Below are 288,358 nucleotides of genomic sequence, written 5' to 3' on the forward strand. Positions count from 1 at the left end.
AGCCCTCCCTCACAGTGCCCCAAAGGCTAGGAAGCTCCATTGTCAATGACGCACAGAGGCCCTTCTGCAGGATTAGCCGCTTGCAAACCGGTTTTCACTAAACCCTGTAACCCTCCAGATAAAGGCAGAAAATTAAAGGCTCTCTGAGGGTGTATGAGGACAGAATCTGGCTTACTGAGCATCAGGACACAAAAGGCTACCCCCAACTCCTGTGCTTGCCCAAAAGCCTCCTCCAGACCCAGCTCAGAATGCAAACCTGCCCCTTACATACCCCTTCCAGGTGTCCCCCTCCCCCTCCCCCCGCGGCTGACATCACAGCCTCTCCCTCTGAGTTAGAATATACCCCTGAGGCAGAAGTACTGTGAGGGGAACTCTCTCCCCACAGCATAGCTCTTTGTGACTAGACATAGGCAGGCTGAGGGGAGATTGTCTGGATTCCTTTTCCTCAGAACCCATGTGTGGGGCTCTGACACTTGTGTAGTCAGCCTGTCCTCCCCTGCAGGGGAAGGAGATGAGGCTACAGCCTCAAGGGGCCAGCTGGCAGCCCCATGGGCTGCAGAGAGACTTGGCCCAGCCTCCTGCATTTCCCCTTCTCCTCTGGGAACCCACCCCTCCTCCCTCATGTGCCTCTGATACTGGAGAAAAGCTGACCCTGGACCCAGCTCCAGTATGGACAAGTGTTCTTAGCCAACTTGACGGCCAGTTGGTCTTTCTGGGCTTCAGAGACTGATCAGGCCATGTCAAGGTGTGAGTCCATGAGAACTGGGCCCAGGATGCTCTCTCCTGACTCCTGGGATATGGCAGGCCTTTCCTCTAGAGCTGCTGCTAGTGGAGTCCAGGGTGTGTACAGACAAATGACCTTTTAGAGAACTGACTCAACTGTGTAGATACAGAACACACACTGGGAAATCAATGTAGACAATGATGAAGAGAAACAGATTGCCCACAATGTGATCTCCAAATGCAGCCATGTCTGAGGTCTCTGCTTCTGTTGGATCCGAGTTGCATGAGCAAGACTAAGAACAATTAATTCATTGTTTAGCCTGGCAGTGAGTGAGGTCTGGTGGCTGATGGAAGGCCCTTGATGCAAGGGACCTATATCTGGATTTGTAACCAAGTCCCTTAACCTCTGGTTCTCAGTCCCACTAGGCAGATGTGGGGGTTGCAGTGCATGGACAAAGCCTACAGAGTCTTTTTGTCTGAGTCACAGCATAATCCACTTCCCATCTGGACTCCATCCTCCACCCAGGTACCCACCCACAAAATAACAAAGTCACCTAGCAACCACACGACATCCTAGCCCACAAGAAGAGTGTTGGCCCCAGATGGCATCCTCCCTTGCTCTGTGGCTTAGCCACCCAGGTGTGGCATCTCTGGAGTCCAAGTTTTGCCCCTTGTGAAGGCGAGAAGGAGAGCAATGTGTGTTCATGTGTGTTCATGAGCATGCATCAGTGTGCATATGTGTACACCTATGTGTGCACGTGTACACATATAGGCGTGTGTATGCCCATGTGTATGTGTGTGCATGTATGTATACTTGAGTCTTCTCAGGAAACTCACCACTGAGTCCATTCCAGGTGTAGACGCCCATAGGACCCAGGAACGTCTGGTAAGGGTTGCTGATGCTGTTGTAGAAGGTGAACACTGAGCTCAGTACGGAAGCTCCCAGACTCAGGATCAGGAATATGACGGCCACCAAATGCAGAGACTTCTGGGAAGAATTGCCCAATGTCCCTAAAACTAAAGCAACATTTGGTGAGTGCCCAGTGCAGAATACAAATCCCAAGTGCAGCCAAGCTAGAGAAGGTGTGGTGTCGGAGAAGGAAGCAGTATGCCATTCATCCTGCAAGAAGAAGATGGCACAGATTGGAAGATGGCTCAGTCAGTAATGCGATGTAGAAGCATGGGGTCTGTGTTCAATCCCCAGAACCCACCTAACAAAGCCAGCTGTGGGGGCGAGTGCTCACCATCTCACTGTTGGGGAGACGGTTGAGACAGGTGGATCCTGGGGCTCACTGGACAGCCAGTCGAGGTTCAACCAGAGACCCTGTCTCAAAAACCAAGATGGGCATCACCTGAAGAATAGTATCTGGAGTTGACCTTTTACCTCCACATGCACATATATACATATACACACTGAGTGCACATGTACAGACAGGAACATACATGAACACACAAGAATGGGACCGCATCCATCACGGCAGGCCAGGCAGCGGCTTTACTTGACTGCATAGCCACAGCCCTGAAAGTGCCTGGATGTTTTGTTAGTTGTCAGGTTCTAGCAGAGGGTGTCCTTCATGCCTGCAGCTTCCTTACCGGTGACCTCTGCCCTCAGAGCCTGGCCCGTGGGATAGGTGGCAATTCCATCACCATCACTTTCCTTCGGGTCTGAGAGTTGGTTGCTCCTGACAGAAACCCTTAGGGTGGGTCACTGTGCAAACTCATGCACAATGAGGATCCCATAAACCCCGTGGCTTGGAAGAATTCAGGGAGCCAGGAGCAGCTGACAGAGAAAAAAAAAAGCTGGAGAATAAAGGCTGGCGGAAATGACCAGAGAAGTGCTAGCTCATAGCTTACAGTGGAGACAGGAAAACGTTTCTTGCTGGGGGAAATCAGGGGCTTTTCCCTGGGTCCAGACTCCACGTCCCTGTCCCTGACTCAAACCCTGGAGACAGCTGGGAACACAACCCTCTGGTTCACCCTCAGACTTCTGCCTAAGCTTAACGCACTTTACGAAATAGCACCTGCATGTATCTTAAATGCAAAGAAACTCCATGGAGGTTCTACACTCATGGAAAGCACAATGCAGGTGTGCTGGGCTGTGAGTCATCAGACCCACAGGGCTCCTGAGCTCTAGCAGCCGTTTTCCAGGGCACCTAGCTCCCCCACCTCCTGCTCTACTCCCACACAAAAGACCAGACATGGCAGGTGTGCTCTTCCTAGGTGTGCCGAGCATCTCTCTAATGGCTGTCAGGGTATGTCAGGATCCCACATGAAAGTATTTAGAAAGAGTCTATGAAGTCCCAAGGAAAAGACAGCCAGGGAAAGGGATTGTGGTGCCAACTATAGCAACACTAACAAAATCACTGGAAACTGCAAGCCACAGCAGCCACAGAGGGATAAGTAAGAACTAGCCAAAGGCTCCTTCTTCCTCTTCTTCCTCTTCCTGTTTCTCTGGTCCCCACAGATGTGGAGACATTCACATCCTTAGCACAGCACAGCTTTAAGGAACAGGAAGTAGCCAGGCAGACCTGGATTCTTCGCTTCCAGGGCCATGAGTGCTGGCTCCCGCGGGACAAGAGGAACTTCAAAGCATCTGCTGAACCATGTCCTACTGTTTGTCACCATCACCCTCTCTTTGCAAAGCGCTCCTCTCTGTCCTGGACCGAGGCAATTATTGAGAAGCTCTCCGTGGGTCAAACTCTATTGTGCATGCCCTTAATTTCACCCATGCTACGGATGTTCAGTGTAGAACCTACACACCATGCGCCTGGATCTCCTTTCTGACTCTTCAAGGAAAATGAGAGCAAGGCTTGTGTAAGAAATGAGGGCCTGGAGAGACAGCTCAGTGGTTAAGAACACTGGTTGTAATGGTAGAGAACATGAGTTCGACTCCTACCACCCACATGGTGGTTCACAATTATCTGTAAACTCTAGTTCCAGAGGGGTCAACATCTTCTGACTTTTCATGGGCACATGGCACACTCATTTACATGCAGGCAAAGCATAAAATAAAATTAGTAATTCTTTTTTTTTAAGGAATTGTCTTTACTGAACTGTGTTTCTGAGAGATCTGAGTGGACCCAGGACCCCAGGATCTGACATTTACCTTGAGTAAGAATATATGCTCGACCCAGTTTGGGTGAAATCATCTTAAGTTTTAAGTCCTCGTATTTATTTATCTAAATCTGCAATGTCCTCCTACTAGACAAAGTAGGCATGAAAAGAGGTGGGATGGAAAAAAATTGGGCGGTAGCAGAAGTCCCCCATGAAGAAAGAGAAGGCACCCTGAGTAGTGTGTGGCTGAGCCCAGAGCAGGCATCTCCTGGAAGGAAGTGGCCTGAGGGCAGCAGCAACAGATACACTGTTTAACACAGGACACTGTCTTAAAGGGTAAAGGGATGTGCAGGAAAGAGAGGCAGGAGAGACAGGAACTCGTAGCATGTGATAAACATCAACTTGCATCCCTGGTAACCCCGGGAGAACAGAGCCTGCAAAAGAAGAGAAACCCCAGCTCAGCAGCGGGTGGACCACATGACCTCCCACCTCCACTGTAGAACATTTCACTGCTCAGATGCCCTGGGGCAAAGTTCAGCTTCCATAGGCAACACCTCCTTGTCTGTGGTGACTGGGCTTTTCAGTGACTCCTGCCAGTGATCCCTTTGGGGGTCTTATGTTCTCTACGCAGTAACCCAAGTGAGGCTTGGACTGGGGCTGCACTTGCCCCTGACTTAACCGAGTGGTGTCTCTTGCCTGCTTCTCCACGCTCTATGTAGATGCCATGTTTGGGAGTTTTTGATGGTAACTCAGTACGTGCTGATTCTGAGACTGGGGGGAGGTGACATCAGAAGGAGCATAGGAAAAAGCAACAGAGCTGAGACACGCCCAGCCAGAGGTCCAGGCTGGTCCCTGTGGATGTGTCAGCCATTCATCACCTCAAGGTGGATCCACTTCCCCTTCCCCAGCAACCAGGTCGGGAGGAAACCCTCGATCTCAAGGGAAGGTGACTGGGGACAAAAGAGCTTTCTCTCTCCTTGGCAGAGTTTTGCAATCAAGGAAATAACTGGAATATTTAAGTCAAGAGCAGAAACCTGAGTGTCAGGAACATGCCCTGTGTCCCAAACACCTGGAATTCTCTGAGTATCTCTCTACCTCACGTGCTGACTTAGAGCTGTAAGTGATGGGATTCATTTGCAACTGGAATATTCCATTAGAAGGTGACCATGAAGGGCTGCAGACATGGCTCAGTGGATGAAATGCTTGCCCTGAGCTATTGGGGGCCTCAGATCAACCCTCCCAGAGCCCATGTTTCAAAAAGAAGCCAGGCACAGTGCCTGTAATCCCAGCCCTGGGGAGACTAGCTTGCTTGCCAGCCAGCCCAGCAGAATCAATCAGTGAGCTCCAGGTTCCTTTAGAGACCTTGTCTCAAAACACAAGGTGGAGGGGGGGTGGGGAGATGGCTCAGCAGTTAAGAATGCTTGCTCTTCTTGTAGAGAACCCAGCTTCCTTTTCCAGCACCTACTTAGAGGCTCTCATTACAGAGGAGCCAGTACCTTCCTCTGGTCTCTTTGAGCTGCTATCCACGTGGTGCACATAAACTTGTACAGGCACACATATATACACATGAAATTAAAAATAAACCAACAAACAAGATGGAGGTAATTGGGAAACATATATACATTGTTGACCTCTGGCTTCCTTGTATATGTGCACACTTATGCATAAGCACTTGCACGTGACACACATGCACAAAAAGAAAAAGAAAATGATAATCAAATTTAGCTCTGCCTTGACTTTCAATAAGATTTAGCAGACATAATTTTCCAAAGAGAGTTAATTTGGGGCTGTTGACTCATACTTTCCTACGTACTTGGGGGGCAATTCATCTTCATTTTAACTGCTGCATTGTAAAACTTATTTCTGAATTCCATGCCCCCTAGGTATGACAGCTACGTCTTTCCAGCTCCTGCCTCCGAATTCAGACAATGATAGCTGTAAGTTTGGTGAGAGTTAGCTGGAATGCAATAACAATAACCCTCCCAGCATCTGACAGCTGCTCCCTCCCCATAAAATTAGCAGATACATGGCGTTCTTTTTCTTTCTTTCAGGGGACAAGCTTCTGAATCAGGAGTCCCCTCACAATTGGAGCTAATTGCCCTGATTCTGGTGTCCTCAGAAAGAGGCCAAGAGCAGGCAGCCGCAGAGAGGACAGTAGATAGCTCAGCTGGGCATCCAGACACCCAGCTCCCCACAGGACAAGATTCATTCACTCAGTCCCAGCGGCCATCTGCCCTCCACCTCCAGGCCTTGTTTTCTGTAAGTTCACAGACATTGAGTGTGATGGTTGATCACACTCTCTCAACTTACAGAATATGGAATTAATAGGGATGCAAACCTCTTTGCATGACTGTGAGGGAGTTTCTAGGTTGGGTTAAGTGAAGTGGGAGGATCCACCTTAAAGATGAGCACCAGCCTTCACCCCTCCCCTGCTCTCTGTTTTCTAACTGTGGATGCGATGTGACCAGCAGCCTCAAGCTCCTATCTTGGTGGCTTTCTCCACTGTGACAGACTGGGCTTTTGTCAGATATTTTACCGCAGAAACACAAGTAACTAAAACTGATTCTTCAGATGGGAACTGATTCCACTTCCTCAGACACCTGACCACCAGGGACTTGACTCAGTGTGATGCTTCCATTAGTGGGCATCACAGTATGGTCAGATCTTAGAGCAAGACCTGGTCCCTCCCAGGACATCACAGCTAGCACCTCAACCTCTTAAACAGTTGCCAAGATTGTCTTGGGAGAAAAGTGACTCAGGCCTCTGGTTTGGCTCCCTCTATCCCCTCCATCTCCTTCTTCCAATGTTGTCATATCTCTGAGAAGTGAAAAGGGTAAACAGCCCTTCTCCAGGAGACACATTCTGATATATGAGATGAAGTCAGAGTAGGGAGGTAGGGTTTTCCTATAGTCTCAAGAAGTCAACTTCATTTATTCTTTACTTTGCAACTAGTTTCTGTGTTGTGTTTACCTTCTCAATTCAGTTCTGTTCAAGAGTGCAATGTTGAGATCACAGAAAAGAAAGAGGAGCCAGTGGAGACTGGCGATAGAGGAGAAGCCAGACCGTGATAGCCCATCAGTAATAGTCGGTAATAGTTGGTCCTTGGCCTAAGTGCAGAGACCATTGAGCCTGCCCTTTGACCATTGACACTTGCCCTCAGCCTGCCTTGGTTCATTTGTAAGGTTGTATCCTAAGCTGTCACAATTAAAAAAAAAAAAAAACAACAAAAAACTTCAAGCAGCCAACTGCCAAGGAGCATGAAAGTAATGCCCAAAGCTTGTATCAACCTAGCACCTGGTCAAGGCAAGGTTGGTGACCATCAACCCTGAGTCAGAATTACAATCCATTTGCCCTAAAATCGCCCAGTGTATTAATCATTTTTTTCATTGCTACAATCAAGGGCTTAATGAAAGCAATTTAAGGGAAGGAGGGCTTATTTTGGCTCACAGTTTGAGAGTACATTCCACCATGATGGGGAAAACATGGCGGCAGGAGCTTGAGACAACTAGATACATTGCATCTGCAGTCAGGAAGCAGATAGAGAGATGAATACTGATGATCAGCTCACCCCCATTTTCTGTAGTTCAAGACCTCTATCCATGAGATGATGCCACCCACATTCAGTATGCATCTTCTCACCTCAATTAACTCAATATAGAAACTCCCTCCCAGACATGCCCAGGGCTTGTCTCCCAGGTAACTCTGTTTCCCATCAGGTTGATAATCAATGTTGACCATCACACCTGATATTATGAATTGACAAAAATGTCTCCCACAGCTTAAATTTTCAAAGTTCAAACTCCAGCCTGTGGCACTGTTTTAAGGGCTGTGGAAACTTCCAGAGACACAGACTGGCTACTAGAAGTAGATTATTAGGGGTAGACCTATAAAGGCTATACCCACTTCGGTTCTGATGTGTGTTCTCTGCTATCTGGTCCACACTATGTGAAGAGACTACCTCACGCTCCCGCCATCACAGCTGAACCTGCTCTGCTGTGCCTTTCCCACCATGATGGGCTGGAATTCCTGTGGAACCAGGAACCAAAACTAAACCCTCCCTCCTGTATGTTGTGTCTCTCTGGTGTTGTGCCATAGTTACCTAGGAAATAATGCATCTAATAAGATTTTTTTTTTTTTTTTTAAAAAGGAGAATGGGACCTGAATCTGGAATTTTTCTCGTTGGCATGGGAGGTCAAGTACAGGGAGTCTCTGTATCATCCAGGAGATTGTATCTCCAGGCCAGAGTCAGTGCCATGGTAATGTGGCTGTTGAAGTGTAATGTGTCTACTAACTGAGATGCTCTTGGGACCAAGGTCAAAGAGACCTAGTGCCATGGGAGGAGAAATAGCATTCATTGAAATGCCAAAATAAATCTGTGAGCATGCTTGGTCTGGTGAGGATGTAGGCTGGGTAATACTGGAGGTCCCATTCTGAGGGATGCCACAGCCACCTGACACATTGCCCCATTCCTGCCGCCCTGGGGAAATAGTACACGTCATGCCCCTTAGTCCCATCCTGTTATAAAGCACTCAAGAGTCAAACTGAGGGTGGCAGAAGGAGGCACGCCCTCGTGAGTGTGAGCACAGGTCCTCAGACGAGTCCATGAGCTGTGTTCCCCACCCCACCTCCAGCTGTTGTGGAGACTTACATGAGTGCAGGGCGTTGCGTTTCAGCAGAGGAGGAGCTTCCCCTTGCCCTAAATAGGGAGCACTTCACGACAGGAAGTGTGCACAAAGCCTATCAGTTCCTAAGTCACATAGCAGAGACTTTTGAGCTGAAATTATACAGCTAGAACTTTAGGAGTAGCAAAGACCGTCCAGTCATGGCTGGACAGAGCTAAACAGTCACTTATCTGGGTATTAGATAAACCAGGACCCATCTAGCCAGCCTGAGCTCATTGTCAGCCCAATTCTACAACAGAAAGTTTCCTCACTGGGGCTGACTAGGCAACACCTCCATTCATTGACCCATTGTCGGCTGAATGATTTCGACACTTTAAACCAAATACTATTGCCCATTCTGCACTTTCACTTCAAACTCTATAGTCTAAATAGACATCATATGTTAGATTCCCCTGCCGAAGTATAACAGGGCCTGGTGATATACATCACCGCCTGAGGATTTCAGCGTGTCCCGGCCTTAGCCACAAAGCTCAAGCCCTTGCCTTTTCAAGGGGAAGCATCCATCTACCAGTACCAAACAGGACAATGCATATTCCATTTTATACAGATTTAATTTTGCTACCAATGATTGGCTAATGATGTGCATTGCAGCCCTGACTAACTTGCAGGAGAGCAAAGTGTCCCACTGTAAATACTGGGTTCCGTTGACAGGGTAAGCAACAGAGGATCTTTAGCATTGCCTACATGGTCTAAAAACGACTTCCTGTCTGGGAGAACTGTTTACATGTTCAGTGCTTACTGCAGTCACAGGAATGGAAAATCCCATAGTCCCTGAGTGGCCCCTAGATGCCAACCAGCAACTGGCCAGCATGTCCCTCCACTGGGTGCTTGCTGACCCTCTACAGCAATGGGAGGTTGGACAATGAGTTTGAGGGGTGGTTAGAGTGTGGCTTTCCAGTAGCAAAGGATGAAAACAGAGAGAACCAGGCACAAGGGACACAAGCATTCTGCCTCTGTTGCATTGACCCCGAGCTGCGCTCCCGTGACTGAAGCTGTCCCTGCTCTCCAGACACCAGCTTACTCCCAGTCACGTAGGGCTGATTTGCTAGGCCTGACCTTTCCTGTCCTTCTGGGCCTCCCTGGCTAGAGACTCAGGATTTCCATGGAGGCCATCAATCTCTAGATGGAATCAACTGATCCCAAGTCGACACTGTAGACTTCTGTCTCAAATGTAAAGTGTTTAAATCTGCCAGACGATTCACAAACAGGCATACTTTTGTTTTTGAAAACAGTATCACTGAAGGGGCCTTTGAAACCATAGCTCCTGGTTGCTGGAGAGTCGGTCTCCAGGCTGCGGCCAGCACCAGGGGAGGGGAGAAGCCGCTGAAACCTCAGGGAAGATGTGGTTTTCCTACCAATCAAAGACCCATTGGTAGTTAGAAACACATTGCCCCGGATTTATGGAAACCATTTCATTAGTGAATCATAAACCTTCTAGAACTCCATCCTGGAGTATGAGCGCCCAACATTACACTGGCATAAGGTAGTAGATGGTGCCTACATACCCCCAGTCTCCTGTACAGACACTACACACATCGCTGTGCAACGCAAATCCACTTATATGCTATACAATGTACAGATGTGGCTTTCACATTTCAAGAACCATAATGCCAGATCTCAAACTCAGAAACTCAAGTAGCTACATTCGCTTATCCTCAATGGTTTCTTATTTTGTATCTCCTGAGAGCAAGACATTATTATATCAGAATTAAGGAACAAATATGAATTCCTATAAGTAATAGGATTGATAGGAATTAAATGTCATTTCCAACAATGATATATTTTGAATACAAAAGCGTAAGCTCAAGAAGCTGAGGAATACGAACTGGGTGCTGATGTTTTCTGCTTGACATTTTCCCTATGTGAGTACTTAGGAACTTCTGGAGGGAGCTGGATGAACCTCATCAAAATCCATGGTCAACGTCCTTTAAAATGCTGCTCCTGCTGGCTATTAAATGCCATAAAGCTGCCACATACTTTAACTTAATTATTTACTTGTCAATAAACTAGATAGGTACATTCAAGCCCAGCGGCTGCTAGAATAGTTTTGACTCTAATAATAACAAGATAACCAGTACCAAAGAGTCTGAAATAATGCTAAAGAGTTTTTCAAAATTATGAGTTAGTCCACCGATAGCCTAACTTAGGGCTTCGAAGAGATGGGTTTTGAACGGCTCTTTGGTCCAGGTGTAGAATGATGGAAGTATTACCCACTCCTGCTCTCCCCATTCATGTGAGATGATCACTTACCCTCAAAGTTTTTGTCCAGATCTTGAAGGCCTTCGTTCAAATCTTGAGCACTCGTACCACGGAAGAGGCCATAGGTGATGACAATGGTCCCATTGGAAATAGAATCTGTGAAGACAATAGAGCTGGTGACCCATTCCTGTGTCCCCAGGATCGAGCAGATGACAACGACGGAGCCAAGGCTTGTGACAAAGCCAGATAGGAACAACAACGTCTTCTGTGTGGTCGGCATTTTCTCAAGAGAAAAGCTCCCTGGGATAAAACAACCACCACCTCAGAGTATTTGGGGGCCTTATCATTTGGAGTCCAGTGTGTAGAAAGGAAGCCTAGCACTCTGTTGTGAATGTAAAACCTGTATCTTCGTGGGAAGTTTTATGCTCCTGAACATTGAACTGTGAACAAGGCCATAAAGATGTGCGGACACTGAACTTTGGTCTAGAGCAAGCAGTTGCTATGGCTGCAGCCAACCAGCATGAAGAAGGGCTGGGCAATCATTCCAAGACTTCCTCAATCACATGACTAATTTACAACCTTTATTGTGCCACAGAAGCCAAGTCAACCTCCTATGTCAGGACACAATTTGAATTCTCAAATGATCAGAGTACAGACCTGGACCCCAAAGGCATGATAGCACAAGGCCCCAGCACCTTCGGGAATCACCTTCTATGATGGATTTGTCTTTTACTCAGATTCCCAGAGCAAACTTCCACCCTTCTAGGTTATACATCCTTATTCTTAGACCTTATCAGGGAGGGGTGCCTCTCAAATTCCCTCTTCCAAATGGCATCCTATTTGCATCATAGCATCAGAGGGTATAACAGTATCAGTCTTTAGTACTCTGCTAAAAGTGGTTCTAAACATTCTTGTTTAGATCTCTGTCTTATTTACTTTTCTATTACTGTGAAGGGACACCATGACCAGGGCAACTTACAAAAGAAGGTATTTAACTGGGGCCTTGTTTACAGTTTCAGAGGGTCAGCCCCTGATCACCATGGCAGTGTGTGTAGCAGCTCACATTCATGGTATTGGAGGAGTAACTGAGAGCTTATATCCTGAATTGCAGGTAGGAGGCAAAGAGAGAGCACAAGACTGGGTCTGGCATGGGCTTTTGAAACCCCAAAGTCCACCCACAGTGACATATCTCCTCCAACAAGGCCACACCTCCTCCCACAAGCCACACCTCCTAATCCTTCCTAAAGAGTCCACCAACTGGGAACCAAACATTCAAATACATGAGACCATGAGACAATGGGGGCTATTTTCATTCAAACCACCATAATCTCTAACTCTTATCCTTAAGGCCCAGCAGTTAACAGTCTGTCAGTAGTCATTTCCAGTCCTCAGTGACACCTGCCCACTCATTTCTTGAGATTACAAACAGGCTCACATCCTATTCTTTAATTTTGTTTTTTTTTTATTGTGTCCTTTGATTACAGAGCATACCATATGCACATCAGAACCCCATGCTTCTCTTAAATAACCCACTTACCTGTGGGATGAGGATTCTCCTCTCATAAGGATAACAAATCACTAGACTCAGCCACTTCACTTCTGTGGGAAAGAGAAACAAACAGATAATTATGAAATAATCAGACAGGCATTAAAATGCAAAATGCAAGGTAGGCATTTGGCTATATCCAGGACAGGGTAATGGATGCCACACTTCTGTCAATACATAGGTAGATAGATGATAGGTAGGTAGGTAGATAGATAGATAGATAGATAGATAGATAGATAGATAGATAGATAGATAGATAAATCAAGTCACCACTTTAGCCCCTCCTCCCCCACTGCCCGGGGACCTTAAACTGTTGCTAAAGGGAAGTAAAAGCAGGAGGACATTTGTATCTGGCTGGAGAACTGAAATCAAGGTTGTAGCTTCTGGGGCATTTGGAGAGTATTGAGCAAGGTTCCAGTTATGAATAAATGCTGCTCAAGAAGCCATTCTAACACCCTTACAGCTTCTGTTGAAGACTCTGCTGCACATTAACAGGAAGGTGAGACTCTCAGGCCAGCTGTGAAACATCATGTCAGGGCTGTGAGCCTCGAGAAGGTTCCAGAGGTTGGGCAGTGCTGTAACTCTCCAAAGTTCCAGTCAACCAGGGCATAACACTCTTGGTGGATGTTTCAGTCATTCAGGCCAGGAAGCAGAATAGACTGACTGTTCCTCAAGCCTGAGCTGCCTTATCCCCAGAGGAAGAGTTTCTGCAGACACATCCTAGCAAAGCTGAAAGTCATCTAGAACACTCAAGAGCATTGCCTGCAGGCAACAACAAGAAATTACAAACATTACCATTAAATGAAAATAAGGCAGGAAACAACACGGAATCCTTACCTCCCCACCCGCATCAATAGACGCACACTCAAAGATAATACAGATATTTAAAGCAGGAGACAAGAATCAGCAACGCTATTATAACGATGTTCAAGGATTTAAAGGAAAAGGTGATATAATGCACAGAGGTGTCAATCAGCTTCAGTTGTTGACTTGACACACCTGGGAAGAGGGAACCTCAGTTCAGGAATTGCCTCCATTGGATTGACTAGTGGGCACGTCTTTGGGGCATTTTCTTGATTGCTAATTGGTGCAGGAGAGTCCCACCCACTGGGGGCAGTGCCATCCCTACACAAGTAGGTCTGTGCTGTGTGAGAAAGGCATCTGAGCAAGCCAGAGAAAGCCAGCCAGGAGGCAGGGTTCCTTCTTAGTTTCTGCTTCAGTTCCCTCTTTGAGCTTCTGCTTTACTTCCCACAGTTATGGACCATAACTTGTAAGGTGAAATAAGCCCGTTCCTCTCCCTTTGGTCTCCGTGTTTACCACAGCAACAGAAAAGCAAGCTAGAACAATAGGAAACCTCTTCAGAGAAATAAAAATTATTTTTTAAAATAATCAAATGAAAATTCTACGATCTAAAAGTATAGCATCTGGAATGAAAAGTTCAATGAACGGACGTAATGGAAGACAAAGTACTGTAGGAGAAAGATAGTGGACACACGTCACAGCAGGGAGTGGATCTGGTGGAGAGGGGAGGTGGGAGAGAGGGACTGAGAGGGGAGGTGGGAGGGGAAAGGGTGGTCAGGATATAATATATGAGAGAAGAATAAATTTAAAAATTGAAAAAGACCTATTTAAATTCATTGGCTTACTGACCCAAGAGACAGCATTAGGAGATATCATGTACATACCTCCAGCATTTGAGAAGTGGGAGGAAGGGAAAACATTTTTGAAAAAGTAAAGTCTGAAAAATCTGCAACTTTAGTTAAAAAGTTTATAAGATTTACTTTTTTTTGTTTTGTGATGTGAGTGTTTTGCTTGTATGTACATTCATGTATCACCAGAATGCTTGGTACTGGTGGAGGCCAGAAGAGGGCGGGAGTCAGAGCCCTTGTAATAGAGCTGTGTATCCTTGTGAGCTGCCATATGGGTGCTGAGAACTGAACCTGGGTCCTCTGCAAGAGCAGAAAATGCTCTTAACCACTAATCTGTCTCTCCAGCCCAACTCTGATTTAAAGGGAAAAAAAAAGCATATTTTACTTTCAATCAGTAAGGTAGAAAGTCACAGTGAGACATTCTAAATCACATTTCTACAAACAGTGATAAGGAGAAAAATCAGAAAACAGAACTAGAGGAAAAAATATGTGTTACCTAACCATGGATAGGCAGTAAAGGGCGAATCTCAAAAAGATTTTGCTGTGTGAAAGAAACTAGAAATAACATAGTGTTTAGAAAGAGCCATCTGCCTATATATAACATACTATCTAATCACATTCCTATAAAGAGCTAGAGCAGGCAACATTCTCTGTGGTAACAGACATCTTCAGAGTAATGACTGTCCTTGTGGTATGCATCATTTTCTGAAAAGAGACAGGAACGGGTGTGTTAGGGAACCAAAATGTCAGCTTGTGGGGGGGGGGGGAGGTTGATTCTCAGGAGCCATCTGACTTGTTTTATTGAGACAAAGTCTCTCATTAGTACCTAAGCCTCACTGATTTGGCTAGACTAGCAAGCCAAGGAACCCTAGGGATCCATTCGTTTGCACCCCCTCAGTAATGGGATTATAAATAGCTTGCACACTACCCCTGGCTTTTTACCTGGGTGGTGAGTCAACTCAGGTCCTCATGCTTGTGGGACAGGCACTTTCCCAGCTGAGCTATCTCCCTTTGGCGGAAATGTCAGTATCTTGGTAGGGGCATGCATGTTACTTATGTACCTGTCTCTAGTCACTACGCTGCATCCTTGTGATCCGATCATTGTATGTATACAGTTCATCAGAAAAAAAAAAAAAACTCAAGAAAAATGAATTAAAATATTGTGAGGACACAGACTAGTGTGTAACTTTCTGGGTTTTGTTTGTTTGTTTCTATGCAAGTAGAGAGGCATTTTGCAAAAAATCAGTCCTTTTGATTTCAGTGGGCAAGAACTGTTAGTATTTGGGCCTAACTCATAAAAAGAGGTGCAGAGGTAATAATATTGAGATAATAGAAATTAAAACTTCTGGTGTCTTCTAGAGGTCATAAGAACCACACTTCTGTATATGGACAGGCTCTGAATGAAACCACAAACAGTGGATGTTCTCTCTCTCTCTCTCTCTCTCTCTCTCTCTCTCTCTCTCTCTCTCTCTCTCTCTCTCTCTGTCTCATCATGACCTGTGGCCAATCACTAGAGCCCAATTTTTCTCCTGCAGTCAAGTAATTTCATGTTAATTTTTCTGCATATTGTTTAAAAGTAAATTCTATTTGATTTTTTTAACATCAATTTGACCCCTTTTTTGCTTATCCTCCAAGGGAGCATTTCTGGCCACAACATTTGAGTTCAGATGGAAGCCTTCAATCTGGATAAGCCTAAGATACTATGGAGAGGGGGTGGGGATGTGATCAGTTGGTAGAGTGCTTGTGCAGCATGCCAAGCTCTGGATTTGATCCTCACTGACACTACATAAAGTCAGATTTGGTGGCACATGCCTATACTCTAGCAAGATCAGGAGTTTAAAACCATCCTTGGATAAATATTAAGTTTGAAGTCAGCCTGGGCTACAGGAGAGCCTATGTCAAAAAAAAAAAAAAAAGTTACTGCAGGGCTGGAGAAAATTCTTGCAGAGGACCTGAGTTCTGTTTTAAACACCCATATAGGGCAGATCACAACTGTCTGTAACTCTAGCTCCAACAGACACAACATGCTCTTCTAGACTCCACAGGTACCTACAATCAAGTGCAAATAATTCACACATAGACACACATAGATACACATTTTCTTTAAATCATAAAAAATAATTTTTTTAAAGTTACTGTGGTGGTTTGACTAGGTATGGCCCCCATGGACTCGCATGTTTGAATGCTTGGCCTATAGGAAGTGGCACTATTAGGAGCTGTGGCCTTGTTGGAGGAGGTGTGTCACTGTGATGGTGGGCTTTGAAGTCTCATATATGCTCAAGCCACACCCAGTGTCTCAGATCACTTTCTGCTCCCTGTGGGTCAAGATGTGAGAACCCTCAGCTCCTTCTCCAGTGCCATGTCTGCAATGAATGCTACCATGATGAAATGAATGCTACCATGATGATAATGGACTAAATCTCTGAACTGTATGTAAGTGAGCCACCAAATTAAGTGTTTTCTTTTATAGGAGTTAATTTGGTCATTGTGTCTCTTCACAGCAATAAAAAATCTAAGACAGACAATACCAGGAACTGGGGTATTTCTGTGATAGGCCTGACCATGCTTTTGTTTGAAGGAATATGGGTCTTGGGACCTGTGGATTAAAAAAAGCAGTTGAACACTTTAAGTGTTGCTTAATGGGCCATACTAGTAGGAAATGGCAGACAGTGGTGTTGAGTGTGAATTGATGAACTGTGAGGGCCTGGCTCAAGAGATTTCAGAGGGGAAGAATTTTAATATGTTGCCTAGAGATTGTTCTTGTATTATTTGGGTGAAGAATGTAGCTACTTTTTGCACTTGTCTGAAGAGTCTGCTTGAGGCAAAGTGAAGAGATTTGGATTGATTCCACTGGCAAAAGAAATTTCAAAACAACCTAGTGTAGACTCTGTCCTGTGGATATTCATTGTAACTCTAATGGAGATTTATAGTGAAAAGGAGAAAGCTAAAAAAGGAAAAATACAAAGTGTACAATTTGAGGAGGAAAGGGGTTCCAGGAAGTGGAATGGAGCTAAATCCTGTGTTCAAGGAGATAAACAAATTAAGAAATGTAACAAAGGGAGTGGTGACCTCAGGGCAAGATCCAACCTAGATACTTTCCAACTGTGAAAAGGAATTAAAGAAGAGCTTAGAGCCAGGTGTGGTGGTACACACCTCTAATCCCAGCACTAAGAAGGCAGAAGCATGCAGGTCAGCCTGGTCTACAGAGCAAGTTCCAGAACAGTCAAGCTTAGGCAGTGAAGGAAACCATCAGAAACAGAAAGCTGGTGAAGATGTAATTGAACAAGGGGGCCATGTCCCAGGCCCAGCATGCAGCAGAACTTGGCAGCTTTAGCCATGTGGTTCCAGCTTTAAAGTCAAGGATAGAAGAAAGGGGTTATGGACTCTTCCTCCATGACTAAGGAAAGCTGGGAAAACTAGGCATATATCAGGGGTGTCCATGAATGGAGGCCCAGAGAGGCCATTGCATGAAGCTGTGAAGGTGAAGCCTGAATTGCCTTGGAGATCCCAAGATGCTGGAGATGCCAGAGCCATGGGATACCTGCCAAGGAAAGCTGCTAACAGGGAGTGGAACCAGCCCAAGAGAAAGAAGTGTGTTGCAGTCAACAAAGATGAAAGGAGTTGGAGATCTGAAGAGTGCTTTGACATCATATATGGAGATGTGGAGTTTGGAGTTTGCCCAGCTGGGTTTTGATCTTGTTTTGGTCCAGTATTTCCTCACTATCCTCCTTTCCTCTGTTTTGGAATGATATTGTATATCCTGTGGCATTACATGTTAGAAGTATGTGATATGCTTTTTTATGTTCACTTTATAAGGAATTACAGATAAGAGATTGCATAAATCTCAGAAGAGACTTTGAACTTTGGACTTTTAAACATTGTTGCGTCTGTGATAGACTATGGGGACTTGTGATTTGTTTCGTTTTGTTTTGTTTTGTTTTTTGAGACAGTGTTTCTCTGTGTAGTTTTGGTGCCTGTCCTGGATCTCACTCCATAGACCAGGCTGGCCTTGAACTCACAGAGATCTGCCTGGCTCTGCCTCCCAAGTGCTGGGATTAAAGGCATGTGACAACACCCCTCGGCTGTGGGGACTTTTGAAGTTGGACTAAATGCATTTTACATTATGTTATGGTTACAAGCCTATGGGAGCCTATGAGTGGAATGTGGTGGTTTGGATAGGTATGGTGCCTATGGATTCATGTATTCAAGTGCTTGGCTATTAGGATGTGTGGTCTTGTTGGAGTAGGTGTGGCCTGGTTGAAGGAAGGGTATCACCGTGGGGGTGGGCTTTGAGGTCTTATATGCTTAAGCTATGCCCAGTGTGGTAGACAGTTCACTTCCTGTTGCCTGTGGAACAAGATGGAGAACTTTCAGCTCCTTCTCCAACACCATGTCTGCTTGCATGCCACTGTATTTCACCATGATGATAATGGACTAAACCTCTAAAACTGTAAGCTAGTCCCAATTAAATATTTCCCTTTATAAGAGTTGCTATGTCGTGGTATTTCTTCACAGCAATAGAAATCCTAACTAAGATAGTTACTCAAGAGAAACTGAGGAGTCAAGTCCTTGAGTGCAATGGAAGACAGAACACATGGTCTGGTGATGATACAGTTTCGGAAATCCTACCTAGAAGGTACTGTGTTTCAAGGGAAAAGTGGCACAGCCAGATATGGAGGAGAACTCGGGAGGCAGAAGGGTACATGGGAGGCCTCAGAGGGGCTCAGTGAGGCAGAGGAGTCTATGGTTAGAGAGGGCTATGGCTCAGGTACACAGGAGTGATGGGGCATTTGGCATGGCATGAGGTCCTTGTAGTCTAGGATGAGGGGAAGGAGTTAGTTGATGCTAATAGAGCCATGAGCCCAAATGAGGAGCAAAGATCATGAAGGGTAACGTGTGTCTGAATGACAGGATGTCTGTAGACTTCGGAAGATGCTAAGGAGTACCACTTAATTCCTAGATTAACATTTGGGGTCCAACAGGGCAGATATTACTGGGAGAGAAGAGCCATCTGCCTCCTCATCCTGTTCTCAAGGCTGTCACGCTCCAACAGCAGATGTCTGACTAAGGTAATGTGAGTTCCCCTCTTGGTGGCTATCAGTCTCAGCCTCCCCACCCCTGTGGTGTTAACAAGCTTATCAGAGCTTCGAAACCCTCACCACCTTTAACTTTAGCTTGGCCCTGCAGCTCTAACGACAATCAAATCCAGAGCTGGGTGACGTCATTGGGCCATTTGGTCACCACACCCAATCTGGGCTGTTCCCTGAGGGCATACTCTGGAGGGAGGCACCTGACCCACTGGGCTCTGGGCAGGTAACAAGGCTGCCTGCTGGGGCCTGCTGGGGCCTGTCCTCCTTTGCTCTGGCAGGCCACATGTTCACTGCATGTCCTGGCTGCTGAGTACGTCTCATGTTGTAGGAGTAAAGGACAGAGACAGGCACAGCTTGGGCTGATGGCCCTTTCGGTCCTAGGGCAAAGGAAGGGAGCAATGACAGACACCGAAAGAGCAAACAATGCTGGGTGTGGTGGCTCAAGCCTTTAATCCCAGCACTGGGGAGGCTGAGCCAGGAGGATCTCTGTGAGTTCAAGACCAGCCTGGTCTACATAGTGAGTTCCAGGTCAGCCAGAGCTGCATAGTGAGACCCTGTCTCAAAACAAAACAGAAGAGAAAAACCAACCAACAAACCAACCCAAATTCAGTAAGTGATGCCAGTGACGAGGGCTTGTGAGAGAAGAGGGGTGTGAGGCCATTGGGAAGACAATTGGTAGGAAGGCAGCAGGAGAGGAGGGGCCCAGACAGGAAGGCGTTTTTTCTCAAGCTCTGAGAAAGAGGAGCTATGGCTGCATTAGATGAGCAGGCGCTTAGGTGCCACTGGGCAAGTTGGGCACAGCCTCGCTGCCATCAGGATCTTACAAAGTAGGGGCTTTTAAGCAGGGGGGTCTGAAATCGGAGGGCAATGCTGTCATAGTTGAGGCAAGCACAGAGAGGGAGAGGGGGCTGCATCCAAGATGCACAAAGATGTCAGGTAGGAGTCAGACTTGGAGATGAATTAGAGGCAGAGTAAAGGTCCACAAACCAAGAGCAAGAGCTGGGGCTGAACTGGCAGAAGATGCTGGAAAGAAAGCCGGGCGGTGGTGCACGCCTTTAATCCCAGCACTCGAGAGGCAGAGGCAGGCGGATCTCTGTGAGTTTGAGGCCAGTCTGGGTTACAGAGTGAGTTCCAGGAAAGGCACAAAGCTACACAGAGAAACCATGTGTCGAAAACAAACAAACAAACAAACAAACAGACAGACAAACAAAAAGAAGATGCTGGAAGAAATGAGCTTGCAGGTGTCTGGAAGGCTGCATGTTTCTGAGTGATGTGCACATGGATGCTATTACAGCTCTAGAGAAGCCCCCAGGAGCAGGAGTGAGTGAAGCAGGAAAGGAAGGAAAAGTCTTAGGTCCTCAGGGACTGAGGTGTGTGGGGAAGAGAAGGGAGGATGAGCTTGTGTTCCCGCACCATGGGAAGGGAAGAGCATTCTTAGCACTTTGGAGGGGTCCACAGCTCTTCAGGCTTCCGGTCTATACCTCTGTCCCAGAGAGATCCTAATTGACTTAAGCGTTGACAGCTGGTTCTGAAATTGTCACCTTGTAAGTCAGTTTGGCTAACAGCAATAAGATGCCAGGTGAGGTAACACCCCTACACACCTCTTTCTTGTCATCCACCCAAAGTCAAGAGTAAAGAGAATAAACACATCCTTGTGTGCCTCCTGTCATCCAGCCCACTCTAATATTGTTCAGAAGCCCCCAACCCCTGTGTCCCAAGAAATGGTGCTGCCCACAACGGCCTGAGATTTCCTTTATCAATTAACAATCAACCCCCCCCCACACACACACACAGACATGCCAGGAGCTCAACCTAATCTAGATTATCCCCCCTTGAGACTCAGTTCTAAGTCTTGTCAAGCTGACAGTTCCCTTTGTAGTCCAAACGAAATCACTAGGAAATAAGTCCCTAGAGCAGCAGATCAGGTACTGTGCTCTGCTCCATTGTGTTTAATTTTGCCAGATATTTCTTACTAATTGTACACCCTCCAGCACCCACCATGGGGCGCCCACACACTCTTTTCTGGGAGGGAGTGTTTGGGACATTTTCCAGCTCTGCCAACTTCTCTGAAGCAGGCCTGTTACCAGATGCCCCAGCCGCGCTTTACCAGATGCAAAGTGCATCCCAGCCAGGCTACGTCCTGGTGTCCAGGACCAAGGCTAAACATGAACAGGAAAGGACCTTGAGTTTTCTTTCCAGCTGGTGTGAGTGTCATCACCCCTTGGCACCCTCCCTGGTTCACTGTATCTGGGCAGAGGGCCGGGAGAGGGCCTCCCCAGAGAGGGCACCGGCCTGCCTCCTCCGAGTGTAGAGGCTACAGCCCCAGGAGGGCGGGCGCCCGCGGTGCGCTCCCAGAGCCAGGCACCAGGCGTCGCCGTCGCCCCTCGCAGCGCCAGGGCCCCGCCCCCGCCGTGGAACAGGAGCCCGAGACCTAGCCCAGCGCTGGAGGCGGCCGGACCCGGCCAGACAGATTTCCTGCTCTTTTGGAGGACTGAGGGCTGCGGGGCTGCGGGCTGTGGGCTGCGGGCTCCGAGAGAACTCGCCGGCGACGTGGGGACCTCGGTGCCCCCGTGCGTCCTCACGACCCTCCCTCGCGCCGGCGGGGACAGCGGGCACCCGGGAGCGGTGCTTGCCGGGCAGGCGCCCGGGAGATGCGGAGTCGCCGCGGCGGCGCGATCGGCGCGACAGCACCGGTCCCTGGGAGGTGAGTGGCGCGGTGTGGGCGGGTGGCACTGAGTCCCTAGGTGGCTATGCACACCGTGCACCTTGAGCAAACCGGGACAGCCTGGGCCACTGTCACGGGAGGGACGGGTCCTGCTGCATCTGAGCTAGGTCCTTGCCACCCTCCTAGTGCGCGGGGTGCCAGCGACTGGAGATGGAGCGACCCCGGCCACCTGCCCAAGGCGTAGTATCAACTTGGCTACCACCTCGGCAGTTCTTCTCGGGGAACAGCTACGCGGAGGGCGTGTGTCTGCGGGTGGCGACCGTAGGAGGGTGACAGTGACCCGGCGACGCGCGTGAACGCAGTGGAAACGGGAGGGGGTGCCAACCGGTGTGTTAGGGGCTGAGCACCCAGGGCCTGAGACTGGAGCATTTCCAGAAAGTGACTCGAGTTGCGCCAACTCCCGGCGCAGCGGGGGCGCTGCGGGGATGCTAGAGGCTGGTTTGGGGCCCGGTGTCTTCCCAGGCAGGCGTCAGCTGGGGATTCAGGGTCGCGGTGGGGAAACCTGGCAGGTAGCCCAGGTCTGACGTCGGGAATTGCAGTCCGTGGGGTGATTTGAGGAGGTCCTGGAGCCAAAGGCCAGCGGTACCCATCTTGGTGCTTCCCAGGACCATCTGGGGAAGGCTGGGAGACCCACAGGGTCATGAGGCAGAGCCAAGCCCAAGGACCAAGGACTGGACCTGACCTAAATTCCATCTAGGCATGAAGTACCTTTCTAGAGAGGTTAGACCATGATGCCTGCAGAATCACACTATTTGTGTATACTGAGTACGACGACTCTGAAAGTGTTAGAACCTCACAAACTAAAGGAAAGAAAATAGGTGGTCTTGACTGTGTCAGGGAATTTGAAGGAAGATCAGCAAATGATGCTCATGTGTTCTAGAAATTACTGTGTCTCTGTTCTGTCAGTAATGTCCTTGCAAGTAAGAGACTTGTGACCCAAAGCATCCGGACCTGTTCGCAACGATGATTTTTTTTTTTTTTTTTTGACTACAGTTTAAAAATTTGTGTTTAGCTGAAGTTGGGCTGGGGGATTAGGAAGGGTGGGCGTGTCTTTCCAAAAACTGAGGTACTAAACTGAAGGGGGCGTGAAACAGTGGGTTGCTGGTGGTTGCCAAGGTCGCTCAGCTTTCGGGATATGGACAAAGTGGACAGAACTCTTTTTGACAGTAGATGGAGTCTGGGGTCTCCCAGTGCAAGTTCAAAAGCCAGGGAAACAAAAGGCCAGGTATTGGTTGGCCTAAAGTGGGGTCCCCACTGTCAGGGAGAGGACCTCAAGCCGGGCCCTGGCCTCCTGAATGCCACCTGGGGGCTCAGGTCCTCCTTTCTTGGGATTAATGCTGTCTGTGACTCATCATCACCCCCTCGACACAAACCAACAGTTTCCTTCTTTGGAAGTTGGTAGCAGCGATTTGTCTCACTGAAAGGCCAGGTCATTGGATAAACTAGATTCGATAATCCAGAACCCCTCTGGCAAATCAGCCCTGAAGGTCAATGAGGGAGGTGCTGGCCTTGGATGCTTCCTGCAGCCCCTGTGGGGTCACAAGAGAACAGAGCAGGCCATTGGTTCTCAGGCTGGAAACTCATTGTTCCTGCTCTGCAGGCACACTTGGCCCGGCAGTACTCCTGGGTCAGCAGCTCTATGGACCTCTGAGGAAGCCTGGAGGAAGACCTGAAACTCTGGCCTGGGAGTGATCTCTTCAGCCCCAGGCGTTCCTGCATGCAGCTCTTTTAGCCCTGAGGAAGTTCAGGGCAGTATGGGAAGGGGCTTGAATCCATTTGAGTAGGTCGAATTGTGCTTCTGCACCAGACTCTGCCCCCTCTGTGGTCCTCATGGCTCCACCACGGAGGCCATTGATTGAAACCATCCCCTGCTGGTGAGAGGCAAATTTGTAGACTGAGGCACGCACCTTCTGCAGTACACCTGATACTTTCTCCTAAAATCATGTCCCAAGTCAAAGGTGTGCCTTTGTGTCCCCCTAACTTCCCCTAATGCTTCCTTCATCCTTCTAAATACACTAGCTTCCTTCCTGCTTCAGAAAGGGGTGCCGACCTGGGGCTTGTGTTAGGACGGTGCTGTGAGTTCAGTTTCTGGAGCATGTATGCTTGTGTGAATGAGCGGCTATGGCTTACATGGACATCTGTTACCATGTGTATTGATGTGTATTGGATCACAGAGAGCGAACAGCCCATACGGGAGCTGCAGGGCCAGATCTTAAGGGGATGCTGAACTGAAGAAACCCTACAAGACCTCCCAAGGAGCAGTAAGGAAACAAGAACCGCATGCACTCTCTTCCCTCACTGAAACATTTTCTCATTTATGATGTTTGAGTCACACTCCGGGAGGCTCTGCTCCGAAACAGAGGTGAATGTGGCCGTTAGGAGGGCGCTGGGCCTCTTCAACACCTGAGTGTCACTTGAGAAAGTCCTGTGCAATGTAGGTCGTCTTTGGCTTGCTGTCTCCTAGCAAATGGAGCTGTGGCCTAGTCTCTCCTGAAGGCCTCCTACTTTCTAGACCACAGGACATGGAGAGTGTTCAGCCTCCAGCTCAGCTTACTCAAGTGTCTCAGCCTCCCCCAGACCTCCTTAGACCCTCTGCCCGAGAGTAATCCCTCTTCCTCTTGGTTCCGTGGAAGGACAATTGGCCCTATCCTAAATTACTTGTTCGAGTCTATTTTAGGTTTCCAATGATTCAACAGCTCAGCTTCTCCACCAGGCTGTCAATAAGGGGTGTGTCTCTGAGACCATGGGCTTTGGGTAAAGACTTGGATTCAAATCCTGCCTCTGGTGTAGTCTTGGTTAATTGACTCAAGTTCAGACCCCGCTGCTCATTCCTCAGGAGTGGACTGAGCATCTTTACTTTGCATGGCTGCTGAGGTGGCAGCAGAGGATGCATATAAATTAGAAAGCATGTGGTCAGCACCCAGGAAACTAGATATGTTTTCCTAAAATACCTAATACTATATACATGGTATGTATTTAAAAAAAAAAAAAAAAAAAAACAGTGTGGGACCAGGGAGACGGCTCAGGGGGAAAACTGTTGGCTTTACAAACAAGAGGACCTGAGTTCGAGCCCCAGAACACATGTGAAACAGGCCAGGTGTGGTGCTGTACACTTGTAATCCCTGCTCTGGGGAAGCAGAGACACGTCCATCGTCCATCTCTGGCGCTTGCTGGTCAGGTAGCCTAGTCTATTTGGTGAGCTTCAGACTAATGAGAGACCCTGTTTCAAAAAAGGCAGATGGTATTTGAGAAACGACACTCGAGGTTGTCCTCTGGCCTTCACATACACACATGCATGCATGTGCACCACCCCACCCCACCCCCCTACACACAGATGCACAGAGGTTTGAATGAACAAAATCCATGGCAGTAGATAAAGTCTTTCTCCGTGTGCTAGCTGGAAGACTAGTTCCAATCAATAAAATGTGACACAGTAGGCAACTTTAATTTTTGCGCGATGAGCTGAAAGATTATGTAAAGTTTGCATGAGTTAAGAATTTAATCTCAATGCTTTCACTTACCTGCACACCAGAAGGGAATCCATTCCTCATCATGCACTGCTGACTCCGGTGTTAGTGACCTGTGATGCAAAAATACAGCTTGCTATGGACATTAACCTGGGTGTGTGGCCTGAATTAAACCAGGCCTGGTATGAAGCCAGGCAGAAAGGACGCAACCCCAGCAGCAAGAAGCAGTGTAGCCCCGAACGAAGCATGTGGAATCGGGCATAAGGTCAGCTTTGCCACCATAACGTAAAACTATGAAGCTGTGCATGCCCCCCCCCACACACACACCCTCTGAGCTCAATTCTTTCCTCCAAAGGACGGGGCAGCTCTGGGGCAGCTCCTGATCAGATCCCACCTGCCCTCCAGATGGTTGGGATTTATAAACCACACCTAAGGTGATAGGTTTATAAAATGTTTCTGATTCTCCAGGAGAGGCAGATGGTGGGACCCACTGCTGGATGCGGGCTGGGAGAGTCCTCCTTCGGGGATTACCCACCCAGCCTCCTTTTCTTTTCTCTGTCCCCCAAATCTCACCGACTGGGGTCCACCCCATCCAGGTGTGCCACACAGGGACTTTTGATGTGGTTCACAGCCTCTGTACTCACTGCATCTGGCTCTCTGCCAGCAATGTGGGTCCCTTTCTTTCAGCTACATAAATAAAAACTTCAAAGGGTTTGGTGAAGCTTATGAAATAAAAACCCTTAGCAATATAATTCAGAAAAACAAATGAATATATCCTTTTATATTGATTCCCAATGAAGGAGGGGCCAGATAAAGTATTTTTAAAGAATGGCTGTCTATTTCAAAACCTCTTTTAAATACAGCTAAGAACACATTTAATCTAGTCTGTCATAGAATTGGTGTCAAATATTAATAACAAAAGGGAGTCCTTGTTTTTCTCTCCCCCAAAACAGATAGACGCTCCATCAAGAGGAAGGAAACTGAATCAAAACTTGATCCTTAGCTGGGCTGGAAATCTACTGTGCTGTAGTCAAGTGTTTGGGTGTTAGCAGTCTGGGGCGAAGAGTGAAGTCTTGGTTGGATAGTTTGTTTGGGCCTCTGGCCTGGGTGTGGGCAGCACAGACTCCGATCCCCCAAGAAGGTCCAGTGTGGGGATCACAGCTTGGCCATGAGCTCCTGCAGCAGATGTGGGATTCTGCATCTGCGTGGGGATGGCCAGACTATTACTGCAGGGTGCCTGGGACTCGGCATGGTTGGGGTGTGAAGTGAAGGGATGCATGGGCGAGGGAAACAGAGCCGGTGCTGCAATGAGTCTGCGCAGGTAGGGTGTAGGAGGCCAAGTACAGAGCGCTCTCCAGCCATGCCACCCTGCCTGGAACACAGCCACAAATAGAACAGACATGTCTTTGTTTCCCAGGGGAGATGGCACAAACTGGGGCTCTGGGCAAACAATTTGAGGTGGAAATGGTGGGGTCAGAAGGATGTGGTCTTCGGTGTAATCCTGAGCAGGTGTGATTCTCCTACTCCCCTCCCTCTTTCTCTTCCACCCTTCTCTCCCTCTCTCTCCCTGTATACATGTGCAGGTGTATACATATGCACTTACAGAGGTCAGAGGTTGCTGCCTGGTGGCCTCTCTCCATCTTTTTTAGAAAGGCACTTACTGATTTTATATTATGCACATGAGTGCTTTGCCCACATGTTTTTTGTATGTGTACTGCATAGCTGCCTGATGCCCACTGGGTCAGATTCCCTGGAACTGGAGTTAAAGGTGGTCATAACCTACCAACTGAGGGCTGGGAACTGAACCCAGGTCTCTACTAGAGTGGCAAGTGCTCTTAACCACTGAGCCATCTCTCCAGCCTCCTTCCATCTTGTGGATTGAGCCAAGGCCTCTCACTGTCCTGGAGCCCACTGTTTCGTCTAGATTGACAGGCTACTGAGCCCAAGGATGCCCTTGTCTCTATCTCTCCCAGTGCTAAGGTTACCGGTACGTGCTACCACAATTGGCTTTTCACATGGGTGCTGGGGATCCGAACTCAGGTAGTTATGCTTACACAGCAAACACCCACTGAGCCACCTTTACAGCCCTGTGATTCCAGTCTTTAGAACTGGACACGGGTATGAAGTTTCTGGTGTGATGGAGGACATGAGCAGAGACTTGGTTTATGCTTGTAGAAGGATCAGGGGCCATGGCACTTGAACCAAGGGCTTGAGAGCACTCAGGTCTCTGTCATGTTGCCCTCAGGGCAGGTTTCTAGTCGAGAAACGGACATAATTTTTTGTTAGGACTTGGATCTATATGGATACTTCCAGCTGGACATTAGTCACCATTTGTACTCGGAAGAAAATTAGTTCCATTTTTTCCCTTCTCAACTAGATTTTTGGATTCTTGTTTATAGATGCTTGATTGCAGTATATTATGATTAGTGGCCTTCAGACTGTGTCATTTTATTTTGTCTCCCATTCCAAGGACCTGGAGTTTCCAAGCTGTGTCTGTCCAGCCAGTCTCTAATCAGCTTGCTTGGAGGGCTGTGTGCTCTCTGCACACAAGGCCCTGACCTTGACTCAAGGCCAGCAAGCCCAAGTGCTGAGCTGAGAGCAAGATGCTCGCTGTGAGTGGAGCCTGGACAGAGGGAAGCCCTATCTGCCACCGGTACCTTGTGAAGCTCTGCTGGCTTTGACCTTCCTCTCTTCTCCCACTCAAAGAGACCAGCCTCAAAGCTGGACACCTACCTACCTGCCTGATTTGATGCCCCGCCTGGAGGCCTCTCTCCTGTCTGTCTGAAATCCCCATCATGGGAATCAGCTTTTTAGTTCTGTCATTGAGATTTCCTAACAGGTGGGTTTCCACCCATAGGGAGGACTGTGTCTCCTTTGAGGATGCTGATCTTGGCAGCCCACTTCCCTGTGGGTGGAGGAGGACACATGGAGGCAGACCAGGACAAGGGCTCTGATCAGGATTTGAGGATACCTGCAGTCAATTTTTTCTTGTGGCACAATTTCTCACAAGTAACCTTGCTCTAGCAATTTCATATCAGTCATGTGTTCCCGAACATACTATGCGTCACCGGCTAGTTGATTTGAGGGGGGAAGTGGTGGGTCATTGGAAGCAGGAAAGCCTCTAGCTTCCTTTATGGTGAAGTGCCTCCTTTTACAGAATACACTAGACTGCTTTCCAGGTTCCCTAGGGACTCATGTGGACTCCCTGGGATGGGCAGGTCCAGCTGAGAGCATTCCTTATCCAAGTTCCTCTCCAATCTCCCTTCACTCTGATCATCTACAAATATGGAGGAGTGAGAAGAGGCCGAGGGAGGAGACAGAGGAAAACAATTGAGCTAGACAATGAAGGCATAAGCTAGACTCTCAGAGGCCACACTTCTGTCTCCAACTTCCACCAGCCAGGAGGCCTGCAAATCTGCACATGCATTCCATGTGGGAATGTGGAGTCTTATATCTTGGGCACACCTGAGCAGAAGGTAAGAACCAGGGCCTGGCCTGAGACAGTTCTAGAAAGCATGGTGGCACATGGGTGTGTCAGGTATAGGGTTCAGGCCCAAACACCTTGGTCCTCCGAGGTAGAAGTTCTTTCCCAGTTACAGGGGAGGCAGTTAGTGTAAAATTAATAAACAGCCAGAATGTATATGTCCTTTCTGTTGCGTTCAAGAATATACAGAAACTCAGTCTGGGCCAGCAAATGGTTGCTGTAGGGTACTTCCTTTAATGAATACAAAGTACCCAAATGTTCTCGCAAAGAGCATAAAACATTTTCGCTTGGTAGATAAACGGAACTCCTCCACAGTCCTGATTGTACTGTGAAGTTCACTGATAGAAACAACAACAACAAAAGATCCTTGGTTTCCAGCTGCACTATCTTGCATTGTTATAAACTGAAGGAATCCTTGTCCCTGAACACTTCCCTGGGCAAGTGGTTTGGGAACCTGAAAGAACCTTCATGAACAGCAGACACCTAACTGATGGATGGCGGTTGTTCTGATGTACTAGTCACCCTCTCTTTAACTTCCAGCTACTGTTGACTTGTGTTCTTTGCTGAGCTCCTGGTGGGTCTCGATCAAGGGCATCAGTAATTTCATACATTTCTTTTTTTCCCCACATAGCAGGCTTTACCACAGCAGTCCTCTGTGTGGGGTACCAAATCAGCCTACTCATTTAAATGTCTTTAAGCAAAGCCCTGACTTGGGCTCAAATGTAATATAAAAGTACAAGCGTTGGAAATTTAATAATTTTGTACTGTGTTGAGCTGAGTTAGACCTGTTCTTAGCAAGCTAGAAATATTTCAAAGGCTCTTTCTGAGTTTCCCCCAAATGCTAGCAGTGTTTGAGAGCATACAAGAAGAGACAAATGGAATGCTTACATCTTTATTGAATATTTAGAGGATACACGCGCTGTGTTTGGTGCTGAAGTTATGACAGTGCCTGCCCCCTGGGTGTCCTAGGTCCACAGGGCCACAGAAGCTACCACCCCAAGGGAAGGCTAGAGGTGGGGCAGAACAGGTGGCATGGGCTTGTGGAGTGGGAACTAGAAGGGCTTCGTTAAGGAGGACAGGCTTGGGTGTGGATGTTTTCTTGGCAGCCAACAGGACTGGAATATTTCAAACAGAGAGGCTTCTGTATGCTTGCCCAGCAGTGGGAAGTGGCTTCTCTTGTCTGGGGAACAGCAGGTGTCTAGATGCAGCTGGAGCAGGGTCAGTGAGGAAGGAATAGGGAAGAGGGTGCTTTGGAGCTCAGCACTCAGAGGGACACGGGCTGAGAGTCTAGACCTGCTTCAGAGACCCGTGGCCCCCTTGGAAATTCTGAAGCATGCTGCCAGTTCCTTCTGCAGAAAAATGTTGGTGGACCACTTTTCATAGGTTTGAGGGTCTTGAGTTACCCCTTCCTGTAGCTGGAGGTTTTCCTGTGTCCTCAGTCCCACAGCCGCTCAGACCCAAATAAACACACAGAGGCCTATATTAATTATGAACTGCTTGACCATTAATTAGCTCAGTCTTACTACTGACTAGCTCTTACACTTAAACCCAGCCCATTTTTGTTGGTCTATATGTCGCCACGTGTTCTGTGGCTTTAGCTGTGTGCCATTACATGCTGCTCCCTGGCTGGAGGGCTGGCGTCTCCTCTGCTCTGTCTTTCTTCTCCCTCTCTGGATTTTTCCGCCTGCCTCTAAGCTGCCTTGCCATAGGCCAAACGGCTTTATTTATCAACCAATCAGAGGAACATATTTTCACAGCGTACAGAAAGACATGACCCCATCACCTTCCCTATCATGAAACCTGTGAATTTAGGGCTCGGATGGTAAGTCAGTAAGTAAAGCCCTGGCTGAGTGTGGTGGCACATGCTTGCAACGTGGCTGGAGACTAAGGACGGATCTGATGACTATAGGTGTGACCCTGAGCAGAGGTGAGTTTGGGCAAACGGAGGCCCCAGGGTGCGTTCCTAGGCTAGTTCATCATATCAGTTAAGAGGCACTCTAAAAACCAAGGCCGAGTTTCTGGCTGAGGTGACCAGGTGTTCCTGGAGCAGATGCTGGCTCAAAGGCCAAGGATGAGGCCAGGTGGTGGGGAATGTGGGGTGCACAGTGTAAGTACTTGACTCTCTTGGATAGGGGTTGGGTCTCTCCAACAGAAGCAAAGAGCCATTAACAGGAAACTGCCTCTGTGCTAAGCTGTTTGTCTTATTACAAGTCAGCAGAACCTGTCACATCAGATATATAGGCTCCTGAGAGTCGAAGTGTCAGCCTGCTCCCACAAGCAAAGTCGCTCTGAATAGGCTCCGTTGCTAATGGTGAACTTTGACCTCCTTTGGGGACAAACCTGCCATTTTCATTTGCCCAGAATCCATGACTTTCATCCAAGGACCTCAGCCTATCCAGGAGCTCACATTTTAAGTTTCCTTTGAAATGGGAGGAAATCTGTGTGGACTCGGTGAAAGTTCTCAAAGAGGTAGGAATGAGACCTTGGAAAAGACGTGAAGAAGGACAGTGCTCCTGAAGCCAAAGCCGTGAGTGAGGGTGTTACAGCACTCACAACACCCTGGCTGGCCTCACCTTGTAGGATGGGAGAAGGGACCCAACCCCAGCAAGAGCAAGGAGGGAGCCCTTGGGAAGAGGTTTGGCCTGTGGAGCCTGAGTGTACATTTCCCAAGAACGAAGAACTGGCTAAAGAGAGAGCTGCGGGCACTGCCCTCTGTCTGTCAGGGAAAGGGAAGCTCTCAGGATGGCTCCTGGTCCAACGTCATGGAGGCCAGCAGCTAAACCACTAGGTCGACTTTCACTACTTCCTATCCCGGTCGGTCCATCCTGACCCAGGTACCTGCCCAACCACATAGGGTAGTTTCTAGGTATGGCCGGGCGTCCGTGCATAGGAGTTTGAATTTACTGCATGTTGATGAAGCAGTCCTGAAGAAGCAGTATTACCAAACACAAAGAGAAAAAGGAACCACTCCGTCCCAGTTATTTTCTCGGCGACTTTCCTCATACGTTTTAACATCACCAGAAATAGATTTTTCTGTGCGAACCTTTCTGTTTGCCAACAGCTGAAGTCACCTCCTGTCTCTCTCTGCTTAGGATGCGATGTGCCTCCTCTCCCCATTTAGAGATGGGGTCTGTCACCAGGCAGTGAAGGAACATAAGTCTGACCTGGGGCCCCATGGCTCACTTCAGGGGTCAGGGGTTCAATGTCTCTTTCCCATTCTGAGCTGGATGGATTGATCCCTCACCCCGCTTCCTGAGCCTGAAGCATTGTTCATGCCACTGAGTCTCAGAAAATGAGGCCCCACCTGTGTGCAGCTGAGGAAAGCCGAGGTTCATCCTTGAGCAGGACCTGAAGGTGAGACCCTGCCGTTTCCTGCTCTGTATCCACCTCTATCTGCTCTGCTCAGCCTAAGTAATGCTCAGTTCATTCCTTTGTGGATGGCTTCCACCCAGCAAACTGCTTCCAGGAGGAGTTTCAACAGCAGCCTGGGGACATGTCTCATGCACAGCGTGCTTTGTTTAGCAAATGATTTATTGTTTGTTTTATTCAAATGCACATCCTGAATGGATGGGGTTGTGCCGGGCAGAGATCAATGACGTGGCTACTTTGCTTAGCCTTGGCTTCTTTTCCATTTTCAGGGTAGTAAGGATTGTTAATGACTGAAAGCTGGTGTCCTTTCCTTGGTGGCTTGGGATCTTGGAAGCTGGAGCAGGAAGGCTCGCTTTACCAAGAGGGTGGCCATGCCAGAGCGACTGCTCTGAGCTCATTGCTAGAATAATGTTAGGTAAAATTGCTTGTCCCATTCAACTGTAATGGGCTTAGAAAGCACATTGACAGGGGGTGACTGGTCTCTAGTAACTAGGGTAGGATGCAATGGGTAAAGCTAGAAGAAGAGGTCTAGGTCTCACTGCAAAGAGGGACCTCAGGCTTACGTGGCTCTCCCTCTGGGTGGAGACGCTGCTGGGGTCTCACCTAAGGTTCAGTCTGTTGGTTCCATTCTTTATCCTCAAAGCCAAGTTCCCAGAGAACTGGTAGAGGTATGACTGTCTATATGGGCAAATATGGACAGTCACCCCCTCCCCACTCTACCAAGGCTAGAATTTGGGGGAGCAGAGAAATGAACCCCAAGTCTGACTAAGTGAGGGCTGGCACATATGAGGAGGTCTGTCCCTGAGAATAGCAGGCAGCCTTCTTCTCTCTTGGGGCCTCAGCCTCAGCAGGGATGTGTGTGGTATCACCTCACCCGCTGGTAGGGGGTGGGGCTCCATTGCACACCTGTATTAGAACTCACACTGCAGAGTGAAGAACCAGCCTAGAAAGTCATTGCCTTTGAATAGAAGAGGAAAGACTGTCCCCCTTCTCTTCCTCAGTCACCCTCCTCAGATGTCCCAACACGACGAGAACCACGCTTTCGTCAAATGAAGTCACCTCTGACCTTCTGCTTTGGATGTCAGGCATTTGAGAGGTTTGCCCAACAGTCTCATCTACCCATTTAGAGCCAGAATCTGTCACCAGCTTTGTGTCAGAGCGCCAAGGCATGTGAGAGGTGAAATATGGCTGAGTTCCCTCAAGGCCATGATCAGGCGCACTCACTGGCTGAGGGGGCTGAGGGCTCAGGGACAGCAGGGCCCAGGCCCACATAGTGCCATCTAGACCCTTGGTGCCACAGTGGTCTCCAGCAGTCTCCCACGCAGACCTCCCTGTAGAGAGAGATAGTGTATCCCAACAGAGTCAACCTAGAATTGAATCTAGACTAACTGAGATCTCCTTGCTCTGAAAGGCCAGGCTGGGACAGTGGGCCTTCTTCAAAGTTTCCTGCTTGTACAGGGCTGGCTAACATATTTTTCTAGGCTTCAGCTCACATATTCTCCTTGGGGTTAGAAATGGAATCACCCCCATTCAAACTACGTGGTTCACACATAGTCAGGTGAACGAACCTTCAGGGCTACACTCAAACCATAGCAGTGATGAGAGCAAATGACACCCCACCTTCTGCATTCCCCTCGGGTGGTGGGGTTCATCGATAGGGTGGGAGAGGGCACAGGGAACTGCCCTCAGACCCGGGGGAGCTGAACTCAGGTGGAGGTCTCTGGAGAGGACAGGGTGACTGGTAGGACTGTGCTCTTCCCTCCATCTGTACAGTGCCACAGGAGCACCGGGTAGTGACTTTGTATTGCTTTCCCTGCGATTTAATGTCATTTGAAAACCCAGACTGAGAGGGGCTGTCGAGTTGTCCATTAGAGTCTCCGGGGTGTTTCCATAACCCCCTGCCCTGGGACTCACTGTGGCTTTTGACAGGAAGTTTCAAGCTTTACAAAGCTCCCTCAGGAATCTCAACATGTGGCCAGGGCCAGAACTCTGGGGGCTTTTGTAGGGTCCCAAGAATGAGGTCAGGCTCTTCAACTATAGAGGAGGGCAGGAGGGGAGCCAGGAGGATGGGCGGGCCCAGCTGCTGAGGCCAGAAAGAGGTTCATTCTGGGCAAGCCCAAAGTGCCATCTCTTTGTCTCCTCTCCCTCGTCAAGAGGGCACCAGAGAGAAGCAGTTGGGTAGAGAGAACCGGGGCACACTGTCTGTGGTGTGGCCAGCTCCAATCTCAAGGTTCCTCTTTGAGAGAAAACTGACGATACGCAGGACTGAGATAGCCGGTAGTGGTGTGCCAGGCAGCTCGCCGCATTCGCCGTCACTCGTGTTCACTTAAGAAGCAGACTTTCCTCTGCTGCACCCTCCAGGTGGACAAACACCAGCGTTCCTGATGCCCCCACCCAAGGACCCTCCATGTGGAATCTAGCTCCCACAACTGTCTGCCCTCTGGGACGCCATGAAGGCTGTCCCTTCCATGGCCAACCCTGTGAAGCTCAGCCCTGCTTTGCAACCCCCTGTGGGAAGGGGCCTGGGACATAGAGCTGGCTCTGCAGAGGCCCTAGGCCATCCACACGGGCCTGAAGATCTCTCTTCCCAGGAGCCGTGGTTTCTTTTTTCCAGGTGTTACAGGAGTTGCAGTGTTTGTTAGGGGCCATCTTCTATTTTTGGCATTTTGGCTGGGCAGTCGACCCAACTCTGCCCCTAGGCCATCTCTGCCATACAGGATAAGACTGCTTTTAAAGAGCTCCAGTCTGCTATGGAAGATCTGTATTCCTGCTCACTGTTTCACCCTGTCAAATGCAAAGGAGGCCCTGGCAGGTGGCAACGTCGTCACAGACGCTTCTCAGGGGTGGTTCCTCCCCCCCCCACAACTCTACCTCCACAACCGCTTACTCTGGCTCCCCTCTTCACCCCCCCTCCCCACCCCCAACTGTGCCAGCTCTGTTTTTCCACTCAGAACTTCACAGTTAGGGCTGCTTAGCCTCTGGCCGAGGACACTGAAGTTGGCCAAGTAAATGTGCTGACCCAGAGCCAGCAAGCAGCTCTATGGGCAGCTGTGACTGCCTAGGGACTTCGGTGGTTTTCCCTTCCACATTCCTGCCCCGGGGCAGAGGCCTGGAGAGTGGGTCCTTGAGCCGCCATGGAATGGCATGCCATTCCTTTGCCATGAGTAACAGCAAAGCCCCCAAACGCCTAGTGTTTTCTCTCTGTTGCTGTTCAGTGTCAGGGATGGCCTCACCACGTGAGGAGGGCACAGCGGGTGGCCTTCCTGGAACTGGTCACCACCTAGGGGCACAATGCAGGGGCATGGTGGAGACACCCTGACTTAGGCCTCAAGAAGCAAGGCTGTCTAGCTCAGTGCTAGGAGTCTGGGAGAATCCCAATCACGGAACGCTTTGCCAATCGGCTCCTGACTTGAAAATCGCTTTAAATTAGTTTTAGGGATCCAGAGAGAGTCTTGCTTTGAGGAAAATGTTATCAAAGTAACCTTTGTGTTGGATACTGTGTGCGTGAGTGTGAGTGTGTGTGTGTGTGTGTGTGTGTGTGTGTGTGTGTGTGCATGCATGTGCATGAGCACATGTGGAGGTCAAAGGACAACCTCAAGTATCATTCCTTAGATTTTTCTTTTTTCTTTTCTTTTCTTTTCTTTTCTTTTCTTTTCTTTTCTTTCTTTCTTTCTTTCTTTCTTTCTTTCTTTCTTTCTTTCTTTCTTTCTTTCTTTCTTTTTTTTTTTTTTTTTTTGAGACAGGGCATCTCCCTTGGCCCAGAATTCCCTGTTTTAGTCAGGTTGGCTGGCTCGAGAAGTCCCAGGGTCCTCCTGCTGTCTCCCCTCCAGCAATGAATTTACAAATATAATCCACCACTCCCGCATTTTTACCTGTGTTCTGTGGCTTGAGCTCAGGTCCCCACGGTTGTGTGATAAACACTTTCCTGAGCCATTTCCCCAGCCCCTCCCTCTTCCTCTCACAGAGGGTCCATATCACACACAACTCAGCTTTCAGTTTCTCCGCCAGGGTCTCAGTTGGTTTTAGAATGGGAGGGTAACATTCAGAAGGGGTCCCAGTCCTCTGCCTTTGTCTCCCTGTGCCTGATTTCTGGTGAGTCCCCCACAGGACCAAATGTATCCAGCAGTCATGTCCGTGTTGGTACAGTGTGGGACCTGGCTCCAGGAGGGGACATCTCTGTAGGAAGCTTACCCTGGAAAACACCCATAATGAGGACAGGGCACTGGTGGGTGGGGTTTAATCACTGTGTCAAGATGCATGAAAATAAAATTAGTCATGGTGTCAGGCAGATGTCTCTGGTAAAGTGAGCGTCTATCCAGATTAAAAGAGCATGTGAGGACAGACTTTCAACTCTGTTGATACAGTCTGTGGAGACAGTTATGGGGCTATGGGTGTGGCTGTTTTCAATAAGAAGGACGAGGAAGGAGGGTAAGAGGATAGTAAGACATGAGATGAGGGCCGGGGAGAGGGCCGGTGGCTACAGCGCTTGCTCTGCAAGTGTGAGGACCTCAGTTCAAACCCCCAGCACCTATGTAAGAAGCCAGGGATGGTGGCAGGTGTCTGTAACCCCAGTGCTGGCAGATAGAGACAGGATGGGCACCGAGCCTTGCTATCCAGTCTGTATAGCTGAACTGAAAAGCTCCAGGCTTAACGAGAGACCCTGTCTCCAAACCATAAAGGGGAGGCGCAGCAGGATCGCTCAGGTGTGTCCTAGTTACTATTCAATGGCTGTGCAGAGACACTGTGAACAAGAAAACTTACAAAAGAAAGCATTTAATTGGGGACTGGCTTATAGTTTCAGAAGGTGGGTCCATGATCATCGTGGTGGGAAGCATGGCGGCAGGCAGGCAGGCATAGTGTCAGAGCAGTAGCTGAGCTCTTACATCTAATCCACAATCATGCGGTAGGAAGAAGGACTGTGCCTGGCATAGGCTTTTGAAACCTAAAGGCCCACTCCAAGGACACACCGCCTAATCCTTCCTAAAAAGTCCACCAAGTAGGGACCCAGCATTCAAATATATGAGCCTATGAGGGACGTTCTCATTCAAACCACAAGGTGCTTAATGCCAACGCTGGTGATCTTAGTTCAATCCCTGGGTTTCACATGGTGAAAGAAGAGAACTGACCCTCACAAGCTGTCCTCTGGCCTTGTACCTACACACATATATGCAGATATGCAAAAGTGAATAATGCAATTTATTATATAAATAATACGTAGATAATTGTAATTTAAAGATAAGGTGGAAAGTGCTAGAGGAAGACTCCTGACATTGATCCCTGGTTTCCACAAGTGCTCACACATATGTGAACATACATGTACACATATCACACATACACACACACACACATACACGTACACAGCTGTCTCAAGCCCGGACCCCTGAAGGCTTGGCTGGGGGCGGAAGGTCTCCTTCCATGGCTGCAAGCTGCTGCTGGCTGTGCACAGGAGCCCTTACTTATTGGACTCCTGCATGGAGACACAGCTGCAGAACCACTCAGGTCTTGATGACGGTCCTGGTTAGTTTTTACCAACAAGCTAGTGTCACCTGGATGAGCAACCTCAAATGTCTCTGTCAGGTTGCCTGTGGCAACTATGTAGGGCATTTTCTTGATTAACGATTGATGTGGCATGGCCCAGCTCACTGAGTGGGGTACCCCCGCTGGTCCTGGGTAGTATAAGAAAGCAGGCTGAGCAAACCATGAGAAGCAAGCCAGTAAGCAGTGTTCCTCCACGGTCTTCGCTTCAGTTCCTGTCTTGGGGGTCCTGCCTTGAGTTCCTGCCCTGACTTCCTTTCACAATAGACTATAAACTCTAAGTTGAAATAGACCCTTTCTTCCCCAAGTTAACTTTGGTTATCACGTTTTATTGCAGCAAAGGAAATCTAACCAAGATAATGATAAATAGCTGCCTTCCTCCCAGAGAGCAGGATTCATGAGAAAGCAAGGAAGAAGCCACCATGTCTTTAGGATCTCAAGTCACATCCTGCCATTTCTGTGATATACTCATGGTGACTCAAGTTAGCCCTATTCACGCATGGAAGCACAGCCAGCCCTTTCCAAAGAATAGATACTGACCAGGATTCTTTATGTTAAATCCTGGGTGCGTGAGTCCTGGCTCTTGGCAACCCATGGCCGGCCCACTGTGACTTTGGTTAACTCAGTGAGAACAGAAACTTGACAAGGCTTCTGGACAGTTCTCAGAACCAACATTGAAGTTGGAGAACAAAGCTCAGAGACTGAGCAGGAGCCCCAGAAGTCAGCAGCTCCTGCTTCAGTCAAGGTCAGGCCACGGGCAGCTTCTAATGAAAATGTGGCCTGTAGTTCTCAGCCTCTGAGGCCATGTCATCTTTTGAAACAGTCTTAGAGCTTCCCAGGACCTTCAGGTCATCCTAGGGTAGAGCATATTATAGTCTTGTGTCACCTACTCTGATGTCAGGCTCATGGAGGATTCAAGAGGACAGGGAGACCCCTAGTCTGGGGAGGGAGCAGTTTGGATCCCCCATGGTACAGGTGGGGATCTCTTCCTGAAACTGGAGGAGAGTTCAGGCTGCTGAGCACTGCCCACAAAAGAGGAAACCTCCCCCTGTCTGCTCTGCAGTGAGCTTAAGCGTTCTTTCAGCCTTGCTCCAGCCTGTGCTAGGGTATTAATACAATGAGTGCATGATGCCCATGTACACTGGCGTGGCATACCCTTTAGAGGTAGATAACCCTGCTGTCAAGGAGATAATCCTTTTAGGGAACACATACTCTTCAACCTGTTTTGTTTAGATTACAACTCTACAAAGTGGGTTTTCTTAAGGCAGAATAAGGAAGCTTTGCATTTCTTCTTTTGCTCACAGTAAGGAACTCAAGTGGTATCAGCTTGCCACATTCCATACTGAGAGACAGAAAAAAAAATGCTTTCTTCCCCTCCTCCCCTCTGCTAGTGAGTAAGTGCCTCTGGGAAGAAAGTAGAGCTTGTTAACAAAATCTTTTTTTTTTTTTTTTTTTGAGGCAGGGTTTCACTATGTATTCCTGGCCATCCTGGAACTTACTCTGTAGACCATGCTAGCCTCGAACTCACAGAGATCCACCTGCCTCTGCCTCCTGAGTGCTGGGATTAAAGGCGTGTGCCACCACTGCCTGGCTAACAAAAAATTTTAAAGGGTTCAGGTTTATTTTATTCAGTTACTACAAGGCTGTTTAAATATGAGTCCCATTAAGAACTAAGCATAGGCACCCATGAATGAGGACGAGGCAGCTACCTTCCTTACACATGCTAAGACACACTTGAACATTCCCCTTCAGCATGATGCTCTCCTTCTCTTCAGAGCCCTCCAATCCTATGTGGCAGAGATGGGGATCTTTTCCTCTCCTGGAACTGGTTTCACCTTTCCCAGGAGAGGAGGCAGATGGCTGAGAGTTTAGGATGCTATGCTCTTACCGTAGGGGCTAGCCACAGGCTCTGTGGGTCTAGAATAGTCTAGAGATTACCACAAAAGGAGGACCAGCAGGTGAGGAACTGAACAGGGACACAGGCTGGGAGGCTTCTGTCATTATCCAAGGAGGCAGGGGGAGGGGGAGGAAGGGGGAGAGCTGAGAGAGGGAGAGAGAAAGAGAAGAGAAAGGAGAGAGGTAGGAGGAGAAGAGAGCAACTCTGGAGCCCCAAGTACCCACGACAGATCATACAGTAGAGAAAGCCCACAGCCTCATGCCTTTTTAAGGAGGTGGCAGTTTGGGCCGCTGCAGCTTATTTCTTGATGAGTCTCATTTTATGTTTTGTTCTCTGGCACCTAAACATACAGTTGCCATGGGCTGAAAGTAGATGAAATATTGGCTAGTATTTCCTGGAGTTGGGCTCTTCAAAATTACTAGAACATACTCATTGCAGCCCAGTAGATTCCAGGTGACATAGTGGTAATTTCTTACGTTTAATTAAGTGCATATGAGGCCAGCCCACGTGACGCCCAGCAGAACTGACCGGTGGAAGCGTAGTACGCTGTAACCTGAGAGTAGAATACCTGGGAATCAATGTCAAATTCAGCAGCTCCCAAACTAGGGTATCTTGAGAGACTTGAGGTCAGTGCTGTGATGCAGAGGCGTCACAGGGGCAGCCTGGGGTCCCACACAGCTTTTGTTCCATTTTCTGTCATCATGACCATGTCTCAGAGATATTTACATCTTGCAATTAAACACATGCTTGAGGAAAACACAGAATCTCACGCTTGGGGACAGGCTGCCTCAGTCATTTATCTCAGAATGCAGGTGACTGCAGGGTAAGCGTAGAGTGAGTCGCTTCCTGAATTGATTGAACTTGTGAGAGAAACAGTCTCTCTTTACCCAGTGTACTACAGAGGGCTCTTGATGATCTGTTATGGTTGCCCATGGTGATCTAAAACCTCCTTTTTACGTGGCTTTCTCCACGGTTTACATTGTGTTTAGACACAGAGTACAGAGAGTACCACCATTGTTTGGCTAAGATAATGGATGTTCCTTTCAAACCTGCTAGAGACTATTGACTTGGAGTGGCTTTCTCGCTCATCTTCATATCCTGCATCCGGGGTAGCCTTCAGATGTCCAGTTCAGGCACACTCTGGAGACGATTAATGCGAGTGATTCACAGTCCTTAGAACCGGTTTGCTTTCTTCCACTTATCTATCCAAGTTATCTCGCACGCCTCTGAGCAAACCTTACCCTCCTTTAGCTGCTGCGTCTGTGATCTGTTTATCTAGCCGTCTTCCGGGCCCTGGTTCTGCCCCCTCTTTCAGTAAATCTTGGCTATTGACAGGCCTGTGTCTGTTTCCTTGCCGCTCCAAATTCCTGAGTGGGAGAGTGCAGAAGGAAACCAGAAGCGGATTCCGCGGTTCTTTGGCTGTTTTAAAATGCATACACGGGCACCAGTTTGTATTGATCCAGCCCTCTACCTGTGGGGAAAGTTTCCAGTGCCAAAACCCATTTCCTCTTTTCCACATCGTCAATGGTTTTTCTCTGTCCACTGGCAGTGTGACAGATTTACTGTTGTGTTCTGGGTTGACCAGGATCCTGTCACCCTGAACCCAGCTGCCGTGCGGACTGGTCAGAGAGCAAGTGTCTTGTTATGGGCAGGAACTTGGAGGAAGTCACTTGGAATGCATGCATCCCTTCAAAGTAGCATTTTAGAAACCACGGTGTTTGGTGGATGGGGGCTGTACTGATAATGTCACATCAAAGCATTATAGCATTCACTTATATATCGTTGTGATGGTAGTGATGGTGTGTGTGTGTGTGTGTACATGTGTACATGTGTACATGTGTATATGTGTGGAGGTCAGAGGACAACTTACAGGAGCTGGTTTTCTCTTTTCCCATATGGGTTCCAAGAATCAAATTCAGATCACCATCGGCCTGATGGTAAATGCCTTTACCTGCTGAGCCAACTCTCTGGTCCTTCTCAGCCCAACTCTTTCTCTCTCTCTCTCTCCTCTTTAAGCCAATAATTAAGGTTTTTGAAATGATTTATTGACTTTTACTTATGTGTATGAGCATCTTGCCCACATGTTTGTATGTATACCACATGTGTGCCTGGTACCCAAGAAGGCTAGAGGGAGGCATCATATTCCTAGAACCAGTTACAGATGATCGTGAGTCACCATGTGGATGCTGGGAACTGAACCCGAGTCTTTTACAAGACCACTCTTAACTCTTAACTGCTAAGTCATCTCTGTGGTCCCGAGATATAGACTAGGCTGTCCTTGAGTTCATGATCCTCCTACCTCTGCCTCTTCCGCATATCTTATGGTTGCGAGCCGCCACAAACAGCTGTCAGCCGGCTCCACAGCTGAACAAAACATTGAACAAATATGTGAGAGGTTAAGGCCTTGGTACACAGCTTTCGTACAGAAATTAGCTGTGTGGCTGTGCAGAGGGATATGTCTGTTACATACAGAAGTAGCTATGCATACATATATGTGCTCAGTTTGTACATGTCAGAACCTCGGCAAGTGTGAGCCCAGCTACACTCTTCACTGCTGATGCTTTAAAATTACACATGTGCTACTCAATGTTAAAAGGGAAACTGAGCCTTGTATCAGTGTTCATCCCATAAAAGTGCTGTATTTGGGGAAAGGGAACTTAATATGCATTGTAAAATGAAATTAGAAGGTGATTTGCATTCACGGCTACATATGCAATTGGCTTCTGTCAGCTGCAGTTTTTCAGATTAATTTCTTCCGTGATGTGTGCTGTGCAAATAATAAACTTATAAATCTCCTTATACATCTAGATTACTACACAAATCCTTAATATTAATGCAATACAGTGTTACTTAGAGGTATGAGTTCAATGAGAAATAGATAAAAAATTTTACTTTCGTGATTAGAGACAGGTCTTTAAAAAATAAAAAAAAATAGTTCCTACTGAGTATCTTTGTGGGTCAGGGACACAAAATTCTAAAAGTCACGGCCATTGCCTTCAAGAATCTGCTACTCAGACATGTTATTTCTAGAGGGTTCCTTGAAAGACTTGCCCCCAGTGTCTGCTGGGCATGGGTAGAGTGTTGAGGCTACAGCCTCGGCAGATGACCCTGAGAAGGCACAAGGACACCCATGCCCAGAGCTTTATGGAGCTGAGGGACTTCCCTCCCCACATTGTGACTGTGTTGGGCTCAGGATGTAATGGCACTTAACTCTTTAGAGTGTGGACAGAATTCAGAGATCCCGTAACTCAGAGTGGGGTCTGTATTCGAGCCTTTGTTTCCTCATGAAAGAAGCAGAATGTTCATATACTTTCCATTCTTTTTTAGAAATCTTTTTTGAGTTTGCCCACAGTACAAGCCCCTCTTTTTGATGTATAACTTAGTGATTTTTGGGCAGGAAATGTGTAGAGCTGTGTTGCCTCTACACTCTTGGTATATTTTATCACCTCAAAGCAAACTTCTCTCTCGCTTAATCAGACCCTCCAATCTCACGCCTGCCCTGGCAGCCATTGGGGAGTCTCCAGCCCTGTCTGTCGCCTGACTTTCTTGTAACAGCAGATCAAGGAACTCGCTTGGTATACAGCCTTGTATCTGGCTTCTTTCACTTGGTACAAAGTTTCCCGACTCACTTGGCTTATTCCACTCAATTGCTGAGTGGTATTCCACTTTTGTTTGTGCATTTCCCAATTAGAGACGTCTGAGTTGTTCCCATTTGGGAGCAGGTAGTGAGTAGGATGGCTCTAATGGGCACATATAGATTTGTGTAAACTTGGATTTTCATCTCTGATGAATGACTGAGGATGAGCTTGCTGGATCCCATATTTAAAAAAATATATTAAAACATATGGTGGTGGTGCATGCCTTTAATCCCCACACTCGGGAGGGAGAGGCAGGTTCTGAGTTCAAGGCCAGCCTGGTCTACGGAGCAAGTTCCAGGATAGCCAGGGCTACACAGAGAGACCCTGTCTCAAAAAACCAAAAACTGAAAAGAAAAAGAAAAAAAAGAAACCTCTGATGTCGCCAGAAGCTTTCTCTGGTCCTGCCTGGCCCTGCGGTGGGGATGAATCTCTCCCACCCATGCTCAGATGCAAATAAACACACAGAGACTTATATTATTTTCAAACTATAAGGCATAATGGCTCAGGCTTCTCACTAGCTAGCTCTTACAACTTAACTCTGCCCATTTCTATTAATCTGTGCATTGCCACATGGCTCTGCGGCTTACTGGTATTTTCACATCTGGCTTCTCCTGCCGACAGCCCGCAGCGTCTCCTTCCTCTCCTTTCTCCTCCCGCTGTCTCTCTTGGATTTTCCCACCTGGCTCCATCCTGCCCTGCCGTAGGCCAATGCAGCATTATTTATCAACCAATCAGAGCAACACATATTCACAGCATACAGAAAGACATCCCAAAGCACTCTCAACTGTTTTCCACAGAGGACACACCATTTCCCTTCCCACCAGAGGAGCATGATCATCCAGTGGCTCTGATCTGTTGTGGCTGGCCTTGTCAGTTTGACAGCCTGATGTCCTCTGAGAGAAGAAGCCTCAGCTCTGGGACTACCTAGATCAGCTTGGCCTTTGGGCATGTCTGTGGTGGGGTTGTGTTCATCAGTTATTGATTTAGGAGAGCCCAGCCCACTGTGAGCAATGCCATTCCCTGTGCTGATGGTCCTGGCATGTATATGAAAGCTGGTTAAGGATGAGCTTGGGAATGAGCCAGCAAGCAGTGCTCTTCCATCGTTTCTAGCTTCAAGTTCCTGTTTGAGTGCCTGCCTTGACATCCCTTAATGATGGTGGACTGTGACCTGGAAGTGTAAGCCAAATTAAACCCTTTACTCCCTTCATAGCTTTCCATCTTGAGTATTTTATTACAGCAACAGAGAGGAAGTTAGAGCAGCATGTTTGCCAACAATTGAAGATTACTTTTCCTTGTCAATTTCTGCCTTCCTTCCAAGGTGGGTGGAAAGATGTCGGGGTAGTTTGCATTTGCCTTTCCCTGGTGGTTAGTGTTTCTTTGTTCATTGGTTAACAGTGCCTGTTCCAATCTTTTGCCTGTTTTTATAAAGAGCTTTCTGACTACAGATTTTATTTTTTGTTATCCAAAGCATTGTTCTGATGACAATGAGCTTTACTCAATGACAAGAGAAATAGTGTCACCAAAACGATTAAGAAATCCACAGGGCTGAGCAAATGACTCAGAGGTTAACAGCATTGGCTGCTCTTCCAAAGGACCCATGTTCTGTTCCCAGCACCCACATGACTGACAGCCATCTGTAATTCAGTTCCAGGGGATCTGACACCTTTTTCTGTCCTCTGCTGGCACCAGGCCATGCACCCAGTGTACATACATATATGTGGAAGCTCGCTCTCTCTCTCTCTCTCTCTCTCTCTCTCTCTCTCTCTCTCTCTCTCTCTCTCTCACACACACACACACACACACACACACACACACACACACACACACACACACTAAACCTTAAAGAAGTTGAAGGACCCTTGAAAGACACTAGGTTTAAATGTCTGTATTTCTGTCATCCCTTTTTCTGCTGGCACCCTGCTCATGCGGCCTCTATTGCTATTGTGGCAGTGACTTGACATTGTTTATTCCTGCTCTGTGGATGTAAAAGGTAAATTCAATACTCTGTCCTCAAGGATGGAGTCTCCCCATGGCTCTGTCCTTCTCAATGAGTGGGAAGGCGTTGCTGCTTTGACTTCTGCAGCTATGTTTGTTTATTTGTTTGTTTGTTTATTTATTTGTTTGTTTGTTTAAACTCAAATGGTGAAATCCTTCTGTTTTTCCTGTGTGGTAAAGGAATGGACTAACACTGTCCAGGAAACTGATGCCATTACCTTGAATTAGGCGCCATTTATTTGTTTGTTTGTCTGTTTGCTTGTTTGTTTGTTTAAAATCCCGTTTGCAGTTTTCCCTCCTTACTCCTCCCATTCCCTCCCCTCACTTCCCCTTAGCAACCACTCAATCCTCTCTTCCTCTGTTTCTGTTCAGAAAGGGGCAGGTCTCCCATGGGTATCAGCAAAGCATAGCTTATCAAGTTGCCATAACACTAAGTTCCTCCCCTTGTATTTAAGCTGGGCAAGGTAATCCAATATGAAGACTAGGTTCCCAAGAGCCAACCAAAGCATTAGGGACAGCCTGTGCTTTCACTGTTAGGAGTCCCATAAACAGACGAAACTACAGAACTCACAACTATCGCATATATGTAGAGGGCTTACATCAGTCTCATGCAGGCTCCCTGCTTGTCCATTCAGACTCTGTGAGTTCCTATGAGCCAGGTTAGTTGTTTCTGTAGGTTTTCTTGTGATGTCCTTGACCCCTCTGGAGGAGCCATTCTTAGTAAGATGAACGCGTAAGCTTGTGGTTTATCATTATTATCAAATCTCCACAGCACTGGGGGCTTGATGTATTTTTCTGCCTCCGTTTTGCTTTTTCAACACGGCTTCCCCATGAGAAATTCATCTCCTAGCAAAATGACTTTTAGCCACTTGAGATATTCTTTTAAAAAGCTATCATGGATTCTTAAGTGAGCAGATAAGTTTTGACTTAGTCTTTGAACCAGTGACTCAAGCCATCTTCAATAGCTAAGTTCTTAGAAATCATAAAGTGCAATTATAATAGTAGCATAATACTGCTCTGTAGTTCCTCTGTTAAGAATGGAAGACATAGGCAATGTGATGTAGTACTTTAATTTCAGCTCAACAAAAGAATGTACTTATACCATTCTCTTCCTTCCTCTCAAAAAGAATAACATCGAGGGACTGGAACAAGGCTCAGTTAAGAGCGCTGGCTGCTCTTGCATAGGACCTGAGTTTAGTTCCCAGCACCAAGGCCACACAACTGCCCTTAACTATGATTCCAGGGGATTCAACGCCCTCTTTTGGCCCTCATGGGCACTGTACATAGTTCAGTTTTACACATGCAGGCAAATGCTCATACACATAAAATAAAAATAAGTAAATCTTTTTTAGAAAATTGAGAAAGAAGCAAATTCAATAATATATATATTGAGCATAATAGGCTATGAATTCATTGTTCATAGTGAGATTTTATGACTAACAGACGTCCTTCATTTTATATTTAGCATATTGTGGCCAAACATATATGTCAGGAGCTCATTGGTTTGCGGTGCAAGAATTTAAATTGGACTCCTATCCGACAGATGTGCACATCACAGCTGACTGCATTCACACAGGTGCATGGTGGGGCAGCACAAAGAAGTACCAGGTCAAATTTGAGTCCTTGCAGGTGGGTGGAGAAAGTCCCTTTCTACCACGCCTTCCCGTCCTGCCCACACTAGATTCTTATGATAGGCTGCGACAAGTGAGCACACACTCCGTGAGTTCAGATGATACCTGTTTCTTTCTCCTATAGGCTCTGTGGGTCAGAAGCCATGGTCCTGGCTGCTTCTCTGCTTATAGTCTTGAAGGATGGAGTTGCTGTGTCCCTGGGCTGTGTCCCTTCTGGGAGGAATCTCCTTAGTGAGGTTGGCAGAATTCAGTTCCTGTGGTTGAAAGAGGGCGGCTTCCAGCCTGCTGTCACTGAAGGATCTCCTCATGTTCCTGCTCATTGGCATTTTAAAGCCAGCCATGGATTGGGGAGTTTCTTTCCTGGTTCCCTGGCTCTCCGATCTCCTTCTTCCTCCTGTCTCTGGTTCATTTGTTCCTTCTCTGCTTTAAAAAAAAAAAAAAAAAAAAAGAGTTTATCACATTTACTTATTTGCTGTGTGGATATGGGGGATGGGAAACACACATGTTGGGTGCATGTGTGGATGTAGCAGTCGATTCTCTCCTTTCTACTACATGGGTCCTGGGGATACAACTCAAGGCAGCATGAGCCTTTATCTGCTGATCAACACGCCCCTTCAGCTGCTTTCAAGGACTTGTCTCATGGCATTTGGTGCGCTTGGGAAACCTTGAACAGTCTCCGTTTTCAAGCCATTTTATTAGCAAACACCCTTCCATCTGCAAAGTCCCTTCACACCAATCCCTAAATCAGTACTTGATGAAAAAAAAATAAATGCAAGGGTGGACATCTGGGGGACATTTTTAGAATTCTGCCTACCACTCTCCCCACGTCTTATTCACATAAACAGCAAAAATGACAAAAGCCAAGGTTCTCCCGCCCGCCTGCCTGCCTGCCTGCCGCAAAGGGATTTGTTTCCTTTCTGCGTCAGTATGTGCTGTGATCATTCTGTGCTGTTTACAAGCTTGGTGCCTAAACCTCGTGGAATGCATTATGCATATCTTCAGGAATACTCTTTACATAAATTAAAGGGGTGTTTCTCTTTCCTGAAAACATTGCAGCATGTCAAAAATTCGGTCTAGAAATCAGGAACCGCTCACACCATAAGCCATATTCAACTCTGGGAGGAGTCTGACGTATGGTGGTGGTGGTCGTGGGGGTACTATGATGCAACCCATGGCATGTTTTAAGTTTCCTAGGGCTTTCCTTGCAAACACGGTCACAATTTAATATTAAATAGCTGTTTAGTTCTACTGTCAAGAATGCATCTGAGGTGTGCTGCCAGTTAATGGACAAAAATAATCTCAAGTACATACACTTCATTATTCCTTCCATGCTGTCCTGCAGGTGACCTCCCTCAGCTGGGATAAATCAATATCCCTCATATGCAGAAAAGAACTTGAGGATGGGGGTTAGAGGGTCTTGATGCTATCTCTTCTCTCCAACCCTCCCCCCCCAACTCTCTAGGCAGGGTCATTGGGATTTCTTAAGCTAAAATACTCCCGTCATGATAAATATATAAAGAGTTATATTTTTTGAGATAGGATCTCGTGTTGCCCAGGCTAGCTAGCCTCAAACTCGATATGTTGACAAGGATGACCTCGAATCCCTGATCCTCTTGCCTTAAACTCCTGAGTTCTGGGATTACAGGCATGCATCACCTTGCCTGGTTTCTATGGTGCTGAGTATCAAACCCCAGGCTTCCGGCATGCTGGGGAAGCATTCTATCATCTCAGCATTACAGCTCAACCCATTAACGATAATCTTGACTTTAATGAAGGGGTGTCTAAGAATATGCTTTGTAGCTTGCATAGCCCCAGACACTTGCTGGCTGCGCACACACACACACACACACACACACACACACACACACACACACACACTTCACTCCTCAGCCTTCACCCCTCTAGCCGGTAACTCAGCTTTGTTTAGAAAAACTCACAGAACTTTCCAAGTAGATGAGACCTCTGAGATGAAGGCTGAGTGCTAAGGGCATCATAGAAATGACAGCAGAGAGGCCAGAGTTCCACCTCTTTTTCTCAGCCTGTGAGTGAGTTCACTGAGGATGTACGGTCCTTGCTTGCGGATGACCTCCCAGCACACAAATTGCATTTAATGCTGCGAGGCCAAGATCCTGGGTGTGAACACTGTCATGTGAAGGGGACACTCTTGTCCTTTAAGATTGGTTTTTGATTTTTGGTTTGCTTTTCTTTTGACAAGGTCTCACACAGCACGGGCCAGCCTCAAGCTCACTATGTAGCCAGTGGTAGCCTTGAACTTTTGATCTTCCTGCCTTCACACCCTGAGTGTTGAGATTACAGCTGTGAGCCGCCACAGTTGGCTCCTCTCTCGAACAGGAACAGTCGTTTACTTTAGCGAGGGAGTCACGCCCTCTGGCTTTTGGGAGATGCCCTTCGATAACTAAAAGGCTGTCTTCTCTATGGGCCTGTCCATCTTCTTCTCCATGGGTCTGTCCATCTTTAAAACTATGGGTCTTACCTACCAGGCCTTCATCAGCCTGGCTCAGTCCTAGTTTAGGAAACTTAGGGGCTGACAGGGGTCGAGAAGTCAGAATCCCTGGACCTGTATAGGCAACTGGGCCTCCTGCCACCTGCCCCAGGCTCCTCTCCTTGCAGAAGGAAGAAACACAGGTCTGTCACTCTGGGCCAGTAGATTGAGTGTTTAGACCCTAGAGAGCAAGGCCATGCCTTCCTTCCTGTGTATCCGGATGGGGCCAACCATATAACCATCTGGGTAGACTTCTGAAAGCGAGGCATGATGGTTCTAGCCTTGGGCTGTCGGCCCCAGGAGTTGGAGTTCTCTGGCTCTCTGGACTCTGGAGCAGTACCTCTAAGAGGCTTCCTTTTTGACTCCAGTGGGGAAGGAGCTGCTGGTGTCTTGAGTCCCCAGGAAACATTCCATACTCAAAGAGAATTTCTCACATACTGCTATCTCTCTCCACTACTGTCCCTGGCCCCCCTCCCTGTACCTCTGTGGCATTTACAAACAATCTAGTCAGCCAGTCATCCCATCTGTGTCTGCCCCTCTCCCCTTCCGTTTCCATGGAGAAGTTGGCTCTGGGATGCCTGACTGATGGCGCACTCTCCCCCAGCAATCCCCTCTGAGTGCCTGGGCCTTGGGACAGCCTTGTTCTTTTCTTAGCCATCCCTCTCCACACACTGCCTAAGCTGCCTCAGTTCTCCCTAATCCTGTGACCCAGAAGTGGCCCTGGCTTCCAGGCAGAGAGCCTCGAGGAAAGCAGAACTTTGGGGACAAAGTTCAGCCCCAAAGACATCTCGGCGCTGACCTTGTGTGTGATCTCTGCAGGCAGGTGCACCGCCCGAACGTGAATTCTGCTTCCTGAGGCAGGAGGTTTCCTGGTCTTCTCATCCTTTCATTTCAGTGTGTTCATTGTGTCCTTCCAGCCTGTGCTGGCATTTAGGGTCTCCAGTCGCGTCCTTTGCTCTTAGTACCATTCCAGGAAGGACACTCATTTCCCTGGAAGGACCCTGTCTCCATGAGGGCAGCTTCTCCACTCTGTTCTGCTTTTAACTTCCTGTAGGTCCTGCTGATTGCCCCCTGGGGCCTGTGGTTCCTTCTAGACTCCACCTCAGTTCAGCAGTGCAGGTAGACTATTCAGAGAGTCTAAGATGCTAAGACAGAAGCCTCTGGAAGGGCTAGTACTTGGAGGGGAATAGGTACGGATTCTCTGCCTGTCCAGGTGTCTCTCTCTTGATGGGCTGGTGGCAGTGTCCTGAAAGACTTAGGTTTGTGGTTTATGAGAGGCTGGGACACTCACGTTTAAGACCTAACATTTGGTATCACGGAGGCAATTCCCTAAGCTGCCTAGCCCTTCACTTTTCAGTGTGTGTGTGTGTGTGTGTGTGTGCGCCTGCGTGTGTGTGTGTGTGTGTGTGTGTGTGTGTCTGCGTGTGTGTGTGTGTGTGTGTGTGTGTGTGTGTGTGTGTCTGCGTGTGTGTGTGTGTGTGTGTGTGTGTGTGTGTGTGTGTGTGTGTGTCTGCGTGTGTGTGCCTGTGTGTCTGTTGCTGAGGATGGAACCCACGAGGGGGCTTGCACATATTGGACAAGGACTCTTCCAGTGAGCTACATCCTTGGTCCTCATTTCACGTTTCACTTTGAAACAGTGTCTTCCCGAGTCACCCAGGTTGGCCTTGAGCTCCTTCTGCAGCCCAGGCTAACCTTGACCTTGCACTCCACCTACCTCAGCCTCCGGCGTGCTGGGATTTCAGACTTGCACAACCAGCCTGGGCCTCACATTCTCTCCCTGTAAACCGTCCCAGGATTTATGTCATCGAGAGAGTGGTGACAGTACTGCTGGCTTCCTTATATGTTAAATACCCACAAGCACAAAAACCATGGCCTCCTTCACCACAGCGGGTGGCATGACCCTGCACTCTCTGTGCCAAGAACTATCTCCTAAATGGGTGTGGGTTTGGACGTTGTCTTTAAAACAAAAGCATCTTTGGAGCATGCTTGACACAACGTGAGCTTTATTTAAACACCAATGGTATTGAATTAACTGTGGGAAGTTTATATGCTGGTCTGGCTTTGCTCAAGGCTCCTCACTTTCCATTCTGACACGGGGTCCCCAGGGCCTAAGAACCATCTTCCTAGAGTTAGCTACAGTGGTCTTGGGTGGGGTGGGAGGTAGCATCCTCGGTGCTCTCTGTTGACAATCACTCTTGCATCTGTACATGCTCCTCTGATCTCACGCATGCCATGCCGTAATCCCAGGAGGGACCACAGGGCGTAGTGATGTCCACGGCAACCTAGCTTTAGTGATCCGGTTGAGGGAGAGGTTGAACCCAGGCTCCGTGGACATCATGACTCTTCCTCCACCTCCAATTATCCCGACTCACGGCTGTGAACCATCCCCTGGGCAGATGCTCTGTGGAATCACACTTTCAGTTCAGTGTAGAGATGACCCAGTGCCTGCTGCTTCTCTTCTTTTCTTTTTTTAATTTTTTTCCTTATTAAGAAAGTTTTTATTCATTTTACATGCCAACCAGAGATCCCTCTCTCTTCCTTCTTCTCGCTCCCCACCCACCAGCCTTCTCCCCACAATCCACCCTCTATTCCCTCCTCCAAAAAGGTAAGAAGGCCTTCCATGGGGATTCAGCAAAGACTGGTACATTCAGTTGAGGCAGGTCCAAGCCCATCCCCCTGCATCGAGGCTGTGCAAAATGTCCCACCATAGGGAATGTGCTCCAAAAAGCCAGCTCATGCACTAGGGATAGATCTCATCCCACGCAGTCTTCACAGCTGTTGGTCTAAAGTTAATGAGTTCCCACTAGCTTGGTTCGGTTGTCTCTGTCGGTTTCCCCATCATGATCTTTTTTGTTTGTTTGTTTGTTTGTTTGTTTTGGTTTTTTAAGACAGGGTTTCTTTGTGTAGTTTTTGGTGCCTGCCCTGGATCTCATTCTGCAGATCAGGCTGGCCTTGAACTTACAGAGATCCATCTGGCTCTGCCTCCCAAGTGCTGGGATTAAAAGCATGTCCCACTACCGCCCGGCTCCCCATCATCATCTTGATGCCCCTTGCTCATAGAATCCCTCTTCCCTCTCTTTGACTGGATTCCTGGAGCTTGGCCTGATGCTTGGCTGTGGATCTCTGCTGCTTCTCTTTCTTTAAATGACATCATTAAGGATTCTCGGCACAGTGAAGTACCTTAAGAATCGCTATGGGTACTGAGGTCTCACACTGCATGGTTCCTCACTCTGTGGGTGAGGTCTTTATATCCTGAAGACACTGGGCTGGTGAGCCAAGCGCAGAAGTGAAGGCAGTAGGCTGGAATCCCAGCTGTGTCTTTCATGGTGGGGTTCCAGTCTTACACATGGAAGTTAGTGTGACTCTAGCCACACCAGGGTGCCTTTTGAAAACCTGCACCATCGGAAGAAAAGGAAGGTTGCCTGTCATGAATCACTGGATTTCAGCTCCCATCCGTCACCCCATACAGCTGGCTGCCCTTGGAAAGATGGCGGATCAGGTGATTCACACCATTCGCCCACATTAAGCCATGAGCAGAATGTATAATAAGAATCCTGAATTTTCCCTGTAGAGAAGAAGTACTAGCAATTACCCATGCTGGCAGGGGGCACTTTGCAGATGAGGAAACAGAAGCCTCTAGGGCTGTTTCTGATCCAGGTGGAATCAATATCTCTGTAGGAGAAAAGGGAACTTGTCCTAGCTTATGCTTTAAACGAGAGCTGTTTGTAGTGTGCGCACGTGTGTGTGTGTGTGTGTGTGTGTGTGTGTGTGTGTGATCCATAGTTTCTGACCTACATGTATTAGTAAAGACATTGAAAAGGTGAAGTCGACATGTCCTCAGAGAGAGAAGAAAAGGCTTTCATTCTGTATCTTACCACATGACAGTGACAGCCCACCCAGATGTGATGCCTTTTAAAGGCCAAGACAACTGGAGGTGTGAGCCCTGCCACAACTGAGTGTGGGGAAAGCTGCCTACATGTTTGGGGACCCACCAAAGGGACTCCACTGTAAAAGGAGATGATGAAAGAGCTCATTTTCTTAACTGGGGAAATGTGCTGTACATCCCAAATATGTGTGCAGTATATGCTTATGTGGGTAGAGCTCAGAGTTCAACATCTGGTTCTTCCTCAGTCACCCTCCACCTTATCTTTTGGTTCAGGGTCTCTCACTTAACCTGGAATTCACTGATTTGCCTATGCTGGCTATAGTAGTTTGAATGTAGTTGGCTCCCATAATCTCGTAGGGAGTGGCACTATTAGGAGGTGTGGCTTTGCTGGAGTGGTTATGGCCTTGTTGGAGGACATGTGTCACTGTGGGGGTGGGCTTTGAGGTTTCCTATGCTCAAGATACTGCCCAGTGTCTCAGTTGATTTTCTGTTGCCTTCTGGTCAAGATGTAGCCAGCATCATGTCAGCCTGCATGCCACCATACTCCCCACCATGATGATAATGGACTGAACATCTGAAACTGTAAGCAAGCCCCCAATTTAATGTTTTCCTTATAAGAGTTGCTGTGGTCATGGTGTCTCTTCACAGCAATAAAGCCCTAACTAAGACAATGGCTGACTTAGGGATCCTCCTACTTCCACCTCCCCCACCTCTAATACACTGACCAGCACTGGGGTTACAAGTACACACTGCTATGTGCAGCTTTGTATGCTGGTGCTGGATGTACAAACTCAGGTTTCCATGTTTGCAGGACAAATGCTTTATTAACTGAACCATCTCTCCAACCCTTAATGTTCCATTTTTTTTTGTTTTTGTTTTTGGAAACAGGGTTTCTCTGTGTAGCCGTGGCTGTCCTGGAATTCACTCTGTAGACCCAGCTGGCCTCAACTCAGAGATCTACCTGCCTCTGACTCCCAAGTGCTGGGATTAAAGGCGTGCGCCACTACCACCCAGCTTACTGTTCCTTCTTAATATTCTGTTTTTGCAAAATGGCGAGTGCACATTGATACATTAGCATCCATGCTAATTAGCTTTCCATAGCTGCAACAGTCACTTTCTAATATTAGAGCAAATCTTTCAAGAGTCCCCAAGTCTCTCATCTCCGACCCTGGCTGGACCCTAAGAAATCTCAGGGTGCTCCATGTTGGACTAGGTTACCATTTCATTATCAGATCCTCCCCCAAAGAATGCCAGGAAGCCAGTATGGAAAGACCTTCTGCCATGAGAAGGTTTTCCCTCCTTTTGAGTAAAATTCACAAATGCCTTTCTGAACAAAGGCTGTGGACCAGTCCACACCATCCATCATATCTAAATAGCATAAAGTGTCAGAAAATCCTTTTCTAGATGAGTCATTCCAGATGTGTCATAGAATGAACCATTTGTTTGTGGTTCATACGATAGCTATTTCTGTAAAATGTGGCTTCAAAACTATTCCCTCTTGGCAATAAAAAGGGAATCCATCCACTAATTTAAAGAATCTACCACGAGGACATTTAGTATTTCATTATTCTTTATTTTAAAGAAATCCTGGTCTTCTGTTGTGAACATCTAGCATATGTTTGCTTTCTACTTTGGAAGATGTGAATGTGGTTGGTGGTTCTTTAACTAGGGCTCTCACATTTGAGGTCTCATTGTTGCAGAAAAAAAAAAAGCATGCTGAACCCAAACTTGGGATTCTTCACTGTCACGAGCAATTACAGCATACAGCTCAACTGCGTACTGTTTACCAGGGTTCTCAGGCGAATGATGCCCAAGACAATGACTGGGACCTGTGACTGGGCTGGACTCTGGACCACTTTAGGCAAGCCTGTACCCCCTACAATCCTACCTGCCTCTCTTTGCAGCCTCCATCTCTGCCCAGCGGGGTCCCTGTGGAACCTCACTGACCTTGAAACCCTCCCCCGCAGTCTTGGACTAGCATCAGAACCCTGGTCTGACCATGGCATTCTTTGATGAGGTGGGTCTGGAAGCTCCGGCCAGACTTATGCACAGATTCGGTCTGCACAGTCAGCCTGCCGCACCTCATGCTGTCTTAGTCATTGTTCTGTTGCTGTGAAGAGACACCATGACCAAGGCAACACTTACAAAAGAAAGCGTTTAATTGGGGGCTTGCAGTTTCAGAGGGTCAGGCCGTTATCATCATGGCAGGGAGCACACAGGCATGGCACTGGAGCAGTAGTTTTATATCAGAGTTTTATATCCTGATCCATAGGCAGAGATAGACAGACAGACAGATAGATAGATAGACAGACAGACAGATACAGGGAAGGCCTGGCATGGCCTTTTGAAACCCGGAAGCCCACTCTCAACACCTCACTTCCTCCAACAAGGCCTCACTGTTCCAACCAGGGCTCATCTCCTAAGCCTTTCAAAGACTACATCAGCTGCGGACTAGGCATGCAAATACATGGTCCTGTGAGGGGCATTCTCATTCAAACGCCACATGCCTCCAAGGCACTGCAAGATTTCAACCCTTTTGGTGGACCTTACCTACTTCCTGTGCTTTTCTGGAAGCCTAGGACGCCCCCCCCTTTTCTGCACCCCCATTCAAGCCCCTATTCTAGTACAGCCTTGTGCCTTCTTCTGAGACACCTCAGAGCTGTGAGGAGGTGATTCTTCCCTCCCTCCCAGAGTGAAGTTCACCTGCTTCCACAGCAATGAACACCTTCCCTCCTGTGTGTGCTAAGTCTTCCTGCTCCCCTACTGTGGGCCATGCTTGGTGCTGGCACAGGGAGACAGCCGAGCCCTAGGTGGCCATCCTCCTGTTGGGAGATAGACTAAGCTGCTGTATAGTAAACTGCCCTGGTGCTGTGACCCACAGTTTACTAGTCTGTATCCCCCTTGGGAACTGAGCTCCACCTGTCTACACTACTTCTCCTGTGCCCCTGGCATCCAGCAGCTGTCCCCAGGCATTCAGGAGCTCAACAAGTGCTTTTGGGGCTGGACAAAGGAATGGGGTACCCTGGGAGCATGCTCAGAGAAGACTGAGGAGGAGCTAGGCCAGACAGACATGGGGCTGTGTCCCAAAAGGTCTCCTTGAACTGCAGTATCAAGTACCGCCTGCTGTGTGGGAAAGGGGGGAGCGGATTGGTCTGTCCACATGCAGGAAGAAGAAGGCACTGGGAGAGCTGAGGTCAAGGTCGGTTGGTGTCACAGAAAGCCAGTCCCTCAAACAATAAACATGCCCAGCCTCTAATGAAACTTCCCTACCTGCTTATTCTGCCTGTTCCTCCCTCCCCCTAGGGTCTTGGGCAGTTGCCAGTTGGCATTCACAGGGACAGCATGTGTTTAAAGAATGTCCACCCTGTACCAGGCCATGACACTGGAGCCTCAGGAGAGGTCACAGGCACAGTTGCCAAGGTGGGGCCATCTACAGACAGGAGAGCCACATAGGCCTTAGCCAAGAAGGGTGGCGCCTGCCTGGCCACAGAGTGCCCTGCTTGGGGCCACCCTCCATGGACACAAAATGATACCACGCCTTTGTTTCCCAGAGAAGCCAGGAGTCTGGAATTTTCACGTGACATTTCTAGCAGGTAAGCTACCATCACAGATTTCCTGGCAGACAGTCAGGTCTCCACCCCGACAGCTTTGTGTGTGTGCATTTTTTGGGTTTGTTTGGTTTGGTTTGTTTGGTTTGGTTTGGTTTGACTCCAGATATTCATCCCTGTCCCTTCTGTAAACAGCTCATCCCTCTTCTGTGTTGCTTAAACCGTAAGTCAAGTTTCCATGGAAGGTTCTCTCATCCTAACAAGTAAACATGGGCCCCAGACCCTTTACCTAGAGCCTAGGGCCAGGTGACTGACAACTGGAGGACAGGTAAGGGCTGGGCCTTCCAGCCCCACCCCCATCCGTAGGCCAAGTTCAGAAGCACGAGCCAGAATGTGGGCACACATTGATCTCATTAGCACAGACCATAGCCATGGGGAAAAGCAGAAGAAAACAGGCAAAACGCAGACGTGTCTCTGGAAATCTGAGTGGCTTTTTATATCATCTCACCCGGAGAAAGTGGGTCAGCATCACAGGAGATGCAGGCCAAGATGCAGCAGTCCAATCAGGAGCACTCAGAGCGCCCTCACCGTGCCTGGAAGCTAGGGATCACGTGTCAGAATAATGCACATGAGGAGGAAGGAAGAGAGTTCAGAAGTCCAGGAAGGGATTTTAAGCAAGGAAGACCAAGGGAAGGTGCCCCATCTGCCAGCAATCAGAGCTAGCTAAAAATCATCAGGCTGGAAGAATGCAGGGAAACAGCAGGCTATGGGTCCTGTGCCCCAGGCAGTCTAATGTGGATTTGTAAGAAAAAAAATGTTCCCTTAGAGGGCATTCTTCATTAAAACAACAACAACAACAACAACAACAACAAAACATAAACTAAATCCCTGCCTTTGGGGACCTTCAGTTTGATCCCTTATCTTTAGAGTTAAAAACCAAATCATACAAAGTTTACGTCCACAGATGGAGAAAGAGGTAAACACGGTGTAGTACAGACACAGAATGGAATACTATGCAGTCATAAAAGAGGAAGTCCTACAGGACGAGCCTAGAAGACATTATCCTAAGGCAGGCTTCCTGAACTTTCAGTTTATGATGCCTTTTGCCCTAGAAACTGTTCTGTCACCCTGGATGTATGGGTATCTTAGTTTCTTTTCCTGTTGCTGTGATAAAACCTTGATGAAAGCAATTTAGAGAGAAAGGGTTTAGGCTGGCTCATAGCTCCAAGGTATGGTCTGTCGTGGCCACGGAGTCAGAGCAGTGGGAGCTTGAAACAGCTGTGCATGTGGGACCCATAATTAGGAAACGGCAATGTGTGCATGTTGCTGGTCAGCTCCTATTCTCCACTTGGATAGTTCAAATCCCAGCCAAGGGGTGATGCTACCCACAGTGGGCAGATCTTCTCACTTCCTGAATACAACTGAGATAATCCCGCAAGGGGCTGGGAAGTTGGCTCTTTAAGTTAAGAACACGTGCTGATCTTCCAGAGGATAAGAATTCAGTTTACACCACCTTTCCCCCATGCCCGTAGCTCAAAACTACCTGTAACTCTAACTCCAGGGGATCTGAGGACCTCTTCTGATCTCCAAAGACCTGCCCATGGTGCAGGCACATACACTCAGGCACATATAAGGCAAAGCAAAATCAATCTTAAACAACCAATAATCCCTTACCAACAGGGCCAGAGGCCCATCTACCTGATATTTCTAGGTTCTGTCAAGTTGACAATACCAAGTGTCACAATAGGTATAGATAATATGTCACAGATTGTGGTGGTATGATGACAAATGGCCTCCACAGTATCTGGCACTTGAATACTTGGTCCCAGGTTGGTGGTTTTTTTTTGGGGGGGGGGAGGGCGGGGGGGGGGGGACTTAGGAGGTGTGGCCTTGCTGGATGATGTACTTCACCGTTGTTAGTCTTTGAGAATTTAAATACTCACACCATTTCAAGTTCACTCTCTCAGCGTCCTGCTTGGAGTTGATGTGAGCCTTTAGCTCTAGGCTTCCAGCTCTAGCCCCCTGCTCTCCCCCCATTGTAGATCCTAGCCCCCCTGGAACTAACTGTTAGCTCCAAATAAATTCTTTCTGTAAGTTGGATTGGTCACAGTGTTTTATCACAGCCATAGAAACCTAACTAGACTCAAAGCCAACATTCACTGGTAGTAAACCATAAAGAAGTTTATTTTAAAATAATGCTTTGGCATACATTAATTTTTCTGTTTTTCAAAGATGAAAGCAAATTTGCATGCTAATGAGATGATGTGTGTGTTTATTTTCACACAAGGAATCCAATCCTGGCTGAATAATTTGGTGCAGGACACTGAGCTTCTGCAATGCTTTGCAGAGCTGACTGATATTTTTATTTCATAATTGTTAATACTGAGAATGTCTTAGTTAGGGTTTCTATTTCTGTGATAAAATACATGACCAAAAGCGATTTAGGGAGCAAAGGGTTTATTTGGATCACTGTTCATCATCAAAAGTAGTGAGGACAAGAACTCACACAGGGCAGGATCCTGGAGGCAGGAGCTGATGTAGAGAGGCCTGCTTCTGATGCAGAGAGCTGCTTCCTGGCTTGCTCCCTGTGGCTTGCTCAGCCTGCTTTCTTAAAGAACCCAGGACTACCAGCCCAGGGATGGTACCACCCACAATGGGCTGAGCCCTCCCCATCAATCAATAATTAAGAAAATGCTACAACTTGTCTACAGCCTGGTTTTAAGGCAGTTTTCTTAACTGAGGCTCCCTCCTCTCAGATGACTTTAGCTTGTGTCAAGTTGACATAAAACTAGTCAGTACAGCCACATTGCATAAATGTAGAACTGTGTTTATCGCCATTTCCAAGGTGTTCTGTCCTAATCCCAAGAAATCATTGAACAATGTTTTTTTTAAGTGGAACTCCAATCAGGAACTCCAAAAGCAATTTTTAAATTCAAACATTCTAACCCAACACAATCCAAAGATATCACATGTTGAGCAGTCACAGTAGGAATATACTGGAAGATTTTTGTTTTCTGTCATTTGACCATTAAGTTTCTCTAACACTAGAAAACTTTGTATGCCCAGTAAAAAACACTCTAGTTTATAACGTACAATTGTAGCACGAATTTTAAATGGTCTCATTAATAAAAACCCAAGTGTTACATATAATAGTCTCTAATCTGAGCCGTTTTCAGGCAGCATTCACTAGCATTGTGTGGAAAAAGAGCGTGTGCAGGACAAAGTGCACACCTGTCCTGTGTTCCCAACCACGGCTGTGGTAAGCTATGCCAAGCAGCACAGGCAAGCACTGCTCAAAACGCCTCGAACCCAGGACACTTTTGTTTATGAATCGATTTTGTTGTTGTGTGTTCAGAAATCCTTTCCAACCTTTTTGAGCCTTCTTTGTTCTGTAAGATGCCGGGTGCTAAGGTAAATAGGCCACAGGCAATGTGGCTCCACTCAGATGACATCCCTAGAGCAATCAAACCTGAAGACAGAAGGGTGGTGTCAGGAAGTGGAAGGAAGAAAGGTGAGTCTCACAGAGCGGGAGACAATTTCCTCTGGGAAGATTCAGATCCCCAGGAGAGGGAAGGCGGGGTTGGTTGCAAACTCTGAAGGTTCTAAATGCCACGTTCCAGGACAAAAAGGATTAAAATGTCGAGTTTTGTGTTATGTAAGTGTTTCCACAGAATAATTTGTTGGCGATTTTGATTGGGATTGCGCTGACTCATAGATCTGGCAGTTTTACGGTTCCTTATTCAGGATATCTTTCTGTTTATTGAGCTTTTTACTTTTTTTAAAAAAAATAAAGTCTCCTAACTTTCATGTAGCTCTTACACATTACTTTTAAATTTATTTGTGGGTATTTAAATTTGAGGTGCTAATGCCAATAGTACTGTGTTTTAAATTTCAAATATCACTTGTTAATTTCGGGTATATAAAAATGATGGAATTTGTATATTTACCTCATGCCCTAAAACCTTAAAATAATACGTACATTTTAGGAGATTCATTGGTTAATTGTTTCAATCTTCTGCATTTTTGTCTTTCTCTCTCTCTCTTATTAGCTAGCTAGAAGTTTTGGTATGCTGTTGAAACGGAGTAGTGAAACATTCTGATCTTGTTCCTGTTTTAATAGGCAGACATCTATTTTCCCACCATCGAGCATGCTGTTAGGTTTCGGTGGTTTGTGCAAGAGCTATTTCAGTTGGAGGATGTACCTCTGCCCCACTTCGCTGTGGGTTTTCCTCATGGATCAGTTGAGATTCTGTCAAACGCTCTCTGGTGTCGCTCTTAGGACCCTGCAGTTTTTCTTCTGTAGCCTGGTGATATGATGAGTTAACACTAATTGGTTTTAAACTGCTGAGCCAGGCTTCTGTATCTGGGCTGAGTCCTGCTCCCTGGGCTGACTTCTTTCTCCTCATCATTGGATTTAATACTTTGCTGAGAATTCTGAATCTGTGATCTTGGGGAAGACTAGCTTATTCTTTCCTTCCAATGCCTTTGTCTGTGAGTACCACGGTGGCCTCGTGAGTCATGAAGTGGGCCCTCTTCTTTCACCGTTTGGGGGAGATTCTGGAGAAATGCTTTAATTTTTCCTTAAAAGTTTGCTAATCTGTACCTGCTGCTTTCCGTTCTCTTTAATAAGTATATTTCTGCTCAAATGATCACATTCTCTATTTTGAAGATCAGAATTCTAGGTTAACTATAGGTTTGGGCTGGCGGAGGATTGTTATGAGTTTCTGGCCAGCCTGGGGTACAGAGTGAGACCCTATCTCAAAGAACAATAACAAAACAGCAGGAAACTAATAATCACACGTCCTGATTCACTTAGACGCTGTTCATTTTTATTTTCTAGAAATTGTTGAAATAAGTGTGACAGAAGGTCACCTCCCTGAAACCGAAACAATTGCCAAGCAGATTAAAAGTGCAAACCCGCCGGGCGGTGGTGGCACACGCCTTTAATCCCAGCACTTGTGAGGCAGAAGCAGGTGGATCTCTAAAGTCAAGGCCAGCCTGGTCTATTGAGTGAGTTCCAGGACAGCCAAGGCTACAGAGAGAGAGACAGAGAGATATCCTTTCTTGAAAAACCAAAACCAAAACCGGAAAAAAAAAAAAAGCGCAAACCCACTGTTGGGAAGGCGCTGTTTCAATGACTCACTTTGTTAAGGGAGTGTGGTTTGGGGGCTTTGGGTATAGGGCATAGCTGTAGAGCCACACCTGCCCTGTGGTCCTGGCCCCGCCAACAGAGCTCCTTCCTCCCAATGTGAATAATAACTCACCCCTTCCTGGCAGCTTGTGAGTTTTCGGAGGGGGGGGGGTGGTAGGTGGGTAACGCCACAAAGCGTCTAGCGCGATGCATGTCAGACCACCAACGGTGGGTGTCGCTTACGTTTATTTAATCCATTCAAAGGCTGATGTGTTGAGACTGTCCTCAGTGCTGCAGGGGCTGAAAGGGTGGGAAAGTGGTGCCTGTCCTTGCGGAGAACGTAATCTCTTGGGACACTCTGACTGACACAGACAAGATGGGACATGATGAGAGGTAGGGAAGCTCCTGGATGACAGAAGCAGGTCAGAAAGGAACCCCATTCCTTGTGCAGGCTTGTGGGTGCCTGGGGGACTCAGGGTCCCGTCACAGAATGGTCAGAGAGTGGCATCTGAAGTGCTGCACAGTGTAGGGCTAGGCAGGGCTTCTCCACTGCTCTCTGGTCTCTACCCTACACCCCGATACTTCAGATATCAAAAAGCAGCTGCATAAAGGTGCAGCAGGAGGAGGCTGACATCTCCTGGATCCCTGTTGGGATGGTTCATGGCTAGGATGTCTTTGCTGTCCCTGGTCAGCTGTGTGGTCAGCTCCTCCAGCCAAAATCCCTTTGGTGACATCTATGCCTTGGACACGTGGATCTGACCCGGTCACTGGAATTCAACTTCCTGGACACTTGGCTTCCTCGAGTCTCTACCTGCCTCTGCACTTCACCTGGCCCCTGGACACCTGCAGCTCCTGGATCCCCCACACCCCTTTCTCAATAGCCCTGGGAAAAGGACCGGAGTCATCTTTGGACCTGCTAGCCCAGTAATAAACTTGGCATTGTACGTATCCTGCTTTTCTTCACTTGTCCAAACTGTGGGCCCTTTTCTTACCCAGAAACAAGTTGTCCCCAGCAGCCCCTCCTCTGGCTGTCAGGGAACATTCGGACTAGCTGGAGGTTGACATCTCAGGGCAGAAATGGGTTTCTAAGAGCCATGCCCATTTTACCCACGTGTCCCGCGTGCATGTGGCCTTCTCCGGGGGGACAGATGTGCTTATTTCAGCCCTCACAATTGGAGACCATTAGACATTCAGCAAGATGACCCAGCTGCAATCTGATTATTTAGCGTCGTTACTGAGGACAGTGTCCCCTTTTTGGATGGGGACTGGCCGAGGTGAGATGAGAACACTGTTGGCTTGTTGGGAAGCTGTTTGGAATGCGCCCAGCGTGGAGAATTGAAAATGCAGCTTTGCAGATTTCTCTGGGGGGCATAGAGGAGTATGGTGGGGTGGGGGCTGGGACGGACTGTCAGCTGGCAACACCCCCCTCCCGCCGCCCCCCCCCCCCCCCCCCCGGTGAAGAAAAATGACTTTTCTTTTGCCACCAGGCAACAAAATGGGCTGTCAAAAAGTGGGGGTCTCCTGGGGGCTTCCAGGGTAGCCTTGAATTTGAAAATGACTGAAGTAGCTAAGCACAATAGTGTTGCTTTAACTCACCATGGCAAACACTCATCTATGCTGAATGGGTAAGCAAGCATCCCAAGTGGCCATTAGGGCTGAGATGGATCTTCCCGACTGCTGTGTATGGGATCCATACAGCAGGCGCACCACCCATTCTTAAACATCATAGGCTCCAGATACCAGGCATGGCTGGGGATGGGGCAGCCAATGGACATGGTTGTCCTTTGAAGTGGTAAGTGTAGCTCTCTTCATCCCTGGTGTCACCCGGGTCCCTTCCCTAGCCGTCACTGCACTAAGTAGTCTATATAGCTTAAGTATCCATAGCCTGAAACCGCCAAGTGCTCTAAAATCCCGAACATTCTCAAACCGGATAAGATGCTCTGTGTGGAAAATGCACACTTGTGTGACATAGTGGCCCGGTCAAAATGCAGGTGCATTGAAGAAATGCATGCACACACAATGGTACAAAAGCACCTGCATTAGGTATATGTGAGGCATAAATGAATCCGATGCTGAGCCTTGGGCTCTGTCCCCCAAACTAACTCGTTATATACATTCAAATATTTCAGAAATCCTGGGGGGAAGAGTGAAAGCCGGAACATCTCTGGCCTTGAGCATTTTGGATAAGAGCTGCTGAAGCTGTTTTTATTTTACCTTAGTGTATTTATTCTCATCTCCTACAAGTCTATCAGCAGCATTAGAGAGAAGCTGAGCTGTCTCACTCATACTCTGGCAGGGCCAGGCATGTGGTGGGTGCTTGGCAGACATGGATGGATGAGTGGGTGCGGGTGTGAGGGGGGGAGGGAACCTGCTGGATTCTTGGCATAAAACAGCTTTTCAGAGATGCTAATGGGGGGGGGGGACACTCTACATCTCTCTGTGTATCACTGGGATGTTTTAATCCTGAAGGATGAGAGATACAGGACATGTTTGGTTCCTTCCTTCGTCCTTCCGAGTCCAGGAGTCAAGGACAGAGCAACCCCTTAGGGCTAGCTAGTCATTTTGAGAGTGAGGAAGAGGAACAGAGGCCCGGTACCTAACTCCCCTGTAGGCAGCCCACATAGATGAACTGTCCCCATGGTTTGGCAGGCCAGGCCAGGTAGGCCTTTCTTAAAACTGCAATGTCACCATGTGAGGTGAGAGAGGTTGCCCAACCCCGAGGAGCAAGTCATGTGCTCTTAGTGGCTCTGCTACCGGATGGTGACGCTCAGTGGCAGCCCCTAGTGAGGAAGAGGCCAACCACCTTGGGGACTGGGTGGGGCAGAGTGGAGTGTGCCTTGGTAGGGTAGGGGACCCTGCAGGGCAGGTTTGGGGACAGAGTCGGGTAGATGATGTGTGTCCTGATGCCAGGGGCTCTGCAAGGCAGGGTTGAGGACACAAAGACAACCTTGTTGAAAACGTAGTGGTCACCTGAAGAAGTCCTGGACTTTGGCAAGGCCCAGATGTGTAGGAAGGCTGGCCGTCAGCAGGATCCAAGGAAGAGAGGACAGCAGGGTATGTTTGAAACTAAACGCAACAAGTTGGGGTACCCTCAGATTCCTGTGAAGATAGAATTGGGGCCCCAGGTTGCAAAACACCAATAGAGAGGAAATGTAGATCTGAGAACCAACTGTGGAGGAAGTCGCTGATGGTGTCTGAGGCCTGAGATAATGGGAACAAGCAGATAACCTGTATATCCTAGGGCCCCTCTCCTTCTGGGTGTGTATGTGGGGGCAGGGATGAGTTGACACCATCCAAGACTTTGGTTGATGTGGTCCATTCGTCATACCTGTCCAGACATGTCTGGATAGTCTTACTTCCTGCAGGAAGGCTACCCTGACTGCTGGCCCAGGCCAGGGGGGGCATCTTCCCTAAGAAAGGTGTTTAAGTAAATACCATTTCCTAGTGTGATAACATGATCAGCTAGGTTCAGGATTTGTCCATCCCAGAGCAAAGCCCAGCACCCAGCAGGTGCTCACAAATGCTTTTCAAGTGAGCGTTCTGTGTCTTTGATAAACGAGTCTCCTGCGATGGGAAGAACATTTGCTGAGGAGTGGACCAGAGTTTGGATGGTGGCACTCAGGGAAACGCCCACCTGTAATCCCAGCTTATGGGTGATGGGAACAGAGGTTCCCTGGAGGATGCTGGGTAGCTAGGTTAGCCCACTAGGTGGAGGGTAATTGGGGAAGACAGGTGACATCGGCCTCTAGCCTCTGTTTTCACATGTACCTGCATATTCATGTGAACACACACAAAAAAAAAATAAAATAAATAAATAAAATGTAACTTAAAATAGTAATCTAGTTGTCTCTGTCCTGCTTGGATGGTAGGATGGAGGCGGCAGATTCACAGTGACAGAAAAGATGCCTTCAGCTCTGGGGTGGATAATCACGGAGAATGAGTCTGACCTCACCTGGCATGGTATTTTGTGAGTGAAAGGTGTGTATGTGTGGGAGATGGGATGAGAGAGTGTGTGAAAGTGTGGGGGCCTATGTGAGAGTTTGAATGTGTGGGTGAGCGTGTGGGAAGTGCCAATGTGAACAAGTAGGTGGGTGTGGGTGTACGTGTGATTGTATGTAGGTGTGAGTGTGAATTCATGAATGAGTACGTATAACTGTGCAATGGTATACATGCGTAGGAGGTGACAGTGAATGCGTGTGAGTGTGTGTAGGGTGTTATGTGTTTGCAACTGTTGAAACGTCAAGCTGGGGGTGCTATGCTGTGGACCTCTATTACATCTTTGCGGTCCTGGTACCATTGCGGCTCATTCCTAGAACCTGGAAAATCAAGGCCCTGGGCGATTATACCCAGAAAATGGGTACCCAGGTCAGGGAAGGAGGAGGTACCTTGAGCCACCTACACATAACCCTGGCTTTGCCCTCCATGATGGAAGGGAATCCAAGTGCCATCCCTTGGAGGTCTCCTTTGCAAATATACTCGAGTTACGTTGAAAGCAAATGCCAGGGTCATTTAAAGTCTTTTGGATTCCTCCTTCTAGAATCTTCCTACCTCTTTGCCATGCAACCCACTCTGCAAAGCTGATCGTGTTTGCAGTGGAACTCAGAGAATCACAGCCCACGACTCACCTCAGCCAGCAGCAGAGAATTATTAATTTCAAACTTCTAGGAATGCATTTCTAGAGACGATGTTTCTAGCCGTCGCTAAGAATTCATGAACGTCCTCACCTCATTTGTTTTAATCCCTTGCCTACCCATGGACAGTTGGGAATTTTAGGGGAAGGATTTTCATCATCCACTTCACAGCCTGGCGCTGTGCTAGGTGTCAATTGGGAGCTGCTTCTGCATCACTGTGAATGAAATACTTGAGAGAATAACTTCCGAAGTTTATTTTGCTCACAGTTTGGGAGGGTTTAGTTCATTGTTAGGTGGCTCCGTGAGTCTAGATCTGTGGTAAGGAAAATGCACCGAAGGGGGTGGGGTGGGGTGACAGCAGGAACATGTGGCAGAGCCTACACACCTTGTGGAGAGCAGGCAGTAGAGGGCGGGCTATTGGGCTGTCCCATTCAGAGGCACACCCCTGGAGACAAACTTCCTCTAACTCAGCCTCATTTTCTGTAGTGTCCCCCAACTCCCAAGGCGGCGCCACCAGCTGGTATCTAACTGTTTAGCACATATACCACGAGAGACAATTTACATCCAACATAACAAATCCTTGTCACCGACGTGAGGCTGACGGCATTTGAGAGTGTGACTTTGGGAACATACACTCTATTAGATACCTTAGAAGTGGAATTACAAGTGGTTGTGAGCTGCCCTGTGGGTGCTGGGATTCAAACCCAGGTCCTCCGGAAGAGCGGCAAGCACTCTTAGCCCCAGAGCCATCTCTCTGGACCCTGTAACCATTCTTTTAAAAGCTCTTTGTACCAGTTAAGGCCAAGGCACTTCATTCTTAGCAAGGGCTTGTGTTCACCCTGGAACTTCATAGAACACAGTCACTGAGGCTCTAGGACACTGGCCTCGGCTGGAAGGTCTCAACACTGCTGTCTCTGTGAGTGACAGGGAGCAGCATTCTATCCAGCAGTCCTCCAGTTGAAATACCACGAGAGGATCTGGACCTGAGTCAGTTCCCTTTCCACAGTTTCTCAGAACCCCGTGGAGAGTGCATCCTTGACCTCTGTAGGTCTACCAAAGGTTGGATTCCTTGGTAAGAAACATCACTGCTATACGTGGCTTCTACTCATTTAGAAGCGTCTTTAACTCAGAATTCCTTGATGATATTTTTGAGATTATCAAATGGCAGGATATAGATGCTGCCTCCCTTAATTTTATCATTCCAAATGTCATGAGGATGGCAAGGATCTTTAAAAGACAGAAGAAGAGAGCCTCATTAGTAACTCCCATGGTAACCAACCCAGCTCGATCTCTTCCTTCCCTGTCTGTGGCTATTTTCAGTTCTTAAATTGATTGGCAACCCTGTGGAAATGGAGGTGGGAAAGAGCAGAAATGTATGTACACACCCCCTTTGCCAGAGGCTGAAGGGCCTTTCTGAATCTTGTTCCTTCAGCTCCATTCTGGTGTTTGCAGAAGATAACAGCCAGCTCCTAATGGGAAGTGTTTGTTTCTTTCCACTAGAGAGAAATAATGCTTTTCTTTTATTGTTCTTGTACAGCATATGCTAAAACACAAGCCCATAGTTGGTTTCATTTTTAATTCTGCTTATGGTTGATTTTTTTTTTTAAAGACTTACTTAATTTTATATGTGCGTGAGTACTTGCCTGCCTGTCTGGCTGTTGCTTTGTGCATGCATAGTACTAATAGAGGCCAGAAGATGGTATCGAATCCTCTGGAACTGGAGACACAGATTGCCATGTGGGTGCTGGAAACTAAACCTGGGTTATCTGCAGAAGCAGCAAGTGCACTTGCCTGCTAAGTCATCTCCCCGGCCCCTTAAGGTTAATTCTTACACATGGATGTGCAATGTACTTTAGTGGTTTGTCATTAGGAGATGATACCAGCTTCATTTCCACCAAACATGGGGACCCTCAAGTGCAATTAGGGTTTGAGGCTCTGTCCTCCAGTTGGCCAAACTCCTAGGAGACAGTGTCAGAGCTTTGCCGGATCACAGTCCCATGAATGTTCCACCTAATCCTGCAACATATCTTCAGACGTTGAGGGTACCAGTGCCTCAGCCAGCCCTGAACACCTGGGAACTGCGTCTCTTCACTCTGCCACACAAGCTCCTTGGGGCCTGATTTATACTATCTTAGAGTGCCATGGTCCCCCCAGGAACCCTGGATACCTCTGTGACATCACCAGTGCCCACAGATGAGCAGATGGTCCCAGTGGTACATGCTTACAACCCCACGCTTGCTGTCCGGGAGTGGATCTTCTGATGGTCAACAAACGTCTCAGCCACCCATTGTACTTCTGAGGCTACAGAAGCCCAGGACTTCAGGTGGCACACTGCAGTTGGCCGTTTTCCACCCGCAGGGCCCACTGCCTCCCAGGCTTCTTCTGTTGGTAGGACGTGGAATAGAAGCCTAGAGGTTATGGCACACCCAGATCCATCATGAGTGTGAGAGGAGCCCTCCCTCCAACAGATGATGTGAAAACTTGTGATTCGGAATTCCTCTAAAAAAAATGAATATGATTTAAATCAGAAACCTATCTCCAGGCACAAACTGTGTAAAAATTTTGGTCTGTCAGAAATGAGGCTTTGGGGGCAAATCAACACACACTCTAGGGTAACATCAGGAGCTGCACTGTTTTAAACACCCATTAAGTCTCTTGATGCTAACGGTCACCTGCCACCCAGCAGGAGGCTAGCATGTGTGGGTCATGACAGCAATGACTCTGAGATGGCCGTATTTTAAATTTGAGTTTTAAGACAAATTAAACAAATTTGCCAATTTGTTTCCTTGTACATGTAGAATAAAAAGCAAATGGCACCTAAAATAATACACCAACATGCCAACTCAAATTAACTTTTTGTAAACTTTATTGACTACAACATATTTACAGAAGAATGTGAGTGCACAAATGCAGGGAAACCTGACAGGAAGCCACTGTGGATCTAACCTCCAGGCCACAGGAGTTAGGATGCCTGGGCCTCACCCCAACCCTGCTGTTGCTGCCTTACATCCCTTCCCCTTCTCTGTCAATGATTGCCTACATTTGAAATTATATGTATGGTGTAATTCTTATGTTTACTGAGCACCTACTATGTGCAAGGCATTGCATGGCTTTTCAATGAATTTAAATGACTTCCCTGGCTGTATCCCAGCATGCTATGTGCGTATGTGGTCGCAGTTGGTGTAGACACAGCTATGTGAGACACCACAGGAAGTGCGATGCCAACTGTCTCTTTGCATCATGGGGGCCAGAAGGCACAGTCACTTAAGAACCCAGGCATGAAAGGGAAGGGGTTTTTGTGTGTGTGTGTGTATGTGTGTGTCTGTGTGTCTGTGTATGTGTCTATCTGTCTGAACTTGTGTGTGTGTGTATGTCTCTATGAGTCTGTGTATGTCTCTGCATGAGTCTCTCTGTGTGTGAATGTCTCAGTGTGTGCATATGTGTGAGTGCTATGAAAGATTGTCTCAACAGTGACTCCTCAAACTCCTAATCCACACGGTGCCTGGTTCACACACAGTGAGCTCAGGAAGGCATCACACTTATGAGCAAGCCATTTGCAATTGGGCATGTCTGCTAATTCAACAGAGTAATTGTGTTTCTAAGTTGCCAGAAAGTGCCTTGATCTCGCTTCATCTGTGCTCTGAGATTGAGTAAACTGGACACTGGTGAGCAGCAGCCACCCCACAGAGTGGGAGAACTGGAGGTGGTCTTAGGAAGCCATGGTCTGGGGCTGGGAAAATGGCTCAGTTGATAAAGTCTTGCATGCACAAGAATACGAGTTCAGTCCCCAGAACCCATGCGTAGAGCCGGATGCCATAGTGTGTGCTTGTAATCTCAGTGCTGGGGACACCGAGACAGGTGGATCCCTGGGACTCACTAGTCAACCAGACTAGTCCACTTGGAAGTTCCTGATCAAATGAAAGACCCTGACTCAGAGGAAAACAAGATCGTGGTACCTGAGGAATGACTCCAAGATTGGCCTCTGATCTCCATACGTGTACATGAATCAATGCTTGCACATTCACACACACACACACACACACACACACACACACACACACACACACACACACACACACACAGTAATTCATCGTGTGTGACAGCCACCATCCTCCTGAAGTCCAGTAAAAGCACAACCATCAAAGCAGAAAGGTACCACCTAGCCTTGCATCTCCACAGCTAACCGCTTTCCTCCACTCTTCCTATGAGGCCCACCTTTGATGCCCTGGAGCCTGGCCAGGGCCTAGGGAAGGAAGCTGCCCCAGCTTCCATCCTGCTGGCTGTTATGTAGGCAATTTGTGTTCTCCACCACTCCGCACTTTAAAGAAAGAGAGCCAGTTGTGGCTCATTCATAGCCTAAGTGGATTGGGGTGAGATGCTGCCTCCCCAACTTGCTCCTGGCTTCAGTCCACTGTGACGTAATCCACGAGGTTGTAATAACGGGGTGGCTGAGAGCATGAAATGGGAAAGTTTCACGGAAGCACCAGGCAGCCTCAGACTCTCAGTGCGAGTTTGCAGGGTCCCTTTCCCTGAAGATAAGAGAAGATTGCGATTGTGTCTAAACTCAGTCCCGAGCTTCCCGGCTGACAAAGCAAAAGTGAAACAATGGCTCATATTGTTCTAGTCCGGTTCAAAGAACGTTCCTAGTCTCTCCTTCCGGAAACACGAACATTTTTCTGGTACCGCAACTTTTATTCTGTAAGCTGTTAGGGTGTGCAACCATGATTCTTATCTCCCCGCTTCCACCATCACTACTGCCCACCCCCAAAGTCGGTACGTCCCCTTTGCAGCTCCACAGCGTGCTTCTGCCAGCCCTTGGATGCAGGCTACCAACCTGAGACTTGATACTGTAGTGCTCGGATTGGAAGGCTAATGGAGTGGAGATTGCACTGGGCTAGTCCATCCTTCTACCCTTTTATTGCCTCACGATAATAACACAGAGAGAGCAAGATGCTGGAGGGCTTGATGGCTGCATCGGTTATGGGGCTCACAGAGTGCAGGGCACGTGGAAATGCTCTAGGGCAGTGGTTCTCAACCTTCCTGCTGCTGCTGCAACCCTTTAATACACAGTTCCTCGTGTTGCGGGGACTCCAACCATAACATGATTTTGTTGATACTTCGTGATTGTCATTTTGCTCCTGTTATGAATCACATGGTTAATATCTGATGTGCAGAGTAACTTATATACATTCCCAGGGTCATGACCCACTGGTTGAGAAACAGTGCTCTAGGGCCTTCAAAAATCTGGGTGAGGGTGGAGATTCAGGTGATCTGCACTGTTTTCATCTGGATCTGGAAAGGACAGGGTCACACTGGGGTCTTTTCTGCTGGAAAGCCACAGTGACACTGAGCTCAGAACTGCTGCCACCGGCCTTGGCACTCCGTGAAGGAGCTCGTGGACTGAACAACATCACATGGCTTTGTTCCAGGGGCTGTTGGCCAGGGGAGGCAGAGCCAGAGCCTTCCAGGGATGCTGGCATTGGGAGGTGAGGATGCCTCTTTCCCTCTCCTTGCCTAGAAATCCCCAAATTTGGCTTTATTTGCAACTTCAAACTGAATGTGCAGTATGTTAACTGAATTCTTTTTTTTTAATAGAAGAACTTGAAACACAAATGTATGAGCATGCACACCCACCCCCTCACACACACAGGCACATGAACATGCGCACCACATGTATACACACATACACACATGCATGCACACACATGTATACACAGCACATACATAACACTACATACACATATACTACATACACATTCAATGTGCACTCTCATACATGCACAAACACAAGGTGCACACACACACACACACACACACACACACACACACACACACAAGAGTGTGAGTGTCTCTGGCACATGCAGGCCTCACCTGGGAGAAGCAAAGGTGAGGAAACCACAGAGTGCCACCAATGTGGTGACATTGGGGTCCCTGGAAACCCCACCCCAAGTCCTTTCTGGAACTGGACTGCTGAGTGTCCCCTAGAGCACTCTCAGTCCCAGAAGCTCACCAGTGGCAGGCAGTCGTGTTGAGGATTCTCAAAGCAACCACAACACTGTGGGGGGCGGGGGTGAGTCAGTGTTTTCAGAATTAGTCAGAAGCACAGCTCCTAGCCAAGTGCTCCAGTCACAGGCTCTAAGCCTCGAGGACTGGCTGCCTGTCCCTTGAGGCCAGCTCATCTCTCCTCCCACATCACCTGTCCTGGGGGTCTAACCTCCCTGTTCCCGCCACCAGCAGTGCATGCCCTGCACAGTTTTGTTTAGCTGGAAGCAGCTCCTCAGATGCCACCAGCAAAGCTGACGTGTGATACAGAGCTGCTGGTCCATTGATTTCATGCCACACCCCCTGCTGGAAAGGTGGCTGGGCCATGCCTACAAAACTGTATACTCTCCCAAACTCTGAAGCTTCTGGTTTTGATTCTTCTTTTGTTTCCCCCTACTCTGAGCTGAATTGCTAGAGATGTGCAGACTCCCACCATAACTACATTCACAAAAACAGCCTGGTATTCCCCCTTGTTCTTGGGTGAGTAATATTCCTATTTGTTGGAAACATCTGTTGGAGAAGTGCCCCCCCCCTTGTGTGTGTGTGTGTGTGTGTGTGTGTGTGTGTGTGTGTGTGTGTGTGTGTGTGTGGCATGTGTTCATATGAATGTGTATACAGGTGTGCATGTGGAAGCCAGATGTGAAATTGGGTGTCTTCCTCACTTCTTGTCCACCTTATATTTTGAGACAAGGTCTCTCACTGAACCTGGAGCTCACTGATTCAGGTAGACTGCTTGGCCAGTGAGAACCCCAGGGACCTCTCTATCTGTTCCTCCCCACTCTGTCTGTTCTTCCCCAGTGCTGGGGTTACAAATGTACACCACCATGCTTGGTTTTTACATGAATTCTGAGGATATGAACTCAGATCCCCAAGCTTGCACAGCAAGCATCTTACCCACTGACCCTTGACCCCAACCCATGCTCATTTCTTTTTAATTATGAATCTTTGAAGGAGTAGTCATTTTTCTGAGTGACCCTGCTTCCTGTAAAATTTACCTAGAGTTGAGGTTGCATGAACTTCTGTGTGGTTACGGTGACCCAAGGTTGCAGACTTGTCTGTGTTCATCACCCTGTCCCACATCTGTAATAGAACTGTGGAGGTGTCCCTGTCCACACATAGCAGCTTAAGTCTCTGTGTCCTGGGTCATGCACAAAGGCCCTGCTTGTAACATACTGAATTGAAGTGTTAAATGGGATCTTGACATGAGCATAGACTTCTTTGATCATGAGTATTTGCTGAACTAATGTGACTCTCACAGACTGACCGCACTGGTTTACTTCCAGCACTCAAACCCTACTTGGCGGGCACAGAGACCAGTGAGGGCCTGGTTCAGACACAGTTTGACATACCTGCCATGGACACTATCCCCATAACAGGAGCTTCAGTTCCCTCTCTAACCTGGAGAAGGCCCTTCTCAGCTCTCTACATCATAGCAAGTGACCCGTGAGATGGTGCCTGCCTGGTGTTTGGCACATGGTGTAGACAGGAGGAACAAGAACCTGGTGCATGCTGTCCAGGCCATGCAAACTGTCATGGATTCAGCATCTCAGATGTCAGGGCCTAGGTAGAGTAAGTATTTAGGTGTAGATGGTCAAGGCAATTCCTATCTACTACTGCATTGTTGAATGTTATACATCACACTCCATTTTCCTTGGGGATACATTCCAAGACAGCCCACTGAATGCTTGAAAGCTTGGGTAATCCCCAAACCATACAGGTACTGTGGGTTTTGTATCTATGCAACCACATCTATAATGAAGTTCACTTTTAAATTGGGCGTGATAAGAGATTTACAACCAACCATAGCTAATAATAAAATATAATAACAACATATTGTGATAAAAATGCCAGTATCATTCTGGGATCTAATCATTAACATAAGTTTCAATCCACCGAGTGAAGTTGCTACCAATTGGCAGTGGGTGGCTATCACATACAGCATAGATAATCTGGGCAAAGATGTGATTCAAGTTCCTGGCAGGATGCCAAGAGATTCCCTAACTCTCAGAAGAGTGAGACATTTTAAATGTACAAATTCTTTATTTCTGGAAATTTCTATGTACCATTTTTTTTAACTGCAGTTGACTGAAACCTCAGACAGAAAAACTCCTGATACAGGGGCACTGTGCCTGTCGATGCGGCTCATGGGGAGATTCTCAAGTACATGAAATGTGTAGTAGAGAAAGGCTAATTCCACATGGCACTCCCAGGTTTGTGCTGGTTCAAGATCCCTGCCCGGCAATGGGATGCTCACTCAGACCAGGCAAGTTCCTGCTCACAGCTGTCCATTAACACTCTCTGATGCCACCCAACAGTCCTCGGGGATAGTGTTGAACGTCGTGCATTTTCTCAAATTCAGAATGCTAGAATTTTACCAGTTTGGAGACTCAGCCCGGGGGTTTCAGTAAATGCTGCAGAGGCCATTTTGAATTTGATCTTGAGTCTCCAGTGAGTCAGAGTTCTGATGAGAGGTGGTACTTGTTTACTTTCGTGAGGGGTACCACTGGCTCTGTGGTGTTTGACCACAGAGCATTTGGGGAGGGAAGTGTCATGGCTAGAGTCCTTCCTCTAGGCTGCTAGGTCCTAACCACGACCCCCAGCTTTGCCTAGGGAGGACTCCGCCATCCACAGTTCGTCTCTCAGGAAGTGGTTTCTGACCCTTTCAACATGGATTGAAACTTGTGTTAATGATTAGATCCCAGAGTGATACTGGCATTTTTATCACAGTATGTTGTTATTATATTTTATTATTAGCTGTGGTTGGTTGTAAATCTCTTGTCATGCCCAGTTTAAAAGTGAACTTCATTATAGATGTGGTTGCATAGATACAAAACCCACAGTACCTGTATGGTTTGGGGATTACCCAAGCTTTCAAGCATTCAGTGGGCTGTCTTGGAATGTATCCCCAAGGAAAATGGAGTGTGGTGTATAACATTCAACAATGCAGTGTAGATAGGAATTGCCTTGACCATCTACACCTAAATACTTACTCTACCTAGGCCCTGACATCTGAGATGCTGAAACCATGACAGTTTGCATGGCCTGGACAGCATGCACCAGGTTCTTGTTCCTCCTGTCTACACCAGACCTCCTGTCTCCCTAAAGGTCTGGTAGGGTCTTCCTAAGATTGGAGGCTTTCCACTTATCCTGGGCTCTGAAGTCTGACATGGCTGGATCTGGATTCTGGCTCGTCCACTCATTGACCATGTGGCCTCAAACAAGTCACCTCAGACTTGTCAAGAGGACCAGGTAGAATGTGAGATAAAAGTGGTCCGCCCCATCTTTTGACATCGCAGCAGGGCATTGCCATGTACAAAGTCCAAGCTTAAGAGCCGCCTAGATGGGTTCCACAAAGCAAACTGCAAAATCCCTTGATGTTTAAAGTCAGTTGGTGATCCTGTGTTATGCTGCACTCACAGTTCTCCACAGCAGCATGCAGCCCACAAGCTGCATGCTGGACACACCTGATAGAGTTCTGGATTGTCCTAGTAAATGTGCCTGGGTGGGGTATGGGGCCTTGCCCAAGCTATCCTTGGGTGTAGGCAGCGGCTCTCCTTCCCATCCCTGGGCCGCACCCCTGGGGCTCATCCTGCACTCACCCACACAACACTATCTTGTTGGATCATCCAGGCCAAGCTGCATCAGTGACCCCAGATATAGACTGTGAAGCAGTCAGGCCCTCTGCTCCGGGCCCCCGCCTTCCCTGTGTCTGTGCACCACACTGATGCTTGCCCTTCCCCTCGCTCCCTCAGACTATGGACTACAAGGGACCACCAGACTTGTGAGAGGCCAAGGAAAGCGAGGCACACAGCAGCCCAACTCTGCCAGACCTCTGGCATCTTTGCTTTCTGCCAAGATCCAGAACCACCAACTGTGGTGGTATTGTGTTCCCCAAAATATTGTGCACCCTAATAAACTTATCTGGGGTCAGAGACAGAACAGCCACTAGACACAAAGGCTAGAAAATGGTGGCACTCATACCTTTAATCCTAGCATTTCAGAGGTAGAAATCCCTCTGGATCTCTGTGAGTTCAAGGCTACATTGGAAACAGCCAAGCATAGTGACACACGCCTTTAATCCCAGGGAGTGATGGTAGAAATGAAAGATATATAAGGTGTAAGAAACAAGAAGCATTTGGCTGGTTAAGCTTTTAGCTGGCTAAGCTTCAGGCTTTCCAGCAGCAGTTCAGCTGAGAGCCATTGGGATGAGGACACAGAAGCATCCAGTCTGAGGAAACAAGACCAGCTGAGAAGTTGGCCAGGTGAGGTTAGCTGTGGCTTATTCTGGTTCTCTGATCTTCCAGTGTTCACCCCCAATAACTGTCCTCAGGTTTGATTTTATTAACAAGAACTTTTAAGATTCATGCTACAACCAACTGTGCAGCCCAGCAGCTCCCATACATGTGTCTTGAAAAGATTTTTGTTGTTGTTGTTGTTTAAAGAACGTGATTTTCTTTGAAATTGTGTCTGCACTGCCTGGCCAAGGAAAAGGGCAGCTGATCTCTCTAGGTGACTGAAGCAGAATTCGGTCAAACTCTACACTTGTATTGCAGTGTATTGTTCCAGAATGGAGCGCTGCATACTTTTGTCATAATGCAGTTTTTGTTGCCTGATGAATGCAGCCCTGTTCTTTTCTGTGGAGGAGGGATTCCTGCTGAGTTCACAGAACTTTCTCCAGTGGCGGGGGATGTAGGTGCATGTCCTGAGCAATGCAGATCAAGGCTGGAGATGCATTTGCTCACAGCCCCCTGCTTTGTAAACGCCCTGGAGGCTTATCTTTCATTAGGAACTGTTTCAAAGTGGAGAAAGGAAGCTTTTCCTTGGAACGCTGCAGCTGATGCTCAGGATGCCTCCTGCTCTCCCTCCCTGAGTAGAGTCATCTCAGCTCTGTGGATTTTGTAACGGACTAATTGCATGGGTCGAGTCCAGGAGCCTTGGAAGATCACTACACCAAAATATTTGAGGTTGCTTTAGCAAAATGACTACTTGATTGGCACTTCTTCCCCTTAAGTGGTTTCCTAATTGTCAAAATCTTCCTCAGAAACGTCTTACAAACTGATCTGCTCTAGGTAAGTTCAGGGTGACTTCCCCTTTTCTCATGACGTGAATGTCTTGTCTGACTTAGTCCCTGAGTAATATCTCTGCCTATCTATGAGGGACACCATGCAGCCCATACCGGTCCATTCCCAATGGCTCTGAGGCAGGAGCCTGCCAGGTCCATGGCAGCCCTAGGCGCTGGGTTTCAGTTTCAATGCCCACCCTGGGCCTGGCATCACCTAGTGCTCACTGTTGGCCCGTGGCTATCACACAGCAGACACACAGTATGTGTTAAATGCTGCCCGAAGCATCTTATCCATTCACCCTTCAGGACGCTCTGAGCACTCAGAAATGTTTAGACACTAAAGAGATCCTAAGTGTTGTAGTTTCTCTTCAGAGATCCCCAAACCACCTGAGACTTCTGTGTCAGCGAATGGCTGCCTCTCATTTCTGTCACCTGTAAAGTGTGGATCACAACCCTACATACACACACACACACACACACACACACACACACACACACACACACACACACACAGCACAGGGCGGCTGCTATGGTGACAGAGGGGGACATTCTCATTCTTCACCACCCTTGGTGAGCCGCAGTTAGGGAGGTGCTGCTGGGAAATGAAACCACAGACAGAGAGGTGAGAGAGTTAAAGAGATAATAGTGCCGGGAGTGGGGGATCCAAGAAGTCTGGAGGACACTGGAGAGATCAAAAAGAGGGGGTCAGGAGAGAGCAATCTGGCAGGTTCATGCGATAGGGCGCAGCATGAGGAACTCCAGATACCTTGATACGTTCGGGAGGTGTTTACGTCTTTCCTGTGAGTGGGGGCCTCTAGAGGAGATCACCCTGGCATCTTCTCTCCCTAGGGAGGCGGGTCCAGATTCTGATAAGGACCCACACATTTTACCCTTTTTATCTGCACCAATCCATCACTTCAGGAAGACATTCAGTTTTGTTTGGGGTGGTCACGGGATAGGGGGGCTGTTTGTGCTCTGCTGTAGATCCATCCAACCCAGTCTCTGGCATGGTTTTAGAGAAACTCCTTAACATGAGAACCGTTTCCAAGGTTGTTAGGGGAGCAGAGGCCAGGGATGGCTCTCCTGGACCAAGCACCATCTCACCAGTTTCCCTAGGAGAAGCCTGACTCGGGGAGTCCTTTATGAAGCACCTCTCCATGTACACGTGTCCACCGTGGCAAGCTGAGGGAAGCTCGCTTCAGGTGGCTGATCCCCAGTGTGTCTGAATGTTGGCTTGTCACGGGGTCATTTTATCCCACACCGCTGTATTAGTACACAAGCAGAAAGCAGAGAAAAGATCAAATTGTATCTGTTGCTTTTCCTGGGGGTAAAGATGTTGGGTGTTATCAGGCAGAAAGCCCAAGCCTGCAATCTGTCACTGGAGAGACCAGTGTGGGAAGGGCCTTGGCTCGCACAACCTTGGGAGATGGCAGAGCTCTGCTCCGTTTGCCACAGTTAAATGGCAGAGGGGGTGAGGGGAGAGAGACACGAGCACTAACACCCAGGAAGCAAGAGGTCTTCCTGCCACTGCTCAGGGCTGAGGTCCTCTTTCATAGAATGTGGCCAGTCAAGCAGGCTTGCTCACGGGCGTGTCACGCAAATCTGGGAGGAAGGGGAGGGACAGGCTGTGGAAGTGAGTGGTGGATAGCCAATGCGGCTGCATGGTTGAAGACACACCACCCGCCTGTCAGCCCAAGGGCCCATAGGGGTTCTGTATGAGAAGTGTTCACTTGTCCACTATGGCAGCGAACATGGGGTCATCGTTTGTAAAGTTGGTGTAATGGTGGGTTTTGTTGTTGTTGTTGTTGTTGTTGTTGTTTTGTTTTTGAAAATTGTGAAACATTCTTTAGTCCTTTGGATGCTGTCTAGAGGTGCAGGAGCAAGTTCCTTTCCTCTGCCAACTAAAGAATTAGAAGTCAGGAAAGAAGTGTCACTGGGAATCTTGAGGGGAGTCCCAGCAGCCATCATACACTACCTGGGAAATCAGGGTCCCCTCTTAGGGTTTTTTGTCTCATGAATAAAAGAAGTTGAGAACTGACACCAATAGATGCTAAAGGACAAAGAACAGATTCCAATGGAAGCTTCGGGGACAATTTATTGGCCTTTAAAAGGAAAAGCCCAGGGCGAGCGAGCTGTAAATCTTGCAGCTGCTTGGAAGGGAGGAGGAGAATGGAGACGAGAGAAGGAGCACAGACTGTGCAGCTTGGGATGAAGCCGCGGCAGGAGGTCAGCCACCTGGCGGCAGGCAGCCACACAGCAGAGAGAGAGCTTTAGAAAAGAACCAAGGAAGTCTAAAGCCTTAGGGAGTTACGGAGCATGCTTAGGCTCTGGCCAGCCTTAGAAAGAAAGAGAAACAGTTACACCTTTCAGAGTCTGACCCCAGGAAGGCCCACAGACCTAGCCAAACCCCCTGGCCACTCGTAGAGACTGTCCTAGAGGGTTGGGAATTAGGGGAGGGGAAGTGCATTGTCTTAAGGTGAACTCACCTTCCCTTCAAGGAGGAGACAAGAGCAGGTCTCCACCTAGAGGTAGTTCCATCCTTTACACTTTGGGTCCTTTGGAAGTGGCCTGGCAGAGTTGGTGGGGATATACCTTCTAAGAAAGACCCAGTGAGCTTCAAGGGTCCTGTCTTCCTGAGTCACACCTGTGTCACAATGCTCAGAGTCTCCCTGCAAGACCCAGAGCTGTACTCTGCACTATTAGAAGTAAACATGGTGGATTTGTAAGGTGATGGGATTGGTCCATGGAGCCGTGTGTGCTCTGACCAAAGGGCACATCCCCAGAGGAGCGGCATCACTCTAGGTAGGCTCGGGACATGGACAAGCACCAACAGCCCAGGCTGAGGGTCTTTCTGTTTCTAAGGACCTCCCTTGTACAGCCAGTTCTGTCCAGGAAGAGCTCATGGAGGCTGGGAAGCCAGCTCTGGAGTCACTGCCCTGCTCTTTGAAGCGAGTGGGACTCTTTGAAGCGAGTGACTCTTATCTGTAGGCCTCCGTTTTCTTGTCTACAGAGCAGGTCTAGTAGCAGACTCCTCCTGGGAGTACTGAGTGGCTTTAGCGGTTCTTGTCATGATGCCTCTCCAAGGAACTTGACAAGGCCATTCACACCACTGCACTTCCAGTCAAGCACAGGAGCCCTGCAAGGAGGCCGCTCCTGGAGGTAGGGTGTGGGGGCAAAGAGATCTAAAAAAGAAAACAGCAAAACGGGTCCAAGCCATGAGAGTGACTGTCGCTACATCACTAGGGGAGAAGTATGTGTGCCCTGCACCAAGAGATGGGCCAGTCATTAGCATTCCTCGGGAGCTGAGGCAGCACCTGTGCCTCCGAAGAGAACGGATCCAAACTGCTGTTCTCCTAAACTCCAGGGCAATCAGAATCGGTAGACAGGTGTATCGATATGGAAAACACCAGGCCTGTGCTTGCAAACAAGGGCTCCCCCAGCTTCCTAATATGCACCGTTCCCTATGCAAAGAGGGCACCCCACAGTGAGCAGTTAGAGAAGTGTCACATGTACTGGGTGGAGAGCAGGCAGGTGGCTTGTCTGGGAATACTTGCTAGAAATTGTCAAATATTTAGAAAGCATGCTTGTCTGTCTTGAGTTAACAAAATGAATGGCTGAGAAAACGTCACCTTGATGACATTGTTTTGAAGGTTCTCCTCCCTTTGGGGACAGCTTGTACCTGTGGGGTAAGCAGAGTGACGTCTTTACCACCCTCCTTTGTGTGGGGGAGACTCCCCCCCCCTTCTTTCAGCCACTATTTCCAGCCCTTCCTCGGTGCATGGGAAGATGGGAAAGTAGCAGCTTTGCTGGTGTCTGCAAGGTAAACAGGGAAACTGTGAGACTTGGCAGCGTGAGATCAGTGCAATCTGCAGCCTGGATGATTTAAGAAACATGACACGTTCTCATCACTCCACACCCCCTGGCAGCATGGCAGTGTGGCTGTCTGATGGAATGCAGGCAAGCCTGAGGCATGGCTGGGCCACAGCCATCCCCACGGCTGCGGTTCTCTTGATAGGCCTTGGTTCCTAGCCGGTTTCTAGCAGTGCCCTGCTGTTTGGCCAGTCTGTGTAAGTTCGTGGGTATAGTGATTGGGCTCGAGGGTTACTATGGCTGACAGTGGATAGCAATTCTTGCTCGCCCCGTGCTCTTGACTCATTTACCAGCGCCTTCTGGGAAAACTGGAATCTCGAGAGAATGCAGCCAGCATGGAGGAACTTGGCCAGGTCTGATTATGCACAGTAAGATTTGTTCAAGGCCAATGTCCTTGGTATTTCCCCACATAGAATTTTGTGTGCCTTTTGCTTTATGGCATCTTCAACTGTCATAAAAAAATGTCCCCATTTAAGAGACATGGTGCATATAGAAAACTTGTTGCTAGAATTTTAAAATAAACCGTAAGCGCTCCCACAATTTTTAAAATCATGTTGCCCATTCAAAAGAAAAGCCTGTAAAGTTGCAGGCAGCAAAATGCCTCCCACAAGGGATGCCTGAGACGCGCGTGGGCCGTGGGTGTGTGGAAACGCATTTTGCTTTTGTCCGAGTTCAGAAAGATTGGCCAGCTCTATCCACCTAACCAGCAGCAACTGTACTTTATTCTCAGCGAGAGCAGTTCCGTGGACTTCTTCTAACCCTGTACTCTGATTGTCTTCCTTATGAAGCTTGGCTGCACAGTAACTCCCCTTGCTGGGGCTTTCTATCTTGGGAACCATCAGGCCCAAGCCTAGCTGCTAGTCACTTCCTTTGGGAGCTCTCTTCCTGGGCCTGACCTTGCCTGCCCTCAGGCCTTCCTTAGGGTGGATTTCCCCTTTTTCTGATGTCATCAACCTCTTTCCCAGGGTAGGCTGGGCTTTCCATGGAAGCGGAATAGATGTGGTTGTGTACTCAAAGCACCACCAACCCCAGCTCTACCTCTCTATCAGGCCGGTTCAAACCACTCCCAAAGACTTCTCCCTCCCCAGCGGAGGGATGTGGCCCATCTGGCTCTTTCCAGGTATTTCTGGACTAAGGAAGCCAGAGGAGCTCTCCCTGGAACTGGGAGGGATTTTGAGGGATAAACCTGCCAGGATCATTGTTGTCTGTAGGAGAATGTCATTCCCAGGCTGCGCCCCGGACACCAGGACCTTAGAGAGGGAAGACAAGACTGCCTTGGAGGAATGATAGCTTCACTAAGAGGGCAGAGCTGCCACCCCAAATCATGAACAAGTGAGCCAGGGGATGCAGCTGAGAGCAGCAGGCTGGGAGAGCATCCCATGCCCCACCTTCTCATACTGCAGGCCGCAGGGTCCTCATCTTTAAGGAACGCCTTTGCCTCATAGGATAGCTGTGAGGTGTGGAGGGAGGAAGCAGCAGAAGCTGCCCCCTCAATACACACACACACACACACACACACACACACACACACACTCACCCAGCTGAACAGGCGCACAGATTCCCCCTCCTCCCTCCTTCCCCTTTTTGGAGGGAGCTGGCGTTCAAGATAAGAGCAGGAAGCTTCTCGTTTGTGGAAGGATGTTAAACAAACTGCCCACATCAACTGCCTCCCCAACCCCCAGGTTTTAAATGTCTCTTGCGAGGCTTCGCGCAGTGTACTGGTGACTGTCCACAAGGCCTCAGGCTAAAGGAAATATAGAGTCGGTAAAGATGACCTTCAGAGCCGGCTGGGGTTTGGTTTTGCTCTGGTTCTGTCCTTAGGGAAACTGATGGTCATGCGATCTTTTGTGAACCACAAACCAAGAACCCTGACAACCTATTGTGCTGCCTGCAGGTTCTGGGGATTCAGAGTTTCTGTCTCAAGGAAAACACGGTAGTTCACGGCTCCGTTTTGAGTTGTCGTTTATCCAGCTGTTGACGGAACAGCCTCTGCTTCCACACCAACCGAGCTCTTTCCTTTGTGGTTTCTGTCTGGTTTGAGCCAGGCTTCTGCCTCCGGATGCAGTCCTCCCCGGCAGCAGCCTCTGTGTAACGCTGGGCTTTATTTCATGTTGCAATGAGTCAGCAGAGTGTTGGAAGGGGGTTCTGGGCATCCCTGTCAATTACCCTGGCAATGTGGAGACAGTGTTCACCTTTGGCTTTTCTCGTTGCTCGACTGCAAGCAAACACTCTTTCCGACATCATCTCTGGGAATTTTAGGGTGAGTGGAAGGGGTGAAGTTTTGTAATGAACTGCAGAAAGGTACTTCACCCATCCACAGTTACCAGCACTCAGAGAACCTCTCCCTTGTGCTTGGGCGTTCTGTTATATGGGGGCTTTTGGCACACTGGAAACCCTCTGTGATTTTATGTGAATCAACATGCTGTCTCTTCATTATTTGAGATACCTTCCCTAGTAAATGATGCAATACACATGGTGTCGGATATTGCCAATAGACCGTGTATGCTGTTGGTTTGTTAACAGATGAATGTATGATGCTGGGACCATCAGCTTCTCCAAGTATCAGGGAAAAACAAAAACAACAACAACAAAACCCACTCACTCCCTCAACAGCTTTTTGTTAGCCTGTGTAACTACTGTGGATGATTTGTTTGCTCTCTGCATCCTGTGAGCTAAGTGCATGCATTAGCTATAGGGGCTTTCTTATTCTCTAGGAGTCTCTACATAGAACATTATGCCATGCCAGAAATAAGCTGTAGGCTTTTCCTATGTCTTGTAATTTTTTTCCTTGCCTTATTCCGTTGGCTAAGATTCCCAGTACAATGTTACATATTAATGGCCAAGGCAGATATCCTTTGTTCTATTAGGAGTATATTGAGTACAGACTTTCCTAAGCAGATTTAAAATTTCTTAGTTACCAGAATTACTTTTTTGCTTCTGTGGCTTTAAAACTACTTCACAAGTTAACTTCTAAATCTGTAATCATATAGTAATTTATAATAACTTGGTATGATTTATACTGCAGAGACATTATTGTATTTGTTTTTAAAGTAACCAGCCTTGCCAGGACTATCGTCACAGGCAATCTGGTGGAAAGCAGCATGGAGGAAGCCAGCTATTTTAAAATAGTGACAACTGAGAATTGATCCTACCCTTTAACTGTTTAAGTGTGTAGTCACAAGCCAGCCACATCTCCATCCACAGGCAGATGGAAATCTCATAAGCCTCATGTGAGGTTGCCTGCTTCACCAACAGAAACACAAAGTTATGTCCATCAGTGGATGGATAAGCTGAATGTGGGAGTGAGATACTTGTTAATAAAAAGGAGTGAAGTACTAGAAAATTCTATGGGATGGACAGGATTCGGAAACATTATTCTCAATAAAAGGAGATAGTCGCAAAAGGCCATGTATGGCATGAGTCTATTTCTACAAAATGCCCAGAATAGGGAAATCCACAGAAAATTGATGAATGGTTGTCAGGAGGCCAGAGAGAGAATGGGGTGAACGCGTGTGTGCACAAGCTCGTGTGTGTGTGTGTGTGTGTGTGTGTGTGTGTGTGTGTGTGTGTGTGTGTGTGTTTGGATGTTGAAAATGATCTAATATTAGATTTTTTAAGTCTTTTTTTAAGTTATTTTATTTCCACATGTATGGGTGTTTTGTTTGCATGGATGTCTTTGTACCACATTTATGCAGTACCTGAGGAGACCAGAAGAAGGCGCCATATCCCTTGCAAGTAGAGTTACAGATGACTGAACTGTGGAGGTTCTGGGAATCAAACCTTAGTCCTCTGCAAGAGCAGCAAGCTGTTAACCGAGCCATCTCTCCAGCCTCTAGCACTAGGTTTTAATGAGGGTTATTAAGTTTCTGACTATACTAAAAACCACTAAACTGTACATTTGGAGTGGGCACATCCTATGTACGTAAATTATATCTTAATACTTTTTAAGGGAAAGAACCCATGAGCTAATTAGTGGTCAGGCTAGACAGAGATGCCCCCAGATGTGGAGTGAAAAGGCCGTCTCTAACTTGAAAGGACATCTCCAGGGAAGATAAGGGGACCACTTTAGGTGGGACCTTTCCATGCCTCACTAGGGGCAGCAACTTGTGCCGGTCCTGGAGGGCTGGACATCAAACACTTCAGACCCTGGGCAGCTACATCCCACCCTCAACTGGCTGCCAGGGAGCACAGGAAGGTTTGGTGCAGGACATAGGTGTTGGAAGCCTATGCGTGTAGCAAAAAAGAAATTACCCCCAGAAGAGCCTGAAATGTGAAGCAAAAACAGGTTTAGGCAACTAGCACTGTTGGAAATGGGAGGCTCAGATGAGCAGCCAACATCGTCACCAGGTAACTAACGCTCTTTTCTTTTCTTTCTCTTTCAGACTATAGCCATCATTTTCCCTTGGTGAGTACATAACTTTCTAAAATTGTTTCTAATGTATGATCAGTTAGCTGAACATGCCTTGGGATTTAATTGTTATATAAGGCTTATCTTGTTGGGAAATGGGCCATCTGGTCAGAGGGTGACATGTGAAGCTAGTGCCTTAACCTGCTCAGTGGCTCACATCACACTTCTTGTTATTTTTTTTTTTTTTTTTTCCTCCTGGCTCAGCCACTCAATGTCCTGAAACGTATTGTTGAGAGCAGTTCCCCCGTGCTTCCCTTTCTCTGTCCCTTTCTTTCACAAGGGCCTTGCCTTATCTCGGTGGCACACATTCAACACCCCTTAGGGAGCACAGTGGCACATGATTGCCGGGTGGGAATTCCTTCTTAAATGGATCTGCTGCCAATGGGGGTGGGGTGGAGGGTGCTGCTAAGAAGATGCTTTTCTGAATGGCGTCTTTAGTTAAAAAAAAAAAAGAAAGTGTCTGTGTCATGGGATCTTGTGGTTTACACCTTTGGGGTCCAGGTAACAGCAAAATTCCACATCTCTGATGCCTGTATATATATTTAAACATCATAGCCCAAATCCTGTTTTGTTTTGTCTTGTTTCAGACAGGCTCTCACTATGTTGCCAGAGCTAGCCTCAAACTCACAATCCCTCTGCTTTGGCATCCTTAATGATGAGATTCCGGGCCTATACTACCATTGCCCCCTTCATAGCTTTTTTCAAAAACATTTAAATCAACTTAATGTTGCTCCTCTTTTCAGAAGAAAGGGGAGGAGGAATCTAAGAAGTTTGTTTGTTATCTTGTTTGTTTTTATTGAGACAAGGTCTCCATCTGTAGGTCTGGATGGCCTAGAACTCAGTATGTAGACCAGGCTGGCCTCAAATTCACAGAGGATCCTCTTGTTTCTGTCTCCTGAGTATTGAGATTTGGAGCATGCTCCACCAATGAGTTTTGAAATGACTGCAAGAAGAGAAGGGAATGCTTAGTGCCCTAATGGGCATCACCAGCATATCAACTAGAAAGTTCCATTTCCTAAATGCACAGCCTCCTTTGAAATATCTTCACTAGTGGGGCATGCTGCCACATGCCTGTAACACCAGGTCTTGAGAGGTAGAGGCAAGAAGTTCTAGAGTTCAAGGTTAGCCTGGTCTACATGAGACCCGGTCTTGAACAACAAAACAGAAACAGCAACAATAAACTTTGACTGTGTTCTAGATTTTCAAGTTGGTAGACTGGTTCATTTGTGTGGCTGGCCTCCTCTGTAGGCAAGGGGTCCTTCATGGTGTGTCTCCATCTGAATGTGAATGTGGATGTGGGTGTGGTTGTTCCTGCTTTTATCAAAGGCAGGTTCGTTCCATGGCTGTTTCTCTGTGTTTTTGTAAGGTGGGCTAACAATAGATATCAAGAATTTATCAAGCTGAGAAAGAAGGAAGCCTTCATTTGTACTTACTGAGTCTTATGGTCCTGTTATCTGGTGCATCGCTGTTAGATGTCATCGATTATGAATGGCATCCAACTCCGCTTGGGTAAATGGTATCAGTGGGAACAAAGGGGAGGCTCACTGCTGAAATCATTTTTTATGGGATGAAGATTTAATTGTGAATCAGCAATCTCTATTGTCTTGATTGTCTTGGAACTCAAGCCAGCAGCGTTGACTTGTGCATGTTGGTGTGAACGTACATTAAACATGACCCTGTGGATTTCAGCAGGTTTTTATTTTTATTTTTTTAAATGTGCCTGCCATGCTGGAGTGAAATATTCAAGGGTCAGGCCCCATGGATTTATCTTCTCACACACAGGACACAGATTCTGGTTGGCTATAAGCATGTGACCTTTGTGCTTCTTGGCACTTCACTCTGGGCTGGCTTGTCCAGAGTCAGCCTTCCTTCCTCCCATTCTAGGGTTTCCTAGCCTCTTGGTCCATTGCCCCGATGCCCATCAGTGAGCCAGCAGCTCTCCGAATGAGTGATACTGCGGCAGCTGCTTGCCTGGCTCCTCAGACCCACCCCACAGTCCTGTTTAAAACCCAGCAAGAGGTTTGGAAGCCAATGTCCTGCCTAGCAATGCTAAAGTGACGTCCTGTGTGTCTGTGTTTCCAATGTGGATCAGCACATCCGGGCAACAGCTCCAGTCTTCTTGGCCTTGACCTTTGCCTCTGTGTCCTGAGTCGGGCCACTCAGTGCCCAGCTTTAAGAATATGGGGCTGGGAGATGGCTCTGTGGTAAAGCGCTTTCTGCACATGTTTGAGGACATGAGTTCCAACTCCCAGCACCTACAGGAAAGAGGTGGGTGCCTGAGACTGCAGTGCTGGGGGTGGGCGGGGACAGGAGAATCCTGAGGGCTGGTTGACCAGCTAGTGTAACAGAATAATGTCAAGCTCCAGGTTCAGTGAGAGGACCTTGATTCAAAAAGTAAGTGATTAAGGAAGACATCCCAGTGTCAGCCTTCGGTCTTCACACTTGCCAGCAAAGGCTGATGCACTGACATTCATGGTCACACACACACACACACACACACACACACACACACACACACCAAATAAATAAGTAAATTTGCTTTTGGCTTCAAGAATCTTTCTTCTTGACTTGGAGAATCAGTATGTGAGGAGGGGACAAGGTAATCTATTCTGTCTTCATTAGAAATTTGCCTCCTGGGCTGTAGACAAGATTCTCTGGCCCATTTTGTTTTTCTTGGCAAACATTTGCGACTGGGCACAAAGCTTCGGTGAATAGTCAAAGAATTATTTCTGACTTCTGGCATCCGAAACTGGCGTTTGAGTGACTTGGAACTTTGGACAGTCTGATTAGGCAGTGCAGGTAAGCTCCCTGGGGTTGGGGACTGTCACAAGCCCTCGCCCATGCTTTGTGGGATGGCCGCAGAGAAGCCAGGCTGTCAGCCCTATCAGAATGAACACACCAGCTGAAATGTACCTCATTTCTTCTGCTCAGCTTTCCCAGGAGGATGGAGATATTTAAGCAAGATATGCCCCCAGCAAAATTCACAAACACCGACTACTGTGACCACTGCTGCGCTGTAATGTTAACATCATTACAGAATCAAGGGGGCTGTTTGCAACTTCTAAAGAAGTATAGAATTGGGCCTCAGTATGTTTAGGCACCATGCTGTTTGCCAAAAGGACTTCACTTTACTGGAATCACCCTTGACTTTCCATTTAAAAAAAAACAAACTTATATTATATTGGCTTTCAAAAGAGTCAAAGTTTTTCTCTTTTGTATTGGGTTAGGAGGAGCCTTTTCAGCAAGGGCTACCCCTTTTCATTTTGCAGTTAACAATAAACTTAACAAAATGCCTGCTATGTAAGTGTGAAGGGTTGAGTTCAGTCTCAACAAGCATATAAAAAGCTGGGAGTGGAGGTCCACACTTGTAATCCCAGCCCTGGCAAGGCAGAGACAAGCCAATACCTGGGAGTCACTGGCCGGCTGCCCCAGGCAGAGCAGTGAGCTCCAGGTTCAGTGAGAGATCCTGTCTCAAACATAAGGTGGAGCACAATAAAGGAAGATGCCTGATGTAGACCTCTGGCCTCTACATAGGCTCAGACCCATGCACATGCACACACATGAACAGGTACACACATATGGGCTCACACACAAAAGACAAAACAATAGACCTGTGGAAGCAATTCTCCATGACCAAGGGTCTTTCATTTGGATCATGTCTGTATCTGAACGGGTTCCTGTGGCCTAGAATCTAGTGAAATGGAGTGTGAGCGCTAAGAATTTGTGGAAGACAAATGATTAAGGTTTAAGTACATTCTCCAGACCCAAGGAGCGTCTCTATTTTAAAACCTAACAGTGGCCACAACCAAGTAAAAGCAAATGATTCTGTAAAGTGACGGTTTCACCTTGACTCATGGAAATATCAAAGGGATAAAACTGGACAAAAGCAATAGTATCAAACAGCAGCTGGGCCTTCATCAGCTCGCCCTTAACGACTTCTGCCTCCTCCCCTCGCACTTACAAAGCATGTTGAGTTTTCTCCTCTGAGTCAATGCTCTTTGGTGTTGGTGTGAATGGCCATGACAGCAGGGCAATAATCTGAGATTTTTCAAAGAATAGTTCCTGGCCCTGGTCTTTGAGGTGGGGTGCCCTTAGGTGGAAGTCCAGAGTGACGTGAGTGGGCAGAGCAGGAGCTGCATGCCCTGAGCTGGCCTTTGGAATAACAGGAAGGAGCAAGAGTAAGTGTGCCGAGAGCAGGAAGAGGTGCAGCTCTGTAAGGCGTGTGGCACGGGTCTGATGGGAGCCCTTTGCGTGCACTTGGGTTTTCTGTCAGTTCCCGGCTCCCTGAGCTTCCTTTCAGATTAGTAGAGCTTCTGGAAGCAACAAGAGGTTCCTTCCACGGCTGACCCCTGGAAGCCGGTGAAGGTCTAGCGTGCACTCTGGGAACTGAGGGTGACTCATGGCCTTCCAGTCCCATTCCCTAGAGAGCTTCCACCTTTTTTCTAGAAGTGCTTCCCAGAGGCGTCTGGTAGGAAGTCTATTGTCACACACAGAGGCAGGCAATCCCCATCAGTCACCCTTTCCACTTGGAGGGAAAAAGGAACCTGGGTTTTCCATATAAACTCCTGTCTCGTCACCGCGCCTGCGGCAGACCCTGACATTCATCTCAAAATCCATTTCAGCTAACAGAGAAACATGGATTCCCCAAGGCCAGGATGGCTGCCATGCATCATCCCAGTTGGACAAGAGGTAAAGAGGGAACCCGAGGGGAGCCTTCCTTGTCATTTTGGGTTTCTGGCATGCTTGCGTATCATATAATTTCCAAAGTACCCAAAATGTGGGTTAAAGAATACTGCTAAGGCTTTCGAGAAACAAACATTGGCAAGCACCTCTGTTAGCTTTGTCCAGCCCTGTGCGGGAAATCTGAGTTTGTCCCAGAGCCGGTTTGGCCCTGCACTAGGCCCAGCTGTGGCCATCCATGCCCAGGGCCCAGCAGGGAGCCACTGTCTGTTCGGGCCTGGAGGAAACCGGTTTGGAGGGCCATCAGATCACCAGGAATCAAAGGTGAAGTTATTCTTTCTAGTGACCTGAACTGTTTCCACCTATTATCAACTAGGCATTTTTTTTTTTAATCATCAAGACTACCCTCTTGATCGTCCTTTGGGGTTTGGGAAATGGCACTTTAATTAAAAGTGACACAGTGAGAAAGGAGGAGGAGGAGGAGGTTCGTGAAGCAGGGCATGGGTGCCAGAAGCCAAACCCCCCCCCCCCCCCCCCCCCCCGCCCCATGTCCTGTGAGGTTTTCCTGACTGTAGAGCTCAAACGGTAGGAGCAGATGGTGAGAGCAACAGCAGAGCAGTGCCAGCTGCCTGGGGAGAGAAGTGGCATCATTCACAATGCAGGGGGGGGGGCGGGTAGACAAGAAATGTGAGTCCCATTGTGGGTCTGAGTCACAGGGAGATTTCCCAGACCCACTGGACCTCTGAATTAGGAAGAAGGTCGGGTGCCAAGTACAAGGACAGAAACATGGCTGGGAGCTTCCTCTCAACGGCGTCTCTATCAACAGAGTGTCCCACGGCAGTTGGGACCTCAAGCATCAGATTAGACGGCGCCATCTTTTCAAAACCTGCCGATCTGAACGGGCTTTTCAGAACCTGATATGATGTGAAGTTTAATATAAGGTATTTAAAATGTTAGAGGAAGGATCCCGGTGGGGTTGTGGAACAAAGAGACTTCACATCACGGGTTCTCCGCACAGTTTGATAGAAATAAGCAAATGCAAGAGGAGAGACTGGGCCTGTGCTATTTTGTGGTGAGGGCTAGGGATCTCAGTGATCTTTTAAGAGCTTGTTGATGACACTGGAATGTTAAACTGATTCCAGACAACTCCACAGGCTTGTCTGCAATGAGAAATAGTATGGATAAGTGAGGCCTGGAAACGCATGACTGTGATCCCAACATTTGGGAGGCTGAGACAGGAGGATTGCTGTGAGTTCAAGGCCACTCTAGGCTACATAGTAAGATGTGTGCTTGTTAAAGCTGCTGTATCATGCAGCTGCTAAAAAAAACAACATTCTGATGTTGATGGAAAGGATTATTTGGAGAGCAGGGCTTGGTCTGTTTCCTGTTTTGCTAAATGATTTAAATGCCTTATGCTTAAAGCACAAATTTCACTATTATAAGGTGCATCCAATATAGGACACTTAACAGTTTATAGAGCATGCTCAAATTTATTATCTCCTGTGGGCCTCATACATGATTGAAAAACAATCTGGGTATGCCTTGCCACCTCCATCTTGAAGATTAAAAATCCCAACCAGGGGCTAGAGAGCCAATTAAATGGGTAAGAGCCCTTGCTGCACAAGTCTGAAGATCTGAGTTCCAACCCCCATTCATAACGTAAAAAATCAGGTGCAGTCACATATCTGTAACCCCAGTGCGACGGAGGGCAGGGACGAGAGGATCCCTGGGGCTTGCTGCCTGCTCCACATTCAAAAAGAAACTGTCTCAGGGCCTAAGGCAGAGAGTGATACAGCAGGACCACAGAGGGTCTCTTCGGCTTCTGCTCCTTCATTAGTGCACACATACAACTAACACACACACACGGGGAGGGGAGAGAGGGAGAGAAAGGGAGAGAGAGGGGAGGGGGAGAATGCAGAGAAAACAGACCCAGGCAGGCTGGAGAAGAAGCAAGTCATCAGGACAGGCAGTAAGATCTGTGGTGGCTAGCAATCCGCTAACATGATAGTTTGTGGATGAGGTGTGCATGCGTGCGTGCGTGTGCGTGTGCGTGTGCGTGTGCGTGTGCGTGTGCGTGTGTGTGTGTGTGTGTGTGTGTGTGTGTGTATTAGCATGTGAGTGCAGGTACCAAGGGGCCCAGAGGCATCCCCTGTAGCTGGAACCATGGACAGCTGGGAGACACCTGACATGGTGCTGGGATCTGTCCAGACACTTCACAAGAGCAGTACATGCTCTTAACCACAGAGCAGCCTCCCAGCCCTTGTGCTACCTTGACCATGAACTGTGTGCCATTTCCTATAGCAGACCCATAGGTTGACCTTGGCAGAGTTGTTCGAAATCCATTAAAGAAAATCAACAATCGCTTTCCAGTGTCTCTCTAACTGGCCGAGTCCCTTTCTTACTTATACACCAGTCAGCTCTCACAGCCACCACCCAAGGTAAGGTCATCCATACACGCTGAAAGGAAGGATTCCATTTGGAAAATATAATTTTGCAGCTGGGCGAGCACACAGAACACACCGACAAATCAGAGCGTTCTATGGGCTGTGCACGTGGCTGGTGGGTGGGTCATTGTATTTTGGAACAACCTCATGGCCGTCAAGTTGATCTTGGCCAGGGTTCCCAAAGATTTCCGCCTGTTATCTGCTAACCAAATTCAGTTTTCTAATCTCTTTTCACACCCTCGCCAGGTTTCCTTCCAGCACAGCCTGTCCACTCCCTCACCGAATGTTTATCAGTGTCTCCTGCAGACTCGTAGCTGGATATGGTTTTTAAAAGAACAAGTGCTGTGGAGGCTGGGGAGACGACTTAGTCGGTCAGGGCCTGCCATGCAGGCATGAAGACCTGCCTTGGTATCCTTGATGCTCACATAAACATCTGGGCACTGTGGCACACACCTATAATCGGAGCACTAGGGAGGCAGAGACAAGAGAATTCCTGGGCCTCACTGGCTAGCCAGTCTGGACAAATCAGTGAGCCCCAGGCTCAGTGAGAGACTCGGTATCAAAAACATAAGGTGGAGGGTGATTGAGAGAGACACTGACACCATCAGCTTCTGGCTTCCACCCATACCCTCACACACCTACAGCATACACATGCTCACATACACACACACTAAAAAAAAAAAAGTGTTAGGTGCTAGATCTGATTTAGTTTGCAAGGCTAGTGTCTGAGGCCTTGCTCCAGCAAGAGCAAGTGTGTATTTTGTGCAGGAGCTTAGAGGAGACTTGGATAAAGACAGACGGTAAGCCAGTGGAGACCAGTAACCTGGTAATTTGATAGCCTTGTTCAAAAAAGCCAAATGACTTGGACTTGTTCCTTCACACACACACACACACACACACACACACACACACACACACACACACACACACACGCCCGGAGTTACAACTTCCTTGTCTAAACTATGAAGGACTATGTAAAGATTTTTACAAAGGTCTCTTTAAGACAACATTCTGTGATAGCTGGATTTGAGCTGATGGCAGAGGTCCTCCACAGACCGTGACTGACAGTTGTCTGTCAACCGTGACTGTGGATCCTGCTGTCGGTCCCCTTCCCTAACGGGATGGGTTTGTAAATGATTATCTTCACGATGATAATCTCTGTTTTGACAACAGCCATTCTGCAGCCCTGCTCGGCTCACTTCTATTTGCTTTCTGTCTGCTTAAAAAAAAAAAATGATGTGAAGTTTTATTTAAAAAGCAGTCAGTTTTCTTCCCGTTCTGCCGCTCATGGGTAGGAAGAGAAGACAAATGCTGGGGTTCTGTGGGCTTTGACTTTATAAAGTGGACCCCAGCTGTAGCTCGGTGGCCAAGCATTTGCCTAGTGTGCAGGAGAGTCTGGGTTTCAGGCCCAGAAATGCAGAAGAAGAGGGTGGCCCCCCACGGTCCTGAGATCCACTCTACAGATCGTTCTAGAAGCCACAAGGTGGTTCGTTTCACTTGTGTGTGTGGTTTACTGCAAAGGCCGGTTAAGATGCTTAGAAACCATGAACACCCCAGTATTGACCACCCCCAACACACACACTTGGGGAGTTGGGCAGAGGTCAGACTGGAAAATGCATATTGAGATGTTAGAGGTTCCCCCCCCCACACACACACACCATCAGTCCCAGGAATTTCTAGTTCACAAACCTATTTTGGCTTCCTCCCAACATGAAGCCAGCGCTGACATTCTCTTATGCTGTTTCCTGTTGTGGGCGGATTGATTTAATTTTTAATGAGTGATTCACTGTCCGTGGCCGTGTGTTTTCCTCCTGTTGAGCTGAGTATTAAGTCATGTTTCCTTTAAAACATTATTTTTGATATCAACTGAGCAATGTGGTGCTCAGCTGTGGCGACAAAGGGACACAGTTATGTCCCTGAAGGGATGGCATTTAACCTGCCCCAGGAAATGACAGTTCTGTGACTGCAATGCTCCCCAGAGAGGAGACTACCTCTTAAACATCCAAACTGTTTCTTTTATCACAGCGTTTTCAAAAGCTGTGTAACTTGAAGAGCAGTTTTCAGGGGTTTTTACTATTAATCTAGACCCTTGGAAAGCCTCGTGGTGACTTCCCTAATAGGAAGCCTGGCTGGAGCATCAATTTCCCCATGTTTGGAGGGCTTCCTCCCTGTCTATTAGTCACTCTCTGAGGCTTCTTTCTGCTCATCAGAATCAGCACCAGCAGTACAGATTCCCCCAGAGCTGCTCCTTTTCTCTTTGGTCTCCTCTCTGGCCCAACTCTCTCCTGATGCCACTCCTACAGGAGGAACCCTAGTGTGGAGCAACCTGGCTCCATGAGAGGACTCTCCTTCCTGGCCTGAGCAGGGAGCAGGGAGCCTGCTGGATGAGGAGTCACAGCTTGTCCCTACACCCAACTCAGTGAGACCCCAGCATCACATTTTAGCATGACACCGATGGACTTGAGAATCCATGAGGATGAGGTTGATACACACCACCACCAAAGGGCTCAAAGAGGCAGCGAGAACATGAGGAGGACAAGTGACCTGCTAGATGGGATAGGTCCTGAAGAAACGGCAGCAGCTACAGGAATGAGGGCCAGGGAGATGAGTCAACAGATAAAGGCGATTGCCTCAAAGTGTGATGAAGGGAGTTAGATCCCACATGATTGAAGGAGGGAACCAGCTCCTTCAACTTATTTGCCCTCTGACCTACACACACACACACACACACACACACACACACACACACACACACACCACATACACACAAGCACATATACATGCTCATGGACATGTGCACATGCTAAATATTTGTAAGAAGACCAAAGTAAATGCTATTAATAAAACAATTGAAAAGATGCTATAGCTGTACTTCAGGAGAAACAATCTACAATGGAGCAGCCGAGGGGGTCCTGCTTTGAAAATGATTTACTCTTTGTTTATTTGGTGCCTAACATAGCCTACCCAAGAGTTCTACTACTGAGCTCCTCTCTCCACTCACCCCTGCCCCCCTTCCAAAAACACTAATCTGTTCTTAACCCAACATCTTGAGCCTGGACTCAGGTGATGCCAGTGCTGAGCAGAGGAGACACCCTGTGATAGGTGGCTGTGCCCCAGCTCCCCTAGGCTCACTGGAGCTCAGGAGACACATGTACACTCTAAGAGACAAGTAGCAAGCTGGAGCAACAGCCTTCCTCCCCTTACTGATCTCCCTGCACCCAAAACCCAAGTACCACATCAGAAATCCAGATGCCTCAATGGAGAATCAAACTCTGAGTTGGGCTGGGTGGTGGTTGTGGTAGTGCATGCCTTTAATCCCAGCACTTGGGAGGCAGAGGCAGGCTGATCTCTGTGAGTTTGAGGCCAGCCTGGTCTACAGAGTGAGTTCCAGGACAGGCTCCAAAGCTACACAGAGGAACCCTGTCTCGAAAAACAAAACAAAACAAAGCAAAAAAGCCACCTCTGAGTCGGAAGCCTAAGGCCATTCTCAAAAACCTAGGATCCATGGGACAACAACTGAATCTGGATCTGTAGAAGATGGTCAGGACATCAAGCAGAACTGACAGAGGGTCCTCATCCACAACCCAAACCCCGGGGTCCCAGAGTCATCCCTCCATTTTTATATCTTTAATAGCGATGTGGACAGGAGCCTCCATTTTCTCCCTAGTGTGCTAACCTCCTAGACTTCTTTGAGATGAGAAATGAGGTTTGTTGAGCTCAGCACACTTCCTGAATGTGCCTGCCATGCATAGAGCTACATCCTGAAGATACGTTTTTTATCTTAGTTGGATGAACAACCTGCCAGTTCCAACCCAGATTCGGTGAAAGACAGAATCTTATCAAGAGTCGTAGATAGTGGCTCTGGTTGTCTGGAGTTCTTGGGCCAACAGGCCAAGGTCTGCTTTGAGGTCTTTGCTGAAAGAGAATGAAATACAGGGAGGGGGAAGAAAAACCCAGGAGACTGGCTCACTGACACAGACCCATCAGTCTAGCTGAAGGAAATGCTTATTTTCCTATTTCCTGCTTCCTACTTAATCCACATTTTCTCTAATATGTGACTCATATCTTGAAATCATGCTTGGTCGGATCATTGCTCAGAGCACAGGACCATCTATTTTATCCCGTCTGACTGTGACATGAGGGTGAGGGCCGTCACTGGTGAATGAACTCATTGTCTTTGAGTCCCCAGGACTCGCCCAGCGCCTAGCAGATCTGAGGAAGCTTGAAAACTAATCTGTGACGGTGTGAACAAACAGGCAGATTGGCATGAGGAGAGGGCATTCTGTACCTAGCCGAGGGCAACCCTCGCCGTGAACAAGCCAGACGCATCAAATGCCAGGTCACTCCATCAAAGAGCACTGAAAAAAAAGCTTTTTTCTCTTCCTCTGTTTTCCCCGCAGGCCCGTCCTAATCGGTTTGGCTTGGTTTGTTTTACTTCACTTTAATATCACACTCCCTCAGGCACTGGGGGTACTCTCAGTCCTTGGACTTGGCAGGAGGAGGGAGGCCACACAACCTTCATTTCCCCGTGCCTGAACCCAGTCTTCTCCAGGGCAAACTGAGGAGGCGCAGACAGTAGAACATGAACCCCAAGAAATGAGGCAGAATGTGGATCAAGACACCAAGCCCCCGGAATGTGCACCGTTGTCCATTTTACCTGCAAAACACAAACTCAAAAATATAGCAGGTTTAGAAGGGATTTCAAAGCGAGAGTTCAGAGCCTTAGGCCTCTGGACAGGGCTTTCCTGAGCAGGGCCTGAGGAACTTCCCTGATCACATACCTCTGGAGCCAGCACTGGGAGTACCGAGTGGGGATCAGCTTGCTTTGTGTTCACCCATGGGGGTGGTGGAAACAAGAGTATATATGTGTCCTTTGCATTTAGACTCTGGTAACCCCTGACTCCCTATCTGTTTCTGGAAAGGTCTTCCTTGTCCAGTCACATCCAATGCTCAGTGTTCAGTGTATATGTCCTGCCTCACTGTCCCACTGCCTTATGTTGTCATGGAAACATAACCCACTGTTCAGATCTACTATGTTTGTCCAGCCTTTCCTCATGATATCATGGGTCTTCAGGACAGCGCGCGCGCGCACACGCACACACACACACACACACACACACACACACACACACACACACACACACGCTGCTGTGCTAAAGAAAAGAAGAAATCAACTAACACCTCACATGTCTCAGGCAATCTTCAGTGGTCCCCCTTGTCAGCACCACTGTCTCCTGAGACCTCTTTGAAGGATGTGGCCAAGTTGATCGTGCTGTTTGTAACCGTGCAGCCAGGAGTCAGGAGAGCATGTTGATACTTCCAGGTCCCTCTCTGCTTTATCCCAGGGAAGAGCCCCACTCTGGCTCTGTGCCAGCACCATGCCAGCCAGGACTAGACATTCTGGTTCAACTTGGTTCTTTGATACTACTTGTCTTCCTAACTCCCACTTCCACGGTTTCAACGAGCTAATAGATGTGTTCACTGATCCAACCATTGAGCTTCTATGTCTCAATGTGTTTAGTCACTCAAGTCCTAAAATGAGGCACTGGAATCATGGGGTGGGGGTTCATCTAACAAAGAGAATGAACCTCCTCTCGGCACTGGTGCCGTGATGCCTCTTTCTGTGCAGGCAGAGTGTGTTAGCTCCCAAGAGAGGCCTCCAGCGCAGGATGGCTCTAGCATTCAACATCCAACAGGCTCTCACATCGCTCTCAGAGATGAGAACCCAAAGCACACCTCCCACCTTCTGGATTCAAGAATGAGGTGAAAGGTATGGCTGGTGATGGCACAGACCCCTTCCCCCCAGTTCATGATAGGGGAGGCCTTTCAGGATCTCATGAGCCCTGATGCCTAGTTTCCTTAAAGATCAGGATGTGCTTGGTGTCCCCCTAAACTTGTCCCTAAGCCAGAGCAAGCTAGGAGGAGGCTGGGGCTATTGGCACTGGAGCAGCCTATGCAGAGATGGCCAACACGGAGCAGAATAGAGGAGTCCTAGATCACTGGGCAACTTTGAGGGGAGTAACTGGTGGTTACCCCACTTTCCTGTTAGAGGGAGGAATGGGGGGTGGTTGGAAAGGCTCGGTTTTCATAGTATCCATGTTATGTGGCTCAAAACCACCTGGAACTCTAGCTCTAGGGGAGCCAGTGCCCCCTCTGGCCACTAAGGTTAACTGCATCCATGTAAACACACACAAAATTAAAAGTAAAATAAATAATAAATGTTCTAAAAGGGGTTTCATTCAGGTTCTCAAGGCCTGTACACTCTCAAGGCCCATAGATCCCAAACAGTGCCATAGAGTTGCCTGTGGTAGCTTGGCTGATTGTCTAAATACCGAACCCGAGTTGTAGAATTGGATGGCACCCATGGCTTTCTGTGATTTAATTAGCAGCATCTGCAGTAGGTTGTTTTAAACTCCTACATGGAAACCTAGTTTCCAATGATGCTACAATATTCAATTATTTATTGAAGGGATCGCAGGATGGCTGCAGTGAGCACCACCTACATTTGCTGAGTGCCAAAGGGAAATAGTCCAGTTGGATCCCAATCATCCCTCCTTGCCTCATTTAGCATTCTGTCCATGTTTATCCATAGCACACATTAAAAAGTTATCTTAGCTCACCTTGAACCAAATGGATTTGACCTCTATTTATAAAATAAGCCTTAGTGTGAAAGAGGGAGCTTTCTTTCAGAGTTCAGCAAGCCATCTGCCTCTGGCTCGTTCCTGGGTTAGATGTCAGCCTTGGGGTGAGTCTCATTTCTCTTGGAAAACTCATGTTGTGGACATCTTGTTGCCAGGAATCAGTGTGATTGACTTTTCACTTCAGAGTGATGTCAAGGCTCGTGTTATTCCCAGTGTGGACATGGAGTGGTGAATGATGTCTAATTATTTGGAAAGGAGTAAGCTTCTTGAAGGATGTGCACTGTTGGGAGCTTCTGTTGCCTGGCAACATGTAACTTTACCGGTGTGTCACCAAAGACATTTTAAAGGGCTAGAGACACACGTTGAGACAATTGTATGTTAAGAGGAGAACCTGGAAGCTGTCCTATTAGAACGATGGCTTCCACAGTAGAAAGTAAATACTGAAGAGCAGATGTGGGTGCAGAGCACATACCCACCAAACACAGGTGTGAAAGAGGCTGACTCCATCTTTCCTTGCATCTTTCTGATTGTTGGGTTAAAGTTTATTCAAAATCCACCCCCTTCCCGTGTGTGTGTGTGTGTGTGTGTGTGTGTGTGTGTGTCTGTGTGCGTGCGCGCGCGTGTGTGTGCATGCGCGTGTATGCACTGTTGTGCAGATGTGCATGAACTTGTGTGGAAGCCAGATGTGGACTTGGGGGTCTTCCTCTATTGCTCTCTACTTGACTTATTTATTTGTTTGGTTGTTTTTGAGGCAGCGTCTCTCACTGAATCTGGAGTTCACCGTTTAAGCTAGCCTGGATGGCCAGGGAACCCCAGGATCTGTGTGTCTCCACCCTCCCAGCACCAGAGTTACAGAGCAGCACATCAGGTCTTTCTACATGGGTGTTGGGATTCAGGCTCAGGCTCCCCTGCTTGCACAGCAAGCCATTTACTCACTGAGCCATCTCTCCAACCTCGCCAGATCCCTCTTTCCCAACAACACTGTATCAGTCTCAGGTCCGCTTCTTGGTATATAATATGCCTATAGCTTCCTTTTGCCCTGTCTGAACCATTGCGGTAGGAGACGGTCTCAACAGACTCCTGACTAGCCAGTCCACCACCTAACTGTCCACTCCTGTTCTCAGTCTCCTTCCCTGTCAGCCGCTGTGCCCACGTTTCGAAGGAGAAGGAAGGGGGCAGGCTGTGTGCTCAGACGCAGGGCTGGTGTGTCCAGGCCGCCGTGAATTACTGTAAATGTCGCAACCCTCATTTCTTTTTGAAGTGGGTGTTGTAAGAAGTGTGCCCATTTATCACGGCAGCCTGCGTCTGAGGTCCCCACAGCATTCTTTCCTATGTGGAGAATGTTTTCTTTGTGTCACTAAAACAACAAAACTTCTCAGCCTGCATGGGGAGGGGACACTGGAAGGGGGGATGTGAGGGACACAAAGCAGAAATGAGAGAAAGAGAGAGAGAGAGAGAGAGAGAGAGGATGCTACAACCAAATGATTCAAACTTATATTAACTTAATTTATTTGAGTCAAACTTAGACTTAATGTTTTCCTTGGACTTCAGCTCCATAATTATCTGCTTTTTCCAAATAGTAGCCCCTAATATCCAAGCCCCAGAGTATTGCTCTCTTTATAATAACACCCCCTGTCGGAGTGGAAGCTGGCTACTGCTCTGAGCGTCCTGATTGGCAGGAAGAGTAAAGGGAAGCTCTCTGTGGCCACTCTCAAGGCAGCTCCCCCTGCCTTCTGAGGGTGCTGCTGGGCTGGTGTCGGCATTCTTCTCAAAAGCTGAGTCCTTGGGTTAGACCCTCAGAGGATCAGCATCCTTGAGTTCAAGTCCAGTTCGGCCTTTGAGTGGTTCATCTCTCAGAAAGCCAGGACACTGAAGGCTGAGAAGTGAGATAACCTTCATATTTCTTAAGGTAGAGTTCTCAGACATTGGCTAAGTACAGTGTGTGTGTGTGTGTGTGTGTGTGTGTGTGTGTGTGTGTGTTGGTGTGCAATGGGGACAGCAAGCTTATTCATTGAAGAGTATGTGATACTTAGTTTTAACTAATAACTCGTCACATCTTAAAATCATTAGAGAAGAGAGCCTCGATTGAGGGATGGCCTAGATTAAATTGGCCTGTGGTCATGTCTGTGTGGACTGTCTTGATTCTTAATTGTCATAGGAAGACCCAGCCCATTGTGTGTGACACCATTCCCTAGGCTGGGTCCTGAACTCTCTAAGAGGAGAAAAAGCTATTTGAGCAAAAGCAACAGGCGGGCAACATGGGCATGTTTGTTCTTCTCTGCTCTTGCTCTCTGTGGATGTGATGTGACTAGCTGCTTAAGCTTCCGCCTTAACTTGCCCTCGGTGATGGGATTGTAGCCTGGAAGTGTAAGTCTAATAAGCCTTTTCCTCCTCGAAGATGTTCTTGGTCAGGGTGTTTGATCACATCAACAGGAATAGAACCAGAACTGAGTGAATATGGCATATCTCCCAACAAGAAAACATGTAGCTCCTCCTTCCGACTTCATCGCTTCTGCGGTTTAAAAACCATGTCTCACATTATCGATGGCGCTATGAATGTTCTTCCTAACTGCTTACTGCAGGGACTCAGTTGACGCCTTATAAGACGTTAGCTCCTTTTCTAAGTCCCACTGCATCCATCACATTTATGCTAGCGTGCACACACGTGGCCCTCTGAGCTGCCCATCAGCGCTGTGGGATGGAGCTAAGAGTCCACTTAATGATGTTGTACATGACGAGGTGTTTGTTTTCGGAAAAGCCTGTGCCATGTGAAGCGAATGGCTTGATTTAAGTGTGCGGCGTGACTTCGATTGCAAACGGAACGCACAGCAGCAATGCTGCAGCAATCACCATGGCAACCAGTGGAAATAATGGCCCCCTTCGGGAATAAAAGAGATCTCAGATCCCCCTCGAAATCAGCAGTGTTGGCGGTTGGCGGTAGAGGTGGTTTTCTGCGATTGTTTCAGACTTTCTTTATGGACAGAAAACAAATGGGCAAGAGAATTTTCAGAAAATAAATGGATTTACAGACAGCTCATGTGATCATCTAAGCCACGGAGAAAAGCAAGACAGCAATTCTAGCTGCTGATGAGCAAGTGCTCAGGGGCATTCCATCCGCGAGGCTGTCCACAGGCTGTTAGAAGCCTGCTCCCTGTCCCTGCCACACAGAGTGGCTCTGGATGACCCCGTTGGCCTATGTGACCATTAGCGACTTTGCACATTTTCTTATTAGAGACGGAAATACCAGCACCCTCACACAGACATATAGACAGGCAAAACACCAATGCACATAAAATAAAAATAAAATGAAACAGGGCACATAAATATGCAATGCCTCCTTGACACGTGGAAAACACTCAACACACAGTACTTCAGATTCTCAGGAAAAAATTAAAACGAGTGCCTGGATTGTTCGTAAGAACAGTCTTTCAAAATGTAAAATGTAGGATACTGCAGCGAGCAGTTCTCCTGGAAGGATACGCTGGGGCTGCAGGGGCATCCCTGTTCCTCCTGCGAGGCCTGATGCTTTGTTAACACTCTCTCTACACATTTGGGGCACACCTGCGCTGCTGCCCTGAGACCTGGAAGCACAGTGTCTTTATGAAGTGGCATGTCCCCAGGGATGTGATGCAATCTGAGTTTACTTGTGGAATCTGAAATAAAGACCCTAGCTGAAGGATGCTCCACTCCATCACAGGGGGAGGAGGGCTTCCTCGGCCGAGGCGGCAGCGGGAGCTTCAGACTTCCAGATAACAGGATGGGAAGTAAAACCGAGCGCTCATTCATTCCCCTTTTTATTTTAGGATGTGCTATGAGAGAGGTAAGAGATGATTTTGATAGGAAAAGTTATCTCTCCAAGGTCACGTCATGCCTCAAATAGAAGTGTTTCCTAAGCCGAGGGGAGTGGGCGCTGCTAGTCAGCGGATGGAGAGTTTCGGGTTTTGGCAAGGTACCTCAAGCCCACGACACTTCACTGTGTATTATACGCTAAAGCATCTGTTAAAAGGCTAATTCCAATTTAAATGAACGTGTCACAATAAAAAGAAACCTCTCTGGGCCACATTTAAGGAAAAACACTAACCCCATGTGCCTAGGAGACTCCTGGCCTCCTGTCTTCCCCTATTCCTGTCGCAGCTCAGTGAGCTTGGCTCAGAGAGCATCCTTTGAAAGTGAACTGTGAGCACTGACTTTTCCTCTGAATCAAAACCCAAAGGGGGCGCCCATGACTAAGGCCTATCATTGTGCCTTCTTAGTCCCTGTGGGCTGTGAATCCACCTTGTCCTGGGAGTGGGGCCCCTCTTACAGTCCGGTCCACTCCTCTCTAAGCTTGGTGGGCAGAAGGCTTCTAACCACCAGCTGGTGCTGGCCACTAGGATTGCCCTGTGTTTTATTTTATTCCATCATTTTTTTTTCTGATTAAAACTTCTTTTGGGGGTGGTGCTGGAGAGATGGCTCAGTGCTTAAGAGCACTGGCTGCTCTTCTAGAGGAGCCAGGTTCAATTCCCAGCATCCACATGGCAGTACACAACTGTCCGTAACTCCAGTTCTAGGGGATCTGGCACCCTCACACAGACATACAGGCAAAACACCAATGCACATAAAATAAAAATAAAATAAAATTTTAAAAATTCTTTAAAAAACTTTTTTAATCAGTATGATGCTGTGAATGATGGATTTATTTTGAAGCATTTATTACAACAAATACTCTCTCCTGTAAATGCTCCTGCTGCATTCTTTGCTGTGGTTTCACTTATGACAGGGTCTTATTATATGTATCTGACTGGCCTGGATTTACCATGAAGACCAAGCTGACCTCTGTCTCCTAGGGTTAAAGGCATGTGCCATCACACCCAGCCCTGATTTCTGGTGATGGTACAAGTTTTAGCAGCCAACAGCCTCCAAGGAAAATGATCAAGGGAACACCTGCAAAGATAATATAGTGCCTTGTGCATTCACGGCCTGCTTGGAGCCACTCACATTATAGGCCAGCAGTCTCCAGTGCCGGTTATCTGCTGCATAAGCATTCATGGACGTGGGATACAGATGGAAAAGGGAATTCCCAGAATGTCCCTTCTATCGCTGCTTTACATTGTGAGGCATATGCATTTTCCAACCATTTTTAATTTGCTATCCAATGCTGGCACTCAGTAACTCAGAAACATCGTCACAACAGTTCTGTTTCAAGTGTGCACAGGAGCTCAGGCTGCCATTTGTAAAATGCACCATCCACGTAGTTGTCGGGTGCTGGGCACTATGCAGATAAGGCATGCCCGATGGCGTCTTCTTGTTCCCCTAGATTGCTATCTAACATGTAAGCAATTTCTCTTGAACTCGATATGTAAGAACCAAATGTCCAGCCGGGCGGTGGTGGCGCACGCCTTTAATCCCAGCACTCGGGAGGCAGAGCCAGGCGGATCTCTGTGAGTTCGAGGCTAGCCTGGTCTACCAAGTGAGTTCCAGGAAAGGCGCAAAGCTACACAGAGAAACCCTGTCTCAAAAAACCAAAAAAAAAAAAAAAAAAGAACCAAATGTCCATTGAACTAAGAGGATAAGGTTTAACATTTGGAACAAACATCTTTGGACTAAGATGAAAATGTCAACGGTGGTTTAGGAACCATCCACCAAGAAGCAGACTGAGCCATGATTTGAAATTCCATCCTGAAAGAGGAGGGGTGTTTATTCTTTGCTTTTGTTTTTGTTTGTTTGGTTTTATTCCCTAGCTGAGTTGTTTTCTTCCTCTCCTTTAAAAAACACAAAAAAACAAAAACAAAAACAAAAAAAAACAGCTTATGGCTTAAAACTACATCCTTTTGACTGACTAGTGTATGTACTCACAGAATTATATTTGCAATGTTCTGGTTGTTTTTAAATTGCTAATGAGGCTGCTGTGTTGGGTAAGCACAGATACTGGCTTACCTGTGAAGTGTTTCTGCTGTTTGTGAGATCAGCCTTCCCACTGAGAATCAATACCAGGTTTCACTTTACATTGCAGTTCCTCTAAATCAGTTTATCCGTGAGCCCAAGCACTATAAGCTCTTGGCTTCTCCACCCAAACCCTTAGCTGCTCCCATAGGGCACTGTAAGAATTCTGCTAGAATTCATGGATGTCTCTGTCCAGAAATACAGAGCCAGCCATCTTCAGAGGTTTCCTGTCTCCATAGATGATGGTGTCCAAGAACAGGAAGCTGCTGTTCGGAATCTACAACTTCCCTGGGTCCCTGAGCATCTGAGCCACCACATGGCACATCTGCAGTGGGATCTGTAGTTCACTTTAGCGTGTGCCTTTACTGTATTGCATGGTTGCAGAAGCTAGGGAGGACAGCATGATGAGACAGGACTTCCGTTACCTTCCTGTAAGCTTGGGATCTGTGGTAACTGCTCTGTATTAAAGAGAAGCCTCAGTGTGTGTGCGAACATGTATTATGAGTGTAGGGCTGGGTGTGCAGGTGTGTGTGTACGCACGCACGCGCATACTGTGAGAAGAACAGACCCAGAAAAAGGTGAGGGGAGTGTTATATGGACATTGGAAGGGCTTAAGAAATGAAACTTGCTTCCCAAGACTGGCTTGTTCACTTAGTGTGCTAAAGAAAAACTCACAGAAAATAAATCGTGAGCACTGGTAGAATGCTAGAACTTTCTTTGCATGATATTTTATCCCAGGGCATATGTGGGAATATCTGGGATCTATCTCTAGTTTTGATAGCCACTGAAATCCTTCTGCTCCAGTCACTTCTCCAGGGACTTTCAGCGTTGCTGGATGAACCTGGGATGCCTCCGACCCCTGCACTCCAGACAGGCTCCACAGACTAGGGGCTGCCACACCTGCTCAGGGCTGGACCTTGAGGAAATGCCCTCGTTATAGGCCATGTGCTCTACATCCTGATGCTCTGAACCTCCTAGAGGTGCTGAAGTGTTCTGGGGGACAATAACCATGACGGGGTTCTCAGATTAGGGGAGAGCAGCCACACGTCAGTGAGCAGACATGAGAAAGCTCCATGAGGATTTGTAGTGAGCGTTTGTAAACATTGCCGAGGTCCTTCTTGGCGTCTCCTTTCTGTCCTCCATAAACGAACTCATTCTGTCCTTTTTGCAGAAGAGGCAATGGCAGTGTTTCCTCTCCTCTGCTCTCTGTAGGCTGGAGGGCAGCCCTGCCTCAGCTGCTGTATCCAGCAGAGCCTGGCTGCTGGAAACCTAGCTGTGCTGATGGAGGAACTCCAGCCCTTGGCAGCCAAATGCTCACCAGAACGCCTCCAAAATCCACGGTGGGTGGGTCCCGGATTGGAAGGGCCAAGCTGCCATGGTGTAATTTGCAGCTAAGCCTGAGTTGTTCTTAAGTGTTTAGTCTTGATCAACCTCTCAGGGATGTGAGGGAGCCGGGAACATCAGTTCCATCCGGGGGGATGTCGGGGAGGAAACTTTCAAGTAGTTTGGGTTGTATAAAGGTCCTGGTCACTTAGTCAAAGTCTCCCTTAGTTAAGACAGTGTTCTGCAGGAGAAAATTGGTAGTGAGCATTACTTTCTAGTCCCAGGGGCCTTAGCAACTGTGAAGAGGTGGGAATAGGGCACTGCCAAAAAAGGAACTGTGCATGCGGGGGGTGGGTGGTGGGTGGGGGCAGGCTCCCACACTTGCTCTTCACTCGCCCCTGTTTGGGTACTCAGTATTGCAACACAGAGCAACACAGAGCATGCTCAAGCGGCTGAGCCAGTGGATAAAGATGGATGGATGAATGGAGCTACGTCAGCTCTTAACGCAATATTGGGGCACCCTGGGTCTCACACAGCATGGCTCATCTCTTTACATGCATTGTGAATATCCTCCACACTCCAGTATGGAAAAGCAGAGTGGTCTTTGAGTCAAATGCCAGGCTCCTGTGCCAGCTTGTCACTTTCTTGCTGAGCGATTGAGGTAACTTGACCTCTGTAAGGCAGCTCTGTACCTCCCTGATACCCCTAGCATGGTGCTCAGCAGGAAATTGCCTGGGAACAGCCCTTCAGTGCATGGCTGTCAGAGTGCTAGGTGGCATCTGTGTGTAGCTAATGATACTGCATGGCAGTCACTTGTTATTTAAGGAAAATAATTTTCAGAATGTTTTTTGTAATGTACTACAAACATGAGCACTGGAGCTGGGAAGATGAATCCATGGGTAAATGCTTGCTGTGAAAGCGCAAGGACCTGAGTTCAAATCCTCAGCCCCTACAGAAAAGTGGGATGCAGATGTGACTGTGGAATTTGGGGGGAGAGGAGGCAAACGGATCCCTGGAGCTCAATGGACAGCCAGCCTAGCTGAATTAATGAGCTCCATATTCTGTAAGAAGATGTGAAACAATTGAGGAAGACACTTGATGATCTCTGGCTTCCACACACATGTGCACACAAATGCACATGCGCATAGACCTGAACATACACGCACCTACATGAACACATACATATACCATAACCCCCCCAACACACACACACACACACACACACACACACACACACACAATATGAACACTGAAAGTTCTGAAAGTATTCTCAGAGTTCTGGTTTCTAAATCTATACCCTGCTCCATCTCTCCTGAGAGTAGTGTGAGCTAAACCAAAGGAAAGGAAAAGGTCTGGAGAGATGACTCAGTGCTTACAAGCACTGGCTGCTCTTGCAGAGGAACATGGTTTCCAGCATCCACATGGTGGCTCATAAATACCTGTAACTCCATTTCTAGGGGATCTGATACCCTCTTCTGGTTTCTGTGGACATTATGCTCATGTGCATACACACACACACACACACACACACACACACACACACACACACACACACACACACACACACTGAAAATAAATACTTTGAAAAAAAGTAAAAGAAAGTACTTGTCATATTAGCAGGCAGGGTTTTTTTTTAAGTGTTTTATTTTTAACTACGTGTCTGTGTGTGTATGTGGAGGTGCGTACAAATGAATACAGTTTTCTGGGGAGGCCAGAAAAGGCATTAGATCCCCTGGAGTCAGGGTTACAAGTGGTTGTGAACTACCGAGCGTGGGTGCTGGGAACTGACCTAGGTCCTCTGCAAGAACAGGACGCGCTCTTCTTAACCACTGAGCTACTGCTCCAGCTCTCTTAGCAGGCAGTTTTGAAGGTAACTTTAGAGGTAAGTTTAAAGGCAGCTTCTAAGCACTCAGAAATGGAAGCACGTTGTCTTCCGCTCATTTGTGTCAGTTCACATGCAGACACAGGGCTCTGGAGTCCTGCCAGAATTTTAAAATTATAGCTAAAGAAATGATCCCAACTTAATTAGTATTGATGTTGCCGGGTAACTTCTAATAATGAGTGCAATTTGCAATACACGCTCACCATGTAATTTAACACAATGGGGCCCTCAGAATGTAGGACTTGTATTTAATCAAGATGCAGGATTAATATAGACAAGAACGAAGTCTAGGTCCCCAGGCCTTTGTAGGGATGGGAGGAGGGGCTCTGTGGGTGCTCAGAGGGAGATTTTGTAGGTACCACCGTTCCCAATAGCCAGTCCTACCCCACAGTGCTTGTCTGGTCCCTGGAGAGGAAGCGTTGTCACTTACTTACCTAGCAAGGGTCTCAATGTTTACGTGCCTCAGTTTCCTGGCTGAAAAATGAAGAGGATAAGGATCTAATCTCTTCCTATTGTGGGGATTAAGTCAGTTGCTGGTGTCAGACTCTTAGAAAGTAGCACACAGCACTCACCAGATGTGGCTCATTATCGTAAATGTTAGTATCCGTGTATTTTTGGATGCTGAGCTAAGGAGGGTGTCCTTCACCCCAAAACAGAGTATGTGTTTGTATTAGGCAGCTTTTCTTTGCTGTGAGGAAAAACCTAAGGCAGGCTACTTTATCAAGCAAAGAGGTTTATTTTGGCTTATAGGTCTGGAAATAAGATATCTGAACATTGTGGTATGATTTGGAGATGCCTTTCCCATCCTGGAACCCAGACTGTATCCCATCATGGTGGGAGTGCCTGCATGCTTCTTTCTATGGGCTGTCTCTCCCTGGGCTACATTTATTCCTGCTGTGACTAGATTCTTGACAATAAGCAAGGATTTATTTTAGATCCTGGTTTGAGGGTACAGTCCATCATGGCAGGGATGACAGCATGGGGCCAGTTATAAACCTGGCTCCTAGCAACCAACTCTTTCTTCTCTGCATTCCACCTGCTTAAGACTCTACAACATCCCAGAACAGTGTCATCACCTGGGGACCAAGTGTTCCAACACAGGAGCCTGTGGGGACAGTTTACACCCAACCCACAACACCCCTGTACCCGTGTAACTGTTAGGATTGGGTTGTCAGCATTTCGTCCTGCTCCAAGCTGATCACTGTCCAAACCCACCTCAAAATACCACAGTTAACGTGTCTAAACTTTCAAAACCATTAGGTTATCACTTGGGGGTTTAAAGTCTTGCGTGAATTCCGGGGACAAATCATATCAACACCATGGTAATGTTAATACCTCTGGTGGCTGGAAAGAGAATGCACCCCATAAGGCTCCAGCATTTGAACCCTTGGTCGCCAGTTGGTGGCTCTGTTTGGGGAGCATTGGATGGTGCAGCTGGAGGAAATATGTCCCTGGGGGTGGGCTTTGAGGTTGGAAACCCCCCAGTACTTTGAGTTTGCTCCCTCAGTGCTGTGCTTACAGTTGAGGGTGTAAGCTCTCAGTCTCCTTCTCTGGATGACATGCCTGCTACTCAAGACCATACCTCCCACCATGAGATTCTAATCCTTCTGGAACCATAAGCCCAAATAAACTCGTTCTGCTGCAAGTTGCCTTAGTCATGATATCCTATTCCAGTGACAGAAAGTAACTGATACAATCTTAGAGTTGAGTTGTCTTTATGAGATAAACCTAGCCATGCTGAAGTGTCTATGCCATTTGCATTTACTCCTACAGGGTGCTTGTGTGTCCATCCCTTCTGCCCATCTCCAGCACATCTGCATCAGTTCAAAAGGAAATCCCATCCTCATAAAACACCCCTCCTCCCAGTCTTTGGCGACCACCAATCTGCCTATGGATGTATGCATTCTGGTTATTTTATATAAATGAACTCGTACAGTATGTGACCTTTTGAGTCTCATCCTTTTCCTTCTGTAATATATTTTATAGCTCAGCTTGGTGACAGTGTGTATCAATCCACTCTGTCCAGACTGGAGACTGTCCCAATCTGTAGGTAGGCCTCATCTGTTTATCCTGGTCCTCAGGTGGCCACTCAGGTTGTTCCCACTTTAATGGCTATCCTAAGAGGTACAGCTATGAATATTTATGTACACATTTTACTTGAACACCTGTGTTTCAGTTCTTTGGGGGTACCTATATGCCTAAGGGTAGATTATATATAATTCTATATTCAAAATTTTCAAAGCCACTAAGCCATCTCTTCAGCTCATGGTGCTCTTGCAAAGACTCTCAGTTTGATCCCAGCACCCACATTGAATGACCCCAAATGGCCACGTCTGGTGACTCAGAGCTACCTGTAACTCCAACTCCAAGGGATCTGATAACCTCTTCTGGCCTCCTGGACACCTGCACTCTCATGTACATATTCACATATAGATACAAAGTCAACAATAAAATAATTTTTTAAACTATGAAGGAAGGAGCCATCCTTCTTGCTGCTGCTGGGCCGATGGCTCCCAGCTGCCTTTGGCTTTCCTGGGCTGTGACAGCATTGCTCCATGCGCTGCCTCAGCCTCTACTTTGTGTAACCTCCTCTTCTTACAAAGACAGGTCAGTGGACCTGGGTCTAGCCCAAGTCATCTTGGCCTCATCTTAACTGCTCACAGGTACAAAGAGCCTGTGTCCAAATAAGGCTACACTGTGGGCTTCCAGGAGGACATGAACTTGGGAGACTTTGCTTAGGACCTTACTCTTTGGCTGCCCTCCAAAGAGTAAAGTCTTAAGCCTCCCCATCCTGTTGAGCTTCCAAGACCAGCTTCTGCCTCCCGTTTACAGTTCCAGCCTCAGTCTATGTCCCAGGGGCATTTCACAGACAGGGGAGAGGGGGGTTTTCAGAGGCAAGGCTAAGTCTAAGCATTAAGAATTTTATGCTTAATCAACTTCTGGTCCCTCTTAGGTACTTGACTAGCTTAGAAAATTACTGCTTAATTGACGACTATTTCCTTCAGCCTGATCTAAGTATGAATCAGGAGTTTGGTGGCATTTAAAGATTCTTCAATTGATGACTATAGTGTCTAATGGAAAATGAAAGAGGAAGCAATGTTTGGGCCATGTTAACGCAAGGCTACATTTTACATTTTATTTATTATTATCAATGTTTGCGTGTGAATGCACAGGCACAGTCATGCCATGACATGCATGTGGAGGTCAGAGGACAACTTTCAGGAGTCCATTTTCTCCTTTCACGCCGTGAAGGAGAACCTACCTGGGGAAGAAACTCAGTTGGTCAGCCTTGGTTGTGAAGTGAACCATCTCTCCAGCTCCAAAGCTCTGTTTCTGGGAAAACTTTGGGGACATGGAGTTGGACAATGTGGAGAGTGTGAGGCTTGTGTCCTTTCTTTTTGTTCTCTTGCTTAGAAAGACCTGGGTTCAGGAGAGCTTTGGGGTGAGCACAGCTGCTTGGCTGGTAGAATGAGGACCAGCTTATGCAAGGACCATTGGGGGGCCCTTCCCGAGCCCGAAGGCCATGTCAAGTCCAAGGAGTGTCTGGCTCTCACCAGAAAAGAGAAGTTCTCTCTTGCCTCTGCCATGGTGGCCTCTCCACTCCTCCTGGCCTCTCCCCTGCACGGCTCACATTGGAAGGAGGCTGTGCTCATAGAGGCCTGAGTGACAGCTCCTGCCCAGCCTCCTTATCCTCACAGGTTCTACTGTGGTTAGACATGAACCGTGCTAAACACGGCAGAGGAAACTTGGAGAACGCTGCAGCCTGGTTCTGCTTCTCCTATTGCTCGTCTTCTCCAGTGGGTTGTGACATTTCCTTCCACTGAGGTCTCTTCCCCTTTTAACAGAGCGAGGAGTGCTCTCTTAAAGGACACAATATTCTTGAGTCTCTGTTGATAAATAGTTGAGGCAACAGGGCTCTGTGTTTATAGAAATATTGGTAGGGGGGGGAGAAAACTCAACTTGGCCCTTGTGGGGGGGCAGTAAAGGCTGTTTCATTCACTCCCTGGATAAATATTTATTAAATACCAATTTTAAGGATGTGGAGGCCTCTCCCAGGTAGACCAGGATAAATGGAGCCGTACATGCGGATGTTTAGAGTCCCAGAGCCACAAAATGCTAACACTGGCTTCTGCCAAAAGAAGCAAAGGGTATTTTTCCCCCTTGGGGATTGGAGGGGCATCAGTAAATATTTTTCAGTGAATTTTTTGGAATTTACAAAATGTGTACCCATTTGTCCTGAAATGAGATGTTTGTTTGTTTAGATGTACCTCACACTCATCCTGATGAAATCTTGCAAAGCCCAGGAACAAAAGCATGCCCAAGACCAATGAACTTCGACTGTGGACATGTGGGTGTCTGTATTCTGGGTGCTTGGCAGATTGCCTGCGTTTGAACTCGGGAACTGGGGCTTTGCCGTTTCACCAGCTGAGCATCCGTGGGCTGGTAGCCTGACTTCTCTGTGTAGTGCACTGTGCAACAGGAACCATGGAAGCCTTGTACTGTTCCAGAGTGGTAGCGGAGGCCAAGAGGACTAGATTCTAGTCTTGTTGGGGTGGGGAACTAGGTGTTCTCTGCAGGTCTTACAGGAGCCAGACTTCCTGGACTGGGGCTGCTTAGGAACTAAAGGTTAGAGGTTCCGCTACAGTGTAGCGCCTGCTGGGTCCTAGCTCTGTGCTCAGATGGAAGAGCCTCTTCTCCTGGTGTCCAGGAGGCTCTTTGTCATGTGTGTCCCCGGAGTTTGTGTCCTTGGAACTAAAAGCGTAGGTCCTCCCCAGCTGCCCTGCCCAGCACCAGCACATACAAAAAGAAACAGAAGTAAAATGGATTATGCTACCTGCACCTTGGTCACCTTAATAATTCCAATTATGTGTTTACATCCCAGAAAGGTCCATCCTCAACAGCAGGGGGCTGCCTCTCCGTTTATTCCTGAGAGTTAGTGAACAAGTTGGGGGGTAAGCTACTGCTCTGTGTAGCTGGTCTTGATCACATGATCACTCTCTCAGGACTCAGTGTATTGTTTCAGAAGGTCCCCATGGGCCAGACAGTGCCAAGGGCTTTCCTCACCTCTCCAACTTCCCTGGAGACGTGAGAATTTCTGCTCCGCGCATTTTATGCACCCAGAGAGAGGCAAGCCCTTCTGAGCAGTCCCCAGATGGGAGGCCCCCCGTGGGCTGTGACCATGGCTTGCTTGACTTTCCCGGCCCCTTCAGCCCCTGGCCTTTGCTCTGCACAACCGGCCTTACTCATTCATACCCTCAGTGTTCCCCTAGACAGAGCCCCCAATTTGCATGATTTGCCCAAGCTGCTCTTGCACTTGGAAAATGGAAGAGCCAGGGGACTTGGAAACCAGGCTCCTGCCACATGCCAGGCTCTGCAGAGAAGGCTTGGCTGGAAACGAACCCTTTTCCTTGGCTGAGGAATAACAAGGCTGCCCACTCGGTGAGGAATAGGCACCATCCACACATCCGGAGAGAGGCCATGCGGCCGACAGTTTTTCTGCCAGTGGCTGTCCTCGTTGGTGTGCTAAATAGCCAATAGCAGATCCGTTAAGCAGCTGGCAGGTGAAAGCAGGTGTCCCTAGAGGCATTGGCACCTCATCGTTCGGCCCCCCGGATATGTATATGTATGCACTGTGAGTTAGAGTCTCCAGAATAATTGATTTTCATATGTATGGGAGAGTCAGTGCTGTGGGAAGAAAGCCAATGTCCTGTGCTATTTGATGGGTAATTTCCTCCTAGCTCCTTTCAGCCAAGGAGCTTTCACTGGGGTGTTAAATTTCTTGACGGAGGGAGGAAGGAGGGACCCACGGATCATAGGCTTGAACTGAAAGTGAGGAGATGGTGGTGAGGGGGTCTGCTAGGCAGAACTCGGATGTGCTCTAAAGGGCTAATTCCTAATTAATCGCTTCAACAGCGTGTGAATGGAGAGAGGATTTGAGAAGTTTGTCACAGCAATTGCTGCGGTCATTATCTGGGTAGTGATGGGACCAGAAACCACATTTATAAAGTGAATCTGCAGAGATGCTGGTCAGAGGCTGACCTTTGGGGACGCACGGAGTTAGTTAGGAAGGTTGTGATCTCTGATCCAGTGGCAGGGGGCTGGTGTGTGGGTAGACATTTCATTTCTATGACTTCCCCGTGGCGCCATCTACTGGCCATCTTCGGCATTTGACCTCCAGTAAAGTGTGTAAGTGCAGAAACAGCTCCCGAATCCTGCTTCTAGTTTCAGGCGTCTATTTCAAGATCAAGTACTAAGCTGAACAGAGCCCCTAAAATGTTAACCACTAATACTTTAATCACACTTCTCGAACCCTTGTCAGCTTCCTCTCCAACACTCAGCACTTTGCTCTTGCTAGCACAGGGCAGACCACGAACAGGGCTCATGTGGGTTCTCCGACGCATCCTAAAGGTGGCACAGGGTCTCTGATCCCAGAGCCTCACATTATTGAAGATAGAGTCTCTGAGAGACAGGCAACTTGCAGAGTGACCGATATTGAGCCCAGGTAGGCGCCTCACCCATCTATCTCCCTGTCCTCAGTGCACTGCCAGACTGATTTCAAGACACTAAAATGCTCAAGGCTGTTCTTGTATCAAACCTCTCTGAGCTCGTCACCTCCCTAGATAGCAACATAACTTCCGCCTCCCCTTGGCTTGTGAGATCCAGACCAGCATCACTTTGTGCTGAATAGTAATAGTTTCCAGTATCGCTGTCCACCCTCACTTAGCAGCAAATAAAAAAAATCAGAACATCATTCTGTCCCCCGAGGCAGGATTGCTGAGTGCCCCAGGCCTTAGAAAGGCTTTTTCCCGGCAGCCATCTGTTACATTTGACCCTCTGCTCAGCTCAGGAGCCATGTAGGCATGCCTCCAACATGCCAGCCTTGGAAGAGCAGCACTTCATGCTCTAGGAGTGCAGCAAGGTTGAGGATGCAAGCTTAGTCACCTTGGCTTCTCCAGCACCCAGTCTATTTAAGTGGGTGGGTGGGGGTGAGGCAGGAATATCTTGAACCCATTGAAATCTTCGACGGGAGAGTGTCTCCCCCTCACCCCCAGGTAGAGTAGGAACACTTAAAGGGAGCATCTTTGTCTTGACTTGTCAGTCAAACCAAGCCCCTTCCATGATATGGGAAACACCTGTTGAACCAATGAACAAACAAATCTGGACAAATAAAAAATAATCTCTATTACTATCTGCTGGTCGCACTAAAACCAGCATTTCTTTAAAAATGTATGCGCTCCGTGATGTCTCCCAGTGTGAGAGCAAGCCATTTTATGAAATTGGTGTGCATTTACTATTAAAGAGGAGAGTCTCTACTTATTAATATTCCCAAAGGGTAGCTTTTGGGTTCGCTGCTCTGCTGCTGTTATAATTTTCTATAATTATGTGGTGCTGATTGTAGTTTGCCAACAGAGCGTCAATAAAATGAAATGTAACCCTGGAACTGACACACTCACACCACCCCCACCCCCACCCCACTCTCTCTTTCATTCTCCTGCGTTCTCTTGCTCCTACCCTGCAGCCTCCCCATTGTCTGGGCCCAGGGAGGCCAAGAGGACGTCCTCCTTGCAGCCCTAGTCCCTGAGACCAGAAGGAGGGCAGAGCTGTCTTACAGCACTCAATTTGTTCAAATAGCAGGGAGGATCTCCGTTAGGGGACCCGTTGTGATGATCTAGAAGTGGAGAGAGAATCTGTTTGTGTTTCTTTGGTTTTGCTTTTTATTTATTTTTATTTATGGTGGTGGAGATTAAAGCTAGGGCCTTGCACACAGTTTGGGCAAATGATCTACTAACTGAACTACACACCCAGCCCGTGAGTCCTACCTTTGAGCAGCACTAGGAGCCAGGGGCTGAAAGGAGCTTGTGAGAAGTCAGCCTTAGGGGGCAGAGCCGTCTAGGAGCCAGGAAGTAGATCCTCTCTAGACACTGAATCTGCTGGCAGCTTCATCTGGGGGTTCCAAACTCTAGAACTCTCCAATCTGAGGCATTTTGCTCTAGTGACCTGAACTGTAAATGGGGTGGGAGGGCTTGCTTTGTTTTGTTCAACTTTGAAGACAGTCAATGCCATTAAATAGTTGAATGACTGCATATGAATGAATGAATGAATGAATGAATGAATGAATGAATGAATGAATGAATACATCGATGCATGAATGAATGAAGCTACCACAAACTGACTTGAATTGGACTAGAATGTGGCCCTGACTCTTCCATTCTCTAGATATGTGTCTTGGGCCAAAAAGTCTTTCTGGGTGGTCTTCCCCTCAGCAGTAGAAAAGACCGTGGGGAGCACTTGGTTCCTCCATGCACTGTGCACCAGGCAGGAAGGTGGTGAACTGGCGATGTTTCAGTCCTGGAAGCAGGGGCGGGAGGCAGTGTGGCAAGGGAGAGCACGGGTTCCCTCAGAGGCTGCTGTGGACCAGACAGGTGAAGTACCGGGAGGAATTTTCCCGGTAGAGAAAAGTCCCTGCCAGGGAATGTCCCAAGAGCAGACTGAGAGCTGCTGAGATGCCGAGGGTGGGAGGCTGCTGAGGCAGGGGCCCAGGGAAGATGCTGGAAAGGCAGATAGGGGAACTGCCCACCCTGGCCTCTCTCAGGATTCTCTCCGATCTCAAACCCTGAGCACAAGGAGATGACTGCATTTGTTTTTCTTTTCAACACACTTGATTTCCCCCCACCCCGGTAGATTTAACCCCTTCCTTCCTGATACCCAAATGCATTGTCTCTAATCATTTGTTTTTATATGGCCAAAGCTACTGGGAACACACAGGTTCCCGCTTTCTGTGGGCAAGTGTATTTCTGCATTTGATGCTAACATCTCTGTGTGGAGCCACTATAAGAGGTTCTTGCTTAAGTTTTTAAGATTTTTTTACATTAAGTTGGAATATTTAAAAGGGTGCCATCCACATAAAGCCTGCAGACCTAGCCTTCTCTGAGGAGTTCAGGTGTGGCCTGCATCACTGTGTGACCCAAAGTGATCCAACTTCACCCTGTTTCTTGCCGTAACACCCCCATCTGCCTCTTTACTTACAGCCTATGGCTGCTGCTCCACAGGTGGACATGCAGACCGGGCTTGAAATGGCTCTCCAAAGGCAAAGGGTACAGGATGTTCCCTGGAACCCTCGCTGGAACTCCCACAGGCCATTGGGAAAGGGAGTTGGGGAGAGGGGAGGCCTGATTTTTATTTCCTGACTACAAGCAACATTATTTCATAATTTCAAGCGAGATACCTCGTTCTCAGGCACTCACCATGCCAAGTTGTGGGAGAATTTTAATTCAGTTTGGTCTTCCTTAATTTGCTGTGGATACACGCATTTTAATCTTCTTTTATTAAAAATAAATCCACCCTCCTCACTCGGGTCTCTTGTGTAAATATCTAATTAGGGCAGATGCATGGCCTGGTCCAACGGGGGTGTGTCAATGTCCCTCAAGAAAGAGCTGACTTCAAAGAACTGCCCCTGCCACGTGAGCCATGTTAATTGAGCCAAACAATGTCCATGAATTATTTATAACTGCTCCTCTGGTTATTTGGTGAGAAAAATCTGGTCCCAAATTGCAGCTAAGAAAAGCCCTCTTCCTGCATTATAACTTCAGAGAAGCATTTTAGATCCTCTCTGGCACACCCAGCCGCGTGAGCGTTGAACATGTACAGCTTTTTTGGTGCCTGAGACGTTGTGAGGCCTGAACCTGCCCAAGTCCTGGAGCTCACCTGTGCAGCCTCTTTCCAAGTCAACCTGAGTGCTCCTGGGAAAGGGTATAGAATATATACTACATCATAGATGGTATTGGGGGCTGCAATTTCCCTTGCTCCCACCCACCCCCCCATTTCATGCTGGGCCAGCTGGGAAGGAGAAAGCAGGTCCTTTTTCTGCTGCTGAGATGACTGCAGTCTGAGTGGCATATGGTTGGTGGTCAGTGCATCTGCAGGCATGAGTTTGCCTTGCGTTTCCTTGGATGAGCATCACTCCTATGCTACACCCTTTCCTAAGAAAGGAGGCATGGAGCCGGGAGGTGGTGGCGCACGCCTTTAATCCCAGCACTCCGGAGGCAGAGCCAGGCGGATCTCTGTGATTTTGAGGCCAGCCTAGGCTACCCCAAGTGAGTCCCAGGAAAGGCGCAAAGCTACACAGAGAAACCCTGTCTTGAAAAACCAAAAAAAAAAAAAAAAAAAAAAAAAATGAAAAAGAAAAAGAAAGGAGGCATGGGAAACATGTGGCAAGCCCACTAAAGGTTTGGCGCAGCACATCATCAAGGCAAGATAGCATCACAGTAATAAATTCACACCAGTGGCATTAGGATAGCATCCTTTCTACCTGTCCCCTCTGCCCACTCAAGATACACAGAGAGCTGTGTTTCCCTAGCTGGGAGCTAGGATCCCAGGATGCTAATCTGTGAGCGAAAATGCATCATATTACAGAAACTACAAGTTCAAGTCCGCTGACTAGAAGGGACCTGGACACTGACTTTGGTTTCTTTGTTTTTGAGACAGAGTTTCCTATAACTCAGACTAGCTTGGAACTCTGAATGTGCTATGTAGCCAAGGATGACCTTCAACTTCTGATCCTCTTGGTTACGGGTGTGCCACGTGGCCTCACTCCATCTTGTCTCATGCTGGAGATTATACCCAGGGTCACATGAATGCTGCCAGCATTCTACCAACTGAGCTACATGGCCAGTTTTTCACTATGTTCTGAAAGCGTCTGCCTTTTAAAGACGGAATTACACAGTAAGGGTAAAAATGCCCAGACCTCAAGCCTACGGTGTGAAGGATTTTGACAAAAGCATGTGTCTCTTATCATTCAAACCCCCATCAAGAGGAGACACTGACTGTTTCCCTGGGAACTTTGATGGGATGCTAATGTCACTGTCACAGGGGGATAATGCTCATCTCTTCTCTGGAATAGAGTCCCTTCATATGTTTTCTAGCACTTTCTACTTCCAGTGGCCATGGGGGGGCATAAGCTAGCCCATTGAGTCCTATGTGTGGTCACAGACCTAAATTCTCCAGCCTGTTTCCTCTTGGGCTCAATTGGGAGGGAATCCCCATGCTGCTTCCTCGTGGTGCTGGGTTACTCATGTGTACTTTCTTCCCACAGAGCCTTGCAGCAGGCAGGTAGATGGATGGTGCCTGGTGCCTAGCTGTAAGCCACATCCCTGTCATCTTATAGATCTGTGTCGTCCGCCTCTTAAATCTCCTGTCTTTGTGGTCCAGTTAAAACAGATCTCACTGACCCAACCAGCATCCATATTCTGTGGATCTGCAGATGGTTCTTGCTTCTTCTGGAAGTTGAGAAGGGTTGTCTGAGACCTCTGTTGACTCCCACGCCCCAGGGCAGTGGGTCTGACAGACAACTAACTGGGCAGGAGGTAGGGGGTGGTGAGATATGCCATCATAGCTGTAATTAGAGGCCCTTGCTGTCCCCAGGAAGGCCTAACGCTGCCCCATGGTGATGGGGGTGGGGGTGGGAGGAAAAAGGAATGAAGGAAGGCAAAGGAAAGAAAGGAAGGGGTGGGAGAGATGTTCGGTGGTTAGGAGATCTTACTCTTGTGATTGCAGAGGACCCAGTTTGGTCCCCAGCACCCTGGTTGGTGGTGGCTCACAGCCTCCTATAATTCCAGCTCCAGCGGATCAGATACCCTCTCTGGCCTCCACACACACATTTAGTAAGACTGGGCACTGTATAGCCCGGTGCCCAGGTGATTGGCACATTTGCTGAGGCAATTATCCTGAAATTGTAGAAGCTGATTTCAGCACAGAGAACATTAGTCTATCAAAATGCTTTCGAGTCTCCCCTGGAAGCAGTAATGGAAGTGTTGGTTTATTTATGGGTCTTGATCGAAGGGCATCACCAGCTGATTTATAGCCCAGATAAAGTCAAATAAAAGTCATGAAGGGAGGAAGTGATCCTTCCCTGACTCTGCCATTGAATGTGTCTGTCCCCATCCCCGGAGGGCTCCAAAACACGGCCCACAGTTGTCTCTTCCCAAGACCCCAGGTTCAGCAGCTCTATGAGGGGTGCTTCGTGAACAGGATGCAAGGTGTGTCCAGAGGGGAAATGGAACAGAGCTGGGGTTGGCGGGCTTAGTGAAAGTGAGGAAACTGCCTCCCCTGGCTTCCTGTCCCTGAAAGTAGAACCCCATAACCCCACTGAGTGTTCTTGGGGCTCTGACATGATGCGGGTTCAGAGACGAAGTGGTCAGCAGTGTGAGGGTCCTGAAGAACCAGCATGTATTCGTCTTGTCCCTCTGAACACACTGGGTCCCCAGATCCAGATACCTGCTTCGTCGCCGTCGTCTCCTGAAAACACTCCTACAACTTTACTGGGTGATGCTGGGACTCAGCCTTTCTTGCCCCTCCAGCCCACCCCTGTAGGTAATCCAAGACCATGAGGTGGTCTCACAGAAGTACACATCCAAGTGCAGAGAAGAGTTGACAAGAGAGCCCAGGCAGCAGGAGACAGACGGACAGCTGTCATCAATGATCTAGTCAGGGTGATCTGCACAGTATGGAGGGGAGCAGGGCATCCATGGTGGCTGACAAGGGGCCCAGGAGGCAAGGGAAATGCTGGAGCAGACTAAGAGTGAGGTAGCTGCTCAGGATAGCTGAGTGAACGAGGGGCTGGGGAAACAGAAGTGGATGGGAGCAAGACCACCATCCCTGCAAAGCCATGCCTCGTGTGGTGGTAACTTCACAAGCGGTAACATCTGGACACGCTTAGTAATGTGAAGATGCTGTAGTGGTGAGCACGAAAACAGTTACGGCATGAAACACTCCCAAACACTCATCAAAGTCAGTGTCTAGCCCACGGGCTATGGGCAGTGATTGGGTCATAAGAGCTCTGATTAATCCACTGATGGGCTCAAAATCTGAGGGTGTTTGGGGTGCAGCTCTCCCTAAGTGTTTCCTCAGGCGTTTTGTCACAGTCATGAAAGGCTGGCTAGCACAGAGAGTAATCAGCCTTACCTCCCCAGTGGGTGGACATCACAGTTCGAATTTCCTTTACAGGAATTGACAATGCCTTCCATTAGAGCCATGAACTTTTCTGACTGAGAAAGGGACAAAGACAGAGGGCGCTGAGGGCAGAGTCCGTGCCAAGCCTGTGATTTATCACTCATTTCTAAATCTGTGGGTATGCAACTTATTTTCTTCAGGTTTTTTTTTTTTAATTTTTTAATTTTTTTTTTACACTTAATCACTAATACGTAATTGGAAGATTTCCTGTGTCCCAGCCTACTGGTGGTCAGGACAAATCTCTCCTATTCGCATCCCCTAAGTAAACACACAGAGGCTTATATTAATTATAACTGCATGGCCATGGCTCAAGCTTTTGGTTAGCTAGTTCTTATATCTTAAATTAGCCCATAACTATTCATCTATGTATATCGCCACATGTTCTGTGGCTACCTGTGTCCCATTCATTACATGTTGCTCCTTGGGCGGCTCGCTGGTGTCTCTCTGGGCCTTCTTCCTGTCTCTCTCTTTGAATTTCCAACCTGCCTCTAAACTGCCTTGCCATAGGCCAAAAGGCTTTATTTATCAACCAATCAGAGCAACACATAGTCTCAGCACAGAAAGACATTCCCCCATCACTAATATCCATTCACTAGTGAAAATTTGGGTTAAGTAAGATCAAAAAGTTATTCAAACAAATTATCTGCCTCTGTTTCCATGTAACTTTTCATGAAAGTGGAGTTGACTGTGACTTCCAGTCACTGGTCCTATGCAGCCCCTATTTGTTATAAATTTTTTGTGACCCTCATTTACTGATCTTAGGTGACCCCTCACTCACTGTTCTGTGTGGCTTCCATGAGTTTTATGCACTCTTTATACAATCACCACTTGCAGATTTTCAGGGTCTTCCTGTCTTCTCAGGATGGGAAGTTTGGTTTTATTTTTTGTTTTGATTCCCTATGGGAAAACCCAAAACGTATCCCTGAGAGTCTGGTTACATGTGCCCCGTTTGGCCCCAGGAGAAAATGCTGTTCGCTCCCTGTTCTCTCAACCAGTGCCTAAATGGACTTGACCAGACACTTGCTGCTTGCTGATTCAATGAATCCAAACATGGTTTTACTGTCTGTGAAAATGTGCTACTGAGTGGGATCCTGTGGTTTCCACAACCTGGTCTTGTTGTCTTGATGAAAGAGACTGAATTCTGACAGAAGAGACTCTTTACTTCTTACCCCATCTTCAAGAGGGCTCAGGGAATAATTGGAATTATGCAAATTAGCATGCACCACATAGGGAGTTGAAATTGGTCCCTAACAGACCTGCTGACAGGCTCATGGGCTCACAGGTCCTTCCCGATAAGCTAAGTCGGGTGGTACTCATCTGCATCCATTTCTCTTCCTCCCTCCTTTCCTGCCCTCCTTTTTCTCTCTATCTCTATCTGTCTATCTCTCCCCAATTTGCCCCCTCCCCTCCCTCTCTCCATTTTCCCCCCTCTCTTCTCCCCTCTTTCCTAGTGATCAGTACCTGATTGTCAACACGCTGTGCATCTTTACATGCCCAGGATGACACCTGCCTCCAGCAGGTCAGCTCTTACCTATTCAGACAGCCAGGTGACCTACAGCCGGGGCAGGGACACCCACCACCACCTACCAAGACTCTCTCCTTCTTCCCTGCCTGATTTTTTTTCTGCTTTTGCTTTTCTTTTCTCTACCTGAGGGCCCCTTGGCAACCTATTTTTAAAGATGTTTCCATGTTTGCATTTAGACATTCAATTACCTTTGCTCAAAAGCAATTAAGTTCCACCCTTCACCCACTGAGCTGAGGACTCCCTGTGAACATCTTTTCTGTTTTAATAAGCAAAGCCATCTTCAAAGAGGCTGGGTCACGTGGATACACCTGAAACATGCTGTGTCTGCAGATTTTAATGAATGGCTTTAAAAAAATTAATTGTTTAAATCTTTCATCCCTGTAAGTATATTCACACCTAAAAGTTAGGAAAGGTCTGGGTTTTGTTTCTTTTGCCATTGAAAGATATTATTTTACTTGAATTTTTGTCTTTTCCTGGATCATTAAAAAACAATTATCTGGCTGAGTGAGTCACCTTGTCCTGATTTTATGGAAGACGGGTATATGAAACAGATACTTGGGACTGGAGAGATGTCTCCATGTTAAGAGCACACACTCCTTTTGCAGAGGACCCAATTTTGTTTCCCAGAACTCATGTGGAGTTGAGAGAAAGGGATCACAGGAGATCGTAACCCCAGTTCCAGGGGATCTGACGCCCTCAGATGATGGCTTCCCAAGTCACCATGCTCACATGCATCACACACACAGACAACCAAGCCCTCAGTACTTCGGTTTAGTGTCTGTATAAGGTGTGGTAAAGGCAGAAAGAGTCAAGCCTGGCAACTCTGCTGTGTTCCAAAAAGAGTGGCTTATGTCACTAGCCATCATTTTACAATGCTCGTGCCTTCCTTCCCAGATCTGGGCTTCCTACGTCAAACTGCAGCCCACGAGGGCAAGGTGCCCAGCCTTAGCTGACTGGCACCCATGGGCGTACATCATCTGTACAGATGAGAGTGAAACACCTGTCCATTGTCACTCAAGTGTTTGAAGTCCTCCTATTTGTTTTTTTGTTTGTTTGTTTGTTTGGTTTTTTTTTTTGGTTTTTCGAAACAGGGTTTCTCAGTGTAGCTTTGTGCCTTTCCTGGAACTTGCTTTGGAGACCAGGCTGGCCTCGAACTCACAGAGATCCACCTGGCTCTGCCTCCCGAGTGCTGGGATTAAAGGCATGCGCCACCACCGCCCGGCTCGAAGTCCTCCTATTTGAAGATAAGGACTTCCTGCTGTGGGGATTTTTCACAGATCAAATTTAGCCTTCGCCCAGAACCTTCACTGTCCTGCCTAACTAAGACCCCTGGGTAATGTGTGTGCCAAAGTGAAGGGCACTGGGAATGGGACAGTGGTTCTGAGAAAGATATTATGGCACCTCCCATGCCTTCATTCATGTTCCCTTGGTGTGGAGATGGTCCCCCAGGAAGATGAGAGGGAGATGGTGGTCTTCACATTTGGTTGCATATAAACCTATCACTCTCCAGGTATGTAGCGTTCCAGTGTCCAGTACTGGACCCTCATGTGAGTCTAGTAACGTGGGTTGTTACTAGAAAGTGAGCCTGAGGGTACAAGTCACTGGCTAACCCATTGTTCCACGGCCTTCTCAATTCTTTAGCCCCAAACTTCCCACCCTTGCTCTTCACTTCTCCCTAGGAAGCAGCTTCTGTGGGCTAAAACAGAGATTGCGTAACAGTGGGTCTGCACAGCTTCCTCCAAGCCTCTGCGTCATCCCATTTGCTGAAGGTTCTACTTGTGTGCTTCATTTCTGGGGAACTGCCACTGATGCCCTGGTTGCATGGCCCCACCTCTGCAGCTTCTAAAGGGCAGCTGGGGCTGCCCTTGCACTCCCCTTCCAGCTTCCGGGAGCTTCCCTGGTCACAGGCAGGACTTGGCTCAGCTTTGCCTGTCCAGATCCTCGCAGGTTACTCGAACTCTGCCGTGGGAAGTACTGGAAAAGAATTCAATGGAATAAGAAAGATGGCTTTATAATCCAATTGATAGATGATGGGTGGATTTTTGAGTAGAGTAAAAATAAAGTCTGCTTTTCTGGGAATAGACTGCTTTGTTCATTCCAGCTCTGCAGACTGCACAAGCTCCGTGCCTCCTGTGCTTAGCACTTGGCAGGCACGCAGCAAATACTAGTCAGCTACAAATCCTTGGAGTTCGGCATGGATTTAATTCCTCTTCACACATTATCTCTGCACAGATTCGTGTCTGTGCTTACTAAGTAGCCTGCACAAGTTTTTGAGAGTGGATGGCCAGGGATCCTCCGACAGGTTGTCACTCGCCTTAGAATACAAGTGGGACTATAAAGAGACACCAGATGGCTGGACAGGTTTTGATGTCTGCACAGTTTATCTCCCTCTACTGGTCCCATCAGGAATTGCAGCTCCAGGAACTCAGCCATTATCGAGGAAAGGAATTGAGCTTCATCCTCCTCCAGGGTGCTGGCCTAGCCTCCTCTTAGATCATTGAGTGCTTGATGAGGAAGGTTATTAATGCTTGGGATGAAGCACAATGTTTCACCCAGGAATTCTATGTCTCTGGAGTTGGATTAAGGCAATTAATAATTCCCAATCAATTACTCTGCAGTTTCCTCCAGCGTATGTAAAGCACCATGGCAGTGTTCAGTAACAGATCGGACAGAGAGAAGGCAGTGTGTGGCAATGTGTGTGGAGCTGCCTGTGAAAGGAGAGCCTGGGCAGCGTGGACCCAGTTGAGGGCGTGTGTCCCCAGCCGTCCTCACCTCCGACACGGGCTTTATAACCTTGCAGCTAACTTTGCCCAGTCTCTCACCATCCAGGAGCCACTGGTTCACAAGCCTTGAGGGGTCACTGTGTACAGGACACACATGCAAACAGCAGCCTAGGGCAGGTGTGCACTCGAGCACAGAGCTGTTGGTGTCTGAGGCTCACTTTGTAAGTCTGCCATGTGCATTTGGGAACCAGGAAGAGGAGAGGCCCCGTGTGGTGGTGGCCACTGACTTTGTTCTGGGATGGTTATTACAAGGTACCGGGGCTTGTTTCATCTTGACGGTGCTGCCTACTGAGAAGCACTGGATGCTGCCAGTTACCATGCTCCTTCCATGTCTTCAGTGATTGTAAACATTGGTGCCCCCACTGGAACAGCCCGAGGGCTAGGTGTCTACTGGCCTCAGTTCTGAGGTCTGATCCTTTCACACCCCACACAGAGGCATTGAGTAGCAAAGTTCCTCTCTACAAGGATTGGACAGAGCCTCTGAACTAGCTATAGATGAGATTCCATGGACAGGGACTACATATCTGCACTGGGCATGTGCCGTTGCCTGCCTCCGTTGGTCAGGAGTCCTCAAGCAAGGTTTTCTACACTCCAGGGTAGGCACCATCACTGTGACCTCTAATGATGGTTGAAGGTGACTGGGCAAAACGGGGAACCAAGTGTGAATCTGAGGTCACTGCCTGTGGGGTGGTCCTAGCATGAAAGAGATTTCTCTGTGTTGAACCCCTTGCCAATTGGACTGTCCTCTGCATCCATTCAACTTGGTAAACATGTGGCTCCCTTCCTGAGGCTGTAAGTGGCCCTGTGGAGTCGGAAATCAGTACAGTCAGAGGCAAGGCCAGGAGGGGGCTGTGGAAACGGGCTGGGAGAGCATATAGCCACTGGATGGAAGAGGGTAGAGAAGGACCCTGAAGCTGGCCTCAAGCTGCTTGGCCAGTATCTCCTGAGCCACATCTGGAGGGAATGGATTTGGCCAGCCTAGTGAGAGGGGCCCAAGAAGCACACAGAAAGGCACTGGCATCTATTTACCCAAGATAGGACACCCAGCATGGACACCACTTGGCCAGAGAATGGCTGTGGAAGGGAAGTGGGCGAGCAGTCGGTACTGGGGGACGTGCTCTCTGGGGTGCCAGGTGACTCATGAAGAGGCCTCTTGGCTAGCAGTATGGACAGAACTGGGGTCTGGTCTCACGCCACACCGGTTCACCCTCAGCTGTGTGGGAGTTGTGAGCCATGTATCCTCTGGCTGACCCTGCAGACGACAGTGACTGTACCACCACAGTGGGGGGAAGACAAGAGACTGTGAAGTCAGTAGGCAGAGCCCTTGGTTTCCTTGAAACCTATCACAAGTTTCTCTCTTATTTCTTCTTCCTCCGTACTGAGTGACAGCCGTGTCCAGGGCCTGTTACCCAGAAACATTCTATTCAAGTCCTCATCTCTTTGTAGGTGAGCCATGGAGCCCTTCTGTCCACTCCTGCTGGCAAGTTTTAGCTTGTCACTCGCCAGAGCTGGTAAAGGCAACGACACCACCCCAGCAGAGAGCAATTGGACCAGCACAACCGCAGGTAAGGACCCTACCCTGACGCCAGCTGCCCCAGCTGCCTCACACACTGCCCGAGTACCCAGGACTGCTGGGGAAGAGGGTCCAGTGAGTCTCCCAGTGTTGCCAACTAGGAAGCTGGGTGTGTACCTATGACCAGAGCCATCTAAGTGTGTTCCAGGAGGCTGTCCCACCTGCTGAGGGGGCCCTCAGCCTTGGTGGAAGGAGGAGAGAATGGGAACACCCAAAAGGGGCCATCAAGATGACCCAGGGACAAAGCACCTGCTATCAGGCCTGGCACCCTGAGTTCCATCCCCGGGACCCACACAGTGGAAAGGAGAAAACTGACTCCTGCAGGTTGCCCTCTGACCTCTACACATGCGCTGTGCCGTATATGTGCCCACACACAGCCACGCACAATTAATTAGTTTAACAATAAATTCTGAAAAGTGTGACCTGTGTAGAGCCCTGTGAGGACCAACTGTTACCAAACACTGACCAGTGGGTTGGGCAAATGTGAATATTGGGTTGATGGTTTGTTGTGTAACTTTTCCTGAAGACACATGAGCAAACATCTATTTACCCAAGAGAGGACACCCATCATAGACCCACCCACGAAATGACTGCACCCATGTCTACCCTGACATGGTAGTTTCTTGGGGTAATTTACCAGTAAATTTCTTGGGGTTCCATACAGAAGCATGTGTGACTCAGAGGCAGCTGCTTCACTGGAAAGCCCACTCCAGCCTAGGTAACAGCTCACGAAAAGCTGCATCATTACAGCTTCCTGTGCAGTTTGTAGGCAGCTCCACTGAAGAGTCTCTGCACCACCCCTGGAAATTGGTCTATGACTTGTAAAACCTCAGGAAAGGGCCTCAGGGGTCTTACAGCTTTCTTAACATTTTGTGAGCTTCTGACTCCCTCTCATGAGAATATGTTTTAATCTTGAGGAAATAGCGGTACAACAAGCCTAATAATGGTGACTAAGAAATTGCCGTTCTAATATGCTGTAGTATTGGTATGTGGTGAGGTTTCTCTTTAAAAAAAAAAAAAAAAGAGTCGTTATTTTTAGAGGTGAATGAGGAGCATTTGTGGGTGTGTCGTGACTTCTCGGAGATGGAGTTGGGATAGACAGGGCTGCCTTGTCCTCATGAGAAAGTTAGGACAGATACATTCCAGGGCAGGGATGGGGGGTTTTGTTAGTCTATCCCCTCACTTTGTAGTTTAAAAGACAAAGAAGAGGAAAGAGCACACTGGTGTCCGTGTGACATCGAGGAGAAAGCTCGGGGACATTCCCAGTGACACAAGGTAGACACGGAGACCAGATGAGGTAGGCTAAGGTAGGACTCCATTGAGAGGAAATATCCAGGACCTGAAAAACATGGGCAGGGAGAGTAGTGAGCAGTTGCCTGAACCGAGATGAAGACAGGAGGGGTCTTACTGGAGACAACAAACAAATACTCTAATAAAAGTGTTTTCACAGCCAGAGCTTATTCACCATACATTAAAAACAGGTGTGTTTTCCAATATGTAAATTCATCTCAATTAAATGAGTAAATGTTGTGTAAAGCTAAAGTGAGAAAGAGGACGAGGAAAGGGAGAGAAAAAAACAAGAGTGGGTCTTCTTAACTCTCATTGCCTGGGTTCCAATCCCATCTCAGCTACTTGTAAGCTGAGTAGCCTGGAGGGACTTACTGAACCCGTCTGTGCCTCCCTGCCCTGACTCATGAGGTCCAGGTAGTGGCAGCCCCGGCTCTTGGTTGACAGTGCAATGAGTATTCCAGAGACAAGCAAGCTGGACTGTCTTCAGAACACAGCAGCACTCTCCGGCACTGGCTTTGGCTGTGGTCAACAGGGAGCAAGCTCTAGACTCAGCCATCTGGCCAGTCTCTGAAAGTCAGGAATGCTGTTGTTTCAATCCCCAACTCCCTCAGTGTGTGTGTGTGTGTGTGTGTGTGTGTGTGTGTGTGTGTGTGTGTGTGTGTAATGGCTTGTGCTGCACACAGGGAGAGCTAGGCTCAGGCCAAATGGGTGAGGTCAGGATGAAGAGTTAGTTGACAGGGATTCCCAGCAGTGTGCCTTGGTGGTAAAGTCAAAATGAACCTGCAGTAGCAAAGGCTAGCCCCTGTCTCTGCACCTGCCTCATGCCCATCCCTCACTACATACTTTCTCCATTCCTGGTAGGGTGAGGCCTATCCACAGACCTTCAGCTTTACTCAGTCTATGGATTCCAGTGTTAATCTCATCCAAAACTCCCCTATGATGGTTGTCTCTAAATGTCTTGGCAACCATGCCCCGATCAAGTTTACACATGGAATTCAGCATCGTGCTTGGTCCTTGCAAGGCTTAAGGAAAACCCAGATTGTCAATATCCTTACAGAAACACTTTTTAGAAAAAGTCAGTGGAAGTTGGTGCCGTCCCCATGGGTCATCTTTCACCCCACTCAAGGGCTTTGCAGGGTTTCCTGACCCTAGATAATACCCTCCAGAGACAGTGACTGCCCTCGGGGGAGGAAAGTGCCTCTCTCCAATGGAAGCAAACACCTGACTGAGAGCACTCTGGCTAAACTGTCTTCCTCCTTGCCCTGACACCCCAGGGGAAACCCTCGGCCACAGAAAAAGCAACCCAGAAACTGCAGGGCATGCCTCTCTGCAGGTGGCTTTCCACAGGCAGGTCCTCAACAGTGTCCTGCAGCCTAGGACATCCCAGACCTGCCCCAAGGACTGTGATCTTCACAAACATTCACTGAATTCTTCCAACCCACTTCCCTAACTTGCTTTACCAGCACTAATTAGCTGACTATTTAGGGACACCTGGAAAATTCTCAGCATGTCCCTGTGAACATCTTGAAGCCCCGAGGACAGAGCATCCATCTCCCCACAGTAGCGGTAGGAATTGCCAGAGTCCCATGACAGCCCTATAGGTGGTACCTGAGTCTCCCTCAGGGTGGCATCACAGCCCATATCTAGGGCTTTCCAGTTCGTTTGAAAGCAAGATTTATTGGTTCATAACATTGTCGTGGGCAGGAAGTGTTACTTTCAGGAAGCGAGGGCTGTCACATGACCTCAGCACCCAGAACAGAAACAAATTCTGGTTAGGTCTCTTCCGGGCCTCGGCACACTTAACAACATCTGTGGTCCCACTATCAGGAGCTACGCAGGCCTCAAGTTACACGACAGCTCCTTTGTCCTGAAACTTGGGAGGGTATCCCAAGTGCTCTTTAAAAGATCTGGCCCCTGAAAAGGTACGAAGTATCTCTTGAGGGTTAGCACGTTGCCAAAATGTGCCAGAAACAACAGGAAATGGCTTCTTTTCATCAGTGGCCAAAATGAATTCAATATTCATCGTGACGCATTTTCTTAGACAAAGAATTCATTATAAATATGTTAAAATTGTAAGGAAATGTTATCATCCATAATACATACAGGAAGAGTCCTGAAAATTAACATGTAAAAGAGCAGAGTAGGAAAATAGATGGTGTTCTGGTTTGCTTTGCTACTGCTGTGATAAACACCATGACCAAAAGCACCCCATGGAGGCACATCCTGATCGTGGTCTGTCATAAAGGGAAGTCAAGGCAGGAGCTCAAACAGGGACTAAAGCAGAAACCAAGAAGGAGCACTGCTTACAGGCTCACTCGCTGGCCCGTGCTCAAGACCCCCGACTTAGGGGATGGTGCCACCTACAGTGGTCTGAGGTCTCCTATGTCAACTGATAATCAATACAATGCCCCACTGACATGACCATGGGCCCAGTGAATCTGGCAATCCTCCAGATGATTCTGGGCTGTGTCACCTTGACAGCTGAAGATATTAAGGAGATATCAAACACAGCCAGGGAAAAATCAAAGTATCTAATTAATTCCATTTTAATCATCATGCAAAGGAGCCAAACTCTCTGGAAAGTAGAGAAAGCTAAGCTAAAATGTTATTGTCTTTTTGCCTGACTAGCGGAAGGATCATTAGTGTCCAGGAGAAAGTGGCTTCCCTCATAAACCCCCGGTGAGCATGGATGTCAGATGCTTTGGGAGACCATCTGAAATTTTCCATTGTTGTTTGATAAGGTGTGTAGTGGAAACAAGGTCCCCTTTTAGGAGATGCCATACAGGAACCCTGGTGAGATAAAGTGTACAAGGTAGGTGCCAGGGAGAGAGAGCTCAGTGATTAAGAGTACTTGTTGCTCTTCCAGAGGACCCAAGTTCAGTTCCCAGCACCCACATGGCCCTTTACAACTCACTGAAACTTCAGCTCCAAGAGATCAGACACCCTATTCTGGCCTACACAAGCACTTGCACACATGTGGTACAAACACACAAAGACAGACACACGTGCATGCACATGGGGAATAGCCTCAAATCCCCCATGCAATCTGGGCCCATCCAAAGTGTAGGACTGCAAGCAGCTAGGACACAGAATGAAGAGGCTCGCCCAGTGTGGCAGCTCTCCAGGGTCAATGAGAGAGGTGAGCTGGGGACCTGTTCAGAGCATGTTTCATCTGGTCCCTTCATACATACAGCATTAGTGTTAGGATGTGTCACCAAGAGGGTGATTCTGCATAATCGGTAGTTTGGGGTTTTTCCTTCCTGAACAATTCATAAAATAACAGTACTTCCTGCAACCCATGTGATCTTGGATCACAGGAGGGAGTAGTGAGTCTATTTATTGACCAAACCTGCATGTTTATGAGTGGAGCTTCTTGGGAGAAAATGTAGAGGAAGATGCATTCACAACTTCACGTCAGGGGAACAAAGCAGTTGGCATGCTCACTCTGTCTGCACTACTTGGAATATTTATCACAGTCCTCTGGCCCATGAAGCTTTGTGGATTCGAACCAAGAAAGTCCTCCAGGGGCTGTGTTGTCTCTTCCCAGAGCACGGCTGCTCACTACGCTCCCTGTCCTTCCTTCCCTCCTCTTCCTCCTTTACTTCAACTCTGCCTCCCCACTGGGGACCCCTTAGAGGTGTGGAACACCCCTCAGTGGAGGAGTACTATCTGTGGCAGATTGGTACAGAACTCCACAGGGTCTGGGAAGAGCTCCCCACAGCTGGCCCATGCCCCCCTGCATGGGTCCCTCTCAACAGCAGATGAGTCACGGGGGGAACCTGCGTCCAGAGGGAAAAGTTCCAGGCCCCACCTTAGACACAAACCATTGTCTTTCCAGGGTCAGGACCAGATGATATACACTTCCAGGTGTGCCTATGTCTAAAATCTACGTGAGCACACATGTACTCACTCACATACTGTTGGGAAACCCGACAGCACTTTAGGGGAAAGGCTGAACCATCTAGAGAGACCCAGAGTCAGTGTGAACAGAAAGCAGAATGTGACTATGGGATATCCTCCGGGAGGACCTCATGCCTCCCTGGATGGAACACCATGGGGGCGGAGCGGACACTGCCCTAGAATGCACAAGGGTTCATTTTCTGACCCATGTTGTTTATCAAAGTTAAATTGAAATCTAACCAACAACTTCATACTGACCAACAACTTCAAAAATTTTTACATGAAGTATGGGTTTCTTCCTTTGCAATGTCTGAGGCAAGAGTTAGTCTGGACTCATCTTCCCATGGACTCTCGACACCCTGTAGCCAGAACAAGCCCCACATGCCTCCCTGTGTTCCATAGCAACTGTCCTGGCTTTGGATCTTCCTGCTGCCCTTGGAAAGCCTGTGGACTTCTGGTCCCAACCTCCTGCCTTCCTGGACAAATGTCATTAGAAGTCACAGAAACCAGTTTGAGTCACCTGTTCTGCCTGGTGTGACAACCTATCTATGCCTTGGGTCATCCAACCCATGCCTTGTGGGATTCCTGTGTCTGTTATCACAGCCTGTACTCCAAGAACACGGACATGGAGGCTGGTCCCCCAAGTCTTTGACAAGGCCTGGGGGAGGATTGGCAGGGCCCACAGGCCCACTCTGTCTGTGGACCTCGTGTCTGTGACAGAGTGGACCTTGTGGCCAGCCAGTTTTGTAGCAGCTCATGCAGAGCAGAGGCTGAGCCAGAGGCTGACCTCTGGGCAATGCAGAAGTGGGTAGTTTCACCATGGTGACACACCGAGAGAAGATAGTGAGCATTCTTGGAAAAGAAGGAGGCAGCCCACGCTTTCTAACGGCCTTTGACCCACAGTGCACGGAGTTGAATCAGGGTGTCCTGAGCAGTGGGACTCCCTGTCACTGGCTCAGCTCGGCCCCTCTGTTCCAGGCAGCTCTCAGCTGCCCAGGCTAGAACTTGCTTCAGGCCCTAGCCCAGGTATGGCACTCTCTGGAGTCACAGACAGAAAGCCGTGGGTCAGGCTGTTCCTGAAGGGACCCAGCTGGGCAATGGGCAGGTGTGGACTGGAGGGAGGAACAGATAGTCTTAGCCATTAAGCCTAATACAAACCTGGCCTTGTTCCTCTGGGACATGCAGGGCCACAGGTGGCTGGCTGTGGGTCACAACCTCTAGATTACATGCACAGGGGTGGGGAGACAATGACCAGATTTCAAACTCCTCCCTGGATCCCCGAGCTTCAAGAGACTAGGCTGGCTCATCAGAGGAAGGATGTGAACCCCCCAGCACACACTCAACTTGGGAACAATATTTGGCACTTCTGGAACTCAAGAGGATGGAAATGTAGCTATTGACCTCCAGGGCCTTTCTACAGGGGACATGCTTGGTCCTGGCAGCATGTGATCCTCAGCTCCAGAACAGAGCCCTCTGGACCAGTTCAAGAGAGGAGCCAAGCTGGTTAACTGGAGGAGCGGGCTTCTGATGGAGTCCTTCGGGTGGGAACTTTGTAGAGATAAGAGAGCACCCTAACAGGCTGAGAGGGTAGGTGAGTTGATGATCACAAGGTGACCAGAGCCAAGGGGCAAAGGCAGGGATACATGTCTCTCTGAGGAAGATGGACCTGGTAGGTGCACAGGATGGACTAGCAGGGGGATTCCTGAAGGCCAGTGATCTCTGCACTCCTCTCATTGTGACAGGGAGTTCACAACCCTGAAAAGCCAGCCCACGGTGTATCTGTTCCTCAAGAACTGTACCCACCCTTGGGGCCAGCCTGTCCCTTTTTATACCTAGTGTTCTTGCCCCAACTGGGCTGGGACACAACAGCTGTTCCCCGAGGGGGATCCACCTTCCTCCACCTCCTCATTGTGGAGAGGAGCTGGGTCAGAGGTGCTCAGAGAAATAGCTGACTAGCAGCTTGCATTTGGGGTACAGGAAGTTTACCCTTTATCGGGGACCTCGGACAAGTCACACCATCACACCCCTCTGTCCCAAAAACTGATGGGAGATCACTTGCAAACTGTACCACGTGATGTGCTGTGGGAATCCTTCTTCCCCCTGCCCAGGATCCTGATGGGGGCCCTCTATCTTCTACCATCCACCCACCCACAGGCCCTCCGGACCCTGGTACCTCCCAGCCGCTGCTCACCTGGCTGTTGCTGCCTCTGCTCCTCCTCCTGCTCCTCCTCACAGCCTACTTCTTCAGGTAGGAGTGTCCCCAGACGCTGACGTGCCCTAACCATCTCCTATGAGGAAATGAGTGTGCTGGAGGCTGGGGGTGTGGGCCCAAACAGCTCAGACACGAGCCGGCCGGCCTGAGCTGCACAAGGCTCAGCCATGAGCAACAGAAAGAGTTTTTCCCGGCTTACCTGGTGGGTATCACCGCACTCAGGGCTTGGGGGTTCCTGCTGTGCCGAGACCTAACACATCTTTTGCCTCTAAGGTTCAGGAAGCAGAGGAAAGCCGTGGTCAGCAGCAACGACAAGAAGATGCCCAACGGGATCCTAGAAGAGCAAGGTATGGTACACCGGGTCTCAGGACTGACACTGAAAAGGACGGGCGTTCACAGCCCTGTCTGGCTGTCCCGTAAGCTTTCCTCTCTCTCCAGCTCCTCCTGGGTTGGTGCTGCCGCTTCCTAGTCACTTAGAATTTCTCTATATTTCGGAACTTGGTGTCAGAGGTCATTTTCCCTGCAAAGGAGAGCGGATGTCTGAGACATTTCAGTTTGTGGGTTTTGGTTGCTTTTTTTTTAAAGAGACCACTCATATCCTGTCAGCTTAGCAGGGCTTTGCTATCTAACATTTCCCACTGAGGCCTTTGAAATCACCCTGTGATAAGGCTCTAACTTGTGAAGAGAAGTGTTCAGTTGACGCCGTACTACCTCGGGATCGAGCTGGCAGGGCCACTGCTCTGCCGAAGCTGCTCGCTCTTTTTTGAAGGAGCATCAGTTAGGGGACATGCCTAACTGAGATTCCAGCTGTGTCCTGACTTGTAAATGCTGCTTACAAAAGCTTGTTTTTCTTTCTGTGTTTCAATGGGAGACAGACACAGCGGAGGTTTTAGACACGCAGGTTCTAGCTGAGTGGGGTGGGGGTGGCACAGGCTTGAAATCTCAGCGTTTGGAGGCACCTGCTGAGGCAGAAGCATCACAGGTTCAAGGCCAGCCTGAGCTACAGAATAAGATCTTGCTCCAAATGACCAAGGGATCTGGGGCTGTAGCTCAGTGGCACAGTACTTACCCAGCATGTGCAAAGTCCCTGGTACAATCCCAGTGTGACAACTAAAAACCCCAAACCCTGATTTGTACCAGTGGCTTCAGCTTTGTCCTAACTTCCTACAGAGCTGTGCCTGGCTGGAGGTAACATGCATGTCATCAGAACTCAAGTGAAACTTTAGAACCCACTCAAGATAGTGAAGGGGCTAATGCCACCCCCAGAGCTGGGGGGAATGTGAGCAACAGAGGACTCCACTGAGCTGTAGCATTACAGGCCTTGGGGGACCTGCACTCCTGAGCAGACCATCATATGGCCCAGTGCACCTCCATGCTCCACCCTGCGCTTCTCCCTTTCCTGCACAACCCAGAAGCCAGTGCAGAGGGAGGGGTGTGGCTGGCAGGGCACAGATGCTCACAGGCTTCTTCTACCAGCCCACCTGGCTGAAGCCAAAGGCTGCCTTGGAGCAAAGTCCATGGCATAGACTCAGTGAACTCTGCAAATGGGACAGGGCCTTTTGCAAGGGTGACAGCTGGCTTATTCTACTGACTTTATCAATGTCAGCGCTCTCCCTGTGAAGAGAAACACCAATTCCTAACACTGCTTCCACCTCATTCTGAGCTTGTGTGAATGACTAGTCCAAACCCATCAACCCCACAGCCCACCCTCTGCTTGGCAATGCCCTCCTCTCCTGCCTCAAAGACAGTTCTCTGCATTGCAAGGTATGGGGTTTGAGGAAGCGGGCAAACCTGTGTGTTGCCAAGAAGGGAAGGCTGCAAGACAGAGATCCTGGCAGATTCCCATCCATTCTGAGCTTAGACCCAGAGCCCTGTGATTCCTCTTCTCTGGTCCCAAACCTGGACCTTGAAGCATGGAGCTGCAGTGACCCTTGTGTAGGACCATAGGCTAGACGGAAGGGTGAGTGGTGGGTGAGCTAGTGAGCAAGATCACGAATGCAATGTCTGTGATGGACAGGCATGCTGCCATCACTTGCTGAAAATAGGGTGTGTTGGGAAGCAGATGTTTGATTCAGTGGCTCAGGGCTGGGTTAGCCCCAGGGTGCTCAATTTGAGAGTACTGCTCCCCTCCCACTATACAGATCCATCAGGAATGCTGTCCGACCATCTAAGAAATGAGTCACCCGTGGGCAATGGAACTAAGTGGCTTCTCTGTGTCTCCTGACCCTACAGAGCAGCAGAGAGTGATGCTGCTGAGCAGGTCACCGTCGGGTCCCAAGAAGTACTTCCCCATCCCAGTGGAGCACCTGGAGGAGGAGATCCGTGTGAGATCAGCAGATGACTGCAAGCGCTTCCGCGAGGAGTTCAATGTGAGTGTGCCGGGTCTCAGTCACCTTGACTGAGCAGCACGACAGTCAGAGCCAGCAGTTCCAGGGACTCAGGGACCTTGTGCCAATTGTGACGCTGCCCAGAAGTAGGGTCTGGAGAGCTGGGTCCCTAGTGCTGTGCTCACTAGTGCTCACTGCTCCTTGTGAAGTGAGATGGTTGAGTCTGATGCTCCTGGGGGTTGCTGCCAGCTCAGTTCCTGGGTACCATGTGTAACACCAGTTGTGATAGACACACTATTCTACCACGTGCTGCCTAGTGGAGGTGGCAGTTTCACGAGTCCCTGCAGACAGCCTCCCCACCAAGCATCTTGTCATGGTCCCCAAGAGGTCCAGCTTCTAATCAGATCAGCAGATGTCCCTCTGAGCCATGGTCATGGCACCGTTCAGTAATGATGGAGGCTGTGTGCGGGGAACACCAGCTCATGTTCAGTGTGTATGCGTTTCTGCTGTTTGTGATGAATCGCTCCCACAACCTCCAAGGAGAAGTGGTTCACTGAGACGTGCCCCGGCCTCCTGATAGTCCCCATAGCCATTTTCAGAACTCTCAACTTAAGACTCAGGGCAGATTAGTCACCCCACCCCCAGAGTTGTCCATTTCCTTTTTTTAAATTTAATTTATGTGTACGTGTGAGTGCTTCACATACATACATGCACCACACGCATACAGTGCCAGAAGAGGCTATCAGATCCCCTAGAAGTGGAGTTGCCGGTGGTCGTCAGCCACCAAGGAGGCCCTGAGAATGGAACCCAGGTCCTCTACAAGAGCAGAAAGTGCTCTTAACCTCTCAGCTGCCTTTCCAGCCCCCAAGTTGTTCATTTTTAAAATGTCTGTCATAGGGGTAGGCATGAAGCATTGTTTTAGATACGAGGTTCCGTATGGTTGGTGTTTTGAAGTGTTTTGTTCAAATCTTCACCCTGTGTGCGGGGCTGGGAGCTGAACGTTGGGCCTGAGCAAGAGTGGGTGTCCGTGGATGGTTGCCTTGGCCCGTCTCTGTCTCTGTCTCTGTCACATCAGTTGCTCTACTCCAGGTCCCTTCCACCACCAGCAAATGGTACCTGGGGATGGGGACCCTCTGGCAACACCATTGTGAGCCCCAGAGGGCGAGCTTTTTAAGCAGCGCAGTGCGGTTGTTTCTAGAGGCCTGTGGACTGAGGACACGGCAAGGCGCTGGTGCATTTAACCACACTTCACTGACTTTTCAACATTACACCCGCCCCTTGTCTTGCTTCCCTTTTTATCAGTGCCAAGCGGGCTTTCCTCTTTTTTTTTTTTCTTTTTTTTAAATTAGGTCATACCGAGAGAGAGCACCGAGCATTCCTGTTCTGAAAATTTACAACTTAGTAGCAGAAGTTAATTCTCCATTTTCAAAATAGCTGTCCCTCGCACTGATGGTAGAAGCTTGTCCCGCCCTGCTTGTCCCACTTCCTCTTCCACTTCTGCAGTCACGTGTGGGGTGCCAGTAACCCTACTGTTCGTGGAGGGTCTCAGAGGAGGCCAGGAACAGAACGAGGTAGCAGAGGGACTTGGCTCAGGGGCAGAACTCAAGAGGACACAAAAAGCGCAGTAGCCGAGGCTTATTTAAAATATCAAACCAAGGAAAGGGATGGTGAATGAAACAGCTTGAGCACAATCAAGAGAGAACAATGTCAGTGTGCTTCCCTGTGGCCAGGGGCTCCGATCTGGGTTATGTCGTGCAGTTACGGATTCTACCATTGTTTAGGAGTTTGATGTTTTCATCATTATGAATTTTGAGCGTTAAGTTAGCTGTTTAGAAAAGATGTTTCTGAGCTGGGAAGACGTCTCAGCAGGTAGAGGCACTCACCACCAAGCCTGACGACCTGAGTTCAATCCCCTGAAACCCACCTGGTGGAGGGAGAGAACTGATTTGTGAAAAGTGTCTTCTGACCTTCACATTCATGCCATGGCATGTATGTGTGCACGCAGGCATGCCCTCACAAACACATAAATGTAATCTCAAAATTGTAAGAAGAAAGCCTGTGATAGAAAAGAAGTTGCCTCAGAGGCTTGTTTCTGCTGATTCTTGGCTTTTTCTGGAGCCTTGTAAATATTATACCCCAAACAAATTCTTCCCTCACCTGTCGCTCCCAGCCTGCCTCTCTGTGGCCCTCAGCTGCGCAGTCTCCCTGCCTGGCAACGGGCAGCTAGAGATACAGTTGTGGGGTAGTAAAGTGTACACAGCCTGGCTCTTCTCTCCAGTGAGGAACTGATCCTGTCCAAGGCCACACTCCTGCAACATCTCTCTCCTGCCCAGATCAGCCACTCCGGTTCTCAGAGAACACATTTAAGTTCTGTTGTCCTTCCACTCCCTTTCTCTGGTCTGATAGCCCCTTCCAAAGGTCCTGGGAGGGATCTGGGTAAGTCTCAGCGTGTTTGGATATTCCTGTACTGCCAAGCCCACGTTCACTGTCAGGTGACTGTGAACTTGAGGCTAAGAAGGGGTTTGGCCTCGGATCATCAGTACTGTGGGATGAATGGCTGGCGCTGGCTTGAGTAGTCATCCTGGCCTGGAAGACTTGGCCTGTTTTCTTCACCTCTGCCTCAGTTTCCCTATCTGTGAAGTAGGATTTTCCCTGCCCTGTGGGACTGGGATAACACATAAAGAGAGAAGTAACAGTTAACATGCGGATGAGATGCTATCAGCTAGCTCTGCCTGGAGAGGGCACACATCTCTATCCTGTTTCCAGTTCCTGAATTCGGTAGAAAAGGAGGCCCCTGTGCAGTGAGAACCCATCTCTCGTGAGCATCTTCTCCAGCTTTGTCCCAGCAAGCTGTGTCAAGCCACAGGCCTGGGACCTGTGCTGTGGCAAAGACGGCAGAAATACACACAAAGGGAGGGCCTTTTATTTTTGTTTATTTTTATTTTTTTATTATTTGAATGTAGAAGTCCCAGCATAACCACAAACCAGAGCCATTCTCTGGTGTTGATGGAACAAACCAGACCTCCTACAGAACGCACCGAGAGTCACCGCAGGCTAACCATCTCCAGGCACTCTTACTTTCCTGGGACTACCAAGCAGCTGAGAACCCCGAGGTCCTGGGTAGCCTGACAGCAGGAAATACTGGGCCCAGCCTGTGCAGGGGCTGCTCAGCTTGCTCGGATCAGGAGGACACAGAGAACTTTGCCTAGTTCTGCCCACCTCCCCTTGTCCCATCCTCCAGGACCCTGGGGGGACAGGGTGTACCACCTCATCTCTATGCCCCACCTCTCAGGGCCACACAGCTATGGAAGGGGTGGTCAGAGCTCGATGCCTCTTTCTGCTCAGGCTTCCTGGGCCACTTCATTGCAGCTACTTCGTCTTCCTTTGTTTTATACAGTCTGTTGTTTTTAGTAGGCTTTATTTTTAGAGCAGTTTCAAGTACACAGAAAAATTACATACACACTGGAGAGTTCCTGTGTACCCTGTCTCTCCACAGAGCGGGTTCCTCTGCCATGGGCCCGCTGCAGGGGAATGCGCCATTTGTTACAATTAATAATCGCCCTTGGCGGTGTCGTCACTGAGCTCCTAGGATCTGCTCAGACTGTGGGGTTTGCCAGCTGCACAGTTTCGTGTGCCACTGGGACTGGTTTTTGTGTTCAGGGCTAAAAACCTTTTGAGAGGGCCTAAGGATGTCATTACAAATTCAGTGTCCAGTGAGGGCCGAGGAGGTAGTGTCAATCCAGCTCTGGTAGTGAATCAAAATTCAAGGAACGTGAGTGTTCAGAGCTGGGGACAAAGTGGAGAACCCCTCATTGGCATTGCTAGGATGACCTCTGACTGGTCCCTCCACACTGGCCTAGGCAAAGCCTCTGCCTGTGGCTACGAGGTGTGGTGGCCCCAGAGCAGAGGAGGGGGGGTGTCATACAGCATTCTAATGTAAGCCCTTGGGGAAGAACTGAGTTGGTCACTGAAGAAGTTCCTGCCTGCTAGAGGAAGGTTAGGGCCCTGACCCAAATGAGAGCAATCCCAGGACATCATGGCTATCATCTGAGGCTGCTCGAAGAAGCCAGACCCCAACTCCCGGGGTCTTGAAGTGGGACACAGAAAACAAGAAAGCTTACGTGTTTCTCCATGCTTGAGTAAGGGAGTCCCTCCAGGGCTGACTACCAGGGTCTACCTCTTCAGCCAAATGATGCTGAGCATATGTCCAATCACTCCTTGGGTCTGGTTCCATGTCATTGGATCATAGGCTAGTTGTGAGGGGAGGCATTAGAGCCACGTACTTTCTCTGTGCCTGATCCATCACAAACACTCAGTAAGTAGTAACGCTTCCTCCTTGGAGCCCAGTGGTCCGAGGTCCAGCCAGAGTCAGGCTTAATGTTGAAGGGCATGATTTGAAATACACAGTGCTCTTTACCCTACCTCATCTGAGTATGAAGAGGAACCTGGAAGCAAGCAAGAGGCGAACAGCTGGAGGCAACCAAAAATCAGAGGCAGGGTGACTTTGGTGGTAGAAGGAACTAGAAACCCACGTGTCCACTTAACTCCCAGAGATGGCACTTCTTAGTGTGAGCATGCTTGCAAAGTGAAACTTCCGTTTCACACTGACACTCCTCAGCTGGGGTACAGCAGTGTTAAGGTGGTGCATCTTGAGCCTCAAAGAGCCCCCAAACTCCTAGCTGCTGATTCTGTGCCCAGGGGGTGGAGGCTGGGAGAATCAGCATTTCCAGGGAGCTTCTAGACCTGCCCCTGCTGACGTGACCCGATCCACAGAGATACCTGGGTCCTGAGCATGGTGAGGGCTGTGGCTACAGTCACTTTCCAGGATCCTGCTCCTTCTCTCCCACAGCCCAGGCCAGGGTCCCAGCACCCTCTTCTTGGTAGTCTTTGCCCCTCTTTCTCCTGCATCAGAACTCCTTTGGGATCAGTTTGCCTGTACCCAAGGAGTCTCTTCCTAGGCTAAAACCTGTGTGGACTGGAGCATGATGGAATTGTGGTGTGAGTGAGTTCTTGACCTTACAAAGTTTAGGATATAACTCATTGTCTGCCCAGTGTCTAATGTGGGGCCTGAGGAGAGACAAGGATGAGGGACAGATGGTAGTTTTAATGCCTGGGCTTGGTAGGGAAACTGATGGGGACCTGGGTTTAGATTCATTAGTGTTCACTCTCTTCTCCATTTCTTCCAGTCATTGCCATCTGGACATGTACAAGGAACCTTCGATCTAGCAAATAAAGAAGAAAACAGAGAAAAAAACAGATATCCCAACATTCTGCCCAGTAAGACTTCTTTATTGTTGGTGTTTATTGTTTGTTTTTTGCATGATCTGTGACATGCAGGTTATACTTGGCGCTGCTTTGCAGCCTGCCGGTGACCATGTGCTCAGTGCTCATCCCAGGGAATCCAGGGCCACACTGTCTGAGGGCCTTTTTTCCCTACATGGTGCGTGGACATCATTGTTGCTGTTGACCACTCTGGTTGCTAAGCACACAGGAAGCAAGCTGGGCAGGAATGCTCCTCGCAGGCTTGGGCACCAAGGGGCAAGGTCTCTCCTGCCAGATCCTCTCCTGGACACCAGTCTAGGCCTGTTGGTGGCCTTGAGCAGCACCTTCCTTCATATTCAGTGTTTTGAGGCTATCAGGAACAAATCCCCAATGTGCTCTATGGCCCAGAACCAAAGGCCGAAATGGTAGAATGAAAAGCCCACATGGGTTTGGCACCCTTGAGAGAAGGCTTAGCAGATCTTATTCTAACCTCAGCAGCAAACCGTAACCATGAGCTGGGGAGTGTGGTTGCCAAGGAAGTGTCAGAGCTAGGGTGCAGGCTGCTGTGGGCTGGGCCTCTCATGACCTGCTGTAGCTGGCTGAGCCTAGTCCTGAGGTGCCTGTCTCACACGCCAGGACAAACCCTGCATGTTCCCATCCACCTTTTCAAAAGCTGGCCCAGGATGCCGAGTCTGCAGCCTTCCCATCCCCCCCCCCACCACCACCACAGATTTACTCTTCAGGCCCACAGACGAGCAGCCTCAAACAGCTCCACAAAACTCAGACTTACATCCTGAAGAGAGGCCTGCGGCTGCTGCCAGAGACCCTTGCTCTTGAGGAGTGCCTGGTGGAGGCAGGGAGCTGGCCACAGTTAGCTTGGGTGTGCTGTGTGTACATGGAGCTGTAACCTATCCAATATAAGATCTAGATTTCTAGCACTTTCTAAGGGTGGCTCTTCCCCACTGTCCATGTACAAGGCTTTCAGTGATTTTTGTAAAGCCCACCATGATCCTCAGATCCAACTAAACCTAGAGTAATTAACTAATGGGCTTTAGTTTGTTGGCACTAAGGGAGGAGGGGGTGGTTGTATAGCCAGGCTGTGAGGGTGGCTTGTCCCAAGTTTAGACTCTGAACATAGTGACTTTACTGCTGGGCAGGTTGTGGAATCTAAGGAAGAGGGGAACCCATACTGTGGCTCAGTCCCAAGTTTAGACTCTGGACACAATGGCTTTACTGCTGGGGGGTGGGGGGTGTGGAATCCGAAGAAGAGGGACACCCATGCTGTGGCTCACAGCCCAAAGGAGAGAAAGGCAGGTGGGCGCCTGGGCTCTTCAGAGTGGTTTGTGTCACCTGAAACTTGAGATATTCAAAGGTCAGTTTTGACTTTCAGTTTGGTGCTATCCTTCTTGATGAGTTTAATTTATGCCTTGGTTTGGCCCTCGTGTGTTTGGGACGTTAGGTATAGTTAGGTCCTAGGACCATGGCGGGCTTTACAGAAATCATTTACAAACCTTGTGCACGGATGTGGGGAAGAGCTACCTCCAGAAAGTGCTGGAATTCTCGTCCAGGGTCAAATATTGGACAGCTCCATGCACCTGAGAGCCCAGGATGCTCAGGTCATCTTACCTAGCTTTCTTTCTTCATCATTAAACCTACTGCCCCCCTAAAGCAAACGCTCACAGACTTAACCAGGAATATTTCTGAGACAGAGGTGGCAAGTCATACCTGTAGTCCCTGCAGCCTCCAGGCTGAGGCAGGAAGCTCTCCAGATGGAGACCAGCCTGGCCTACATGGAAAGTGAGACCCTGTCTCAAAGGAAAAGAAAAAAAAGGAGGAGAGAAGAAACAAGGATGGGAGGAGGGAGAACCAGAGAGAAGAGAAAGGAGAGGCAGACAGATAGACAGACAGGCTGACAGACAGATAGAGGAGTGCTAGTTTCCGGTGAAAGCTCAAGGGAATGGAGCAGATGGCCAAGCTCCTGCAGCAGGCCCAGGTAGGGCGCTCAGCTCACAGAGGGCTCATGCCAGCACAGGCTGGGTGCCTTCCCCAACTCTTTCTGCTGTGCACAAGGCTGGGTTGCGTCACAGAAGAAAATCAGCCTGCCCTCTCCCCATGTGAAAGCGTGGCTGCATTCTAACAGTCTGGTTCAATGTTCCCCATAAATTCCCCTGCTCCTGCCCCAGGGTGAGGCCCAACCTCCGTCCTACCCAGGAATAACACTTGACTTGAGGTGTTGACAGCTGTCCAGGACTGTGGGTATGTGGTGTGTTCCGCAGGACTGGTGAGCTGTTCCTTGTTGGTTTGAGTTTCCTACGGCATGGAAACATCATGCCTGCCAGGGACCAAGAGCGTCATCCCGGTTAAGGAGAGACTTGTCTGGCTATATGGAATTGTTGGTCGTGCTGGGGCAAGCAGTGGGCTGAATCTCATGGAATCAGGTTAGGATCTGCAAGATGGGATGGGGGGACCCAGTGCTCACAGCTCCAGGTGCCTCCTACCTCCCTTAGCCCACCCCAAGCCAGGGCAGACTTGCAGTAGGTTCAAAGATGCCCCTGGGCTAAAGTGCAGTGTTGGCCGTGGCCTGAGAATCCCAAAGACGGAGTCGAGTGCTCTGAGTCTGGAGGCTAGACTCATGCCTGAGGGGACTCTCTCTGTAGCCAGCAGCCTGATGGCCCTCTGCTGGAAGGATGCCACTGCTGGTAATTTTAGAAAGTGATGTTTTGACAGCAAAATGTGACTTTTCAGGATTAAGAAGCAGGAAGCTCTTAGAAGCTGAGAGAGTCTAAGTCTGCAGATGTTATTTTTTGTCCTGTGTTTCCGTAACTGTTCCACGGTGTAAGTCATTCTAAATTCTCGTGCTTCAGTCGGCATGACATATGCCGGGCCACAGCTGTTTCTACCCCGAGGCACTGAGCCCCTGAGCAAGAGTGTCTAGACCTGTGGCTGTGGATTTGGGGTTTGTCATCCTGCCCAGCATGTGTAGGCTAGTAACTGTCCCCAGAGTTGGGCCACTACCCTCCACCTGGAGTAGGACATATGCAGCTCAGCAATGAAACTCCATCAGGGAGTCTGAGCTAACACACACAGGCCAGCCAACAGCCTTCCATGTAAAGTGGGCCACAGCCAAAGCCCAAGCTAGCCTGGAACTCTCAGTCCTCCTGCCTCGGCCTCCTGAGTGCTGAGACTATAGTCCTTCCCACTTCAGCTACCTTTTTCACTACCTGCTGACACAGTGACAAAGTCTTTGTGGAAGAAAGGGATGAAAGGGCTATGAAGGAACCAGGGCCACAGCTCCCAGGTGTGCATATACATCACTGCAACACCATATATATGTCACACCATATATATACCCATGCCATATATATACCACACCATATATATATGTATATATATACATGTATATATCATATATATACCACACCACATACACCACACAAATAGTCCACTATAACATATCATAACTCACACCTGACAATACACACAACATACACTATATATACATGGTACCATATATCACACATAATAAACTCACAATCAGCATGCCCTATCACACAACACATACTTATCACACTGAATTATGTGTACATACCACGTGTGTATAAACACAATACCACAAAATGCACACACCACATACATACAGCACATATAACTCACAACACACATACCCACCCTACCATACAATATCACCCTCATACCATACAACACATGTCATGTGTGTGTAACACATAACACACAACACCACAAATATACATAAACATACACACACACACACACACACACACACACACACACACACACACATCTCTGGCTGCCCTCCCACTCTGGAAAATGCCCTGTTGAGCCAGCTAGACTCTGCACAGTCAGTCAATGGTCTAACTGTTCGAGCCCAGCTTCCCTCCAGTCCTGGGGCAGATGGTGAAGAATGGATACTGGAGTTCAGAGTCGCAAGCCCTTTACCCCCAGGTCCTCTGGAAAGCCTGAATGAAAAGACCTAGTTCTTCATTCTGAGGTCCTGCTATGTGCACTGTAGTGGTTAACGTTTGGACCCGTGATGAGAACATGGTCACTTTGCTCCTGCTGTTCTGCCTGTGTGATCATGGGGCCACCTCTCCTCCTCCCTCCCCTGGCTGAGGCACAGGTGGACCACGCAGGGCTCAACAAGGCAGGGGTACCCTGCCCTCAAGAGGAGACCTGGTAATGTCCTTCCAGTGACTGGCACTTGGATATGAGACACCCTGGGCCCCTGTAGCTCCTGGTCCTAACACTGTGGCGTTGTTTGCTTTTTCCAGACGATCATTCCAGAGTGATTTTGAGCCAAGTGGACGGAATCCCCTGCTCTGACTACATTAACGCTTCCTACATAGATGTAAGTTGATTGCCTTCCTTCCCCTTGGCCTGACATGAAGCCGATATTGGGTATTTAGGGACGGGGTCTGAAGTGTGATGTGTGGGTGCCTTCCTCTCTGATCCTGAGTATGTGTGTGGTCACCACCCTTCGGGCAGTTTGGTCACACTAGAGTGTGAGGCCATCATGTTTTCTCAGCTTGCCTCTTCACCAGAAGTCACAAAGATAACAGATCCAGGGGGATAATGACCTCAGTGGACACTGGAGGTGTTCAGTCCAGTTCCTTATAGCATTGACAAACTAGAACCAGCCAGATGCGTCTGACTAGACAAACCACAATAGGCCACGGAATGAATTTAGGTTTCTTTGAAATTATCATGTAAGGTTTTAAATTTCTTACTTACAATACAAGGAAATAGAAGGATTTGTAGACAATACATGAGCCCAGTGAGAAATATAAACATATGTATTTCTGCTTGGGTGTGTGTAGGAAAACAAAACAAAAAAAAAAAAAAAAAACAACAAAGAATAATAGTGAAGGCCATAGGAAAACAGTACCTGTTATCTCTGAGGTTGCTGGTGGGTTTGGTTTTCGTATTACCCTTCCTTGTTTTCTACATTCTCTGGGGCGAATCTTCCCTCCCCTTCTATGAACAAAGTGGTCCCTTGGGCAAAGATTGTCTTGGATAATTACAGGTCTGACTTCATTTTTCTAGGGTTACAAAGAAAAGAACAAATTCATAGCTGCTCAAGGTAAGCAAGCTTTCGAGTTAGTTCATGTCTGCGCCGTATTTTTAGAAAGTCATTCAAATCTCTAACTGCCAACAATACCAGAGATTCACCGTGTCCGACACCCATGCTGTGTGCCCCTCTGGGACTTCACGGCACACACAAGGGGCCTCTGGTTGCCCTTCTGCCCCCCTGAGACTCAGTAGGTAACTTTGACTTCCTTCAGCTGACTGAGCTCCCAAAGGCTCCTACTTTGCGGGGAGGACAGGATGGAGGAGCTTTTAGATGAAGGCCATGGCCACCATGGCTCAGCCACAAACTCATGACCTTACCCTTGGACCTAGACCCATCCTGTGCTTAGAGAACCTTCTAGTCTTCCAGAGGCTGCCTTTCCAGGTTCAGCGACTTCCCAGGGGTCAGTGAAGCTAAACTAGACTTCCCCTCCCCCTCCTCGACGGCCAGATTCCCTAGAAATAGAAGCACTCCTTACACACAGGGGACCGTGCCCTCCGTTAATGAGAGAAAAATCTGTCAAACGTTGGTGGAAATGTAAAAAAGGTCTGCATTTCTGTCGTTAGCTCCAGCTTGCCGAGGAAGGATTTCATCTCCCACTCCCTCCTCCTGAGCATAGAACTCTTAGCCTGAGGATCGCCAAATAGTTGTTATACCTGTAAGCACTGGGTCAAATCCAAACAGGAAGGGGACAAAGGGCAGAGGAGTTTCTTCTTCCTGATCTCTCTCTCCCTCTCCTTCCCTTCCCCCTTCTCACACACACACACACACACACACACACACACACACACACACACACACACTCATTCACTCACACATATTTGCATTCCAATTCATCTGAAGGGCCCTGTGACTCTAAGGGACTCTGTGGTGGCTCCCAGCTACTATGACAAGCAAAGCAGAGATGGCCCTCAAATGTCCTCCTGTCCCCCCACCCCCATTTTTGTTTTTTGTTTTGTTTTGTTTTTGTTTTTGTTTTTGCTTGTGAGTCAACATAGCCACCCAGATTCTGCCTGCTACACAGCAAGCTTCCAGGTTGCAGGGCCTGTCTTGTGTCTGGGGAAGGTGTGAGCCTTCTAAGACTGAATTCATGGGGTGAGCTTAGATGGCTCCTTCACGCTGACCCTCCCCTCTGACACAGGCCCTAAACAGGAGACAGTGAATGACTTCTGGAGGATGGTCTGGGAGCAGAAGTCAGCCACCATTGTCATGCTGACTAATCTGAAGGAGAGGAAGGAGGTAAGTTCCCCTGTTCTGACCCCCCCCCCCATAGCCTTTCCGTGTGGCCTGGCACTCACCAGGGAGGCCCTGACCACTTCTTCTACCTGGACACCTCTCTTCTATTAGTGGGGGGCAAACAGCACCCAGACCTTCCAGCACCCTATCTTGAAGTCAGTTCTCCACACTTCTATACCTCACTGTCCTGCTCTAACATAAGGAATCATAGTTCCCTTCTTTGTATGAAGATCGTCTCGGGCACTCAGAGCTCGAATCCCACTGGAGAGGAACAAACTTTAGAGTGGAAGGTATTGGTGTGTTTTGCATGTGGTGAACCTGGCTGCCAACGAATGCCATTGCACAGGCCTTTCCTAGACTAGAGAAATGGTTGCCAACAACAGGCACATGGAAGGCGTGCCTGTACACCTGAATTTAAAGCATCAGCTAGGAACGAGAGGTACAGCTGCCTTGTCTCCTATCAAACAGACCCTGAGTCTCCATCCCCAGTGCCAGGAACTGGCTCAGATGTAGGCTGGAGGGAGATTTGAAGCCCTGACAGACCTGTTGTTGGCACAGAACTCTTTTTTCCAAGTGAAAGGGGAATTGGAAGCCTGAGGGGTGCTTCCTTAGGTGGGGAGACCCAGCTAGTAGACTGTGCTTCTAGCATGTTCCAGCATGAAGGCCCAGCTTGGCAGAAGGCATCTGCCTGCTGGGCCGCCACACAAGGCCCTCTGCATGGGTGGCACTAGCCTGGTCCTCATGGTACCCCACGTGCTGAGGACATGGGCAGGGCCTACAGGGTTTGGGTAGAACACCCAGTCTTGGAGGGAACAGGAGACAAAGATTGGACTGATAGACAGAATAGGCCCAGAGTGCTCCTGTCCCCAGGGCACCTGACTGGTGGGCTCCGTGCGCAGCAGCACGGGGGGGGGGGGGGGGGGGGGGGGGCCTCCAGTGTCCATTTCTGATTTTCTCAGCATCAGGGAGAAAACAGTGGGAACAGAGTGGGGACGGCTGCTTCTTACTTACTTCATGACTCCTACCCTTGTTGTCCTCTGTTGCCAATGGAAAGAGCCACAGGAGGGAAACAGAGCTCTCACCATAGATATCCTGCCCTGTGAGGAGGGATCCCCCTCCTGTAGACAGGGAGACTGACCCTCGCATCTCTGTGACCCACTGCCCACAGAGACCAGGTCTTCCAAGGACTGCTTCTCCAAAAGGTCACCACTGTAGCCCTAAGCAGAGGCAGAGGACCTCTGTCCCCCTGTGCCCTGGGTGGTGCCATCCGTCTCAATCTCCCCTCGAACCTCCTGCTATGTTTTTCTGGCCTTGTGACTCAGGGCTGCCCTGCTGGTTCTCTCATTTTCCACTACCTCAGATGGAGTCGTTTCTCAAGAGAGTTCCTTTTCCTTGGTGGCTTTCACTGTGGTCTCCACAATGTCCTCATCCTGGGCAGTACGTTGCAAAACCCAACTGGCATCTTGTGACCTGAGGGAGGCCTGAGGGTAGGGCAGCCAAGAGTTCCCTGGGGCCTGAGACCCCTGTTCCTATCATTACAGGAACCTTTCTGGGAAGAATTGCTTGAGAACCCCAGGGGGACCAAGACTTACCCAAACCAGACCTTTAAGTGTCGCTACAGGCCACATTCAATGCCCTGTGACTATAGGCCAGCTTAGGTCAGGACACACAGAGAGGTAATGTTTGTCTCATAGTGTTAACAAGGATGCTGGTCTCCATGGTGCCAGGCATCTTTTTAGGAGCCTGATGATCCTAGAGAAGAGGCCAGTTTGCTGTGCCATTCACTGGCATTTCTCGGACAAGCTGTGAGGTGCCTGGAGACTTGCTAAGTTTTAGAGATTTCTCCAAGGAAGATTGTGCAGTTCTTTCCCCTCTGCTGTGGTCCCCACATTCTGTGCTAACTCATAGCTGACTGCCTGAGAGATTCTAGGGCTTGTCTCAGGTAAAGAACTGCCTCTGTGGCCAGGAGCACCTCATAGGTTCCCACGTTAGTGTGACTTCATGAGTGGCATGCAGGGTGGCCACCATGAGTGGCCTGACCAGAAGGAAACAGTGCTGGGCCCCAGGGAAATGCCCAGTGAGGGCATTCTGGAGTATGGGGCTCACTCCAGCTGGAGGGTTGTTGGGGTCAGGCTCCCTAGCTCTGAAGGGACCAAGTTTAGCATGGACAGGCGTGGCTGGAGTAACAGGGTGTGAGGGATAAGGGAGTGAGCAAATGAGATGTTACTTGTCCAACCCAAAACACTCTGCTTGGGCCACCACAGCCACATTTGTCAACTGTGAGGCCTCACTTTCCTCCTTTATGAAAGACACACCCTTGCCAGGTAATCCTCCCAGCTCCTGGGGAGCTGACTGCTGACCTGGGTAACTTGACAGTGTGCAGATCGTGGGAGGCCTTGTGTTGGACTGTCTTGATTCTTTTCCTTCCATTGCTCCTCACAGGAGAAGTGTTACCAGTACTGGCCGGACCAGGGCTGCTGGACCTATGGGAACATCCGGGTGTGTGTGGAGGATTGCGTGGTTCTGGTGGACTACACCATCCGCAAGTTCTGCATCCATCCGGTACACATGAATGTCTCATGTTGGCTTCTCAGGAGCTAGGTTGGGGGGCTTTACAGTGTGAAGAACTGTCCCGCCTTGCCCTGTCCCCCGGCATGGCAGGAACTCCCACCGAGGCTGTGGCTGCAGGGTTGGGGCGTGGGACAGAATGGGGCAGAGTTAGTGAGTGATCAAGGACCTGATCTGCAGAGTGCTGGGCACTTTGACTCCCAGCAACTGTCATGGGCCTCCCTAGGAGGTAGGTGAGCCAACTGGAGAGGTAGGGGATTCAGTGGGGGGGGGGGGGTTCCCACTGCACCAAGCAGGCACTGTGCACTAAGCTCTACCCAGTGTCCAGTATGACGTCTTTTACACCCTAGCATTGTGAGACAAGATTGTTTGTCTGTCTGTTTATTTGTTTGAGACGGGGTCTCACTATATGGTCCAGGCTAGCCTAGAACTCTGTACATAGAGCACACTGGCTTCAGACTTACAGAGACCCATCTGCCTTTGCCTCCCAAGTGATGGGGTTAAAGATGTGACCAACCATGTCCCGTGACAGGAGTGTTTTATAATGGTGTCAAAATTATGTTCAGAATCTCCTCCATGTTTTTCATGCTTGTTTCAAGACAGCCTTCAATAAAAATGCTTGTAAACAAAGGCAGATGAGATGAAGACTTCAGGGATAGGCCATTTTATCAGGAATCAAATGTAGAGCAATGGTGTGATTAGGTTGCAATATCTGAACAGAAGTTTCTACAAGCCACTGCAGACGGTTTTGAAAGGATACTTGGAGGTGTGGCTCAGTGATAGAGTATGTACCTAGCATGCTGTGAGCCATCTCAAAATTATTATCCCTTGCTGACCTCTTTTCTAGATACACAGAGTACACATGTATGCAAGTGTACATGCGCACAGCACACACACACACACACACACACACACACACACACACACACACAGAGTTCTAAACACACTGGTATTGTCTTCTTCCACCATCAGGGTCAGGAGAACCATGCTTCAAAGGCTTGGAGAATCTATGAGGGAGGGTCTGGACCTTCATCTTTTCTTCCCACACTGACTCTATGAGACTTAAAGAATACGCTAATGTATAAGAAAAAAATTTTAATTTAAAAAAATAATAAAAATTAAAATAAAAAAAGAATATGCTAGTGATGACTCAGCTCCCCAGGAGTGAGGTGGGACTGTCCAGACAGAGCAGGGAGACCCACCTCAGAGCTGGAATATCTGAACATTGGGACCAGCTTTTGGGATGCGGGGCTACTGGGATTCTGGCCTGGGAATAAGCATCTGTGGGAATCCTTTGCCATCCAAGAGCTGCGCATGCTCACATCTGGTACGGCGCCCCTGTGTTCCAGGGTTCTCTGTGTTTGTGGACACTGACCTGGCATGAGCCTCAGCCGTCCTTCAGAAGGAGAGGCTGAGTGGTCGGGGTAAGGGAGCGCCACCCCTCACTTCTTCCTTATCCCTTGCAGCAACTCCCCGACAGCTGCAAAGCCCCACGACTGGTCTCCCAGCTACACTTCACCAGCTGGCCTGACTTTGGGGTACCTTTCACCCCCATCGGAATGCTGAAGTTCCTGAAGAAAGTGAAGACGCTCAACCCCTCACATGCTGGGCCCATTGTGGTCCACTGCAGGTATGTCAGGGAGGGGCGGGACCTTTGCAGGCAGTCACAGTGGGGTGGCTAGTGGGGCAGTGGTGAGTGAGCAGAGTGGTGAGTGAGCAGAGTGGTGAGTGAGCAGAGTGGTGAGTGAGCAGAGCAAGGGCTGGTGAACATTGCGTTTCCCAGCAGCTACCCCACTTGGTCGCTGGAACACATGCCCTGCCCCAGTGATGTCTGAATAGAACCCCAATATATAAACCTTTTCAAAGCTGACAGGCTCAGGTTGGTGGCCGGCATGGGAGCTCTAGGCAGGTCCACGGCCTTGTCCTCTGTACTACCTGATACCCCAAAAATCACTCGGTTCCCATACCAGGTCACAGCCACAGTGGTAACAAAAAGACAGTGTTTGGGGGTAGGAGTAATAAACAATACACACACACACACACACACACACACACACACACACACACACACACACACACACACACCTTCAGTGTCGCTGGTCCTGAGCTAAATTACTGGGGCTGCAGTGCCCTCTGGTGGCCTTGCACAGATTTGCTCCTTATTCTCCCAAGTTGTACCTTACTTAATTTTGCCCTAGGCTGTGTCCTTTGTCCCCAGGTTCAGGCATCTTCCCAGGCTTGTTATTTACTTCAGGGGAATGTGACTCACGAGGTGGCATCTTTCTCCTCCCTGAAGCGCGGGCGTGGGCCGGACAGGCACTTTCATTGTGATCGACGCCATGATGGACATGATACACTCAGAACAGAAGGTGGATGTCTTTGAGTTTGTGTCTAGAATCCGCAATCAGCGCCCTCAGATGGTCCAGACGGATGTGAGTGGCACCTCTTCCTGCTCTGGCTTAGGCATCGTAGAGCACTCAGGTGCCTTTCCCCCACTCCAAAGGCCCATTAAAAAAAAAAATTTTTTTTACTGTGTTTTTGTTATTGTTTTGATTTTGTTTTTACAGTACCAGGTATTGCACCCCGATGTGTCATGTGAGTTCACTCTACCACTGAGCTGTATTCTCAGCCATTTTTTTACTCCCTGAGACTTGAACTTACTGAGCTGCCCAGCCTGGCCTCAACCTGGCTTGCGATCTTCAGCTCTCAGCTTCTTGAATAACTGGGATTTTAAACCTGCACCCCCAGGCCCAGCTTATAGGCTTGGTTTTGACAGGCAGGTGGCCACAGGCTATGAGCATGCCCAGTGTCAGACTTGATGTCCCTCCCACTCTGTCATTACCTCCCACGGAGTCTCAAAGACCCGTGACTCTGATCCTTAGTATGTTCACATGCCACGGGGGCGGTTCTGAGCGGCTGGTATAGCCCCTGGGTCCCCCAGGGAGGAAGTGGCCATTACTGTCCTCTTATTTTACCCTAGACGACCAGTGTACATGATCATTAATGGGCTCCTGCCCTTTAACGTTCTCTTACCAGCGGAAGAAGGGAGCACTCTTTGGGCCGAGGGCAGACTTGAGCCGCACTCCCTGTCTCCCTGCAGGTACAGTACACGTTCATCTACCAAGCCTTGCTGGAGTATTACCTCTATGGGGACACAGAGCTGGATGTGTCCTCCCTGGAGAGACACCTGCAGACGCTACACAGCACAGCCACCCATTTTGACAAGATCGGGCTGGAGGAAGAGTTCAGGGTGAGTCCTTGCCCAGCAGCGGCGGCGGTGGCAGTGGCGGCGGGTGGCTGAGGAGCCAGGGAAAATGGCCTCTTGTGATCAGAGAGTTAGGAGATGGGTGTCAGGCTGTGGGCTTCTGGGGAAGAATGACAGTATAAGCTACACGTGGGATTCCTTAGTGCCCCAATGTCAAGGCCGCTTATGGAGATGGAGACCACCTTCTGAGCAGGTCCCCTGCCTCAGGTCTGTCTGTCATCCTCTGCTCTAACTACATTCCTTGGCTGCAGAAACTGACCAACGTGCGAATCATGAAGGAGAATATGAGGACTGGCAACCTGCCTGCCAACATGAAGAAGGCCCGTGTCATCCAGATCATTCCATGTAAGCCAGTGGGCATGTAGGCCTCAGGCCCTGAACCACCCACCTTTGAACATCATGCTAGGGAGCAAGTGCCTCTGTGTCCAGCGCAAGGAAGAAATGACCCTCCCGGGGCACTCTGGGAACTCTCCACAGACCCGTGAGGGTCTCAGGTGCCTAGAACGTGGCTCAAAGGCAAGACACTTGAGCTTTATAGGGAGGGTCCACTAAGAAGCTCACCTCAGATATGACCTGGTGCCTCACTAGTGCTTTCTAGAGCTTGGGGACGCCTCCCCCCTTACACAGGTGAGAGTAATCACCATGGCCAAGAACACGCACTTGTCAAAGGACTACATCAGACCAAAAATGAATTCAGCTAAGTCCTTCAAGGGAAAAAAAACTTGCCTTGGGGACTGCATAACACTGACGTGGGGTAGAGTTAACTCTGGCCTGCCATTGAGGGTCGGGTTGATTGAGGCAAAGACCCATAGTAGGGACCCATGGAGGGACTCACATCTCCCCCGCCCCCCCCCCCCCGCCCCCACGAGGTGGGGAACGAAGAGAAATGTGGGCAAACACAACTAGACAAGCATGTGGGAAGCACTGGCTTGAGGAGAAGGCATTTGACGTCACGCAATGTTTCCTCGTGCCCTCCGTGGAGCAGCAGCTCGCCACCATTGAATGACTGTAAACAGGCCTTCTCATCATGGCTGCCTCTTCTCCAGAAGCAGAGACTTCCAAGAGACTAGGCAATCCACTCCCATCCCCTGGCCTCCATCCCTTGGTTCTCTGTGGCCTCAGTGTGTCCCCTGCCAGGCCCAGCTCCTATCTGGTTACCCTCCCTTTGTTCCTAGATGCAGTATTTTTAATGCTCCTGTTTGGGGACATATTTCACTGATTCATGAAAAATGAAAATGACCACCTTTAATCCCAGCACTCGGGAGGCAGAGGCAGGCGGATCTCTGTGAGTTCCAGGCCAGCCTGGGCTACCAAGTGAGTTCCAGGAAAGGTGCAAAGCTACACAGAGAAACCCTGTCTCGGAAAAAAAAAAAATGAAAATGACAATTGGGTTGCTTTCAGAGCTTCCCTGAACCACTTTATGAACCTATTCAATAATGGAAACGTCCCTAAGAGTTGACTTTATTGATAGTCTTGGTCTGTGCCTTAGTTTCCTTTCCTGTTGCTATGATGGAATGCCCTAACAAAAGCAACCTAAAATAGAGTTTAGTCTGGTTCATAGTTCCAGGGTACAGTCCATCCTGGTGGGGAAGTCAAGGCAGAGGGAACTTGGAGCATCTGCTCACATGACATCCGCAGTCAGGAAGCTGAGAGCAATGAGCACATGCTGCAGCTCATCCCACTTCCTCCATCTGACACGGTCTAGGAGTCCCTGGCCAGAGAATGACTCTGCCCACAAGTAACATGGGTCTTCACATCAGTTAATGTAACCAAGGTAACCCCCACAGTTGGCCCCAGGCCCATCTCCTCGCCAGCCTAGATCTTGCCAAGCTGACTATTAACCTTGACCATCATAGTCTATAAGGCAGGGTGGTATCTACACTAACAAAGGGAATCCTACTTTGCAGATGACTTCAATCGGGTAATCCTCTCCATGAAAAGAGGGCAAGAATACACAGACTATATCAACGCGTCCTTCATTGATGTATGTATTGCAGCCCCGTGTGTGTGTGTGTGTGTGTGTGTGTGTGTGTGTGTGTGTGTGTGTTGCAACATGTGACTCCCTCCTGTAGAAACATGTGCTCTTGAGTGTGAGCATTGCTCTACACACAGTAAGAGGTATCAGCACACTATTTTCTTGGCAGAATTACTTGTTTTTAAAATAATAAACTGTGAGTCAAATGTGGTGGTCCACACTTGTAATCCCAAGACTTGAGGATTAGAGATAGGAATATCAGGAACTCAAAGCTAGCCGCGGCTACATGGGGATTTTGAGACCAGCTTGTACTATATGAGACCCTGCTTCAAATTTTCAAAATAAGGGAAAGATGCCTTATTAGATCGGAACACCTGCTGCTCTTGCAGAGGGCCTGGTTTGGTTTACTGTACCCACATAGTGGCTCATAACCACTGGAACTCCAGATTTCAGAGAGTTGAAGCTCTCTTTTGGTCTCCACAGGCACCAGGCATGTACATGATACACATACCTACGTGTAGACAAACACCCATGCACATAAAATTAAAAAGCAATAAATCTTTAAACGATATGGTACTCCAAATCTATTGGCGGAATGAATACTCACGACAACGGAGCTTTGGAATTGGGGCCTAGTCTCACTGCTGACAAATTGGCTGTTTCCACGCGACCTTGGATGGATAGCTTCTCCACATTTGCATAGGTGTGACACCATAGATGGACATGGGCAGCACGTGTGTGGGCTCTTGAGTGATGTCTGTGACTTGAACCCACATAGACTGGGTGATTATTTATCTAGGGACACAGCTGGGGCCCGTCTCCATGCACAGTGGAGTTGGAAGAGAAAGAGACAAGAAAGAGCCTTGTGGCCAACAGTCTATTGGCTCTTCTGTCCGCACTTGAGGGGACAGATGGAGGTCCTGAGACTAGAAGCCCTGCTCTAGCTCCACACCAAGGCCCCCTGCGCCACCACAATGGGAATCTAGCTATGACACACAAAAGCCCTTTAAGAGCAAGGCCACTGAATGCTGGTAACCTAGAGCCTCTGATAGCCCTTAGAGATAACCTCAGCTACTGAGGGCAAGATATCTACAGCACCCTGATGAAGTGGCAGTTCCTGCTTCATGGGTGTATCCGTGGGCTGGGGCATGTGCCTGTGACAGCAAGCCTTCTGTTCAGGCCATGGAATGTTGGAGTTGCTAACATCAGCCTAGGGCTGTCCTGTGTGTCTGTGGAGGTGGTAGCTCTGGAGACAGGTAGCTCACCCCTAACCTCTGCTTCCCTCAAGGGCTACAGGCAGAAGGACTACTTCATGGCCACACAGGGGCCTCTGGCTCACACAGTTGAGGACTTCTGGAGGATGGTGTGGGAGTGGAAATCACACACGATCGTCATGCTGACCGAGGTGCAAGAGCGGGAGCAGGTGAGCAGGCCATCTGTGCACTGGATGTATGTGAGGGAGGTAGCTAATGGTATGATGCCTCAGCAATGTGGATGGAGTCTGTGAACACATGGGTGAGATCAAGCCAGGAGGACTGGGGAGAGAGGGAGGGAGGGAGGGAGGGAGGGGGAGGGAGGGAGGAAGGGGGGAGGGAGGGAGGAAAGCTGGGATGACTGAGATCTTACTTCATCTTTGCTTTTAATGGGTGGAAGGGTGGTTAGCCATAAACAGCCTTGGCCTTCCATATCCTTACACTTGCCTTGCTTGATGTGCCGCTACTTTTTTAAATGTCAAGGTCACAGCCTGTGAATGCAAAAGGCATTTACTTACTGTCGGCGAGACATAAAGGCAGACATTGATCTATGCCCCTGGTTGTTGTCCTAATGAAGTTAGATGACTTTGGCATTTCCATTTTCCCAGAGACCCACCTGTGGCCTGATAATGTCACAAACCCCGAAAAATAGGCTTTATTAGCACCGAGCGCCTCTCTGAGTGTTATCCCAAGACATGGCCGTGACCTGAATCTATGCTTTGATTTCTTTGCTTTAAAAAACAAACTTGGGGCTGGAGAGATGGCTCATTGGTTAAGAGCATTGGCAGCTCTTCCAGAGGTCCAGAGTTCAATGTTCAATTCCTAGCAACCACGTGATGGCTCACAGCCATCTATAATGGGATCTGATGCCCTCTTCTGGCATGTGGTATATATGCAGATAGAGTACCATATACATAAAATAAATAAATCATTTTAAAAAATTTAAAAGACAAACAAGAAAAAACTGTACTGAGCTATGCTTTCACTCAGAAAGAAATCCATCTTTTTAAGGAAACAGCTTGTTAGGGTTTAATGTGTTCATAGTGTTGAGCAAAGATACCTTCTGTCAAACTTCAAATCACAGTCACCATCTCAAAAAGCAACACTGTTCCATTAACAGTCACCCCTATCCCTCCCTGCCCCATCCCCAGACAGCACTGGTCAGTTTCCTGACTCTACTGACTTGCTTTTCTGAACGCTGCTGTAAATGCAGTCACACAGAGGGGGCTGTTTCTGGAGTGAGTCCTCATCTACCATCATGGCATCAAAGCTCGTTCATTGCTAGCATAAATCTGGACTTCATTCTTTTCTAACTATTTAACATACATGAACAACGTATCTCCATCATGTCTTCCCAGACTCCCTTCCCTCTTCCCTCAGGTACCCCCAGCAAGTCCCCCTCTCCTCTCCTTTCCTTTTTCTTGTAACCCACCAAGTCCCAATTAATGCTGCCTATTGGAATGCAGACTGGTTTTGTCAGCTTGCTCGTGAGTGGGTCTTGAGCCAGGAACTACAGCTGCAGTGAGTTCATGAAAGGAATTTCACACACCCCTCCCCATTCCTGGCCCTTAAATTCTTTCTACTCCAGCTTCTGCGATGTTTCTTCCCTGAGCCTCGATGAGTCCAGGATTGGGGCAGAGTTGATATAGATGTCCTGCGTAAGGCTGAGCGCTCAGTGCAGACTTCGCTGACAATATTCCGTCTTGGGAATGGTGATGCAACTTGCATTTCCCTGTTCACTCGTTGATGGATACCTGTGCTGTTTCCACTTTGGGGCTGTTGGGATACTGCTGCTGTGGCCGTTTGTGTTCAAGTTTTTGTGCAGGAATAACTTTTGTGTTTCTCATCCACATACCTACGAGTGAAATCACTTCCTTATAATATAACTTCATATCATAAACTTTGACCATTCAATATTTTCAAGATTTTTTTTTTAAACTATGTTCTGGGGGTGGGGACGGGGAGGCACGCATGTGAGTGCAGGTACACACGAAGACCCAGAAGAGGGAGTCAGATCCCCTAGAGCTGCAGTTATAGGCAATGGTGCATTGCCTCATAGGGATGCTGAGAACCTTCTGGTCCTCTGAAAAAAAGCAGTACCTGCTCTTAGCCTCTGACCTCATCCCCATTTACATTCCCAATCTCAGTGTCTCAGTGTTCAAGGGCTCTATTTGTCCACATTCTTGACAACACTGGTGTTTTGTCCTCCTGATTAAAGCTATCCCGGTGGATATAGCATTTGTTTTGTTAGGGGGCATGAAATCAGCTGGACAAAGTAGCCAAACCTGTAATCCCAGCACCGGGAAGTGGCAGAGGAGGCTTAGAGAATTTCTCTTATCCTCTGCTACAAGGGAAATTCAAGGACAAGCAACAACCCCCCCCCAGGGGGGGCACTTTTAAATCATATGTATTCATGCCTAAAGAAACAGTTACTTTATTCTGCTTGTGCTGCAACTTTATATAAAGAATTCCATTGTGTGTAATCTTCTGAGACTTGATTTTTCTAAACAGAGTGGTGACTCTGCTGTTCTCCTATGCTTATGTCTGTGACTGGGACTCAGCCACTATTTCCTTGTATTCTGCTACAAACATATATCCTGCATCCACTTATTCAGCTTCTGTGGGATGTTCTGTATGTCCTGTGGGAGCCCGTTCTCAGGTTCCTCATGGCTTTACCCAGCAGGTCTGCATAGTAGATGATTAGGACCACGGACCTCAGTGCAGGTGTCTGAGATGGTCTGCACTTGGCCGTGCTGTTGGATGGTCTGTATGGCAAGTTGCTCTGATTGGTCAATAAATAAAACACTGATTGGCCCATGGCTAGGCAGGAAGTATAGGTGGGACTAACAGAGAGGAGAAAAGAAAGAACAGGAAGGCAGAAAGAGTCACTGCCAGCTGCTGCCAGGACAAGCAGCATATGAAGATGCCGGTAAGCCACAAGCCACGTGGCAAGGTATAGATTTATAGAAATGGATTAATTTAAGCTATAAGAACAGTTAGCAAGAAGCCTGCCACGGCCATACAGTTTGTAAGCAATATAAGTCTCTGTGTTTACTTGCTTGGGTCTGAGCGGCTGTGGGACTGGCAGGTGACAAAGATTTGTCCTGACTGTGGGCACGGCAGGAAAACTCTAGCTACATTCAGCCCTTCTTATATCCTTGACAGTGGGCCCAGTTCCATCCCGTTGCTTGATGATCAGTGATGACATGCTTCTTGCGCCAGTGGTTAGCAGGTGCCAGGTAGACAAAATGTCAGATTGCAGATTGTCCAAGAGTGAGAATTCCTGGTTGCTGTCCAAAGTGGTTTTTAAAGTGACTATCAGTGATGAATGAGACATATTCATTGGCATGGTTAGTGTTCTGAGAGTGCCCGGAGTTCTCTGGCACCCTGGTTTTTGCTAAGTGAATGTTAATTTAGCTTTTCATGGCTTTTGTTGGCATTTCTCTCATTTCTACAAGGTGGAGCATCACCTTACATATCTATGGATGTCTTCTTTCTTGTATAAAATACACCCCTTGCTTTTTTACCTCTGTTGTTATTTTTCTCACTGCTGTGATATAGCACCTGTAAAGAAAAAAAAAAAGCTTAAGGAAAGATGGGTTTATTTTGGCTGATGAATTGAAAGAAAATCCATCATGGCAGCTGGAGCACAAGGCATCTGGTCACATTGCATCTGCACTCAAGAAGCAGATAGATGGGCACATGTGATCCACTCACTTCCTCTTGTTCATTCATTCCAGACTCCAGCCCATGGAGTGATACCACCTACAGTCAATGTGTGTTTTCCTCTGTCAGATGAATCTCTCTGGAAACACCCTCACAAGAGGCTAGGTGTGTCTCCAAGGCAATTCTAAACCTCATCAAAGATTAAGCATCAAGCATCAAAGTCCCTGTTTTTCTACTGGGCTGTTTGCCTTCCTATTGCTTTAAGAGTTCTTTACATATGGCGGATGTTCCTCCTGTGCTGGCTTCACGAGGCAAGCATCTTGCTGCAGTCAACAGCCTCCCCTTTACTCTTTGCGTGATGGTTGTTGACGAAGCAAAGTGAACTTCATTGGAAGCTGATATCTCTGTCTTTTGCCTCAGGGATGGTACATTTTTTTATGCCTTCTTATTTAGTGAGACACAAAAAGTGTTCTTCAAAGTAAAAGAGTATTCCAGGTCAAGTTGAAATATAGGGTAGTGTTGTTTGTTTACTGGCCTGATTCTAGGAGAAGCTCCGGTGTTCATGTCAGCCTTGCACAGTAAGTCTGGGATTTCATCTTCCAGTTCCACTGTAGACAGACTTTCTTTGGGACCACCAGATCCCCAATAATGACACAGAGACTTATTATTAATTATGAAAGCTTGGCCTTAGTTTAGACCTCTTCCCAACTAGCTCTTATAACTTAAGTTAACCTGTTTCTATTAATCTACATTCTGTCAGGTGGCTCAGTTATCTCTTCTCTGTACTGTATGTCCAACTTCTTCAGTGTCTCGCTAGCGTCTCTCACAGGCCTAGATTTATCCTGAGTTCCTCTTTCTGCACAGAAGTCCCACCTATTCTTTCCTGCCTAGCTATTGGCCATTCAGCTCTTTATTAAACCAGTCACAGTGAAACATCTTCACACAGTGTAAACAAATATTCCACAACATTCCCACCCATTGAATAAATCTTCCTTTCTCCCATATATCAAAGTTCTGTATATCAGTGTCTTTCCAGACCCGTTCTATGCTCAAGGTCAACAGACATTAATGGGATTCATATCCATGTTCACATAAGATTTTCTGGTCACGTGAAATGGCCCAACATCAACACTACACCATAAGTGGCAACAACAAAACATTGTATTTTGTCCCCCTAGGATAAATGCTACCAGTATTGGCCAACAGAGGGTTCGGTGACTCATGGAGATATAACTATAGAAATAAAGAGCGACACCCTGTCTGAAGCCATCAGCATACGAGACTTCCTGGTTACTTTTAAACAGGTATTATTGCTGTGGTTCCCCCAAATTCTAGTGGACCTCAGGAAGCACCATCACTCTGTGCTCACTACTATATCAGGGTGGGCCCTGTACCTGTCACCATCCACCTGTTCCTAAGTCCCAGGGAACCATGAGGGGCCAGTGGAGCATCTAGTGGTAGGTATCCTATGAAATTCTGGCTTCTACGCCACCTGCCTCCTGCTGGAGGATGAGTCCGATGGTAAAGAGGTTAATTTACTGGACCTTGCTATCTCCGACTGCTTCTGGGGAGAGTGACCTCAGCTGGGGATGGAGGAACAATGGACCTGAAGGAAGAAGGTAGAGAGGCCTCTTGGGTCCCTTCTAGAACCTCTTGCTGCCCCTGTCCACACTGGACAATGAACCCTGACCACACAGTCTGGGCTGTCTGGCTCAGTGAGAGGTAGAAGAGTTCACAAGCTGGACTCAATTTTGAACTGAGACAATCAGTTCAGGAAAACTACACCTGTGCAAATATTTCTTCCCTCGGGGCCAGCAGTGGACTGCCTGAGCCACTGGGCTTGCCCCCAGCCCTTGATGGGAACTCAGAGCTTAACTTCCCAAGAAACGTGAGTCTTATCTTTGAGTGAAGCACAAGGCCCCTGAGAGGGCTGGGCAGAGCCTAGTGGGGTCTAGAAGGAAGCATAGTCATTGCTAGCCAGGCCCCTGGACTGCCTAGGTGGGGCTTTGAGACCCACAAGGACCCATGGGCAGGCAGGTAGATCCCTGGCAGGATGTGAGGCAGCTACCACTGAGACTTCTTTCCCATCGGTAGCCCCTGGCCCGCCAGGAAGAGCAGATCCGCATGGTGAGACAGTTCCATTTCCACGGCTGGCCTGAGGTTGGAATCCCAGCTGAGGGCAAAGGCATGATCGACCTCATTGCAGCCGTGCAGAAGCAGCAGCAGCAGACAGGCAACCACCCGATCACGGTGCACTGCAGGTGAGCTGCCCCTCCTCCACGGGTGCCCTGTCCTGGGAGGACAGCAAAAGTGGCCCAAGTGTTTCTAGAGACCCACTCACTCTGCAGCTAGGGGGAGCTGGATAGCTGCTTTCAGGGGATTGTTTCCCTAGACCGTGGGTCACCTTCCCTTTTATACACGCACACCTGACTCCACAGATGTGCACAAAAACCACTTCATTACACGTGCAGAATGCACATTCTAGGAGGAGTCAGCATGGGCACAGGGTCCTGTGTCCTGTAGAGGTTACACAAACTTGCCAGGAAAAGCCCTCAGATGCCCTTCTGGACTTCAGCTGGCCTGTGTGCACTCTGGCAGGCAGCTCTGGCTCAGGCTGCCCCACCATCATTGCCCACCCTCTCCCCTGGCTTGGAAAACATTCAATGCAGCTGACTGAAAGCACAGGATGGAATATGAGGACCCTATGAATAGCCCCACCCTGGTATCTGTGTGTGTATGATCATGAGGAACATAAATGTAACCCATGAAGGTCAGAGGTCAAGCCCAAGTCTCCTTCCTCAGGTGTGAATCACCTTCACTTGATTTTATAGTTGCTGATTGAGCGATGCTGGTTAGCCTGAGAGCCCGAGGGCGTGCCCAGCTTTTTTTATGGAGTATCTGGAGACTGAACTCAAGTCCTCAGGCTTGCACAGCAAGTACTTTTCTGGCTGAACCATCTCCCCAGACTCCAGGCTTGGATCTCTATAGTAAACATGCTCCACCACTCACATACCCATAGTCAGGCTCCAGGGACACCTTCCTGATGGCCCTAGCGACAGCAACTAGCCAGGCCTATGGCAAGCAACATATGGGGAAAATAATGTATGACTAGTCCATAGCTCCCTTGCCTCCCTGGCTGGGCAGGTCCTGACAACACTGTGCTACCTGCTGCAGTGATCTTTGCACACTTGCAAAGCCCTGGCAAGCAGCAGTTTAGGAGGCTTTTATTTGGGGGTGGTTCTCACTAGCTGCTGGAGCTGTGGTTGTTTCATTTTCTGAACATTTGACTCATACTTTAGGACACTCTTTATTTTCACCCATTACCCTATTCCTGGCATCCAAGAAGCCCCTGTTTAATGAGATGATGGATACTCTCCCTGTGTGGATAACCCACCTAGTGTACGCCATGCCTGGCCAGCAAGTGGTGCTCACAGTTCAGTTTTCAGTCCCAGGAGCCTATGCGCAGCTCCCTGAGAATGAATGAACTAGAAAGAAATAAGTGTCTCTTTGCTCTGCAATACTAGAGATAAATTCTGCAAGCCTGGGACAGCAGGTAGCAGCCATGGGGACCACAACAGTAGATCCTGAACGTCAGAGTAGGCCCATATTTGTGGAGATTCCAAGAGGTCCAAGGACAGCCATGCCCCGCCAGGGGGCACTAGAAAAGGCTGGCCTGGAGCCTCCTTTAGCCTCTCCTAGACCTATTCTGTGGGGCTTGGCTCATCAGGCCAAGCACCATCTTTAGGAGAGCCCTCTATTCCTACCAGATAATTTCTTATCATGTCATCCCTAAAACGTCACCTTTAGGTGTCAATGTTCCAGAATCCAGGCCTTGGCACTTGCCAGAAACTCTTCTTGTCACTGAAAGACAAAGTTTGCATTTCTAATGCATCCCGGGCAATGCTGAGCTGACAGCCAGGGGACCGTACTTTTTGTAAGCGCCACTTAAAAGCCTCTAAGCGGTCCCCATCCATGTCAGGTGCTGTCTGACTACTATGCTTAGGGAAGTAAGCAGCGTAAGCAGAGTTCCATTTGCTGGATCTTGCTGTATTAAGTATATAAGCGATCCTTGAAGCTGCAGTCAAGGGGCTTGGGAGAAGGCTCAGTCAATATAGTGTCTTGCTGTATGAACATGAGTCTTTACCCACCTAAAAAGCCTTCTGAGGTGGTGCACATCTGTGACCTTCAGTGTTAGTGAGGCACAGACACAAGTCAAACCTGGTGGCCTGGTGACCAGCCAGCCCAGCCAAGACAGTGAGCTTTAGGTTCAATGAAAGAGCACATCTAAAAAGAAGGTAGAAAGCTATAGGGTAAGACAACAAACATAGACCTCTGGCCTCTACATGTGCGCGCGCACACATACACACATACACACACACACACACATACACATTTACATGCATATGAACATACACAGCATCAAACACAAAGATGCAGTCAGATGCGGGTGCCTCTCAGTGACTGGTACTTCAGTTCTGCCCTGGCACGCGGGGGTGGGGTGGGGTGGTAAGCGCCCAGGTCTCTTCCCCATGTGTGTTCTCCTTGCTTTGCCTTCACTATGCACGTTCCCTCCACAGTGCGGGAGCAGGGCGGACAGGAACGTTCATAGCACTCAGCAACATTTTGGAACGAGTGAAAGCCGAGGGACTCCTAGATGTCTTTCAAGCTGTGAAGAGCTTAAGACTTCAGAGACCACACATGGTGCAAACCCTGGTAAGAATCTGAACGATCTGATGTTCCAGAAGAGTCGGGAATTGTTTCATGTGCTTGATGTAGGTTTCATTAAAGGAGTGCCCACTGTAGAGGAGGAGGAGGAGGAGGAGGGCTCATTTCCCAGAGTGACTAACCCAACTGCAGCCTTTCACAGTAAACCTCCCCCTCCCCGGCCCAGTCTTAGACTCAAGAGGAGGAGCTCATGCACAAATTTTATTTCCATTTAAAAACACTGTTACAGAGTTCAAAAGCAGCCCTGAAGTTCAAAGCCCTGATGCTTGTTACTTTCCGTGTTGCACTGTTGCGTTTAGTCTGTTTGCCTTTGGAAGGTCTCACTCAACCTCAAGGCCCCTCTGAGGGTCTTGCCTGGGGCGCGCGGGGGGGGGGGGGGGGGGGGGGGCGGGGAGTCTCCTAGCATCCAATTGCTCTACATATTCTCTTTCATTACCCCATGCACACTTCCTGGTTAGAGGAAGAGAGTCTGCACTGAATTCTGAAATGCTTCATGCTGAAGGAGCAAGTGCAGGTTTAAAGGCTGTTCTCCTTTGCCATTTCCCAGAGTCTCCTAATTAGGACTTCTCTCCCACCTGCTCATTCCCCACACTGACCACTCTTGGCAGGCACCCTGACCCATGCACAAAGATAGGTGGACTGTGGCGGTGATAATAGAAAGGCCCCACACAAACATTTAGTCTTGCAAATTCTAATGAAACGTATATTAATATAAAGCCATGTGATTTTCATTTACTTAGGTTATAAGTTAGGCACTGTGAACTTGATTTTTCAATGTTAAAACTGTGGTGTGGTTTTTCCCCCCCGCCCCCACCTCACAAATAGTTTTCATCCAGCTGTGGTGGCATGTACTTATATTCTCAACACTTGGGAGGTAGAGGCAGGAAGATCAAGAGTTTAAGGTCATCCTTGGCTACAGTGTGAGTTCAGGCTAGGCCAAGCAACATGAAACGCTGTCTCAAAACAACAAACATGTATCAAACACACACACACACACACACACACACGCACGCACGCACGCAGGCATGCACATACACACATATGCACACATACACACACACATATATGCACACATACACACTAACACGCACACACACGCACACATACACATACATATGCACACATACACATATGCACACATACACACTAACACATACACACACTCACATGCGCACACGCGCGCACACACACACACATACACGCACACATACACACATGCACACACATATATGCACACATACACACACTAAAACACACACACACACATACTTATTTACTGGCCTTGGGGAAAGGATAAAGCACTTGTCTTGAAAGCAAAAGGACCTGAGTTTCATTCCCCAGAACCCACAATAAATTAAAAAAAAAAAAAAAAAAAAAAGATGAGCACGATGGCATATGCTTGTAATCCCACAGCCAGGAAGCAGAGGAAGGCTCCCTGGGGCTCACAGGCAACCAGCCTAACCTACGTGGCAGCTTCTAGACTAGTGAGAGACCCTGTCTCAAAACCCCGGTGGGCAGCACACACGCATGCAAATACACACATATGCACACATACACACTAACACCGTGTTAGTTAGGACACTCAGGTTAACCTCTGGCCTCTGTGTGCAGGCAAACACATGTACCTATACACACACAAATACACACACACATGTGCACACATATACACAAAATATTTTCCATTGTCAATATGAAAAGTAGAGACATTTGCCTAAGACCTTTCTAAAAATACACTAGAATGAAACCGAAAATTGATGTTTTCCACAGAAAAACAGCTTAGTTTAGTACATTTCTTGTGCCTAGAAGCTGCTACATTATATAACAGAAGCTGATGTGTGGGAGGGAACCCCAGACTTTGGTGCATCAACAGACTGACTGACATCTTCTGATTGAATGTATCAAGCATGTGTGAAGCAGCTTACTAACACATTCTTGTTCTCTTTGCAGGAGCAATATGAATTCTGCTACAAAGTGGTACAAGACTTTATCGATATATTTTCTGATTATGCTAATTTCAAATGAAGATTCCTGCCTTAAAATAGTTTTTAATTTAATGGTCAGTATATTTTGTAAAAAAAAAAAAAATAATGTTAATTTATTTCCTAGTGGACATTAATATCCTTCCTAATTCCTTTGTATATATTTTGTTATGTTCTAAAGGCTACCTGCTGTAAGGTTATTAAATCTTAAATGCCCTTTTTAAAAGTTGGAATAATGTGTTAAGGTCAAATACTATCCGGGAAGATATATATTTCTGCTAATATCTGTCAGTATCTTAATTCTGTTAGATTCACATCATGTGATGTCACATGTCATGCATCTGTAAATGTAGCTCTTAATATGTCAAATGTGTCTGTGAAAGATGCTAACCATGAAGCCCCTTGTGGAGAAAACAGTTGAGGACTCAGAATCAGGACACATTTACTCTTTCTACCAGCTGTCATGCCCCCCCAGGGCATCAGGGTGTGGCAAACAGTATACACATGGGCTTTGGTCAAGTCCTGGGTCTCAGCCCTGTGGTTCATCTTTACATTTGAAAGATCAGAGAAGGAGTCAGGCATGGCAGTGCATACCTGTGTTTCCAGCACTTGAGGGGCTGAAACATGAGGACTGCCTTCAGGTCCAGTCCAGCGTGGGCTACAATAAGACTGTGTCAGAAAATACGTTAAAAAAAAAAAAAAAAATCAGAGATCTCGCAACCTGAATCTAGGTCTCAGACCCACAAGGGCAGATGGTGACTTTCCAGGGAATTTTTAAAGGCATTTATTTGTGAAAGGCTGTGCCCCTGTCACTGTAGACTTGATGAAAAGAGGTGCTGGTCCCAGGTCATCTATTCTTACAGGCCTCCAGTGTCCCCCACTAGCCATCAGAGCTGTTCCTGGGGAACCACTCACTGTCCATCTGCCTGTGTACCTGGTTCAGAATGCAGCCAACTCAATCCAATGGCCCTCCCACTGGCCCAGCTGCCTGTACTGATCTTAATTGAGTCTACAGGCTCAATGAAAAACTACTTCCTTCCCTTCCTCATTGAAATGAAGCATCTGACACACACACACACACACACACACACACACACACACACACACACACACACACGTAGAAATAGTAGGATGACCACAAGCTATTGCACTGTAAACCTTCTGACAGGCATTTTGGTATATCAGATTTTCTTTGTAAAAAGTTAAGATGGTTTGTAAGCAAAGAAACCTTAAAATCTAGATTTGTACAGTTTTTTAAACATCCCACTACTTGGTGTTTAATTTAAAAAAAAAATGGGAGTGAGAAAAAGCCTGATTTGAAGTCTAACTTACCTTTGAGTGGAAATGCTGCTGAAGCCTCTGAACCCAGGTGGCAGCGACTGTCACACTGCCAGAGAGGAGTTCGTTAGGGGAAGGATGGCGTGGGGAGAGGGTGAATGTAGAAACACTGACTTCAATATGATCTTCCTATGGCATTTAGGTACCTAGTAAATGAGCACAAAGCTTAAAAAAAAAAGACATCTGGTCTAGCTCACTGAAGGCTTTGAACATACAGTTTGGGTATTTTTTAAAGACATATGAAAATATAAAGGCCTTATTTGCCATCTCCATGGAGGACTGATCATGTCCGCCTATTGCACTGTGTGTCCTTGTTTGTTTATAATGTGTATGGGGACAACCCCAGGGTCGGTCACTGCCTCCTACGGGTGAACAAGTCACCAAGCTTCTCTCACATCCTACAGCCCTGAGTTCCATCCAGAGGCACAAGCTGGTGCCCAGCATGCAGGGTGAAAGAAGACAGTGGCTTCTGTCATCACCACCGACTGCACCCAGGGCTGGCTCTCTGCGCTGAGCGGGACCTCCCCTTCTCTAAGGGGAGTGGAGCACAGGCAGAGACACAAGATCGAGGGGCTTTCCTTGGCCAGTGGTTTCACTTGTCTCCATGTTAAACCACAAGCCCAATACCTTTCTTTGACTGAAGCAGGACAAAGGGAAGCTTTCACTCTGCACCCCAAGCCCACTGGAATGAAGGTGACCTCACACTGGCCCCACACCAAAGTTCAGCCATGCTCCTTGGCACTCCAACTTAGTTGCTCAGAATCCCAGGCATTTCTTGTATCAAGAAATGCCTTTAGGGTACACCTTTTCAGGATGTCTAGAAAAATATTCTATTTGTGCGTTTTTTCCTCACCTTGGGGCTGCCCAAGGTTCCCCTGCAGGAGCCCCACTTATTTCTAAACAGAAGCTGCCCTCCTGTGGGCACATTTGGGGCAGCACTTGTCTTTCTTTGGAAGGGCCAATCCCTCCAGTCTCTTGGCTAATGCCACAGCCAAATTCAGCTTCCCTAAGATACAGAGCCTTGGTATACAAGGGGCATCCTAAGTCGAGTCTCAGCATTTTCTGTGTGCCTGGCATGTCCTCCTTTCTTCAGTCAAAGGTCCAGTATACGCCAGTGAACAGCCCGGCACTGACAATGACCTTCTCATTTCTCTGTTGCATGCAGTTGTGTTCAAATGCCAAATAGCAATCAGAGCTGAGTGTTCTGATCAGGTGCGTTCCTTGGTCACTGTGTGACTTGCTTTACTCTCTCCATGTGCTAGATGAATGAGGAATGCACACCTGTGTTTTCCAAGGTATTTTTTATGTGTTTTTAAACTTTTTAAAATGAGCCTGATACCTGTGTTTCAGCATTTGGAGATATGGCCATGTTGTTGGGTTTTTTTCATGTGTATTTACTGATATATTTTCGTTTGTAACCAAGCCATGTTTAATTTATGTGCAATCTTTGTATGTATGTGTCATGGTTCCAACTTTCACATTTTCTTTGATTACATTTACCATTTGATCTTGCTCTGATTATAATGCCAGTGAATGTCACTGAATTCTTGGGACATGCGAACTGCAAGATCGAGAACATCCTGATGCAAGAATAAACCTCTGACCGCCAAGCTACAGCTTTGCTGCTTTCTTCACATTTCTGAACTTCGTTCTCCCGCCTGAAGTCCAAGTCCTATTAGACAAGGCATGCCTTGAGGGATGGGAATGTAGCTCCATGGTCAAGTCCATACTTAGCATGTGTAGCCCCAGCACCAAAGACATGCATTCAACAGTGACAATTTAGTCTTATTTTTAAATATATGTGTGTGTGTGTGTGTGTGTGTGTGTGTGTGTGTGTGTGTGTGTGTGTGTGTGTGCAGGTACATGAGTACATAGGTAAATGTATTTTAGCACAGTAACAGAAAAGTCACTAATACAGCAACTGGTACCTGGAACACATACTTTGGCTGTGACAGACCTAACTGTTAATTAGGGGAGGATTGGGGCTGGAAAAACCATTGAGTGCTCAGAGCTTAGGGAGCTGTTCTGTGGGAACTTGGATGATAACGCTAAGAGGTATGAACAATGGAGGCCGGGCTTGCCAAGTTTCGGAGGGAAGCAAAGACTATCTGGGCTGTTTGGATATTCTGAATTAAGATTATGTGGGTTCTGGTCAGCTGGGACTGAAGAATAAGCAATGATGGACAACAGTCCAGCACCACCAAATGAAACCTTTACTGGGACAATTGATGCTGGCTGGGGCTGAGAAATTAGCTGTGATTAAGAGATCAGAATCACTGAGGTGGAATCTTCTAGTATTCCTGGCCTACAGTTTCCCTGTTTGGGACATTGTGTGGAACCTAGCACTGAGACTTCAGTGTTCCAAATCTTCCTACCTTCTCCAGGGGGAAACCCCCAAGACACAGCTTGGAGGTATAGGTCCTCTGAAAATGATCCTAATTAGCTTGACTCCAAGCGCTTGCCAACGGCTAAAGGAGCTACATGTAGCATTCTATTCAGTTAATCCTCCTGACTGACCTGAGCTGGAATGCTGAGAACATCCTTCTATAGTCCAGAAAACTGTCTGTTAGAGCAAGGAAGACTTGCCCTAAGCCACATTGCAATGAGCAGGCAAGCCGGATTACACACTATTAAAACTAAATCGGTTTTAGTCAAGGGGCTGAAAATTGCATTTGGGAGGCTGATTCTCACCAGGTGCCTGGCTTCTGCTGCCAACCAAAGACCTGCCCCAACCTTGGACAGTGGCTGGAGTGCAGAGGCCTGGAAATTTTTCTGGCGCTAAGCTCAGCATGCCAAAGAATACTGATGAAGTACAGGTGTGCTCCAAGTTCCAGGCAGGGAAAACAGTACTTGGTTGGGGGAGGGGCAGGAGCAAATGACAGCAAAACAAGAGTCACACAGGCTCTAAAAGGCCAAAAAGTGGTGTCCCTTGGGAATCTCCCATCATGGTTTCTACTGGGAAACTGACATTGCTAGAGACTTCGAGACTGTAGCTCAACACTTGGGGAAGGGGAGGATATTTGTTTTCAACTACACAACTAACCATGAAAACCGGTATTTCTCAGAGGCTCCCACCAAGGGAAATGGAGGATGTGTTCCATTTGGGCTAGGATGGCTGGCTAGCAAGCCCCAGGGATTCACCTGACCCCACATCCCGATGATGGGGCTACTCTTACGTAGGTGCTGCTAATCTGCTCTTGCCTTCTTGCCTGCACAGCCGGTGCTTTACTAAGGCATCCCCCAAGTCCCGAATGAGCTTCTCTAATCCAGCACCTGTAGCCCTAAGGACAACCTTTTAAGCTCTTGAAATACCAGTTACCTCAGTGAGAAAATGTGCTGACATAGCTCAGGCAGGATTTCTGACAACTGAGCAGGCTCTTCATTCATCACCATGTTCTGTTCAACCAGCATGCAGTTGACTGAAATTTCCCACATACATACAATGTTTCTAATTACACATCAGGACAAGTCATAGTCAATGTTCCTGCTACTTAAAAAATTTTGACTTGGGGCTGGAGAGATAGCTCAGTGGTTAAGACCACTGGCTGCTCTTCCAGAGGTGCTAAGTTCAATTCCCAGCAACCACATGGTGGCTCACAACCATCTATAGTGGGACCTGATGCCCTCTTCTGGCATAAAGGTGTGCATGCAGGTAGAGCACTTATATACATAAAATAAATAAAAAAAAGATCTTGACTTTAAGATTCAAGTCAATGAAGGGCACTTTCATGCCTCACACCATCCAACAAGGTAAAATGGGCTCTTTCTTCCCATACCTTCTGTTATGCACAATCCCTTTTACCAGCTCAACTGTCATCTGTCCTGTGACGTCTCAGTTGTCTGCTTAGGAATAACCTGTTGCCATTCTTTATGATTACAGAAATCCCATGGCAGATAAAATGGCAGAAGTAACCCCCAGACTCACCCAAATTACGAAATCCCTGCTTTCACTCAGTATCTTACAACTGTATATTCAGATGCATGTCACACAGAGGATAAAGAAGTGAGCAGGTTAGAGCATTGGCTGACCAGGACCGCTCTGTCCAGCCTGCCATCATCACCCCATTTGGTAAAGGAGGCCCAGTGGACAGCACTGGGCAGATACCTGGAATGATGATGTGCTACTGCTGGAAAGCACAGAAAGGGGACTGGGGGATAGGGTGGAAAGTACAAAAGTTGGATATAACACGCATAGTGGAGATAAACAAGTTACGACTATGGTCTGAAATGGAATCTAGGATTAAAGTGAGACTTAGGAGATACTCAGCTCATACCAAATGCCAGAGTGGCTGTGGGTGAAAGCCTCATGCTGCCAGGCAAGAAGTCAGAAAAAGCACATGATAAAAACAGAAGCTGGGGTGGGAGCTAGAGTGGCATACTATGCCACAGCAACAGTTCCATAGGCAAGGCAGCCAACTTGTTCAGTACAGATGCCTAACGAAAAGCACAAGTAGGCTGGAGAGATGGCTCAGCAGTTAAGAGCACTGACTGTTCTTCCAGAGGACTCAGGTTCTAGTCCTAGCACCCATACAGCAGCTAACAACTGTCTCTAACTCCAAGATCTGACACCCTCACACAGACATACATGCGGGTAAAATACCAATGCAAATGAAAATAAAAGTAAATAAATAAAAAATTTAAAAAAAGAAAAGCACATGCACCAAGAACTCTCTAACAGAACAACCTGTGCCCCTGAAGGTGGGCTCACCAGACTATCCATGTTGTCATAGCTGTTTCTATTAAAGGTCAAAGACCCAAAGAATCAGGCCGACTCGTATAAACGACCAGTGATCAGTCTACAAACCAAATGCTCTGTTGTACAGTTATCCAGTTATCCCGTGTAAGCTCCTCTGATCTAACTACACAACTAATGTCTACTGAGAATCAGGTCAGTGGAGGGACACAGGATTGTCCCTGCTGCCTTTGCCATTGACAAAGGACACAAGTAGATAAGATGCTGTAGTAGTAGCACAGAGAGACCACAGGAGGCAGTATACTTCAGAACTTTATTGTACAGGACAGAGGGCCACACTTCTGCCTTCCCACCCCCAAACTTTTAAATTGTTATTGCTCTGAGATCGCTAGTGACCCCCCTCATGATCTCCATTGGAGTTTGAAGAGAGTATAACCACGAAAGCTCAAAGCTTCCTTCCTTAAACATGGGCAGTATTATTTACAGTTTACCTTTACACTGGAGATAAAAACCACACTGGAAATTATCACTAAGCTAAATTTACGTTTCCTTCTTAAATGTCTACCCTACATATTTTTACTATTCTGGTTACTTCTTGTCCTTAATTTCCTGGTGTTCACAATGTCTTCATCCTGTTTGAGAAGAAAAACACAACTCCTAAATAATATGAAGGAACAATTTTTGTGAGCAGCTCAACTCTACAGACCCCCAGTCCTTATTAGGCGTCATTCAGGTCTTCCAGTCTAAAAATTAACTTTGAGGGGCTGGAGAGATGGCTAAATGGCTACAGGCACTTTCTGCTCTTGCAGAGGATATGAGTGCAATTCCCCGCAACCATCCAGGGGATCAGATGCACTCTTTTGACTGACCACTGCAGGCAGACACATGGTACACATACATACAGGCAAAACACCACACATTAAGAAAAACAAAACAAAAAACTACAAGTGTTTTTAAAAAATAAGTAAAAATTAACTTTAAAGTTGGAAATTAGTTTTACAGTGCTTACCTTGAAGTTGTTTCCTCCTAAACATTTTCTTACTTAGCTTTTTAAACTTAGACTCTGTACTCTTTCACAAGTTTCTAATATCTGTTACACAGTTCACTAGTTAGAAAGCATCATTCAGAAAAACTGAATCTGAAGGTGACCTAGATGAAAACTTAAATGTCCTAAAGATAACTTCCCACAGACAGAGGATAGTCACTGTGTCCTGAGTTCTCCTGTGTGGCTGCAAGAGCACAGTGAGTCTTCTAAGGCAGTGGGGAGATCTACTAGATGGAGATCCAATCTACAGAAAGCAGAAGATGACAATGGCCTCTCAGAGCAAATGACCAGAAGTCCTGGTACTGATAAACACATGGCTCACCCAATGCAACATAGGAAAAGTCAAGGGTGATTCTGGGAATACTTTAGAAGCAGTTTTTTGGGTGATCATGAACAGTAAGAAAAAGAGAGATAGAAAACAGGAACTCTAGAAGTATGAGGCTTAGTGTGGATGGGAAGATCTTGATATGTGAATGTTGTTGAATTCTAGAAGAGAATAACAGGTAGCTGCTAACATGGATCGACGACGACGACTGTACACATGATGATAGAAAGGTACACACATCAGGTGAGATGCTTGCTCCTCTCTGAAAGAGCAGTTAGTGCTCTTAACTATTAAGCCAATTCACCAGCCCCTATTCATTCATTTTAAAGGAAGTCTTTTGAGGTCCAGGCCATCTTTATTTTAGTTAAGTGTGGCCGACCTAGAGAGGCTGAAGATGTCATCTATAACCATGATAAGCAGCATTACAAGCATCAGAAAGTGACATTATATGAATGGATAGCTCTTCTAGAATGAAACTTTCAGTAAGATGAATTTACTACTCAAAGTGGAATTACTAAAGCACACAAGAAAGTAGGTGATTTGGATGATGGCTTCTCCCACTAGCACAGCTGGGAGCTGCTGGCATGTTCTGATTTGCCTTTGCAGCCTGGGCATAAATATTAGAACATCCCTAGTTTTGAAGAGTGTAAAACAAAAGGCCTCACCTTCTTTGGAACTTCTGTATCTTTCTTGGTGCCCCGAGTTATTCTTGGCTTAGGTTCAGTGTCCAAAGTGGCTCCAGTTTTTCTGGATCTCAAACATCTGACATCTGAATCTCCAGAGACTCCTTTCCTTTTCTGAGTCTTTATCAAGATCTCTGCCTCCTTCTCACTTGGTTTCTCCTCTGCTGCATGAGGCTGGGGAAGCTCCCTCTGACCTCTAGACCTCAAGCACGTTCTTTTCCCACTGACTTTGTTCCTAGCAGTAGACTTCTTGGCTCCATCATCTGTGCTCTGCAGCTCCGTCTCCTGGGAGGTCTCCATGATCTTCTCATTTTTCTTGATCCCAACCATCTCTGCAGATGCACTAACCTCAAGTCTTGGCTGTTTTCCATTGGTTTTCTTTCGGTTTCTGGAGGGCAGAGGCGTTTTCTAAGGAAATGAGAAGATAACCACAAAATTAGTTAAATCTCAAGATCCATTAGGAAAAAAAGAAAAAAGAAAAAAGTAAAATTTAAAAAAAAGGACCACAAATTTTATAATGATTCATTTACTAAGAGTCATCTAAGATAGTCAAGACAATGCCTCGGCTACTTTGTTCCTATGGAAAAACAACCATCATTGATAAAGTATAAATTCAGGATGTCAATCATATCCAAATACTCCAGTTTATACAACTGAAGAATGCCCACTGTACAGGCAGTAAATGAGTCCCTGGTCCTTTAAAGATCACCAAAGAACAAGGGCCTGCAATCTTTGAGGGGTGCCATAGTGACCCCTGTTCCATTCCTTTTCAAGGATATATGAACCTTAGCACCTGTGTTCTTATTAGAATACTGTTACCTACACAAAACTACACTACCAATCTCTTCTCTGATTAATTCTTCAAAGATACATGCAATTCATTTACTCCCTGGGAACTATTACAGCCACTTTTTATTAGTTCTCTTCCAGACAAGAAAACTTTAAGGGGTTAGTCTATTCCTTATACAAATCCATAAAGGACTACAGACCAGAGCTATTAATGGTGGCAAGCAGAAACCGTAAGGAAATGAATATTTATCTTGAGTAAACTTTGTAATGTACAAATAACTGCAGCAAAATGGGTCTGACCCTCTCTGACAAGCACCCACCATGTCCATCCCCATCACCTGATCTGGAGGGGCTTCCTTTTCTTCTGTTTTCATGATGTTGCTAATCTCCTCTTCCACTGGTTCAAGTGTGCTTGACATGATTCTCAGGGGTTGCATCTTCATGGGCTCAGGTGACACTTGCCCCTTGCTGGGAGCAGTCCTCTGTGTCTTCTTAGTTACAGGTTTCTCATCTGTTGCTTCCTGCTTTGGAGTCACAGAGCGCAACCCCCTGGTTCTTGAAACGCTTCCATCTCTTGCAGACTTTCTCTTGGGGGGCAGGGAAGTGTTGCTTTTGCTTTGTGATTCTTCAGGGTCTCTAGTATCCACTGACATTTTCATGGTTTCCACAGTGTCCTCTTTAGAGGCCCTTAGCACTCTCCTGCATGTTCTCAGAGGTTTTATGGAGTCTGGCATTTGCTGTCGAGTGCTCTTACTGGTGTCAGGTCTTAGTTCCTCAGTGTGCTCTGCCATTTGAGTTATTTCTTTGGAGTCACCCAAGACTTCAAGAGGTTGGACCCCGCCCTTAGGTGCCCTTAGCTGCCTCCTGCTGCCAGTTACATTGGCAACTGTTTCTAATTTCTGCTTTACAGGCTCCTTTGAAGCTTGGGTGTCTTTGTCATCCATTTCGCGGACCTTGCAGGATCGTGTAGTTTGCCTTGATGTTGGCACTGTCTTCCTCACTCCTGAAGGCTCTTCATCCACCTCTACTTTCCCGCGTCTTGTCCTGGGACGTCTTGGTGAGGTCTGGAGGCTGTCTACTTGCTCTGGTTGTAGAGCAGTAGAGGGCATCTGTGGGAGTCTCTTATCACTTGCTGATTCCTCAGTGGGACCTGGGATTTGGACTGGTGTTTTGGGAGCAGCCAGTTCTAGGGGTTGTGCCTTTTCCCTGGGTACCCTCCGTGGCCTCTTGCTGACAGGCACACTTGCTGCTGGGTCAGCCTTCCGCTTTGTAGACTCCGTAGGCTCTTCAGCATTTCCACTATCACTCATGGGCTCTTTGAGTGTGCTCCTGGTTTCCCTGCCGGGTGGCTTTCTCTGTGCTATGGGCTCTTCTTTCACACTTACTTTGCACAGTCGTATTCTGAGCTGCCTCTTGGAGGCTACTGAGGTTTCCTTTTCTTCTGGTTGTGGAGAGTCACAAGACATTCTTGTAGCTGTTTCCTCTTGGATGCTGGGCAGCTCCTCTAAGGGTTGGGTCTTCTTACGTGTCCTTGGTTGGCTTCTCTGGCCAGTTAAGCTTCCAGCTGGGTCTTGTTTCTGCAGTGAAGAGTCCTTAAACTCTTTGTCACCTGTTCTGTCACCCACAGGCTCTTTGTGTGTGTTTCTGGTTTCCCGTAACACTCTTGCAGTCTTTCCTTGTGCTACAGGCTCTTTGGTCACACCCACTCTCCTGAGTCTTCTTCCTGGCTGTGTCTTCGAAGTTGGGTCCATGGGCTCTGGCGATTTGCTGGGCATCTTTGTGGCTTTGTCAACAGTCACTGAGTCCACTGCTGAGCTTGGAGGCTGGTAGAGCTCTTGGAAGCTAGGCAGATCCTCTAGGGTCTGTGCCCTTTCTGCCTGTGCAACTCGCTGCCTCTTGCTGCTGGGCACACTCACTGCTGTGTCCAATTTCCGCTTTACAGATTGCTTCCTTGTTCTAATGCCTTTATCTTCACCTTCTGCTACTCTAGATATGTCCATGATTTCCCCTGACATTTGTGGAAGCCTTCTGTCTCCTGACTGTTCACTTTTCACATGAACTTTCATCAGTCTAGTTCTGGGCTGTCTCTGTGAGGTGACTGAAGTGTCTACTGGCTCTGGTGATGGTGACCTGTGGGGCATTTTTGTGAGCTTATCACCTGCCACTGAATCCTTATCATGTCCTGGTGTTTGGAAGAGCTCCTGGAGACCAAATAAGTCTTCTGGGGATTGGGACCTTTTCTTACATGCCCCTCGCTGCCTCTTGGTGCGAGTTACACTTACTGCTGGGTCTAATGTCTGAGTCACAGATTCCTTCAAATCTATGGCTCCTCTGCCATCATGTTCTGAAAGTCTGGGTTCATGTATGACTTTCTGTGATGAACACCTTGGCTTGTTCAGTGGAGAAAGCTTTTCTCTTACATTCATCTTAGCAAGAGCTTTTTTGGACAGTCTCTTTGTGCTTGCTGGAGTTCTGACCGGTTCTGAATGTAGAGACTCCAAAGATACCTGTGTAGTTTCCCCAACAGTCACTGGGTCACTGGCACCCACTGGAGTTTGGAAGAGTTCTTGGAAGCCATCCAGATCTTCTAGGGGTTGAGCCGTAATCTGGGGTGTCCGTGACCTTCTCTTACTCCCTGAATTCTCTGTGAAATCCAGTTTCTGCTTTGGAGTTTCCATAAGGGCTGTGGTGTCGCTCTCTTCCAGCACTGGTGCTATGGGCGTGCGTGTGGCTCTACCTGGAGACTTTGTTCGTTTCCCAAGTGTAGAAGGCTCTTCTCTCACATCCACCTTATCAAGACCTGTCTTGGACAGTCTCCTTTTGCTTGCTGGGGTTCTGACCGGTTCTGAAGGTAGAGATTCCAAAGATACCTGTGTAGTTTCCCCAACAGTCACCGGGTCACTGGAACCAACTGGAGTTTGGAAGAGTTCTTGGAAGCCATCCAGGTCTTCTAGGGGTTGAGCCCTGATCTTGGGTGTCCGTGACCTTCTCTTACTCCCTGAATTCACTGTGAAATCCAGTATCTGTTTTGGAGTTTCCATAAGGGCTGTGGAGTTGCTCTCTTCCAGCACTGGTGCTATGGGCGTGCGTGCGGCTCTGCCTGGAGACTTTGTGCGTTTCCCAAGTGTGGAAGGCTCTTCTCTCACATCCACCTTATCAAGACCTGTCTTGGACAGTCTCTTTGTACTTGCTGGGGTTCTGATATGTTCTGGTTTTGAAGACTTCAAAGACATTTTTATAGTTTCACGAACAGTCATTGAGTCTTTGTGACTAACTGGTGTTTGGAAGAGCTCCTGGAGACCAAATAAGTCTTCTGGGAACTGAGACCTTTCCTTCCGTGCCTCTCGCTGCTTTTTGCTGCCAGTTACACTTACGGATGGGCCCAGTGTCTGAGTTCTGGATTCCTTCAGATCCTTGTTCCCTCTGCCATCATCTTCTGCAAGTCTGGGTACGTGTACAATCTCCCCCGTAGCTCGCCCCGGCACATTCAGTGAAGAGATCTCTTCTCTCACACCCATTTTCCCAAGACTTATCTTGGCTAGTCTCTTTGAGGTTTGTGGGGTTCTAACAAGTCCTGGTTGTGGAGATTTCAAGGGTACACTTGTTCTTTTGTTATCAATTAATGGATCAGTGCTGTGGCCTGGCGTTTGGAAGAGTTCTTGGAAGCCACTAAGGCCTTCCAGGGGTAGGGCTTTTTCCTTAGGTGCTCTTCGCTGTCCTGTAAGCCCAGTTACATCTGCTGCAGTCTCTGGTCTATCCTTTGGAGTCTTCTTCATAATTGCTTGTATCCCAGGATCCTGCTGCACTGGTGCTGTGGGGGCTTTGCCTGGTGACTGCTTCCAGAGTGCTGCAAGTTCTGTCACATCCATTTTCCTGAGACTTATCTTGGCCACACTCTTCCTACTAGTCTGGCTTCGAACTGGTCCTGAATGTGGAGATTTGCTGGGCATTTTTAAGGTTTCACCAACAGGGAGTGAGTCTTTAGTATGGCCTGGTGTTTGGAAGAGCTGTTGGAAGCCACTGAGGTCTTCCAGGCATGGTGTCTTATCCTTAGATGCACGTCTCAGCCTCTTGCTGCTAGGCACACTAGCTGCTGGATCCAGTTTCCGCTTTGTAGATTGCTTCGATGTTCTAACGATAGTGTTATCATCGGGTACCTGGAGTGTGTCTATGGCTTTTTCTATTTGCGGGTGTTTCTCTGACTTTGAAAGTTCTTCTTTCACTTCCATTTTACCAATACTTGCCCTGGACTGTCTCTTTATGCTTTTTAGGGTTATGATAGCTTCTGGTTGTGGAGAATTAAAGGACATTTTTTTGGTTTTCCCAACACCCAACAGGCCATTGCCATGGTCTGATGTTTGGAAGAGCTCCTGGCAATCAGTTAGGTCATCTAGAGACTGGCCCTCTTCCTTAGGTGTTCTAAGCTGTTTCTTAGGCCCAGTTAAATTTCCTACAGGCTCCAGTTTCTGATTTGAAGTATCCATCATTGCTTTTATCCCTTTTTCCTGCTGCACTGGTGCTGTGGGGGTGCATGCGGCTCTGCCTGGAGACTTTGTGCGTTTCCCAAGTGTGGAAGGCTCATCCACTTTCTTGAGACCTGTCTTGGACAGTCTCTTTGTGCTTGCTGGGGTTCTGACCGGTTCTGGTTGTGGACATTCCAAAGATACCTGTGTAGTTTCCCCAACAGTCACCGGGTCACTGGAACCAACTGGAGTTTGGAAGAGTTCTTGGAAGCCATCCAGGTCTTCTAGGGGTTGAGCCCTGATCTTGGGTGTCCGCGACCTTCTCTTACTCCCTGAATTCTCTGTGAAATCCAGTTTCTGCCTTGGAGTTTCCATAAGGGCTGTGGAGTTGCTCTCTTCCAGCACTGGTGCTATGGGCGTGCGTGCGGCTCTGCCTGGAGACTTTGTTCGTTTCCCAAGTGTGGAAGGCTCATCTCTCACATCCACTTTCCTGAGACCTGTCTTGGACAGTCTCTTTGTGCTTGCTGGGGTTCTGACCAGTTCTGAATGTAGAGACTCCAAAGATACCTGTGTAGTTTCCCCAACAGTCACCGGGTCACTGGCACCCACTGGAGTTTGGAAGAGTTCTTGGAAGCCATCCAGATCTTCTAGGGGTTGAGCCCTGATCTTGGGTGTCCGCGACCTTCTCTTACTCCCTGAATTCACTGTGAAATCCAGTTTCTGCTTTGGAGTTTCCATAAAAACTGTGGTGTCGCTCTCTTCCAGCACTGGTGCTATGGGCGTACGTGCGGCTCTGCCTGGAGACTTTGTTCGTTTCCCAAGTGTAGAAGGCTCTTCTCTCACATCCACCTTATCAAGACCTGTCTTGGACAGTCTCCTTTTGCTTGCTGGGGTTCTGACTGGTTCTGGTTGTGGACATTCCAAAGATACCTGTGTAGTTTCCCCAACAGTCACTGGGTCACTGGCACCCACTGGAGTTTGGAAGAGTTCTTGGAAGCCATCCAGGTCTTCTAGGGGTTGAGCCCTGATCTTGGGTGTCCGTGACCTTCTCTTACTCCCTGAATTCACTGTGAAATCCAGTTTCTGCTTTGGAGTTTCCATAAAGGCTGTGGAGTCGCTCTCTCCCAGCACTGGTGCTATGGGCGTGCGTGCGGCTCTGCCTGGAGACTTTGTGTGTTTCCCAAGTGTGGAAGGCTCTTCTCTCACATCCACTTTCCTGAGACCTGTCTTGGATAGTCTCTTTGTGCTTGCTGGGGTTCTGACCGGTTCTGAATGTAGAGACTCCAAAGATACCTGTGTAGTTTCCCCAACAGTCACTGGGTCACTGGCACCCACTGGAGTTTGGAAGAGTTCTTGGAAGCCATCCAGGTCTTCTAGGGGTTGAGCCCTGATCTTGGGTGTCCGCGACCTTCTCTTACTCCCTGAATTCTCTGTGAAATCCAGTTTCTGCTTTGGAGTTTCCATAAAGTCTGTGGTGTCGCTCTCTTCCAGCACTGGTGCTGTAGGGGTACGTGTGGCTCTGCCTGGAGACTTTGTGTGTTTCCCAAGTGTAGAAGGCTCTTCTCTCACATCCACCTTATCAAGACCTGTCTTGGACAGTCTCCTTTTGCTTGCTGGGGTTCTGACCGGTTCTGGAAATGGAGATTTGTTGGGCATTTTTGTGATTTTGTCACCAGGGACTGGTGATAGAAAGAGTTCCCGGAAACCAGCCAGGTCTTCCAGGCTCTGAGCCTTTTCCTTAGCTTTTCCTACTGGCCTCTTGGTACTAGATACAGTTACATCCGGCATTTGATTTTCAGGTTCCTTTAAAACTTTGATGGTCCCATGCTCAAGTTCTGGAACTTTGGAAGTATGCCTGGTTCCTCCTGACATGTGTACAAGCGTCTTTAGTGTAGACTGTTCTTCTTTCATGTCTACTTTCTTCCCAGATGTGCTGGGCCGTGTTTTTGTGCTTGTTTTGGTCTTCTCTGTTGTAGGTTGTGGGGATTTGCAAAGGACTTTGGTTTTATCATCGCCTATGGGTTTGTCTCTGCAGTTTGGCGTTTCGAAGGGCTCCTTGAGACTAGCTGGGCCTTCTTGAGGTTGGGTCTTTTTATCAGGAGTCCTTGACCACCGCTTCACTTTGGCTGCACATACTAGCTCCACTTTCTGCTTTTTAGCTCTTTGGTCATCATATATTGGTGTGTTTTGCATGGGCATGGATTCCTCTGGTTCTCCTGTGGTTCCTTTTTCTTGACGAAGTAGTTCCTCGGCACAGGCTGCTGTTTGGGTGATCATCTGACTTCCTATTACTTCTTTTGTTGGCTTCTGCTCCCTGGCACTTGATCTCATCGCTGATGTTTTTTCTGGATCTTCTTTTAATTCAACATTTTCCTGGAGTCTTTGTGAAGAGTTTTTACTGTCCTGAACCTGTCGGTCCACTTCTTGTCCTTGCAGTGATGTCTTCCTTGGGTGTCTGCCTTTGATGCCCTCGGCAAAGTCTGCTTCTGTGTTTTCATGCATACTTTCTACAAGTGTATGTCTGAGCTCTCTAGACCTTCTTAATTTGCTTGCACTGGATACTGTCTTCAGAGGCTCTGTCACAGAGCCTGGAGTCTTCTTTTCAAGGTGAGTAATGTTAGGGACATTCCTAGGAGTTTGCACTGTGTTTTCACTTTTGATGCTCCTCCGTCTTAAGATAGGACTTGCAGAATATTTATCAGATGGCTCCTTTGCTGCATTCTGAGTACTGGATAGTACATTTTCTCCTATAGGAAACAAAATATATACACAATAAACGCATCATTTTTATCATCTAAGGTCAACTTAGTATTTTATCTTTAGGAAGTGTATAAGAACCAATAATATAGTTTTTTATATAACAAGCTACTAGATGATCTCAAGTCTGTCCTATAATGTTATTTGATGATAGAGAAAAGCCATTGTGAATTGTCTTTAAGAAGTGTCTTCTAAAGGCTGCCATGACATGTGACATGGACCTAAAGACAGGCAATTTTTGTTCTGAAACATCAGACAGTTATTTATTGTCTTGATTCACTAATGAAGTAACAGGTTCTATTGTGTATGTTTAGAACTCTATATGTAATCAATGATGACCTTCTAATCCTCCTGCCTCCACCTACCAAGTATTGGGATTACAGGTATCACCACACCAAATTTTTGCAATACTAGACACTGAACCCAGATTTTCCTGCATGCCAGGCAAGCATTCCACAATTGAGTTGCATCTCCATCCTTGCAATAACTCTTAATTTGTGTAATATATGACAGGCCAAATGTACTGTTTGTGCTTCCATCCTCTTAACAAAGAAGTTACAAGCATACAGACATCATTTAAACTTATTAACTGAGTCAGTAATTCTTCCTACCTGGCTAGGTCAATGACTAATGTCAGTAAAACTACAAAGACTGCTTGCAAACAGAACAGAGAAGGTGGAAATGGCATTTCACCAGGGAAAGCTATCGTAGAGAAGGAATACAGTATTGCCCATAAAGAAAGAAAACATCTTCAAGTTCTCATTCAAAAGTACAACAGTGGAAACAGACAAATAAACCAACCTAAAATCTCTGAGGTGATAGGAAGAGGTTTGTCTCCTGAATTAGTTACTTGAAACTGTTTTTCAGGTAAATTCTCTGAATTGGAAAGAATGGAGCCCACGTCATTCATCTGTTGCTGCTTCTCCTTCACTGGAGTCTTGAACATTTCAGTTAGTCCTGATAAAGGGAAATATTGGAAACATGGCTTACATTATCCCATTCCTCACACAGGACAAGCTAGATGACAGAGAAGCTCTCAGATTCTAGGTATACATCATCTCATTAAAATGGTGATTTTTGTTTTTAACATGCTCATTTAAAAGGGGCGGCAGCGGCGGCGGCGGGGTGGGGAATGAGGGGTGGGGCGGGGGCACGATAAGAAGACAAAATATATCCAGCTTCTTTAACCTTCTCCTATGGGAAAGGAAATCAAGTGATTTAGTTGACCACTGTAGTCTTCTAAACTAGTTCCCAAAATAAGCCTTGGCAGGGGGACAAAAGCTGGGCACAGGTACCTCTTCTCAGGGAACGTCCAACAGAAGGAATCAACGACCTAAGGGCCTTGTTCTGTGCTCAAGAAATCCTAGGTTTCTCAGGATCTAAATCCTATGACAAATGATGTGTGCTCATACATTAGAATATTGACAATTTTAAGTGCTATCAAGAATACACATGCAGGCACATACACTTTAATCTAAGTGCCATTCCCATTCACTTTAAAACCAAAAGGCAGTAGTGACATAACTCTATATGGAAGATTAAGCTTCCTGAAAAGCTCATGTGCCATGCTCCTGTCTTGAGGCCACCAAAGAATGAGAAGTTGAGCTGGCACTCACCACAGAATGGGTCTGAGAACCTCTGAAGTGCCCGTCCACACTAGTTTGTTCAGCAAGTCTCCTTCTACCATAGCCTTCTGGGCTTTATTGAAATATGTGAAAGGGTTGACTTTCTACTGTTTTAAAATGGAAGCTGGCAAGCCAGGCATGGTAACCCTAAGAAGGTAGGAGCAGGCAGATCTCTGCAGGTTTGAAGCCAGCCTGGATAGTTAAGACTGTCTCAAGAAACAAAGAAAAGGGGGTGGGGATTGCCTACACCAAGGGATAAGATTTGTCTGACTCTAAGAATGGGTCTAGGAGGAAGGAACATTAATGACAATCCACTGTCTCAGGCACTGTGTACTTAAAATCTTATTTATCTTTGAGTTTTTCAAATATAATATATACATTCACCGCACACTCATAATTTATAATCACACACATACCCTTATCTACTGTTTTCTTTTTGTCTTTTGTTTTTATAAAGATAAATGAATTGATCCAAATATAGTTCTTCGAGGGGCTACTCACAAACATTATACACTGAGGTGTTTGGTCATTTTCTATTCCTAATCTGTAAGAAATGAAAATAAGATTCTACCAGCTCAGTTCATATCTTAATTCTCTTCCAAACTGTACAACTAGAAACTATCACATATTCAGGCACATGAAACAAATCTGCTTTCTTGAGAGTAAGTCTAAGCAACCAACCACACTTTGATATTCAAAATAGAATGGAAAGAGTTCAATTAGCAATGGCTCAAAAGAACTCTCTTATAGGATTCCCTCTCAGCAAGCAGTTGAACTCTCTAGAAAGAAAGTGAATCTTGAAGAAGCATTAATACTGTTCTAAACCAGCTGATTCCCTGGGTCAGCCATCAGTGCAACCCCTCCAAAGTTAGTACTAGAGCCCTTTGCTCCCACACCACAAAGCACCTTTCCATTTTCTGTACACACGCGGCTCACCAGAGGGTACACACTTGAGATCTCTATCCCTGATTCCTGTAGGACACAGATCCCCCAAATTGTCAGAGACCTGTTCTCTACTTTCAACCAATTTCATCTTTGAACATTATGGCACCAGAAAGCTGGCTCGATTGCTTGGTCTGTAGTCACACTCACTGCCAATGAGCTCCCAGCTGGGGTTCTAAAGTGGCTGTAAGGGGTGGGGTGGAGGTAACAAACACCAAGAAAGTCACAAACAGAATGACCAAGAAGCTTGTGACTACAGGCATTCAGGCTGCATTTACCTGAGAGATCTTCATTGAAGTCCATTTTTCGGTTTAACATCAAGTTGTTCAGCATTTTGTAGGGCCGAGCAGGTACGCTTACTTTTTCAATCTGAGCTCTCCCTATTACAATGGTACAGGGAGAGTTTGCATGGCCTGTGCTAAATTGATTGTGAAGGTTGCTTGTAGGTTTCTGTAGACAAAAGCCAAGACAGACAAAATATCACAGCTTGAACAATATATACTCGAGGCAATCGAGAACAAAAGCAGTGCATGGCTGGAGCGCTGTACCTTTGGAGTATTGGGTCTTCTTGGTCTTTTGCTTGTCTGCTTTTGAGGAACATGTTTTACAACTTTTGTCTGTGTTTGTTTTGTGCCGAGTTTTACGACATCTGCCCATGATTTTGCAACTGTCAAAAGGAAAAGATGGTGAAACTTTTCAAAACTCAGCATAAGAAAATTGAGCTTGAAATATTTTGCCCAGGACAACACTAACCAATCAGGTTGGCTTCAGAAGCACCACTCCTTCTTTTGGAGCAAATCATCTGTAAAATGTCATGCTGACTTCGGCTGATGGATGCTCTCTTGGCAGGCAGGTTGCCACTCTTCCTGCCTGCTTTTTTGGGAGTGTCTGTCTGATGTAAGGATTTGCTGTCACTGGAAGCAGGTGAGCTCCTGCCTGATCTGCGTCTTTGATCAATTGCCTTTGGTGGAGATATTCCAGGAGACTCTTGTTTCCCTGGTGACTGAGGCCGTTCCTGATAAGGCAGAGTTGTTTATGAGAAACCTGACCAAAGAGGTAACATCTCTCTAATGTCTATTAAAAACCTTTACAACAAACCATGTAGCCTTTAAATTCTGCCTCTCAAGAATAAGAAAGGGTCAGTTGTCCCATTCATTTCAGCAGAAGGGGACATATGCATCAGTAGAGTCTGAACTGAGCAATTTCTTGTGGAAAGAAATGGGGACATTGCTTAGTGAAATAAGGCACTCTGATTTCATCCCAGCCAACATCAGCTCTGGGGTCTGCATGGAGGTGGCTGCTCACTTCTGGGAGGTGGGATAGGAAGGGGTTAGACAGGACTTCCAGTCCTTTTGGTACTAACAGAATAAAGCTGTCCCGAGTCTTTTTAGGAAATCGAGCTATGCAGCCACCCCAAGGAGAAGCAACAAAACGGTGACAGAGGGTCAAAGGTCTAAGGAGTGAACGTGCAGAAGACAGATGTTTTACCGAAGATTTTCCTTCCTACAACCTCAATGCCCTTATACTTGCAGAAGAAAACAAAACAATCCTTGTGATCACATATGCTGCTGTCTTCAGTCTTTTAAATGGTGTCAGTGTGCCCCAGGAAGTTATATGGCCCTATGGGTGTATCAGGGTCTTCTTCAAAGGAAAAGTGCCCAACATACCACCTCACCTCCCAGAACCACCCCAGAACCCATATGGTTGTTTCTGGGCATGAGATAAGGGGTAGAAAAATAAGATCTCAATTGTTATTCTACCTCTGCCTGGGGTTTGCGTGAAACATAGACTATCTGTGAACCACAACGTATAAAAACAATTCTGAGTGTCTAGCTTACCTTGATGATTTTCTTCAGGACAGCTGGAGTGTGAGTGGCAAGTGACTTCCTCCTGGTCGGTGTTTCTCCTCTTTTGAGTGGTGTATTGGGAGGCAAGTTCTCATCAAATAATTCAGGTCTTAGATGACCACCAAACGATACACGTCTTCTCTTCACCGACATTCCCTCACTCTTGTCTGAAGTAAGGAATGCAAACATGGAAAGAGGAATGTAAACACCATGCCAGGACTTGGAATTTAATTCAAACTAGCATTAGTAATGCATTGAGAAGGCACTGAAACATGGCACCTTTATCCACTAAACTGGAGAAGGCAGAGCAGCCTCAAGACTTCCTAAAAGATCTCAGGAGAAACCAGATGCATTGCACTTCAACTGGACAGAACTAGAGTTCTCCTTAAAACTGAAAACTGCATGTGAAATAGCTTCAGAAAGTTATCTGCAGCAGGTGTCACAACCTGAGCAATGGCCTGAAGAAACTTAGTAAGACACGTACACTTAGGCCAGACCGAGACCGGCTTTATGAGTCAACTATATAAGCAGGAAAAATCTCTAGGTAGTGCCTATAAGCAGTTCATGCAACCCAAAGCCATTATACAACTTCATGAACAGCCACATAAAGCCCTTATCCAGGACAGACACTCCATTATGAAGCTCAATGCAACACTGGCTGGTGGGTCCAAGTGTCACACCAAAGGCCAAGGGCAGAAACTCTGCCTGGTATAAAGGTTGTTGCACGGGAGTCTGGAAATCTTTCATTTCTACAAGCCAGTATGAAATAGGTGTGTAGGAAGATGCCACAAGGCTACTTACTATGCAGCCTTGGGTTGTCAGGTCGTGTTTGTAACAGAGATAAAGAGAAAGATTTCTGTAGGTGGTGAGATGGCTCAGCAGGTAAGGGTGCTTTGCTGACAAGCCTAAGGACCTAAGGTCAATCCCAGGGACCAATACGGCTCATGGTGGAAGGAGAGAACTGACCCCTACAAGTTGTCCTCAGACTCCTGCATGAGCACCATGGCACATGCTTATACTCCCTTGTAGTAGAATATTTTAAGGTGTGTTACTTTTGTTTATATTGCATTTGTTTAACTCTGTAATGTTGTGGGATGTCTTTCTGTATGCTGTGAATGTGTTGCTCTGACTGGTTGATAAATAAAGCTGCATTGGCCTATGGCAGGGCAGGATGTAGCAAGGTAGGAAAATCCAGGAGAGATAGGAAGAAGCGAAAGAAGAGGCAGAGAGACACCATCCCACCATTTAGGGAGCAGCATGTAATGGCACACAGGTAAAGCCATGGAACATGTGGTGACATACAGATTAATAGAAATGAGCTGAGTTTAGTTATAAGATCTAGCTAGCAAGAAAATTGAGCCATAGGCCATGGCCATGTGATTTGTAAGTGATATAAGCCTTATATAAGTGATATAAGTGTGTTTATTTGGGTCTGAGCGCCTGCAGGACTGGGCAGGACACAGGAATACTTCCAGCTACATTTGGCGCTCACTGCTGGGCATTGATCCACATAGATCTAAGAAAGCTTAATGATTCTGAATGCAGAGAAATGAAGCCACACTAGGCTTCCTAATCTCATAGTCTCATGCCAGTAACAGTGTAGAGACTTGTCTCAGATAACTCCCTGTGAGATGGAGCTGGCCACCAGCCACCATAAGCTAAGCAGCATGGAGGATTTCCACTACAGTACACAGTGACGTCTCCAAGCTGCACAGCACAGTGTGGAGGATTTAGCTTTTGCTAGTACACAAAAAAAAATTAAAAAAAAAAAAAAGGTTCTGGGCTACATGCCCCTTGATGAAGGCACAGTCCCACTGCTTCCCAGAGTTGGCTGTGCACATGGCTATAAAGAACAACTTGTTTAAAATGTTTTACACTGCTATGGATTTTAGTTTATTAATTCAAATTTAAAGTTAATTTTGTTATTCTGTATATATATATATATATATTTCTACCCTCGTTTAAGGTATTATGTTTATTTAACTCATTTAAATTGTAATGGATAATTAAGAAATACAGATTAATAATTATTCTTCTATGATAGTCAAACTTATAGTCATGTTTGTTAAGTTTTTTAGGTATACATAGATATTATCTTCAAATACTTCAAAGACTTAGAGAATATGGCATTTAAAATGTTTTAAAAACTTAAGACTTTCTGGACAGTGAGACATGTTTGCTCCTGGCAGCACTGATTTACTTCAAAGAGAAAGATGGGCGTCGATTTACTCTATATGGAGTTTATCTTCTTCTTTGCAAAAATAGCCATATGGGCAAGAAACTGCTCTTGACTGGACTGCTGATAATATGCTATAAACTGGACATGCAGGACCCATAGGAAGGTGACCAGTGAACTTTGCAAGACAAAATAGTTCTTCAGGTTCCTGCTTCACAAAAGAGACTGTCAAATATTCTACAGGACACATGGAGAAGCAACTAAAAAACTCAAGGTCTATTGGCTAAAGATGGATGCCCACAACATTACAGAGGAATTTTGAATGACTGTCCAGGCAGGCAGCTGTCTCTGTCATTTCCAGAATTTTTGGAAGTTGCTTACAATGCACTTCCTGTTTACTTAGGCAATATTATATCCTTCTGGGATCTTTGATGTAGTTGAAGACCAAATAGTTATAATTTTCCTTGGTTATGATAAAAGATAAGTTAGATATGAAACCTTAGACTCACAAATATAGGATAAATAGAATATTTTCTTTGAATTTGCCAAATATTAATAGATTAGATATTGTAACTATATTCTTGCTTGATAACTGTTTTGTTATATGTAATTTTATTAGATTAAAGTTAAAACCTTCCTTTTTGTTTAGACAGAAAAAAGGAAGTGCTGTGGGATGGTCTTTCTGTATGCTGTGAATATGTGTTGCTCTGACTGATTGATAAATAAAGCTGCATTGGCCTATAGCAGGGCAGGAAAATCCAGGATAGAAGAAAAAGGAGAGGCAGAGAGACACCAGCCTGCCTTCCAGGGAGCAGCATGTAATGGCACACAGGTAAAGCCATGGAACATGTGGTAACATATAGATTATTAGAAATGGGCTGAGTTTAGTTATAAGAACTAGCTAGCAAAAAAATTGAGCCACAGGCCATAAACATGTGATTCATAATTGAGATAAGCCTCTGTGTGTTTATTTGGGTCTGAGTGGCTGCAGGACTGAGCGGGACACAGGAAAACTTCCAGCTACATTGTGAAGCTGTGTTATTGTGCCTGTGTAAAACACCTGATGGTTTAATACAGAACTGGACAATAGCAAGGCAGGAGAAAAGATAGGTGGGGCTGGCAGGCAGAGAGTATATATAGAAGAAGAAAACTGGGAGGAGAGAGCTAAGATCTAGGAGCCAAAAGAGGAAGAGGACTCCAGGGGCCAGCCACCCAGCTACACAGCAAGCCAGGGAGTAAAAGTGAGATTTACCAACGTTAGCGAACAGGCAAAAGATAGACAGGATAATTTGAGATAAGGAAAGCTGGCTAGAAACTGAGTCAAGCTAAGGCCAGGCATTCATAATTAAGTATAAGCCTCTGTGTGTGATTTATTTGGGAGCTGGGTGGTAGGCCTCTCAAAAGAGCCAAAAAAAAAAAAAAAAAAAAAAAACCAACACTCCCCCATATATACAAATAAGTAAATGTAATAAAAATTTAAAAACAAAACGCTAATGCCTTGGAAGCACATAGAACTTTGCTGGTGTAGAAACCTGAGTCCATTCCAGTGTCTACAATAAAGTGCTTATAAGAGAATGAGAAAAGAGTGTAAACACTTTTTTCCTGAAGTCAGTCCTGTGATGTGGTTCCCTCCTAAACTAGCTACATCTACTTAGTTATTACTCCTTATAAAAGGCAAAGTCTTCTGTACCCATACACTGACTGAATGAACACCTTGTTAGCTCACAATACATAGGATAAATATTAACCTATTAGGGAAAGTAAATCTACAGTTAAACAACTTACTAATGGAGTCACCAAAGTTGCTGATATCAACAGAACTAAGACCAGGTAGCCCAGAGCAAATCTGCTCAGCTGCAGTGGCCAATTTCTCAGGCTTGCTGAAGGAATCCTTTGGAGTTCTCTTTTCACTTGGAGCAAGGTGCTGAGTTGAAGAGAACCGGTTTTGTGTTTCAGCAGACAGCACTTCTACCTTTGCAGGAATACTCCTCTTTTTGGAAGAGAGATTCTCTGGTGTATCAGCAGGGCTGGCAGCATCTTCAACTTTCACTGAAGTTTGGTTTCTAGTTCCCAGCTTCCTAGGAGTGACTATCCTATGACCTGCCTTGGCACCTTCACTTTCACCCAGATTCATAGACTCTCTTCTGCCAGTAACATGCAAGTCTTCATTCTTAAGCAGCTGTGAATTTCGCACAGGGGTCTTCATCTTAGCTGTCTCAGAGAGAGGAAAGCTGGAGCTCGGAGCCTCTGAGGAAGTCTCAACAGGCCGCACACCATTGTTCTGTGTCACAGCCTCGATCTTGTCTCCTTTGGGTGAAGAGGCTGCAGTCCCAGGCGTGCTTCCACTGGATTTTGGTCTTGACTTGCATGATACCAATAACTTTGTTTCCCATGTATCTTTGCCTGCTGCACATTCAGGTTGTGGTTCTGACTTTCTACGAGACTGTTTCTGTGATTTTATATCCAACTCTTCCTTCATCGACTGATAAAGTTTCTCAAAGGGAGAGTCATTTTTCTTGCTGTTGCTAAGGCTCTGTGCAGGAGAAGACTTCAGTTCCCTGTAACTACTCCCTGTAGCCCCAGACTTCTTAAAAAGACCACCTGATGTGGGCTCTCCTATGCTTCTGCCACTGTGCTGTTCTACATGCCCTGAAGAACGGTTATTGGATGGATCTTGGGTAACACTGTCCTTTGAGCCATCTGAGACCGAACTGTCTCCAGAGAGCCTCTTGGCATGTACCAAAGATCTTCTTGGAGCAGTGGTTTTCGAAGCTTTGGCATCTTGACCTTTCCCATCTTGACAATAAATATGAAATAAGAAACAGAAGATCAACATTTTCTCAATGACTAATGTTTTTGGAATCCAGTACCTTATTTTAAATTGCCTTATAACCTAGCTTTTCATTTAGTCCACAAATTACTTAATTCCTTACACTTGTCTTATAATGCTGTTTCCATCCAGGTAAATACATTAGCTTTGAATAACCAGTGATGTTAACATATCCCACCAGACAACTCAAGATTAAACTGACACTAAAACAGAAGCACTAGGGAAGAAGTTACCCAGCTCTCTGCTCTAGTTTGGCATGTTAAATGGCACCAGGCTCTTAAGGGTTTGGGAGACCAGGAATCTCATGCCTGTGTACCCATGACCCCACCCTTGCCACTGTCATAGTAGTCTTATGCTGACAGTCCCAGAACAGAACCCAACCAATACCAACCAGGGTCAACAGAGAAGCTAGCTCTCGAAGCTCGCCGTGCTGGTTCCTACAAATTGGGAAAATAAGAAGAGGAATTTAAGTGCCTTTCTTAGTGTGGTCATTGTGAAACAATGAAAATATTCTTTTCATTAATTATATTCTTTGCTAAAATGCTTCTTCTTTACGACATTTAGACTTGAGAAACAGATCCAAGTGACTTGAAAGTTAGTGGCCATGACCTAAGCACTTCTTAGCTGACTTAAGAGCTTCTTTTTAAAAGGTTTATTTTTATATTTATGTGTATGTGTGTATGTCTAGGCACATTTGTGTGGGTACCAGTGGGGGCCAGAACAGAATATTGGACCCTATAATAGCTGGAGTTACAGGTGGTTGTGAGTTGCCCAATGTGGAGGCCAGACACTAAACTTGGGTCCTCTGGAAGAGCAGAGAAAACTCTTAACCTGTAAGCCACTTCTCCCCCACTAGCCCCCCAGTACATTTTCTAGAACTTCTTTATCTTACAAAATCACATGAAAAAAGAAACAAAATTAAAATTAAGTTCCCCCATCTGCTAAGTCACCACAGGCATAAAACTATAGACACCGTAAGTTTCACCAGAAATGCACTCAAGATGTGCTAAATTGCAGTTCCAATGATATCTGTGCTCTTATCCCTAGCAGGTATCTGTTGTGTATCAAGAGTCAGGAAGTTAAGGCACACAGAAGAGCAGCACATCCATGGGTATTACAACTTCAGAGCCTGAATAGCAAATCCAATCCTCTTCCTAAACCAATAGACAGTTCCTACACATTCTGCAGTATGAAACAGTTTTGGAGGTGAAGAACATATGTTTGTGTATGTTATGAACAGAGTTGATATTGGGTGTTTTTCTCAACTGCTCACTACCTTATTTCTTGGGACAGGGTACAAACTAAATCTAGAATTTAGCTGGACTAGCTGGCCACCTAACACCAGGAATCCTATCTCTGCTTTCTCAGTGATGGGGATTACAGGTACATGGTAGACATCCAGATTTTTTTTTACAAAGGTTCTAGGTTATCAAACCTCAGGTATATATGTTTCCAGAAAAAGCATTTTACACAGAGCTATCTTCCAAATCCTGTAATTTTAATGATTATATTAAATAGGCATGAAATTCCTAATACATTACTATGACATTATATGTATTGAATTTTAACACTCAACAGACTAGTAAACAGACAAACAGTTCATCAACCATTGAGTGGTACTTATCTATCCCATAGATCTACAATTACCAATAATTTTATTTTCTTACACTTATTAACAAGTTGAAAGGTGGCTGGTGTGTGGTGGGATACCTCAAAAATAGCTTCCACCATGGGTTGATGAGTATTGGGCTCTTCAAAGGAAGAAGCAGTATTTAACATGACAGAGATCTTGGAGAAAAGTGTCTGTTGCTAAATGCAGGCAAACTCTAAGGCTCCTAATCCAAGGAACTGCAGCTAATTCATGGTAGCAGTTTGACTAGCATTCTAAAAGGAGAAACAGAGATTCTCAAGATTTACCCTAATGTTACTGAGTCCCACTAAGCCTCTAATCATGTGTCCACAATTGTGCTCTAGTAAATGATAGCAATGGCAGTTATCTTGCTGATATTCTCAAGTGACAGAATTCCTTCACATGACAAGCACTAGACTCATTTTCTTCTCAACTAGGAAGCTTCTTCAGCACTCAGTTTTCACAATATAATTATTTTAGACACACAGAGATGGACAGCCACAATGAGTAGAAGACAAAATGACTCATGAGATGTCTCTTTTACTTCTGTTAGGTCTCAAACCTGCGACAAATGGCTAACTGAGGTGCCCATCAAAGTGGATGCTGGCCACCAGGTTCTCCCAGCATTCCTTACTCTCTACCTGTTACAGGGTCCTCTTGGCTGGCATACTCCATCCACTAACCTAAACTTCTCTAGCTCACGGGCTCGAATGCCCTCAAGTTCCTCTGGCCCTTATATAAGGCAACCATTTTAGCTATACCAGTCTCTTGGCCCAAGCCACCCCTCTTTGGTAGGAGACTTTTCTCCCCTGACCCCACTTCTCCTCATATGGCCCTGCTCTGGGCCATGTTCACTCTGGACTGTCCCAGATGTCTCTGTCTATGCCTATGCTCTCAAATCTACAATAAACCTCCTCCTCCACCATACCTAGGAACAGTCATATTCTCCCTTTTTTATATCTTTTTTTCATTCAGTTCCAATGTATTCAGACTATTCTAACCTTGTAAGATCACAACACAGTCTAGTAGAGGGTAAGACCAAGTTAGCACTCTGTTTTTTGAATAGCAAAAAGAAATAGGGTTTTAGTTATTTTTACTATGTTCATGGTCAACTTATTTCCTTATTTTGTTACTTATACATTTCTGCTATAATCAGAAAGCCATTCTTGGCCACCAATTTAAAAGTGACAAATCACTTATAAAAACATATAAATGAGTTCCCATCATGATAAAGAACCAGTCAAACCTGAGTAGTTCCCCTCACCTGTCCAGGTGATTTTCCTGGAAATCCAGTTGAGCTGCTTCCATCCTCATGATTTCCATTTTCATACCTACAGTACACAGAGAATCAGGTGTAGGATTTGAACCTCCAGGTTCATAGGTTATAGATATAAACCCTGAAACAAACTTAAGGCTTTGTTCATAATATTTATTACCTTACACAAAGAAATTGTTTTGGTTAGGAAAAAGTTTTTATACTAAAAACTTAAACAGAAATCTAACTACAAAACTATGTTCTAGAATTATGATCCCTAGTTTTTCAGTCTCTCTGGAGGAAAGGCACATTTTAGGAAGATGGCACTAGAATCATGACAGATCTTGGTGATCAATTCACAGCTGAAATCCTTTTCTGTGTACAATGAAACTTTGGTACCTCAGTGAAGTAGCCTAATTTGAATTTAGATGCTGTCTATGTAAGATCTAAAGACAGCTAGCATCTGGAACCTTCCTCCAAGCTATTACAGTGTTGAACCAAGCCTGTTTTAAAGAGTCTAGTCAATAAAAAGGTCCCTTCAAATTGTTCATAGAGACAAAGGATACTTTATAAGGACTTAAGGGTAAATCCATCAAGATATTGGATCTAAGAAAATAGTCTATTTAGCCAGGCAGTGGTGGCACACGCCCTTGGTCCCAGCACTCAGGAGGCAGAGGCAGGCAGATCTCTGTGAGTTCGAGGTCAGGCTGGGCTACTGAGCGAGTTCCAGGAAAGGTGCAAAGCTACATAGAGAACCCCTGTCTCAAACCGCACCCTCCAAAAGAAAATAGTCTATTTATAGACAAGTCACTCAACAGCAAGTTCCCAGAGACAACAAAAGCCATAAGAATTATAAAGAGTTGAAATTAAGGGAGTAGAAAAGTTGTGCTATGTGAGCACTAATCAAAAGGAATTGAGTGTATTTAATATTTATCACCCAAAGAATCACTAAGGCAAAAGATGTGACTAAAAATAGGAAATATTTAAAATGACAAAGAATTCTGTGCATAATTTAGAATTATGTCCAGAAGGAGTCCACAACCATATGCCCGGTATAACATCAAAAAATAAAAAACAGAAAGTGTTAAAGAAATTTAACAAAGCCTGGCGGTGGTGGCACACGCCTTTAATCCCAGCACTTGGGAGGCAGAGACAGGCGGATCTCTGTGAGTTCAAGGCCAGCCTGGGCTACCAAGTGAGCTCCAGGAAAAGGTGCAAAACTACACAGAGAAACCCTGTCTCGAAAAACAAAAAAACAAACAAACAAACAAAAAAAAAAGAAATTAATTAAAGAAAAATAAACAAGTCTTCAGTGGGTGATTTTAATATATCTCAAACTATTAAACAGGGAAATATTAAAATGATTACTAATAATAGAGAATTAAACAGATCTATAGTTAGACCGGTGCATTCAGTAGTTGCAGAATACCATCTTCAAATACAGGAAATGGGGGGACATTTGATCACAAAGAAAGCCTTGACAAATTTCAAGTGGAAATCACTCAAATGCCCATCAAGAACAAATAAACTGTGAATACTCTTACATATTACTATGTATATTGTGAATGTTAATGAAATACCTATACTGTGAGAAGAAATAAGCCAAAGGCACCCAACATGCTATAAACCACACACACACAAGAGCATCAGTCAGGCACAAACAGGCTAACTATAGTGTTTAGAGGCCCACCAACAGGTAACAAGACCCCAAAGATACTCCTCTCTTACAGCCACCATGGTGGCTTAGTAAGAGAAAGAAGTAGTGATTAAAGACAGCACAAAAGAAACTTGTAGAAATGTCCCTTGTGACTTGGTGGTAGTGTGTTAGTCTGCTAGGACTGCCATAATTACAACACAGAGTGCCTTAAATGACAGAAATGTGCTGCTCACGGTTCTGCCTGGAAGTCCAAGTCCAAGGTGTCTGCAGGAATGGCTTCCTCTGGGCCTCCTTGACCAGCAGCCCTCTTTCTGCCTCTTCACCTCTGTGCACTTGCTCCCCTGGGATCTCTGTGTGCTAATCTTTTCTTATTATAAAGACACCAGTCATGGGTTAGGACCCAGCCCAATTGCCTCAGTTTAACATAACTGTTCTTTAAAGGCCGAAGAGCTGGGAATTTGAAGATGTACCATCAACCCTGGGAAAGCAAAGACAGGAGGGCCCTTGGGCTTGGCTGTCTAGCCAGTCTGGCCTACTTGGTGAATCACAGGCCAGTTCCAAAAAAAAGGGTGACCCATATCCTGAGGACCACATCTGAGGTTGTCCTTTATTCTCCATAGGCACAGGTGCAAGCATCTGTACATACACATGCACACACACAGACACACACACAGACACACACGCATGCATGCACTCACCCCTTCCAACACCCATCAACACCAAAGGATCACAGTTGAACTGTGGTACTAGTTCATGGTTAAAAAGAGCACAGTATTTAGAATTAGTTTTGGCCTACCTAAAAGATCGGTCAATGATTGTTATTATATCTCCATGTTTCAGCTGCACAGGCTCATCTATAGTAGCCCCATTCACTTGCGTTGGATTTGTGGAACTGAAATTATACAATATTGCCTGCGAGTGGAGAGGAGAGGAAAATACTAAGGATTTGTTTAAAATCAAATTCAAAAGCTTTAAAAGTTGATTTCCAAAACCCACTTACCTCTTGCCCACTGACTTCAATTTTGCAATGTTTTTTGGACACTACAGGCAGTTGGATACGAATGTCACATTCAATACTCCTTAATAATAGTAAAAAAAAAAAAAATGGTAAGGGTTTTTATGGGGGTGTGCAACTTAAAAAAAACCCCTCAAATTTAAACAAACAGAATTTGAGTAATATGCTTAGACTCTAAGTGTAATGACACAATAACACAGTACTGCCTAAGAAGCCATAAATTATTAAAACTTCTAGTACTTCAGAATAATTATATTAAAAAGCACTACAACACATAATCAATTACCTTTCATATAAATAGCTATACTATTGCCAGACAATGGTGGCACACACCTTTAATCTCTGGGGAGATTAAAGCACTGGGGAGACTCTCACAGGAGGATCTCGGTGAGTTCAAGGCCAGCCTAGTCTACAGAGCTAGTTCCAGGATAGCCAGGGCTACACATAGAAACCCTATCTCAAACAACCAAAAGCAAAAAAAGAAAAAAAAAAAAAAAGACACAAATAATGGAGTACTTTATTACCAGTTTAGGAGAACTTTATAATTAATGTGTTTACAACAATATAAGTATTTAAGGACAGAAAGGTAGTAGCATAAAATGTGCTGTAGGTAATCAGTGCCTCAGTTTCTTCACACACAGGTCTATACCAACACCCATGATGCCATTCAGTTAAGAGTTGTATGTGCCACTTGCGTATGTGGCACACAGTATATCCAATGAGTTTTTCACTATTATTTCAAAACCACAGCATGTTGACAGATTCAAATATCCTCACATTACACTCCTCCACCAGGCAATGAAAAACAGTATCTAGTTTAAAATAGAAACGCTGTCTAGAAAGCGAGCATTGTGGTAGCACAGCAGAGCAAGGACAGTTCCGAACCCATCAACAAACCAGGAGTTTCACCGATAGCATTCGTTCTGAACTTTAAAGGCCTGAAAATACATATTGTTTCCCTGTGAACCTCTACAGCAGTGGTTCTCAACCTTCCTAATCTTGTGACACTTTAATACAGTTCCTCATGTTGTGGTGACCCCCTCCCCACCATAAAACTATTTTCGCTGCTACTTCATAACTAATTTTGCTACTGTTATGAATCGTAATGTAAATATCCGTGTTTTCTGATCGTCTTTTGGGTGGGGGTCGCAACCACAGGTTGAAAATTGCTGCTCAGCTGTTGAAGCATATCACTTCCTAAAAATACCACACAACCAAACATGAATTGTTTTCAACTTTTTTGAAACTTGCAAAAAGTATATTTAATCAATATTGCAGAATAATGAAAATGAATGATATTTGTGACAAGAATATTTTTTCTTTTGAACAACAACAAAAAGCTACGGAAAGTGACAGCATCCTTACTCTCAAGAAAATGTAGGCTTTGGGAATCACACCAGACAGAGACTATCTTAGAACCCCGTTTTACTGGGCAGAAAAGACCACTACCGTCCATACTTCTTAACCTAAGTGCCACAGACATTCTGGACCAGAGAATTCCGCAACGCCCTGTTCACTGTCAAACACACCACGTCTCTCTGCTCACTCAGTGATACTGGCTACAGACACCTCTCCCAGGGTGACATGATAAGATGTCACCAGACTTTGCCAAATGTCTCCCTGAGAACTACCATCCTCGACTGACCCCCAAATCCACATCTCCCTCTTCCTGCTGGACGCTCGCCCTAGGTCACACACCGACTGAGGTCTTAAGTATCAGGCACCATATGGGACGCTGGGGGAATGTAATCATTAACAAGGCAGCCCTGGCCTTCGAGCTTAGTCTATTGGGAAACAGACAAACAAAAAAATCTAAAAACCAGTCACCAACCTGCATGGTGTTAGGAAAGACGAGCTTTCTTTAAAAGCACCTTCTCGGGTAACATTTTAAAATCGGCAGAAAGGGCCACAAGGGTCTAACTGGGCAAAAGCGGCAATGCCAAGCCACCGCCTGGAAGGCTTCAGGGAGGAGGGTTATTATCCGACCCACGGAGGAAGAGAAGGGGGGAATTCTCCTAGGGCACCCCGACAGGGCTCTCCTATCTTCATGTTTCCAGAACGTCTGGAGCCACAGCCGGCTGCCTCAGAGCCACAGTGCAGGAGCGGCGTGACACTGAAGTCAGCTTGGCGCCCACCAAGTGTAAAATCCCGGTTCCATCCGGGAGGCTCCCAGTCCCGGAGCGTGACTTCCGAACGTCTTACAGGGGCAGCCCCGCCAAGCGGCCCGGGGTCACCCCGGTCCCTCCGCGCGCGCGCGCCCGCGCTCACCTTCCGAACAGGCAGGAGCTGAGGCTCAGCGGGAAGTGCGCGCCGTCGTCGCCGCTCCGCTTGATGGTGACCAGGCGAGCCGAGGACGCCATGGTCCGCCCGGCCGAGGGCGGAGTGGCCTCCCGGTGAAGCTCGCCGTGCCCCCTCGCCAGTCAGCGCTGGTCAGCCTTGGCCGCGGCTCACCGGGTCCAGTCCGCGTCAGAGCCGTCGGCTCCTCGGCCGCGGCGATCGGACCACGGCCACCCGCGTCCTTTGCTCCGCCCCGACCCGCACACCCGCCGCCCGCGTCCCGGACGCCCGCCGCCCGCCGCCCTCCGCCCGCCGCCCGCGTCGCAGAGTGCCTCCCAAAGCAGTTCCGCGCCAAGCCTGCCCGCCGCGCCCGCCCGATTCAAACGAAAACGGCGGTTCAAATTCTGGCGCTAAGTGCTGCGATTGGACCAGACGGCGCAGCGAGAGACCAATGGAAAGGGGGACCCAGGAGGGGGCGGAGCCGGAGGTGGAGGCCAGGCGGCGGAAGGGCGGGTGGGGCGGAGCCGGATAGGAAGGCGGGGCCAAGATGCGAGGTTCGCCAGCGAGGCTGGAGTCCCGCCTTAGACGTGGTCAGGAAGGCGGACGGGGCGGGGCTTGTGGGCGGGGACCCGCCTCCGGTGGGCGGGACTGTGCGGCTCAGCTTTTCTGCGCCCGGAAACACAAGCAGGGAGATCAGTAAAAAAACACTTTTTTAGTGTATAGGCTCCCTCTCCAGAAATTAAACACGGGCAACACCGTGTCTTGCTTAGAGCTAAGAGCTTTACATTTTTAAAATTAGAACTCTTCCTCTGTAGTTTCTGCATCACCTCAAATATAAGCAGAGGTTTCCCCTGCCTTATCAGTATCAACCATTCTTTTGCTTCAAACACGGGGGAGATCATTACATTCATCCTACAGTCTCGCTTTCTGCTTAGTGAACGCTGAGGCGGTGACACTGTATTTAGGAAACCATCATTTACTTAGCGTTATACTGCAGCACAGTTAAGTTTGCCATGCTTTGCTGTTAGGGAAAAAACATGACAATTAAAATAACCTGTGCAAGACTACACTAGTAAATCCTAAAATAGGGATCCTGGGGTTTCCTGAGGCCAGGTGCCAGTAGGTGAATGTAGAATAACCATGCCTTTGGTGTCCCCTGTTTTCATGTTCCCTCCTCCTGTTTCTGGATCTGGACCAGTGTTCTCCCAGTAGGTTATTGTGAAAATTCCACACCCGGGGAGATATAAACAATGTCTGCCCTCTTCTCATAAAGTCCCAAGAACAAGTCTGAAGTATGATTCCACCAAAGTTCACCGTGGGGAACCAGTGAGTGACCTCTCTGACCCAGGCTGGTTACTTATGCATACCTCTTGGCCTCTAAACCTAAGCCTCTGGTCAGATTTATATTTATATTTATGTTTATGTTTATGTTTATATTTATATTTAGGGCATCACTGGGCCTCTTGTTCCTCTTCTACAATGGAGCCGCATTGAATAAATCTTCTTGTTCTGCTCTTCACTGTTACCTGCCTCTTTAATTAGCCTATTGAGAATGGGTGGCTAAGCCTTCCTTATTAGGGCTGTGAGGGACCAAGCTCTTAGGCATTACTTTCTCCTCCCCAAATCTAAGAAATGCACCTACTAAGGGCATCTCACAATTTCATTTACCAAAGGCAATTCATTAAGACAAAAAACAAAATAAAAAAATCCCAGCTCATATGCATATACATATAATTGTTACATTATTGTGAATTATGTGTTAGACTATTTATGTGTGAGTGAGAGAGAGAGAGACTATATAGCACAAATTCTAATTGATCTTAATAATAAAAAACCTGGAGTCAGATACAGAGGTAAATGCTGAAAGATCAGAGAGACAAAAGAGCAAGCCACAGCCACCACCTCTTACCTCGACACTCCTCAGCCTGAAAGAGCTGGGCTCCTGTCTCCTCTTGCCTTATATTCCTTTCTCCACCCAGCCATATCACTTCCTGTTTCCTCCTCCCTAGTGCTGGGATTAAAGGCATGTGCCTTCTAAGTACTGGGAGCAAAGGCATGAGATCCTAAGTGCTGGGATAAAAGGTGTGTGCCACCACTGCCTGGCCTCTATGGTTAACTAGTGGCTGGCTTTACCCTTTGATCTTCAGGCAAGCTTTATTTGTTAGAGCATAGACAAAATACCACCACATTTGTCCTTTTTTGTCTAAAATAAAAAAAGGTTATACCCAATATAAAAAAACTAGTAAGTACAATAACTATATACAATATATAGGCAATAATTATATCAATAAGGTCTAGTCCATTAACATTTGACAAATTCAGAGAAAATACTCCATTATTTATCCTATTTTGGTGAGTCCAAAGTGTTGTACCTAATTTACTTTCTACCCTAACTTGTGTTACCAACTGAAAACTATCTTTTGATGTCTCTCAAGTTTATATACTTTACACCTCTTTAGTGAGTTTCTTTTCTGAGTCTGGTAACAGGGAAAACTATAACTATCTAGTCTTCAACTCCATCAGTGATAAGAAGGAAATAACATTACCTGAGTAAGCAGGAAGTGCAAGCAAGCAACTTCCAAAAAAATGTGAGATATGACAGAGACAGCTGGCTACCTGGACAGTCACCCAAGGTTCCTTTGCAACGTTGGGTCATCCATCTTCAGCTTACAGGCCTAGCATATCTGACAGACTTATCTATGAAGCAGAATTTTCTGAAGGGCTGTCCTACCTACCTTGTTTAGGCAAAATTTGGCAGTCCTTTATTTTGTGTTCTAATTGTCCATTTTGGACAGCATACTGTCAGCAGTGGAGGCAAGGGCACTTTCTTGCCCAGGGGCTAACTTTTGCCACAAAGAAAGTAAACTTCATATGGAGTTTCTTTGATGCCCATCATCTTCTTTGAAGTAGATCAGTGTTGTCAGGAGCAGACATCTCTCATTGTCATTAAAAAAAAAAGAACTTATGTTATTAAGCATCTTAAATGCCATATGCTGTAGATCTCTGAAGTGTTTGAAGACAACCTGTCTATCTAAAGTATGTCTGTTTGATCTTGAAAACATACCTAATATGACTACAAGTTTGATTGTAATGACTAACTAGTAACTTGAATTTATTTATATCCTAATTAGTTTGTAATAATAACTTTCAAGGACTAGCAATTTGCATTGTCAAATGAGGTGTACAGGTACAATACTATTATTGTATTAATAACAATATTAGAACAAGATTAGAAATGTATATACAGTATGTTCTAACAAAAATAATCTCAAATTTTTATCAGTACACAAAGATCCATATCAACATAAAATATTTAAAACTAGTAGTTGCTTTTAAAAAGTAGATTCAATAATCTACTTTTTATCCTGTTTCTATACCCCCCTTTATATTTTCAGAGTAGATTCAATAATCTACCCTTTATCCTATCATTTCTATATTCCCTTTTTCTCTTTTTTCTTTTTCAAAACAAGAACCCTGAATCTAAACTCCTTTGTTCAGCTTTTTTCCTGACCATTACCAATAACAATTTGTAACCAACGACCCTAAATTATGACAAATATCCATAACCCATTGAAAAACCAAAAACAACCCACCCCACCTCTTGGAAATGTGGGCATCAGGTTCTTACACTTACTTCCTGACATTTGGGGGTGATGGCATCTTTAGGGGATCCTGAAAGGAATAATTTAGGTGAATTGTCAAGTCCTGGGAGAGGTAGCTGGGTCATTCGTTGTCCAGCCTCTGCATAATGGGAAAGTGCAGGGCTTGTCTCAAGTCCTGGCTAGAGTAGTCTGTGAGGCTGGATCATCTTATGGGATATTAGTTCAGGTGCCTGTGGAGGTCAGAAGAGAGCATTGGATCATGTGAAGCTAGAGTTGCAGACAGTTATGAGCCATCTGCAGTAGCTACTGGGATCTGAACTCAGGTTCTCTGAAAGATCAGTGAGACCTCTTAACCACTGTGCCATCTCTCCAACTCTCAGATCATGTATTTTTTAATTGCTTCTTAAAACATACTTAAATTTCAAGCTTTACGCTTTGTTGTAAATTATAGCCTTGGGGAATGTAGCTTTAAAAGCCACAGTGTCTTAGTTACTTTTCTATTGTTGTGACAAAACACCATGATCAAGGCAACTTATTAAAAAACAAAAACAAGCATTTAACTTGGGGCTTACCATTCCAGAGGATTAGAGTCCAGGATTACCATGATGGGGAGCATGGTAGCAGGCAGACACACAGGCATGACCCTGAAAAACTAGCTGAGAGCTTGCACCTGATCCACAAATGCAAGGCAGAGAAAGAGAGAGAGCTAACTCAGGATGATGTGGACAATTTAAACCTCAAAGCCCCCCACCCCCACCCCCAGTGGCACACCTCCTCCAACAAGGCCATACCTCCTAATCCTTCCCAAACAGTTCCACCAACTGGGGACTGAGCATTCAAATATGAGTCCATGGTGGGGGGGGCATGTCAATTATTCAAACCTCCAACCACAGGACCATATAAAAAGCCATTGTAAAGACACCTCAGCATTGTAAAAACACCACATTCTCTCTTCCTCATTCTTTACTTTAAAGCATATGCTCTCCCTAATCTCCAGCTCTAGCTTTTCAGCAACATAATCAAGGAAGGAGGGTCCTGGGGGCACAGAGAACTACTGGGGCTGCTGACTGTAGTGCTGGGCTGTCTTCTCAACACTACTGACACCTGAACCAATCAAGAGGCCACGTGAAGCCCCACCTCATCCCCATCTCCCCATCACTGTCACTGGGCCTCCTTCAGCTTTCCCTTCCCAATGGAGACAAAAGATTTTACTGTGAGAGTGAGACAGAGGGAGCAAGTCGAGGTGTCAGCCTGCTAGGCCACAGGAGGACTGGGTCCATCTACAGCAAGCTCAGGGCCTTCAGAGAGGCTGACTGGCCTCAGTGCGCTGTCATCCTGCCCCTCCCCTGGTCCTGGCTGACCCATTGCTTTCTTCCTGGCCCAAACTCCTTGCTGCTCCAGGATCCAGGCCCTCTAGCAGGGATCCAGCCTCCGACACCACGCCTCCCTTTCACGGTACTCCACAGGTCTTTACCAGGTTTACGGGGCTCCTCTCACTAACGCTATATCTCCATCCCCACCCTGGCCCCTTTGTATATAGCTTTTGGGAAGCGGAGGCTGGGTGTGAAATTAGGGCAACTTTCCCAAAGCACAGATGGGACCACGTGCCTTGCTTCTCTCAAATTCATGTCTCCATTCATGTCTCAGCACTGAAAAGGACAACATGCAATCCCTAATGACTTCTGGGGCTCAGCTTGGATTCCTGCAAGACTGAGCCAGGTCATCTGACTCTCTACCCTCCAGACCTCCTTCCTTTAGAGCTCCTGATTGCTATCAGAAGACTCAGACTCAGAGTCCTGCCAGGCTTTGAGGACACACACACACACACACACACACACACACACACACACACACACACACACACACACACACGATCCTGGGGCTTCCTGTTCCCTTGTCATCTGGTCCCTTCAGTCCATTTCCGGTGCTCAGCCCCTACCTTCTTCCTGCTGACTGGTGCCAGGCTCTCTGCAACTCAGAGCTGACACACTCTGCTCCTCTTTCTTCCCTAGGGAGAAAAGCAGCTGAGCTCTCACACCTGTTGGCCCACCTCTGCACCAAGCAGAAAAATCTCCAGAAGGGAGTTTGGGTTAGGGTTGTGGTTCAATGTCATCTTCAGGCCTCCATACCCATGTGCATATACATGGAGCATGGGTGTGCCCCTATATTGCTTGAAATCTACGAAGTCCGTATAACAAGCAAAGGAATTTATTCGAAGATAAAACTCACTACAGCCTGAAAAACCGAGCTAGGTCCACCCTGATCTTCCTGGTCCAAGATCTGCCTGGTCCATCTCTGCATCCAAACCACGAGGGAGTGAAGAGAGGGCCACATATGTGCATCCCAGATGTTAAGGGTCCCGAGAGGCCACACTCCAGGGACGTGTACTTCAAGGTCATAGGCAGGTGTAACAGTTACCTGCTTCCTCTAGAGTCTAGGGGCGGTGCTTCAAGGTCATAATCAGAACAGCTATCCACTACACCCCAATACATGCAAACATGCATACACACTCTTCATATATGCTTAAATAAAACCAAATCTATATAAATAAATAAATAAATAAAATTGTTTATTTTTCATCTAGTATCATAAACATCTTATTATAAGTAAATGTTATGATAATTCTGTTTCCTCCTATTTGAATACTGTGGGGTTTTCCTAATATTTTATTATTCTAATAAGCGCTTTGACGAACATGTTGAGACACAACCTTGTTTTGATATGCAGATCTTAGAGCTTCCAAAATCTCGTCTTTCATCAAGCAGCACGTACTTCAATCACCAAACTGATGTCTTCCCAGGAGGCTGTCACAGTCTGTCCACCAAGTTCAATGCCTGAGAATATCTGCTTTATACTCGATCTTTTCTTCATTAGCATTTAAAATTCCCTGCTAATTAGTTTAGTCAAAAAGGAGTATCATTTCGATTTGAATTGTTCAAATTAAGATTAAGTTTGAAAACTTCCCCTTACATGTTTAAATGTTTCATCTTTCGGATTTTTGTGTTATTGCCTAGTGATCTCTTTGCCGTGTGTCTAAGAACTACATCCCTGTTCTGTAGAGTTCCTAGAGATTTACACATCAGTAAATCTGAAGATTAGTGAAAGCCACTTTGTTGGCTGCCTAGGGAAGATGCGTGCACAGTTTGGAAACTGGCCAGCTCTTTAAACAAATTCCCAATGGTAGACCAAAAGAACCCCTGCCCCACTTAAGGTGTTTCTTTGGTATTGGTTTCCAACAATGAGGAAAGTCACTAGCAGAGAGCAGTTCATGCACTACCCCTCCACAGGGGTGTGTAAGGAGCAGCCCATGTACTGCCCCTCCACAGGGGTGTGTAAGGAGCAGCCCATGCACTGCCCCTCCACAGGAGTGTGTAAGGAGCAGCCCATGCACTGCCCCTCCACAGGGGTGTGTAAGGAGCAGCCCATGCACTGCCCCTCCACAGGGGTGTGTAAGGAGCAGCCCATGCACTGCCCCTCCACAGGGGTGTGTAAGGAGCAGCCCATGCACTGCCCCTCCACAGGGGTGTGTAAGGAGGTACATCACAGCCACTCCTCTGGAAAGGAGACATCAGACTTTTTAAAGAATCAGATTCTGACAAAATAAAGGGAAAGCTCCATGAGGGTGAGTTTGGATATTTGCATTCCTGAAAACAGATCTCAGCAGTCGTGATCAATACTCTAACAAACAGCTCAGACACTTTTCTAGATTATGGTCTCTTTTACTTTGACAACAACTTTGGATATGATCCAAACTGGTTTTCTGTCATCATATAAAGGACGTAGGATTCCAGGTTTATCGTTGACATTGGTAAAAATCTTTCATTATCATCCTAACCAATGTCTTATCCTTGAAATACAGGAAATGTCTTGTTAGGAAATGGTAATTTTCCTTGAATTGATGTTATTTTGCTGGTGTTTGTGCATGCGTGTGTGTGTGTGTGTGTGTGTGTGTGTGTGTGTGTGTGTGTGTTATATTCATCATGTGTTGTGCATGCAGATTTGACTTGCAAACCACACAAATGCTTACAAAACATATCAATGTGGAACCAAAATAAGACCAAAATGCTCTCACCCCAAAACTAAAGGCCTAAGACTGCTCCTTTTAGCTACAGGCCATAAGTTACTGGAACAGGCCAGAAGTTACTGAGACCAGTCAGTTCAGATTCCAGAAACCAGGAAGTGTAAAAGTACAGAGCCACAAGATAGTCACGAGGTAATGCCTGCCAGACTATGGAATGTCCTCTCCCTGGTTTCCAGGGTAACTGATCACAGAAATGCCTCCACCTGAGGGCAGCCAATGAGAAATGGTGGCGGGCAACCACTCCCTTAGAAGTAATTTCTAGAAGTCCCTAGAAGCGAGCCAATCAGAATTGTACCTGTACTAGCACCCCTAAATGATGTAACCTTGTGACTTTTCCCTTTAAAAACTGAGCTTGCAGACAGGTGGGCGCTTCCTCCAGCCTCCACTGCGTTGGATGTATTGGACGAAGTCCCTGCCTAGGCTTGTATTGCTTTTGGATATCCAGAATTAAACCTTGCTTTTGCATTCCGGCATGCTCGTCTTTGGTGGTCTCTCTGGGGGTCACGATCTGGGCACAACATTTGGGGGCTCGTCCGGGATCCCCAGAGACCCCCCGCCGGGACCCCTAAGAGCTCCGGAGGTCCATCTGCACCGATCGGTAAGAGCGCTCCATTTTCTTGTCTGTGTTTTCCTTTTACTTTCATTTTCTTATCCGAAGCCGGCGGTTGAATCTGACAGGCTCACCTTGGCGGACGCGCCTGTAAGGTGACCTGGAGGAGTTGGAAGACGTTCCAACCCCTCATCAGGATGCGGGGGTCCTCACAGGTCCCCCCGTCATAGGACGCCCGAGAGGGGTCCGTCTGTTAGGATGCCCGTGAGGGGTCCATCTGTTTGGATCCGTCTGGGGATCGTGAGATGCCCGTGAGGGGTCCGTCTGTTTGGATCCATCTGGGGATCGGGAGACTCTGTTGAATTGTCCCTGTCCCATCTGTAGGTCTTTGGCATTATTGAGGCTCCCTCTCCGGACTCTCGTCTGTCTGCCTGGACCATCTGTAGGGCCCTTGTTCTTCCTTTTTGTCTGCCTATCTTGTTCGTCAGTGTTATTTGTTATACCTTCATAAATGTATAAATGTGTGAGAACTGTGGCCACATGTGTGAGTGTTTTATGCCTGAGCTTGTATGTGCATTGGGACTTGTGGGCCGATTGCCAGCCGAAGGGATGGAGACCCCTTCGGTGGTTGAACTGGCACAGACTAACCTAACATTGCTTCCTTGCTCTCTCTGACCAGAGCACAGGCAGCAGGCAGCAGAAAGCTTGCGGCTGCACAGCTGCTACTTCGGGGACCCAGGGCGCCGCTGAGAGGGCTAGGCGGCCCGTGAGCATCACGGGGCCTAGATGCAGCAGGTTCGGGCCCCAGCTGGCTCAAAAAACTATGGAGTAGAGGCTTGGCTGCATGGGAACTAGGCATGGCTTTGTGCTAGAGCGGGCTGTGAGCACTGTGTGTATGGCTGGCAGGTTCTGGCTGGGCTCCTGTGTGGACATGGGGCAGAGCTGGTGGAAGCCAGCAGGAGCCTCAAGGAGCTCAGTGTGGGGGCTGGTGGAGAACTAACTGCCCCTCCAGGGTCACAGCTGAGGAGTGGCCTACAGGTCTGTGGGCCCAGCCAGGGCATGGAGTCACTTTCAGTCTGCCGTTCTCATGTACTTGAGGGTCTGAGTTTAACAGCAATCTTTTGTCTCCATGGTGCATGCTTTCCCCCGCTTTCCCCGTCCTCCTCTTCCAAGCTGTTGGGTGGGGCTCCCAAGACCTGCCCTGGGGCTAAAACCTGATCAAGGTCTGGCTCCAAGAATGGAATGTCACCAACAGTTTGTCTGTACAGTGCTGATGCAAATTGAGTTTTCTTGTTATGGTGTATGCATGTATTTCTGTTGTTGTTTAAAATATTGTAACTTTACAATATATTCTAGAGTACTGAGGGAAATCACAAGAAAGACTTTGGTAAGAGTTTCTGTTTTGAAGGAAAAAAAAGGTGGAATTTGTCTGGAGTAAATGTCTGAGGGATCAAAGGAACGGACTGAGGGTACATGGAAGGTTGTAGAAGGTCAGAGGTGATGTGATGTAAACTGTTTGTTATGGTTTCTTATACCTGCATATACTGAATTTAAAAGTTAATTCTTGTTGGTTTTCATCTTAAGAATGGCTAATGATTCTGCAAACTGCTTATGTGTGTATGTGGACAGGTATGTGACTTGAAAATGTAAGCAAGCTTTAACTGTATGTATGTATGTGTGTAACTTGGATCCAACTGTGTGTATGTGTATAAGTAATTATTGTTTAGAAAAATGAGCTTTAAACAGCAACCACGTGGCTCCCTCCATCTTGGCTGGTGACCTCATGGGCAGCCATGTGGCTGGCAGCCATCTTTTACTAAGGTTATAAAGATCTACTCGGGTTAACACCTAATACTTATGTCTTTACCAAGTGTTCAACAGTAAGTTTCTAGAGAATTTAAATAGATGGCAACATATGTTTAATAAATAAGGTATTTGATTAATATTAAAGCTACACATCAATGCTTTTATTCACAGGAATATACCTTGCTCTGGCAGCTAAACTTTGCAACATAAAGGAATCATAGGAAACAGCTGAGGTTTGCAAATGTATGGCAGGACTAGAGTTCCAAAAAGAGTCCAGTTGCAGTGGTGGAAGACATTTGAGAGATCTCAGTCTTTTAAGAACAGTTTTTATAGTTAAAAACCAATGGCTTAAAAAAATGTTTCTTCTTACCCAAGGTACGTTCAGGCTTAAGAATGTTGTATAATGATATTTTGTTTTGGTTTCTTTACTGAACCTGTATTTGATGCTAGAAGAGCTTCAACTTAAAAGCATTGTTTTTAGGCTACTTTTGTAGACTGTTAGAGAACATAAATAGTCAGTCATAAGTAATCAAGTTTTTTAATTGTAGTCAGGGTAAGTAAGTACTGATGTAAGTTTACTCATTTACTCAGTCTCTTGCATATGTTTTCAGGGTTGAGCTTGAAACAAATAATTAGAAACAAAGTTTGTCTATTCAGATATACCTGGACAGCCCTCATACTTCAGAGATCTGCAGAATATGGCATTTAAATGTTGATCTAAAAGCTTACTATATCAGACAGGCTTCCAGGTCCTAGCAGTGACCCAAGGTCTCCAAAGAAGATTACGTACGAGGCACCACAACGTCTCTGCCTGAAATATGACAACGCTGACCACAGGGCAAGATGCCCCAGTGAAACGCCTGCCGCCAGGACCCAGCCCAGACTGTGGACAAGCAGTAGGACACTGGAATTGATTGCACCCTTTTGCGTGATCAAGGTCAGTCTTCCATGTCCCGATTCCACAGGAAAAAAATACTCTGCCTTATGGACCTGATGGCGGAAGAAGACTGATGCTGTTCTGACTTGTGCCTCCAACGGTATGGAGACCTGGGTAGGGATTGGTCCCTGTAATTTATAGGATTGGAAGCTTCTTGGTCTTCACTCAGATATAGTTTATCCTTCTCAGATCTCTGACAGTACTGATGGCCAGGCTAGCTCTAACTTTGTCAGCATGGCAGCATCAACCAGATCCTTCTGCAAGGCTATAGCTAGCTTGTTAGCTCACTTTTAGGAAAATGTTCTAAGATATAAAAGTTTAAGTAAGTCATAAAGGTTCAGATATGAGTCCAAAATGAGATAAGTTTCAGATTACTCTCCTGTTCTATGGCTCAGAGCTTAACATTTAGGAGCCCTGATGAGCTGGTAGAGCAATGACTACTTACTGTTCAGTCACAAGCTCAATGTTTTGTACCTAAAAGTGCTTCTCATCAGGCCAAAAATCTCTGTCCAATTTATACCTGGATTTCTGGACAGAAGGAAAATGCACAAGCTTTTAACCCAAATCTGTAGTTCTTGTTGGGACTCAAAGGCATGAGTCCACTTCTGCTGTTTTACAGACAATATGGATTTCAGTATAGATTGGTAATACTAATGTATCTAAAACTTTTATGTCATTTTGTAAGTAGGCCTCAAAGGAACAAAAGAGTCATAAAAACCTAGACCCACTTCACAGAGGTTGAAAGGACCCCAGATAAGTATTCCTAAAGATGGTATTTTTCCTCTCTCCTGGTCTTGGGACTACTGATTTTCCCATTACTAAGGGTATGGACCTAAGGGTTCCAAATAAGTTCATAAATTTTAACTTCTGTTCCTAGTTTAAATTTGTCTCAACAGATTTCTACTCAGCTGGCAGTCACCTCCAGGTTTCAGTTGCTGACTCCACTGCTCCAGACGACTGTGAGCTCCAGACTTGCTAAAAGCTGACGTGGACCAGCCCAGCTAACATGGTTCTTCCCTGTCTGTCCCTATGGGGTCAGGCAGCTACATGCTTCTGACAAATGCCCCCTTGCCCAGTCTTTGACTAGCTTTTCAGCCTTTTGGGGCCCCCTGACATCGGCGCCCCAATGCCAGCTCGAAGCAGTTTCAGAAGAGAATACATCACCCATATTCCCTGTTCAGAAAAGGCTGAAATGCTGAATCAAAAAGAAAACTCCCTGGCATAGAGACAAGATGGCTAACTATACATGGCCATTATTAGAGAGGGATACTTAGGAGCTAACTGTCCAAAACCCATGATTGGGTTCCATTAGGCACATGAGAAGGGGGAAATGTGGAACCAAAATAAGACCAAAATGCTCTCACCCCAAAACTAAAGGCCTAAGACTGCTCCTTTTAGCTACAGGCCATAAGTTACTGGAACAGGCCAGAAGTTACTGAGACCAGTCAGTTCAGATTCCAGAAACCAGGAAGTGTAAAAGTACAGAGCCACAAGATAGTCACGAGGTAATGCCTGCCAGACTATGGAATGTCCTCTCCCTGGTTTCCAGGGTAACTGATCACAGAAATGCCTCCACCTGAGGGCAGCCAATGAGAAATGGTGGCGGGCAACCACTCCCTTAGAAGTAATTTCTAGAAGTCCCTAGAAGCGAGCCAATCAGAATTGTACCTGTACTAGCACCCCTAAATGATGTAACCTTGTGACTTTTCCCTTTAAAAACTGAGCTTGCAGACAGGTGGGCGCTTCCTCCAGCCTCCACTGCGTTGGATGTATTGGACGAAGTCCCTGCCTAGGCTTGTATTGCTTTTGGATATCCAGAATTAAACCTTGCTTTTGCATTCCGGCATGCTCGTCTTTGGTGGTCTCTCTGGGGGTCACGATCTGGGCACAACATCAAGATATTAAATGAATGCACTAAAATAAAACAAATTACATTAAATAAAGGTTATTTCTATTTAACATATATTATTTACACTAAATAAAGAAAGAAAAGAAAGTCCTGAAAGTAGGAATTAAAAGAAAATAGTGTAAAATGCAGCAGCTTGACCTGAAAGTAATTCAAAGTGTAATATTGAATGGCACATCCATTAGTAAACTGGTATTTCCTGAGGCTACAATACCCTGAAAAAATTAGGCAGTTTTCAACAATTCTATTGGCAGCAATATAGCTGTCATTATTGTGAACCTCTACGTTATCATAGGGACGTAGGGTGATGTGAATGTCATGGGACTAGAGCCTCTTTCTTCAGCCTTAAGAAAAGGGATATCAGCATAAAATTTAAGGAAGTGGTGTGTTCTGTGAGCCCAGCAGGAAAACAGAAAAGGTCCCCACCCTGGGCTGCTTTGTAAGTAGACTGGAGAGCATGAAATGTTTGCTGTTTCCTGGGTTCTGCATGGGTTTTTTACTTGAATTGTTCAAATTAAGATTAAGTTTGAAAACTTCTCCTTACATGTTTAAATGTTTCATTTTTCGGATATTTTGTGTTATTGCCTAGTGATCTCTTTGCCGTGTGTCTAAGAACTACATCTCTGTTCTGTAGGGTTCCTAGAGATTTACAAGTCAATAGTGAAAGCCACTTTGTTGGCTGCCTCTGGAATGTACGGTTTAGAAACTTGCCAGCTCTTTAAACAAATTCCGAGTGGTGGACTAAAAGAACCCCTGCCCCACTTAAGTTGCTTCTTCTTTGATATTGGTTTCCAACAATAAGGAAAGCCCCAGGCAGGTCTGCATAGCCTGGAAAGGGGGTGGGGAATGGCCCAGCGTGGCGCCTGTAACAGCCGCTGGTGCAGGGTGTGGCTTGAAGCTCCTGCTGGCTGCAGAGGGCCAAGCAGCTACCTTTCTAATCAGTTGTTCAGATGTGGGGCAGAAGGCAAGAAGGAGCTCTCCAAAGCTATCAGCTACTGAACAGACAACCGCGGCGCCGGACTATTATATATGAAGCAAATTTCTAACTGGAGACGTCAGTATGAACATGTGGTGTATAGTCTCTTTCAGTATGGTATTCTCTGATGCCCAAAGTTCTTGCGTTGGGAATTTATTTCCTGGGGGACAGGGTGTTGGCAAGTGGTGACATCTCTAAGAGGTGGGGTCCAGAGTGTAGTCCTTAGGTCACTGGAGCTGAGGAGGCTCTCTACCATAGCTGTAAAGGCTGCAAGCAGGTCTCCTGTTCTTGGTTCTAACTGGATCTTATGAGTGTATTCTAAAAAATACTCTCTGGCTGTCACACCTGAGGCACTGTCAGACTCGAGCAGGTGCATGCCCCATGCCCTTGGCCTCCAAAGTTGTGCGCAACACTTTTCTTCATGTCTTTTATAGTGAAGGAAAGCTGATAAATATAGCAGATTCCCTGAAGAGACCTTGAATTTACCAAGTGGTTGGGAGTGTCCTCTAGCTTATAGCTTGGCACACCGGTTTTCACTAAGAGGACCCAGATCTCCCTAGAAATGGCAGTTCTAGACCTGGGGCAGCAGGTGTGCGGGGTAACTCTAGAATACTTGATTACACCAAAAAGCAAGGGTAAAACTGCCAGGCTTGTGTGTGTAAGGCCTGGAAGCCAAAATAAAGCCACTTGCTCTATCCACCTGGGGGAAAATTTCATTTCATCTTTGAGAAAAATTTAAATTGCTGTATTTGAAGCAATCAAATATATTTGAGTCCTTTCCTACAGTGAAAGGAGGAAAGGAGGGAAGGGGTGGGGGGAGGGAGGCAGAGAGAGAGGAAAGGAGGGGGATGAGGAAGAAGAAGGAGGAGGAGGAGGGGGAGGAGGAGGGGGGGGGGAGGAGGAGGAGGAGGAAGAGGAGGAGGAGGAGGAGGAGGAGGAGGAGGAGGAGGAGGAAAGAAATTACAGAGGAAAAGCTCATCAGTCCACTCTGGGTCATGCAAGGAAACCAGCAGATGTGGATGCACAGGAGCAATGCAGCCTGTGTGGCTTTCCTGGGACGGTATGTCAGGGTTTCTTCCATGCGACACGAGAATGCGAAAAGTCAGGATAACGAAGAGGAGACTATTTCAGAGAGTTAAAGGGCAGTGGACATCACACAGAGGTGACAGGACAGCTGAACATTGCCAGTGTGGCAGCTCTGAGGGGAGGGGTTTCCTCTACACACGTGTTGCAGCTCTGAAGGGAAAGGTATCCTGGCAGTCACACTGCACAACAAAATCTCACACAAGGGATTTATTGGGAAAGACACAGGAGGGTGGCTGCCTTTGCTTAGGTGAGAAGCAGCAGGAAACTGAGCAGGAGACAGCTTATATAGGGTTTCTTGGGGTAGGAGTTTTCCAGGCTGGAGACTTCTAGGGTGGAGATTGGTGGGATATTGAGGTAAGCCCAGGAATTGGTGGGTTTTCAAGTTTAGGGATTGGTGGGTTTTCAAGCTTAGGGATTGGTGGGTTTTCAAGCTTAGGGATTGGTGAGTTTTCAAGATTAGGGATTGGTGGGTTTTCAGCTTAGAGATTGATGGGTTTAGTGTGTTTTCAAACCCGGAAGTGGCTTGAACCTTTTACCCTACAAAAAGGACAGAGAAAACAGCAAGGAGACTGGCACCAGGCTCTGCTGTGGCTTCTCTGGCAGAGTGAGAAGAAGCAGAGGCCCCACCCAAATGCACTTTTCTTTCTCCTTTGGGAGAGGTACTTGGGATTACCAGGCAAGAATAGGCTTCCATTGTACAGCAGTTTCCTCTGTAATTGAAACATTCCACCCTGTAGGGAAGCTACTTCAGATAGACAAGTAAACTCAAAATAGCTTTAGGAAGTCCCTGAAACTGACCAGGTTCACTAGGCTCCTCCCTCCTCAAGGTTAAAAACCAGTAAAGATAACTGAGAAGTCACTCTCAAAGGAGCCAAGCTGCAAAGAAGACTCTCAGGCAAGCTCAGAAGAAGCAGACCAGCCACTGCCTGGAAGGAGCTCAGGGCCGCCGAGCTACCTGTGTACTGCAGGCTGTGCAGTGTGCTCAGGTTCCCAGCTCTGTGAGCTGTCACCCATGCCGGGTGAACTCTGGTGATACAGCTGGCTTTGAGTCATTTCTACTCCTGTAAGTGACCCCTCCCCTATATTCCTGTGAGTAACCCCAATAAAACTCATTGGTTTTCCAAGTTGGACTTTGGCAGAATCTGTATTTTGGTCTGTTATGACCTCCTTCCCTTTCTGGGGTGAGTAGACGTGTGTGTGTGTGTGTGTGTGTGTGTGTGTGTGTGTGTGTGTGTGTTGTGACTCCCCAGGAAATGTCTGTCACATAACAAGGTCATAACACAACTAACAAGGTCCCCAAATGAAAAAGGAAGAGTAGTCAAACCCACAGCTGCACAAATCACAGCACAGAAATGTGAAAAAAAAAAAAAAAAGACATGGTTATAGAGCAGTGGTTCTCAAGCGTCCTAATGCTACGACACTAATACAGTTCCACTTGTGGTGACCCCCAACCATACAATTATTTTGATGGCACTCCGTAACTATAATTTTGCTACTGTTATGAATTGTAATGTAAATATTTTGGAGACAGAGGTTTGCCAGAGGGGCCGTGGCCCACGGGTTGAGAACTGCTGTTACAGACAATCGTAAGTCAACTCGCAAATCTCCAAACAGTGAACGGGTCAAAATGCTCCATCAGAAACAGCCTGTACCCTCTAAAATGACCAGTAACCTCACGGAGGAGACATACAAACACATGAACATGAACACAGTAAGGACATCCATTCAGGAGAGAAAAGGAAGTCAGCGACACACAGGACTCAGCAATAGGGAAGAGAGACTGAGCAGGAGATCTTAAACAGGAAAGAAACTCTGGAAATGAAAAACAGCATTTAATGTAGCAGAACACTTAGTGTTGCCTGTGATCAAGAAACTGGGTCGTGCAGTACAAAGTGTCCGTGAGTGAAGATTGGAGAGAGAAGGAAGCAGAGGAGGGAAGAAGAAAGAAAGGCACAGGAGAGGAAAGGAAGGAGGAGACGCACACTGGACACATCTGTATCATGCAGGGGAACTGTCCATGAAACAGCACAGGAGGGATTCTGCATGCCTGGAGGAAGAGAGACAGCCACGAACACAAGGGCTCAGGAAAAGATACGATAAGGACAGATGAACAGAGGGAACCAGGGGAGGAGCGTCCTTGTCCCATTCGGCAAGTGAGCAGACCCCCAACACAAGCAGGGAAGGACAGGGTGTTCAGGCAACAGTGAAGGAAATAAAAACTAAGCATGACCACAGCCTCAAGAATCTTGGGATGCCATTAGAAGACAAAACCTAAGAATCGTGGAGTAGAAAGACCTAATGTAAAAACTAAAGGGATAGAACGTTGGTTTACACAAATAATTCATCCAATCAATAAATGAGCAGATGGGTCAAATAAATAGTTCTTAAAAGAAGGCATACAAACTGCTAATATATGAAAAAAAAATTTATCCTTAGCAATATGAAAAATGCAACTTAAAACCACGTGGAATGAGATTCTATTCCACACTTGTTAGAATGACTGTCCTCAAGAAAACAAGACAAATGCCTGACAAGGATTTGGGGAAAGAGGAAACACACACACACACACACACACACACACACACACACACACACACACTGCTGGTGGGAGTGCAAACTAGAGAAGCTGATGTGCAAATCGGTATGAGGTCCCCCAAAGCAATCACATGAACCAAACTCAGCTTGTATCTCACGGAGTCTTCACCTGGGACCTGCAGCCCAAAAGAACAGCCACCTCTGCCTCTGGGTGGTGTGGGGAAAAGGCCTAAAGTACAGCTGGACTGGGGTCTGTGCCTTATCTCCAGCCCCCTGGAGGCTTAGGCAGCAGAATCCTGAGAAGTGGGCCAGCCTGAGCTGCACAGGGAGATCCTTATCTCACACAAAAAAAGCAAACCTGAAGTGGATCTGGGATGCCTGGAAGCCTCCTGACTCTCCTGGGATGCCACTGGAAAAATCTGGAATGGGGATGCTTCTATAGTATTAAAGAAAAAGAGATAAACTGGACTTCACCAAAATTTAAAAAAAAAATTGTTATCACTCCAATACTATTGTCAAGACAATGAAAAGAAAATTGGTCTCGGTACTACACACCTGTGAATCCACACTGGAGATCAGAACTCCAGGTTATCACCGATGTGGGAGTGTGATTCTTTCAACACAGTGTGAGGAAGCCAAAGGCAGGTGAGGGGACCCGATCATTCAAATCATCAGGATAAAGAATACAGTAGAACACCGTGCAGCGATAGAGAGAACAGCTATCAAGCAGTCAGAAAGGTTACAGACTGAACCAACCATACGTTGGCAAGACAAAGCTATGGAGACCCCGGTGCTTGGCTGCAGGGAAGGAAGAACAGACAGAACACAGGGCACTTCACACAACGAGACCTCTCATCTCCAGGACCCGTTGGTGTCGGATACATGCTGCACATTGTCACAGCTCACAAAGACTCCAGTGTAAAACAGTCTGGGATTAAAGGTGTGGGCCACCGCTGCCCAGCTTCATAGTCTACTTTTTATAAAGCAAGCAGTAACTGGAAAGGATCTTTACCTATTGTCATAGCATTGTATGCATTCATAGAAAATACAGAGAGAAATATTCCAGGCTTTAGGAAACTAAGTAAAAACAGGTAGGGGGAATATGTGATATGTATGAGCACACCCTCGCATCTGTGAAAAACTGAATCTGTATGTGTATGTGGATAAAATTAAAGATACTTTTGAAATTTAAAAAAAAAGAAGTGAATCAGGAAGACTTAGAGTAGCCGAGGTCGGACTTATTCTCCCACTGACAAGGACATCTGAAATTGGACCAGTGCCCAAGGCTGATCTTTTAGGATCTACAGACAACTTTGAGAGCTGTCAGCTCCACGTGCCCTGCTTGCACCCCCCTTTCCACCTGGAAACAAGGAAGGGAGAGTCAGAGGAGGGCGTAGAGGTCCCTGTGCTGGAAGGCAGAGCCTGGTACAATAAAGGAGGAAAGTGAAGACAGACAGAGATCCCCGTGAGGGGGGCCATGGATTCTTAGCCAAGGCTGAAAGTCCCAAGTCCCCAGAAAGACTTTTCAAGAAGACTACGGAGAAGGGCCTCTGAAAGCAGATCTTGTCCGCTGAGATTTCTACATGCAAGGAAAACACGTGGTCTAAATAAAGGTGAGATTAAAAGGAGACACAGCAGGTTCTGGGGGGGACATGCATGCAGCAAGGGAAGGTCTCAGGCCCTGCTGGTGGGGGTCCAGAGGGCACAGCCACACTGCACAGCTTCTAGGCGGCTTCTCATAAAGTTAAATAGACATCATTTTTAAGGCAGCAGTTTGTCTACTGGACATTTACCAGCGAGGAAGGAAAGTTTATTGCCACGACAAGACTGGCGTTCCAAAGCTTGGGAGCAATCCCGATATCTATCAACAGAGGTATTTCCTACCAGGATACATTGATGCCAACTGTGGTACATTCAGATGGTGAAACATGAAAGGAAAATGGGAAAGACTGAAATATTGATAAATATTGGCTGAACCTCAGTAATGAAGGCAGGAACTGAGAAGCCTGTTTGGTTCCACTCACATGCATTTCCAGAATAAATGTGCTGTATGGCAGCTGGCATCAGATCAGTGGTTCCTTCTGGCGGGGTTGATGGCGGGTTGATTGACGGAGAAGGGAATCTTCAACAGTGACAGAGACCGCTTTATATTTTTGGTTGGTGTGCTTATCATACAAGAAGGTCTCTGTTTATCAAAAGTATTAGAACTAAACAAATCATGTCTGTTCCTTTCACTGTGTGAAAACTTAACCCTAATTCAAACAATATTTGAATTCAGCAAATTCAATTCATGGTCCTTATTTGGGTATGATTGGGGGAAAAAAAACAACACAAAACATCGATTGCTAATGGTGCCTTTGTGTTCGTAAAGCAGTTTGAGAAATTTGGATCCTGATGGAATATCTGATGGCACCCAAAAAATATGTCGTTGTGAGGCCCTACAGTTAGCTCAGCAATGGTATTAGTATTTGCGGGGATCTTTATCTGCTGGGGACGCCCCCTGCGGTCTTTCTGTTGGCTTATTTTGAAACAGTCTCGCTCTGTAGCCCACACTGGCCTCAAACCCAGGTCCTCTTTCATCATCCTCCAGAGTGCTGGTTTTGCAGGCTTGCTCCATCATGCCAGACTCCCACTGCAGTACTTGTGAAAGCAGAGAGATGTTATCTGGGGCTGACTTCAACATAACAAGAGCGGACATGAATGGTGCCTGTTGATGCGTCCTGGGGTTGGGGGTACAGTAAGAGATGGGGCTCATTTTGTTACTGTCAACTTTGAGCTTTCTCAGGAGGGAAAAAAAAGCCTTTAAAATTAAGTGTGCTATCTCTTAACATCAGAAACTGGGTGTGATAATGCACATCTGTAATCCTGGGAGCTAAGGCAGAAGGAGCCTCTAGATTGAAGGCCTGCCTGGGCTATGTAGCCACACCCTGTTTTTCTTTCTTTCTTTCTTTCTTTCTTTCTTTCTTTCTTTCTTTCTTTCTTTCTTTCTTTCTTTCTTTCTTTCTTTCTTTTTTTTTTTTTTTTTGGTTTTCTGAGACAGGGTTTCTCTGTGTAGCTTTGCGCCTTTCCTGGAACTCACTTGGTAGCCCAGGCTGGCCTCGAACTCACAGAGATCCATCTGCCTCTGCCTCCTGAGTGCTGGGATTAAAGGCGTGCACCACCACCGCCCACACCAGGCGGTGTGGTGCAAGCCTTTAATCCCATTATGAAACAGAATGCCCCCAACAAAACCCCAACCCCCACAACCAAACAAAAACTAAACAATAGCAGCTAAGCTTCTCTAGAGAGGGGTCCTATGGCTGGCGGTGAGTAGGCAGGGAGAGCCCCATAGACTCCCTGAGGTATCCGTAATTCTCCAGGGCATGGAATCTCACCTCCTTTCTCATCAGGTAATTTCTGTTTCTGGCTTCCTGTATTCCGCGGTGTTTAAATTTTAACTCAGGACAAGGCCTGGACATGGCTCCTGCATTTCCCTAGTCTCAGGTGCCCCAGCCAGACCAACTCAGCGTCAGGGGACTCCCTATAGCTTGTAAAATAAATAAATAAATAAATAAATAAATAAATAAATAAATAAATAAATAAATAAATAAATAAATGAATAAATGAATAAAAGGAATTTGAATTAAACTCTAAAGTGGTGGGTTGCTAGCATTTCAAACAAAAGCCCAACTTTCTGGAATCTCCTGGATAAGCCAAAAGTCAGTCTCCCTTTACAAGGGTCAGGCTCCACCCTCTGCAGTTCAGCAGTCCACTGCGGTGGCGGAAGGGCCTAGGAAACACAATGGCTGGGACCACAGCGTCACCTGGCGGCCACCTAGGGCCATTGCACCATAAGGTGCAACCCGGGACCTAGGGTGCAGGCGCTTGGGGATCTGCGCAGATGCAGAACCCAGTCCCGCCCCTCCTGCAGGGGTGTGTGGTGTGGGGGGGTGGGGTGGGGTGGGGTGGGGGGTGGAGACTCGCGCTAAAGACAGGTCTTCCAGCGAGGCACCACCTAAGCGACAGCAGGAGGCAGGCAGATTCAGGTTTCCACCTAGCGTTAGTGCCTGGACACTGCACTGCTCAGTGATACGCTGGGAGACCTGTGCTAAGGAGAGAAGTGCAGGCCCTAAGGTCCTGTCCGCTCCTCTGCTCTCCTTGGGATCAGCGACAAAACCAAACCCAGCCTCAGGGCGGCTGGAATAGGATTTTGGCTGGAATAGAATATAAACCACCGTAGGTTGAAAAGTCCTGAAGAAAGCGGAGTTTGATTCTGTCTCACATATTAGGAGACAAATGCCCTCAAACTTTGCACCTCAGTATAATAGCGACAGCGAGGGACTGGCTTTGATTAACTTTCTTTAGTAGTAATCGCTTTAGAAAACGTCAGCCAGCAACATTAGATCAGTTTGGAAGCATGGCCTGGCTGCGCAATTAGCGCGGTGTTTGAGATGTTCCGTGGCTAAGGGTGGCAGGCTGAGCACTAAAGTTGAGAAAGATCTCCACGTGTCCACGGGCACACCCCCTGCGTGGAAAACACTCAGGCTTTAGAAGCCAGCGGCCTGGGGCAAGCTTTAGCAGATTCTGAGTGTTGCTGCCATCTAGAGGGCCAATCGTTGCAGGAGACGTTCTTCTAACTTGGAAGCTGTTAGCTTTTTCTTTCTTTCTTTCTTTCTTTCTTTCTTTCTTTCTTTCTTTCTTTCTTTCTTTCTTTCTTTCTTTCTTTCTTTCTTTCTTTCTTTCTTTCTTTCTTTCTTTCTTTCTTTCTTTCTTTCTTTCTCTCTCTCTCTCTCTCTCTCTCTCTCTCTCTCTCTCTCTCTCTCTCAAACATAATTCTTTATTGATTCTTTGGGAATTTCACATCATGCACCCCAATCCCACTCATCTCCCAGTCCCTCCATATCCACTCCTCACCTCTTCAGCATGGCTCCTCCCCCAAATTAATAAAAAACAAAAAACAAACAAAACCCACCTCGCTCCTCCCATCTTTCCACCACCTCTTCATTCCTCCTAGTGGCATCCGGAGCTGCGGTATGTTACGCAGTATATACCCTTTTGTCCAATGACCCCCACTTGAAAAAAGTTCACTGAAATGAGTCATTGGTCTGGTTCAAGGCCTCTGGCAACACCATCATCATTGGATCCTCACCCAAACTCCTCTTGGATATCCTCTTGCCCCAGCCATGGAAATCCTGTGGTTATTGTTCAGCCGGGCCAGTCCCTTCATGAATCCCAGCAGGTCACAGGTGGGGTAGATATTAAGGGGGGCTAACCCAAGGCCTAGGATGTGGGTCTGGGTGGTAGCTGAGCTGGTTGGTCAGGGCCTCTGGAACCACCCCCCCCTCAGGTGAGGGGCAGAACCTGTTCTTCTGGGCCCAAGCCATTGGTGCCAGCTCTCCCACAGCGGTAGTGCGGGACAGGGCCATTTCTCCTGAGTGTGGAGGCCAGCTCTCCCATGGGGTGGTCAGGGTGGTGGTGGTGGGGAGCAGCTCTCCCGCTATACTATCCAGCGAGGGGCAGGGCCAGTGAGGGGAGGGGCTGGCTCATCATGCCCCTCAGATTTCAGCATGCACGGTTTCCATTACCCCCTGTGGTAACATGAGGCCGTGGACATCTTCATAGACCCCAGCTGGAGCAGGAGCACGGACCCAGACATGCGCTCTTGAGCTTTTATGAGCATGGACAGTGAGTTAGAAGGGCTACAGTTGACAAGGAGGGTCTGCCCCAGTCTGGGCACCCTGCTCAATGTTACAGGTCCCTCCCAATCTTCCCAGCGACCCTGCACTGTGGTACTACAAATACTCCCATTGTGGCCAGGAAAGAACTAGGGGAGAGAGGCCCGAGGGTGCAAATGTAGGGAGAGAGATTACCCTCAGAGGCTACCCTGAGAACAGGGCCTTCTTAATTGGAGCCCAAATGTTTAGGTGGGTCACTTACCTGGCTATGATTTTATTTCACAAAGGAGGGTATAAAAATCGAGAGAACCTAATACTACTTCTATAATCATTCAGCTATTTCAGCACTGAGATATGGACCAACTGTGTGTCTGCAGATGGAGACCTCCAATATCAAAGTTATGCTAGGTCTAGAAGGCTTTTCTTCTCCCCTTAAGGGTGTTTAGTTTGTAGTTGAAGGTCTTCCTTTCTTCTTGGGTCCCTTCTTTTCCTTCTTCCCTCTTTCCCTCCTTCCTGTCTGTCTGTCTGCCTCCTACAGATGTCTTGACTCCTAACTATTGGTAGATTACTGGATCACACAGCGATGGAGGCAGAAGTGCCAGGACGGCTGGCATAAGACACCTCAGTGACCTGAGCAGAGAGTCTCCGGTAGACCAGAAGTGGTAATCTGCAATCCAGGTGCCACCCAAGGACTGTGCATGAGCATCCATCAGGACAGATGAAGTCTCCTGCAGCTGCCCAGCCTCATTGACACAATGCCGTGCCCTGCCCTGCAGGGACTAGGGTCCTTGCTCATCACCTCTCACAGCGGACTCAGGCATCATCCCTGGTTCTGTAGTGTGAATTCTAATTGGTCTTAATAGTAAAAACCCAGAGTCAGATATCAGGGTGAAAGCTGAAAGATCAGAAAAGCAGAACAGCAGCCACTAGAGAGACTCCTTACTTCTAGGAATCTTCATATCGAAAAGGGCCGAGCTCCTGTCTCCACCCTGCCTTATCACTTCTTCTCTCTGCCCAGCCAAATCACTTCCTGTTTTCTTCTCCCAAGTGCTGGGATTAAAGGAGTGTGCCACCACTACCTGGCCTCTTGTGGCTAGCTCTGCACTCTGATCTCCAGGCAAGCTTTATTTGTTAGAGCACAAACAAAATATCACCACACCGAGCTTCAGAGAGTGAAGAGGTTTGGCCCACATCATACAACATTTTTTGCAGAAGAGCAGGTGACCTGCAAGTCTTTCTTCAATTTCACTGCCCCCAGAGATGCTCTCTGGATCCCCCATAGGTCAAATTGGCTGTGCGGCCCAACCTGCTTGGATCAGCCTCCACACTCAGATTTTTAAAAATATTATGCATAGTTGTAGGCAGAATGTTTCTCTCCTGCCTGCCTATTCCCAAATACCCAGCAGCCACTTCCCAAATAATTGACTCGGAGGCTTAATATTACTTATGAATGCTTGGCTGGTAGCTCAGGCTTATTACCAACTAGCACATACACTTAAATTAACCCATAATTCTTATCCATGTTTAGCTATGTGGCTTGGTACCTTTTTCTCAGTATAGCATTCTTATCTTGCTTCCTCTGCATCTGATTGGTGACCCTTGACTCTGCTCTTCCTCTTCCCAGAAGAGGTTGACCCACCTAGACTTCCTGCCTGGCTACTGGGCAATCAGTGTTTTTTTTTTTTTTTTTTTTTTTGGTTTTTCGAGACAGGGTTTCTCTGCGTAGCTTTGCGCCTTTCCTGGAGCTCACTTGGTAGCCCAGGCTGGCCTCGAACTCACGGAGATCCGCCTGGCTCTGCCTCCCGAGTGCTGGGATTAAAGGCGTGCGCCACCACCGCCCGGCGCAATCAGTGTTTTATTAAACCAACTGTAGTGACAAATCTTTACAGTTTACAAAAGAATTATTCCACAGCACATAGCATCCATAAATCATCATTGTGCAAAGAGATATGCCTCCACTATCCAGCTTTGGAGACTGAGGACAGGGCCCAGAGGGACACAAACCAGGTACATGCTCTTTTCCACCTCTCACAAGTGCCCATCTGCTCAGAGCTACAGCAGTGACGGCACAGATGGACTCCCAGTCCGTGGTGCATGTCAAAGGTGTTTGAAAATAAATCCTGTCTGGAAGGAACATGTACAGATTTTTATTGTCATTATGCCCCAAATAAATAGCACAGCAATGATTTACATGGAATTTGCATATTAGCAGGCATTGTATGAAATACAGGGTGATTTAAGGTGTATAGGAGGATGTGGGCTGGTTCAGTACAAACACCACACTTAGAAGAGACCGAAGCGTGTAGGATGTTCATATCCCTGGGGGCTAGGGAACAAAGAGTTGATGGATAACAAAAGAAAAGCATCCAACTTTGAGGGTTTGGCGACGGCGTGAGATAAAATGGTCATTGTGGATGGGTTTGTGTCCCTTGGATGTTGGAATCCTAACTCCCAATACTTTAGAATGTGACTGTTTTCATGTTTGGATCTTTGAAGAAATAAGGCTGTAACAGTTGGCTTAATTATTTTAAATAGATTAGATTTCTCTTCTTGGGACTAGAGATGAGTTAGCCAGTAAAATACTTGCCAGGCAAACATGAGAGCCTGAATTTGGATCCCTAGCACCCACATAAAAGACCTGGGTGTGGTGGCATATACTTGTAATCCCAGTGCTGGGGAGCTGGAGACAGGGGAGTCCCTGGAGACCACAAGAGGGCCAGCTGAGTTGAACTGGTGAAGTCCAAGTTCAATGAGATACTCCTTCATCTCAAAAAAGGGGCGGGGGAGAAGAAGAAAAAAGAAAAAGAAAAAAGTGGAGAGTGATTGAGGAAGACACATGATGTTGACCTCTGCCCTCCACATGCTTGTGCGAACAAGTGCATAAGCACCCACACCTACAAGTGCCCACACACAGACACACGCACATATACAAACACATATGCACATGCGCACTCTCACACACATACCTGCACATGTGCGCGTGCACGCGCACGCGCGCACACACACACACACACACACACACACACACACACACACACACAGACACACACATGGGGTGGGGCGAGGGAGAAAGATAGGTTAGAATAGACAGGAACAGAGTGAAAACACCCTGAGAAAGCTGCCTACAGGCTAGATAGAGGCCTCAGGAAAAGCCAACAGCACTGTCTTATCCGGCTCTTAAGCTTCAACCTACACAAAACAGAGGACATCATGTTCTGTGGTCAAGTTACCCAGCTTCTGTGTCTTCCTGTAGCAACTCCAGTAAAATACTATAGTGTCTCTCTGAGTCCTAGTACCTATTAGGTCCCCAACAAGCCCTAGTTTGTCTTTTCCTTCTTGCCATTTTCAGAAGGTATTCAGTTTTATGAATGACCTTAAGTTTGTGTTTGTGTTGGTGTAAATGTGTTGAGTGTGCATGGGAAGCTTGTTTCATGAATACAGGTAGAAGGGCGAGGCAGCGGTGGTGCATGCCTTTAATCCCAGCACTCAGGAGGCAGAACCTGGTGGATCTCTGTGAGTTCGAGGCCAGCCTGGTCTGCAGAGCGAGATCCAGGACAGGCACCAAAACTACACAGAGAAACCCTGTCTCGGAGGGAGGGAGGGAGGGAGGGAGGGAGGGAGGGAGGAAAGGAAGAAAGAAAGAAAGAAAGAAAGAAAGAAAGAAAGAAAGAAAGAAAGAAAGAAAGAAAGAAAGAAAGAAAGGATACAGGTAGACACCTTTTCTCAAAGTGCATCTGACATCACAGCATCTGCAGGGATGCTCCACCTTAGCCCAGTGACTTCGGGAAACACTGTATCTCCTGCCCAGAGTTGCCACATGCTACCCACAATTATGCAGTCTCCAGGAAGGCATGCAGTAAGGAAAGAGGTTATTGGATCTGACATTGCTCAAGTTCACTTAGCCATGGAGGGTAGTCTTGTGTTCTGCACACTAGTCAAACCATCCAGCCTCCCAGGGACTGACTCATATGACTTTCATCAGGAAGAGAATGGCTCTGCAAAGCTGCATGGGATGCCTTCAACTTGCACAGGGTTTTAGACAATTCATCTTCATCAGGCATATTTTAATGAAAAAGAATAGACAGTGTGAGGACTGTTAAGAAAACATTTCTTATTGTGCGTGTTTGTGAGCTTCCATGCCATGGTGTGCTGTGAGGTCAGAGGACAACTTTCCAGAGTCAATTCTCTTCTATGCTGTAAGTTCCTGCCATCTAACTTACTTTGTCGAGCTTGGTGGCAACCTCCTTTACACACTGAGCTGTTTCTCCAGCTCCCCACTCTGAGGTCTTTGAAAGAAGTTTTAAAACTTCACCTCCTTCAGTTCTCCTGGTAGGCTGTGGTCCCACCCCCACCCCCAAAACACATTGCTTCTAAAGGTTGACACAAGGCATTCCCAGTTATCATGTACAACCATCCTCAATTCCCTCATTTTCCTACATCAAAATCCTTTCTGGTCAGTTTTTAAAATAAACGATATTGAAGGCAGGGTGCTAGATTTTCACAGCCATAATAAAGACCTGAGATAATCAACTTACCAAGAATAAGGGATATACTAAGTCATGGTTTTCTATTTCATTCCATAACTAGCTGACCTCATTGGTTTGGGCCTGTGTAGCATATCATGGTGGTAGACATGGATGAGCAGAGGTGTTCATCTTATGGCCTGGAATAAAAAAAGAAAGACAAGGAGTGATGGGGCAGGGAATGGTACTCATAGCACTTTTCTTTTTCTTCAAAAAAAAAAAAAATTAAATCATGGTGTGTGTGTGTGTATGTACACACATGCATGTGTGTACGTGTGGAAGTCAGAGGAGGAGTTGGTTCTCTCCACCCGCTGTGTGGTTCCTCAGGATCAAACTCAGGTTGTTAGGCTTGGTAGCAAGCATCTTATCCAGAGTCATCTCTCTATTCCATATAATGTCTTTCTAAGCTGTATCATCAATGACCTAAAATTCTCCATTTTGACTCCACCTCTTAAATGTTCCCTCACTTTTCCATAGCACCAAAGGGTGGGACCAAGTCACTAAACACATGGGCCTTTGAGACCCAGTCATGATTCAAACCACATCAGAAAGTATCTTTGCAGCCTCCTGCAAGAAACTCTTCATATATCTGTCAACAGCAGACAGAGGGATGCCATACAGAATGAGTAAATTGTAACCTGCTGTGGAATATTTCTTTACACTCTAAAGAGGTGTCTCTGCCTAAGGATCCTTCTGGTTGGTTTAATAAAGAGGTGAATGGCCAACAGCTAGGCAGGAGAGAATAGATGGGACCTCCAGTGAGAGAGGAAGGACTCTGAGAAGAATAGAGGAGGAGAGAGGGGAGAGGCCAATGAGACACTAAGGAAGTTGGACATACATACGGTACAGAGGAGAGGTAACTGAGATGCATAGAATGTAGACTAATAGAAATAAGTTAGTTTAAGTTATAAGAGCTAGTTGGGAAAAAGCCTAAGCTAAGGCCAAGCTTTCATAATTAATAATAAGTCCCTGTGTCATTATTTGCAGGCTGGTGGTTCTAATGAGAAAATACTATTACATTTGGTGCTCTAACATGTGGCATGACAATATGGACGGAGAAGTCATACCAGCCGGCCGCTGCAGTCACTGCCTGGGTCTCTTCCACAAGCACTCTGGTGTTGACTCCAGAAAGTGGGCTCAGCAACTTCCCAGAGCTGGGGCAGGTAAATGCAGCCCTGGGGCCTCCATCAGCAGGAGGCTAGGCTCTCACAGAACCCTTCAGGGTGGAGCCAGCCACCAGGGCCACTCTGTGATGGTAGACTAGCAGTTTAAGATTTGTCTCCCGTGGTCAGAGAAAGCTGCAAGTGCATGGCTGCAGGCAAGCAGAAAGTCAGGTCTAGACCAAGAAAACCTCTGAACAGGTACAGTATGATTAAAAATGTACGTAGATGCTGAAGAAAGAAAAGAAAATGGATCTAGACAGTCATAGAAAAATAAATAGTTTAAAAAATAATAAGTAAAGTCTTCAAAGAAAGAGTAAAGTAATATAAAAAGAATAAGCTACATAAGGATGGGAAATATGCAGGACATCTGAATCCTATATAGTGCCTTGTTGACTCTGAATTTTTTAAATGTTAATGAACAACAAAACAAAACAAAACAAGGCAACTGCTGAGAGATATTGAATTGTGGAAAAAAGCTGCTGAATTAAACCAGCCTATATGTTTTTTTTTTTCATTTTTCTTTGTTAAGAAATTTTCTACTCACTCCACACACAACCCACAGATCCCACCTTCTCCCTCCTCCCACCCCCCAGCCCTCTCTCCCAAGCCACCCTGCATCCCCCAAATCAAGGTCTCCCATGGGGAGTCAGCAGAGCCCAGCACACTGAGCCTAGGCAGGTCCAAGCCCCTTCCCACTGTACCAAGGCTGCTCAAGGAGTTACACCACAGGCACCGGATTCCCAGAAGCCTGCCCGTGCACCAGGGACAGATCCCGATCCCCCTGCCTGGTGCCCCCCAAACAGTTTGAGCCGAACAACCACCTTCCGTATCCAGAGGGCCTAGTCCAGTACCATGGGGGCTCCACAGCCACCAGTCCACAGTTCATGGGCTTCCACTAGTGTGGCCCATCATCTCTGCATGTCCTCCCATCATGATCTCGACGTCCCCCACCTGCAGAATCCCTCCTCTCTCTCATCAATTGGATTCCCAGAGTTCAGCCTGGTGCCTGGCCATGAATCTCTACATCTGCCTCCATCAGTCACTGGACAAAGGCTCTATGATGACAGGTTATTTGCTAGACCGGTCACCAGAGTAGACCAGTCCAGGCACCCTCTGGACCACTGCAGCAGTCCAAGGTGAGGTCATCCTTGTGGATTCCTGAGAGCCTCCCCAGCACTCTGCCTCTTCCTATTCCTATGATGTCCTTATCTATCATGGTATCTCCCTTCCTACCCTCCCACTCTGTCCCTGTTCCACAGCCTATATGTTTTAAGGATGTCTTAACTGTCAAATGGAAGTCAGAAAATATGTTGTGTTTGGGGAGAGATTATGTCTTTGTTTCCATAGGAAACAAAAAGCTTTGGATTTCTTCAAAATTAATAAAGACCAAATTTGACCAGGGAAAACCTGAAAATTCTGGCTACAGACATGAAGGAAGAAACTAAGAAAAACTACAAGACCAGTGATGTATAAACTGATCCCTTGACATGGGAATAGTTCTGAGACTGGATGAAAGATGACAAATCTTGTTGGCTACAGAGTCCTCATGACTTATTATTACATGCCATCCTTTCATATGACATGGATAGAGATTTATATTACAGTTCGATTGTGCAGCCCAAACGGACTTGTAAAGTCGACAGATGCCTTTTTACCTGCTCAAACATAGAACAGAAAATCATCTTTGACTTGTGCACACCACACTTTCCATACTCGTGGTAGTGCAGATATATATGTTACCTTTAAAAGTTTGTGTGTTTTCAGAAAAAAGAAGGACCAGACACCAATGAAGACAAGTAGCCCAGGTGATCCAGCCTCTCAGAATGCCTCTGTTGCAGTTCCCTCAAAATTCTGCATCCAAAATAACTTCAAAGCTGCTTGCTGACATGGTCCAGCCTCACAGACTATCCCAGTCAGGACTTCAGATAAGCTCTACAGTTTCCCATCACACACAGACTAAACAAAAAAGAATACAGCTAGCTCTCACAGAACTTAAATATTTTCCCCAGTTTTCTCAGGGTCCCCTAAAGATACTATTGCTCCCAAACAGTAGGAAGCAATCTAGAGAACATGACATCCATGTTCCCAAGAGGTAGGGTGGGTAGTTTTTGGTCATTTGATAGGTTATAGATGTTTATTATTGTTTAGGGGGGTTGGTTGCAAGTTGTTATTGGTCATGGTCAGGGAGGAAACTAAGCAAAGGAGATTAGATTCAGGGGTCTTGTTCTGAAAAGAAATAGGAGGATATAGGAAGGATAGGATAAAAGGGTAGATCATTAAATCTACTTTTAAACTAAAAAAGCAACTATTAGTCTTAAATATTTTACATTGGTATGGATTTTATATGTTGATACAAATTTAAGGGTTTTTTTTGGTCATACTATATATGTTTCTACTCTTATTTAAGGTATTGTACCTATGCAGTTCATTTAACAATGTAATGCAAATTTCTAGTTCTTGAAAGCTATTATTATAAACTACTTAGGATAATTAAGAAATGTAGGTTAGTCATTTATAACAATCAAACTTGTAGTCAAGTTAGGTATGCTTTTAAGGTTAAACAGAGATGTATTTCAGATAGACAGATGGTCTCAAACACTTCAGAGACCTACAGAATATGGTATTTAAGATGTTTTAATATGATAAGGCTTTTCATGACACTGAAATACATCTGCTCCTAGAAGCACCAGTTTACTTAAAAAAAAAAAAAAGATGATGGGTGCACCAGGCCTTTTCTTTTGGGTCACCAACCAGCTCCCAAATCACGACACAGAGACTTATTAGTTTTGAATGCTCAGCCTAGCTTAGGCATGTTTCTGGCTAGCTCCTTTAACTTAAATTAACCTGTTTCTCTTTATTTACCTTTTGCCTCAGGGATTATTACCTTTCTTACTTCTGTATATCTTACTTTCACTGCTTCTGTATGTCTGTCTGTCTGGTGTCTGCCTAGCTTCTTGCCCCAGGCATCTCCCTCCTTCTTTCCTCCTTCTCTTCTTCCCCTTCCTCTTCCTCTTCCTTCTTCTCCTCCTCCTCCTCCTTCTTCTTCTTCTCTTCTTTCAAGCCTAGACTTCTATTTATTCTTCCTCTTTGCAAGTCTCACCTATTCCTCTTCTGCCTAGCTATTGGCCATTCAGCTCTTTGTTAGATCAATCAGGTGCCTTAGGCAGGCAAGGTGAAACAAATGCAACACATCTTTACACAATTAAACAAATGCAGCATAAACAAAGTAGCACACTTTACACAGTTAAAGTAATATTATGCAGCATAAACAAATGAACACATCTTTGTCTAGTGAAAACAATATTCTACAACAAATGAGCATTGAGGAACGTCCAAATGAAGTTTGCTTTCATTGTGGCAAAGTTAGTCACTGGGCAAGAAACTGTCCTTGCCTTGACTGCTGACAGTATGCTGTCCAAATTGGACAAGTAGGACACAAAAGGAGGTGACTTCCAAGACAAGGTAGGACAGTCCTTCAAAATTCCTGCTTTGCAAAAAGTCTGTCCAATATTCTAGTTCTGCAGGCCAAAAATGGATGTTCCAATATTGCATAGGAACCTTGGGTGACTGTCCAGGCAGCCAGCTGTTTCTGTCATTTCTATGGTTTTGGAAGTTGTTTGCTCTGTACTTCCTATTTACTCACTCAAAATTTTATCTTTTTGGGTCTCTCATAGGGGTTGAAGATTAGATAATTATAGTTAGAGTTTTTCTTGTTACCAAATTTTCAAAAAAGCTCACAAAGAAGATGTAAAGTGTATAAGATTGAGGGACATAAAAGCTTAAGTTGTTTGTCTAAGAAAATGTTTTAAGGTCTAAAAAGATATTTTTAGGCTGGTAATACAAGATAGGATAAAAATGGTTTAGGTATAAAATGTTAGATTCATCAAGATAGAGTAGATTATCAGGGACAAGGACAGAATCTCTACTTAGTGGAAAAATACAGACCCCTGATAAGACAGAGAACTAGATTAGCTTACAGTAAGGTTGCCTAGCAACAGGACATTGAGTCAGAGCTCTTGACCCTCTCACTCTGTAAACATCCTATACAAACATCCTGTTAGCTTGCCCCACCTTATGCAGATGACAGCTTCTTGCTCCCCCCACCCTGCAGGAACTATATAAAACCTTCTGGAAGAAAATAAAATTGCACCTTGATCAGAATCTAGACTTGGTGTGTTTTTCTTTGTATCTCCTGTCCCTATATTCCCTTCTTAGGGTGGTCGAGAACCCATTGTAGCCCTGCAGGTGGGGCAACTGGCGTCCAACGTGGATGAAACCACCCCTTGAGGATTAGGAATGTTGTCTCCCAGAGGAAGACCAAGGCCTTGGTGAAGTTGTTGGATCCCCCTGAAATCGCCCAGTTCAGGACGCGATCCCAGAGGAGAGTGGAGACGACGCAGGTAAGAAAGTGACAAGCCATGGGACAGGCAACATCGTCACAAGATTTATTCATTTCTGGCCTAAATGAGCCCCTCAAGATACAAGGAACTAGGGTAAACAAAAAAGACCTTAAAGCCTTTTTTTTTTTTAAATTAATGACATTCTTAGGGTCTATAAATATTCCCCTGACATGCAAGAGGTTATTAATATAGAAAAAAAATCTTCAAAGAAGCCTTTCACTCCCCCTTTATCTGCCCTAAGATCCCCCACCCCAGCACTTTCTCGAGCGCCTTCGGTCTGTCCCTCGGATCACGACCTGCGCTCTATGGAAGAGGGGATGCTCATGACTTTTAAACCTAGGAATCTCAGGAGTCCACCCCTGCCCATCTTTATCCCTCTCTTAACAATTTTGCCTCTAACTTTCCTCTAGACCCTGCCGAGAAGGCTTTCCTAGAGGGCTGGTCCGAAGGTAGTGAGTTATCTCAATTGATTGATCACAACCAGTTGCAGATTTCTTTGTTCCTTTTCCACTCCCACTACTTCACTTGAACAGCCGTCCTCAAAAACTTGGATGCTAAAGAAACTTCTTGACAACTCCCCCTATGATATAAATGCAGCACAGGCAAAATTCCCTCCAGGCTGTTTGGGCCGGACAAAAACAAAAGTACCTTCGTTAAACACTTGGCCTTTGAAAACACAAACCCTGCCTGCCAGGAACTAGGGCTTGGGGTAGCTACTGGTGCTTTTGGGATTTGCCGAGGCAACCATGAGTCCTCTGGGTGGCTAGAGGGGACAGGGGACATTTTGTCTCTGGTGTGCAGGACAGGGCCTTCTCTGAGATCATGTTTCTGCTCCAACAGAGTAAGGCTGGTCTGGAGGGGGTGATGGTAGAGTATCTCAAAATGTAAGAGTTGTTGGCGATGGTTTGTCTTTATGGGGGTGGGGTGATGGAGCCGGCCTTGGAGGTGGTTCCCGGGACTGGGGTGCTGGCAGGCCGGATGCTTGCTGCTGTGGAGGGTCGGGTCTTAATGGCACTGGGGGGAGGAAGCTTGTGGGACCGTGGAGGGGAGAGGGGAGGGCCTTTCCACCTTGGCACCTGCCGGCTCCTTCATTCATGGTGAGAGAGTCACAGGGGCCGGCAGGGGGAGGGAGGTCTGGGGGGGCCAACAGCCTTCTGATCCTCATGATGTGAGGTAGGAGAACATTTAGCATTAACACCATTGCTGATCATCACAAAAAGACTAAATCCTGTTAATGGTGCCATAAAAGAGATACATTCTGCTCCCAGATGGTTGCCGGAAGGCCTGGTTACAGCTGTAAATATACCTGATCTGCTCAGGAGAGATAGCCCCTCTGCTGAGGAAACTTCTGTTTTAAATACTGTCCCTCCGGCAAACAATCCAGGCTATTGTCCTCACCTACAGCAACCCCCACCAGCCCTTTAGCCCTTTAACTCTGCTCAGAGTTCCTGGGGGGAGGGGTGGACAATGGGAACTTTACAGCAAACTGTGTTTGAGACCTTGCACACAGTATACAAGTCCCATAGTCAATCATGTTCTGGGCTGAGCAGGAACACTGCTTGTCACAAATCCAGTCTGACAGCAGGGGTCATGTTGCCAAGGGCAGTGCTGAATTTTCATCCAAAAGGCTTGTTGGACTTGCTGGCTTTGGTGTCACAGGTGGTCATAGCCATGTTGGGCCAGCTTGACACAGCCTGTGGCTGGCAGGTAGCACAGCAAACAGGGTAGCACCAGAGACGCCACTCAGGACACTTAGGTCCCTTCCACCTAGACTAACCTATTATTCCTCAGATCAATTCCTAGGTCTCTAGGAAGAGAAGCCGCACTGAGATGACTGCCTTGACCGGAGCCTGTTACTGCCATCACCTTAGCAGTCCTTCTGGGGGTTGGAGCAGCGGAAACAGGCACAGGGATTGCCTCTCTGGTCCTGTTCAACCAACATTACTCTGAGCTTCACCTGTCCATAGATGAGGATATTGCCCAATTTGAACAGGGAATTTCTGCCCTCAAGTCATCTCTTTCCTCACTAGCTGAGGTAGTTTTACAGAACAGGAGAGGCCTGGATCTCCTCTTTTTACAACAGGGTGGTCTTTGTACTGTGCTCAAAGAGGAATGTTGCTTCTTTACAGACCACACCGGGGTAGTCAGAGATAGTATAGTAAAGGTTAGAAAAGGACTAGAAAAAGAGAAAAAGAAAAGGACAACAAGAGCTTGGGTGGTTCTAGAATTAGTTTTCCAAACTCCCCTTGGCTAAAGACCCTTCTTTTCTCCCTCCTAGGACCTGTTTGTAGGCCTGCTCCTGGTCTTTGCCTTTGGGCACTTTTCCTGGCTCACTCAATAACAGACCTGCTGGCCAGGCACATCCAGGTTCATTACCACTGCTTTGATATGCAGGACTCCAGGGTTGAAATTTCCCCTGACTAGAGATGCCCCACACAGACCCCTTCACTTGGGGGAGGCTGCACCTGTGTGTAGAAAAAAGGCTCACTCATGGCATGATTGGAGTGCAGCTGGGACTGCACAGGCTGGGGACCATGGTACCCCCAAATCCCGAGAGCCTGGATTATATGCCCTGTTGCATAGTGGTTGTGCAGTAGCAGCCTTGCGCTTACCCATTTCTGCTCCCTCAAAAAACTGCATGGTCCATTGATTCCCGCTCTATGGGGACGCCCGTGGTGCTTGAGTCTGGATAGACATTCTCTCTCTGACCTTTTTTCACAACCTTTAGAGGGATAGGGCCTCTGTAATCCTCCATGAAAAGCCTCTTTCACAGCCCTCCTTTCAGACCATTCGAACCTGGTTTATGTTGGCCCTTAGATTATTACTAAGAAGGGGGAGATGTCAGGGACAAGGACAGAATCTCTAGTTAGTGGAAAAATACAGACCCCCCCCCATAAGACAGGGAACTAGAACAGCTTACAGTCAGGTTGCCTAGCAACAGGACATTGAGTCAGAGCCCTTGACCCTCTCACCCTGTAAACATCCAATACAAACATCCTGTTAGCTTGCCCCACCTTATGCAGATGACAGCTTCTTGTTCCCCCCACCCTGCAGGAACTATATAAACCCTTGTGGAAGGAAATAAAGTTGCACCTTGATCAGAATCTAGACTTGGTGTGTTTTCCTTTGTATCTCCTGTCCCTACATCCCCTCCTTAGGGTGGTCAAGAACCTGTTGTAGCCCTGCAGGCGGGGCAGTAGATAATAGATTATTTTCTCCAAAATTACTAAATACAAATGGACTGGACATTGTGAATGTAATTATTACCTGATAAGTGTTCTTATTTTGAGTGTGTGTGTGAGTGTGTGTGTGTTTGTGTAGTTACTTAGAGTTAAACTCTTTCCTTTTTATTTAGACAAAAAGGGGAAATATTGCAGAATATTTACTTACAATGTAAAGATGCATCTTTGCCTATGGTGCCCTCTGATTGTTTTAATAAAGAACTGAATGGCCAATAGTCAGGAAGGAGAGAATAGGTGGGACTTCCAGGGAGAGAGAGGACTTTAGAAAGAAGAGAGGTGGGGAGAGGGGAGAGGCCAGTGAAACACTAAAGAAGCTGGACATACATACGGTACAGAGGAGAGGTAACCAAGTCACATGGCAGAATATAGATTAATGGAAACAGGTTAATTTAAGTTATAAGAGCTAGTTGGGAAAAAACCTAAGCTAAGGCCAAGCTTTTATAATTAATAATAAGTCTCTGTGTCATTATTTGCAGGCTGGTGGTTCCAAAGAGAAAATACTATTACAGTAACCAGATCTCACCAATGTGGTATGGAGAAAAAAGCAACCAGATACCAAGAAACATGCTGTGAGCCTCCTGGAATGTGTTAGTCTCACTTCAAGGTGTCTGGGAAGTGAGTTCTCTGCATCCTAGGGCCTGGGGCCAGGGTGTGTTCCCTGCGTGGAAACCCACAGAGCTGAGTTTTGGGATGTGTGCCCATTCCCATGTGTGTACTGTCATCCAGTAAAACATTCCAGGCCAGCACAGAAAACCAGCCATGGAAGCTTAGCTAGCACAATTTTATTTCTTGGAAGAGGTAAAGCTTCTTTTTTTTTTTAAACAAATATTTCAGATTCAGTGGTCCTGCCTAAATGTCCACAACAAGAAGCACCTGTAACAGAACTTCCTAAGGAAAACAGCTCCTGCCCATAGCTTCCTCCCTCCCAGATAGCTGATTCTCTTTAGATGTAGGAGTGGAGGTCTATGAGTTGAGTCATGGTGTGAGTGTGGAGGTCAGAGGTCAGCTCTGTGGAGTCGGCTCTCTCCTTTCACCTTCAGGTGGATTCTGGGGGCTGAACTCAGGTCATGGGGCATGTGAGGCAAGCGTTCCACTTTTCTGAGCCACCTCCTGGCATCTCCTTTATCTTAAAAGCAACCAGTAACCGTCAACATGCATTTCCCAGTGTGGCCGTATCCATGGAGGGAACAACCCTGGGACCTTTGATGGTAAAATACTGGGGAATTTGTGATGAAGGCCTTGGACTGAGTTAAGTTGGGGCAAAGGATTCCCGGGAGCCTGAGGATTGTCACTCTTTCCCAGCAATCCTTGTGAGGCCTCTAGAGTTGAGTCCAGCACCTTCCTAGCCCAGGCTCTACCCTGGAAATTGTCAAAAATGTACAGATATAAGACAAAGGACCAACATTTATCCAGGACAGACCACACAATAACTGTCATCCTGTCTTCGTGAAAGCTCTGTGAGGAAGTCTTCCTAGAGCAGTGGTTCTCAGCCTTCTTAATGCTGCAGCCCTTTAGTACAGTCCCCTAACCAGAAAATTATTTCATTGCTACTTCATACCTGTAACTCTGCTACTGTTATGAATCACAATGTGAATATCTGATATGGGACCCCAAAGGAGGTCACGACCCACAGGTTGAGAACCACTGCTTTAGGACATCATTTATGTACCAGATACCTCTTGGCACCTCTGCTTGTCCTCAGCACTGTGCCTACTCCCATGCCCGCTCTCCTCATTGGTGTTTGAACTACTCTCAGGCTCTTCAGTCTGGAGTCACATGTTCTGGCATCTTCTCTAAAATGCTTTTTTTCAGCCACTTTCTTTCTCTTGGTCTTAATTATTCTTTCTGGAAAGTTTTTTATCATGGAGACATCTGAGCTAGTAAAGCCATTCTCTAATCTTCCTACCCATTTTCTCTTCCTATTATTTCTTTTTCATCTGCTCGGTGAGCTCTGATATTTTTTTTTTTTTGATAATTTGTTGATTTTTCCACCTTCGTTAGAACTTCCATTTCCAGTAACCCCCTTTCTTTCCTCTCTTGTCTCCCGAGGGTATTAATGACAATTTCATTGTTTATTCTCTCCTTTATGGTCTCAGCTTCCCTAGGGCTGTTCATGATCATTTGTCCTCCTCTATGTCTTGTTATTTACACTTCTTAGCTGTCCAGTGACTCATGACTACTAATCTTTAAACGTGGAGACAATGCTAGCATGTCTTAGAACCTGGGGTTGTGGATCGGGGACTTAGCACAGAGGTGGGTGGCCCTTGTGTGGCTAAATATCTGTGGGTCTTTCCTTCCTCTCAGTAGCTGGATTCCCCAAGGAGGATGAGCCTGTCTCCTGTCTGTGAAGAATCGTCTTTAGAGAGCCTAGGGCCCTCCGTCAATTTCTGCCTTCCCCTAGAGTCTAGGGGGACAGTCTTCTGGTAACCAGAGAGTAAAAGGATCCAAGGACTCTTATTGCCTTTCTACAGGCTTCCAACACTCACCCTCCACTTTGATCTACCCTCCCTTTCACACCTCAGGATCCCCCAGCTTCCTGGATGATCACCACCCCAGATGAAGCCCAGTTGTCTAGTCATTTATTACTTCTTCATCTGTCTCCAGCCTTTAGAATGTTCTTCTACTTGTCTCTTCTTTCATATTCTTTACAGCTTCTTAACTTCTCCTTCCTTCCTTCCTTCCTTCCTTCCTTCCTTCCTTCCTTCCTTCCTTCCTTCCTTCCTTCCTTCCTTCCTTCCTTTCTCTTTCTTAATTTTGTTAAAAAATACTCCTATAATAGCTAGAGTGAGTTTTGAGGTGTCACACATGTTTCTGAGGCACTGAACTCATCTCTTCTTCGGTTTCTTTATTCAGGATTCAGGACTGGCCAAGCATTAGTGACAATTTACCGGAATCCAAACAGTGCATGGATTTCTACGGGAGGAAGGCAAGCATGCCTGACTTCAGGACTTCAGTTGATGCCAATGACAGTGATCAGATAGATGCTCTGGCAGTGGAGTGCAGCTGTGCTGGGGGTCCAGCACGACCTCGAAACCCTACCATGCAGACCCATGCGAACACGTCCTCACGAGAAAGGCAGGCAGCTGTCATGTGACTGGGCTTTGAGACTCGCTGTATTCCAGTCCAAGTTTCTAGGGGGCACTGGCAAGCTCTGGCAGGATGTCAGCCTAAGGGCCCCCAAGTGTTAAGGACCCTTCCCAAGTACACCTGCCAGAACAGCAGCACCATCAGAGGAGCCCCTCCCTCCATATCCTCACCACTGAGTGAGGTCCTGACTTCCTGCGGCTTTCCCAGGCCGTCAGTTGGCGTTCTTGACTCTGGAGTAATCAAACAGCTGTCCGGAGGAGCCTTGGGCTCTCAGCAATTCCACATCTCTACAGAGAGCTCTTGGTTTGACGCAGGTGGATTTGGGGAAGGTGTGTGAGGGAAGCTGGTGGTAATTAGAATAACCTCTCTGTGTGGTGGGCTCCTGCACTTGGGATGAGACCTCAGCTTCCTCCCAGGCCCTCTCTGGCAGCTGGAGATTTTATTCCATTTGCTACAACTGGAATCTGACCAGCAGGGTTTGTCCGAGCTGGAACGATGAAGACGCAGCAGGGGCTGCCGGAGGGAAGTTTTACATGGCCTTCCTTCCTGATGAATTATTTGTGGCTCTTCCCAGTAGTGCCTGACACTGCTCATGTTCCATGGTGGATGTGGGATTTCCGCTAGCTAGCTCCCTCCCTCTCTTTGTTATCAACGGCTGCCTTTTGGTTCACTGTTGGTGCTGTCCACTCTACGGATCTGATAAGTGTGAGACAATGTGGCCTTGCCATTTTAGTACCACACCTTTTGTCCCCCATGCTCTACCTATTCAGCCCCTCCCATCTTCACTGCACCCCTAGAATCACTGCCAAACACTACTTATTTTTACTATCTCTGGAACTGTGTCTTTCCCAGAATGCCATTTGGGTGGAATTATACAGCATGCAACCCTTTCAGCAAGGCTTCTGTTACTTAGCAATAGACACCTGGCTTACCTTTCTGTATTTGTGGGGCACCGTTGTCCATGCTTTCTTCCCGCTGACATGGAATGGAAGTCTGTTTCCACTTACCTATGGAAGGACATCTTGGTTGTTTCAAAGTTTTGGCAATTGTAAGTAAAGTGGCTTTCTGGGTATAGCGGTTCAGCCTCTAATTCTAGTACCTAGGAGGTGGCAGAGTGAGAATTCAGAGTTCAAAGTTATCCTCAGCTACATAGGGAGTTGGAGGCAGGCCTAAGCTATATGAAGCCCTGTCTCAAAAAACAAAATAAGAATACAGTGGCTGTAAGATGTGTGTGTGTGTGTGTGTCTGTCTGTGTAGTATATGTCTATATATGTTGTAATGTATGTACATGTGCACATGTGTGTAGGTCAAAGGTTGATGATGGGTGTCTTTCTCAGTGGCTCTCCACCTTGATTTTGAAACAGAGTCTACTACTGAACCTGGAGTTCATGGATTGGCTAGACTGCCAGCAAGCCTCAGGGTACCCTTGTTCCTAGGGACTGGGGTTACAGGTGCACCACATACCAGTGATATGAGCATTTTTTGTGTTTTATTCATTTATTTGTATGTGTTTTCATCTCACTTAAGAAATTTGGGTGCTGGATTATCCATACAGTGATGTTTAGTTTTGTAAGAAACTACCCCACGGCCTTCAAGCAGCGGCACCATTCTGCATTCTCGAGAGCCGTAAGCTAAAGTCCCTGTTTCTATATCCCTACTGGCATTTGGGATTGTTCGTGTTTTGGATTTTAGCTAGCTTGTAAATGTATATAGTAGTTCACAGTTGTTCTAGTTTTCAATTACATAGAACATATAATGTTGAACAGTGTGAGTGTGTGTTTCTCAGTATTTCTGCATACTAGACAAATGCTTTCACACTGAGATACATCTTCAGCCATCTTTTTATTTTATTTTATTTTTTGTGATAGGGTCTCAATAAGTTCCTTAGGGTGGCCTTGAACTTGAGCCCCTCCTGTCTCAACATCACAGGAGAAGCTGGGATTTCAGACTTGTGCTATCAGACCCTCCTAAACATCTCTTCATTGTTATTTCCTCCCATCTGTAAATCTTGAGTGAGGTGTTTTCCCCGATTAGCCTTGTCCTCAACTTGACATGCCCGGAAGAGGGAATGTCAATTAAAGGATTGCTTGATCTGGATGGGATGGGCCTGTGGACAAGCCAGTCATTTTCTTGATTGCTGGTTAATAAAGGAGGGTTCAGCTCAGGGTAGGTGGTGTCAGCTCTAGGCAGGTAGGTGGGTCTGGGCTGTATAAGAAAGGAGGCCGAGCAAGCCAGAGGAAGCCAGTCAGCAAGTGGTACTCCTCATGGCTTCTGCTTTGGTTCCTGCCTTGAGTTCTTGTCTTGGCTTCCTTCCATGATGGGCTGTAGCCTGTAAGTGAAACAAACCCTTTTCTCCCTAAGTTGGTCTCAGCTGGTATTTTATAGAGAAGATATAGGTATTTAACAGAGAGGTGAGCTAGAACAGAGTCTGTCCAGGCATTCTGCCCAGTTGTGATCGTTCATTCATTTTTCTTTTTAATTAATTAATTTTACATCCCAACCGCAGTTTACCCACCCTCCTCTTCTCCCGTTCCCTCCCCCACCTTCTCTCCATGTCCCCACTCCAATCCACTCCACCTCTGTTTCTGTTCAGGTCATTCCTTTTGTCAGTGTTGAGATTTATGAAGCCTTTGTATATTTCACATGCCAGTCTTTGATCAGACAGGTATTTTGACAATATTTTCTTCCTACTTGGGGCTTCTCTTTCTCTTGACAGTGTTTTCTTTAGAAAATTTAGTTTCAGTGAGATCTAGCTTGTCATTTCTCTCTGAGTTTCTAATTGGAATGCACACACACACACACACACATACACCCTGCATTGCCTCGACTACTCAGATATGCCTCTTTCAGCATTTAGTCTCCTGCTTTTTGACTTTAAACTTCAGGGATTGATTGTTCACATTCTTAATTCTCGGGCAGGCACCCGTGCCTCTTGTGATCATCCGTGCAGTTGAAGTGTCTTTTCTCACCCACCAGACTGCATGGCACGATGGTATCACAGAGATTAGCCAGCGGAGAGAAAGCTTTTTTTGGTCAGTACCAGCTTTATTTCTCCATATCTTATGGCCAGTATGTGATATACTCAGTAATAGGGTCTCTCCAGTGAGTTATGGTGAGCAACTAATAGAATGGCAACAGCCTATATAGTTTTGGACAATTGTATTCGTGTCTCTGGGACACCCCTAACTAACTTGAGGCGAGATATTCCATACCTTGCAGTGAGCTTTTTATTTGGCAACCTATGGCTTCTGGGGGGAGCATTATGCATTATCCTCTGTACAGAGTAACACCTATTAAACATATGTGCCAGACCCCTTGTTTGGTGTACATGTGTGGGAGAATCCTCTGGGGCTTCGTTCCTGATACAGTGGGAACTGCAGCTTCAAGGATGCTTTGCCCCAAAGGGGCATGCCAACTGTCAGGAGTCACACCGATCTGACTCAGCTCTCCTTGGTTGCCACATTCTGCTTCCTAACTCTCCAGTGTCAGAATGGGTATGAACCTGACTAAAGCATCATGTTACATCTTTGAAGAGTCTTCTAGGTGAGTGGTAGCTTGACTACAAGCCAAGGGGGCTGAGCAATATGGAAGCCAGAGTCTACTTTCCAAGAGTAGAAGCCCCTTCACTTTGCCCCAGACATCTCCCGTAGCCTGAAGGCCCTATTCATTTCAGACTGGAACCGCTAGACAGGAGGTGCCAGAAGTTAAATGGCCATATTGGTATTTTCTCTCCATTATTATGACACGTATACCAAGACACTTTCCTCTGCAAACACAGAAAGGGCTTTTTATGAATGGTTCTTAGGCAACTGATGGAGGGCTGTTTACTTGTGCATTTTCCCCTTCTTAACAGCAGCTAAATCACAGCTTGGGCTTTTCCAAGCTCAGCAAACCATCATTATTAAAAACAAAAGTTATTAGCTTCAGTGCCAAACAGTAAATCAAGGTGAATATTTTGCTGGTCTCATACAGAAGGATCTCTCTAGGAGGGAGGCATAATTGACCTGAGCAGCCTTCGGGAGACAGGGCTGAGACATGGGAGAGGTGATGTCTCGCTAGGGCTGTCCACCTGTTATACCCACAGATTTTCAGGGGAGGGGTCCTGAGTGGGTGTCTTTATAGCCATCATGCTTAGGGACGCTGCACAGAGATCCATACCTAGAGAGCACTCGGGACAACAAAGCCAGGCTACCCCCTTGTGGGACAAGCATCTCTCAGGCCGCCTCTCTTCCCCTAACCCTCCTGCTTAGCTCCCTTCCCAGCTATCACAGCGGCTGATATTCATCCATTGCCTCTTTCTCAGCACCATGGGGGAAATCTATGGTCCTGTGTGTTCCGAACTGTGATGGCTCCACAGACTGCTTTCTCAAGAAGTGAGCAAGAATGCTGCTCCCTGCGTTTCCAGTTGATCGCCACACTGAATGTTCTAGAATCATTCCAAACCAGCAGTGAGAAATTGGGGGGGCACTGGTGCTGGTAACATTGTCTCTGAACTTGTCCCCTATCTTTAACCATGCCTGGCTTCCTTGCTCGTCCTTAAGTCAAAGTGCACACAAAGCTGGCCCCGTGAGTCCTTTCCTTACACACCTGTGCTACTGAACTCCTAGAAGTGTGGGCAGAGGTGGCTGTGGAGGTGACCCCTTGGGGCCTGTGCAGTTTCCTACTGCCCAGGCTCCCTGGGTTTGTGTCCACAGAGTCCATTAGCTTCAAGCTCAGGCTGATTGTTCCCCCACCATCCTCTGTGGCCGTGTAAGGTGTCACCCTCGCCTGTATTGTCCATTTTCTGATTCAGAGAAGACCGAAGCACTCTGTGGAAGGTGCTTCCTAGCAGCCTGTTGACAGGCTGCCAAGCCTAGCTATGTCTTCATCCCTCCCAGTCTTCCATACATGACCTTCTCTCACATCCTGTCTTTCTTACAACCCGCACAGTTGCAAGTCTAGACAATTCCAGAGGCTTCCTCACAAATACTTGTTGGTTTTTCTTCTTTACAGCCCTTGGTCTGTCTTCCACTTCACGTGTGGTGACCCAGCCACCAGTTTCAGCCTCTTAAAATGACTTTTGTGTGTCTGCTCCTCCTGAATTCCATGCGTCTCTCCCCTAACGCACATGAGATACATCTCTGGGCTCCAGGTGCTGCACTTATGTGAGCATGCTCTGTTACTCCTCAAGGGCAGCCAGACTGGCTTGCTGGATATGGCCCCCAAACTGGGGAGAAAAATAATGGCTGTCAGCCAGAAAATGGATCAGAAAGGAGGATACCCGAGAAAGCACTAGGAGGGAAAGGGTCCTAGCCCATATTCCCCCTCCCACCAATGGCAGAGCCCCAGAGCTTGTCAGTGGTCCATCACTGTGACAACTACTCCAGAGAAACAACCAAGGAGGAAGGATTTATTATGGCTCGTGGTTTCAGGGCATCAGTGTATGTTCTATGTTCTATGTGCTATGGGCCCATGGAAAGATGGAGCATCATGACAGATGTGGAGGGACAGAGCTGTTCACCTGATGGCAGCTGGAAGGAGAGAAGGAGGGAGGGGAGGAGAGGAGAGGGAGGGAGGGAAGGAGGAAGGGTCAGGAACAAGACCTTAGCCCCTAAGATTGGCTCCCAGGGACCCACTTCCTCTCACTGTGTTCCACATCCGGTTTCCTCCTCCTCCCATAGTGCCTCCAATTATGACTTCATCAGTGGATGCATCCCAGTTTGGCTTAGAAGCCTCATGATTTCATGATTTCTCGGTGATTGGATCCACTGACTAGAGGCGTTTGAGGAAGTACTTCATACCTGAACCAAAAAAATATCTAGAGGACCCATTGTAAAAAGAGAGGAAGAAAGAAGAGCCCAGAATAATGTAAGGTTTTGATTACGGTTGATTTAAAAAAGATCTCAAAATACATGTCTCAGCACTTCTTGGCCTTTTCTTATAAAACTGAATATGGCTACAGATGTGTGCAGATTCACTCAAACAAATACAGATAATGTAAACAGTCATTCTCTCACACCAGTGGAGCCACTACCCCTCACAGGGACAGTCACTTCAGCCAGTGTTTAGTGTTCACGGGCACCATGCTGGGACCTGAGAGGAGACAGGCAGGGCATCAGGTGGGACTCCTGACAGCCCGCATTTCAAGTGCACACAGCACCCCGTGTCTGTGGTGAATGACTAAACTTCGCAGGCTGCGTGAGATAAGTCAGAGATGAGCTGGGTTGTCTGAGGACACATAAGCCTTTCTAAAAAAATTAATGTAAGATTATGTGATAAAGAAATTGAGGAAAGAGAACATAAATATCTGCATAAACACATTCCTAACAAAATTTGACAGAAATACTTGTGTCAATTATAAACCTCATTTCTGCAGCTGGTCACATGGACTCAGCTGGTATTTAAAACTGCCTTCCTCTACTCCCCATTCTGTATTTCCTCCACCCTCACAAAGCCCCTCAGCAGGTCCTGGCTCTTTTCTCAGAGGAGCGACCCACACCTTCATTCCTTAAGGGTCCGTGCCTTTTGCCATGCTGCCTGGATTAGGCTGCTGTAGTTTCACACTGACTTTAATCACAGGACATGATAGCACAAGAGACACCCTAAGGGATCTCCTGCACTCCAGACACAATCTGTCTTACCTCCATTGTGGAGAGGCAATCCAATTTCCCCATGGTAGTCTGGATCAATCACCCCTCCCAACACTCTTCCTCCTTTCTTAGCCTGTTGGCTTAAGGGCACCAGAAGCCCAAAGTAGCTTCAATGGGAAGTTTGCTGTGACTCCGAATAGGACAGATTCCTCCTCTGGAACTAAAACTTCTAGGCAAGAGGAACTTAAGATTACAGGAACAGGAAGCAAAAAATTTCCCAGTAGGTCCCTAGAGTTGGTAGTGAAACAATCCCCCTTTTCAGGCCTTGGTTCCTGGACCCATGGATCCTAGCTATAGGAGAAACTGTACTCTATATTGGACACTGATTCAGAGCATGCACTGCCTTCTGGAGAACCCTGTCCCAGCCCTCCAGGCTGCTGCCACCTGTGCTGTGGTCGTGTCTTCAAAAGGCCATTCCCTATTTCTATCTGGCCAGCGACTTCAGGATGGTGGGGAACATGGCAAGACCAATGGGTTCCATGACTGTGTGCCCACTGTTAGAATTCTCCAGCTGTGAAGTGAGTGCCTTGATCAGAAGTAATATTGTGTGAAATACCATGGTGGTGGTTAAGGTGTTCTGTAACCTTGGTGGTTTTGTCAGAAAAGGCAAATCCATAAACAGACTAAGTATTTACTCCAGTGATGGGTTCAGTAGAATTCCCTACCCCATGTTTTCAGCTCCATAGGGAGCTGGGTATCTTCTCAGCAAACACGATTGACATTGGAGTTCCAGTATTTTAATTTTGGCCTGCATCTATTCCCTGGTTGTTCTTTTACAAAATCCCCAGAGAAATTGACACGTCTTCTATTTTGTAGCCTCTTTGATGGGCCTGATTTCCCCAGGAAGGGGTACATGTGTGAAGGCTTCTGGTGCCCCTTTACTTACAGAATCAGTCTGGGGCTGGGGTAGAGCTCAGTTGGTCCAGTATTTGTTCAACATGTACAAGCCCTGTGTTCTAGCCTTAGGACCATATACAAGTGCCATAGTTGGTGCATGCTATGATCCCAACAATCAGGAGGTAGAGACAGGAAGGTCAAAAGTTCAAGTGATTCTCAGCTGGATAGTGAGCTCAAGGCTAGCCTGGTATACATGCAACTGCGGAGGGAGAAGAGGTGGTTAGACACCCCGCCCCCACAACAGGAAAGGGTTTTGGCATGAGGTCCATCATGTTGGAGTTTGGGATCTGCTGTGGGTTATGAAGCCGTCTGTGTTTGACAGTCTCACAGAACTAGATTGTCCAATCTGTGAAAGGGCAAAGTGTTTTCTTAGGGGAGACCTGAGAGTCACACCAACCATGTGCACACAGCCTGCAGAAGACACCCCATCCACAGGGCTTCCTATCCACCTCCCCTAAAACCACGGCTTCCTTTGGTCTCTGCTTAGAATCCTCACACTGACCATGCTTTTTGTGATCCCATAAATTACTGGGCTCTGAAGCTGGACATGGAGGACCTATGAATGAAATTGTGGGGCCAGGAAATTCAATGGGGAAGCATGGAATCAAAGTCAAGGGCATCTTGGAGCTGGAGAGATGGCTCAACTGTTAAGAGCACTGGCTGTTCTTCCAGAAGATCGGGGTTCAATTCCTAGCGCCCACATGGCAGCTCACAACTGTCTGTAACTCCAGTTCCAGGGTATCTGACTCCCTCATATAGACACACATGCAAAACATCAATGCACATTAAATAAAAATGAATCCTTTAAAAAAGTCAAGGATATCTCATGCCAACGTGTGTGTGGGGCTGAAGGAATTCATGTGTAGAGGCTCTGCCGCCATTCAAAGCCCAGGAGCCCAGGAAACTGACAGCTAATATTTAAGGAGGTGTTGGGATTTACACAAGCAGAAAATACCCATTTTAGTCATTTTTTTCTTTTAAAATATTTCATTTTTATTTATGTTTATATACGTGTCTCTGCATGGGGCATGTGCATGTGAGTGCAATGCCCTTGAAGGCCAGAAACGGGTGTTGTTTCCCTAGATCTGGAGTTATAGGCAGTTTATGAGCACCTAATATAAGTTCTGTGAACCAAGCTGGTCCTCTGGAAGAGCAACAAGTCCTCACTGAGCCAACTCTCCAGCCTCTGCTTTTTACTTTTAAATATGCCCATGCTTGTGTGCCTGTGTGGGGATATGTACATGTGAGTGTAAGGCCCTAAGAGGTCAGAAGAGGCCATCAGATGTTGTTGTTTGTTTTTGCTCTTTTGGGGGGCCCTGCCACTCAGCTCCCAAATAAATAATACATGGAGTCTTATTATTTATAAATGGCCGGCCTTAGCTTGTATCTAACCAGCTTTTCTTAACTTTAAATTAGCCTGTCTACCTTTTGCCTCTCTTTGTCCACCTTTTCCGTTCTCTTACTTCTGTAAATCTTACTCTTACTCAGTGGCTTGCTGGGTGGCTGGGTGGCTGGGTGGCTGGGTGGCTGGGTGGCTGGGTGGCTGGGTGGCTGGGTGGCTGGGTGGCTGGGTGGCTGGGTGGCTGGGTGGCTGGCCCCTGGAGTCCTCCTCCTTCTTGGACTGCTTTTTTCTCCTCCCAGATTTATCCTGTATAGTCTTTCTGCTTGCTATCCCCACCTATCCTTTCTCCTGCCTTACTATTGGCCATTCAGTTCTTTATTAGACCTTCAGGTGTTTCAGACAGGCACAGTAACACAGCTTCACAGAGTTAAACAAATGCAACATAAGCAAAAGTGACACACCATAAAATAATACTCTACAACAATCAGAGCCCCCGAGACTGAAGTTACAAGTGGTTGTGAGCTGCCTGACTGTGGGTGCTGGCATATAAACTTGGGCCCTTTGCCAGAGCAGCAAGTGCTCTCGACTGCTCAGCCATTTCTCCAGCTCCCAGATTCTACTATATATTGACAGCAAAATAAGTGTGAGGATGCTTCTTATTATACTTCCCCTCCTTTGAGTTGTTTGTGGTGTTTAGATCAGATATCCGTTTGGAATGAGAAACAAGGTAATACAATTCTACTCTGTTACTCTTACTGTGATTCCCTCTCTTCTCTCTCTCTCTCTCTCTCTCTCTCTCTCTCTCTCTCTCTCTCTCTCTCTCTCTCTCTCTCCCTAAGTCTTACTAAAAACAAACAACAAAAACCAAACAACCCGAGTCTGATAAATGTTCCAGCTTCAATGTGTAACTCCTAGGAAATATAGGGACAGAGGAACAAGTTAAGGACCCCATGGAACACAGCAGGATCCAGACTGAGGGAAATGTTACAGGATAGAGGATGTGCTGCTTTAATAGATAAGTGTTCCAGCTGACTTTCCATTGCTGTGATAAACACCATGATCAAAAGCAACCTGGGAGGAGGAAAGAGTTTATCACAGCTTCTGGGGTTCAGTCTGTTATGGAGGGAAGCCAGTACAGGAGCCCACAGCAGGAACCTAGAGGTAGAGACTGAAGCAGAGGCCATGGAAGAATGCTGCTTACTGGCTTGCTCTCATGGCTTGCTCAGTCTGCTTTCTTATAGAGCCTAGGACCACCAGCCCAGGGGTGACACTGCTCATAGTGGGCTGGGCCTTCCCACACAAACATTTAATCAAGAAAATGCCCTATATCTTTGCCTAAAGCCCAATCTGATGGGGCCATTTTATCAATGACCCTAGTTTGTGTCAAGTTGCCAAAAAGCTGATCCACACAACAAACACATTGAAAAATGACAATGGAGACAGGAATAGAGGACTGGGGGGAGGGGGCCAAGTCTAGTAGAAGAAGAGGAAGAGGAAGGTAGAGGGAGTGAGAGGACATCTAGAAAGTCCAAGAGACTTCAACATTATCAGCCAACAAAACACAAAACATTCTTGCCTTTGACTCCAATGATAAAGAAGTCGTTTGGGACCACGAATGAACCACTGGAGAATGGAACTTCAGTTGCCTACTAAATGACATTAAAGAACTCTTGTGTCAGCGTTAGTTGCCAACTGGACATAGCCTAAAGTCACCTGAGAAGGAAATCTCAACTGAGGGATCTCCTAGATCAGATAGGCCTGTGGGTATGTCTTCAGAGTATCGTCTTGACAGTTAGTAGCTGTAGGTGGCCCAGCTCCACTGTGGGCAGCACCATTCCTTGGGCAAGTGGTCTTGAGTTGTATAAGAAAGATAACTAAGCATGATCCTGCAATCAAGGCGGCAAGCAGGGTTCCTCCATGGTTTCTCCTTAGGGTGACTACGTGAGTTTCTGTCCTGACATTGCATGAAGGACTGACCTGTAAGCTAAATAAACTCTTTCCTGTGTTGTTTTTGTCCAATCAAGTGCCTTATCAAGGCAACAGAGAGGAAACTAGACTATCTTGCTAACATTTAGGTGTGATTAAAAAAAAAAAACCCTAAAGAGTTTTTTTTCAAGATAAATCCTAAATATCTACAGTTGGGACAGAAGGGCTCCAGGACGCCCTCTAATGGGGATTCCCTCATGTGGGAAGGCTGGCTGAGGTGGGTGGGGCTCTTTCCAAATGGATTTACACTGAAGCCAGGCCAGGGGCCGGGAGGTCCCTGTCACTGCCCACTTGGCTCTTGTGTGTGCAGACGTGATCCACAACAGCAAAGTTTGAAGGAAACCACTTTGCTCTGCAATGGCTCAGGCCACCTGCCCTGACTGTAGGTTGTCTGTGCTGCCCCTGGGGTCCCTCTGTACCTCTTCTTGGCTACTGGCTTTCCCTCTGCACTTATTCTTAATTATCTGCAGTGTCTGGCTTGACCCATGGGAAACTGGCCTCCTCCTGAAGGCTCCGAGAGCGTTTTCTTTTCAAAAAGACAGCTCTAGAGAATACCTGGCGAGTGGAACTCTCCACATCAGGAGATAGCTCTCTTGGTGCTTTGGTGGCCCTTGCCACTCACTGTGGGCAGCAGGGCATGGTGCCACCTTGTCAGTTGAGGTGCGTTCCCAGCTAAACCCAAATTATTAGCCTTAATACAATTTTAAAACAATTATTGAGCCAACCGGATGCAAATGAAACCAAATGAACCTATAAATATATGTGTTTTTCAAATTAGTAATTGGATTTTTTGATGATCTTTGGCATGACATTGATAAGCTGCCTCTCATAACAGTCTAATTAGGCAATATGTAAACTTTGGCATTCGGTTCTGTCCTAGTGGCTTTTTCAAATGATGTTTGTAAAATTTGCAATTTCATATTACAGATTAAAAATTAAAAACTGCAGGAGGCTAACATTAAAATGAGAATTCATTTCAGGGAAAGCCCTGTAGACAAAATCCACCCTAATAGAATTGTGCATAAGGGGCCGCAAATCACGATGTGTAGTTACACAGGGGAGAGCTTGTCAAAACCAGTATTGTTGGTCTGTAGTTCTATTCACAGTATTAAACCCATCAGCAAAGCCACTTTAGGGAAAATGTGAACATTATCAAAGAACAGTAAATTAGCAAGAAATTAAAGCATATACCCTCGCATTTCCAAAACAAAAGATCCCTTCATTAAAAACCTTTCATCAGTGGTTTTAATATTCATAGCAGTAATTTGCATAACTAAATCAGTTTTCACTGATGAGAGACGACCAAAGTTTTTTCACTAATTTCTTTTTTGAATGAGCTCTCTAGTTTTTTGATTAAAATTTCACACCAGTAGTTGAACGGAATTGAATGCGAGGCTTAGACATCTATGCAAGTCTCGTCTTTTGAGAAGAGGGGATTAAATGTTACTTTTTGGGAAGGAAGGTATTGTTCAACCGGCTTTGTTTACCTTAACTGAGTGTGTTTTCCTCAGCTTGAAACTTAGCAGTTGTGTAGAAGAAAACCAAACCAAAACAATGACTTTATCATCAATGGAATCAAGCCACAGCAGTTAGACTTAGTTCTTGTTTGCTTGAATCTGAGGGCAGGCAGTATGAAACATGGCCAGGTGACCTACTAAAGAAGGCAGAGCCACCACCACCTAAGTGTTTTCTGGGCTCTTAAAGGTCTTTGTGTGCTTTTTCTCCAAAGAAAAGGTGATTTCTCCAAGGGGTAAAGCAGGAAGGAGACCACCTGTTTATACCCTGGAGTCCCTAACTAGAGAAGAGCTGGGCATTGGCTTCACCTGGTCCTTAATGTATGCAGGATGGTGTGTGTGTGTGTGTGTGTGTGTGTGTGTGTGTGTGTGTGTGTGTGTGTGTGTACATCTCTGAAAACGGAAGAAACAGAGCAGGAAAGTGTTGCTTAGGGGCTTTTAATCAGACGCATCTGTTAGTCTGGCAATTTAATCTGAGTTAGAAATAAACTTGCAAAACTGGGCATGATGGCCAGGCCTGTAAATCCCAGACTCCAGAAGGAGCGGAAGTTCAAGGCCTGTTTGGATTGTAGAGGGAACTCTAACCCAGCCTGGGAAACTTGCAGAGCTAGGGTATGGATCAGTGGCAGAGGTGTGAGGTCTACATATAACCAATAGTAGTTTTCTTCTCTCTTCCAGCAAGAGGAGTTCAGAAGCACACTGGGAGGGGTGGGGGTAGGTAGTCACATGACTTTAATGAACTGTGGGTGATTTTTGGACTTTAAAAAGCGAGAGCATAGCACATAACTGCAAAAGTGTCTGAAGGGCAGTATTGTCCGCTAAGGGAAGTGGCTGCCTGACCTGACCTCTCTGTCCTAGGACAGCCTGGGTGCTTTCTGGTGATATTCTCTCTCTGTCTCTCTCTCTCTGTCTCTCTCTGTCTCTCTCTGTCTGTCTCTGTCTCTGTCTCTGTCTCTCTCTCTCTCACCCCGCCCCCCCCCCACACACATCAGAGCCTCATGTAGTTCAGGGTGGTCTGGAACTCCCTTATATAGCCAGGAATGAACTGTTCCTTCAGCCTCTACCGGCCTAGTGCTAGGATCACAGGCGTGTGCCAGCAGGTTCATGTGGCTCTGGAACTCAGGGCTTTGTGCAGGGTAGGCAGGCATTCTACATACCCAGCCCTTTCCTTGTGATTCTTAAGTGTTTTGATTCCCAAACCAAGAAACTCACCCTTTAAAAAAAAAGAGGATTTTAGGAATACACCGTGAAGTGTGTTTGTAATGCCTGCCTTTCTCAAGCTTCCCTCTATTCAGTGCGTCTATCCACGACTCTATGGGGAAGTGACTGGATGCCCAGGAGTCTGCTCAGAAGCAAGTCCTCTTATGTTCTAATCACACACATGGCCCTGTGACTCAGTTCTTACCAAGCAGTTCCATGTCTACATGGGATAGGATAGTTCCATTCTTGAGTAGAGGAGTCAATTTCAACCAGACAGAGCTAAACCTAAAATTTTTTTTTTTCTCACCAGAAATCAAGTCAGTATATTGACCTACTGGCCTGTTGCAGTCTAGCTCTCTTTCTGGCTCATTCTGAAACCTTTTGACATTAAACAGGAAGAGACCCTCCCCCCACCCCATTTCAGGCAGACTTCAAGAAACTATTTTTGTCTTTTCAACAGACTTCTCATTTTATTGTCTGTTTCTCTTAATCAGGAACTGTGACTCACTGGTTGTTATGGCAACATAGATAGGCTACTCCAAGAAAGTGGGGTCAGAGCAGTAGATACCTTCACATCTCCTGGAGGGACCAATAAAATTGTAGGAGCAAAGGTAGAAAAGGATGAGTGTGTCCTGGGCAAAGGTGGCCAGGAGATTGACAGGCAGAAGGAAATGGTGATGGGGGGTCTGCTGCTGGAAGGCCTCCCTCCCACCTGTGGGGTGCACGGCTTGCCTCTTTAGGGAGAGCAGGCGTCACTTCTCTGTCCTTTGGTTAAGATCAAGCAGAGGAAGAGAAAGGCATTACAGGGGTGACCCTGGCCATCCCTCCCGCACAATATCTTGAACAAGACTTGGGCTCTCTCTAAAGTCAGAAAGCACCCTGGTGACATGGTGGGGTCCAGTCAAGGATGCTGTGGGAAAGGATGAGGTGGTCTCCACAGCTTCAGCCCCCCAGGCGGGCTTGAATGAGGCTGTGTGAAGACTGTGCTAAGAGCTACCAGAGAGCCTGCGCAGTGGCTGCAAATGCACAAGGCCTTCCCGCTTTTTTTTTCTTGTTGTTTGCTCTACTTGTCATTTTCTGGCCTCTTGTGCCATTTTTGGGAGACCGTGATTCTTCCCAAGCAATGGATGACCTGGGGAAGAAGCAAGAGTTTTTTCCACATGTGCATGGAATTTTTAATAGAGTGGGGAGAAGAAGAGGGCCGCGAGGAAGGACAAAGCAGAGCTGAAGAAAGACACCATGAGTTGAGTGTTTGGAGGGTGAAGATAAGAGACCAGCTGTCACGCATCTGCATTGGCCCCCTGCCCTGCTTGGAGGTATCTGGAGCCAGACGGTCTAGTGTCCTTAAAACTCAATACTGGTGTCCCCATACAAAGGTCCCAAGACTTTGCGATCAAGGCTTTAGAGCAAAGTTGACTACCAAACACAACTTCTGCTGGGCGCAATATTGAGTGCCAGTGTCCACTCCCCTTGTGGATGAGGATGGCCCAGCCAGTGACCTGGATTCACACCCACACTGATTTCCCAGGTCTGGAGGAGACCTTAGATGGCAAGCGTCATTGATGCCTCATGCTTCTAATCTCTGACACCCCGCCAGCTCAGGAAAGATTTCATAATTAAAAATGTAAAAATGTTAATTACCTGAAGTTACTTCCTGATGAGTAGCACTGATCAAGAGGGAAATTGATGGTATTAAAACAGGAAAAATTATTAGATCAAGCAATATTCATGGGACACGGATCTCATAAGAACTCTGTGTGTGGCCAGGCAGGTTTGGTGCTGTTTTTCTGTATTGTGTTGTGTGGGGAGAAGAGAATACATTGAACCTAGACCCAGAGACACGTGATAGAATGAGTGGGCAGTAACAAGGACATGTCTTCCTGACCAGCAAAATGCTTGGAGATGCAGGCTCGATGCAGGGGGAGTGGAAGTGCCTGGGAGGCTAGGATGTTCTTAAGGTGGTGCTGGTAGGGGTGGTGAGAGTCTGAGGAGGCACTGGGCTGGAGTCCCAGCGTGTAATGGTGTACCTAGCAGGTGTGTTCCCCGTTCTGTTGGGTTCCTGGCTGCCTGGTGAATGTCTGCCAAGGGCCAGAGGACACATTAGTACATGTCTGCATCTTAAGCCTTCTGTTTCAACTGCTTAGTTCTGCTGTTTAAGTCTGAAAGTATTGTCTACAAATCATACCCATGTCACAGTGGCTGGGTTCCAATCAGACTTTAGTTACTGACACTAACATTCGAAGCAAATACTTTTTATGTGGAATAAAAACTCATCTTACTTTCTCTAGCCCTTTATAGAAGTAAGTTCGAGGCTGGAGAGATGGCTTAGTGGTTATGAGTACTGGTTGCTTTTCCAGAGGGTCCAGGTTTGGTTTCTAGCACCCGCGTGGAGGCTCACAACGGCCTGTAACTCCAGTTCCAAGGGATCCAATGCCATCTTCTGATTGCTGTGGGCACCAGGCACACATACACAAGGTGCACAGACATGAATGCATGCAAAACACTCATACACACTTAATAAAAAAAAAAAAGACGGAAGACTGTCTGTGGCTTAAGGATTAGGCATGATCGGCAGGTTGTTTTTTGCTAAACCCTGCTGTCTATACTAGAATCTTTGGTAGAAAACACTTTACTTGCCAGTTTCAACTACTTTTAAATTCTATAACTTGAGTTTGCTATGTTTGGACCAAACTGCACCATGAGTTACAAGGCGTCACTAATGAGAGGTTTAAGTGGGTCACAGGTGATATAATTTAGCTCGAATAATACAAGGTAATAAAGTTGTAATCAAATTGCATAATAATTTCTAAAACTGGAATCAACAATTTCATGAAATTCTTCTGTATTGTGTGCTTGGTTTCATGTGCTACTTAAATGCTGACTGAGAGATTAGAATGCTGAATGCTCAGAGTCATGTTCTTTCATGGCACGAATACTCTGACTGCTCACTGGGTGCCAACCCCGTGCTGGGCACTGGAGATGCATCAGAGAGGAGGTTAGACAAGGCTCCTGCTCTTGTGGAGTTCTCAGTCTACCTGGACTGGCATCACACACACACACACACACACACACACACACACACACACACACACACACACATGCACACACACATGCTCACACCCCTACACCTCTGTGAACTTCCTAGCTTCTGTCTATTGGTGCCTCAGCTGCATCCCTCCGACACTTTGGTATGCCTTACTCCCAGATCTAGCCCTTGCCCTTTTACACCTCAGGGCTCTTCCTATCTCAGTTTCTCTGCTCTTGGCTGTAGGAGGCACAGCACACCCAAAGTGTAAAGGAATGAACACCCAGCCCATCGTGATCCTGGATTTTAGGGACTGGTGTGTGGATGCAGAGCTCTCGTGCCCTGTCAATGGGGAAATATTAAGGTGTCTAGTCCAGTTTCCCAGAGTTTGCCCATGGGGTTAACCTCTCACCAACAGCCTTGAGTGCTGCCCTGGAAATATAGATAAAGATGCAGGGTGCTCTGTTAGCTTCTTTAGGAGGTTGGATCAGAAGAATAGAATGCTGGCTACTCTGTTTTCTGTTCATAGGAAGCCAGAAATTATCTGTGGTCAGATTCCTGGAGAAATATATTCTAGAAGGTGCCTTTATTTTACATTTTCATTTTATACTTTCTCTTGACTTTCTCTTCATGTCTAGGCATCTAACTCTGTAGGTTTGAGAGGGTGAAGTATTTGATGTATTCACCATAAGTTACAGAAGTTTAAAGTTCATGGATTCCTGGTGTCTCTCCAGCTGGAAAGGCAGGGGTGGTGCGTGGTGGTTTGAATGAGAATCACCCCGCCCACAGGCTCATATATTTGAATGCTTGGTTCCCCAGTTGGTAGAACTGTTTGGGAAGGATTAGATGGTGTGGCCTTGTTGGAGGAGGTGTGTCATGGGAGGAAGGGAGTAGACTTGGAGATTTCAAAAGCCCATGTCATTTCCACTTAGCTCTCTCTGTCTTCTGTTTGTGTCTTAAGTTGTCAGTCCTCAGCTATTGGTCCAGTACCATACCTGCTTGCCTGCCACCATACTCCCTGCCATGATGGTCATAGACTCAGTCTTGGAAGCCCCAAATAAACTCTTCCTTCTATAATTTGCTTTGGTAATGATGTCTTATCTCAGCAATGGAAAAGTAACTAAGGCAGTGTAACACCTAAAAAAAAAATAACTGCTCTCTCCCAAGCCAAGGAAGCTTGCCTTCTTTCTGTACAATACGTTTGGAATATTCAAAAGAACACAAGAGTCAGGATCACCTGACATCTTCTTACTCAGCAGAACACACTGGTGATTCTTTGTGTATAGCCTTCTGTGTGTTTTCTACACAGAAAGCCCTCCAACACACATGGTAGCACACACACACACACACACACACACACACACACACACACACACACACACACACACACATATATATATATAGTTGTCACAGATGGAATATGATGAGTTGTTACTTTTTGGGGTATTTTTGTGGGTTTGTGTGTAGGCCAGAGGTTAATGTCAGGTTCTTCCTCAGTTTCTTCCCCTTCTTATTTTTGAGACAGGATCTGACTGAACCTGAAGCTCACTGGTTGTCTAGACTGGCTAGCTAGTGAGCCCAAGATGTGCCTGTCTCTGCCGTCCAGGTCCAGGTCCAGTTCTGGGCTTATAGATGCAAGCTGCTGCTTCTGGTTCTGATGTCTTTAACTAGCACACTGTATAACAACTCCTACGCCAATCTCTAACTGACATAAGGGATAAGTGCCCTTTCTTCCACAATGTATTCGTGAACAGCTGTTGCTAACATAAACAGGACTCTAGGGAATGGCCAGGCATGTTGGACTAGGCCTGCACATCCAACTCCCACAGGCATGGTTGGTAGATGCGGAGCCTCCCCAAAGGCTGTGTTGGTGTTAAGTACTCCCGTTGTTCTTCTCTGCCATCAGGCCTGAGATTCCACCCACTCCCCACATTATCAGCCCCAACCTCAGTCTTTGATCACTAATAATTCACAAAACAGCTAACTTTTGGAATGCCTGACATTTTCCCAGCTCTGTCTGGAACCTTTTCTGTATCAAGACATTTAGCTCAGGTGGCACCATAGAACAACACTCTCCCAAAGATGGCCACATCCTAATGTCCCCAGACTGTGACCTGTTACAGTTTGCAGAAGTAAGTTAAGGATCTCAAGAAAGTAATCTTGGATCATCTGGTTGGACCAATGCAATTGTCAAGGTCCCTGAAAGATGGAAAAGTCCTCACTCTTATGTTCTTTCCAAACCTATTGTACAGAAGAAAAGCTTCCTTGGCTTGGGAGAGAGCAGTTATTTTTTTAGGTGCTACCCTGCCTTAGTTACTTTTCTATTGCTGAGATAAGACATCATTACCAAAGCAAATTATAGAAGGAAGAGTTTATTTGGGGCTTCCAAGACTGAGTCTATGACCATCATGGCAGGGAGTATGGTGGCAGGCAAGCAGGTATGGTACTGGACCAATAGCTGAGGACTGACAACTTAAGACACAAACAGAAGACAGAGAGAGCTAAGTGGAAATGACATGGGCTTTTGAAATCTCCAAGTCTACTCCCCACTTCCCGTGATACATCTCCTCCAACAAGGTCACACCTTCTAATCCTTCCCAAACAGTTCTACCAACTGGGGAACCAAGCATTTAAATATATGAGCCTGTGGGGGGTCATTCTCATTCAAACCACCACGCACCACCCCTGCCTTTCCAGTTGGAGAGACACCAGGAATCTACAAACTTTCAACTTCTGTAACTTAGGGTGAAAATACAAAAAAAAAAAAAATCACCCTCTTACATATAAGCAGCGAGATGGGACTATGGACACCGTGCTGCTGGCTTGAAAGATGGCAGGATAGGTGGAGAGATGCAGCCACTTCTAGAAGCTATACAAGATGTGACAGATTCTCCCTGGAGCCTCCAGAGGGAGCATGGCTATAACAATGGCTCAATTTGAACCTAGTAAGAATGATTTTGAACTTCTGACATCTAGAACTACAAATGAGTAAATCTGTGTGTGAGCTACTAAGTTGATGGTGACTTGTCACAGCCATGGTAGGAAGCTAATACTTTGATCCGTGATCCTGGCATAAGTTCTGTTCTGTCCTCTGCTTTCTAGAGGAGACAGAGGTCTCTGGAGTGTATATCTAAGTAATGGCCGAATTAAGACAGTGACATCTCACAACGGGTGAAGCTGGCTTGGGACCTGAGTGGCATTGGTCTGAAGTCTAATAGAAGAGCCCCAAAGGGTCTGTTTATTCACACATTCAATTTCATTTTGCCTTTTCATTTGTTCATTGACCACCTGAACTTTTCTTTTTAACTCAGATCTCTTGTTATTGACATGTATGAGCCTTTTGGGTTTAAAATTTTTCCAGGATGTTATAATTTGTTTATTATTGTCTTTTTTATCTTTGTCTAAAGCCTGTTGTTCTGTCTAAGTTTCCTTGTACTTGACCAGGTGTGGTGGTGCACACCCTTAATCTTAGCACTAGGAGGCAGAGGCAGGCATAACTTTGTGAGTTCAAGACCAGCCTGGTCTACCTAGTGAGTTTTAGGTTGGCCAGGACTGTATAGTGAGACCCTATCTAAAAGGGAGAAAAATGTAAGAAACAAAGTTTAAAAATTAACAGAAAATTTCCTAATCTGACAGAAAAATCTATTCTATTCATCCCTTCCTTCACTGTTTTGATTATGGCATAATGGTGAAAAAGATATTGTCTTTTCCAAGATTTACAAATGTTTAAAAACACTTGTATTTTCTTTTGCAAGCTCAAGGATTTATGTTGACATCTTGAACTCCTGGGCACAGAGTGATGAGATGGCTTCACTTCCTGTCATGTGACAATATGCCTTCAATGTTGAATGAGGATGGTATGACCTGATATGCTTTTTTAAGTGATTCTCATCATTTTAATTCATATTTTCATTTATACTTAGTTTATAGTTACATCCCCTTGTGTTGTTTTGTTTCAGACAGGGTCTTATGTAGCTTAGGCTAGCTTCAAAGTTGATGTATAGCATAGGCTGACCTTGAACTTCTGATCCTTTTGCCTCTACCCCCTGAGTGCTGGGCTCACAGGTGTGCGCCACCATACCCAGTTTATGTCATGCTGGGGATGGAATGAAGGGTTTTGTCCATTCAAGGTGAGCACCCTGCCCCAACTGAGTGGATTGTGCTTTTATTGTTGATTTATCTTAGCATGCATTTTATCTCATTTTTAATTTTTTATGATTTCATCTTTCCAATAATTATCCAATTTTCTTTGATTAAAAACTTTCTTTCTGGTGCACCACAGGCTGCACCACATTCATCTCACAGGCAGCATGTGGTTATTCTCACACACTGTGTGTGTGTGTGTGTGTGTGTGTTTAAAGATTTATTTATTTATACCACATACAGGGTTCTGCCTGCATGTATGACTGCAGGCCAGAAGAGGGCACCAGATCTCATTACAGATAGCTGTGAGCCACCGTGTGGTTGCTGGGAACTCAGGACCTCTGGAAGAGCAGTCAGTGCTCTTAACCTCTGAGCTAACTCTCCAGCCGCGTGTGTGTGTGTGTGTGTGTGTGTGTGTGTGTGTGTGTGTGTGTGTGTGTGTGTGTTTAAAGAAACATAACTAAAATATATTCATAGATTATTTGATTATGAAATTAACACATGATCACTAAAATATCAGTATTTGGAAATGCAAAAGTGTGAAAATCTTATCAGCAGAAGAGCCTTTGGGTATCATTTCATGGTTTACCTGCAGGCTTTCTGGGTATCTAGGTCAGTGACTCACGCTGTGTGGCTGTATATTTTATTTGTTCCATGTGTGCCTGTGATATCTTTCCATGCAAATAAACAAAACTGCATACCTTGTTCTCTGGCCAGAGCTTACATTTCTACTACATTCACTTACCTGTGATCCTGTTATCCAGTATTTAGTTTGTTTCTAACTTTTACCTTTATAAACAACACCTCAAAAGGATGCCTTCATTCCATTATTCCATTGCTATGTGTTTGAAATTACTTACTATTCAAAGATCCTAGCATTTTAATAGCCTATGTCACATGTTCTCAAGTTACCATCTTAAGTAATTGTGCCGTCTTGTCTGTCTGTCAACAGAGTAGACACAGCATCTTTCTTGGTACCCCTTCAGTTCTGCTCTGTATGGGTCTTGGATCTTTGACATATGGGTAGGCAAAATGATATAACATTATTTCAATTTATCAGGAAGGTTGAGACTTGCTTGGCCCTAACCCAGGACTCACTGCTCCAGCAAGATTTGTGGTCCTAAATAAACACAGAGTCAGTCCAGCAACACTGACTGCCTCTAGTCACATGACTCATCTGGCCAACTCCTGTCAAGTTCCTAAGCTTTCATCATCCTGTTCTACTCTCTTACCTTGGGTTTACCCAGTTGCGTTGACCAATTATTATCACGAAAATGATCTCAGCCTCCCTTTCTCTACCCTTCTCTCCTCCTCCCAGCCTCATCAAGTGTGTATTGCACACCTGCCACATGCCAGACAATGTCTAACACTGAATCTAAGCTGCTTCCCTCCTGGGCCTCAGTTTCTCCATCTGTAGAATAGGAGTGATTTAAGAGTACCTCTCTCACATAGTTTCATGAAAATCAAATACGATGGTGTATAAGGTACCTGCCATTTAAGATGAAAGCTGGCACTTGTTACTATAGCCTCCTTGCTGTCTGCCCCATAACCCCAGCTGGTTTTGGGGGACACAGCCACCTACTCCTATCAGAACAAGTCTGGGCTGCTGGTGACACTCAAATCATGGCTCAGCCCAGTGTCCCTTGACAGTATACTCAATAAACATTTCTTCCTGAAAACAAACAAACAAACAAAAAACAAAGAAAAAAGTGTTTGCTTCTGTGTAGAAGACTGTAGGGTCCCACAGAAATCTCCCTTGGGGCTTGTGGCTTCTGCCTGCCTTCCCCTGTGGGAACTAACCCCCCTAGAACTGATAGAAGATCAAAACACTTCCTGACAAAGCAGTTGCCCCTCTAGCTGGAACATTCTTCTCTGGTCTGATGTTACAGAAGCTTGAAACATTCAGGTTCTGGTTGACAACACTGAGCAACCCTCTTTTAGATAAATAGGGACTGTAGATTTTCCTTTCCTTTCTTTCTCTTTTTTAAAAATGTTGAATTAAAAAAGTGAGAGAACTGAGCAGCTGCGGTTGGCTGATTTTTAAGAAGTTCTAGACCTCCCCCTCTCTTTTTCTTAACCCCCCTTCTGCTTTTCCCTGGTTCAGTTCTTGCCCCTGTGTCCCAGGTGCCTCCCCACTTGAGAATCAAGTGATGAACACCCCCACAATTCTGGGCGATGTGCCCTGATTGAAGACCTGCAGGAAAGCCAGGGTGTCTGGGGTTTTGGAATAAAATTTCTTCCTCTGCCTACAACAGATCCGCGTCTAATCAAAGCCCTTAATTAAAAAAAAATTCTCAGGTACTTAATTTGATTTGCTTATTTGCATAATGTTGGAGGACAAAGGAAATGTACCCCGCAGTGCAAGCTTCCGCTGCAGGCCAAGGACTGGCCCCTTGCGATCTGCCCCATAACCCGGGCTGGCCTTGGGGGACACAGCCGCCCACGCCTATCAGAACGGTTCAGCTGCTCTGGGTGGATGTGGGGGTGGAGGGTGGATTCTGGAAATATCATAAGAGAAAACCTTTTGTTCTCCATTTTGACTGCTGGCTTAAAATGGTCAGTTTTACTGGATCCTCCTAGCCCAGTGGTTCTTCCTAATGCTGTGACCCTTTAATATAGTTCCTCATGTGGTGATGACCCCTCAACCATAAAATTTATTTTGTTACTGTAATTTTGCTACTGTTATGAATCATAATGTAAATATCTGATATGTAGGATATACTGGCCCACAGGTTGAGAGCTGCTGTGGCACAATGGATTTTGATGTCAGTGACTTCAGGGACAAGCTTGATGGGGAGAAGGCACTGGGGAGGAGAGAGGGGAGTCGTGGAATGAGGATGCTCTGGGGACATTTTGCCAGTCTTCATACCATTGGCTTCCAATGTTGTCCTATTAAGCTGCCCTCACCAGAATACCTTGAAAAATTTTAGGAATAAAAGTTTTCATTAAATTCTACCTAATAGCTAATTGCCAAGATTAAAAGGGATGGAAAACCTGCCTTCAACAGTTCAGACGTTATTGACCCCATAGATGGAGCTGACCATGATTCCTCCTACCTGCCCAGTCTCAGTAAGTCCACGAAGGCACTGTGATTTCAGGCCAGTAGGGGGAGCCCCTGAGTCTTGAGGGGAGCCAGGCAGGCAGCTGGATTTCAGCCAGGTACTGAGAAAGGCAGCTGGGAAACTTTCTTGTCTTAGAATTGGCAGCTTCAAGGACCTGAAAAGCTATTTACATTACACATTAAGTGTTGTTCAGAAAATGGGGTAAAATAGTACTCTCAGAACTTAGAACAAATGTTTGTGTCCATTTTATTACTTTAAAAAAAAAAACCCTTTTAGATAAGAGGATTTCCCCCCCCCCAACGGCTTGAGTGATAACTTAAAAGGCTCCATTTCACGTCTTTTAATTTTGAATTATTCTCTTATCTGTAATAAAGCACCAGTCAAGCACAGAATTAGTATTCTGGAAGAAGAGATTTAATGAGCTAAAACATTTCTATCTGGTGTAAGGAGGGCGTCTTATCTCGCCTAAGTGTTTCACACGGAATTTGCAGGGAGAGAGGCAGAATATTTGGAAAGACTAAGTGGGAAAAAAAATACGTTGGTCTCGTCTCTTTCCCCAGGTGCGTCGTAAGCCAGTTGGCATGGCAACGCTTAATTGTACGTCAAGTTCAACGCGAAGCACTTAGTACGAAACTTTGGCTCCTCACTTCAGCCACGCAGGGTTCTTTTATTAACAAGTTAAGCAAAAACGCAGCCTCCTTTCCCCAGTTACGTCTCTGGCATCAGATGCTCCACAATATATCATCATCTGCAGCAGGCGACTTTGGAGAGAGCTATTAGCAACTTAATTGCCCTTGAATATACAACGTGCGCTTGTGCAGAGCGCTCAGGAAAGGACTGCCAACAGACAGTGAAATGAGAAAGAACGGCCTCCTGGGCTGCGTCTGCACTGAAGTTTTAAAGAAGGAAGAAAAGAAATTGCGTCTGTGAGTGGAAGTTTTAGCAGGAGTCGAACAACTATCTGTTATCTGTCACTCTAATTTAGGCACCTAGGAGGATTCCTTCCGCGGTGAAGGGCCGGGTTGCAGCTAGCATCTGGGTAAGCGGGTGTTCTCAGTGGCATCCAAGCATCTGTTAGCTCTCTGAGTTTTTCGATTATAGATGTAAGGAAGACCTTTGTTTTCTTTTCTTTTCCAGTTTTATTATTTATTGTGAGTGTATGTGTGTACATGTGTGCAGGTCTGTGTGGAGGCCAGGGGTCAACACTGGATGTCTTCCTCAATTGCTCCCCACCTTCTTCTTATTTATTATGGAAGCTGCTCTTTGACAATTTCATACAAGTATGTAATGTGTATTACATACATCCTGCTCCCTCCCCACCCATCCCTCCCCTCCCCTGCCAATCTCTTTCCTCCATCATTCCGTTTGGTTCTGTCTGTGCCCCTCTGGGTTCGCCCAGGGCCGTCCTGGTGGCCCCTAGAGCCTGGTGGTTTGTCAGTAATTTCACAACCGAAGACAGTGGCTTCCCCTCCCCAACAGTCCATCAGTGGCCTGTAATTAAGCGGTAAGGACTGGGATCCCATGAGCCCCTCCCTCACCCGTGACTGACCTACCTGAAAGGACCTGTCCCATGCAGGCTCAGGGCAAATAATCAAGGGCCTTGTTCTTGTGGGATGGGGTCTCTCCATCTGGAGCTCACTAGCTAGGTAGACTGGGGATTTTCTTCTTCCAGCATCCCAAACATTGGAATTACAGGTATGTGCTGTTATCCCTAGCATGTTTAGTTGTTTGTTTTTTTGCATGAGTTGGTGGACCCGAATTCAGGTTTCAGAGTGCTTGAAGGCTAAGTGGTTTGAGAATGTTCCCCATAGGCTCGGGTATTTGACTACCTAGCTCCCAGTTGATGGTACTGCTTGGGGAGATTAGGAGATCTTTAGGAGGTGGAGCCTTTCTGGAGGAATTAAGTCATGGGATGTGAGGCTTTCAGAGTGTGTATCCTCACCTCACCTCACTTCCGTGTCTGTCTGTCTGTCAGTCTGTCTCTGCTTCCTGTGTGGATGATGATGTGATTGGCTAGCTTTCTGCTCCTACTGCCCATGCTATGTAAACTCCTGTCCCAGTGGACTCTGTCTCTCTGGAACTATGAACGAAAATCAATCCTCTGTTCCTTCAGTTGCCTTTTGCCGTGCATCTTATTACAGCAACAGGAAAGGACCCAGCACACCCCCTCATCAGCCCCTTCCTTTTCTACTCTCCCTTTCCCCCTTGGAAACAGAATCTCATGTAGCTCAGGCTGGCCTTGGACTTGCTAAGTAGCTGAGGCCGTCCTGAACTCTGGATCCTTCTGCCCCCACCTCCCACGTGGATTGCAGCCATGGACCACTGTACCAGGTTTAATACAGCACTGAGAATCAAATTCTGGGCCCCGTACATGCTAGATGAGCACTCTCTACCAACTGAGCTACATCTTCAGGCACATCCCAATATTTCAAATATTCATTGGATACCAAGGATTTCATACTATAGTTGACTAACAGTGTTGTCTAAGTTCTGAGAATGACACCTGGAATTCAATGTCAGTACACACAACATAGTTTTGGTGACATGGTTGTTGACCATCAAAGCCCTTCAGAATCCGGAACAGCAGCAGTATGTCTTAGATGATTGTGGACGGAGCCATAAGAATATTTTGAAGTCTGGTGAATATCAAAGCCACAGAAAATGGCTTTTGAGGCAGGAGTGGATCATTCATTTCACAGACAGAAACTTCCCCGCCCCCCACAAGTTGTTTTTCAAATTAATGCACAGAAAAATTGTGTTCTGCCTTTTTGTGGGTATCTGGTTGTCTGAGTTTTAACACATTGTATAGGCTCTTTAAAAATTTTAACTATGTTTATTTACTTGTGTGTGTGCACGCACACGTACACCAGTCCCATGGCACATGGAGGACGGAGGACAAGTTGTGGAAGTCTGTTCTTTCCTTCTACCACACGGGTCCTGAGACTGGACTCAAGTCATTGGACTTGACGGCAGGTGCTCTGCTGGCTGAGCCATCGTCTTTTTAGAGGTTCTTGTAACATCTCAGTGTAGGTTCTTACAGCATGCCCGCTGTGATTCACAAGAGCCCCTCTACCCTAAACCCTGCTTCCTGCTACCCAGCCATTCCTTGGAGTCACCCCCTCCCCACCCCTGGGCCCCCGCAACCACTGATGTCACTAAAACTTTATACTTGAAGACCTAGAGACACCTGCACCAGGAGATGGATGTGATATGTTTGAAGTGAGTTTCTTTCCCTCAGAATGGTGCCTTTGTGATCCATACTAGGTTTCATGCCCACCACAATTTCTCCACATTTATGTCTAGTTGTCACCCACTGGGGAGGTGGCACAGTCTGTTACCCATTTAGGGTTGTTTGTAGTTCTCGCTGTTTATGAGTACAGCTGCTAAACACAGGCATACGGGTTTTTGTATGAGCATCAACTAAACACGGGCATACGGGTTTTTGTATGAACACCAACTCTTGTTTCGAAGAGTGAATACTGTGGGGTGTGATTGTCTGGTCACACATGCAAATTATGTGTATGTGAGCTCATAAGAAGCATATAGGCCCCTTTCCAGGGAGAACACAGCTTCCTTCCTTCGCTCCTTCCCTTTCTTCCTCCACCCCCTTCTTTCTCTTTTCCCCTTCTCTTCCTCCGTCTTCTCCCCCGCCTGCAATGTATGAGAGTTCTGGCTGCTCTACCTTCTTGTCAGGATTCCTGGTTGGTAGTGTGGCCAGTTTCTATTTCACCGTTCTAGGAGGTGTGCAGCGGTATTCCCTCCCCCCGACCGTGGGCCCCAAGCAGCCCTCTCTCCCATAAGTTGCTTTTCGCAGACATTTTTATCACAGGAAAGAAACTAAAACACAAATATTGATTATCTATGTGCCCCGCTGCTGGTGCTGGGCCACCGTTTTACCTGTTTCCATGAAGGAGGTACTCAAGGTACTGAAGGGAGAGAACAGAATCATGGAATATTTGCCCCTTCCTTTCAGCTTGTTTCACTACTGCCGTGTTTTCGGGGCTCTTCCATGTTGTATCTTGTGTCAGAATAGCCCCCTTTCTTTTTTGTGGCTGAAGAGTATTCCATCATGTGTAAATACCAAATTTTCTTTCCCATTCTCACTGATGGTGATTTGGGCTATTTTCAGACTACCTCAATGGATAAGTAGTTCTGAGTTTCCTCTCAGCGCACAAGTATGCTGTGGGATGGTCTGTATGTCAAATTGCTCTGATTGGTCAATAAATAAAACACTGATTGGCCAGTGGCCAGGCAGGAAGTAGGTGGGACAAAGAGAGAGGAGAATTCTGGGAAGTGGAAGGCTGAGTGAAGGAGACACTGCCAGCCGCCACCGTGACAAGCAGCATGTGAAGACCCCGGTGAGCCACGAGCCACGTGGCAAGGTATAGATTTATAGAAATGGATTAATTTAAGATGTAAGAACAGTTAGCAAGAAGCCTGAGCCATTAGGCCAAACAGTTTAAACAATATAAGCGTCTGTGTGTTTATTTTTATAACCGGGCTGTCGGAAGGCTGGGGTTTGGCGGGACCTGGAGAGAAAACTCTCCAGCTACACAAGTATGTAGAAGAGACCATTGATGGATCCTTGTAGCTCTTAGAGGACGTTGGCGCTGACTTGTTGATGCTCTGACCTCAGTTTTACACCTGCCACTATACACCCCTGTTATGGGGCTGTGACCCTCAGTGGGGCTTGTTGTGCCAATTGGCTAAGGCTCTCACATGTCCTTGTATTACCTTTCCTCCAAGTTACTTACTGCTGGGAGTGGGCCCTTCATCTCAGCTGTGTTGTTGAGATTGTGTGTGTGTGTGCACATGTGTGTGAGGGGCACATACATGTGGAAGCCAGATATCAACCTCTGATGTCATTCCTTAGGACACTGTTCTCTTCCTCCTCCTCCTCCTCCTCCTCCTCCTCCTCCTCCTCCTCCTCCTCCTCCTCCTCCTCCTCTCCCTTCTTCTTAGACAGGGTCTTTTACTCTTATCTGGAACTTTCCAATTCAGCTAGATGGGAAGGAAGCCTCAGAGACCCTCCTGTCTCTATTTTCCCAATGCTGCACTTACAGGTCTGGGCCATCATGCCTGGCTTTTTCAAGTGGGTTCTGGGGATTGAGCTTAAGTCCTCACGTCTTCATGCAAAGGCCTTTACTGACTGACACCCCCACCCCCCACCCCACCCCTCACCCCACCCCCCACACCAGCCTGGGTGAGATGTCTTCTGAAAGCAGCTCTCTTGGTAGGAGACATTTCTGCAGCTGGAGTTTCCCAAGCACTTGGAGTTTTGACGGAGGCACACACAGCGGCTGGAATCTCGAGCTGCCCCCTCTCCCTATCGCGGTTTCTTTCTCTGAGGGCTTGTTAGTCACCTTCTTACACTCCTTTTAGCACACTGTAGTCTTCTTCTCATGTGACTCTGTCTGGGTTCACCTGGATCTTCACAGCAGAAGTTGTGTGTTATTTTCGAGTCACTGCTGTGTGTCCAGGAAGATGGCCACTGCATCTCATCTGGTAAAAGATGACAGTTTTGGATGGGGTGCCCTGTGAGGGGCAATGTTAGCAAGTGGGAGGTCTCTGCTAGGAGAGGAAAAGGGTAGAGAAAGGAACTAGAGCCTATCTCCTGGAAATTTCTGTTGTTTCTATTTCTGAATCTCCACTCCTCACTTAAACTCAGTGCCAATCAAAGATCTTGCCAGCTGCCCCCAGGTTTGCTCACCAGTGTCCCACCCTTCGTAGCTGCACGGGGGAAGCCGTCCTCCCCCTTTCCTTCTTTCAAGCTGAGATGGGGGGTTTTCCTGCCTTTTCTGAAGAGTCGGTGAGAATCTCACCTCTCTGTGTGCTCTGCAGAGCATCACAAAGACTTCCTCCAGCACTGCCAAAGCTTCCAAAGAAATGATGCTTTTTCTTTTTGCTGAGAATTGAACTGGGACCTCTCAAATGTTGTGCCATTAAACGACACCCCCAGCCCTCTTTTACTTCTTACTCTGAGACACAGTCTCACTAAGTTGCCCAGGCTGGTCTTGAATTTACTCTGTAAGCCCAGGCAGAACTTAAATTTGCAGTCCTTCTTCCACAACCTCTCGAGTATCTGGGAGACATCAGGCTTGTACCACCATGCCTGGTTGAAAAGAAGCAATTCCTAGCTGAGTGATGAAAGAAAACACTGGAAGATGATTTGAGATGTGCAGCCATTAAAATGCCCTTGCAAGTGGGTGGGGCTGGTTTATGAGAGGGGCCTTGCAAGTATGAAGGAGGCCCAGGTTCCATACCCAACAATATAAAGATTTTAAAAAAGTGCCCTGTGTGTGTGCGTGTGTGTGTGTGTGTGTGTGTGTGTGTGTGTGTGTGTGTGTCTGTATGATATGCCTGTGAGTTTGTGTGCATATGTATGTGCTGGTGTGCTGGTGTGTAAACACATGTATGTATTTGCATGTGCAGGAGAGATCAATATATGTGTCTGCCTTGACTGATCTCCATCTTTTTTTTTTTTTTAGACAGAGTTTTTCACTGAACCTGGAGCTTGCTAATCAGTGAGAGTGGGTGGTCAGTGAATTATAGGAATCTTCCTGTGTCCACCTCTCCATTGTGGGGATTACAGACCCACATTGCCTCACCACACCTAGATTTTTACCTGGGCACTGGGCATCCAAGCTCCAGTCTACATGCTTCAGTAGCAAGCATTGGACTCACTGTGCATCTTCTCATCCCCCAAAGAATACTCTTACAGATGAATATTTAATATAACCAAATAAATAGTACTCCTTGGAAAAATAGCTCTGCTGTAGGATGCATGGTATTCAATTCTTGTGGCAATGTTTGGCCCCTGTACTAATGTATGGAGAAAGTGAAAAGTCTGCACCAAAGTGTTTGCTGATAGTGGGTGTCTTGAGGGTAGAAGCGGAGGATTTCCAAAGCTGTTCTTAGACAGTGTGTGTCTTGTTGTGTTTCCCTGTGTTGTTTGAGGTGGGTCCCATGTCTTTCTTATGCCTGGAGTGGAGTAGAGGTCCACCTTTCTTTGGTGTGTGTTGAATGAACGTGCAAGGTACCAATTTAGCAATGATGGAAAATGGCTAGTTAGGGTTTGAAAATCTCTAAGGAGGCATACAACTTATAACACGTCACAGAAGGCTTGTGAAATGTCTTGTGAAAGAAAACATGGTCTTCTGGTTATAATCAGGGCTGGGGTTCAGGCCCATTCCTGCCCTGGCCGTCACTGTGGCTGGCCAGACAAGTGCTTTTCAAACATTCCCTAGCAGCCTGCTCCTTTCTGCAATTCTGGGGCAGGTAACTTGAGCTCATGTTTAACTCTGATTTATTTTACTTTAGGCTGCCCCTTTTAGAGCTAATTTAGCAACATGCATGCCCTTTCTCAAGATTCTTATCAAGCGGTGGTGAACTCTTAACGAATGTAATACAAAGCCTCAGCCTCCCCCCCCACCCCCGCCCACAACACCGAGGGAGCTTCGAGTGCAGTCTGACCCCCTCAGCTTCTTTCATCTGGGCCTCTGTGATCAGTTTTATAAAAAGCACATGGCCGCCCCGCTATAGCTTGATAAAGAACAGTTTTTGTGTTCCACCTGAGGAAAAAAAAAAATCATGGGAGCGCTGCTTTCTATCTTGAGCGGTAGTGGGGTGCTGTGGAGGGTGATAGGAGGCATGCCACAGTTTTGCACCCTGTTTTAGGGACAGGGATTGGAATGGATCCCGCCTTTCTCGTTCCTTCCCTTTTGTTAGAGAAATGGCAGGGACTAAGGATGCCATCTGGACAGCATCCCTGGGTCATCCCAAGGCTTAGTACAGGTCCTTCAAATCCCGTGCGTGTGGGGGTGGGAGGAAGCAGCTGCAGCAGCATCCAATGGAAGGAAAGGTAGCTAATTGTACTCTTTTGAATCTGCTACTAAGGGGAAGAGAGGGCCATTTCTTAAAGCATTTGGGAATTTTCCAAATGGGTGACTTTGGGGCCGCCAGTTGCATTTCCAGTCAACTCCTAGGAGTCCCACACTGTCATTAGTCAAGCAGCGTTTTTTTCCCCAGTAAATATCTATTGTACACCTACTGGGGAGCAGTGCCGGATGTTTTCACGGACAAACCAAAATGGAGACTTTTGTTCCTTGTAGCCAGCCCACACTCAGAAGATGAGCAGGGACATGGTAGAGGCTCTTAGGGTATGGTAGAAAGTGACGACAATCTATCAAAAGCAGGGAGATAGGATGGGGTCAGAGATGAAGAGGACAGTGATGGAGGGGTTGGGAGGGGCCTCTTCAGGATGGCTCAGGTAGGTCTCATAGGAGAGATTTAAGACAGAACACACTCCCACTCCTTCCCCAAACACCACACAACCCCAGGTCTGTGATGGCCCAGCCCTGAGGCTTGTGTGCTCTGTCACCTTGGAGAGGACTGTGTTGCTGAGAGGAGTGAATTCTGGTTCCTGACCCCAATCCCAATAGTCTGTCACTGTTTGTTGGGCTGGCCACATACAGGGCCTGGTGTCTGCCCATCAATCTTTTCTCTTGCTCCTGGAGTGGCACCCTCTTGTCCTTTTCTTCCAGGACCATTTTCTCCCAATTCCTTCACAGGTTTCTTCTTTTTCATTTAAGACTTTCCCTTCCTTCTTACCCTTCCTTTTCTCCCTCCCTCCTTCCCTTCCTCCCTCCCTCCCTCCCTCCTTCTCTCTCTCTTTCTTCTTTTCTCCTTTTACCTTCCCCCTTCCTCCCCCAGTTGTTGAGATCTAGTCTCTACCCTGGCCTCAAACTCACTATGTAGCAGAGGATGACCTTCAACCCCTGGTCCTCTGGCCTGCACCTCACAAGTGCTGGGATTACAGGCATGTGCTGCCATTCCTGGTTTGTGTGGCACTGGGGATGGATCCTAGGGCTATGGGCATGCTAGGTAGACACTCTACCAATTGAACCACATCCTAAGCTTCACCTAAGCATTTTTACCATTGCGCAGGTCCAGCATCCTCCATCTTCCTCATTCTGTTCCCATGTGTTTCCCTTGGATAATCTTGCTCCATTTATGGCTGCTATGATTATCAGCTGACTGCTCATGCTCTTCAGTCTCTGAGCTCAAAGCCTTGTTGATCTTTGGTTCTACCCACAGAATGCCTGGGCAAGTCTGACACTGAGCTCTTCAGAATATTGCATGCTGCTAAGCAGCATGCTGCTACTCTTGAGCAGATGACAGAATCAGAAACTTGGGAAGTGTTCCACTTGGTCCCTTCAGAAATCCTGATTGATGTGTACATCTGAAGAGTGGACATACTTTTGTTGAGTGCTTACTAGGTATTGGGGGCTTGTATGAGGCAAGGACAGAAGGAGAAATCGAGGCACAGAGAACCTGAGTAAGCAGCATGGTCTAGCTATGAGGGTCTGCAGGCCGCATCTATAAGCACAGCTGGGATGAGGGCCCGGGGATGCATGAAGTCAGACCCCAGAGGACTCTGAGGTGTCCTTTCTCCTTTGTGAAGAGATATCCTGAGAACATTGTCAGTGGAGTACAGAGGACAGAGAGGACATCCTGTGGCTCTCTCCCAGGAAGGACGCCTTTGTTGCCCACTCATGACAGCTGAGAAGAAGAAAACAGGACTGAGGGAGGGAAGGAAAGAATGAGGGAGTGTTAGGAAGCAGGAGAGGGAGGTGAGGGTGGAGAGGGATGGTCACCAAGAGGTGTCCAGGTGTGAGCAAGAATCTGGTATGTGGGCTGTAGAGGGCTCAGTGGTTAAGAGCACTTACTCTTCAGAAGACCTGGGTTTGATTCCCAGAACCCACATGGTGGTTCACAACCATCTGTAACTCCAGCCCCAGGAGATCCAATGCCCTCTTCTGATCTCCAGAGGCACCAGGCATATGCATGGTACACATGCATGCATGAACTCAAACCTTAATACACATAAAATCAATTAAAAAAGAACCCATTGTGGCACAGTGGAAGTGGTGCCGAGCCAGCCTTGCTGTGGGATGGTCTGTATGTCAAATTGCTCTGATTGGTCAATAAATAAAACACTGATTGGCCAGTGGCCAGGCAGGAAGTAGGTGGGACAAGGAGAGAGGAGAATTCTGGGAAGCGGAAAGCTGAGTCAGAGAGACACTGCCAGCTGCCGCCATGACCAGCAGCATGTGAAGATGCCCGGTAAGCCACCAGCCACGTGGCAAGGTATAGATTTATGGAAATGGATTAATTTAAGCTATAAGAACAGTTAGCAAGAAGCCTGCCACGGCCATACAGTTTGTAAACAATATAAGTCTCTGTGTTTACTTGGTTGGGTCTGAGCGGTGGTGGGACTGGCGGGTGACAAAGATTTGTCCTGACTGTGGGCAAGGCAGGAAAACTCTAGCTACACAGCCTCCCTCACCTGCCCTTGCAGCTGAACAGGACTGACACCCCTGACTTTACTTCCTTGGAAGAGCAGCTCTGATTAAAATAGTAATACATGTTGACTGTGAAATACACAGTACAGGAAAAGAATAAGCAAGGAAAATGCATGTAATACAACTATCCATTTGTAAGCACTACTATTTTCTTACATACATCATACTTTTGTATATCTTTGTAGACAGGCTCTTGAATTTATATATAATAAATATAATATGATATGATATGATATAATATAATATATGCTGCCTATCAAAATACATGCATTGCATAGACTAATATATATAGTGTATATATCATCTGTCATATTGTATCTATCATCTATCTCATATAGTGTATATATTATCATTCCATATAATGTATATACAATATATAATATAATATACACATAGTATATAGTATATATAATATATAGTGTATTACATAGTATATGTATAGTATATATATATCATTATATCATGTATATGTCTTCTATCATTTATCTACTTACCTATTTATTACCTTTGTATTATCTGTCTGCCTATCTATCTATCTAACAATCTGCCTATGACTTATCAATCATATATCTATAATCTATCACCTATCAATCACCTATTTATAAATATATATCTGTTAATAATCTGTTAATCATCTATCACTTACCAATCATTTATCTATCATCTATCACCTGTCAATCACCTAATCACCTATCTATCTATCTATCTATCTATCTATCTATCTATCTATCTATCTATCTATCATCTATCTATCTATCTATCTATCTATCATCTATGTATCTATTTTGCCTAAAACATAATATAAATGACCAAGTCATTTAATGTTTTCTTTAAACATTGCTTTAGTGGCAACACTGTAGGTCTATTGATCTCAGAACTAATACAGCCAATTCCTTATTTTTAACATTTAAGCTATTTCTGATTATTGGCTTCCACAAGCAACCCCTGCAGTGAACATTCTTTTCAAACATTTAAGCCTTTGTATTTTCTTAGATCAGGTTTGGCTCATAGATGCTATCAGTTGAGAATTCCCTATTATTCCTTGGGATCAATACCACAGGAGTGAGTCTGCTGCAGCAAAGACGTAGACTTGGTGATCTCAGGGCTTTGTTACTTGCTGCAGACTGGCCTGCACTATTACAGATCGCCTTTCCACAGTAGATGACTGACGTTTCCCTGGTTACTACGAGTTTCCAAATCTTTGCCAAAGTTTCATTTCCAGGATTACAATGAGGAGGAGCCATTTTTCATGTTAATTGGCTGTGCATATTCTTTCCAGAATTGCTTGATCATGTCTTTTGTCCATTTTTCTGTTGGAGTGTTTTTGTGTGTGTGTGACTGTTTTTTTAAAAAGCTTGTTCTAATTAAGACTTTTGGGAGGCAACAGCCACACTTGCTCAAGTCAGCATAAGAGAAAGGAGAGAGCTGGAGTACTAATAGATGAGTGGCGGCTGGCTGCCCTTGACCCTGCCGTCTGTTACTCTTCTCCCCGCTCTTGAGGGCCACTTGGCCTCACTTGCTGTCACCCTCTCATTGTTGTCCCTCTCCCCATGGTTTCCTCTGCCTTCTTTCTTGCTAATGACCAATGTGGCAGCAGCCCACCATGTCTCCAAGGAAACTGTCCAGCTTTGATATTTTCAGGAGTCTCTATATCTCTGTAGACAGGCTCTTGAGTTGGCTATGAAGGTCCCTGGCCACCCAATGCGATGGCATAGCCTAGATGTGCCCATTTCTATTCCCCTTGGTGGAACAGCCTTTATTCACTGCCCATGTGGATCACTAAGCTGGTTGCCATGCTTTTAGTCACATGCCTTAGTGTCCTACTGTCCCTTCCCATAAGCAGAAATCTGTCCACCCACAGGGCATGCCCAACCAGGCCCCTGCCCAGTCTCAGATCTTCTAGAGGCTCCTCATGACCTTGGTCATAGCCAAGTCATGCTATGGTTAGAGTCCTTTTGTGTGGCTCCATCTCTCTCTGCACACTCATCTCTGTTGCCCATTTTCCAGTCACACTCTGAGGGATTTCAGACATGGCCATGATATCTCAAGCATCTGTGCTTTCTCAGCTGACCCTTCTTCTGGAATGTCTACTTCACATTGTCCTTCATTAGTGGTTCTTCAAGCAATGTTCCTGGGCCTCTCTTCTGTGTGTGTGTGTGTGTGTGTGTGTGTGTGTGTGTGTGTGTGTGTGTGTGTATGTGTTTGATACTTTGGGTTGGGTTAGTTTCTTCTTTATATATAAAGCATTGTAGACATGGTAGTGATGTGTGTGATGATCATTTTTTGTGTTAACTTGAGTAAATTTAGAATTACCACAGAAAAACAGTTCAGGCATGCCCATGTGGATGTCTCCAGAAAGATTTAACTGAGAATGGAAGACTTACCCTGAATGTAAGTGGTACCATCTTCTGAGCCGGAGGCCCAGAGTGAATTAAAAAGAGAAAGCGAGCAACAGCATTCATCTCTCTGCTTCTTGGCTGTAGATGTACTGTGACCAGCTGCCTCGCCTTCCTGTCACCAGGACTTCCTACTGTGATGGGCCCTATCCCTTACCTGTAAGCCAAAGTAAACCCCGCCTCTTTTAAGTGCTTGTCAGGTGCTTGTAATGGGAAAAGTGACCAATGTACGATGTTAGGAGTGTCAGCCTATCTCCTCTTCTAGATGGGACATCCTTGGAGATCAGTGACTGGATTTTTATTTATAAAGTACTAAGAAATGAGGTTGAATGGTTGGAACCCTATGAATGGACACAGGGTTGGCATACAGACTATTGCAGCTGATGTAATAGCCTGGTTCACCAAGCATCATAAATAGTAACTATCATTTTCATTTAAAGAATATGAAGTGTACTCAACACCAACACTTTTCTAAGTCTGGCCCAGTCTCTGACAGATGAGACCAGATGTCAGGAATTTGTTTATGTGTGTACAGGTACTCATGGTAGGGGGTGGTGGTAGAAGAAGGCATCAGATCCCCTGGATCTGGAGTTACAGGTGGCTATGAGCCACCTGATGGGGTGATGGGAACTGAACTCTGGTCTTCTGGATGAGGTTGAGCATCAAGTGTGCTTAACTGCTGAGCCACCTCTCCAGCCCAATGGTGAGCAGAAGAAGACCTGTTAACCTTGTGCTCAGCTTGCATGTAGGAAGTGTTCAATTTGCAAGCTTTTGTCTAGTAGGAATAATAGATCTGCTCCTTTCTGGATCCTGATCTCTACTTCTTCATTCATAATCTGAGCTGGTAACCTTCACAACAGGGTTTGGCAAACTGTGGCCCAGATCCAGCGTGCTGCCTGTGACCTAATAATGGCTTTTAAAATTGTTAGGAAAAAAAAGTCAAACTAATAATATTTTGAGACACATGATACTTGTTTATTTACATGTTGTCATTGGCCAATTTCATATTATAATGGCCAAACTGAGTTGCTAGGCCAAAGATCCTCTGGTTAGCAAAACTGGATTTCATTACTGATGAGGCTTCATACTATGAATACTTCTTGGCAGGTGTGTTTTTTGCCTTTGCAAATGACCATAGCTATTTGGCTTTTTGTCTGTCTTCTAGAAGGGTTAAACAGTGGCTTAGGACCACACGAGACAGGGGAAGCACATAGGCAGCCTTGTGTCAACTGCCAAGGTAGAATGGTGAGCATCTGTCTTTGCTTTGCTCTACAGGCAGGCTCAGCATCGGCTGCCCATCAGGTGGCACCATGGGTCCCACACTAGCCATCTCATAGAATCTGCTTGGGTGTGGGTAGGAATTGGTAGATGAATCAATTGCCGGGAACTTTGTTTATTGGGGAGGCTGAGAATAGGAACTGAATCTTTGGAGCTGGATCAAGCTTGCATAACAGCAGTGGGAGGTACTAAAGGTGACGGGGCCTCTTCTCCTGCAAAGCCGGTCTCAGCTGAGAGGCACATCACAGGAACCACAGTGTTGACTGTGGACTTGGGAAACTCTGGGCATAGGCTCATCATGCTTGTCCATCTGTGTGATGGACATGTCACCAGTGGGAAGAGAGCAGGGACTGAATGAATCCACAGGAAGTGCATGCTCAATGGGCGCATGGAGGGGCCAGCCAAGGGCTGCTACTGCTTACACTCATGATTGGAGAGGAGTGAAACTGGGTCATCAAACCTTGCACAAAATCCTTGGCATCCATTATCTGCCAGAGGCTCTGTTCTCTTCTGGCTTTTCCAACTGGCCAGCATGCCATCCTCTCTAGCATGGGCAAACAGAGACTATAAAACTGGCTGGTTTCTATGAGGTCAGATTTTTGTCTCAGATGACTCTCTTCTTTGAACATGACCCCAGGATAATATTGTTTGCTCATCACTCATCAACATGTCTCTGGCCATCATCAGTCTGCCACTGTGTGGACAGCTGCAGAGACTGTGTGATCTGCTGGTGACATGTCATGGATACACAGGATGCCCAGCCTTCCTGGTTTTCCTGAGATGAAGGGATTTCTTGGGGCACACTCTCAATAACAGCACCGGGAAAGCCCTACACAAATGAGGACTGGATGTTCATTCCTTGGGGAGGCAACCTAGCATCTGGAATATTAGTGGCCCCTGGGGAATGACTTTACCCATGGGAGATGGCTAGACACAATTTTTTTTTTTTTTCCTTTTTTTTTTTTTTTTTTAAAGATTTATTTATTATGTATACAGAAGAGGGGCACCAGATCTCATTACAGATGGTTGTGAGCCACCATGTGGTTGCTGGGAATTGAACTCAGGACCTCTGGAAGAGCAGTCGGTGCTCTTAACCTCTGAGCCATCTCTCCAGCCCCGTAGACACAATTTTATTTATCTACTTATTCAATATGAGGAAAACCAGACACTCAGATGCGAGTTCAGGCTCCATAACCAAGTAATTTGTCAACTCTCAGCTTTTCTCTCAATTGCTCAGAGCCTCAGTTTACTCCCTGTGCAGTGGGCTCCTATGAAACACTCACTCCTAGACTTGATTTTCAGATTAAAGGGGAAGTGTACATCATTGTTTGTTGATAACTAGTAGGGTCTGGACAACGGCTAGACAAGCCAGACCCGAAACCCAGGCAGGCTCCATTTCTTTGTGCTGCCACACCCTGACCCAGCAAAAAATCAAGCAAGCTCTATCACTCTGTATTGGCAGACACTGACCTAGTATTTTTCTAACTTGAGAAGGAACAATACACTGGGTTTGCGTACATAGGAAACATTTACAAAGGGAAATGAACTTAGGTGTTTGTATGTCAAACTGCCGAGTTGGTGGCTTCTTGGTAGTGGATGGTAGTGGCTCTCACCCAAGATAGATGTGTCCATCTCAGCACCTGGTATAGATGATGCCAAACATTCTACAACACATAGAATACAGGCCCTATGAGCAAGAACGGTGAGCCAAGATGGCAACCAGGACAGTCGCGAGAGACGCTCTGCAGAGAGGAAGATGAGCTTCTGAACTGGAGAATGGGAGAGTGGTATGGGCCATGGGATGTGCTGGAAGCTTGGCTTATCCTGTGCCTTCTCTCTCTTAGTTCTGTTACAAGAAGGCCATTGCACTCATGAGACTTCCGTCTAGTCAGTTGCTAAAGGACCTGTCTAGGCTTACAGAACGGGAAAGCTGGACAGTCTCTGGAAGCTCTAGAAGAGAGGTTCTGAACTTGTGGGTCACGATCCCTTTGGCAACTCCCTTTGTAAAAATATTTACATTGCAATCCAAAACAGCAGAAAAATAACAGTTATGATGCATCTGCAAAAATAATTTTATGGTTGGTGGTCATGACAACATAAGGAACTGTATTAAAGTGTGACAGCATTAGGAAGGTTGAGAGTCACTGTTCTAGAAGACTCTATTGCAAGGTTTTTGGCAAAGAATCTCTCCAAACAGCAACAGCTTCTGTACCTCCTCGGCCCCAGAACAACCTTCTCTGTAAGAAGCACCCATTTAATTTTAAGGGTCAGTTTGGAGCCATGATAATGTTAGCTGCAAGACACTTATTTTTCCCTATGCAGAGATACTGGAAGTTTTTTTCAAAAGAAAACTTCAGAAAAATGAAGAAATCTTAATCTCATCAAAAAGTTGCAAAGAGCACAAGATGCCTTTACCCAGGATCCCCAAGTGTTAATATTTTAGCACATTTGCTTATTATGTTCTCCTGCTCTATAGAAATACTGCTGTTCTGACCATTTGTGGGTGAACTGCAGACACAGTGTCACTTTGTCTAAATTCTTCAGTGTCACACCCCCCTCCTGAAAATGACGGCAGGAGGCGGATTATCTCTGAGATGGTATTGAGATCTCTTGAAAACCTCCTTCAGACCTCACCCGGCCCCCTGCTGACATCCTTTCCAGAGGACAGTTCTCTCCCTTTTCATGAGCCAGTCTGTCTGTCCTACTTCTTGACAGGTGAGTTTCCACCTGGTCAGGGTGTGGTCTGCCCAGCCTCTCTGCCGATGAGTTGTTTTGATTCACTTGTTTCTAATTAAGTGTCTTCGGAGGAGGTTTTGAAGTTCTATAATCATTTTCTCATGAAATTTTCACCTTCTGGCCTTAGCTCCCATTTATTCTTCTTGCCTGAAGCGGCTACTCTGCTGGCTTTCTCATGGGTGACTTTTAACTCCCCTCCTGGACTTCTGCGGTTCAGCAGACTTCAGTTGTTAGCAAGAGCCATCCCCACCCCACCCCCATTGAGTTTTAACTTATCTGTATCTAATCATGGCTTTAGGTTGATTTCATTGACTATTGCTATCACTATTTCTTTTGCATCATTCAGTTTATTCTAGACCTGGCCACTGGGACTTCTTTGAAGCTGGGTGCCCCGCGCCTCACCGCCCCCCAGTGTCCCCATGTCCGTGTCCCTGTAGCACCCTGCTCTCTGCCCACCATTCTCTGGACACTTTGTTTCTGGTAAAGTATCTTCTTTTCCTCAGCAACCTGGGAATGAGATCTCTTCAATATGACTTCTCATCTATTGGAGAATGAAACTGATACACCAGGATCTAGCTCTGAGTGTACCCAACACAGCGATTTTCTTTTAGAAACTCACTAGACGTGAGAGTCTTTCTTTGCACAAAATATGTATCCCTTGCATTTTCTTCTTTCATTTGACAATACAGCTTGAAAATCCTTAATACGCAGGCAGCTCCTTCCTCCTTAGAATGGTTGTTTAACATTCCATTGAATGGACATGGTAGAGTTTGTTCAGCCACCCTCTTTCGTGTGGCCCCAAGGCTATTCATAATGTTTTGCTATTTAATACTGCAATAAATGGCCTTATATGTTTCTATTTACATATTGATGGAGGCATGTCTTTAGGGGAGATTCTAGAAGCTGGACAGCTCTTAAAGCAAAAAGTAAGCACATGAGTTGACTATTGCCTCCTTCCTCCTCTGGTTTTGTTTCTGCCAGCCATATGTGTGAGAGAGTCCTCACACAGTGTCACTCATAGAATGGGTTGTCATTTCTGCAGTTCTCACACCCAGATTGATAAGAATGTCCTCTGATGTAGACAGGGGGAAAAGGCCATGCATTGTGTCCCCTGTAACTACCATGCCATCCTATCCTATGTTTTTTTGCACACAGCTTTGAGGCATAGTATCCAGATCCTCCATGTCTCAATGCTCCTGCCTCTTCCCCACTGCAGCCCACCACAGCTCTGACAGGTGGAGGGGGACTGGAGAACCCATTGATTTCATTGGTTACAATTCTCCAAAGAAACCCTTTGTTGGAGCAGTGAAGATGGGCAGAGGCCGGGGGCATCTGGAAGGGTGGGTTGTTCTCCCAGGCTCTGTGTGGTCTGGGAAAGAATGACTGTATCCATCTCAGGAATACTGGGAGATCCCATTGACACCTGGGCACCTCCCTCAGGAGGAGTCCCAGTGGACTGATTGTACTTGAGCACTCACCCATCTGTTTAGACATGCCCAGAACCCCAGGACTGTAGTCAGGGGAATGGATCAGCTAGAATGGGAGGCACAGGGACCCTCGGTGCTAGAGAGGAGAAGAAGTTTCCTGGGAAATAAGAAACAAAGTGACAACTCAGGTTACATGACCATCTATCTATGCAGCACAGGGTTCTAGAAAGTCTGAAAGGGAGAGTTTCCTTTTGGAACTGTGTTCCTTAAGAAGAAAGCGGGTGGCCAAACACCCAATGCTGTCACCCTTGAACAGTTATTAGAAAACAACAATAGCAACAATAGCAACAACCCATCAGGGTGGGGTGTGTCCTAAATGAGCAAAAGAGAATGTGAGAAACAAATAGAACTTAGCGTTTCTGAGATCACCAGATGCTGCTCTGTGGTTTGTGTTTATAGCACAAGTGAGGGAGAAACAGGTAATGCTGTGGGGGGTGGGGGGGGGTGGGGGGTGGGGTGGGGTGGGTGAGATGACGCTCAGGTAAAGACATAGAGGGCAGAAAGCAGCCCATCCTCTAGGGCCCAGCAGATGTTCTCAACCCTGTGAACCACTCAGCAAAAGGAGTAGAGAATGTTCCTAGAAGGAGAGGGCTGGCCAGGTGGTGTTCTCTGATTAGCTTTGAGCAAAAATAGAACTCAGGATCCATGTTTGAACAACATGTTCATATTTATTGATCAGAACATTTAAAGAGATGCAGACAGATGATATATGGAGAAAATGAAATATGAAACACAGAAAATGTACAAAATAATTGAAATGAAACTGAAGTGTTGAGAAGGTATGTAGTGGCAATGAATACTGTTGAAGTCAAGCCCATATTTTATACAATTAACATATACTAATAAAAACTTAGAAAGTTAAAAAAAATCAGCAGAGTTACAAGGTAGCTCACAGAATAGAATAGGAGAGAGAGAGAGAGAGAGAGAGAGAGAGAGAGAGAGAGAGAGAGAAAGTCAAAACAAAACAAGCTAGTCTCTGCCAAAGTAGAAGGCAGAGGCAAATTCATAGCTTTAAATTTTCTATTCACTAATAAGGGGAAAATGAGCTGTCCAGAGGAAAAACATCTAACAGAATTATAAACACAGCTCTGCAACAAGTTCTCTCACTTTGTGTATACCTTTCCTTTTGTGGACACATGGGATCCCTATTCTTGTTACCAATTGTGGAATATTCTGCAGCATAGAATATTCTACATTATTTTGGGGGTGTGGGAGAAAAAATATAATGTAGTCAAGGCAGGCCTTGAAATTGACAGTAGCAAAGGATAGCCTTCAACTTCTGATCCTCTATCCTCTACTTCCTGAGTGCTGGAGTTGCAGGTGTGGGTCACCATGCCCAGGTTATGCATTGCTGGGGATTTAATTCCTGGCTTTATGCATGATAGGCATGACCTGTACCAACTGAGCTACATCCCAAGCTTCACTTCCATTTTTTCAACTCTGAATAGTACTGCAGTGGGCATCCTGCTTAAATTATGAAATGTACCAATATTTCAATAGCAACTAGAAGTAACTCTGTAATTGCTGGGTCAAAGGCCATGTGCATCAAAATACTTATTACAAATATCTCTAAAATATGACATTGACTTTAAATTCTCACAAATTTGACCATGTGCATTATATTGGAGTGCTGGTTAGTTTTATCAACAGAGCATACACCTAGACCCATTCGGTAAGAAGGAATCTCTCATTTTCAGTTTTGTTTTTATTTTATGTGTGTGAATGTTTTGTCTCTGTGTGTCTGTAAACCATATGTGTGCCTGGTGCCTGCAGAGGTCAAAAGGAGGCATCAGATCCCTTGGGACTGCATTATGGATGGTTGTGAGCCACCATGTGGGTGCTGGGTTTGCATCTGGTTCCTCAGCAAGAGTAACAAGTGCTCTTAACCACTAAGCCATCTCTCCAGCCCAGAACAGGGAATCTTAATTTAGAAAATGCCACCATCAAACTAGCCTGTAGGCAAGTCTGTGAGGTATTATCTTAATTAATGATGGATGTGAAGTACCACACCTGGCAGACAGTCTTAGAAAGAATCAGGCTGAGCCATCCATGGAGGGCAAGCCAGGAAGCAGCATTCCTCTGTGGGCTCTGCTTCAGTTCCTGCATCCAGGTTCCTGCCATGACTTCCCTTCATGATGGATTGGGATTGGGATTTTTAAGATGAAATAAACCCTTTCCTTCCCAAGTTACTTTTAATCATAGTGTCTTTATCACAGAAACCCCAACTAAGACAATCGGTAAATTGTCCTGTGCTGATTGGGGTCCCTCAGAAGATGGCCTTGGGAGCAGGGTTGCTCCCCAGTTCACTTCAGATGTTTCAAATGTTCTCCTACCTCCACTGTCCTGGGTCAGGCTGGCCCCTTTGCTTTGTAGTGGGGAGAGGGAAAAATAGTAAGCTGCTAATAGTAAGCTGTTCCTTGAGAACAGCTGGAAAGTCAGCCACTTCCAATATATGTTATTATTGTTTATCCCATGGTACAGAAACACCTTCAGTGGGAATGGGAAGTCAGGCGATCAGCCATGGGAGCTCATGCCTGCACAGAAAGCTCAACCCAGAAGCCCAGATGACTGCCTGGGCTCCCCCTGTTAATTTCTGCTGGACCTTTTGAGTCCTCAATTTAACAACATCACCTTTTGTTTGCTCTGTCTATTGGACCACTCTGTGTAGCTGGAGTTTTCTCTCTGGGTCCCGCCAAGCCCCAGCAGTCTGACAGCCCACTTATAAAATAAACCCACAGACACTTAAATTATTTACAACTGTATGGCCATGGCAGGCTTCTTGCTAACTGTTCTTATACCTTAAATTAATCCATTTCTATAAATCTATACCTTGCCATATGGCTCGTGGCTTACTGGTGTCTTCACATGCTGCTTGTCATGGTGGCAGCTGGCAGTGTCTCCTCCCACCTTCCTGTTCTCTCAATTCTCCTCTCTGTTAGTCCCGCCTATACTTTTTGCCTGGCCACTGGCCAATCAGTGTTTTATTTATTGACCAATCAGAGCATTTGACATACAGACCAGCTCTGGTCATCTCTGTTGGATGCTGCGAACGCCCAGTTTGATGATGTTTTCCTGCCTGTCTGCTGCTTCTTTCAATCTGCTGCTTGCTATTTGTTCTGTTTACACTTGCTTGCTATACTTAGTAAATCCATCCATCCAAAACTGGAAGCATGGTCATCCATATTGTTCTCTAACCACACAGAATAACACTCTGTGAGTACCTGTTCTGTAACATTCTCACTTACACAATATTTTCTCAGGTTTCTTTTTTTTCCCACGGCAATATATGGGGGAATACCAATGCATTTTTGTTTTGAATTGCATTTCCCTGGTTCGCTTTCATGACTAACCAGGTCTCCCTGGTTAAATGTGCCCTGTGGATGATCTGGCTACACACTTGCTTACGTCTCCTCCTCACTGATGGTGGTGGTACTGTGACAAATACCTGACAGAAACAGCTATGAGAGAAAAGATTTATTTTGTCTCACGGTCTCAGAAGGGGCAGAAGGAAGGGTAGCTGGACTGGCCCCTGGCTGTGGTAGTGGGAGTATGAGACAGTCTGTCACATCATAGTGGCAGGCAGGAGACAGAGAACTGGGCTATAAGTTGGCCAGGGTCTAGCCCTCAAAGGCCTCCAGTGACCCACAGCTGTCAGCCATGCCTCCCACGGTTGACACAATCCCTAAGAATAGCACCAGCCGCCATATGCAGGTGTTCTACTACAGGAGCCTCAAGTGGACATTTCCAGTCAAATCCTCACACTGCTCTAGGAAGAATGCTGTTAGCGAGTTGCTGGTAGTGGTGCACACCTTAATCCCAGCACTCAAGAGGCAGTGGTAGGTGGATCTCTGGGTTTGAGGCCAGTCTGGTCTACAGAGTGAGTTCCAGGATAGTCAGGGCTACACAGAGAAACCCTGTCTTGAAACCCCCCCCCCCAAAAAAAAACAAGAATGTTGATAGTATTTTTCAATCTGAGTTTTTGATAATATTGTTTGTTATTATTAATATTTTAACTTTCTTTTTAATTTATTCTTCATGTCTTTCACATCATGCATCTCCATCCCATTCGCTTCCCTTCACATCTGCCCTTTGCCCTTGAAACCTCCCTTCCCCAAATAAAATTAAATACAATTTAAGAGGAGAAAAAAAATCAATCTTGTCATGGAAGCTGTAGTGTGACACAGTGAGTCACGCAGTAAACTCTTTTGTCCATGTATCTTTACTTGCAAGTGTTCATTGCAGAGAGTCATTGGTCTGGTTTGAGGCCTCTGGTTTCTGCTACATTAGTGATGCCTGGCCCTCACTGGAACTCCTCTTGGTTACTCTGTAGTTATTATTAATATTATTTTGAGAGAACTTTCCCCATTGTAAACAATGTAAATATTTCCCCCTTTTGCTGTTTTGTATACATTTATTATTCTGAAAAATTAGATAACAATTCCCTTCATGTATATAGTGTACATCTAGGGAGGGGAATGGATTTTATTGCTTTTGTTTCCACAAAAAAAGTTATCTTGCTTTCTTCAGCTAGGGATTCACGGTATCGCCCAGGCTGGCCTTAGAGGCAATGTCCTCTGGCCTCAGCCCCTTGAATGATGGGATTACAGGCAGGCACCACTACACCTAGCCTGAACAGTTGGCTTACTTTGCAATAAAAAAATCATTAAGAAAAAACATCAATAGATTTAGCTACAAAAATTTCTAAACCTTCACACCTTGAGAGCAAGTAGTGGAACTATAATGAAAAAGCAACAGTGTAAAACACTCTCTACAAACCCGTTACTCTGTTTAGCAATAGAAGAGTGAATACAAAATGAATCACCCCGGCTCACACAGTCCACGTGTGGGCTCCAGGAATGTGAAGTGTGCTAGCCTGGTAGGTGTGGGTGGGTGGGCAGGGGAGGCAGTGACCCAGAGATCAGGAGTCTGGTAGGAACTGGAAGCCAGTGCTGTGTCTCTGGCTGGGCCAGTGGGATTCTCTTTCATGCCCTGGGTTTCTGAGGGAAGCATGTCCAGCTGAGGCTGCCTCGAAGCCACCCAGTGCAGCACAGGTTGCATGATATCAGAAAGGCCTCACATTCCTCATACATCTGATTTTGAATGAACTTTTTGTT

At 46.9% G+C, this 288,358-nt stretch overlaps 3 protein-coding genes and 1 long non-coding RNA gene across 8 annotated transcripts in view; 2 read left to right on the plus strand and 2 right to left on the minus strand.

Annotated features, from left to right (window-relative positions):
• The window catches only part of Clrn3 (clarin 3), a 14,317-nt gene extending 3,243 nt beyond the window's left edge, over positions 1-11,074 (minus strand). Inside the window, exons 1-2 of the mRNA XM_006987565.4 lie at positions 10,710-11,074; positions 1,561-1,740 (exon numbers count right to left, since the gene is read on the minus strand). Coding sequence (XP_006987627.2) covers positions 1,561-1,740; positions 10,710-10,938 — 409 coding nt within the window. The 5' untranslated portion in view covers positions 10,939-11,074. The remainder of the gene's footprint in view (positions 1-1,560; positions 1,741-10,709) is intronic.
• A 10,277-nt stretch (positions 11,075-21,351) lies between these two features.
• Positions 21,352-171,242, plus strand: Ptpre (protein tyrosine phosphatase receptor type E). Of its 5 annotated transcripts, XM_042285282.2 has the most exons (22): positions 21,453-21,647; positions 85,740-85,762; positions 90,388-90,454; positions 127,420-127,538; positions 134,891-134,984; positions 135,222-135,295; positions 137,181-137,317; positions 142,462-142,552; positions 146,827-146,903; positions 147,599-147,635; positions 148,765-148,862; positions 151,302-151,421; positions 152,894-153,057; positions 153,724-153,859; positions 154,528-154,677; positions 154,944-155,037; positions 156,600-156,676; positions 157,956-158,090; positions 162,765-162,890; positions 163,681-163,847; positions 166,164-166,299; positions 168,259-171,242. In XM_042285282.2, exons 4-22 carry the CDS (start codon positions 127,427-127,429, stop codon positions 168,331-168,333), a joined length of 2,100 nt encoding a protein of 699 aa, XP_042141216.1. In that variant the 5' UTR covers positions 21,453-21,647; positions 85,740-85,762; positions 90,388-90,454; positions 127,420-127,426; the 3' UTR covers positions 168,334-171,242. The 5 variants fall into 5 exon arrangements, with proteins under 5 accessions (XP_006987628.1, XP_042141216.1, XP_042141212.1 ...); XM_006987566.4 differs by lacking the exon at positions 90,388-90,454 and having other exon boundaries at positions 21,352-21,647; XM_042285278.2 differs by lacking the exons at positions 21,453-21,647; positions 90,388-90,454 and adding an exon at positions 56,582-56,666.
• Positions 171,243-174,620: 3,378 nt separating this feature from the next.
• Mki67 (marker of proliferation Ki-67) lies at positions 174,621-201,926 on the minus strand. The gene is made up of 14 exons (XM_076554396.1): positions 201,629-201,926; positions 199,346-199,424; positions 199,142-199,257; positions 196,698-196,764; positions 194,195-194,240; positions 192,759-193,769; positions 188,789-188,964; positions 187,704-187,965; positions 187,499-187,617; positions 187,229-187,400; positions 185,185-185,340; positions 177,502-184,373; positions 176,357-176,782; positions 174,621-174,953 (listed from the first exon to the last, which is right to left on the minus strand). Exons 1-14 carry the CDS (start codon positions 201,718-201,720, stop codon positions 174,888-174,890), a joined length of 9,660 nt encoding a protein of 3,219 aa, XP_076410511.1. The 5' UTR covers positions 201,721-201,926; the 3' UTR covers positions 174,621-174,887.
• Positions 201,927-202,877: 951 nt separating this feature from the next.
• Positions 202,878-203,156, plus strand: LOC143269328 (uncharacterized). Its single transcript, XR_013045724.1, has 2 exons — positions 202,878-202,989; positions 203,085-203,156. It is a non-coding gene; the product is annotated as an uncharacterized LOC143269328 (long non-coding RNA).
• The last annotated feature ends 85,202 nt before the right edge of the window (positions 203,157-288,358 follow it).

Source organism: Peromyscus maniculatus, chromosome 1 (genome assembly GCF_049852395.1).
Source record: "Peromyscus maniculatus bairdii isolate BWxNUB_F1_BW_parent chromosome 1, HU_Pman_BW_mat_3.1, whole genome shotgun sequence".
NCBI lineage: Eukaryota > Metazoa > Chordata > Mammalia > Rodentia > Cricetidae > Peromyscus > Peromyscus maniculatus.

What these genes read in the sequence shown, in the direction of transcription:
- Mki67 (XM_076554396.1), bottom strand. Translation starts at nt 201,720, where the DNA reads ATGGCGTCCTCGGCTCGCCTGGTCACCATCAAGCGGAGCGGCGACGAC. An exon ending in TAGCTTCTCTGTTGACCCTG is followed by an intron (nt 193,770 to 194,194) that starts GTTGGTATTGGT and finishes TTTATTGTCAAG; the next exon opens with ATGGGAAAGGTCAAGATGCC. An exon ending in AGGAAGCCCCTCCAGATCAG is followed by an intron (nt 176,783 to 177,501) that starts GTGATGGGGATG and finishes TCATTTCCTTAG; the next exon opens with AAAACGCCTCTGCCCTCCAG.
- Ptpre (XM_006987566.4), top strand. Translation starts at nt 127,427, where the DNA reads ATGGAGCCCTTCTGTCCACTCCTGCTGGCAAGTTTTAGCTTGTCACTC. An exon ending in CTCAGATGGTCCAGACGGAT is followed by an intron (nt 153,860 to 154,527) that starts GTGAGTGGCACC and finishes GTCTCCCTGCAG; the next exon opens with GTACAGTACACGTTCATCTA. An exon ending in TCAACGCGTCCTTCATTGAT is followed by an intron (nt 156,677 to 157,955) that starts GTATGTATTGCA and finishes GCTTCCCTCAAG; the next exon opens with GGCTACAGGCAGAAGGACTA.